Source organism: Plutella xylostella, chromosome 5, assembly GCF_932276165.1.
Source record: "Plutella xylostella chromosome 5, ilPluXylo3.1, whole genome shotgun sequence".
In the NCBI taxonomy this organism is placed as follows: domain Eukaryota; kingdom Metazoa; phylum Arthropoda; class Insecta; order Lepidoptera; family Plutellidae; genus Plutella; species Plutella xylostella.
The window spans coordinates 5,866,138-6,122,558 of record NC_063985.1 but is presented as its reverse complement, the minus strand read 5'-3'; the positions used below and the strand labels follow the sequence as shown (position 1 = coordinate 6,122,558).

The 256,421-nt window shown below is 39.1% G+C and overlaps 16 protein-coding genes and 1 long non-coding RNA gene across 26 annotated transcripts; 10 read left to right on the top strand and 7 right to left on the bottom strand.

Annotated features, from left to right (window-relative positions):
• The first annotated feature begins 8,406 nt into the window (after nt 1–8,406).
• Nucleotides 8,407–12,164, top strand: LOC105385252 (F-box/LRR-repeat protein fbxl-1). The gene is made up of 3 exons (XM_011555603.3): nt 8,407–8,564; nt 8,871–10,598; nt 10,713–12,164. Exons 1-3 carry the CDS (start codon nt 8,517–8,519, stop codon nt 10,968–10,970), a joined length of 2,034 nt encoding a protein of 677 aa, XP_011553905.3. The 5' UTR covers nt 8,407–8,516; the 3' UTR covers nt 10,971–12,164.
• Nucleotides 12,165–13,021: 857 nt separating this feature from the next.
• Nucleotides 13,022–21,871, bottom strand: LOC105385217 (heat shock factor protein). 8 transcript variants are annotated; one of them, XM_011555556.3, is made up of 10 exons: nt 21,622–21,871; nt 20,698–21,156; nt 20,431–20,631; nt 20,137–20,338; nt 19,494–20,049; nt 19,230–19,298; nt 18,468–18,573; nt 16,513–16,588; nt 15,291–15,371; nt 13,022–14,085 (listed from the first exon to the last, which is right to left on the bottom strand). In XM_011555556.3, exons 1-10 carry the CDS (start codon nt 21,724–21,726, stop codon nt 13,919–13,921), a joined length of 2,022 nt encoding a protein of 673 aa, XP_011553858.3. In that variant the 5' UTR covers nt 21,727–21,871; the 3' UTR covers nt 13,022–13,918. The 8 variants fall into 8 exon arrangements, 7 of the variants coding, with proteins under 7 accessions (XP_011553858.3, XP_011553867.3, XP_011553891.3 ...); XM_011555565.3 differs by having other exon boundaries at nt 15,294–15,371; XR_960644.3 differs by lacking the exon at nt 15,291–15,371 and adding an exon at nt 15,517–15,650 and having other exon boundaries at nt 13,948–14,085.
• A 610-nt stretch (nt 21,872–22,481) lies between these two features.
• On the top strand, nt 22,482–25,727 carry LOC105385206 (very-long-chain enoyl-CoA reductase). Its single transcript, XM_011555545.3, has 5 exons — nt 22,482–22,648; nt 22,738–23,096; nt 23,185–23,401; nt 24,004–24,196; nt 25,294–25,727. Exons 1-5 carry the CDS (start codon nt 22,643–22,645, stop codon nt 25,419–25,421), a joined length of 903 nt encoding a protein of 300 aa, XP_011553847.1. The 5' UTR covers nt 22,482–22,642; the 3' UTR covers nt 25,422–25,727.
• LOC105385658 (cilia- and flagella-associated protein 57) lies at nt 25,713–37,524 on the bottom strand. The gene is made up of 22 exons (XM_038113119.2): nt 37,213–37,524; nt 36,779–36,928; nt 36,361–36,646; nt 36,025–36,141; nt 35,463–35,620; nt 35,090–35,220; nt 34,638–34,743; nt 33,774–33,915; nt 33,336–33,537; nt 32,816–33,033; nt 32,179–32,327; nt 31,507–31,921; nt 31,097–31,237; nt 30,717–30,857; nt 30,351–30,494; nt 30,018–30,249; nt 29,739–29,932; nt 29,284–29,380; nt 28,758–28,927; nt 28,332–28,511; nt 27,306–27,500; nt 25,713–26,378 (listed from the first exon to the last, which is right to left on the bottom strand). Exons 1-22 carry the CDS (start codon nt 37,275–37,277, stop codon nt 26,151–26,153), a joined length of 3,861 nt encoding a protein of 1,286 aa, XP_037969047.2. The 5' UTR covers nt 37,278–37,524; the 3' UTR covers nt 25,713–26,150.
• A 3,047-nt stretch (nt 37,525–40,571) lies between these two features.
• LOC105390830 lies at nt 40,572–55,999 on the top strand. Its single transcript, XM_038112748.2, has 5 exons — nt 40,572–41,013; nt 52,636–52,745; nt 53,750–53,900; nt 54,326–54,476; nt 54,914–55,999. Exons 1-5 carry the CDS (start codon nt 40,835–40,837, stop codon nt 55,838–55,840), a joined length of 1,518 nt encoding a protein of 505 aa, XP_037968676.2. The 5' UTR covers nt 40,572–40,834; the 3' UTR covers nt 55,841–55,999.
• Nucleotides 56,000–56,708: 709 nt separating this feature from the next.
• LOC105390829 (HEAT repeat-containing protein 3) lies at nt 56,709–62,427 on the bottom strand. The gene is made up of 9 exons (XM_011562191.3): nt 62,207–62,427; nt 61,830–62,081; nt 61,577–61,682; nt 60,971–61,489; nt 60,454–60,694; nt 58,138–58,405; nt 57,825–57,986; nt 57,218–57,355; nt 56,709–56,926 (listed from the first exon to the last, which is right to left on the bottom strand). Exons 1-9 carry the CDS (start codon nt 62,336–62,338, stop codon nt 56,816–56,818), a joined length of 1,929 nt encoding a protein of 642 aa, XP_011560493.3. The 5' UTR covers nt 62,339–62,427; the 3' UTR covers nt 56,709–56,815.
• Nucleotides 62,428–62,539: 112 nt separating this feature from the next.
• Nucleotides 62,540–64,884, top strand: LOC125491449. Its single transcript, XR_007268313.1, has 2 exons — nt 62,540–62,833; nt 64,586–64,884. It is a non-coding gene; the product is annotated as an uncharacterized LOC125491449 (long non-coding RNA).
• Nucleotides 64,885–69,798: 4,914 nt separating this feature from the next.
• On the bottom strand, nt 69,799–94,408 carry LOC105390839 (metallophosphoesterase 1 homolog). Its single transcript, XM_011562205.3, has 8 exons — nt 94,078–94,408; nt 93,640–93,820; nt 93,303–93,444; nt 93,022–93,188; nt 92,851–92,933; nt 92,487–92,771; nt 91,857–92,008; nt 69,799–71,014 (listed from the first exon to the last, which is right to left on the bottom strand). The coding sequence occupies exons 1-8, from the start codon at nt 94,177–94,179 to the stop codon at nt 70,996–70,998; spliced, it is 1,131 nt and encodes a 376-aa protein (XP_011560507.3). The 5' UTR covers nt 94,180–94,408; the 3' UTR covers nt 69,799–70,995.
• Nucleotides 83,765–91,103, top strand: LOC105390840 (protein naked cuticle homolog). Its single transcript, XM_038112832.2, has 5 exons — nt 83,765–84,106; nt 88,528–88,718; nt 89,410–89,520; nt 89,606–90,042; nt 90,151–91,103. The coding sequence occupies exons 1-5, from the start codon at nt 83,992–83,994 to the stop codon at nt 90,524–90,526; spliced, it is 1,230 nt and encodes a 409-aa protein (XP_037968760.2). The 5' UTR covers nt 83,765–83,991; the 3' UTR covers nt 90,527–91,103.
• A 655-nt stretch (nt 94,409–95,063) lies between the features above and the next one.
• On the bottom strand, nt 95,064–104,480 carry LOC105390828 (ras GTPase-activating-like protein IQGAP1). 2 transcript variants are annotated; one of them, XM_048633070.1, is made up of 14 exons: nt 104,276–104,480; nt 103,896–104,120; nt 103,687–103,764; nt 103,132–103,276; nt 101,890–102,969; nt 100,019–100,851; nt 99,069–99,931; nt 98,708–98,933; nt 98,244–98,408; nt 97,697–97,876; nt 97,170–97,310; nt 96,715–96,865; nt 96,216–96,609; nt 95,064–96,132 (listed from the first exon to the last, which is right to left on the bottom strand). In XM_048633070.1, the coding sequence occupies exons 2-14, from the start codon at nt 104,115–104,117 to the stop codon at nt 95,772–95,774; spliced, it is 4,839 nt and encodes a 1,612-aa protein (XP_048489027.1). In that variant the 5' UTR covers nt 104,118–104,120; nt 104,276–104,480; the 3' UTR covers nt 95,064–95,771. The 2 variants fall into 2 exon arrangements, with proteins under 2 accessions (XP_048489027.1, XP_011560492.3); XM_011562190.3 differs by having other exon boundaries at nt 103,896–104,149; nt 104,276–104,470.
• A 93-nt stretch (nt 104,481–104,573) lies between these two features.
• LOC119692380 lies at nt 104,574–105,698 on the top strand. The gene is made up of 2 exons (XM_038112796.2): nt 104,574–105,328; nt 105,420–105,698. The coding sequence occupies exons 1-2, from the start codon at nt 104,661–104,663 to the stop codon at nt 105,652–105,654; spliced, it is 903 nt and encodes a 300-aa protein (XP_037968724.2). The 5' UTR covers nt 104,574–104,660; the 3' UTR covers nt 105,655–105,698.
• A 2,408-nt stretch (nt 105,699–108,106) lies between these two features.
• LOC105390838 (GPI ethanolamine phosphate transferase 1) lies at nt 108,107–117,187 on the top strand. The gene is made up of 13 exons (XM_048633067.1): nt 108,107–108,405; nt 108,493–108,948; nt 109,026–109,156; nt 109,335–109,531; nt 109,822–110,049; nt 111,285–111,534; nt 111,619–111,794; nt 112,117–112,304; nt 112,605–112,831; nt 113,224–113,417; nt 113,603–113,716; nt 116,465–116,656; nt 116,913–117,187. The coding sequence occupies exons 1-13, from the start codon at nt 108,209–108,211 to the stop codon at nt 117,162–117,164; spliced, it is 2,802 nt and encodes a 933-aa protein (XP_048489024.1). The 5' UTR covers nt 108,107–108,208; the 3' UTR covers nt 117,165–117,187.
• A 34-nt stretch (nt 117,188–117,221) lies between these two features.
• On the bottom strand, nt 117,222–118,691 carry LOC105390827 (CD2 antigen cytoplasmic tail-binding protein 2 homolog). The gene is made up of 3 exons (XM_011562189.3): nt 118,336–118,691; nt 117,850–118,159; nt 117,222–117,734 (listed from the first exon to the last, which is right to left on the bottom strand). Exons 1-3 carry the CDS (start codon nt 118,525–118,527, stop codon nt 117,247–117,249), a joined length of 990 nt encoding a protein of 329 aa, XP_011560491.3. The 5' UTR covers nt 118,528–118,691; the 3' UTR covers nt 117,222–117,246.
• A 1,782-nt stretch (nt 118,692–120,473) lies between these two features.
• On the top strand, nt 120,474–121,751 carry LOC119692387 (UPF0585 protein CG18661). The gene is made up of 2 exons (XM_038112826.2): nt 120,474–120,782; nt 121,085–121,751. The coding sequence occupies exons 1-2, from the start codon at nt 120,673–120,675 to the stop codon at nt 121,719–121,721; spliced, it is 747 nt and encodes a 248-aa protein (XP_037968754.2). The 5' UTR covers nt 120,474–120,672; the 3' UTR covers nt 121,722–121,751.
• A 45-nt stretch (nt 121,752–121,796) lies between these two features.
• Nucleotides 121,797–123,243, top strand: LOC119692386 (protein ALP1-like). The gene is made up of 2 exons (XM_038112825.2): nt 121,797–122,084; nt 122,241–123,243. The coding sequence occupies exons 1-2, from the start codon at nt 121,797–121,799 to the stop codon at nt 123,141–123,143; spliced, it is 1,191 nt and encodes a 396-aa protein (XP_037968753.2). The 3' UTR covers nt 123,144–123,243.
• Nucleotides 123,238–250,268, bottom strand: LOC119692385 (semaphorin-1A). 2 transcript variants are annotated; one of them, XM_048633068.1, is made up of 13 exons: nt 250,202–250,268; nt 184,591–184,627; nt 161,261–161,301; nt 132,911–133,050; nt 131,460–131,556; nt 131,117–131,168; nt 128,177–128,429; nt 127,032–127,225; nt 126,791–126,941; nt 126,015–126,690; nt 125,477–125,793; nt 125,149–125,338; nt 123,238–124,844 (listed from the first exon to the last, which is right to left on the bottom strand). In XM_048633068.1, the coding sequence occupies exons 4-13, from the start codon at nt 132,999–133,001 to the stop codon at nt 124,622–124,624; spliced, it is 2,244 nt and encodes a 747-aa protein (XP_048489025.1). In that variant the 5' UTR covers nt 133,002–133,050; nt 161,261–161,301; nt 184,591–184,627; nt 250,202–250,268; the 3' UTR covers nt 123,238–124,621. The 2 variants fall into 2 exon arrangements, with proteins under 2 accessions (XP_048489025.1, XP_037968752.2); XM_038112824.2 differs by lacking the exons at nt 161,261–161,301; nt 184,591–184,627; nt 250,202–250,268 and adding an exon at nt 137,154–137,547.
• LOC125491389 lies at nt 211,459–215,559 on the top strand. The gene is made up of 2 exons (XM_048633214.1): nt 211,459–214,330; nt 214,407–215,559. The coding sequence occupies exon 1, from the start codon at nt 211,459–211,461 to the stop codon at nt 213,496–213,498; it is 2,040 nt and encodes a 679-aa protein (XP_048489171.1). The 3' UTR covers nt 213,499–214,330; nt 214,407–215,559.
• Nucleotides 250,269–256,421: the final 6,153 nt, after the last annotated feature.

Below are 256,421 nucleotides of genomic sequence, written 5' to 3'. Positions count from 1 at the left end.
TGATAAAAAGACAATCAAAGAGATTGTTGGTCAGAAGACAATTTTCTCCCTGAAGGTGTTTACTGAAATTGGACTGTAAAATAACAATAACATAACATTACATCAACATTTGCCCGGACCGTTATAATAACACTCAAAAATATTATTGGACCTATGAAAGCGTTACTGAAATCCTTCACTAACTAGGTACCTAAGCAGTTTTACATGTAACCTTACTTGTAATGAATGTCTTTATATTTTGTTTTCTATACTAGCCTAATCGAGAAAAGTATGGGACATTAGTATAGTAGATAGTTTACTTTGTAGAATGTATTTTTTGGAGATCATCTTCCTACCGAAGTACCTACCTATGTACTCGTATAAGCAATAATACTCGTATTAACTATTCAAAATGTATGGCGGCTTCGGCAGCCGTAAAATAAAATGAGATTAAAAATTAAATATAATCCAATATAATATAAAATCATGTTATCCATCTAATTATATAAATGTACAAAAGTAAATGTTGCTCCACAAACAAGTTAATTAATAGTGGAGTTAATTAGAATAATGCACGCAGTGGCGGGCGTGTAACGTTGAACAACGTAGGAGCTAGGTGCGCGCCCTGAGGGACCTGAAATCACGAGCGTAGGTGCGTGGTGCAGACACATTTTGTACACCATGATACCTCTGCTTTACTTATTTATATGTAGATCTGATTATTTTATTAAGCAGATCACAAGAATGTAGCGTACCACTAAAGCTATCAGAGGTTAATAAATATATGTGTAATTTGTATAGTCTCGCTTACGAATGCTTCAGTAGCATGAAACATTTTCATAGTTTTATAGCAGATTTAAGCGTGTATTCAAGGTATTGTGTGTGATAAACCAAAGTTGAGAAGGCGATGAAGTGGCAGCCCACCGACTCTACCAGTACGTAGGTAGATACCTACATGTACCTAAGGACCTAAGTATTTACTGATGATGATGTGTTTATTACACTATATAATCGCTTTAGAATCGTTGTGCTGTCCAGAATACATAACTCGACAAGTTAGTATCACTGCTTGGTGTGGGTTATTAGGTACTGTCTGTCACCCAGGTAGGTAAGTACATAGTACATACTGACCATTCGAACAGGGTGCGGGTGGCGTGATTGAGCCTCGACCACTCCTCACTACAGGGGGGTTACTGCAGTTTTACAAAAAAAACTAATGTGACCTTTCATGCAGTCGGTACCTTTATAGCAATGTAGATTATTGTAGATGTAGAGTCGTGGCCGTGGTTACATACAGCACATCAATGCTCCGACACCTAGTTTTTCGTAAGCTAAAGTTACCCCGTGGACTTCACGGCTGGATGGTAGCGTATAGAAACACTATCCTATGATTTATTTTCTTTTCGATCGTCATGTTTTACCTAAATGCAATTTGAGTTAACTAGGTTTAGTAGGCAGCGTTAGTATATAAGTAGCATAGTACCTTTGTTATTTTTATAGTCATCAAAGTTCATGAAAAAACATTTCCCGGTTATAGAGGTGATCGATCCACGCTTTATCCATCACACAGTGAAGTCACCGACCGGCGACCGGGCTGGCCGTGCCCTGAGGACACAGCCTGCACACTCCGGGGACCTTCCATCGATTCATTACGTGCAATAGCCTGCAGACTGCATCCCAGCTAAATATTGAAGCTAGTACCTATTGTCCCCTAGGCAGGCATTCGCATTCAAAGGAGCAATAGAGGCATCCTTGAATAATCCGCACCGATGCGTCGGAAAAGATAATTTTCAGTGTCAAAGGCTCGTTTAGGAGTTTAGTGCTGCAGAAACAAACATTTGGCCGGAGAGGAAGGCTCGGCAGTGCTTCCGGCTGCGTCCGCCGGCCCATCATAACTCCCTGGCAATGTGCCGCCCGGGACGCATTCTGCACCAAAGTGCGCCACACAATACAACTAGCAATTCAATTTTCTTACCGACAGTATTGGTATTGCTTATTATCCCCCGTCGGCCAAAACTGTAGAATAGTCGAATCATTTACGACCGTGCTTTGAAATGGCCACTTGGAGAAGCAGTAAAACAGTTGGCTGTAGTAGAACAGAACCGCCAGAACTGACAAATGTTTTCCAACTCCTATAGTTTTAGTTATATTATATACCTACTATGCAAATACAACAAAAAAACAACTTATCCCGAGTCGCAGCAGCAGCAGCACACCTCATCAAAAAGTTGCCTCTCAGCTCTCAAGCTATACGTGTCTCCATAGAACAACGCGGACTCCGTGTCTCAGTAAACTGACACGAAATAGTTTTATTCGATGTTGGGTGTCAAGTTTATTTGATGAACGTCTCGCAATGAGCCGGCGTGCGACACGTCTGCGACGCCAAGACAAATCGAATTCCCTAGACTGTCGTAATCTGACGGGTCCGCACCACTGCCATCAGCTGGGAGCCGTTAGATCCTGAGCAAATGGTACCTTCATACATAATATCTGCTATACATATACCCACGTAATTAGTTCTGTCGATATACGTTTTTGATACTAATAGGCTTTTTCATTCCATATTCAAAACTTTGATATTTGTAAACACATTAACACATTCCTACCAAAGACGAATTCCTGAGGCGGCACTCAAGACACCTATAGGCGATAAACTTTGGTAATAACTGTGATTAAGTAAGGAACACCCGACTAGAAGCACAAAGGAATAATAACGCAATCCCCGAAACACCTAAGTCGTTGTAGTTTCGCTTAGTTCCTTCGAAACTGTAATTTTAATGTGGACATAACTGTTATAGGAGGGCGCTCCAAAAGGGAATAGTAACCCGGAATGTGGCAGTGAGGTGTGACGGGCGGGGATTTCGCTAAACGCGAAGATAGGGTAACTTAAATATCATGATTCATTTATTAAATGATGGACATAAACGTATTCGCCCTAGAAAACATCCCCTATGAAATCACCCAGAAGATAGACTTTCCGAAAATTTCCATTCCGCAAAAACGAAGCCAATTAAAACACCTACCTATCTAAGCTCAGCTGTTGAGCAGCTCTGTGCGGCGGGGCGGGTTGCGGGGCGCGGGGTGGAGTCCCCGGGGAGCGGGTGCAGGCCGGGCCGGAGCCCCCGGGAGCCGCGGGGGGGCAGGCACCGCTGGGACGGGGGGCCACCACCGTGCAAGGTCGGCTAGCGTTATATTTTTTAACGATTCCTTTCTGTTTATTTATTTATTTAGAGGCATGTACTTAGGTATTATTCTCCTTTGGCTTTTAGTTCATGTGTAGCAGCATAATTAGGATGCAGTAAAAAAATAATCTGTGACAGTGACAGGCAAGGCAGTTAATTAATGTCATGACATGGTCGGATCGGATAGATATTGTTTTATCCTAACTTATTTTTTAACTAACTTTACACTCCGGAAAAATACAGTGCCGTGAAGCTATGCACATAATAAAAAAAAAAACACGCACTCACGCCTTGTACTAATGTACTCCCTTGCGGGGTAGGCAGAGGTGCATTGCTGCACCCACTTTTCGCCAGAGTGTTAATAATTAAATAGGCAGTCAAAAATTTCGTCTACGTCGCACATACGATCAGAGTACAAAAGAGGACCTAGTCCACTGTCGATGTATAATTGGTCCGCCTACATTTTTTCATCCGTTAAATTTTATAATTCACGTCCGACTAATTATTTCAAATCCCGCGTCTTCACAAGATATAAAAGGCATAAAATCCGAGCCAAGGAAAGCCACACAACCGACCTACTCCTGCTACACAGTCAAATAAATAATTAACGAGACTCGTTTACCGATACCGCGCTGCGGATGAGAGGTCAGCGCCAACATAAAACTGTTATGATATGGCTTAGTGTATTTCCCTGGGCTCCGAGGTGCCCCCCACCCTGGGGAAATTTGCCGTCGGATCTCTATGGAGTCTCTACAACTTTTATGGACGCGCTTCCCCCCACTCCCCCCTAGAAACCTCACTCCTTATCGGTCTAAGTTTAACGTCCCTATCGAGAGCGTTAATCCGAATGGCTAGACTCTGACACGTTCATCAGAAAGCGTGGAATAAGCGTCTTGCGCGATGCTGTGTCGAATTGTAGATCTTTCAGAATTTCTGAATTTCGACGAATTTATGAAACAGGAAGAGTGATTTAAGATTGAAGAGTGATTCTTTTAAACTTTTCATGCGCCCGTTTACAGAATAACGAGTATCTACTTTGAGGGATGGTGACCACAACCCCCCATGCCCAGACACACAGTCCGTACCGAAGCGGTGTAACAAGATAAAAAAGTTGACGTACAAAGCTAAATTGACTTAACCCTCTTCAAAAGGCTTACAAATACGTCCGTCCGAAGCTTTTACCTTGCATTAAACATTCATACGTTTTATTCTGATCTTAACACCTTCCACCCTTCATTGTATAGCACTTTAGGACACGGTTATGTGTCGTCAAATATGTTGTATAGAAGACAGGTAGGAGTACATACATTATAAATATGATTTACATAGGTATTTAGTATTTACGAAGTTCTTGGATGTTATAATGTCGATTGTGTTGGTCGATATCTCCTTTCTACCACCTGCCTAGCATGATATTATGGCAAATCCAACTTGCACCTTGGAGGAGAACTGTGCATGTTTTGTCGATTTTTTTCTTTTTGATGAGTTATTTATATGTAAGTATGGATCTAAATGATGACAGATAGAGAAGGTATACGACCACTACAGCCAACTCTGCCTCTCGTAGCACACAAGTACCGACTCCAAGATCGGGCAATCCGTTTTTATCGGCTGCCTGGGACGGCGCGTGGATTAACGTTTTTGTTGGATGTAAAATTTTAATTCGTAGCCCGTGAGAGATGGCGCGGCAAAATTGACATGTTATTGTACCCGGCGGGGACGAAAGCTCCACATTGTCTTTCAAATAAAATGTTAACGTACCTACATACATAGGAATAATAGCAGCTAGCTCTTGTACTGGCCAAGGGTTTCTTTCATTATGGGATGCAGAAAGTGAACGAAGCAATGCACTGTTCTCGTGCTGGTATGAGGCTTTTGATGGTACCTATCCTTTCCATTATTATCTTTATCATAGTGATATGTTTATAACCCTGAAATAACAGGAGAGCTAGGTACAAATAATTTTATCTATCTAAGTAATAAGAATTAATGAATGTTAAAAAAACATAAAACCTTGACGCAAATCTTAGCATAAGATAACCTTTAACATTTCAGGCGAAGCTCTAGAGAAGACCTCGTCTCCACGTCGTTGCCATGAAAGCCCCCGCCAACCCACGGTCTACGGTAAGAAACAAAGCTAGTATTGTATTAGCTGCCTCCAGGGACGCCTGGAGAGTCACAACATCCTCCACCGTCCCTCGCGGGACGCATTATGAAAGTACTAGACGAACCGATCGATATTATAACCAGGAGTTAACGGCTACCTAGGAGAGAGGAAATTATTCTGTTTAAAAGTAGAGTCTTATAGATGAAACATCAATGGTCTTTTCTTTTTTCGATCAATGACGACAGCTACAAAAAAAAAACACGTTAAATCGAATTATCGGGAACGAGTAGGTTCTTACGTCTTACTATTGCAACTACAAAGTAATTCAAATACTTAACACTACGTAACATTATTTATTTGGCCATACCCTAATTCGAAAATGCTTATAAAATATGAAAATAAGTAAGCTGTTAACTAAAACTGCTTTCTACTTCCCCCATCCCAACAGTTTGCCAAAACTGACCCCGCATAGCGTCAAGCTCCTAAAATATAGTGGGCACTAGTCGTGACCGCGGCGGTAATGAGCTTGAGCGTTGGGTAACCGGCGCGCCGCTGACCGCTAGTCGTCTCTTGACAAAACGCTGATATTAGGGCTCCGCTGGCGGCGTCGCATCGCGTCCATCACCCACCCTCAAAGCCAGCTCATTGGCGCAACACTATTAATTTCCGCTCAGCTGAACGACCGCGAGGTAAATTGTGCTGTTATTTTGCGTGTCAAGCTGTTTTCGGATCGTCCGTCACTGTGCGTTCAGGGCTTCACGGTTTATATCGCGACGGGACGCGTCTAGGATTAGTACCTGTTTAATTTTACAAATTATTACCAACATAAATAATGAAGTTGTGCCGTAGGTATACATACAGAACGCTTTTTAAATAGCTGAAATCTTTTTTCTAGACTTACTTAAATACACTCGACTTTTAATTAAAATTGGATATAAGTACTTACTTAATGTTCACGTTTTTTATAATAATTGATTATATTCTGATGCGGTGTTAAAATGTGCAAAATTACGACAATTACGTAATTTCATTAAGCTAGTCTCTTTCGTTTACAAGTAATTTTGTGCTTTTCTCACTGGAACTTTTTCATTGCTCGCGAGTGTATTTTGAAAGGGTTTAGGTTTAGGCATACCTAGGTTTCAGTACTAAGTGCTCTCTGAAAATTAAGCCCTTAACATTATTATTAATTGAAATCGGACTTATTAATTGAAATCGGACTTCGATGGAGTGAGGCCGGACCGGAAGTACCTACAGACGAAGTACCATTTCGTTACCTTTGCGGTGCCATAGGACAACAACAACAACAATATTAGTCTATGACATAATTAGGTACCGAGTACCTACCTAAGTATAGTTTAAATTATACGTGCGATAAGTTATAGCACATTTTACTCGTATGTTTGGTAGTATGTATTATAGTTAGTAATTACAAATACATAAAACAAGCTTAGACAAGTACTGGGTATACTTCAATCATTTTCTACTTACGTTTCAAGGATCGCGGTTTTGCTTGTTTTCTTCGAGACATAATTAACACAGAACTTTTAACATAATTACATTATTCATAGCTATTACTTGTTTTTTTTATTAAACTACGTAATTAACATTCATAGTGTTAAATTAACAATAACGTTAACGTTACTTTTTAAATAAGTTTGAAAATAGAACGTAAAAGTGGCGGGTAAAATACGCGGCGTGACGCGGGAAGGGAGGGTACTCGGGGCACGCAACCCGCCAACTGAATAGAATTGGCGCCCAACAAGTGGCACAAACATTGCAACGCGCAAACTCAAGATGCTACACGTTGCTTCTTCATTGTTATTCCAACTACGACGAAAAGATGACGATTGATAAAGATTTGTCACAAATGACGATGGGTAGGTGACAAATGATGCCAGTTAAAATTTCTTTTATATTAATAATAATCTAAAATTAAATAATTACCAGTCTGATTGGCTCTGACCAAGGTTAAGGAACATGGATGCCATCAATAATTCCAGTACATAAAGTCTTTTCAGTCGCCTGAGACTACTGTACAAGTGTACAGTGTACTGCACTCAGCACGGCGGATCGGCAAATTTAAAAACTGCGTTGACTTGGTATTTTGTGACGTAGAAATTAAGCCGTGCATGGGATGTCGTGTGTCGTCCATTTTGGCCCTCCCTAGATCCTGCTATATCCCTGCGGACATCAGTCAGTAGATAAAGCAAATGTACCGGCGCAGACAGTTTGAAGCAACCATTATATCTATAAATACCACAGAACACATTTAAGTTAGCAAGATAAACACGAGTATATAATAATACTAGCATGTAAATGTGTCATAATCAATGACGAATTCGTCATTGGTCATAATATAAATTTGTTAAGCATTAACAAGTTATAAGCAAGGAATATACTTACTTATTTCTATCAAAACTTAACTTTGTATAATTATATCCGGTGTATCCGGGCAGTCAGTGACTGACGCTAATCCATGGTGATAAACCCTAAACCATATCCGACACGCTAAGAATATTAAAAGTTAGGTAAGTAGGTACATACTACTCTACTTATTAAAAACTCTTCTCGTTACCTACAGAGATAGAAAGTTATGTTCCATGAGGTTTTAATACCTATTTTTTATTATTATTCATGTTTGGTTCACTAACTTACAAGGAATTACATTTAGGGCGTCTTGCACAACAAAGTTAAATAAAATTAAATGTATGACCTCTTCCTCTGACATTATACTGACAGAACAAGAGACAAACTATTTAATTTTATTTAACTGTGTTGTGCAAGACGCCCTTATGATAAAAATATATAACTTACCTACTTACTGTAGAATCCAAAATTTTATTTTATAAAACTTTAAAATCTAGAAAATGAAATTACGAATTTTGGTTTTACCGTCATAGCCAGTATTGCCATCGACAATAATAAACTGTCAACGTTCCACAGAGCAAACCTAATAACGGAACCGGACATCAAATAAAATGATTTTCATGTCCGCGCGTCTTTTGTTAGATTCAAACAACTTCCATTGAATTTTATGTACATACAAAAATAGACATTAGTGCTTGCTAAAAATAAAACAAATAGGCAAAATTTAAGTCTAGACTTTATTAAAGGCTGTCTATGCCCATGACCTTGATCTTTTAAAAAACTTACTTGTCAAAGTCAGCAGGAAGAAAATGACGGAAGTTACTGAAAAAAATAGTAGAAAAATAAAGTGAAAAATTAAATAAAACACACAATCAATGTAAATGTTTAAATCACATCATACATATTTCGAAATGGATCTACCATATGAGGTATGGAAAAATTGGGAATCTACGTCTCTACTCCTTAAAATATAGTTTTCTTTGTTTGTGTTTCGCACATCGAAAGTTTTTCACGTGATTTGGATCATATTACAGTTGCTTCTTTGTCATTGATTTAAAGAATTAATGGTTAGAGTCTTGATATATCAGACGGAGCCAACTAATTTGTATTTTTTATCATTAAGACATAATAGAGGTACAATAAATTATTCAATTTAAATTTCGCCCAACACATTTATAAAATTATTTTTGAAAACTTTAAAAATATGTTGTACAATTTACCCTCTCTAATTCTAGGTATTGGTGTACCTGTTCAAGTATTTACCTCCATCGGATAGACAAGCTGCCAGTGAGACATGCCGCGCCTGGTATGCAGCGGCCAGTGACCAATGCTTTGTGGACAACAAGGCAGTGGTGTTCTATAAAGCAGAATTATATGATGGACAAGAACCCCTAGACATACTTGTCAAATCACCTGTAGATTTCTCCAATTTTGTGTTCAGTGATGTGGAAGTATCAAACAAAACTAAATGCTTTTGGGATACCTTAGGGGAAAATATAAAGGGTATCACCTTGAGAAGCTGTGACACATGTGAAAAGATGTTTGTCTATATTATAGAAAAATGTCCTAACCTGGAAGTTTTACGTATTGAGAGTTGTAGAGAGCTTTTCATGTCCGGGCGTCTTTTGGAAGGGAAGTCAGATGGCATTACAGCTAACAGTCTTGAAAATCTAAAAGTTCTAAGTCTAACAGAAAATCAATACCTCACAGATGCTCTTGTGAGCAGATTCACAGATGCAGCACCAAAACTGGAAGAGCTGGATTTGTCAGGTTGTTCACTTCAATTTCACTTGGGATTAGTGAAAAGGTTCTATCCAACTACCATTGAAAACAAGCCTCTTACTCCATCAGAGAGTGTACTTACATTTTATTTTGTTCTTCAAGTCATAATATCGAGAGCTCCACAAATGAAGCGCCTCAAGTTTTCCAGCACGCTGATAGATGGTTCAGCTCTCAAGTTATTGGCTGATGTAGAGGATCTGAGGCTTGAATCATTAGAAATGTTTGGTTGTGACCAACTGACAAATTCTGGCATAGTGAAGCTCATTTCATATCAAACATCACTAAAGGTATTGAATATTGGTATGTGCAGTAGAGTGACTGACCAATCTGTGGTAAATATTTGTAGAAACTTAGTAAATCTAGAAAGTTTGAACATACAGAGATGCCGCGCAGTTACTGACTTGGGGATTCTTGAATTGAATAAACTCAAGAAGTTGAAAACTCTAAACATATCACAGTGCGAGCTAATTACCAAAGAAGGATTAGAAAATGGACTACTTTCAATGAAAAATGAAATCTTGGAAGAATTTGATATTCATTCATTGAATTTAGATGAATCAGGTCTCATCATGATATCAGAAAAACTACCAAACTTGCGCTCATTAGACATAAGCTACTGTTTTAATGCAGTTACTGATAAATCAATACAATTGATTTTCAAGAATCAAGTTTGGCTACTTTGTTTAAAAATGAGTCACTGTGATAAGGTGACCGACGCGGGGCTGACAGGGATGGGCAAGGCGCACGACGACGAGGAGGCGGTGGTCTCCAACTACGACCAGTGCTACACTCACCACAAAATACATCTCGGCTCTCGAGCAGAGGAAGAGATCTTGCGCGATGCGAGGCGGAAGCGAGATGTCAAGAAATTGTGCGAAAAGTATTCATCCGATTCCTACACAGGGTACTCTCTCGAGCGACTCAAGTCCCTCCGAGAGCTGGACATCAGCGGCTGCAACAAGATCACTGACGTCAGCCTCACCTACGCCTTCTACTTCAAAGAACTGGCGCATCTGAATATGAGTATGTGTCAACAAGTCACTCACAAAGGTATTGAACATCTAGTCAAAAACTGCCCTAGTATTGAATATTTCAACTTGGTTGATTGTTACAACTTGAAAGATGAAGCCATCAAAGTGATTGTAAAAGGTCTGAAAAGATTGAAGAACCTAAATTTAAGGGTACGTATTTTCTTTCGTTTCTTTACTTACCTATATTTTCAGATTGCCTACCTGACTTGTTGATCGATATTTTTTCTTGTCAATCAAAAATAACAATAACTCTACTTATTTCAGGGCTGCAACCAACTAACCAACAAGACGATAGATGCAGTGCGGGACAACTGTAAGAAGCTCAAATTCTTAGACGTGCAGGGTTGTCGCGCTATTTCTGCGGAGACGGCGTGCACTATCGGCAACATTCCGACTCTCCACACAGTGCTGGTCTCCAAGCCCACTAACTACATGACCGAGGACGGGCTCAAGGACCGGGCGCCAGCTCCCACCTTCCTGCCAGCCCTCATGAGGAAGCTACTCTCGAGGCGATCCCCGTGAGCGAATTGAATAATCAGACCTTGACGAACTCGCATTCACCTATCTGACAAGGCAAGCAGGAAATGGGCAGTTAGGTCGATTGTAAGGACCTACCTACTGTGGACTGTGTTAAAATGTAACATTTTCTAAAAGTACTAATACTAAAAGGTATGTTATGCCCACGGGTAATTATTGGTGATTAACTAATATGTTTTTTTGTCACAAAGAAATATTTTATGTACAGTATTGGACTATGAATATTAAATTAGAACTGTTGGTCGGTAGTCAGGACCATTTAAATTACATAAGTACTCTAATAAATGTTGTGGTAGGTCCAACAAACGTTAGAGCTCACAACCTTTTAGGATTTAGGTAGATACTAAAGAGAAATAACACTTTATTTGAGTACAAAATGTAAATAATCAATTAAGCCTGTACAAATTGTAAATGTTTAATATATTTTCGTGTCACCTGGGGCTCGAAATTTTAATCACTTTAAATGTGCAATATTTTTTCTTTACAATACTGTATAATAAAATCTATGGTTTAAAATATTTTATGTTATGACTCTTTAATTCTGTAGTGGACCTGTGATAATTTATATTTTAAGTAATTATGGTACAGTTAATTTACAATTAAAGTAAACTACACAGTTCGTACATACATTTGGTGTTTTTTGTATAAATTGGGTCGACTGTACTATACAATATTATAATTAATGTTACTAAACCCTCATTGTATTAAATTTTAATAAATGATTGTTGCATCTATCACACTTGTGTATATTTATAGAACCTAGGAAAGGAAAGATATAATTAAAATCAATGATACATCTCAACCATTTAATTACACTGAAATTAAAAATAACTTACAACGAAATATATTTATATCTTTAACACAAACTTTGTTACTATACTTTGTTCTATGTTAATTGAATATTTTGATGATATAGTACAATGGACATAATAATAGTAATTCAAAATTTAAAAATATAATCTTGTTTCACAATATAAATACTAATAACAATACATATTCCAATGAATTGGAGAGCTATAAACATTAAGTAAATATAAAATTTGCACTGGAGAGTAGGCTTTGCGTTCACACCTCCAAGCTATTGTACCAGCCAAATCGATTTTACAATGCTATACAGGGTGGAATAAGTTGGGGTGATCTAACCGAAAGAAATTAAATGTACCCGCAATACCATAAATTCAAAATACATAAATCTGATAGTATTGAACGGATTGTTTGTAAGTCAATCACTGATAAAATCCCCCCTTTTTATATTTCAATACAAACGAAGGCAAAATTAGGTAAGGAAATCGAGCACATTTCATTGAAATACATGATATTACCATAGACAAACATTGCATTCCTACCTAATCAGAGCACCAGTTTCGATAAACAAGAGTAGGTAAGTACTTCTACAGTTATTGTCTAAATATCTATAATATAAAAAATTATAAAAAATTCTTTGAATGTTAAAAAAAACACTATAAGTTGAAGTGCGGTAATTGCAACTATCCGGTAATTGCAACTCACTTCAATAACTCCCACAATTCTTGAGCTATCAGCGCTATCTACATTTTTGGGTAGAACTTTTATGATGTAAAATTGATTTTAGTCTGTCGTTTTACAATGAAGTAACTCTAGAGGGAGTTATTGAAGTGAGTTGCAATTACCGGATAGTTGCAATTACCGCACTTCACTATAAAGGCTTACTTTGATAAAAATAAAGTGTTTTTTTTTCAAAAGTGCTGGTTTGGTTACATTACATCTGTTTGTCATTCTAATTTGCCTCCTAATACCTAGTATACAACCTTCAATCTTGCAGTTAAAATATTTTTCGCTTTGGCGTTTTTAAAATTAACGTCCAAACTGTAGGTGAAGTTTTCTATGAGTCTCGAATCTACATTTTGATATTACACCTTATAAAACAAGGCTTTGTAACAATTAGTTACGAGCCCATTTTACATAATACAATTACATAATATTATACATATAAGCACTGTATGCCAAAATATGGATAGCCTTTGTTACTTGCAGTACCCTAAAATGAAATCTCCAAATCAATGGTGTCTTCAAACAAACTGCAATGTTTGTCGTATGATCTCAAATGCACATAATAATACTTATTAATAATTGTAATGTCTCGTTTACATTATATGAGATTAATATCATACAAACTAAAGTAAACCTTACACAAGTATTTACAGTTGGTTTTCTGTTTTACACGCACAATATTTAGAAAACCACAAAGATAAAATAATAGCTTCGCGCATCTACCTAACAGAACTTACCAAAATGACGTCTGGTTACTAATATTACATATGTAATGCAGCTTAATAACAGTATTACTAAATCCATAATAATTATCTATCCTACTTAAACTTTTAATTACCTTAAGGCATTTGTATTTTTTGTACCCAAAGTAATAATTAAGGCAGGATGCGTGCTAACGACGCAAATATAGCGTTCTATTTTTAATTCTATTATTTATTCCACAAGTAGTAAACTAGTAAACACGAGTGGTAAGTTCTGCTATGTCTACAAAAATATATACAATACAGTCCATACAATTTGTATACATTTAATTTATTCCTGTAGAAAATTATAATGGTTTTCAGTCGTCATTGACTAGTCGTACAGTTTCAACAGATTTTTACAGATATTTTCTGTGTCCAACAAAACATAAATTACAGATCATTTACTGTTTTAGAAGTATTTGGCATTACAATCTGTTAATCCTAATCTGTGATGGATGACAATAGCCAGGTCATGTGCTAACAGCGTTTTCAGTTAGGTATTAAAATGAAGACCGCCTCGCTCCAAAAAAATCCAAATAAATATTTACTTATAGAATGTCAAACGCATAATTTTAAAGCGATTTTGAATTAACACACGTGTTGCAGATAAGCGTGGTGTAGAGGTAATGCGCAGAGTTTCTCTGGTTGCGCAGGCGCAGCTCAGCGGCGCGCGCGCGGCGTGGGCTGCGGCGTGTTGAGCACGGACGGCGCGCCCTCCACCGCCGCCGGCGACGCGCACGCCACCTGCTCGCTATCTAGCCCCGCCTCTATGTCCACAAAGTCTGGAATTTCCCCCGTATACGTAATAAGCTGATTCGTTCCCTCAGCTGAAATAATTCCCAAAACAACGTTAGTTTAACACACAATGCGTCATTTCTACTGTCTCTCTATCTAGTATTGGTAACCTGAAGCTAACTACAGATAACTATGCGCATGCAATATACTCGGCAAAAGGCCGGAAGAATTTCGTGTAAACATAAACTGCCTGACGCTTATCAAAAGAACATGTATGCTTTATATTAGTTTAAGCATCAAGCAGTTAAATTTACATTCATTATTTATTAGAAATATTTATCCTAAATCAAGCTACACTACTTAAAACACCCAAAACCAATATTATCAAATCAGAAAACATTATGCTCATACTCGTACAATGCATACAATATTTTAGTGTCACACAATAAAAATAAGTAGGTGGAAATTGGGTTATTTGTAAAATCGACAACTCTTGGATTGAGTCTACTAAACAACGGCTGGCCACCAAATGGCTATGAAAATAGCTAGTCTATGTACACACACACGGAACATAGGTGCTTTTAAGCTTTGTACGAAATTTGAAATATACGCCATAAACAGACTCAGTTACATTCTAATAATAGACATAATATAATTAAAATTAAATTAATAAGGAGCTAATTAAACCTATTATAGATCATAATAAATTGATGATAATTCCTGTAACGTAGATTATACTATTCAACAAATCTATTATCTTAATGTAAAAGTAAAATTTCAATTTGTAATTATCAACATAACAGAGTTTTAACTATAACATTACATTAAATTATTTAAAATAGTATAGGATAGGTACTATTAATTAATAATAACAAAATAATTAATCTTCTAAGTAATTGAAAACAGTCCATACTTTAGTTAATTAGCTAGCTAAAGCTAAAGGTCGCGACTCACTTTGTGAGGAAATTGGTAAGTATAAAGAAACCGTCAGGCATGACTTTTTAATGGATGTGTTATACCTGTGTTTCATAGTAGTTTGGAACAAGTAGAGATAACTTTAATAATGATAATAATTATTATATGTGCCTTTGTATTGCATTTATGATTCCGATCGTTTAAATTTTACTATCGAGCTCAAAAGTTTCATGACAGAAATTTACTCAAATTCATTTTCGCATAATACACTTTTGTCACCTATGGCAATGTGATCAATAACTTAAAGTATGGACTATCTTACAATCTCAGAGATGCAAAATAACTTTTAGCGTAATAGAATGTGGTATTTATCAACACATACTACCATCATCATCAGCCGCGGCCAGGTCAGGGGCGCCCGCGGCGGAGCTTACATTCGAAACCTCACCTCTCAGCTTCTTAGCTTTAATTAACAATGAAACGACACATTTAAAGTTGAACAAACCTACTCCTTATTTATAACTACGTCCTAATAATTGTTCTGTGCATAGTTAGATCTCGACCATTCCTATCACAATCTGCCATTTAAAATGACTCATTATCATTACCAAAACTGTCCAAAAAATTGATGATGACTGCCGTCTTGCGAATGGTGGTGTGGAGGCGACAGGCTAGTTAGTCGCCGCGTCGCTGTTACGCATCAGCCAATCAAAATCAATCATCGGATACTGTTTTGTTGTATCTACAATTAACATAAATTTAAGAAAATAACAAACACATGTGGGCGTTTCGCCCTTTTAGGGGAGTTAGCCTGCTTGTGGAGATATTATGGAGTTAAATGCAGTGGAGAGTTTGCAGAAATCTGCGTTTGGGGTAAAAACTAACCCGTGGCTTCTCATTTGAGAATGTCAAGTTGCAATATACTTCAGTAGGTATAGAATACGATTGCTTTCTAGCTGAAGTACGGGTTAAGATTATCTTAAATCAGAAACCGGGATTACTAGCCTACCCATTTCTATGCTCAAGGTAGGTAATGAATTGTTTTATAAATCAGCAGTTACTGAAACGGCATCTTGTGGTGGTTGAGTCCCAGACATACATTAAACATTATTCAAGTCCATACACAGTGTACAACTTGTAGGTAATATAGTTATTTATATAACTATTATAACTAATATAGCAATTTGCACTTGGCATTTATAAAAACAATCAATTACCTACCAGTCGAAGACAAAATGTGACCGATTCTGAATCAACAAAACTTAATTTTATAGTTAGTTCATTTAGTACACATAAATAAATGCATTCATACTTTAAAATCAACATCCCAACCTATATGCATATTATCTGTATTTTTAACCCATCTGTCCTATATAATCATGCTATCGGATAAGGTGGACCAACAGAATAAAATCGACAAACTATTAGCTCTCTCAACAGCATACCATCAGCAAGACAGTCGATTGGCCAATAGACGGTTCCAAATTAAATCATCATTGGTTCAGAATCAGCCGTACTCTGCAGCCCCGCCCCATATAGCTCACAGTTGTAAGTACTAGTCTACTGGTATAGAGGCATGCGCTGGGCTAGCTCTGTCGACTCACCGCTGTTGGTGGGCTTGGTCCGTTCGTCCACTGGGTTGAACGAGAGACCGTAGAAGGGGTCGTCGGCACCGAATAGCTGGAATTGTAGAGAAAAAAAAGTTTATTAAAATGATAAAATTAGTAAGCATACACAGATTTTGTAAAGAAACATTTCTTTTGTATTTTTTTTGTATTGCCTCTTGGTAATTTTATTATATGACTAGATTTTCCAGAGAGCTTTACTTCGCTTTTGAAAGATTTCCCATAGAAATTCGCTCTTGAACAGCCTACCCTATATGTGTGTTAATCCATGGTAGGTACCTGCTTACTACATGGTTTTTTTTAAATTAAAGTGTGCCTACATTTACGCAGCCATTTTACGGTAAGAGTAGGTACCTAACAAACATCCATACTTACAAACTTTCACATTTATAAAAACATTACTCCTCTTCCTTCGGCAGTCGAGTAATCATTACGTAATTAGGGATAAACATGAATGTTTAGTAAGTACGTATATTAAATTCATCATCATTAGCCTTTCATCCCCTCTGACTACTGGGTACCTATATAGTAAATCGGCACGGCCTTAACGCATCTACTTAAATTGCTATACTTATATAATTTTCCACGATGATCCAGTTCTAATAGATTGCTACTTTTACAATTTAAATCGTCCTTGCGCTGTTGCAATAATACATTGAAAATTATTCCTCCTCGATAAACAGAGAGCATGTACCTACAGATCAATAACGACTAAGGTCATAGGGTCACGTTGGCATGACTGCTTATAAAATTCTAGCGAATGTTATTAAGTTAACAAACCAATTAACTTAAGAATAGTTTTGATTAATTCCCCCTTGAAAGCTTTTAGCTTTAAATGGGAATCAGTACCGGTTGCCAGAGGGTTGTTGTGTAACGCTTGAGAAGGCGAATCGTTTCGTCCTTTGCTAATAAAACACGTGAAAGTGCGAGACACGTTGCTCGACAGTCGGAGTCTCCGAGTATCGAACGGAGTAAGGGGTAAAGAGTAATGGCCATACAGTCACTTGTTTGGTAACACTCGATACACTCTATACGTGCCCGCTCATGGACAGTTACATATGTAGAGACATGTCTATGTGTGCGTGAGAAAATCGCAAGATGCTGTATGATAATTAGGGTTGCCGATTTCCATGTAAATTATAAAGCGTACTTTTCGTGTGTACGATCCATCATAAAATTATAACGATTACTTAATTAATTATAAGACGGCCTATAAAAACCCGTCAGGTTAGGTTTATGATGACTAAGAACTTAATAAATAATCATAAACTCTAATAATAAGTCGCATTAGCCGTATGCCAAGACTATAAATAATTTAAAACTGAAAGTCTCCATATGTAAACAAATTCCAAGGCGCATTCATTGAATGACGCAAGCCGTATCCCTAATCGAGAGTGGGAGCAGAAATGCAGAATGCACCTCACACAACAACAGCGAGATAATGTAGGTCAGTACCGGCGGCGCTGGCAGCCCTGCGGCCGCGGCACACGTTGCCTGCAACGTGACTCCGCCAGGGCCGCCAACCTAGCGGGCGCGGAGCCGTGTTTACATCGCCCACTGCCTCTGTGTGCCGTACACACACGCCCGCGCCGTACACAAACACACCACTACACAGACGCTTTTCAAACGTAGCGCGCCAATCAATTGATTCAGAACTCAATACATTAGCCGGCTCACTTGCACCACAATTTGAGTCTATTTCATGGGAAATGCATGCCAATTGGGTTTCATGAATAATGTATTCGTATTTTTCTTATTGCACTGACTGACTGATTAGCAAAATCTAATAAGATTTATCTTTTGTATTCAGCCTTCGCTATGAAAAAATTTAATGGAAATAATGTTTAAAATAGCCTGTGCTCTACACTTATCTTTCTCTACATGCTCTATACCTTCAGGCGTTATTGATATAATTAAACAATAGTATAACTTACCCCCATCAACGTGTTGGTGTCGAAGGCATAGGAATCGCTTCGCAGCAGCTCCCGGAGTGACTCTAGGTCCGTCTGCATCGTGTCCAGGTGGTCATCTATATCACTCCTGAAACATTACCAGACTAAAGATGGCGGTATGCAACAAAAGAATAAGCCAGAAGCAAGTTATCCAAAATTACAGGTATAACGTCCATGATGGTGACACCCCTTACCCTGAAGCCGTACAAAAATATTTCGGCCATTGCAAATTGCAAATCAAAGTCTTGGTATTCTAGTAAAAAATACTGTTATGTTTATTTACATAACATAGCTTATGTGGAAATTTACATATTTTTGGCCATAAGTTATGCAAGATGTGAATTATGATTTATGTTTCGCACTATGCCATGGAATTTTACTGCCTTAATTATAGAATGAAAATACGTACCCCAATTGTATATGGATTTAGGACTGATGTGATAAGCTTTTAAACAAAAGTGGTCTAATACAGATAGTCATATGATTTGTTATGCATAACTTATAAATAATTAATTAAAACATCTTTACACACCTGTTATAAAAATGCTGTGTTTAGTATTTTTAACTCAGGCGTTTATTTTATTTATCATTAGTAGAGGGGCTTTGTCTTATCTCGTTCCATATTAGAGCCGAAATAGCCAATAAAGTCTATTACCATAAGCAGATGACTAGTTGCCAGAAATCTAATAAAATATTTATAGTAGGCCACTTTCTCAAATGTATAAATTAAAATTAAAAACATACTGTTTCGCATTCGTTCCATAAAGGGAAGATAGTTCCTCAAGATTTTTGCAGAAGTTATCTCTCCTATTCCTGGATATTGAAATTATAAAAAATAAATTATTTACACAATAATGATGGTATAACAGTGGTACCGGTGTAGCTTCCGGACGGTCGAGCGTCGCCGCACTGTTGGGAATATACTAATGAAATATAGATGGAGAGGATATACACAAATAGGTGAGATTGTGAATAAGCGAGTGGGATAAGTAATGAAGGTGTACATACACTGTGTGGTACTTGTTGACGTCGGTGTTGTTGTTGACGGTGGCCACGCTCATGCTGCCCCAGTCCTGATCATCCTGTAGCTCAGTTTTTATATTCTCTATTTTCAAGTTGGCCAAACAGTTTTTACTACTTTTCTTTGCCTTAGACGTGGTACCTTTAACGGAGTCTGGCCTTTCTACCTTGATGTTGATACCGCCAAACATTTTGTCCTTTGTCAAGAGGGAGGAGTTGGTGATGTGGTCCTGCAACGCGTTGTGCATCTGGTCCTCGGCTGATAAACCGGCGTCGCTCACAGAGTCGTCGCCATCGCTGGCGAATATCTCTGCCGGTAGCTTCAGATCTGCTGAAGGGTTCATAGTGTTGAAGCTGCTCGGTGACCTGTTGACCTGAGATCTGTGTTTACTCTTGGAGGTGCCTGGGGACAGCAGTACTGTGGGGTCGATGAGCTGCAGGGTGGGAGTGGTGACGGTGGGCACGCCGGGGGACGGCGTCGTCGGCAACTCCGCTGTAGTTAGGAGACCATTATGATTTATTGTGTACGCTGCCTGTTCTCCATCTAAAACAAATTAGCATTTCATTTTTAAGTTTAGTTCATAATCAAATTATTGGTTTGGTATTTAAATGAAACAGAAAGTAAACAAACCTGTTTCCTGGTCATCACCATCCTCCATGGTGACGTGGTATTGGGCAGATAGCGAGGTTCCATTGGGACTGTGTCCCATGGCCACATCTGGGCTGGTGGTGGACACATCCACAGTGACATAGTCCTGCCCCATGGAATCTTGAGATGCCTCATTGTGAAGGGCATCATCATGAGCTAGCTCAAAAATGGTTGGTCCCTCTTCCTAAAAAGATTGATTGATTATTTGTATTAATTGAATTGTTTTTATTTAATGTACTGCATATGTAAATCAATAGATATACAACAGTTACTCACTATATTATCCTCAATCAGTTCTTCCAATAGACCAGCTTCCTTATCAAACTTAGCATTTTTAGCAGCTGTAGGATATGATCCTGTGGCATTGTGTGCGGCACTGTTGATCATCAGCTGGTACGGCCGCTTCACGCCCACGCCGTTGGCTCCACTGCCGCCAGCTCTCGTTGGTTGCACAAGGGACATCAGGAATTGTATGAGCTGCAAGACAAACGGTTAGATAAGTACAGTTTAACAAAAGATAATTCATTAGTAGCAACCACTTACGTTGTTGACTATCTGCTGCTGCTTGATGTGCTTCTGGCGCAGGATGGCCACCTCGCGCCACAGCGCCTCGTTCTCCTGCTTCATGGCGCTGAACTTGGCGTCCAGGCTCTCCTGCTTGCCCTTCATCTGCTTCACGTCCGCCAGCACTTTATTCATCACCTCGGGTTTTATCAAAATCTTCTCCCCATTTTCGTTACTTGTAACTATGGTCTTTGGATTTGCTATCTTTCTCTTTATGTGTTCCAACAAATATGCATGACCTTTCATGAAACAGGGATGTGAGAATTCTATTTCATCTTTTTCATACCTTAATCCACCATTTTCAACTGAAGTGATTTTGTGGAATCCATACATATTCAATTGTCTGATAAAACTTGCCATGTTATTGTGTTTGTAATATAAGGGTAGTAATTCTCGAGCAAAATCTGCTTGGTTTTTTATTACAAAGGTTTTCCCACCCTAAAAAAGTAATAGAATAATGTTTTAAACAGGTATCAGCTGTAAGGTATTCAAAACATAAGGTCACAAACTAAAGGGGATCATAGAAAGTTGTTAAGATGTACTCATTGAAATGTTGGACATTATTTTACCAAAAAAATTAAGAAATAGTTAAGAATTCATATTTATTATGTCCTTTTGCCATTATGGACCAGGTTACCATACATTCAGATTGATTACAAAGTCCTAGTTAAAAAAAAGTCATGCGAAAACAGACAGGTAGCCGATAGCATGGACTAAAACGTGACTTGAACTATTTATTTATATTAGGTTCATACAAACGAACCAGCTTCATTTTTAGGTTGTTTTCATTGTAAATAACTGCAAAGTATTAAAAACAGTGAGCTGTACTGTAGATCTCATAAAGTGATAGTAAAAGAAGTAGTGCTGTTTATAGAGACCATAATAAATAGATAATTTACTTACTGGGCTCCATGAAATCAAATGGTTTGTTTCAGAATCATTAACCAATTTCCATAACTTTCCAAGAAAGGCAGGGACACTGGCCCCTATTTCAACAATGGAACGCATTTTGTAGTTAATTAATGTAATTTTTATCAATATTTATAGTTGTTGTCAAGTATTATTTCTCAAATATGAAAAGTAAAGTATTCTTCGCCATTTAATTCACACACAACTTCACTTCAAACTGACAAGTCAGTCTGCTGCTGTTTCATTTTCACAAGGTTCACTTCATACGAGCTTCATACAAATACGAACACCAACACCACACACAAAGACGTTGGAGTAGGAGTCTCTACGAAAAGTCAACAAACTTCATGTCCTTTATTACATACACATAAAGGCTACTTTTCTTCAACAATAATATTTAATAATACACACACATGCACACAAAGTAGTTGGTACCAACCTAGCCCAAATAAAAAATCTCAATGCTACGTTCATAAAATATATTTATTACGGGGGCGGTTTATCTAATAAACATTTTCATATTATTAAAAAATTGCTTGCTTAATCCTGTTTCTCCATATCATACACACCATAACATCCATACATAACATGCTGTATGCTAAAACTGTATGTTTATTATTACAAATGATTTCTATCATACAAATGAAGTAACTTAAACTCCCTTAAATGATGTAGGTATAGGCATAATAGATTACTGATTTACAATTTTGTATGTCCACTCCCAGCCACTTTCGGATATTTTAATACTAGCCAAAATGACTGAAAACCTCAGAATAATAAAGACCTGCCTTTGACAATAATTTGTTCTGTGTTCAAGTTGACAATGTCAAGATTATTAAAATTGTCAGATGATTTGTCATTTGTCAATAAAGTCAGATTTGCTCTTGCTGCAGAGTGTGTTTCCTTCATTTTTGCCTTGTAATTTAAATATTAATTACATTTTCTTTCGAGTTTCGAGCGTCGGTCGTGGCTTAGTTAGCCGGTTGTGAATTTAAATAATTGGAACAGCGAATTGATGGAGGTCTGTATCACTTAAATTTAAGTAACTGAACAGCATTTTGTTGATGGGTAATTTGTAATACCTAATAATAATTTTCTTTTTCATTTTAGATCGAAATCTTGAACACCAAGGGCTCAAAGCCCGTGGGCAAAATAGATGTTAGTGAAGATGCGACCATTGAAAATGTCAAACAAAAAATCTACCAAAACCTTAATAAGAAACTGTATCCAGACAGACAGGCCATCAAGCTGGAAGCGAAAGGAAAATCTCTGAAAGATGATGATAAATTGAAGTCTTTGAACATTCAGAACGGATCGAAGCTGTATGTGAAAGATTTAGGACCTCAAATATCATGGAAGAATGTGTTCTTGGCTGAATATGCAGGACCACTGTTTGTTTATTTGTGGGTTTACCAGAGACCCTGGATTTTCTACGGAGTTCAAACTACTAGTCCTGGACATGTCGCTAGGTATCCATTCATATAATTTCACAATAATTAACGAAACTGTTCCTAACAGCGTATCACAGAAATCTTACAATTCTAAATATATTTTCAGTGTGGCGGCTGTGTGTTTCTCGGCTCACTATGTGAAGCGCATCTTGGAGACGTTGTTCGTGCACCGGTTCTCCCACGGCACGATGCCGCTCATGAACCTGTTCAAGAACTGCAGCTACTACTGGCTGTTCGCCATGTATGTGGCATACCACATCAACCACCCCCAGTACACGCCCCCTGGCACTGCCACCTTCTATGTGGGACTCACAGGGTTCATTGTGAGTAATACTGTTATCTGTTATGGTAGCAAATTTGTATCCAATCTTATCTGTAGTTGTAAATGATTCTGAGGATTATGAAAATATCTGATTATCTCCAGCATGGTAACACTTTTGCAATAGTCAATTATTTCGTTTCATTCAACCAATAATACAAAAATATCTTCAAGAATCATGCTGTAACAACATTGTCTTTGATACCAATACTAAGTGTTCACACAATTTAAATACAAAATTCCAAAGTACAATGGAATTTAATTAGAGTTATAATGAACCAAACCCACCTTACTAGTTTGAAAGTTGTTCTGCTTTACAGGTTTTAAACATCCAATATAAGCACAGTCATTGTTGAACTTTTACTGCATTAAATACAGGCCAGTAGAGGGTTTAAGATGAGGTGCCTTCAGGCTGCTTCATAATTGACTGATGATGATAACCTGTACTTATGCCTTATTTATACTTGCAGTTGTACTTATTTCGAATAGGAATAGCAACTTTAATACTTCTAGAATATAATGTGGCTGGTATATTGGTATACCTGTAGCACCAATACCAAAAAACCCACTAGATCACCGACCAAAACAAACTCATCAACATTACAGCTGTGTGAAGTGGGCAACCTGAGCATCCACCTGCTGCTGAAGAACCTGCGTCCTCCAGGCACCAAGGTGCGCAAGATCCCAGTGCCCGACAGCAACCCCTTGACCAAGCTCTTCGACCTGGTCTCCTGTCCCAACTACACCTACGAGTTTGGCTCCTGGTTCTTCTTCACTGTGATGACTAAATGCATTCCAGGTGAGTTGTTGGTTCAGCATCTATTTGTTAATTTCATTACTTAACCTGGTATGCTTAGCTGTGAATTTACGCGAATCAGAATACAATTTATATTGTGTTTGATTTACCGGCATTCAAGTGGTTAAAATACATAACCTACCCATCTTTAACAAAATATATTTTGTGGTAAGCTTATTAAATTTCTAATTTGCTGATTTATTTCCATTGGTTAAATGTGTATTTATTATGCAGTGCTGCTCTACAAAAGAGAAGTGTTTAAGGTTCCTTTCACTTTCTATATTTCCATATTAAAATAATAATATACCTACGTAACCAGCTTGCATGTAAGTATCTCTACGTTTACATGGCATTTTTTATGTGTAAAAAGTATTGATTGTATGTTAATTTATCTATACATATATTGAAGTCTTTCAGAAGGTCAATAGCAAGTAGGTACGATACAGAAATAAGATGGATATTTATTTGTGAAGGTCAGCATGAGTAAATTGTAGGTACATACAAACAGTCAAATTGAAGGGAAAAAATCCCTTTCCGATCACTCTTTCAAGTCTGCCCTTCATTAACATAAATAGTTGTTTAATGTGGAAATGTATTCTTACCCAACTATAGTAGGTATTATTTACATTTGTAATGTAAAAGCTAGCTAGCGGTGTATAAGGTAGCTATATGACATTGCTCAGGAATACCTACTTGGTTGCACACAAAATACTGAATTGTCAATTCTAATCATTTATTTATTAATAAACGAATAGAATATTATAAATACCTACTCTCATATTCCTTAGATATACGTTCGGTTTTCGCAGTTATATTTAGGATTGTACATGAACTCTTGGACTTTGACGTGTGTGTTAAATATTTGTTTATCCATACACGAGTTATGATGAATCAGCGACTACGATCAAATACTGTAACTTTTTATGCCACAAGTAATCTGACTAGCATATACCCAAGCAACACTGCAACTCGAATGCAGGTAATGTCTATGGTAATGACCAAATTTCAGCACTGTATAGTTGTATCATAATGAACTAGTTATCTTTTCAGTGACCTAATCTAAATCAGTTTTCTAAAGCATCGTTGTTCTAAATTTCCAGCGGGTATCTTCGCGGCGGCGGGCTTCTACCAGATGGCGGTGTGGGCGCTCGGCAAGCACCGCAACTACAAGAAAGAGTTCCCCGACTACCCCAAGGGACGAAAGGCCATCATTCCCGGCCTGCTGTGAGCGCCACTACCCGCAGTAAGCCCCCCATTCCACCTTCTCGCCAGAGGGACTAGTTTAACTCATCTAGCTGTTAGGTAGTTAGCGTGTGAATGAAATTATCGAGAAATATGTATTTTGTTTTCTGTACGATTTCGGTTAAGGACGTCAATGGGTGAAGGTTAGCTATTTATTACTTCGCATTTGTTAATTTTTACAAGATTTATATAGAAGTAACATTGAGTTTCTTAATAACGAGGACGTGAAGTTATTATTTTTTAAAGTCACAACGTTTTTATAATAAAATTGCAAATATAATATTTGAGTAAACATGAAATATTTTATTATGAACACCTTAGTAATAAAATTATAACATAATTAGAGTATTCGATAGGAATAGAGATATAAAATCTAATGGGAGCTACACTATCAACTTGCCCTAATTAAAATATCAGTAAGGCATTATACCTTAGCTACGCAGGGTCACGATTTATCAATAACTATCCTATTATTGGCTAGTGAATGTTCTCGTCACCCTATGCAACTTTCATTATGGGACCAACTCTAAAATAGCAAAAAAACTAAATAGTTGTTTCGTAGCACAGTTACATACTCAACCGTAATGTATGCACATTATGACGAATACATTCACCTGCCAAGGGCATAGTTACTAAAAATCACGGTCACCCTCCATCACCATATCCTTAAACCATCGACTGCACGCGGCAAACCATCGACCAGTGACACGCGGCTTTACACATCATCCCTAGTGACGTCACTCTCGCTGCCTTCAACTTCAAACGCGCTCCTGGTGGTAGTGAAAGACCCCGAGACTCTGTCGCCCGGCGACGGGGAGTCCCCCTCCCCGCGCGGCGGCTCGCCCCCCGCGCCCCCCTCGGGCGAGGGGTCGTCGGCACAGCGGATCTTGGAGAGGAGACGCACGTTCTCTTCTTTTAGCGCCTCGATGAGGGATTCTCTTTCCTGGTGAATAGAGTTTGAAATTATAGCTAAATCGGTATATTAGCTAGGTAGGGTAGTCAGGGAATAGTAGGCCAGTAGCCTAATTTAAAGCTCAGAACCTATTGAGGGCTGCCCGCGCGTGTTCAACACTACAAACACAAAAGCGATGGCATATGATGTCGTCTTCATTAGTCGATTTGCATCCTTATTTGGATTGATTACAATTTAGTGAGAGGAAAATTTCACTTTAGGTAAAATGCAATCGCAGAATCAAAGAGGTATTTTACCTCTATCTGAAGGGCTACGAGTAGTACGTGGCGTATTTAAGACGTGACAAGAGTTTTGCATCGCGCCCACTCACATCGCGCAGCCTCAAGAGCGAGCGCGACGGGGAACGTTTGTCACGTCTTAATAGCGCCCCGTGCTACAGGGCCAGATAGCTTAGTTATGGCCGCTATTCCATATCCTGCAGCAAAAAAAGTTGGTTGTCGACCCGCTTACCACCTGGGAACCCTAAAGAAGTAACTAGTTACCTCAATCTGCTGTCTGAACTCTTCATCCAACCTCTTTCGGTCGTGCGTGGCGCGGTCGAGGCGCGCGCGCGCCGACAGGCCCAGGATCGACTCCATGTGACTGATACACCTCAATCCATCCATGGGGTGCTAAAGGAGCCTCGTCGTATCATTTGTTTCTTATATACTTACGCCCGGCGTAGCGCCTCCTCGTGTCTTATTTGTTCCTTATATACTTACGTCCAGTGCAGCTTGCTCATTCAGCAACTGACGCTAACCTTATTGGCCAATCGTGTCACCAAGACAACGAGATCTATTGAGGTCTTCTTCTTGCCGTGTCTACTGCCGCCTTTATCCAAAAATTTCGGTTGTCGGCCCGCTTACATGTGTGGGAACTAGCCACCTTAAAGAAGTTACTTACTAACTATGTAGTTACCTCAATCTGCTGTCTAAACTCGTCATCGAGCCTGTCCCGGTCGTGCGTGGCGCGGTCGAGGCGCGCGCGCGCGGCGGCGGGCGGCACGCGGCGCGCCGACAGGCCCAGGATCGACTCCATCTGGGCGCAGCGCGAGCGCGTCGACTTGAGCTCTAGGCGCAGGCTGTTGATCTCTGTGAGTAGGGTGCAGTTCTCCTGCAAGTGGGGGAAATGAGGGTTGAATTCGAGTATACAGGTCGGATTTTATTCAGTGATTTTCCAATTGACAGGTGACTGTACTGACTGACCGTCATACTGAACATCCGTCATAGGGGAATGGTGAAAAAAAGTGCTGTTTCATACACTTTCGTTGTGGATGATCTATGGCACCCAAGAGGTGCAGAGGGTCTCCACTAACATTCGGCACTTCGGTGACCTATCTTCGGTGTCTGCGGGAGCACCTACCAGACAGATGGGCAATATACCTACCTACTAGGGTGCTGGTGTGTACTCACGTCCATAATTTTATGCACATCAGTCTTGGCGCCGCCCTGGCTGGCCGCGAGCTGGTGCCTCAGCGCCGCGCACTGATTCTCCAAGTGCGCCCTCTGCCGGTTGAACTATGACGACAATGTTGATACCTGGAGCCCTAGTACAACCGCCTTAGTTTGCCAAGTGTGTAGCGCGAAATGGTTAAAAAAATAACTTCGATAGCATTCTTTCTGGCTGGCCAGGAGTCAATCTTTCCGATTGTAGGCATAAGAGCACAGGGGTCATACCTGCCTAGCTAGACGGCTACATTACTGACGTCCATGATCTTGTGCACATCAGTCTTGGCCCCGCCCTGGCTAGGCGCTAGCTGGTGCCTCAGCGCCGCGCACTGCTTCTCCAAGTGCGCCCTCTGCCGGTTCAACTATCAGGTCTCCTGTTGTCATCTGGAGCTCTCAAATAGCCCAAGTTTGTTAAGACTACTTATAGCGCAAATGGTATTGGGAGGCTAGACCCGTGAATTAATGACCCGTCTATCTAGACGGCTGCATTACTCACATCCATAATCTTGTGCACATCAGTCTTGGCGCCGCCCTGGCTCTGCGCTAGCTGGTGTCTGAGCGCCGCGCACTGCTTCTCCAAGTGCGCCCTCTGGCGGTTGAACTCACGCACCGCCTCGTCTTCAGACGCTCGTTCGCGGATAAAGTCCAGGTCTTCTACGTACTTTTGGAATAGGGCCTGAAAGAAAGCCATTTTAATTAATTAAGACGATGAGTGTCGTGTTGGTTAGGGCTTGCTCTATTTATTTAGCTCTTGTTGGATCAGAGGTCGAACATATTTTATACTTGGTTTCTCGTTGGGTTTCTTGTTGCATGGAAAATTAAGGCGTATTATTGATGTGTCCTTCTTTACGGAATTTCAAAACAATATCCTACATCCTACGACGATGCCATGCCGTAATAAGAAAATAGTTCAACGATTTACCTTAACATTGAGTTTGAGTTTGTTGGGGTCCTGGAAGTTGGCCGTCATGTGGTGAAGGTCTATTTTGATTCTTTTTAACGTATTCTTCAGCACCTGATTTCTATCCGCTTCGGTGAGGTAATCCCTCTTGGCTGATCCCAATTTTTCATGCAATTGAGTGATTTTGAGCTCTGCAAATTGATAATTGTGGTAATTTTTTATGTACTTACCGATTGTTGACAATCAGGCAAGGCTTATAAGTTTGATATTTACTAAAGTTCTATATAAGATAACTAAGTTCTATATAAGTACGATATTTGAAGATACCATTGATTACCGAAATGAATATACCTGTGTACTTACTAACAGAACACACAGGCAGAACAGTATAGTTACATGTAGTCTTAGTTAAAAACTATCTAAATAGGTACTATAGTATCTAGAAAAGCTAAAAACCATCTAAGTACAACCGTTACTTATTCAATAATCTATAAGTACCTATCTATGATTCATACTCTGAAAAAAATTACAACTGAAATAAAGTTACCACGGAATGATTTTTTCTTAAGCAAAGATTCTAAGGACACCTCCAACTCGAGTATTCTTATCTTTTTCGCCTTCAATTCGTGTTCTAACGGCTCTATCTGTACAACAGTAATATTGCAAATTACTTCATAAGTTAATAATTAGTTAAGTAACTTAATTGCAGTTGTAATTTTATTTACATTCTACGAGCCTATCTACGCAGTGCAGCAATCCCAGGCAGTGACTTCAATCATGCATGTCGTGTACTTAAAAATGACTTCTACAACCGACATAAGTATTCGTACCAAGATCGTGCTTTATGTTGAGAAGTTTCATTTCCTCACTCTCCATATCTTCAATTTGAGCCTTGAGTTCCCGAATCAATTGTTGCTTCGGCTCAATCTACGCGCACAAAATCGCATTTTAATATATCCAAATGACAGATTTCATAAAATCTAAAATATCTAAAATGCTCACCTGATTTTTCAGCTCGGTGATTTTGAAATTCAACACAAACTTATACTTTTCTAGTTCTTGCTTTTTCCGTTTCAATTCGTATATTCTTTTCTCCTTGTCCTGTATGGTGCTATCTCTTTCGGCTATTTCTTTCTTCAGATCGTTTACGTCTTGCTCTAACGTCGATATGATTTTTAGAAACTGTTTGTGTTCAGCTGGAAAACATAATTATAATAGTTGTTTGTAAATTATTTGTTAAATTTTATGCAGGTAAGTATTATTTACTATTCCTATACCTACCTTTAAGTTGTTCAACTTGATGTTTGAACTCTTCAATTTCCTTATTAGCAGCGATAAGTTTCTTCTTCATGAGCCCAGTCTCTCCCTTTAGTCTCACATTCGCATCCTTTTCTTCCTTTAGCTGAACCTCGTAGGCAGTCCTGATTTCTATAATCTCTCTGTCTGCATCGTCTTCTATAGAAGACTTTATGGTTTCATGCTCACGTTTCTCCGAATCAGCTTGTTCTTGTAACTGTAAATTTTAAATATGTAATTAAAATTTCACAAAACCAATATGGTGCTAGTTATTTTGGTATTTCATCAAAAATGGTGTAGCAATATAAGTTTAATTACCTCCGTCAATAGCATATCTTTCTCTTCCAATTGAGCTTCAAACATTTCGTTCAATTCCCTGAGGGCTTCTCGCTTGCTATCTGCCAGTACTTGCAGCCTATCTTCGTATTCTTGTCTCATTCTTGCAGTTTTATCTTCAAGGTTCTATAAAGTGTTGTGTGTATAGTTAAGTCCCATTCGATCATTATGTTAGTATATAATTTTATTTGTCATAAAAAATACGAAGGAGTTCTATGGGCGAGCAAGTGCGCCACATGAAAATCAGAGGTAATTTTAAAATTCACAAAGGCACTATATTATAAATGACAAAGAACAGTTCGTGATGGCGATCTAGTGTACGATAAATAGTGAAACACACGAGTATACCTGGTAGCGATCATATTCTCCGATGAGTCTAACGTTGAAGTCAGCTTCCAACGCTTGCAGAGTGCGCTCGTGGCTGGCGCGCAGCTTGGCTATATCTTGCTGAATCATACCAATTTCGTGGGTATGATCGTTGTCCATAGTCTGGAAACAAAACATTCAAGTCAACGTTTCAAGTCTAGTCTAATACAAATACTGGTCGACGGCGCTGCATATCCTGGATGGTTACCTTTTTGACACCGACAGCGTGCAAATTTTACAAATCTAGATACCTACTTAGTTTCTTAAACACTTGGTGCGTAAAACAATGAACAATCGGAAAAAAATATCGCAAAATTATCCGGAAAAAGTCCTACAGAAACGTATTTGTTGGTTATAAGTACCTCATTCTTCTCCTTCAACTCGTCGATGGCGGCGCAGTACCCCTCGTGCACTTCCTTCAGCTTCTCCGCGTGCGCCGCCTCCGCCTGCCGCAGCTGGTACGTGTGCTCCGTCTCCAGCTCGCTCATGCGGGTGCTCAGCAGCTGTCGACAAACAAAGTATTAAACCAAACCAAGATAAGTCGTCAAGTCGTGACAAAAGTTTTGCATCACACTCACATCGTGCGGCTTCATGAGCGAGAGCGACAGAAAACTTTTGTGCGCGTCTTGCGCCCCGTTATAGGTCTTCTGATATCATGTTTAGGTACTAGTTCGAGGTACCCAGCTTCAATCCTGGTTCTTGTCGTCTAGGTGCCAAATTACCTCGCCTGGGTTGCCTTACAAACTGCATATTTCTAGGGGGTTCTACTTACGTTGATTGCATTAATTTTCTCCTGCAAATCCTTCTTGCTGATCAGAATCTCCTTCGAATAAGCGAAGTCTTTATCCAAGGCGATCGCTCTACCGTCGGCATTGGTCAGACGCCACAAGCAGATTGAGGCATCTTCAGCCACAGATATCAGCGTCTGGTCGTCATAAGCCAGGGCTATGCAGGTGACTTTAATATTGTGCATATGGAACTCGTTGTAGATGGCTTTGTCAAGTAAAGGCAGTTGCACACTGCACACGCCTCCGTCTCCGCCGGTGATGAACAGCATCAGGTCAGAGCGGGAGAGCACGCACGTGTCCAGGGCGCAGCCAATCAGGCTCAAGTTTCTCCTGATGGTGCTGAGCCCGATCTCTTTGATTTCGCCATCGGTGCCCACTGCGTACATGGTCTTGCCATTGCTGTGAATGAAGTTTGACAAAATAAAATATGTCGACAAGAATCAGAGAAATAGGCGTATTTATAAGGAGTTCAATACCCAACAGTCCGTGTTAGAAGGCTAGGTGATGTGTCTTCTCCTTTTTTGAATCATGGCAATGAAAATAGTGACGCTAGATGTAGCTATCGAAACAATGGAACTTTCTCGACAAGCTGCTTCCAACGATTCGAAACAAAACCATAGTAGAGCTACAACCGGGTTACTCCAAGGTGTAAATACCTCTGTATAGCGCAAGCGGTAAACTGGTTGGTCTTGAGCACGACCTCGCCGGCGCGGCTGCCGGTGGCGAGGCTCCATTCGTACACGGCGCCCTCACTGCCGCATGACACCAGCGTGCCGTCGCCGGATGACCACGCCAGGGAGGTTATCTGCGGAGGAATTAGGGGAGGTGAGGAAAATAACTGAAAGAATCACATAAGTACTTATTATTATACAAATCGGTCGAAACAAGTAGATAGTTTTGAAGTTGGGAGCCAAAAGTCAAACTGACCAACCTTCCATCATTGAGATAATTACTTAGGTGGTAGGTAGGTTGTTAGTTTGTCAAGATAAAAAAGTGTAATAGCTCCAAACTTGAGGACTTGTTTACTAAGGTAGACATCGGCATCGTCATCGGCTAAACGATACTTCAATTTATAAAATAATTAATGCTCCAAGATGCGCTTTATCGAAAAGGTTAAAAGTACTCACATCAATAATTACCTATACTGAACTCCGCTTGTAATTTTCCTCTATAGGTAGGTACTTTAGCTGCAGCTCGTAATCTTTCGCCCTTGGGCCAGTGACTTCTAGACTCACGTCACAAAGAAAAAAACACATTAAAACTTATTATAAAATAAAATTATTCATATCGTACCTTTCCATTATGACCTTTCAAGTTGTAGATATTCTGAAAGGACACGGAGGAGAAGACTTGTATGACTTGGTTGTTGACGGCCGCGAACAGGTGTCCGTTGGAGCTGAAGCAGGCCCGGGCGCAGCTGCGGATGGGGAACTCTCTCATCACCTCCAGGTCGTCTATCAGCACCACCATGAAGCGGAGCTTGTCGGAGAAGCCTACTATTGCGAATAATCCTGAAATACAGTCAGTACATACAGTCTTCACGTTAGGTATAATTATATTTTACTAATCAGCCAGGTGGCCGGACGTTTTGGGTATAATAATCCGTGTTTGCAAACTTATATAAGTAGGTACTTAAATATAGGTAAGGCCCTAGGTATCTATGTTAATAAACAAGATAGACATAATCGGGTGGATAGTTAGGTTACATAACATAATACAGCAGAAAAAAACACTTTTCTCGCTACTCTATTCTAGGCAAAAAGCGAGAAACTAACACTTCCTACGCTTACCAAACCACCAAACATAAACCCACCGGTAGGATGCATCGAGACGCAGTGTATCTCCTCCTGGTACAGCTTGATCAGTTCCACATCATCCGTCATGTAGTTCCAGATGCGGATGCTGCGGTCCTCGCCAGAGGTCATGAAGATGGGCTTCCACGCGCAGACGGACAGAGAGTTGATGCGGCCGTGATGCATGGCCGGACCGAGCTCCAGGAATGGGATCTCGGGATTCTGCGGGAGTTGTGCTTGTGTTATTGCAAGATATAAAATTTTGTATTCATGTACCTATAGTAACTATTTTGTTTGACCTAGTGCTGACGTTTTTGACGATATGCCGGAAAATACGCGCTTAAATCCTCTTCTCTTACCATTCTGTTCATAAATGCAAAGTTTTGGCAAAGTTATACTTAGCCATGTTAAAGTCGGGCAGAGTTTAAGTAATTAAATCGATGTAAACCACAGCTCACCTGTAGCATGTGTTGTCCGAACAGCTTCACATGGTAGAGCTGCTTCCTCATCGTGGTGATGACCAGCGTCTCCTGGTGGGGGTCCACCGCGATGTGTCTCACGGAGTCCAGCGGGGACCACACCGGGTGCTCGCGCGTGTGTCTGCAATACACCAGCAGCTTCATAACGAGGGCATTTTACGTGGAAAAAAGATAACAGTTTCGAGACGCTGCGCTGCGGATATCCTATATTCTCAGTATGTATGGATGATGTGTTGATGCGTCGTGAAGTCGTAACGCTGCATGGCTAATAAGTTCTATATACTTAGTTAGGTCCTGCCTTTAGATTAGACTGAAAACTGATTCTCGCTTTCTTACACGTAGGTAATGTTATAAGCTAGCGGCGTGTCACAAACAATCAACACACAAGTCATGTATGACCTCTTCTGGAATTCTAATTTATCTGGTGATAAATTCGCATTCGCAATGTTGAAATTTGTATAAGTGTGTGTTCGACTTTAACTGGGATCTCCACAGCTGTAGTGTAACAATTGCTTTCCTTTAGGAACTGGCTCAGTTTGATTGGATAACTACTCTACCTACATAGGATAGAATTGCTCTCACAAATTGCTCTAGTTCCTATCCTGCTGTCTGACCTTGAAAATAATAGTGTAACAGTTTACATTCAGAATTAGAACATACGGTTTCTAACCTTATGTTTACGCCGGTCGTGACGGCATAGATTGAACCGAGACGAGTTTTAATTGCTAATTATTGAGGCATTAAACCGTGAACGCACTGGATCCGTTAGTTTACTGCACTAAAAACTTTGATGGTGCGCCATAAATCAAAATGTAAATAAGTTCATGAGATATACCCACGTACTTGTAAGACTTCCTTGAAATGCGATAAACGTTTCTCTTCCTCCAATGATGTGGGGTCTCCTTCTCGAACATGTGCACGTAGCCCGGGCCGCACGCAAACGCGAACCCTGACAGAAAACAAAATCTTCCTTAATTTGTTAAAACTATTTTAAAAGCCATGTACAGTATTACTATAATATCGGAATAGGCGGATCCACTTTTAATAACTTAAGTTTATTGCTTGGCTGGATCATTGCCATCATCATGAAAAGGCACACCCGACAAGACCATTTAACTAGGTAGGTATGACCAATATTTTAAAGACTCTGAGTAGGTACCTTATTAATTAAATAGACGCTGAGGTACTGTACTAATTAAATAGGTCAGCTATAGCGAGGTGATAGCCGTATAGGAAAATAGCGGCACACTAGCTGCTAATATCCTGTCCGCTGGTGCACATGCTGAGTGGGTCACCTTTAGCGAAGTTGACGAGCGAGGTGACGGGCTGGTCGGCCAGCGGCGCGGCCTCGGGAGCGGCGCCGGCGCTGCGCTCGCTAGCTGTGTCCTGCTTGCTCGCCAAGCTCGCCTTCTCACTCTCCTCCTGTCTAAAGGATGAGCACAAGAAAGGTAGTTTTAAGTGTAAAATGGTAAAGGGAACTAAAGTATTATGGAGTAAGTCTTACTGCTTGGTTTGTAGATAATGGTGTTGACATTGAGACAGCAGTATAGTAAATTCCACTAAGATAAATGCAAATCTAAATGAATCTAAAATCATTCTAAAGTATACCTATCCACCTACCTCAAAAAGGTAAGTAAGTATAACAAAGACCATATAGCTCTCACTCACTCAACATCGACCTTCTTGAGCGACATCTCGACCACCTCCGCGGCGGTAAACACGCAGGAGGCGCGCAGCTCCCCGTTGTCCACCACGAGCAGCCGGCCCGCCGCCGTGCCGAACATGACCCGGTCTGGCGTCAGCCACATGCATGATGTTATGTGCATCTGGGGGTGAGGTTAGAGAATATTGATTGTAGCCCCTTCAGGCTGCTCAGGGCAGATAGGACCTTATACGGGTATCGGACGGAGGACCTACTGGGCGTCTGGAGACAACATTTGTGGATAGTTTTTGTACTTTTTGGGACCCGCCAGTTTGGATCTGGATGTGATAGGATCTTAAATACATATGTCGATAGTGGTTGCTGATGATGAGCAATACTCGTTTACTCCACCTCCCTCTGGCATCCATTTAGGTAGACCTTAGACAAGTAGCCGGTAGTCACAGGATGAGAAGGAATCCTCAACCTGTTTAAGTCCAAAATAAAAACAGGTCCGTAGAAGACTGGGCAAGCCGTGGATCATTTAACAAATTGTATTCATGTCATCAACAAAATATAAATATAGCTTACATTTTCCGCCTTGCACCAGCCCCACTGCCTCCAGACCGTCTCCGCCACGTTCATGATGCGGAAGGTGAAGGGCCCTGTCAGCACGACCAGCGTCGCGTCGTTCGGATTACATTGTACCTGATGGAAGATCCACAATATACACATTCTTAAAGATATCTTCATATTCTTCAATCACAAACAATGTGTTTCACATTAAAGGACAAGCCAACTTTCCATTTGAAGTACCTACCTTATATTATGGAGGATTCACTCATGTTATGTCAGTGATAAAATCGGAGTCCTCAAATTAACCTCAATCTTTCAAAAATTATTTATCAAAGACCGCAATAAACTTACATTATCCACCGTCCCCTGCCCGCTCGGGTTCTGTGCCTTCGCATGGCTCTCCACCTTCCCCTTATCCCAGTTGTAGTAGTACAGGCTCCAGTCAGGGTCTCCCGTCACGGCCACCAGGTACTTGGAGTCATACGTGAACTGCAGGCAGGCGAACTCGCGTGCCGTAGGGTTCTCTGTCAGCTCCGGGACTGTCAGGATCTTGCGCCGCTTGTAGGTGGTCAGGTCGTAGATGGTGATGATGGGCTTCTGTCCCTCTTCTGCTATTTCGTTTAGTGCTAGCCAGCGTCTGGAATTACAGGTATTTTTTAAGTAGTAAATTTATCCTCATAAGGCCTCTTATACAATATTTTAAAGGGGAGAATGTGGAATGTGTCCTTTCTGGAATTTAGTGCGTTCATTCACATTTGAAAAGCCTTGCCTGTTAGGAGCCAACACGAGAGACTTGATCGGCTTATGCTTGTCCTGCAGCTTGATGAATTTCTGCTTCTTCTGCAGGTGGTCGTGGATGACCAGCACGCCGCCCGCCGGGTACACGATCTCGGTGTCCGTGATGTAGTGCGCATTGTATCTGAAACATTTCACTGGTAACAGCTCGGCCTATTGTCGGGTAGAATAATTAATTAATTATTATTCTATGAATCTGATATCGTCATTTCTTCACCAAAAACTAAAGGGTCACCAACCAGTAACTTATTAGTAGGTACATCTCTCTAGTTCTTTATATCTAACTACAAACATCAGAGTACCTACAAAGTAGCTTCTTTATAAAAAGTTTTGTGTTTCTAAAGTTTGTTTACCTAATGTTAGCTACATTGAACTCAAATGCTATGTTAAAATTAATGTAAAACTTACTGTATATCGGTACGTAGCCCATAAAATATTCTTGGAGAAATATTAGGAGCGGTCGCTGTAGCCATTGCTGAATAATTCAAACCGTATAATTAAATCTTTGATTATACAGTAAATAGCAATATTTACTTCAAATACACAAAACAATGTCGTTATGGAAACTGTATAAACAAAGTCGGTATTGTCAGACGATCGACAAAACTCCGTGAAGTAGGTTACTTAAATAAGGTGAAAAACTGAAACTTAGCTGAAAGGCTGAAACCGTTTCATATAAAATAGGTTGTGCAGATATTGAAATAAGATTCGGTTCTGCAACGTTTTTATGCAGCTACAGCTGACGGAATGTTGATTTGCATTTTATTATTTGGCAATTAGGTACTTACATAGTGCTTATAATAATTATTCCTAAGTATGTACCTACCTACCTAACAAGTTGCATAAATATTAATCTGAGACAGCGGTAATCACACGCTGTTAACTTTAACGGTACCCCATCAACTGTAATGAGTCCTTTATTCTCCTCTACCAACTGCATAAGCAATTATGCATAAGCAAGTGTCCCATTGATCGATGTGCTGCCGGGAACATTCGCTCCATTCTGCCGGCAAACTGGCAGCAAGTGCGCATACTGCTGTATACAGGACATCACATTATTTAAAAGATTTAACTAAGGTACGATAAAAATGATAATGTGATCTATCCATATATTATTATGTAGAGTCCTCTTGTAATGTAGGTACCTACCTAGGTATTGTATGGTATCATGGTATGCTTCTCGATACCGAGTACTGTCTTGAAGATGGAAGGAGACATACCTAAGTACTGCGTTATAGCAAATGCACGAAAGAGAGCTGTAATTAGAGTCGCTAGTCGCGGTTGGCGCAGCAGCGCTTGAGCTAGAGCGCTCCCACTGTTAAATATATGCTGATAACCTACTTTCAAAAAGGCACTCAAATCTCATACTACATTTGTACACCCTGTATCCGTCGTTGTCCGCTTGCCGTCTCACCTGATTGTGGCTCAATGTCGTGGACGCATCCTACTGCAATTACGGGAACTCGCGTCTTCCTCCGACCCACGCCGCCGTCGCTGTAACTTTACTCCTAAAGTCCTAAACCACTTCTTTGCATAATAAGGTATGTGTACTAGTCTCTTTCTTTAGTGTGTTCAGTGCTATTTGGTACTTTATTATGCATATCGCGCTAGTCTGAATTTATATAAAGCTTAATTCTACCTACACGAAGGTCATCACACTCATCACACCAATCAAAGATATATAACTGTTCAAAAAAATTGTATCGACTGGACCGCTGCTTGTAGTCTGAAACTGCTGATGTGCCTGAAGAAGTGTTATTCAAGATGTTACATTGAACAATTAAATTACTTACCAACATCTTCGTCCATGTAGGTATTTTCTAGACCAGCCTACTTATTTTGATTGAAGGCCTAGGTATGATAATCGACACACTTTTTTAAATGTAGCGCTAATTCAACTGTCTACCAGCATGCACTTTTTATTTGCTGAAATACGAATCCTACTTTCTCTTTTTCATGCTTTCCATTTTCAATGCCTTGGTAAGTATACCGTGCTATTACAACTAGGTATACCGAATACAGACGTTCTTTCATGACATTTGCAGTATTTTGTGACCTTGCGTGTTTCTATTGTTTTGAATATCTAATGGCTTTAGCAGCAATATTTCACCGCAGTGCCAGACTTTCATTTTCAGCTATTGTACGTGTCATTTGGCTCATTAAATCCAACGTTACGGTATTGTTACGTGTAGTGTAGGTATCTATACTACTGAGACCTGACAAGAAGATAATGCCTATTAATTAACAAATGACCTACTCAATGAATTGGCGATATCGAGCACAATTTATTGCGCAATGGGTAGAACTGCGTAGGCCCTTTATTGGACGACTGTACATTGACCGCGGGACTTCTGAGTCATAGCTGAGCTTACATTGTTCTCAAAAATACTACATAGTTAGTACCTAAGTACATACTGGTTTTACTTAAGGTTATGTGAAGTTCACGAGAGTCGTGTTCGTTATCCAGTCGCTGGACTCTGATAACTTGCGGTAAACTAAATGGTATTTTCCTTAATTATTGTAGGTAGTTCGGTAGCTTTTACATTTGATAATTATGATAGATATGATTAAGAATAAATAAGTGATAACCACAGCCATCATATTAAAGTAACGTTTACTTACATAAATATTATGCTCGAACTCGATATAAATGTACCTAAGTCCACCTAGGAGCTCCACAAGGCTTTTCCTCATCCAGACATTATCGGCTACGTACGCACTGTCGCTATTGCTATTGAACTATCGATCATGCTTCATGACCAGTGTAAGATCGTAAATTTTATGTCCCCTTGCAATGTAAGCCTACTAACTAGTCAAAGCATAGCTAATACAATTAGTGTCTTAATATCTAGGCACTCTTTGAAGTCGCTAGTTTTAGCATAACAAGGTCTTTGTTCTGCAAACATTACATTACAAAACAATGAAACAAACAAAAGTAAAAAGATGACTCATTTACTTTGTGCTGTTTTCGAATGCTTTGGCCAATTTCTGGTGCATTCAAGAAAATCTACCAATTTCGGTAGTGATAGTTTTCTCCTGTGTATTTCCCAGCGAGGTCAGTGTCGTCGTAACTAATGGGGTTCCGGTGTAGCGATAACAGAAAGCCCTGCCCCCAGCTACACGGGGCCGCAGCGGATCAATAACTCCAAGGTGTGGGTGGTGGTGGTATTTCGAGCGGTGACCGCGGGGGTCCCCTCGCGTGCGGTTCGTCACCAAAATAGAATCACCACCAACATTTTTATCGTGAATCAGGCAAGGTGCATAGTAAAGCTGGATTCTAAACGAAACAATTGACCAAAATCTTTTGTAATTTGCGTTACTTACACCATTCAAGCTGAGTTTCAGTTACGCAAGAGTCACAAAACTTGACACCAAACTGCTAAACAGCGTCAAGGCATGAAGGTGCTATGCTATGTGCGGGCGCACTCGACCTTCGCCTCTGCAGATGATGTGGCCCCGTCACTCACCTGACGTCATGGACAAATGCTAATAGACTACATCGCTGTATACGGTAAAACCTGTGTCAAGTTTCCTAACTTAACCATACTGATTAACTGAATAGTTTTTTTATAATAAGCAGGCGTACATTAAGCGTCGTATTAGTTACCTCTACCATTAACCTAACTGCGAGGAAGGTTGGAGTCATTAGTAGGAAATTGATGATGTGCAACGAAGTAGCATCAAGCCGGTTAGTTGGTTAATTTGTTAGTGAGATGGTTCGGCGTGGCGGGCGCGGTGCAGCGGGCGCGTGAAGCGTCACGGCGGCGGCGGCGCGGCGCGTGGCGGCGGAGCCCCAGTCCACTGCCGCAGCCCACGACGCCGCGACGCCGGCCGGCGCTCTCTCTCCAGCCCCGCGTAAACAAACACACATTATCTCCCGCAATAGATAATACCGATACAACGCGCTATCACTCCGCGATAACTCCACAGTGTGATAACAGATAAGGAACCGACTGGACGGCCGTGTTTCTTGGTGCGCCCGTGTATTATGTAAAATCTGGTGAAATATCAATACAATAGTGTCGTGACCATGGCCGCAGCGACGGGGCCCAGGAAGTCGGTGTCGATCTACGACTACCCGGAGCACCTGAACCCCTTCCACGACGACGACCACCACAACAAGATCCGCTTCTGGACGCTCGGCAAGAGCAGGCTGCAGCGCAGCAACAGCATCACCTTCCAGGGCATCAAGGACCTCAAGAACTCATGGTATGTTCACAAATGCTATTCCTGCCCTTGCTTCTCCGTTAAAGAGGTTTAATTTCACGATAATTCATGTGCTGCACGGTGTTAGCCTTGAGTAGATTTCACTCGGAATGGTGCTCGGAGTAAAGAGAACGTGACGTAGATATTTATTTATCGTATGATATCATACTTTCCGATCTCCTCGCGGCCGAGCTAACTTGGTGCCGCGTTTATGATAAACGTGTGTGGAACTAAAATCTGGGTGCTATTATTATCTCGATGATTTAACTAATGAGAATTGCATGTACAATGATAAAGCTAATCTTCTTCTTCTTTCGTGTCAGTGAAATGCGATTTTTTATATTTGTCCAGACCAAAAAGAAGCAACTTTGATAGCATTCTGGTTGGCCTGGAGTAAGTCTTCCCGTGTGCAGGTGGAAGGGCACAGGGGACAGGAGAGTAAATGCTCCATAGTCTGGGGGGCGGTACCACAGTCGCATAGGTTGGTACCAACGGTATAGCCCCACTTACAGAGATTGTCCTTGCAGCAGCCTACCTCTGCTCGCAACCGATTTAGAGTCTTCCAGATGTGCCAGGGAAGACTGTTACCGGGAGCAAGTTTTTCCTCAAGAGGTAGGAAAGGATCCTGGGGCTGCTTTTCCTCCCAGAGCCTTAGCCTTGCGTTTTGTGGGTTTTCATCCGTTAAGGACACCTCACTATTTAGAAACGCTTTGCGGCTCTTAAGGCGGGAAGGTGCGGCAGTATGTGAGTAAAGTGGATGTCTGGAGTCGCATTCTTGTTTGGCTTTCTCAACAGAACATGCCACTTTACGCCGTATGCTAGGGGGTGCTATCCCAGCCAGAGAGTAGAGTTTGTGGAGCGGTGTCGGTTTGAGGCATCCCGTAACTATACGAACTGTGTCGTTAAGAGCAACATCTACTTCTCTAGCATGCGCGGACCTTGCCCATATGGGGCAGGCATATTCGGCAGCTGAGAAGCAGAGTGCTAAGCTACTTGTTCGTAGAACTTGCGGAGAGGCGCCCCAGCTGGTAGACGTAAGCCGTCGCAGAAGGTTGTTTCGGGAGCTGACTTTCTTCTTGGTGATTTGGCAGTGAGTTTTGTACGTGAGGGATCTATCCAGGGTCACTCCGAGGTATTTTGGTGACGAGCAGTGCTGGATTTTTACCCCTTCCCATGTTATGTCCAGCTCTCGATTTGCCTGGTGGTTGCGTAGGTGGAAAGCACATGACTGAGTTTTTGATGGGTTTGGCCTCAAAGCGTTTTGACTGTAGTAGTCACCCAGCTTCCGCAAAGCTGCAGTCAACGTGCCTTCCACTTCTTCGAACGTAGCTGCCTGCGATGCCAGTGCAAGGTCGTCAGCGTAGAGGAATCGAGCTGTTCCTGCATCGCGGGGCTGGTCGTTGGTATATATGTTAAAAAGAGTTGGCGCCAACACACTTCCCTGAGGCAATCCATTTCTCTGAGAGCGCCATCTACTTTTTTCCGAGTTAATGCAAACTTGGAAACGGCGGTTGTGGAGCATCTCACTTAAAAGTTTGACGAAGTTGTTATCGTTAGTGAGTGCACCGACCTTCACCAGTAGTCTCTTTATATTGACTGTGTCATAGGCGGCTGATAGGTCGACAAACACCACACCAGTCACCTTTCCAGTTTCAAAACCATCCTCAATGGATTGAGTCAAATTTAAGGTCTGACTGGTGCAGGACTTTCCTGGTCTAAAGCCAGCCTGTTCAGGTATAAGTTTTGGCTCTATTTCGCTTGTGAGACGGTTAAGGATGAGCCTTTCGAACAGCTTATATGTATGGCACAGAAGAGATATTGGTCGGTAGCTCTTAGTTTCAGAAGCAGGCTTACCCGGCTTTAAGAGCGCTACAACTTTTGCTTTCCTCCATGGCTTAGGGATTCTTGCCGAATCAGTGCAGTTGTTGCAAAGGGCAAGTAACCAGGACACAGTCCCAGGGCCGAACTCTTTTATTTGCTCCACCATGATGTCGTCGACTCCAGCAGCTTTACCAGTCTTAAGTGATTTTATGACACAGATAATTTCACTGAGCGTAAACGGCTTGCTGATGTTGGTGGAAGGTTCTTCCTGGTTTACTTGTTTGGGTAGTCTGGGAAGTCTGCATGGTGGTTTGCCATTGAGTATCAGCTGGTGGGCGACTTGGTTTGCGGTAACTTGCCCTGGTTGTGTAGCTGCAGGTGGGTCGTCTGTGAGTTTACGCACCATCGACCACGCTTTCTTGCTATTATGGGTCATGTTGATGTTAGAGACCATGTTCATCCATTTTTGTTGACGGCTGTCACTTAACTTAAGCATGAGCTCCTCTCCGGCAATTATGGTCTCTTCCGAGAAAGGGTCCAGGGCGTAAAGTGACTCATATCTGGAGATTAGATCAGCCGCATCGATTGGTAGTCCCGGAATGTATGAGCTGCGGCAACCTCGAGGGATGGTTTTCCGAGATATTGTGCGCACGATATTAAGAAATTGCTCATAGTTTTGAGGAACGGGTGGTAGACTTAAAAGTTGTTCGTCAATACGGGATGAGAATTCACTCCAGTTGGCCTTTGTAAAGTTAAAGCGTCGTCTAAATGGAACTGTTCTCGGTCTAACTACTGCCATGACTTTGCATATAATTGGCCGATGCTGAGTTCTGGGGATGGGATTACCAACAGATTTGGAACACTGGGTGCTGATGTTTGCACTGCTAAAAATCAGGTCGGGGTTGTATCCACGTTTCCAACGCCCGCTATTAAAGGAAGGGGGCAATTTGGCACTGTGGATGAGTTCTAGGCCATTGGATTCTGCCCATTCTTCCACCGCATCCCCATCTGTGTTGTTTTCTGCGTATCCCCAATTGATGCTATGGCTGTTAAAGTCTCCAACAATAATTTTTGTTGGGCTATTGTCGAAATTGTCCGTTGTGTGGAAGTGAAACGGTGTGTGGGGAGGTTTGTAGACTGACGTTACCGTACAGTTGCCCAAGTCAATGGTTAGCGTTTCGATAGATCCTTGGGAGACGGAGGCCGCTGATGAGATCTTGATGCTAATAAATATGTATTATGAGTAACAGGGCCTAACATTGACATGTTATATTCTTCTGTTATGTGAACTAGATGTTTACTTAATCAATGTTAAGTGTTAACTAGTTATATCTACATTAAACGTGATGATTGTTTTTACCCGACTAGGATTGTATACTTAACTAATATTTAATAAATATACTTCTGTACCTAAATGAATTCGAGAAATACGACTGCACTAGGCAGGTAGAGTCGTAGATTCCGATTTCTGAACGTTATAAAACGACAAATTAAACGACTGATCTCTCTCCAAGTGCAAGCAAACAAATACTTAATCAAGTTAGTAGTTATCAATATATTTCACACTTTAGCATGCAATGCAACACGTTATCAAGAAACAGACAAGGGTCTGACTTTGAATAGTGTGGGTGTCGTCACCAGTATTTATAGTCTTGAAGTCATCATTCCGAACTGCACCCGGGTGACACGTGATTGCTATTCAATTAAGTACTAATAATGTTTATTTTCCTATTTACAAACACCTAACTAAATGTTGTTTCCGCACAATGACGCTATAGCGTCAACATTCGCAGTTATAACTATGAAACCCTTTGGTTTTATCGCCATTTTAGCACCTTATCAAATATAAAAGTTTTACATAGGTAGGTACTATGGGAATATCATTTATTGAATAGCTAAACCTATTTTTAATATTTTAATCAAATAATTGAATACGCCGAAATTTTCTCTAAGTACCTGGTTCCACTGAACTGAATGTTCCAGGAAAACCTTATGTTATTAATATTATATTCCTACTTACATTTACCGACTGTTACACACTTTTCCTAATAGTGTCTTCTGATATTACCTACTACTTTTAATATTGAACATTAAACAGTAATTGATTACCTATCAAACCACCTAGCCTATCAAACCTATCTAGCCACTTAAAGTTGAATAATTGTTTGATAACATAATTTTACTCTCATAACAATTTGGGAACAATCGAAACATTCAATCTCTACTCTGGCTCCTGCAATAAGATCATTGTAATTCTTATTACGTTTTATTACATGTGCCATAGGATACAGAATTGATCAAAGTCAAATAACAAGACAGGTCTGCAAAAGGCCATTTTCAAACACTTGATCAATGAAGTCAAATAAAATAACAATTAAAATTAAATTTCGCCTGTAATTAATTAATCGATAAGTACCTAACTATATCAATTTATTTCTACAAACTCGTCCAACTTATAATTAAATACCTACCGAAAGTTATCGTCATGGTAGGTTCCTGGGGGTAGGTAACGACTTAACGATTTATTAATAAGGCATACATACAATAGAGAGGATCCAGCAGAGCGAGCGTTAGGAACCAGGTTACCACATGCTTGATTAAATTGTTTGTCTTAGCTTTAGTAGCTTTTCCTTTATATCTTTATATATACCTACCTACTATCTACCTAAGGAATTTTATAGAGATAACGATAAAATTGGGTCATACTTGTTTGGATTACTTAGGTACTGTTTTGTAAGCTATGACTAAATCTGAGGAGTAAACTTAAAACTTATGAATGTCGAGGATATGTGATATGGGATTTGTGCATCATTGCAACATCTCAAGTGGACACTGGACATGTACCCATGTTGTTGCTGATTCTTAAGCAACAAAGCCTACGTCAAAATCTATTGATCAACTTAATAAGTTAGTACCTACTCTTAGTACGGTCAGGTGCAGAGAAACCTGACCCCCCTCTCATAGTAACAATGCTTCTGAGGGGGGTCAGGTTTATCTGCCCCTTACTGTACCATCTAAAATTTCCAACTAAATCATAAATAAAGTAAGTACCTACACCTTTTTTGAGAGCGATGTAACATGTAACTCAGTCGGGCAAGCGCCCGCTTTTCACGACAGAGAATCCCGGCTGTTTCACTACCGAGCTCTATACAGAATGTTGCAAAATTGGTATACTAAGCCGAAACCTACATGTGCAGCATGTTATATCTAAGCCCGAAACTGAAATCAGAATTTGGAAATTCGCGAAAAAAATTTTTTTTTTCCATAGTAAGAGTCACGTGACCAACAAAGTTTCTATGGAAAATGTTTTTTTTTTTTCGCGAATTTTCAAATTCTGATTTCAGTTTCGGGCTTAGATATAACATGTTGGTTACCCGAAAATAAGATTTGCGTTTACTCACTTACTTATCCTATACTTGTTTGACTAATCTTACTTTCAATGTTGATGTAATTGGTGGTTAGGTGATTAGGTCATGTAAGTATAGCATAGCATAGCATAGCATAGGTGCACCACTCTGCCTGCAATAAATGTATTAATAGCTGTTAGTTTAATTTAAGTACAAACAAAACAAAGTAAATTTTCTCGCCTTTAGGTCAGACGTGTGTTGGCAGTGTACCAAATGCTCCTTTATACTCGTAATATAAAATATAATTCAGATACTTATATGTTTACTTTTGTATATGTGTGTATTTGTGTGATAAACACCAATAAATAGGTACCTTGGTAGGTTGTTCCATATAAGAGGTAGGTGTGCGTTCATTAATTTAAATTTTAAAGTAAGTTTTATCACTAAAATATTACGTGCCAGTTTCACAATTTCTGGATAAATTGCTGGAAGGTTACTATGAAGTATATTCCATAGTAACCTTCCTATACTATAGAATTAAAAAAACAGAAATTTGGCACTTTTTCTGAAGATTTTTTTATAATATAATTAATAATAATATATTATAGTTTTCTTTTGTAGCCCTTTGTTTGGTCATCTTTCTTGAATACAGATAAAACCTACACCACACCTGAAGGACAAAATGTACCCAGCGATATACACAAATGATAAAATAAGGAAATTTTCTTCGAACCTAACTCAGATTTAAAATCAGCACATTATATGACGCGTAAAGTGTTATTTTCTGAGTTTCCAGAACTCCCTAAATGAGTTTTTTTTGTCTCATGAGTCATGAGCAAGAGGATACCTGACCGGACGAAGCTTTTCAGATGTTTCAGAGCTTTGACAAAAATAAAAATAAGGAGATGGCCGATATAGAAAAAATATTCAAATACTTACGTACCTATTTATATTTATTTAAGTACCTATTCCTACAAAACCCAAATATTTACGAACATTAAAATTCATATGTATAAAAAGGCGGACTTATCGCCTAAACACAATTTCTTCCAGTCAACCAATTAAGAAATATTTAATAAATATTTTTATAGGTGTTTGTGTGTTGAAATTTAAATTTTATAAGAAATTAAAGTTTAGATTTTAGACACACATAAGTACCTAAAAATAAGGTGGTGTAAGAGAGCTAGTAGGTAGGTACTATAACTGGTTCTACCTTTTTAGGCCTAAGATTTATTAGCCCAATCTCGTATTGCATAGTAACGTTTGGTCAAAGTCTCGATCGTTACGCCGAAAATCGTATGGCATAAATATCGTTTAGTAAAAAGTTATTTCGCATAATCTTGTTTAGCCTAATAATGGTATGGCCAAATCTTGAATAACCTAATAATGCTATGGCATAGGTTTATACAAAGTTATAATATTAGTTTGGCTTATTTTTGACGGAGCGTCTTCGCGGAGCAGTGGCGAATGGGCACTGGTTGCCCTACGCTTTTCTATAAGTATTCTTAACTATAAGTAGTTATTATACTTTCCCTACTTTTACAGAATCAATAACTTCTAATACGCTAAATACAGTTTACGACTAGATACGTACTCCTCTACTCACTACTGTAATGTATTACAGTGTGTAAGAGTAGAGTAACATTGAACAGCTAGCCCCGCAGGCAGAATTAAATAAACTTCAGGAACACATTGTTATTTATTTGACACTGAAGTAGCGCATGTACTTATGCTAGTTTCATTCATTTTCATTGTGATTAATAAAACACGTCTCAATGACAACAAACTATAATCGTGTGTACTTGTACCTAGATATGTACTTTTGAAAATATAATAATAGTGGTTAGCAATGTTTTAAAAGTCACTATGTAGATATCAAATCCTTAGGAGAGATAGATAATTATTAAATACTATAACTAGATCTGCCTAGTTGCCTACATCGTTAGCACTTATCAGATAAAGGTTGTAACATCATAATTTACTAAATATACATATATGTAGACTAACGAGACGAGACAAGTTTAGGAAAATCAAACATTTACGTAACAATCACAAACACGGATATCTGAGTCATGTTATGTATGACAACATGGTTATTAGAGGTAGCTTCATTTAGCGACATACAGGGTGTCCTGCGTCACGACCACATGGAGGGAAAGTAGGTACCATAAATGCTGATAGGGAATTTAACTGAAAACATGCTTTATGTTTCAGTTAAGTATTTAAAATGTTTAGTAAGTATGTTACTTCGAAGAAAATTATTCTCGTGATTGAGACTAAAGTAGATTTGAGATTTAAGTCTCTTTCTGCAACTCAGGGACACTTCAAATTAGATTCTTATGAATATTATTTTATTAATTAAATACTGAAGATAGGATCAGTATTTAAGGCATAGCCGTGAGACACCATGTATTTTTGAGGCATTACTAAATTTACTAAGTACCTACCTACATAAGGCGTGAGAAGTTTACGATATTACATATATAACTGATATTTTTATAGAAGCTAACTAACATGTATATTTTTAGGAATTTATTATCGTACAAGTATCCGTCCTAGAGGCTACTGGGCAGTTCTTCTTTTTAACCTACATAATGAGTAAAAAATTATCCCAAATTCGAAAAAAAAAACTATAGCTTTTTGGTGAACTCTTATCATTTTTATGATAGCTTCATGTCTATTCTATCGAAAAAGGTGGTTGGCCGCGTAGTTTACCAATTTTTTCAATATTTTAAGGAGATAATACGTGGATAAGGCACAAAAAATTACACCTTCGTCACATTATCTTTTATTTTTTTTTAACGAGATAGTCTTCGTCGTTTGAAATGAAACTTTTTTGATACGCTAATAAACAAAATACCATTTTAGAAAACATATGAAGGAATGGATTTTTAGTAATAACAAAATATTTATTAAGTAGTTATTACCACTCTGTCACAATTTCAGCTAAAATGAAGCTTGTTTTTGTTATAAATATTTTTTCGCTGCTAATTACAGTAAAAAATTAACAGCATAGACGTTAACATCAATGACTAAATTTAATATGATTTTTCCAAAGTTGTACTATTTATAACATAACATATAAACGACCAAAAATAAGTTGACTACCAGGAGACACCAATCGTTACAAAGTGGTAAACGATGTGACAGAGTTGTTATTCTATTAAATATTAGGCAGGGTTTTGGAATAAAACAGTTTTATTTAATAAGAATAATTTAGTAACTTACATTTAAATCATTATGGTTTCAATTTAGTCAAAGAATTAACTGGAGACATCTTTATAATTAGTATAACTAATTAAAATCACACTTGAGAACCTCTGGAGACTGAAATATCCGTATTTCAGGAACTTAAAGGACAAATTTGTTCCAACTACATAAATTAATGTTTATCTGCGCAAATAATATTTTGGACAAACTAAAATTTAAGTAATATAACGAAAAATTACGTAATTTCTTAAAGTTTTAATCAGCCATATTTCGAAAGTACAGAAGTGGCTCTTAGAACTTGAAAAACTATTTTTTTTCCTTTTTTTAATTACCTTAGAAGCTGGAAGGACTTTAATGTAATCATCAAACATCCGATAAATCAATCTCCACCATATTAAACAGTCTACCACATTCATCGTCTGTTCTTGAGAACAATAGCACGAAATCACCTTTTTCACTAACGAAACTTTTTATTACTGCAGCGCAAGTGTATTGGACGTTCCTTTTGCTTCGTACTTTAACCAAAACATGTAGTTTCTCTTCAATTTTTCGTTGATGAATATCCTCAGGTTGGAGTGTTTGGTAAGAATGTGACAGATTTGTCGTGTGACAGAGGGGTAAAATGTATTGCAAAGTCGAATAGTATTTAAACAGTAACATAAAATGTATTATTCACATGTTGATTGCAAAGTAATCGTTATTACCAATGAGTAAATAACAAAATAATAATTTAAATATATTTTATTTTAACAATTACCTACGTGACCAAGCTGTCGCCGAATAAACACACGCACCTCCTGTCACACTTTGCGGGTGGCCGATACGCGGTGTCTGGATCTCTAAGGGGAAATCTTACCAAGGGGGAAAAGGAGATCTTAAACTCTGATCGATGGCAATAAGGACGAGTGGCTCAAACAAATATTTTAAATGGCAACCTACGTGACAGAGTGTAACTACTAAAACATTGGGTAGTGAGAGACAATTTTTCAACATTTTTTTTAAATATTTCAGAAATATTTTAAAAATATATATTTTGTTTTACTAAATAAGTAATATCTTCTGGAGTTTAAATAAAATTTTATATTTTATCTCGTCATATATTTTTTTTCTAACATTATGAAATATACGCAGGATGAAGTGGCAGGAGACAGCCAAGATTCGTATGAAATACACCTCTGTCACGCGGATTTACCACTCTGTAACGTAATTTTAAATACAAAAATATAAATTTATATTTTTGTAAACGTTCACAGCCGTTGTGTTTTTAGTACAATGCACGTTGAAATATAAATAAATAAATAAATATTTGTAAAACTCATGATATTTTCCTCACAACTGGTGGAGACACAGTTATGTAGGTTAAAAAGAAGAACTGCCCTACTAACTTAACTTTAACTGAAGGTATTTTTTCGGGGATCCGTTTATAGAAGCTACTTTATTATAATTAGGTAGATACTTAAGTACATATATTTGCAAATTTGATGTATGATGTGATGAGGCACGGAACCTTTTATCTACCCATTGTAGATTTTAGCTACTGTATCACACGTTCCGGCCATCCTGCAAAGATCAGCAGCGCAGTCAATTAACATAAACATACGAAGGTTGCAAAGTTGCAATGCAAACAATTATTGTGAAATGTTAGACCGATGCACAACCATAGTGGATTTCCTTTTGCATCCAATCCAACACCTCGTTAGAGAAGAGTCGAAGGCAATGAAAATTGGCGCCTTGGTATCATTTTTGTTACGTTGTGACTGAGGGGTCAGTTGTATTTGCCCCTGAAATATTTCTCATCGGAACTTATTTATGGGTCCTAGTAAGCGAAGATTGTATTGTAGTAAAATCTAGAAAGTCAATATTTATTGAAGTTATGTTGAACTTACCTATATACTGACTGCACAAACCGGACTCAATGCATCATTATCTAAGAAATGCAATGAATTGCGAATAACCCCGATTTATCATTTGCTCCATATGGGTTCAAAGTTGGTCTTATCAGCTTTACGACTTTACAGATTTCAATGTCACACAATAAAGTAAGATTAGTTATACAGGCTACTTACAGTACAGCTGCATTAATAAGCTATAAGGTGCACACGTAAGTTTGACAAGGTACATAAGTGTAGGGATGGCTACTTAGGAAAGTTACTGTATAGCACTGTAGTGTAGTTGGGGTAGTCATAGTGAGTATAAATAGCGCTTGAGCATTCTGATATCAGCTGAGTGCGACTCGAGTTGGCCGGTCAAGAGCCACTCCAGTTACTCACTGTAGGTAATAGGTATCTCTACAATTCGCTCTTGGTAATAATGACAGTAATGTTTATTCCTATCGAGCCCATTTTAATAAAATATAGTGTAGGTAGGTGCATATACATATTAGTCATGCTAGGTATTATTTTAGAAAGGTGCATTGTCTAACTATAGGTTAATCACTGACTTAGAGTAGTTACTCTCAACTTACTACTTTAGTCATAAAATAAGTACATAGCTGTGGTATACTACAGCAAAGTTAGTAACACTCATTATTTCATCTAACTGTACTACATAGGTACTTATTCTTATTCCTAACAAGTGTAGTCCCCTGTGGCGGAGTCAGTAACAGTTCGCATCGCAACAATGGCGACCGGTCAAGTGGCTACAAGTGCACTAAACTTCCATCTTTGTCGTTTCTGGCGACACATCCGCTTTGTGTTAGCAGCTCCGAGTGAGCGACGGAGTGATTGTTTCGATCTCGGTGCTGCGAGCCCACACCGCCGAAACTTGTAACAATGACAAAATTGACCCGGAAATTTAGAAATCGTTAGGCGCTCTCTGAAGAAATTACTCGGCCTAACCACAATGACATGTACCTATTCTGCTGCCATTGAATGGGATTTTGTACTGCCCGCTAAACTGAGTTAAATATGAAGATAGTTAGGTACTTAACTTCGTCTGGAAATACCCGACCAACCAGATGACCAGATAATAATTAGTGACCTGCCTTCTACATAAAAAACAACGCAGGCTAAAGCTTACCTTTATGATGGAAAACTTACAAAAAACATACTTACTTACTAAGTATTACATTAAATCATTACATGCAATTCTCAGTTACGCAGAATAGGAACAATACCTAGGCTATTATAAATTTGCCTCGTGAAGTCACTTATGCACATAAATTAAGACGCGATACGATACGCGAATGATTGCAAACAATTGACACACGCAGAGGCAAAGGTTAATTCTTTCGTTTTATTTCTTCCAGGGCCTTCAGATCGTTTATGAGGAAAGGGAAAAAAGCACCAGCACAGGAGAAGAAGACAGCACCAGCTAATGGAGACCCCAGCCCGATACTCTACAGGAGAGCTCTACAATGTAAGCTATGATTCCTTGACAATACAGGCCATTAGTCCAGCCTATTGTAGGACGGCCACCGCGCACCGATTCAACGTGACTTGCTAAAGTTGCTTGTTTGCTTAAGAAAATTAAGAAAGCATCCGATCCCATCCAGTGTTATAAATTGGGAGAGGCTTTTAGGAGTTATGTAAGTAGGTAGGAACCTAGTTTTATTATGATGACCGTGCCATTGACTAATTATGTTTAGATAACCCTGTACTAGAGCTTGAACTCCTTGAAAGCAACAATATCGCAGAACTAATAATCGCTGAAAAATATATCTACTAAGTACTTATAGGATATAGGAGTTACTTTAAATGAGTTAAATGTCTATTTTATAAATAATATTTTCCGTTAAATTTGGAAATTCCAGTTGGATTTCAATCATGCATAACTAAGTTCGTTAACGAAATAATAAATTAAATAGTATTTGAATACAAAAGCAAAACCTCTTTATGAACTGTTTATATGCGATATAAATTATAATTTAACTTTTATATGCTTACCTAAATAAACTGCCGGTGGAGAGTAGGTAGAATTATAACTTTCAACCAGCTGTAGTAGACCGTCATCGGCGGTGATGATTCACTTTAACTGTATTTCAGCCACTTCTTTCATTTTATTAGTAGCCACATTCATAATTATATCACCATAACCAGTAGGTACCATTTTAGTTTTCTGTGTTGGTAAAAGACTATTCAATAGAGTTTAAATATCAGTTTTATGCATTTATCATGATCAATCTACTGTAGCTGCCCATACGTTTTATTGTGCGTTTTATGGATCTGGAATATCTTGAGTTGCCGTGGCCAACTAACTGTCAGTTTCAATACTCTATCGATAGCTCACAGTTACTTTCATACAATTTTGACACATAAAATGTAGCATTCTGTCAAAATGGTATGAAAGTAACTATCAGCTATCGACAGATAGGTTATTGAAACTTGCCAGTAGGGTTTAATCATCCCCCACTACTCCTTCAGACTCATCCACGAGCCCGGCGGCGCGCCCTACGCTGGGCTCGCCGGAGCGGCCGGACCGCTACCAGTACGGGGGCTCCGTGACGCCGCTGCCTCGCTCGCGCTTCCAGGAGCGCCTGCGCAGCACCAGCAACTATGATGTTAATTCTATCGGGTAAGTACATATATGTATTATGATAGAAATAGCACACACTGATCTTTATAAGTCGCGCAGATTAGAAAACCATATGTTGATGCGTATTGTAGGCCTGTCCACGTATATTACATTCTCCATCGTACTCCTCTTATGGATCACTCACCATTTTCATTTATCTCTGATGATCATTATAGACAGAGGTACTTACTGTGAAGTTCACGTCGAAAAAAGTATTTTATTCATCATCAGGTCCTGCAATCTATAATCAGCGACATATTGCTCAAGAGTAGACCTGCAGCTCATGACGGAATTCTAAAAAAAATAATTTATTTTTGATACCGATGTCAGTTTCCACCTAGGCAATGTACCTAAACGAGCACCTCCCCCACAAAACCCCGAATGAACTCACTGCTTATATTACCTGCCTTTCTGCCACATTCCAGCGGCGCGACGCCCCGGCTGGCGCGCAGCGAGGTGTCGGGCTCGCGGCTTAGCGTGGAGAGCACCAACCCCTTCGACGAGGAGCCGCCGGTGCGCGCGCCACGACGCAAGAAGAAGCGCGCGCCACTGCCGCCCGGCGCTGCTGATGTCTCGGTAAGCAATTGATCCTATTGTTATTTAACATATGTACCTACAAACCTCTAATATTCATAATTATCTCAGTCATAGGACGTCCAGTGCTGAACATAGTTAGACCTCCACTAATGTTTTCCACCTTGTCCGATCGGAGATGGCCCGCATCCAGCGCTTCCCTGTGGACTTGACTTGAAACTTGAAATAATATAAATTGGCCAGTATAAATATAATAGACGCCTAGATCTTCCATCCGGTTAAGCGGTTTTTTAAGATAAACGAAGCTACCGTAACATAATATAGTATATCTACTATTCTACGCACATACCTAGGTATATTCAAAACTGGACTGTGGCTACGGGCGGATCTTTGACCATCGCGATCGGTGGTTAACTTTAGAAATTCAATTATATTTTATATTAATTTTATATTAACGGGTGTATTTTTTCGTCTTTCAGGTATGCAGCGTCGAATCTACAAGCACCCAGCTGAACGAGTCAAAGATTGACGAGGCTGAAGTAGACGTGCCCCTTAATATTGAACTTAAAATCGTTGAAGACGAAGAAGCACCCAAAAGTCCTGTTACATCAACTATAACTGAGGAACGAACCAAAGAGGTCGCTGAAGCCATCCCCGACCCTGATACGAGTCAAACACATCACACAGTTGAGTCACTACACACAAACAAGCTGGAAATAGTAGAAGTAGAAAATGACAAAGATGACCCTGCCGAAAAAGAGGATGAAAGTTCAGGCATCGTTGAGGAAAAAGACGAAGCACATTATATCAAAGTAAAAGATAATAGGCTACAAATTGTTGAAGTTGTCGACGAAGATGATTCAGATGTTGACATTTTAAGCGGTGCGTCATTCCCTAAAGTGGATATTACTAAATACAGAAGAAACTCGAGCGTTAACGAAGACGATATAAAACTCCGGCGAGGTAACATCGAAGATTATGTGGCAACAAATAAAAGGAGCAAAAGTCTCAACAACGGATTGAATTCTGGCTTCGTCACGTTCGATATAAACCTTAACGAAAACATAAAAGCTGACAAAGATGCAAACGACAATGAGACGCCACAAAAGGTAGTTTGCAAAATGTACGTGGAACCGTCTCGAAAGCTGAGCCTCGATAATTCTATTTCGAGTACAGAAAAAGAGTTTATCGAGATTGACAGAGCTACGAGAGAGTTGGAGAGAGAAATTAGTAAACTGAACACGGCTTTGATCGAAGACGACGACCTAGACGTGGTGGGCGCGCGCCTCTCCGTGTCTGAAATAAAACGCAAGTTTGACAACAACAACTCTGCTACACCAAATCCTATTCCAAAGCCAAGAAGAAGTAATCACGGTTCTAGTTCCCCCCTTAATGGGACATATTGAGTCTAGGATTCAAGTACAAACATAATATAACTTACAATACTAATAATGTACGACAGAGAAGTAGGTATGTTCCTTGTGTACGACTGTAGTCATTTCAACTTTAGAATAGCTTCACCTATTTGCACTGGTATCCAAATAAAATTTCACTGTTAGTGTGATTATCATTAGATCTCATTTAGTCCTTTCCATGAGGAAACAGTGCCTTAAACTTATCATAATTATCACCTGTAAGTAGGCAGAACCATTATATTTTCCTTCCTTCCTTTCTCTATAACATTACGAATAATTAAAGGCATGTGATAGTAACATTATTCATTTATGCTTACCAATCGTTAAAGTAAATGTAGCCAACGTTAAATGAACAGGCTTACCTAATAAGGTGACACACTGCAACGTCCCTGGTACAAGAACGATGTCTTAGCATGAACATTATTCTTGCTTGGCGTAATAAATGACATGAAATAATTACGTTTAATGCAAGGAGATAGAGTTTTGCTAAGCGCAGCAGGACTTCGATACTTTGTAGGTACTTACCTATTTAGTCAAGAGTCCATATAGCTTATGAGAAATGAAGTTTCGGAGTGCTGCTGCGCCAACAACGACTCTCGAACCTATTTCATGACAGCCCTCGTTTTTTGCCAAGGTAGAGTAACCCTCCAGGGACGTAGCAGTGGGTTTGATTGAGTTATTAACCAATCCTTAATGTTTTTAAGTATATTTATTTCGTTATCCACTTATTGTAAAATTAATAATATTATTATATTTGGGGCTAAGCGTTATTTGAACTGGATGATTATAATAAACATAGTTTAATACCAGTTACAATATGTTTTTTTACTTAAACACAGGTTGAATAATAGTCTTTATATTCCATTGAAATGTAACTTTAATAAAAATATTTATTACTTATGAAAGTATAATCAATCTCGATAATATCAGACAGTAAATAGGGCATTAATTCACTAATGTTTTCACTCACAACTTGGCGACTCTCGTTCTCTTGTACTGAATGAAGCGGGGCAGGTTGGACACCGCTGTACTCACCAGCACCTTGTATTCTTTAGGTAGTCTTTTCTGCTGTCGTGCCTGTAACATAACAACATTTATAATTAGCATATTACTAAGAAAAACCAATATATTTCTTAAAAGCGTAGAGCTAAGTTTATTGCTTTTAAATAGGAACTCTAGGAGTATATTATGTGTGTTGTACAACTGCAATGACAGTGTAAGAGGCTTATGCCTAGTACTAAACATGATTATGGCAGATGATGACTAAAATACCAAGACTATCAAATTACGGCCATCTTATTTCTTTAATTTGCCCATTTTATAAGGCGTTAACAACTTTGTAACTATCCAATTATAACAGAAACACACCTTATTCTTCAAAATGGGCGCCAAGACGGTGAGTTTCTCTACGAGCTTCACTCGAGCGGCCAGCGCGTCGGTCTCGTCCTCCGAGTATAGGTCCACCACCGTGTCCACCGCCTCCGCCAGCACCCACACTTCACTCTCCTACAAATAAGACAAAAATGCATAATTTTAAAAAAATATTGTTAAAACAGGTTGTATTCCTGTGATACTGGGTACCCCGACCCCGTAAAATCTTTATTTATCATACAGTTGTTACAAGTATACATAATTTGCTGTACTTCTAGCCATGCTTCAACCAAGTCCAGCGGCCTGCAGCGACCTTTCAACAGTTCGGCGCCACGTTTAGACAGGGCGTCCACGGGAGCACCTTCCATTTGGTGGCCGTCAGTCAATAGCAATATATTTGCGGCAAATATAAGTCAATGATTTGCGGCATTCGTAGCTCCTCTTGGAATAGTGTGTATACCATACCATAGGTACATAATAGGTCAGTCAAATTCTACTGATCATACAGTGTGAAAAACTTATTAGTAAAAAATTTAATACCTACCCCTACAAAGTATATTGTATATGTATAGGTAAGTATACAACTACCAATCACACTGCATACCTTGTTCGCTTGGTCCAGGATGAACTCCGTTATTGTGGCTATCACGTTGGAAGTGCTCTCATTGAGGTTGTTCACGAGCAGCAGCGCCAATATGCCGATCATCCTGATGAGGTTCGACCTGATCTCCGGCACTTGGCATTCCTTGATGCCTGTTAGCATCATCTGTAAGGTGGAAGATTGAAGAATTATTGGAAGGCTTGATTTAATTGATGCTTATAAATCTAACAAACTATTTAGATATACAATAGATTAGGGAGATATGTAGTTGGTAGTGATGATGTATAACGAAAATAAACAATACAAAGTATTCTACCTCAAGATCAGTCAATCCCAAGTCAGTAAACAGATTGGTATTACTAGTGTTTCCATTTTCCCTAAACTTGATCTTGTCTAACGCTGCCCTCATCACAGCGGTGGCCGATTCCAACAGGGTTAAATTCTCTGCGCTCTGTTTGAACACCAATTTGCCGGCTTCCACCCATATCTTGTACACTCCATTAACACCTCCAAGGTTATCTATTGGCAGACTAGATAACATGTTGTTGATACACAGCAAAGCTCGAGCTTGAAGGTTATGCAATCTGAAAATTGATATAATGCTTTGAGTATTTTACTGTGTTAGGTATAGTAGAAACGTCGATTGAGAAGAGTGTGGCACTGTAGCCGGCATCCTGACGATAAAAGAGCCTTCAATAAAGCGGCAGCTGAGCTTAAAAAAGTTCTTATAGATGCAGAAAATGAAACTATGAACCTGTTCCTACAAAACCTAACACCTACTGATCCAGCAAAAAAAGAGTATTCTCTGTGGAAAGCTGTCAAATCGCGTGATAAACCACAGCAAGCACAACATCCACTCAAAACACAAGATGGAAAATGGGCGAAAACAGACGAAGAAAAGGCAGAAGCTTATGGACAGTTTTTAAGAGATGTATTTACACCTAATGACCTAGGAACAGACACTGTAGATAACGAAGTACATAAATTCCTAGAAAGCGACCTACAACTTAGTCTTCCAATTCGATGTTGCACACCTGCAGAGACCCGACGTGTGATACATGATCTGGAAATGAAAAAAGCACCAGGATTCGACCTGATAACTGCTGAAATATTGCGAAACCTGCCAAAGAAAGCCATTATGTATATGACAGCATTATTTAATGCAGTACTAAGAACAGGCTACTACCCCAACATCTGGAAAGTCTCCCAAATAGTTATGGTTCTAAAACCAGGAAAGCCACCGCATTTGACTTCATCTTACAGACCGATCAGCCTACTCCCAGTCCTATCGAAATTACTGGAGAAAGTCATATCTACACGACTCAATGAGTGTATCAGTGAAAATTCTAGCATACCAGAACATCAATTTGGCTTCCGTAGAAACCATGCTACAATTGAAAGTTCATAGAGTATGTGAACACATAAGAAATGCTCTTGAAAACAAGAAGTACTGCTCCGGGGTGTTTCTTGATGTACAGCAGGCATTCGACAAAGTTTGGCATAGTGGGCTCCTATATAAGATGAAGAGAATATTACCTCACAATTTATATTCAATTCTAAAATCCTATCTTGAAGATCGCATCTTTTATGTGAAGCTGAATGATGCTTACTCGTGCTTTTATGATATCAAAGCTGGAGTACCGCAGGGCTCAATACTAGGACCATCACTCTACCTATTATATACAGCTGATGTCCCAGTGAGGGCAGGAAATCAGAAAGTGTCATGACAGCCACCTTCGCAGATGATACTGCGGTTTTAACCTCCAACGAAGACCGGGTAGAGGCTTCGAAAACACTACAGACACATCTAGACAAAGTCCACACTTGGATGAATGAATGGCGAATCAAAGCTAGTGCATTGAAATCAAGTCATATTACCTTCACTCTACGAAAACAAGACTGCCCTGCAGTAAATCTCGGTGGAGAATTACTGCCACACAGTAATGTAGTGAAATACCTTGGCTTCCACTTAGACCGTAAACAGACCTGGAAGACTCACATCCAACAGAAACGAGACCAACTAAACCATAAATACAAATCTCTGGAGTGGCTCCTGGGCAGGAAATCTCGACTATCTGTGGAAAACAAGACCTTAATCTATAAATGTGTTTTGAAACCAATATGGACATACGGCATTGAACTGTGGGGAACAGCCAAAACATCTAACACAGAAATACTACAAAGGTTTCAAAATAGTGTGCTCAAAGCTATAGTAAACACCCCATGGTTCTCAAGAATGGAAGATATCCACGAATACCTAGGTCTTAACACAGTTAAGGAGGAAATATATATGAAAACAAAAAGATACAAGGACAGGATTACCCACCATCAAAACAAGCTTGCCCAAATGCTTAGCGATCCACCTAAGACCAGACGCCTGAAGAGGCTGCACACATGGGATAACCTATAAAAAGGGGAAGCAAATAATAAAGGGTGAGTGACAGTGGGAGGGCTACCTTACCAAGCCAAACTCTCTCAACACAACTGCTCATAGTACACGTACTGATCGCATGTTTGCGAAATCATAAAAAAAAAAAAAAGGTATAGTTGAAACCTTTTAAATTAAATCAAGGGTAGCATGTCAAAGAGATGTTTTAGTTGATAACATGCAAAAATTAATAATAATTCATACTTTTTGTGAAGCAATGCAGAACCCTCATACTCTTTCAATATCATCATGACATTCTCTGCAGGTAGTTGTGTTCTCGCCCAGACTTTTTCGAATATATCCAAAGATATTAAAGCTTCCGTGACAGCTGGAAGCAATTTGTCTTCAGCCAACAAGGATGTCTCATTAGCACTCCCATTGCAGGCTTCTTCATCCTCCATCTCATCTCCGTCTGATGATTCTTCAGCATCAGAATCTTCCCCATCTAGAAATATTAATTTACATAATAATTCTTGCTAACTCAACTAATGAAGAATGTATGATTTAGTGGCAGAGATGATATTTATTGTTGTATTCAATATACATAATATGGTAATAGGTCTGCATTGTGATAGGACAGTTATTTTTATTATTATTTGTTTTTATAATTAAGAAGTTGCACCAATGAGCATCTGCCTATGCAAAAAGAGAGGTATTGTATATAAGTACTACATACATAAATAAGGCAAGAATTTAATGAATGAATGTAAAAAAAACTTACCATCACAAGAACAAAGATTGGCAATGATTTCCACTGAACTCTGTTGAGCGTCAATCATTAGTGAGACAGACCTTAGCTGTTTCTCTAACTCCTGTGCCTCTTTGCCTCTGGGCGGTACAACAGTCCCGGCGGCATCCCCCAGAGGGACACTGCTTGACAACTGGTTGCATGCCTGCCGGTGATCCACAGACAATGTTGTTGCCAAAATAGATATTATTTTGTTGATGACATGCACAGGCAAGCTGGCTATGTTACCACCACATGTGTTTATAATCACACCAGCAGATAAAGTCCTAACTAGAAGTGTGGATGGGTCATCATCCTCTAAGGCTAGTAGTTGTTCTAGATGTCTCTCACAGAGCACTTTCACTTTGTCCATGGCCTGTGGATTGTCTTCCAGAACCACAAATAAACATTGCAATACAGCTGTCACTACATCTTTACCAAATGTGGCTAGATCCAAGTATCTAGGTAGAATGTCCAATATTCTTGATTGACCAAGGTATTTTATGGCTAGTTCTGTAAAAAACTAATATTTCATTAATAATTGATAAACCAGTTTAAGTAAATATTTAATTTCTCATTTCACACAGATTTATACTTTACCTGAGCTCTCACATAAGTTCCATAACAAATTAACACAATGTATAAATGTTTCTGAATCATCATCTTTTGTTTTCGATTTTGGATCTGGTACCCAAGTTTCAGCATGCTGAAATTTGAAATATTCACTATGAAAATAATAAAAAACAGTTGTTTAAAGTTTAAAGTTCAATATCAATTGACCTCAAGGAAGCCTAATTGATATTTAAAAACTGGGTAACTTATTTAAAGCAAGAAATTGTAAATTCCTACAAACCTCATGAAAGTAGCATGTCAAAGGAGTCATGACATCCTGTTCCATCAGAGCATCGCAAGCTTCAAGTCCAACAGTGGAGAGGTTCCTCAGGGCACCGGCGGAGGCATTCCTCACACTACTGGCACTGTCCATCAGCAGCGGGGCTGCGGCCTTCACCACCCCCCGCTCCAGGAGCTGCGGGATATTCTCTGGACTCTCCAACAGGCAAGCAAAGGTTTGTAATCCACAGTACTTTTCTTCCACACTGGCAGCCTGTTTAGAGCAATATTAATATAGTTAGGGGGTTTCTAATAGCAGCAGCACCTCATTTATATAGTAGGGCTATAGTAACTGTATATACAATGATAATAATAAAATACTGTGTGAATCTAACTAACCTGTAACTGGTCCAAGATAGTCAGAATGGCAGTGTCCTTAGAATCTATTTCAATTTCTTCTTCAAAGTCAGAGTCATCTTTGGGAACACTTTTCTTTGCCTTTGTAGGCTTTGTTTTCCTTATTTTACCCATATCAAGTTGGTTAAATACCAAATTTAGTAAATATAACCTCACTCCACACGCTCGACGGTCCACACATTCAATCTGTCAACATTTTGATGTCAATGTCAAGTTGTCATATAATCTGTGATTTAGTAGACTCAACTGTCAGGAGGATATGGCATAGATTCTGTGATCCCATAGATCGTGTTTGTTGTTATTTTATTCTAATGTTACTAACTTAACCTCCTGATGCCCACGGTCCTTCTGTGAGTACTTAACGAGTATAGTTGTTACTGCCCAAGCTATAACATATTTTTTCTGGACTAAATGCCCACGGTCCTTCTCCGAGGACGAATACTTTGTGTTTGAACCATATTTGAATTTACCGCCATTATTTTTTGGGATTGCATCAATGGATTTAACATTCCATCACTGACAGCTGTCTTAAGTGTCATCTGAGGATAATCAATCGTTCATTGTAAAAACGTCAAAAAACGGAACCATGGCGGGGCCACCGTCGACTAAGTAAGTTGTAATCTCATTTTACTTATGTGATCTAATCATTTAACCTCTAGAATGCCGTGTGCCAGATCTGTCCCAACCCCCCTTGTCTGCCTAGTGACAGATCTGTCCCAAGAGCACTTCATCGCGATTTTTGTGATTTTAGTTATTAATTACCACGAAATAGAGTATGAAATCACCTGTAATTTATTCTATATGAGTGAAACAACCATCGACAACATTCATTGAGTCAAAAACTTCACTTGTTTACTAGTAGCGCGAAATTCAAATTTTGGTACCTTGAACAGTCCTTGTACTCGCGACTGTTGGTAATAAAATAGTGATTTCGTATGGAAAAAACGTCAAAAGGTAAGTAAATACTATGTTTTCTTGTTATTTATTCAATTTTGAAGGTATAGTGATAAATCAATAATATAAAAAATTACAAAAAATGTAGTTTTTATCGATCTAAAATTGTACCGGATTATTGCCTGAAGGGTGCGTAACTTTCTAAACTGTTTTCTAGTCTTTTATGTAAAAACATCAATAAATTATTTATTTCATTTATAAAGATAATTTTATTGATAATACATATTTATATCGGTTTATTCAATAAATAGCCAAAATATTAGAGAATATCTATATTTATCAAGGTGCATCCAAAATTCACACACACACATACGCAAAAAAAATGGCCGCCGCTCGTGTGTGTACACGAAGTGCGTTAGGTTGTTATACAGCGTGTTTTATTTTTTAGGATCTTCGCTCTAGTAAACGTGAAGTTTAGGCTCTTTAGAATGATATCGGTGTGTAGATGAGTCTGAGAGGGTGATCACCTGTCCTATTTATATAAATAAATATATGTATTTATATATGTATATATTTATAGTATGATATTTGTGGAAAGTAGGTTAACAAATAACTAAATATGATTCAGTAAGTAACTTACTTTTAAGTTTTTATAATTTAGTATACTAAAATACGAAACATTATAAAAATATTATCATTCATGTTTTATTTCATCAAAAGTGAACACCCTTGATTTGGGACAGATCTGTCACACGGCGCACTGGAGCAAGCTCTTGTCACGCACACATGCACATGTACAGAAAATGGAGTCTTTTGAAATAAAGCAAATTATAATAAGTTTTCAAAATGTAAATTATGAATCTATTTACTCTAGAGTTTATATTTTATTGATATCAGTTGATAGCTATATAATCTCTTCAAGTAATAAATATAAAAAACCTGGATTGAAACTAAAATTATATTGAAATACAGGTATTTTTCTGTGATGGGTGCAGTTTCAAGTAAAAATCTGTAATCAATGACCTATAGAAATAAAATAAAACAATTGTAACCAATAAAATTCATTGTAACACGTTCGTTAGCTATCTAACAATAAATTACAATCGATACATTATTGAGTACCAAACAATAATACCCAAATATTCATATAAATGTGATTCCCGCGCGGGCGCTCTCTACTGTCAAAAAGCGCCGGCAGACGGCGGTTACATGTGTGCGCGGCTGCTCGGCATAGGAAAGGTTAATACAATAACTTTAATAAAACCTTATTGTTAAGTATATTAGCAAGAGACGAATAGTAATATTTTATCAATTAAGGTTCTAAATAATATTCTATGATCATCCATTTACATTAGTACTCGTCTGAGTACCGTGGTCCTCAATGACATAAACGTTTAGTCCTCACTTGAGGACTCTGGACCGCTATACTATAATTTTAGATATACTTATTTATGTATTTTTTTACAGAATATAATGCGAAATCCAAGAAATTGAAGCAGATTTAGCTATGTCGGACATAGATCTCTCGGAGGACGATGACATGACATAAATAACTCACCATGAATCCGTAGAATTTGAATTTTGTGATGATGATATCCAGGAGCTGCTAGCTGAGCCTTTCATTTTATCTTATTTTGTTCCTATATTGATCCCAATAATTATAATAGTTGATAAGTGTAAGAGTTTATCTAGAATAAATATAAGTTCTAAACTTATGTGAGACTGATTTAAAGTGTTAAATGTGTTCCTAAGTGGTTCTTATTTCATAAGTTTTGTTATTTCTAACAAATTACCTTATAAATATATGTCCTACCAATAAATTAAACTTTTTTTAACTGCCCACGGTCCTCACATGAGGACTAATGATTTTCGAATTTAAACCTATTGAAACTGGTTCCTTTTTTAATGCATTAACCGTACATACTACTAGGAACACTAGGGCAAAACACCCAGTAACTGACCATGTGCCAGTAACTGACCACCTTCCTCTTCAACTCCAATAAATAAGAAATATAGCCAAGCAGGGCCATCTAGTGAACATCCAGTCTATTTTGTGGTTCATTGAGAGCATTACTGATACAAAAGATTTTGCCAGCCGCCAACAGATGGATAGTGAGCGATCAAAAAAGTTCAGTTGGCGCGCGAACCGCGTAAATTGCAGTTGTGACTAACGTATTTGTTAAGGTAAGTGAATTTTTTGATCGTAAAATTTACCATGAAAAAAATTGAAATCATTGAAAGGAAAAATTATACCATATAGATTTAATTACAAAGATTACGTTTTTGATAACATTCAGCTTGTTATTTCCCGTTTGATTGTTTTTAATGGGGTGGACAGTTAATGGACGACAAAACAGCGATTTTCCAATAACTGACCACCTATGTCGGTTATTGGGATTTTTGGTTGAAGCTGAATTTAGGCAAAATAAGAACGTAATATTAAAGCTCATATGTGCCATTTTCTTGTGTCAAAATATGAGCATTCTATCTTCACTCCTTCCGTTTACTGACATAGGTGGTCAGTTATTGGGTAAATTGGTGGTCAGTTACTGGTATTATTATATATGATATATTTTTACAGCTTTCAGCGAGATGAAGAAGCGCCAAGATAGCAAAAAAAGTATAGAAAAGGCAATTCCACTTGTCTGAGACAAACTAGGATCAACAAGACATTCCAAAATAATTCAGGGTGACATGCAAGCACCTTTTAAAATATAGAGAATTCAAACACAAAGTCCAAGTTTTTTCCAGATTCGGTATTAGCTGATGAGGAAGATAAAAACGGTAGTGGAGCATACTATCAGCCTAGGATAATGTGGATTCTCCAGGATAAAGACAGATGTCACCATTTTTCCTTAAAGATAATCTTTGGAGCAGTCCCTTCAAGAATGCAAGACCAGGAGACAAATGGCTTTCACCATCTCACTCTATGAAAAGATACTCAAATGCTATCTTCAGAACAGCTGAAGGCGTACCTAACCAATGCCAGCGCTTGTGAACCAGATGAAATTGGTTCCCCGAGCACAAAAGCACTTGGCGAACAAGACCTCAATGACGCTATTAATGACCCAACCCGAATATACGTTACCGACGAAACGCGCCTCCACATTTTTCCAAAGACAGGCAAAGCCACTTCAGCAAAATAGGAAAAAGAAAGCATCACTACAATGCTAGCACCCTCAGCCGGTGCACCAACACGCCCTTCAATGGCATTATGAACGGCCAGCGGATTTCAAACAGAACGGTAAAATTGGCACACAAGAAACTTGGTCGTGGTAACAACTTATTGAAGAATGCCACATGCATTCTTCTATAAGTTGTTACCACGACCAACACCCCAGCCATTTGGAACCGATACCACAACTATCCGGAATCCACTGGCAACTATCATTATTATCATACTATCATTGGCAGACACATTAGTCCAGCAGCGGAAAATGCAGAAAGTACAGCGATGTTCTGCTTCAGTGACGCCTCTTCAACGAGGCAAAGATTCCCTGTCCCCCTTGCAGAAATGACTACTCCTGTCTTTGGCCAAATACTTACCTACGAAAGCACGTTTCAACAACATCCTAAATATTCCAGTTGAATCCTCAACAAAGTCATTGAAATCCCGTTCGTCAAGGCATCCATCTTTGTATCCTGAAAAACTAACCCCCAATATCTGATTCGGTCATAATTACAATGGCTAGCCTCAGTGACTCTTTTAGCCGCACTGAAAGTCTCTGGGTGGGGTTTCAGCAATAATGAAAACCATCTGTCTCTGGTCCTACATCCTTGAAAGAACCGGCGGGGAAAGGGCCTACTTTTCCGGCGGGGAATTTATGTTTTCCCAGGCCGACAATACAATCCGCCACGATTCCTCCTCCTCATCAGTTGATACCGAATATGGAAAAGACCGGCTTTAGCGCTTGGATTCGCTTCTTTATATTTAAGAAAATGCTCGTTTCTGGCACCATGAATGCTTCATGGGCCTGTCCCACTGATCCTGGCTTGTTCCGGACAAACAAAATAGCCCTTTCTGTGACTTATCTGACTACATTGGGGCCACTTAATCTCCCTGAAAGCTGTAAATTTAAAATGCGTGTTCACTATGTGCATGTGTGTTTATTCCTTTGTTTTTAGTATTTAACAAAAATGCATAAACTTGTGTTTTTAATAAATAAATGGTTGATTATTATGATAAGATATCATTTAAATTATGCATTAATCTGATTAATTAATTTAATGCACTTTTCAGTTAAGAAACCTTGAGCAAAAGTGATGTGTCACACATTAAAAGAGACCAGAGGATCGGTACTATTACATGAAGTAATCAAATAAATAAATAATAATAAGATTTAATCATAATTCAATTTTTAAACCATTTTAAATTGGTGGTCAGTTACTGGCATCGAGTGTGGTCAGTTACTAGATTTTAGTGGTCAGTTACTGGGAAAATCACTACTTTTTGTTTGCAAAAATATATAAAAAAATGAGTAACTTCTACATGTTTGCTATTTACTCAGGAATGTAGCTCTGTTATTCTAGTTTATAAAACAAAAATCGGATTAAATAAGCGATAAGAATTGAGCCCGCTACAGATAAATTACTGGAACAACTCCCTTAAGGTGGTCAGTTACTGGGTGTTTTGCCCTATATAATAATTTTTGCGACATTTATTCACGTTTAAGTTTCTGGGCAGTAAGCTAGGTAAACGCAATAGTCCTTGTGTGAGGACCGTGGGCAGATAGTCCTAAAAAATAAAATAACGGTTGGGCGTCAGGAGGATAAATCGTGTCTACTAACAATATCTGAGTCTTGTTACTCGAATAAATGAATTAATTATTATTATATTATTATTATTCTGAGACCCACAAAGCGCAGCAGTGAAAAAAAAGAGAGAACAGAGTACTCATAGATAGTTAATCCGTCAGAATAATAACGGCCCCGCATGCTATAAATCTATGAAGCCCATGAAGCATCCTTTCATCACGATAACCAACGAATCCCTAGCTTGGACAGTGGACACTAGATGGCGCTGTAGATATGCAGCTATGTATTGTGAGTGACCCGTAGAAGTAAATCTAAAACTTTACAGTGACGTTGGTCAACTCCTGGTACACCGCCTGTAATCTCCATAAATCCAAAAAGTAATTTCAATCTGAACAAATTATGCTAGAATTATTTATTTCGTAACTTCTTCCGTGCCTAAGCGACCAATACACTCCGTAAAACTCTCTCGTGGTCCACTTCTGTAAAACATCTCCGCTTCGCCTATGCACCGATTCTTCTTTTTGTTTGGTCTACCAGCTGTAGGTACTAGCACTACCTAAACCTCACCGCACCGTAGATTAACGGGCAACGAAGTGCCTCTCGCACACTAACACAAAAAATTTATTCTTAGAGTTTTAAATTTATACTTAAAGGAAATGCTGAAATTTACTTACCAAGTTTCAACAGATATACCTACTTTAATCCGTTTAAAAGTGTGACATACGGGTGGTTTATAGACATAACCGAATCTATAAGGGTTCCGTTTTTACGATTTGGAAACGGAACTAAAGAATCAGCAACGTCACTACATAAATTCCCCTGGCTAAGTAAGCATAGGCGTTGCACACCCACTTAAATCGATATTGGATACCCACAAACCCTATTGTGCAAGGATCTGGAGCAATGCGGAACCCGGCTACCTATCGTATATGTAGGTACGGAGGCTGTGTGGTACTAGCGGGTATGCGATGAAGATAACAATGGGAAGTGATTATCGGGCGGGAGTGTTTCGGACGTGCCACCGCCCCCGCCGCCCGCCGCTGCCCCGCGACGTGCCTCAACAATAATTGCTCGGGATTGATTCGGTCGGTCCAGGGGGCGGGCGGCGACAGCCTGTCGGCCGACTGTTGACTCATCGGGAGGATATTTTCCTAGTACGCTTCTGAGATTTATTGAGCGAATCTACGGGACTTCTTTGCAGTAAGTGCCACTCTACCGGCAGGCGGTAGGGTAAAATGGGGTTAGAATTATAAAGGATTTCTTGATGAAGAAGCCTTTCTGTTAAATTTAGCTGGGTAGACCAAACCGAGAATTGGAAATATAGCTTATCATTTTGCAATAATATTTTCACCTTTAAACGCATATTTTGACTCTGTTGTTAAATGCGATGAAATAAGATAGATCTTTCACAACAGCCAAACAGGGAAAAGCAATTTGAAAATGCAACATTACATAATTGAATCGCTTAACTTCTTGAAGTGATGCGCACACATCGCTCATCGCTCTCGCTAATTCCCTATCCCGGCCCCGAGTGTGGCCTCGTAGGGAGGACGATCTTGTACAAACACTTCACACAGTAGCCTGGAGATTGAATTGGATGAGCAAACACAGCTCCGCCCCAGTGGCGCCACAGACCTCCACGTCACTAAATTAGCGGAAGTGTACGTTCTACTAAGAGTTAAACAGGTAAGGAAATCGTGATAAAACCTCTAGTGGACTATGTAAAGCATATGAAACAGTTGGTGTTATGGTGTTGTGGTAACAAACTACTATTAAAATTTGCTAATGGTTACTCACAATGCTCATTGGGTTAGTTCTGTTTAATTATACATCGATATCAGATCATCAACCTATCAGCTATCGGGACAATGCAAATGCCGGCATGTCTACAACTAAAACAGCTCAAGCTAATAAATATTCATTAGTATTTGGCCCGTAATTTATTATAACAATGCATTTTATTTCTTTTATGTTGGTAGATATATGTACAATTAAAGCGTAGCTAATAAAGGCTTTGAGAGTGAGGTTTCAACGGCGGCGCCTTTGAGCAGCTTGGGCCTTCGACCACTCATTTACATAAATGTTTCAAAATCTGACCGCGGGTCGACAGTTTATTCCCAAGGCCTCCATTAAAAACTTTATATAAAAAACTAGTTTAGTAAAGTATGTAGTAGTATGTAATGTACACAGCTATGGCAAATTTACAGTTTAATTTAATTCGTGCTTCTGTCGGTCTGCATTATCATTTCACTTCTTTTACGAGTACCTAAGCAGGTAAGTAATTTTCCTGCGGTACATAACACTTCGCTTTTCGTGGATCTTTTACTTCAGAAAAAAAAATTGGACACTTTAAAAGGAAGGCAAAACTAAAATACAAAGCATGGCTTAAGCTTCAAAGCATTTTCCGAGAAAGCGTAATATGGTTAGCAGCAAATAAAATATTTTCCACATAAAGCGAGTATAAATATGACTGCAATAAAAAAAGCAATGAATAAATAAGCATTGTTTTAGAAGAAGCCGGCTGAAGCAGATGACACGGTCGGGCAGACGCGGCCCGTCACCGCCACTCTCGACTACACTTAGGTACCTTTACATTTAAATATGAATATCGCATCGAGTTCCTTGTTTTTATTGCATTTGCTGAAGGTTGGTATGCATTACTCAATAGGTTTATTAATAAAGTTTATTCGAAAGTACTTATTTATGATATACTTAGTTACTTAAATATCTTACATTCATCTGCAATAAATAAATATAATACAAGAATTAACACCTTTGGAATGAATTATATTTTGAAATAAGTACTTACTTACTAATATCAATGGCAAGGTCCAAGAGATCTTCCTCCTCATTGTTTTGGAGAAGGGACTAGAAAAGCTTGTAAGACTTTTCAGTGCAGTGGTGTAGTTTGTGAGACTTTTTGTTTTCAGACTTTGAGTTTTTGAGACTTCAGTGCAGTGGTGTAGTCGGATGCCGCTGTAGCTGATGACGTCACTGCGTCCTGCCGCGGCGCCCGGTAGCCGGCTTCACCTCGCTTCTTCATAAATCAAAAAGTTGTTTTTGTGCCTTATCGCCGGATAATCGGGCCGCTGCTACCGCGCTGCCGCTGCTCCACAGCCCGTTCAATATACTTCCTTAAGTCTGAAACAATAAGGACACGTATAAAACCCAAACCTCGATGCATCCCAGATGGACATTAACTTTTTATCGGATTTTTGTGGGAATTAGACTTAACAAACCGAGCGATCATTAGGTCCAAGGATTCTATCGGCTGCCGACTGCGGCTAAATGGCGGCTATTAAAGATTTTTTTTAAAAATAGATAAGAAAAGGTAAGTTATTAAACGATTACCTACCTCCCTAAACCTCACCTACCGACTAATGCGCCATAATGGAGAAACCATTATGCTTAACAATCTAAGATATTTGTGACCGTTAAGATTAAACAGCTCTTTTAAATTCTACTTAATGATGACTGGCCCGAACATTTAATGTTATTTACCTAGGTTATGTGAAGTTTATATCACAGTAAGAAACTACAAACTGCTTTACTATAACAAAATAAATATTATTTAAAAAAAATGCATATTATCCATCCCTGGAGTTTTTAATTAAGAACTAACTTACAAAATGTCGCTATTCTCATTACAGTATAATTTGATACATTAACTTTTTTGTTTAGTATAACTTAAACTCAAACTCAAACTCAAAATTTTTTATTCATCGTAAAAATATAAAATTTTCTGATGAACGTCAATTTTTACAAACTACTCTCTTATACAACAGATTTGTGTTTCAGTGCGTAAGAGGTACTATCGAACAAAAAAGTGAGTTGCCACTTTTAAAACAAATCCTTTGCAATCCCAAATTTGCCTTTGCCTGTCTTTTTAACCAACCCCATTATTTTAAATTTCTCCCTTTGTATTATTTATTGCTTTCGGACTTCACACCTTTAAGACAATGCAATGTTGTTTTGTGTGTACACATCTGGTGGCAATAGAGACAGTAACTTTTGGTCAACTTGTACCCCATTGGTCAAGAGCGAGGTCACTGATGGCTGATGCCTGCAAAGGAAAATGATCCACACTTTTTTGTTCGATAGTACCTAGTGTAAGTACCTACCGTTGGTACTCTCTTAGTTTCCCACTGTACTTCATGGCATAACACCCAGTAATGGCTACAAATAAACTACTGATGCTTGAAACTTGCTCCATATTTAGGAGGGGTTTTAAAATTCCTGGCTCGAAAGTCTGTTTAGCGAACAAGCGCCGCCACGCTCCGGTTAGATAATAACTGACACATCCCGACAGTGATGGATGAACTTGCGGGGGAGCCATTCTCTTCACTAATAGTAGTTACATACTACGTATTTCTATGACCTCATCCGTACTTACTTAATAACGTTTTAAATAATGTAAATGCAAAAGTATGTTTGCTTTTATTATTCCTTAATTCATTTAATATAACATTGTTTCATTTCTTTAATTACAACCAAGTTGATCCTATCCTTAGTAAGATTCGTAAGAAAAACGTGACTTCAACACTTCCACATACTGCCATTGAAACTAACGCTTATAGCAACATAATACAGCGACCGAAGCAAAAGCAGCTAGATTGCAAACGCATCGTATAACCGACCAGCGGCGAGCGGCCCATCATCAAATTATGCTGCATCAGTCTGCGGCACTTCGTTTAGAAATTCTAATGTTTCTTTTGGCGGGAATTGGACGTGCTATATGCGTGTCAGCGTGGCGGCGTGTCAGCCCATCTACAAGGGCCTAATTGTGCCCCCACGGCGTGATGGATGGCCGGAGCCCCGCGCCCCGCGCACCCCGCGGCACACCCCACAGGGGTTGTTCCCAGAAATTCCATTATCGTCCGTCTCACGAGCGGCTTCACTTGACAGAACACCGACCGACTGTACTTTACAATCACATCCAAGTTTTCCGAATTCCACCGCAAATGGATTGCTGACGCTGCCGTGCTCTGTGAGATATACATAGACGATAAAAATAATATGTAATAAATAAAATTAATAAGTTTAGCTCATTGAATTAATACTACATTTAGGTTTAGCTACATTTACGAAAATAGATAAAAATTATATAATTGTATAATTATGTAGTATTTAAAAACCAATGCTTATATTCTAATCGGTCCATTCAAATGTAGGATTTCACCGCTAATCCTAAGTTTCTAACCACAACTGTATCGATAAAACAGTGTCCCAGTCGTAGTCGGATCTCAAGTCCGCATTTATTATACTTTTATTGTTTAAATTCTATAGTAATTTTGTGATTTACAAGCGTCATAAAATGAACTATCGAGTTTCAAAGGGCTTTCGTTCGAAATGTTTTTATAAATCATAAAACTATTCTGGTAACAATAAAAGTTATTAACAATGGATTTGTTTTTCTATATCGTTGATAACCGTAGGAAGTTAGCAATATAATTTTAAAAATAAATTCCCTGCTATAGTTATATACCTGTCTAACTTTTGCATCTTCTGTACTTTAATATCGTTAGGTAAACCAAAACTAACACCATCTATAAAATATATGCTTTCAGATGCTATTTGGATAATGCTGCCATGGAAATGGGAAAAATCATAACAGAGAGCAAGTATCTACCCTTAGTCAGTCAGTAAGTATCACAAAACCTCCTGTAATTTGATAAAGGGGCGTGTGTGTGAGTATTTATTACGTATAATTGACACCGACAATCCACCCTTTCCGGACGAACGAATACAGCGGAAGTGAAAAAAGATCAATATTTAGACAGCAATGATTATAGCTTACACAACCGGACGCGAATGCGCTCACCGGCGCTAATAAATGTAAAGAACAGGATGCGATTTTTGTTGGCATCATGTTAACTCGACTGTTCTCAGCATTCCCTTGTCACAACAATCCGTGAAAAAAACTTCAGCGAACGTTTAAAAAAGTATGAATGAATGTGGATTGATAGAATCGGATATCGAGCCTTCGCCGAGCTGAATGCGGGCTGCGTATTGAGCCGGAGCGGACTTCCGGGCCGAGTCCTGCATGCCCGACGGCATGGGAACACAATTAAACGCTTGTTTGCCTTCCTCGTACTTCATATCCCAACTTTACAGGCAATCCAATTGCAAAATATTTTTCCATTAAATAATTTCGATCGGTTTGCCACTTTATGTAAGAAGCACTATTGTTGTACTCTTTCTATCAAGTTCTTTTAACCAACTAAAAGGACAAAAACAAAAGCCGTCAAAGGGTTTCTTTTTTTGTGCATTGTGGATATCCCCATAAATTATGTGCAGGTAACGTCGTTATGATCAAAGGGAAATACGAGTAACTCACCCTTTGTTATTGAGCTTCATTACGTCACTCAAACAAAGTGTTCATTTTATAGCATATCTACAACTACAATATACGTTCAAAGAGAACCGAACCTGCATTTCACCAACTGATGGAAAGTGTATGCTATACGTATCATACGTATGTAAATCATAAGTATCTTAATTGCTTTAAAACACATTCCTTCAGTTTTATTTACGTCGGAGAGATAGGACAGAGAGAACCGATAACGGAAACCGAAAGCTTAAGAAAACAAATAGAAGAGGTTTTTTTAGAGTCGGCGTGCTGCGTAATTCAGGGGTTGTCTTGTGATAGCACGGGCAGGTAGATGAGATTGTTGCCTATGCATATTTACAAACCCAGCCGAGGCGAACCCTCGGAGCGCGGCGACGCCGACGCGACGGTCTGTTTGCATTCGTCGATATTGAAAACCCCTAACTTGTTCAGAGTTCTCCACAAATCGCATCTCCCGAACCGGATTAAATTCCGTCAAGACAATTTCACAGCGAGTTATTCTGCCCCTAATGGAAAACGATTGTATTGTAAATTGTAATTCTGATGTCGAACGCATTTAAAAAGCAAACTTGGTACGAAGCGCGCTCCTTCAATCCCGAAGCGGATATTAGCGCAGAATTGGATTTCCGATTCAAAATTTATGGGAATGTATAAATAAATAATATCTGAGTCTAGAATTGGCAGGTAGGTAGAACGATACACTAAATTACAATTTACATAGACTTATTTGTCAATCTATAAATAACAAATAATTTTGTCAACAAAAAATAAACACGCTTATACCCTGGAGAGTAATTACGCAGATACAGCGGATGCCCGCCATTATAGTTAAGAATTTAGAAATTTCCTAGAAAGCGGCCTCATCGTGCGCAAGCGACTCTCCCGCAGTGTTGCTGCACCAATCCAAACCTGTAATTTGAATATGGAAGCCGGCCCGACGGGCTCAACTCCACCAATGGCTCGTTAATAAACCACATGGAAAACGCTTGCCCTACTCGGAAACGAATACCCAGCATGCCTTTTGGCTTCGGCAATCTTTTGTAATCAAAGATTCAATTAAGTATATTACTAGTTTCAATATTTTGATACATACCCACTGCTTTGTACCCGTGTTTTTCTATAATAAAAAGGGCATTCCTTTCGGGCATATTCAATACAGGTCGAACGTAGCTACTCTTTGCGTATACATCCTTACAGAGCAGAGCAAAAGGCTGTACAGAAATCATTAGAACAAAAAAAGTGGGTAACCTCTATAAGGGCATTTTTTGCAGAACATTCCAAAGTTTGAAACATCTTTTGAATACTTTTGATCTAAAATCGAAACTGGCAAATTGAGGAGAGAACATAACGCTCGACTTATTTGAATTTGAGATTTCTTTTCACAATGTAAGGCTCATTTTTAAATGATTATGATGATGCTAAGATCTCCTAATGTAAGACCAAGTCTAAGCTGAGAAGGGTTGCGATGACACAGATCCTCAGTTGGCTCATGTCATTTGTCACGGCATAAAGATGAGGCGTATCGAGGATTCTAGCGAAACAAGGTATTTGTTTTGTTCTTGGGAGGACACGAGTTCTCAGAATTGTGCGATAGTATTCATATACTTTATACTCTTTATAGCATGTATCTCTTGGATTTAGTGTTACTAATCATCAAGGTACTTTAATAGTCTGAGACTTAAGAACGTGATGACGGCTAGCTTGGAAGGGTTACTTTGGTAGTATGTACCTACCTACGCGTATGTAAACTCCCATACGGATCCAAATAAATGTTCCAGATATCCTTATTTTAGACTAGCCTCTGTTGCCTATAGGATCGCTGGATTCACAAAAATTAAGTAGGCTTAAGGTTATCCCCTAACCGAAAAGCGAAAGTACTCAGCCAGTAGTTCCATTTCAACTGACAATGCAACACAACCACAATTTTATGGTGTAAACAGGTGTTCTGGAATAAAACACGACTAGTAGCGTAACCCTGATCGAGCCAGCAGATGTAGGGCGCCTGTAATACTCACTACCGTAATTATCCACAGTGGATGTAATAATGACACCATCTCCATCGTATGCGGGTTAATTGTTTTAACATGTGTGGAGTAGACTGTACTGATTACGCTGAAACTTGATAGGGTATTCATACGAGTCTGATTTTACGAATACATAATGTACACCTATCTAATCATAATGTTTTCATTGCTCGTGAGTGTATTATAAATTAAGTAAATATTCATTTTCTGAGATTTTATCAATGCAATTATGGATGTGAACATTAAGAATCCATTCAAATAATATGTAGTTCCATTAAATATTTCACAAATTCCCGGCTTCGCCAAAACCACGATTCTTGATTCAAATCAGCATGTGAATAATCATTATGAATTAATTAGGAGTAAGATCAAGATCTTTGCGATTGAGATGTTGAAAGGATTATTTATGGGACAAAGCTGCAAGCCAGAAACAGTTGGTTACTGGTGGTTGGTTGGTCAGAATTAGAATTGGCAATAACCTATCTTAAGAGCTTGATAATAATCAATATCAAAGGCGGTATATTGCGCGCAAACCAGATAAATTAGGCATACAGTCGGGCACATTATTCGAGTGGGCAGGTGTGCGTACCGGGGGATCATTCGGACCTCCTTTTTGTGGTGCGTCGGCGCAGGCGGCAAGATCAAAGGATGAAGGTCGACGCTCGCAGCCGTTCGATCGCCCCCTCAGCCCCGCTCCTCGGCCCCCGACCCGCACCGCGCGGCCCTTATCCACAACTACAATATCTTTGGAGCTTCGCCGCTTTATTCATTCACATATGATTCGATTAATGATTAAACTGGCTTTTTGAATTTTAAATTATTTTACTTAATGGAAGTAACTCTGAGATTACTAGTTTATATAAGTATCTAGATAGAATATTTAAATTTAAGAATAACAGTAGGTTCAATGAATGTTTCATTATATTCCATCGTAAGTTGACCATTTATCATTCCAAAAAGGATTAGAAAAGATTTAAATAACTAGGTAGTCCAATCTTAACTTACTGTCTTGCGACTTGATATGGTGAATGAAATTCGGTAATAGGCTGTCGCTAGATCTTCAACTTTCCTATTTTTATAAACACGCATGGTTCATTGCTTTTGCTGAACGTCTTTCATTTATTGCTATCTACTTATCAGCTCAGGTTAAATTTAATTATAATTGTGCCTCCGATTATCAATGTTGTGCTGGCTGTAAATGCTCATTCTACTTTAAGGTCTATATTAGGCTAAAAATATTTGGCATATTTTACAATTGGTGCTATTTAAACGAAAATTTGATATAGTCTATCGACTACTATCGAAATATATGGAAAAAATCGACTAGAGGGAAATGGCAGGGTCCAGTAAGTGTTGATTCGCTATGGCATATTGAACATATTTCTAAAAATATAGTTGGGATTTAATTTAATAGTTGATTATTATTCGGAAGTACTATTATTTATCTGACAACACACGTCGATAGTAAATTTTTCAAGGCTTATCTAAAATTAATAGATGGTATCTCACAATCTCACTAAAGCGCCATTTCAAATTCTAATAGATATCATAGATAAGGTTGGTGCTACAAGCGAAGACGACAAGGCTTTATCAGTTATATCAGGAGACATTTTAAAAAGATTTTCTTGTCATTTCTAGATAAAATAATAATCATACAAAAGGTTGAATGTGAAAGGTGGAGGGAGTGGTAATACGTTTTATATTTTGTTTTCAAATAAGTATAACTAATATCTACAGTGAACAATTAAGTACCTATAGACTTGAAAATTAAAAAATAATATAATCATCATTCAAACTTAATCGAAACAAAAAAATACATAGAAGTACGTATCCGTGTCTGTGTGTGCGACAGCAGCGTTCAATTTGAGAAAAAAATATATGAAAATCTATCATTTAAAAGCTTTTGAGCCGGTTTTGATGTTCAGCCAAATAATAGTAGGCAAGAAGCAGCAGTTGCATCTGAGAACACCGGCTATCCACGGTCGAGTTGTATTAATTATCGCCGCTAGCGCTTGCGCAGTGTGGGCGCGCCATTCACTGTCTTTATAACATAATTTGCACTTCATGCGGCAAGATCAAAGACGCCGCTAGCCGCCGCGGCTCCTTTGATCACAGCCGGCCTTTGATGCTCGCCGCCCCACGCCTGAGCGGCACGCCTCGAAATAGTCAAATTGTCCACAGTTTTTTTTAAAGACGTAAGTGCCTCTTAGTTATTCTTTAAAAAAATATACTTACTTTATTGTAAGAATTTAAGTCTACTTTTATAAATTTAATTCAAAATTCAATAAAATAGGAAACATTACATTTAGTCACTTAGAAAAGCAAGTTTAGTTACTTACTTAAAATTATCACACTTACATTCGCGAGCAATGAAAAAGTTCCAGTGACAAAGCAAATTACTAGTAGGTGGAACTTTTACATTGCTCCCGACTCACGAGACATATGCAGTAACACAGTTAAATTAATTAAGTACTTTTACTGTTTTGCTCACACTATTACGGCATTAAACTCAAAATCAGCATTGGGAAGGAAGAAGGAATCGGTGTCTTTTACACATTTTTTCTGTGAATAAATTCTATAGACCATAAAGGTGAGACGAATGGACCGACTCACAGACAGATCCCGGTCATTGTTGCTAGAGACGTGCAATAATGCGTGCGAAGTTGCAAACATGCCGTGGATGGCGACCGGCGGGCGGCAACCGGCAACTGACACCGCCAAACAACTGCTTACTACGGACAAAATCGATTTTGCGTCACAGCCATTCAAAGTGCTAATAATGGCAACTGTGTTTAAAAAAACGGCTATTGGTCCTCTCATAATAGATAGTAATTTGAAATTTGTGAAACGCAACTGCGCATTGCACGCAGTGCAAGTCTACGTTTAGTTCGAACATGGGTAAAGATATAAGTAAATGTTTTGCAACATTCGCTACTGTGTTAAGCTTAACTTGAGCTCACTCTGTCGGTAGTAAAACAGTTATATGGATGGTACGCGTCTGCCATACGTCATATTTCGTGATCCTCGCAGGGATCGTGCACGACTGGCATAGCATTATTTATACAATCACATCACAAATAAACAATGACCTAGAGAATAGGACTCCACAAACAGCTTGTCTTTTTTCAAAGCTTTGCAGACGAAGATACTGTAGCTGTGATCGATAATTGTTATAGCGCAATTACCGTACAGTAAGTACTTACAATTGTTATAAAAGCTTGCATATTTAGTGGCAGCCCTAATGGCGCATGGCTATGCCGACAAAGACGTAAAATATAGTGGTAATTAATTTGATGGTGCGTTGCACGCTGGCGCGATGCTATCGCGAGGGTTGGCAGCGTGGCACGCGCAAATAGTAGCATTAATCACAGACATGCACGTTACTATGTATTCCTGGTTGACCGCTTGCACTTTACAGAATTCTTTTAATTCCGCAGCTCTTTTAAAGTAGCGGTAACATCAAAGAGATGTAATCTCTTCGGCGCAGCGAGCTTACAACTCCGCCCCTATTTATTGTTTACTCTTGCAGCTTAACATCTTATCTCTGCGCCAACGTTACCACGTTTGGTGTTTATACGTTTTTTTGTGATAAAATTATGAAGACTATGAAGAACATCTTTATAAAAAGCGCCAACAACGAACATTAACATTCGGCACAACGAAGAGGACTCCATCTAGCACATCTGGCTTAAGCTAAATAAGCTTTGAATGTTTTATTTTAAATAAATTCAAAGACCTTGACATGGCGAAAAACAAACAAATGAATTAAATGGGACTAATGCAATCTGGCCAATCCTAGCCTTCCTGCTTTGAGGCTTATCTACATCTATCACAAAATTCACAAAGCGACATTGTGAAGCGTGGATTCTGCACAGCCAGAGGATTCTCCACAAAGTTGTCAATTGATGCGGCACGTGACGTAACATCTGCCGGCTCTTTTGATGTCCGCTTTGAGCCGGTAATGCATCGCCGCCGGCAAAGTTGTCGCCTCTGATGTTGCCGACTAAAAGAGTACCGACAAAGGGCCACTCGGTAGCAAAGCACAAAGCTATTGATATCACTCAAATCCCTTTGAGGTGTGCCGCCTCCCTACGCTGGGAACGATGTATCACATTCGGGATACCATATACTTCGATAGTTCTCAACTTCTCATCCACAAATGTGTGAAATTTAAATATTTCACACTTATTAACTGGGAATGTTTACGGACGCTGGCAACCTTGGAAAGACTAATAGATGTTGTTTCGGTTAGATGAAGGCAGGTTTTGCTACAGTCAAAATTTTGCTATAGGTCACATACAATACAAGTTACAAGTTACTTACCAACAATCTGTTCAAAAAAGAGCAACACGAATGAATTAAACCGATCGTGGAGCGATGGCCGCGGTCCGTCTTATCTCACCGAACCGTGCTCTTTATAAAATTATTCCGAGTGTTTTAGCCGTAAATCTCCTCGCCCCGAACCCATCATTAAGACAAAATTTCGTAGAGCGTTATATAATAACTAATAATTACACTTCGTACCTATTAAGCCAGAATCGCTTTTTGAGAGCATCCGACACGGGAGAGAACAGGTTTTTGATATAAAGCGGAGGAGGCGCGGCGCGGGGGGGTACGTAATCGTACGCTATTATTTCTTTGAAGTACCGCTGAGGATGCGCCCGCGGCGGCGGCGGCTGATCGTTTCTCGCTAAGCCGTTCTCCACGACCGACTATCGCATAAACACTGTTCATTCAAACTTTCAGCTAGAGACCGCACGTTATTACGGTGTAATTTTATGTTCTAGATGAGTTATCATATCAGGAAAGCCCGTTATTGACTAAGACTCGGGCCGTGATAGCTTTATTTATATTTTTTTCTTAATAAATTTAGTAAGTAATTAATTTACTTATTTATTAAATTTCTTGATAATCTGTCATTGTCAATAGGAAGACAAAAGACGAGGGATGATCGAAGAAGCCTCCCACGACGTTGTTTCACTAATAATGTCACCATGCAGATTAGTTTCCAGTTCAGTCGGATCTACATTTACATCTCTGAAATAAATAACCCACAAATATACGCGTTGGATCCATGATTCATCATGTGATAGAACACTTTCCTGGAGTTAACAAATAAACAAACACATCCACAGGGCATTGGCTCACAAAAGAAACAAATGAAAATGGTGCTCATATTACATAAATAAATGCATGTTTCCACATAATATCGCAGTGGCGCTAAGCGCACAACACGACGGCCGCCGCGGGATGAAGATGACCACACGCCGCTGGCAAACTGCCAGATTCACATCAAAAATAAAGTCACTATCAGCATTCCAGGTCACTTCCAACGATTGTCTTATAATTGGACAAACTAACTACACTATTAATTGCTGGACATTTAACAGGAGATTGAATTTGGTTGTAAGTCCCTCACAGTGTTTTTGAAAATGTGTGTTCTGTAAATATTTGTGCAAGCAATAAGCGAGAATGCAGACAAAACGCTCTAAATTCCAGTATTGGAGTGAAGTGAAGAAAACGGTCAATCAGGGTGGTCCATGGTCAAGCGGTACCCGTCGGTCGCGAGTTCACTCTCAATTTCGATTCGATAAAACTTATCTATTATCCTGCAACTCCAAAAATGAACCTTATGCCTTTTAAATAAGCGGGGTACAGAACTGCGTTGGCCGTGTAAGATGACAATAGATTTGTATAGAATTTTGTAGAAGGGCGACCGATGGCTGCATCGATTGGTGGTATTGTAGGGCGCGTGAAGTCAACGCTTTTCGTGGAACCCGCCACCCACGTAGGTAGATGACGAACCTCCAAACCTCTACGGATTAAAGGCTTTAAACAAAGGTCTTGAGAAATATTTTATAATCCGTACAAAAACTTGGTTCACAGTTCGGAATAAACCTGAGCACATCAGCCACACGAATAAAATGTTCTAAATGAAGAATCGAAACAACGGCCACACCATTTCTTTATTACGGACATAAAAGTGGTGTTTGTTGTGAGTCAATTTTGAGAATACGAGCTCATCTCCGAGTTTGATAGGTACCGTCACGACAGTAAACCCAACACGAAGAGGCCATAAAAATCTAAATCGAAACGGCATCCACTTCCCCCTCTCATTCTGTTAGCCACATCCAACTAACTATGTAACCGCCGAAAGCCGGACGCTGACCAAGCACATTGAAATATCGGATTTGCCGAGATCATAGTTGCTGTCCAATGTTCTTATTTACTTGGCACATTTGAAAGTCGAGGTATGAGAATTAAACATTATAAGCGAGCCATAGGAATTATTGAGCACGTTTTAAAGTGTATTCTTATATGTACTTTATGTAGGTATACTTCGGATTAAAAAAATCATACCTCTACAAACTAGATCAGATGAGCAGAAAACGATCGTATAGTATGCAATGCATTAGCATCTATGCAATTTCATTCCGATTAAAACAAAATAGGAATTTTGAATTTACATATTTATACACCAGAGAATGAGTCAAATCAATCCTCAACGTAACAAACATCCTAGCAAGGCCTAGCCATAAGAGGCATAAATTTGGCCTAAATCCTCCGCCACGCCTTGTGGCCAACGTTTCTCCCGGTTGATCCACTATCGGATGCTGCGGTGGCGGTTGGCTTGCGGCGAATGCTTTGCTACCATAATCTTTTTTGTAATCTCGGCCGTAGGGTCAACGCTCTCAGAACCAGGGTCTAGAGTTGGAGTAGAGAACTGTTGCGGCATCTTTTCAACGACGCTTTGGATTTTCCGTCCGGGGCAGAGAAAGGAAGGAAGGAAATTGATTAATATTGGTAAACAAGTGGTCTTTATATTTTGAAAAAAAAGAGGATTTTGGCGGTGTTTGGGAGAACGATGGATCAAAACATCTACATTGAAGATATTAATGGTATCATAGTTGACGGTGAATTTTTGGGAATCCAGCGTAGGGAGACTAGAGAATTGCGCCACAGCCACACCCACATACACCCCAAAGGTACTCAATTCTAATTATTTCATTAAAATACACATAGACATGTTGAGCGATAACTGCAAATACATTATAAAATATGTACCTATATTATTTTAAGGTAATAGAATAGGAATAGGATACTTGGATATGCAGTCTATGCAGTGTCAATTTTTTGTGTGAATTGCAAATACCTATAGTGTCGTGTGCGAATCTAATTAACGTCTTTTTGTAATTTTATTTATTGTATCTACCTACTTAAAGTTTATGTAATTATTGCAGTGCTCATACGGTCGTGAAGTGTAGTTTTATGCAGAAAATACATAGGTTCACGTGGTCTTAGTAGCTATCGCTCGAGTTGTTGTCTATGTCTAGTCGTCACGTCACCGGCGGCAGCGCGGCGGCGGCGTGGCGTGGCTCCCGACTCCCGTGTTGTTCGTCGTGGGGAAGTTGCTCTTTTGACGGAGACGCGAAGCCGACACGCGACCCTCCCCGCGCCCCCGCCTCAGCCCCGCCGCCGCCTGCCCCGACCGCCGACCCCGCGCGCCTCTATCAGTCACCCAATAGCATGCGCACGGGACAGTCGTTCGCTCCCCGCTCGTCACACTACTCACGCGGACAACTGGGTCACAAACTTCGTAAACACTTCATTCGGGTCGAAATAGTGTTCTGTGTTGGTGCAATCATATAGTGCAGTGTCAGTGGCAACGGATTTCTCTCTTTACCCTTGGATTAACGCTTCGTGCGGTGCCTTTGAAGTACGGGATGCGTGCGTGAGCGCAGCGCATGACGTGCTACGAAACGTTGAGAGTGCCGGCACCCGCCGCGGACGCCCCCATGGCACACCATTTCGTCAAGTGGTGGCGCAACAAGTTCAGAAATGGATACAAGAAGTTCAGCAGTAAGTTGAAAGTTGTTTTATAGTAGCTATACGAATGCTTGCACCCATAAAAACGACCCTCGTAAACGAAGGAAGGTCTGGCTACTCACTCATCGACCTCCATCAAATGTTAAAATGGATGTCTATAAAGTCGAAAATACATTTGTAGGTACCTATAGATATTATAGATAGACATTCTCTATGCCTGTAGGGCAGTTGAGTTAGGAACATTACATAAATGGAAGTTTCAATAGTCTTTTATATGAAGTAAGACCGATAGTTTATTTAGATGACAGGGATATAGCACATAGGTTTTTATAACGCTCTAATAGTAAAAAGAATTATGTGGGTAGGTCTTTACTACTTAACTCAACTATTTACCCTCAACTATATTATGGCACCCTTACACCATTAGAATATAATTTATTCTGGCCATTATTTCCCAAGACGATAGGCTACAATACAACGCAATCTACAAGTGGATTGTTACAAAATCAAAACAAACACCGTTGATTTTATTAGATGCCACGATATTTTTTCATTTCATTAACTTTACTGATAGTTGTCAGAAGTACATTACTTGCAATAAGGCCGCCTATTCTAGGAATCTACTTTTCGTTTTTGCTGCTATCTTTATTGTATTTTTTGGGTTGAAGAGTAATTGTATTGTTAGGTAGTTATTTCCAAGGCAACAATTAACCCACATGAGAGTTTATCTGATTTTTTGTTTTGTTTTAATTTCTGTAACCATTAGAATATGTAATTTGCGGTCTCATCGGTTACCAACTTATCTAATACATAACATTGTTTTTCATCGAGTTTGGTAAAATTGGTTGATAAAGTCTTCTAATGTTCTAATCAAACAATAATAATGAAAAAGTAGCACGAGGCCGTTAGTGTCATGTAACCTAATTTAATTAAGGGGACACGGGTAGGGGAACATTATTTATAAAACTATTACATTATTACTACAGATGAACTACTATCACAGTAATTTTTTTATTGAATTGGATCTAAAAAATACCGCCACGGCGCCACGGTTCTTATTCAAACATAATTTGACAAAGGGTGCCAATAACCAACTGACCAAATTGACTGAGTTGCCTCAGAGCGTAGAACTTCAGACTCGTGTCGTGCCACCTCAGAGCCATGTCTTGGCTCAGACCAACGATGAACATGTTAAATGGTATGGGACGAACTAGGACGCCATTCAAATTCGCAACTGGCAATACCTTCTTGTATAAACTCAAAGAAATATCTACAAGAACTAAGTACATTTATGTCTATCATCAGCCCTCTACCTGGTACTAAGTACTTATTATTCTGTGCCTGTACCTTGGTTCTTGGTCTGGTTCCACTCCTGTGCAGCCAGAAATCTCGCTGATATCACCAGTCATCAGACATCTGGTCTACCTGCAGGTCTAGATTGTCTCTAGGCCATACTGAGAACGCTTTATCTATAATCCATAGTTCGGCGATACGCGTAACGATATTTTGAATGAATACTCTTTTACAAAATGTGTGTATTGTAACTTGATTATTGATAACTTTGTTCCAAATAACAATATACCGATTACTATTTTAATAGTTTTCACTATCTCTGACGTTGAGGGAAAATTAAATCATAATAATATTCTTAAATGTAGCGTTATCGGTTATTTATACATATATGTTATCATATCATACATAATTATTCAATACGTTTGACATCAAAAACACCGAAACCTACAAAGATGCCGACACTTCACATCCTCTGTATTGAAAAATATCCGCAGCAGGTCTTGATTTGAATCCATAAAATTTATAAACGAGTGTAACCAACACGAACTCATAAATGTTTCTCATGAATATTAAACTCTTAAAAACGAACACTAATGGCAAAGCCTAGTATAAAATATTTTATAAATATATCGGTTAAGACCCGTTCAACTAATGAAACAAAAAGAGTTAAAACTTCCGCCCTTGAGACGCGACCTAATCCAACTTCAAAGAAAATGTATAATCTTTGATCTTACTCTGAAATGATAGACTTGCATACTTCAGTGTAGAAGACGATGAAGCATCGTTCAATTTTAAACTCCCTTGTATACTACACATGTATCGTTGTTGCGTAGTTTGTTCATAAAAAATAATGAAAACCGAGACACGCCGTTCATTTGATTAACTTCAAAGAGATAAGTTGAAAGCTCGTCGCCGAAGCGAAGACAATGATACCTTTTAACATCAAAGGCAAACCCCGCCTCCGCACTAAGCTCCTCTTTTGACGTCGACAACTCGACTTTTGTACTGATGAACGATTTATACGCGGTCCTACCAGGAATACTCGAAAAGAAATAGCTTTTACAAATAGCAACAACTCTAGTTGCATAATTAAGCGAACAATAGTTGAAAATGCCCATAAAATTGGTGTACCTTTTGAGAAATTTGAAATTACATTAATTGTACGGATATAATCTAGAAGGTAAGTGTTTCCGACAAAAGATAATATTTGTATACGTACAATATTATAATCAATAACAGTGGGAGTAACAATATCACAATACAGCTAGTGGTTACTGCTGCTATAGAAGAAACTGTGGAATGTCTCAAGAAAGTTAACGGTGAGGTCAAGTTACTAACCGCTATAAAAGATTGTGTGACTTTAATTCGACAACGGCTCTTGCGGCTAATGGTAAGGGACTTCAAAGGAGATTTTTTTATCATATTAATTAATTCGTAATGTTTCGCGAAAGAGATTAATCTAAGCGTTAGGAAATAAATCATAATCAAATGTAAATTGTTCGAGAGCGCGTACTATGATTACAGCTGTTGGCGTTGTTTATTATTGGAGCCCAAGTTCGCCAGTCACGGACGGAACTTTGTACTAAATCAAAGTGAAGGAATGCGGTGCGGGCGCGGGACGCCCGCGGCCCGGCCGGCTGCACTTTCTTTCATCTTGTATTATTTTTTGTCGGCATCTACAATCACGGCCATAGCTTCGGATTTTTTGTAGTTTTGTTTTTTTTAAAAATATCTGTCTCGCGTCTACTTTACGCTTTTGATATCCACTCCATGAAAGTAATTTACACTAACATGCGTTGAAGTCATTAGCGATGGAATAGTCGTTGTGTGGTATTTTAAGCCGCTTTTTATAGTTCCATGTCTGGTTAGCAATTTGCTAGCGTCATATTCTCAACAGATTACAAAATGCATTCAGAGTGAGCTCAATGATGCAATGGTTTAATCAACCGAGCGCGGCGCCCTACACGAGGGCAGACGGCGAAGACGTTTGTGTAAAAAGTTCCGAGTAGAGAGCGGCATTATCGGCAGATGTTCGCGACGGTCCAGGCCAGGTATTAGCCGCTCGCAGCCTTCCAGGAAGCGTCACGAGCCGACTTTGTCGTTTGTAAGGTTTCCGCCGCCCGCTCGCCCGTTTGCGCTCGCCCGCTAACTTGTTTGAGAAGCTGTATTCATTCAATGACTCGTTTGTGTTGTTTTTCTTGCCGAGGCTAGTTCGTTTTTTTAGCTCAGATATTGTAAGTACCTATACTACAGCCTACCTACTCGATGTTTGATTTAGCCGCAAAGTAACGTTAATTTTTTTAAGAGTTTTTATGCAGAGGACAATGATTTTATGCGGATCTATAGCTAGGATGATTCCTGGAACGGGCCGTAATATAATCTACTAAACAAAAAATCTGTTCAACCATTCTTAGAACGGCATTGACAATCATTACAGAAACACCGATTTGATCGCCGAATAATAGAGCACCGATGTTATGTCATGGTAGTTTATAGTTGGTTGAACACTGAAAAGCTTGAATATAGGTTTACATAAGGGCCACTCCACGGGAAATGGGAAAACTTTTTTTTAATGAATTACTTATAACGTTATAACCAATTTATAGGTACAACGCATAAGTTTAAAATATGTAGAAAAGTTTTATTTTAAGTGTCTATTTGTGCTAAATGACTCAATATTTTCTTGCGTTATGCTCAGATTACTGTTTTTTTCCATTTGGTTGATATTTTGAACCAAAAATTCGCCCTTTTGCATATTTGGTAAAAGTTTCATTATGCGGTTCATAATAATTTGTAAAATATCTATTGTATCACTATATAATATCAATATAAAAAGTTACAGGAATTAAAATTATGGATTCTGGAGAAAACTGTCCCACCAATTACTATGCAATGACATGATCCATACGACATACTGCCTTAATTTGATAAATTTTTGTTATCTACATATCAATATTTTATCGATAGTTAGGTTTTTCGCTTCTTTTTTTCTATTTCTTTCAAATTCCAGAAATAATTGCACATGTATCAGGAATTTGTGCTATACAATACCTACCTATGCGTCACAAAGTAAAACCAAAAATCCAACGAACTCGAACCCATTTTCCTATCACACCTATTGCCACATGAACGCAAAACTGACGATCCATTTCACTTTCCAGTTGGCATGGAGGGCGAGCGGACAGACACGGAGGAGCTTATGGGGCGCGCCGCGTCGCAGTGCTCAGCGCCGCCCGACCTGCTGCCGTCGGAGGCGCGCGCGCTGCTGCAGCCCGCCACCCCGCCCCCGCGCCGCGCACACCCGCAGACCCCCTCGCCGACGCAGGAAGAGAAACCCCGCCTCAGATTCGAGGTAATTACGACGGGACGACATCCCAAATATATACAAGGAAAAAGTAATGGTCTATTGCAATCCTCATTTATTTTCGTGAACCATAAATACAGAAGCCGTGTTTATTTGGCTAACGAGCGTACAGATTAACTGAAAAAGCTTTCGATTCAGCCATTAAGTGATTCTGTACATTCTGTAGAACAGATTTATTTAAGGAGTACGAATTAATTTCAATTATATCAGCACAATACTAGTCGTGAATGCAAGATAGAAAGTGGCGATTACGACCTACCTACTAGGAAATCGTGACTTGGATTTAGGCGCTCGGAAAGATTAAAGTTTGGTAATCTGTGCCTTCCGGCAAGCTAGAAAAAACTGGGTTTAGAGAATGATAAGGCAGACAGATTGTTCAGAGTAATTGTAGAGTTGGAACTAGAATAATAACAGAGCTGATACCTATTGTGCATTTATACTGAGATGAATCACCTATTTGTGTCTCGAGCGGCGGCGGTGCGCCTTTGGCTTATATCGTTTTGATCGTAAAGGCGCGGCGAGTTTCCTTTTATAGCGAGAGATAAGGGCGCCGGCCGCGCGGCTCCGACGCGCCTCGGCGCCGCGCTGACGGCCTATCGCTTGTCCATTCATAAACAGTTGAACTCTGCACCCCGCTGCTTGCATGTAAACCCATTTTAACAAACAACGTTCCTTGCAGGAGCTGACATGCGACGTAGAACTGCAACACCCGCAGCCATCCAAGCAGCAGCCGCTGCAGTTCTCCTTCACCCTTTACGACCTCGACGGCCACGGCCGAATGACAAAGGATGTAAGTATTTTCAAGCGCACGACCTAAAATGACATTGTAACGTGAAGTTAGATGAAGAGAGAATAACTTAAATGTAATCTTCCAGGACATAGCCGGCATCGTGTCCACGATATACGAGTCGATCGGCAAGTCGGTGACGGTCCCGCACTACGGGTCCAAGACTATCCAAGTGAGGCTGACGGTGGTGCCGGAGGACGGCAGCTCGCGGGCGCGGCGCGCGCGGGGCGAGGCGCGGCGGCGGCGACAGCGCGCGCCGGCGGAACCCAGCGACGACGAGCAGCGCGAGGAGCAGCGCGACCGGTTCTCGCCCGACGACGACGCCTCCTCCAAGTCCTCCTCCTCCGACCGCCCGCCGCCCCCGCGCGCGCAGGACCGCCACCAGCGGCACCACCGACACTCCCGCAAGGAACACCGGGAACGCAAACACACCAAGAAACGATCGGGAAGCCTCCAGCGGAGGGAACTACTAGAGATCATCCAGGCCAACATGGAAAAGAACCATATGAACTTTCAAACTTCAAGGTTTGTATATTTTATTCTCTGTAATTAACGACATGAATTATATTCCACAACCTTAAAAAGCAGCAAACAACGATGAATGCAATTCTAATTTCATCATTTCTATTACAGAAAGCCCAGAGAACCAACGGTCGAGGAGGAAATCACGAGTAAATACCAGAAGATGCGAAACAGATCGTACACGGTGAGCGGGAAGCCGCTGCCGCACACATTCCAGAAGAAGGCGGAGAGCACAGGCAACGGGTACCTGGACTTGGCAGGGGCGGGGGGCGGCGGCGCGGGGGTCGCGGGGGGCGAGGGGCACCTGTGTCGCTACGACCGCTACCTGCACGCCGTCATCTGTTCCTCAGCCAAGCACGCCAACTCCGGCTACCATCAGAAGCAGCAAGCGCCCCGCCCCCGCGCACCCCCCGCGCGCCCCCGACACGACCCTCCACACAACAACTCCGCCGCTCATCCCAAGATCCTCCAAATCATATTCTTATAGAACACAAGAAAGGGCATCGCCGACAACGGCTTTGCTCTTTCAGCTACAGAGTGGACGAATGTTAGTTACCAAGTGTTGTGTTGAATCTGTGCGATATATCCTGATTGATGGTTGACATTAATCAGTATTGAATACTCATTTTTTTGTATTGAATCAATTTTGAGTGGTGTGAAATCATGATAGGGAAATAGGTATCTTTCCATAATTGATAAGTCAAGAAATGCATATTAATGAAAATCTTTTCAAGAATTTCAAATTATTGCGTTGTGCCTTACATTGACAAATTAATGGTAAAAGTTGTATATTTCTTAACAGTTGAATACATTTGGAATGTTGAGAGCGATTTCACGAATTTATGTATGTATTCAGTAAGTACTATGTATTAGTTAATCAATGCTCAGTAGGTATTATTAATTAGGTGTTAAACTCGTTATTGGAGTTTATATAGACTGAAATAGTTATAAGCGTTAGGTATTGACGAGACTAAAATGTTGTTACATTGTTGATTTACGCATTATTTCAATGAATTTAAATCTTGGCAGTACTTACTTATGATATTTATGTACGGGATGATTATGTATTTAATCATGTGAATTAGGATGCTTATTCAATTAATTTCTATTCAGTTGAATCTCAAACAAATGAAGTTTTATAATATATTTTAATAGGTATATCCCTAATACCGGAACCAGTATTCATTTAAATTAAAATTAAGAATTATAATCTATGAATCTCTTGATTATCATTATCTACCTCTTATTTTACTATCATATTGTAATAGTAAATTATTCAACACATTAATCTTAACGTAAGTTATTGTAGGCATTTGTGATAATTAAGTATTTATCTTAAGTTTCAAACAAAGATGTCATTTAGTGTTTAGCTAATTTGTATAGTGTACAAAGTGCTCGATCTTGTCAAGAATATTTATTTGTCAAATATAAACCAGCATTAATCATAACTTCTGCATTTGTTTTATTTTATTTTTCTCCTAAAGCATTTCTCTAGGGTGACTGGCACCAAACATTTGAACGCAATTAAATGTATTGCTGTCTTACTTCGACAGTATAATGATGTCCATTCTGAAGGCAGAAATTCTAAATTTAGAGCTGTCAAAACCATAATTTCTTTGTTTAAAATTCGACTCTATGATTGTTTCCGTAAATGTCATTTTATGCTAGCAAATTTTTTAGTTTGACAGCGTTAAAATTAGACATCATTATACTGTCGAAGTAAGACAGCAAAAGATTTAATTCAAATGAGAATTAAGATTATGTCGAGAAGAAAACATAAATAAAGGTTAATCATAAATATATTTCATAACACTTACCTTCGGCACCACCGCAGCAGCGTGTTCGATGGAGACAATGATATTGTCAGGGCAATTATGATCATGTAAGACATAATGAATATTGTTAGTATAGTTGTCTCCAATGGCAGACCACATTTGTCCACCGCATACTCATCTGGTGTTATTGAGACCTGAAATACACACTTGAATTATTATAGGTCTGATATTTATTTAGTGTTACATTTAGGGACTTTGTTTATTTGTCATGATAAGGGTGCCTTTCCACCAGATATGCTATGCATCTATGCTGCGATTTTTTTTAAAGAAATCCGTTCCCGCCAGTCCTATGCTATTTATTTATGCTATGTACCTAGACCAATAAATATGATTGATGCCAACATCCTTACTAATATTATAAATGCGAAAGTAACTGTGTCTGTATGTTACTCTTTCACGCCAAAACTACTGGACGGATTTGAATGAAATTTGGTATACATATTGTGGTCTAGAGTCTAGACCCTGAGTAAGAACATACTTTTTATTCCGGAATTCCCACGAGAAAACTTTTGAGGCGAAGCGAAGCTCGCGGAACAGCTAGTAGTAATATACTTTACTCAGAAAATTACAAAAAAAATCTAATAAACTAAAAGCTTAATATTTTATACATACCAGCATATATTTAGGATCAGGTCTATTACGCCATGAAAACGATGGTATTGAGTGCTCCTCAAAATTCAGTGTTTCTTGAACATTCTCATATTTATGTTGCACGATGCAACCCGAGTGTGTGTGTCCTCCAAATACCACTCTTGGTTTTATTTTATTCACCAAGTATTCAGTAGATTCTTCCGAGAGACATTCCCGTTTAGGTATGAATGCCTTGAATTTTTCTACCAAAGGTGGTGAATCTGGTTCATTACAAATGCCGTCTGAAGTTCTGTATAGTGGAAAGTGCTAAAAATTTACAGATGATATTAAAATTAAGCTCTCAATTGTTTTTGAACAAATATAAAGTTTCATGAATTGGAAATACCTGCAAAAGTATAGGATTACTGTAGCTGTGTACTTTTCTTTTCCTTCCACAAAATTTCTTATCTTTGTAACATTTTAGGGTTTCTGTAAAGATGATAAATATTATGGCATGAGTGCAAGTTTAGGAATAAGGATTCAAAATTAATCAAGGTTCATTTGTGATTATAAGCACCTGAAACATTATCTACAGCCTCCCTGGCTTTCGAGCATAGAGTGCAGTTGTCTCCATGCATGGCCATGGAATTGATTAGAACAAAGTGGTTCCCTTTTAATGTTACTAGCTGTACTGATGGTGCTTTCATCATTCGTGTAAATCTATCAGGATTCCCACGCCGAATGCTGTGAAACAAAATGAATAAGTATGAATTTGGTATACATTTTTTCAAGATTATTCTTTACTTACAATAATATTACTCTTGGTAAGATTAGATAAATATGTAGTGTCATACTTACAAATTATGGAAGCCAATGTCATGATTCCCTGCTACTACATACAAGGGCACCCCTTCTGGCACTTTAAACAGACTATAGAAGCGATCTACATACTCTTTGAATTGTTTATCAGTTGTCCATTCACCTTCATCAAATATATCACCTATAAGGGAAAAAAAGGTAAGTAATAATAAAATTATTATTATATTTGCTGTAGGGAATACTCTTTACCTGTTCTATTTACAAAGTAAATCTTTTATATGACTTTCATAAACAACGTCAATTATGATAAGAGTCAAAAACATACAACAATTTGCTAAGTATTTCCTGTCCAAACAGAAGATTATCTAAACCTCACCTAATATGAAAACAACATCAGGAGTGTGAAGTGTGAGGATTGTTTGGTATGCTTGATGCATCTGCCACTCTCGCCTCCACTTGTCCAGCCAGTGCCCCTTGCGAGGGCCCAGCATGTGGATGTCCGCCAGCATAAACACATGCAAGTGCTCAGCATCTGAGGACAACTCTGGCCAGTCGCACTGCATGTATAAAAAGAAAAATATATAAGTAATATGATATAAGCATCTGACAAAAACTCTAGTGAGTCCTACTTTTATTATACAGGTGAAAGTTTCTGAGTATGTATGTGAGTGTGTATGTTTGTTACTTTTTCTTGTCAAAACGGCTCAACCAATTTTAATGAAATTTAGTATGGAGCTAGCAGACACCCTGGATTAACACATAGGCTAGTTACATAAATAATAACTAGGAAGAACACTAAACTAAAGGAACTTACCTGCATAATGACAACATGGTAAATCAGATATTCACAACAAAGGACCGTAAATACCGTACCCATACAGAAAAATATTAATTTATATTTTGTAAGTGTTCTCATTGTTATTGAAATATAAAAGAAAATTAGCGACTGAGTAGAAAACTCGCTGTGTTACGGCTAACGGCCAATTTCCCAATATACAAAGTTACTGCAACCGGCTACTCAACCGAAATAGATATTACTCTTATCACCTTATCAGTATTTTATCACTATCATTCATATTTCTACTGTAAAAATCAAAATCAATCAAGTAATCTATTAAATTTCACTGTACTGTACAAAAAAAAACATGAAAATTTTACCAGCAAAACAAAACATCAATAATGAAAGAAAAAAAAAGTCAAACTATTTAATGAACGAACTGTCAAATATATACGATAGAAAAAGAGCCTTATGTGAAAAAGATAGAGAATATTTTAGATAGTTTAGTTAACTTTTAACTACGGATGCATTCCAAATAGAGCAATGTTTATTTTGAAGTGTATAGTATTATAAAAAACTAGTAAATAAACAAAATTAATGTAAATAATTAACTACCTAATAAAATTATGTGGTTGTGTTCCAAAGTTACCAAACCGAATAGGAACCTATATATGAGACGAGACGGTGTCGAAAAAGAGAACGGCCCATTTTGATAGAACCGCGAAAATTTAAATTTTGTACTTATAAGCTCGGCTGGCTCTAATACGGGAATCATATTTTAATTTTATGAAACTTATCATTTATTTGCTGATTTTTGACTCATGTGTTACAGAATCTAGTGGAAGGCATCTCGCTATATGATTGTCTTCTGTAGTTTTCCCATCGGTGAATCAGTCCACGGCACTCCCACTGTCACCACTTCAGCAAGAAACATAAAATAGGGTATAGGATAGGTCCATGGAAGTATTTCCATGGATAGGTTTTTATTTCACTTTATATTATAAAGAAAAAAACACGGAGAAGACATATAAAATAGCCTCGTTTAATCTAATAGAAATACTGCAGGAAATATACTTAGTGTGATCATAACGTAACATTTGTAAAAAGGAATTGAAATAGTAAATGTAATTCATAGGGTCATTTAAAATAACTTAAGTTTCTAAAATACATAGTAATACATAGTACAAAAGTTTCTAGGAAATATAAAACAGGTACCAATGAAATAGTAAATAAATATTTGGTTGTGAGTGCTGCAAAACATCCATAATGTAGGTATTACAAAGTAGGATTTGTGACATTAAATTTTTCTTTGGTTGAAATAACACTTTTATCTGTTATCATTTAATGAAATTTACTATGCATTTGAACTCCAATGCATTTTTAATAAAAAAATATGAATCAATTAATCACGAAACCATTACATTATCATAATTATTATACTCAATAATATTTCGGGTATACATTATACATGTACCTGTACGAAATTATGTCTAGCAGTAATTTAAATAAGCGTGAACCAGAAATAGTCCGCATGTCAAAAATAAATAAATGTTTAACAAAACAATAACTTAAATAAACATGGAGTATTATCAATGCATTACAGGCGAGATACATACAGGTGGTGCAACATAATTAACTTAAAAATATGTCTTACCTTAATAATTAATTGTAGAGAATACCTTTCAGATTATGAGTTTTCATTCTGGTTGCTTTCTGACAAGAATTACCATCTAAGCCTTGCCATAAAACTTACTATTTAGTAAAAATATTAACAAGTTGACATTGATTTTGGCTTTACCAAACATGTCCATTACAGCGCATCCTTCATATTGTTTCTGCAGTAGATCTTGAATGTCAACGTCTACCGACTCCATCTCGACGCCCATAAACTTCCCCTTTATTGTGAAAACGCCGTTATGGTCTGTAGGTGTGATATCGAACATCACGTTCTTGAACTGAGATTGGGAAAGTCCGTCTATTTCGAGAAGCACGCCTCTCTCCATCAATTTAGCACCCGTGTATTTAACTGTCAACTTAGACTTCAACTTCTGCATGTCTTTGCCGGATCTCCGCAGGCAAGCGTGGACACTCCTGGAAATTATACATAGATTAAGCATGGATCATTATAGAGTACATTCCTAACTACACACCTACATTATCTATTTAAAACGTACCTTTTCCCAGCATGCAAATTCGCAAGACATGACTTAATGTACTGGTCATACGACTGTATCTTCTCTTCGTAGTACTTGGTTTTCTCCTGTAAACTCTGTTTAGTTCTCGTCAAGGTGGACAGAGCGCGCCTCTGCGCTTGCCTGTACTTGCCCTTGTTACATAGATCGAGGGCTATCGAGGTCACAAGTGCCTGGTAACCGTCCTCACGGGTGACATAGCCCTCCTCTTCTAACATCTGAAGGTTGCGACGTAATTTAACAATATGCTCCCGCAGGGTCATCGCTTCGTCTGGCTTGGCTCGTCCCGAGTAAATTCTCCTTTGGACTTTCCGCGCATATTGATCTTGTTGTTCGCTGGTTGTTCCGATGCACAGCGCCTCAAGCAAATGTTCGCCTTAAAACATAACGCCAATTAGAAGGTTCACAGCTGTTTTAATTAAGATAACTTAAACATTTGCACAGATTTATTATTCATAATTAATTCTTATTTTATGCGTACCGTTCAAGAAGGGGATGACTGCGACGCAAAGCTCTTTTGTTTTGATGAACAGTTTGTTTAGATCTGTCATGTCATCCTCTGGTGCTTGGAACTTGTTGACAAGCGCCAGGCACACTTCCAGTCGAGCGTTTTCCTCAGTACAATCTCCTGCCTGAAAAATTGTACACGCATTGGAATAATTACGTGAATTACGCATTGAAAAGCCGCCTTACTTAAACCCAACCGCCGATAAAGGTTATAGGTAAATAATTAAACTAGCTGCCATTGACAGACAGAGAGGGGCAACTGTTTCATCTGGCCTTTTCTCCACAAAAAATACGGTATACCTTGAGGAGGCGCCCGTAAAAACAATGATTTCTAGGAGCTAATATTTCCTTGATACTCAAATATATATGGCAAAATTGCAAAATCATGATAAAATCATAAAAAAATATTACAGTACAGTTAGCCCTTACCATATTAACGTCCCGTGAGGCGAGCTGCGCGACAGACGGCACATCTCCCAGGTCGTCCAGCAACTCGTTGAGTCTGTCCTCTTGGTTCGGCGCTATGATGTCCTGGTACTCTATCAGGAGAGCGTGAGTGTCCACGATTTCCTAGAATATGAATGGAAGTTGACTTGTACGACACATAGGTACAGCTCAAAATAGTCAAATACTCTAGCTAGAGGAACCATTAGCAAAATTGTATAGGACATTCTTTTTGAGACATCTACTATAAAAAAATAAATCGGGTTTCCTTCCTGACGCTATAACTCAAGAACGGCTGAAGCAATTTCGCAAATTTTGGTCTTGAAATGTCCGTGGAAGTCCGGAAGAAGGGAAGGTTTAAAAGGCAAGAATGGTAGGAATAGGAAGGGTAGGGTAGGGTAAGATGGGAAGCGAAGCTCGCGGGCAACAGCTAGTTATTAAAATAATTATTTGTGACTACCGTGAATGAATTTGGGCATGCATTATTAATTTACTCTCAAGAACCAACTCACCTGAACAGTGATATAAATATGCGGGTGGTGTATGAGCGTGGCCTCGGTATACTCGTCCACGGAGAAGTACTCCTCGAGCGTGGGCCCGCGGCAGCAGCGGCGGAACAGCTGCTTCATTCGCTCGTGGCAGTCGATGATGAACGGGTTCAGGCAGCGCAGGTGGCGGGACTCCTCGCCGAACTGGTATGAGTAAGTTTAATATTCAGTATCCGCTAGTACTATTTTTGTCATTGATGCCCATGCGCCGTACGTATTTAACTGATTCAAGCGTCACTCGAGTGTATATCGCGATCAGCGTTACGGCGTTGTGATTGGTGGGAGGTGCGTTATATGTGTTTATCGACGGAGATAAAGATGCTATGCCGTAAGGGCTGGATGAAATGCAGTCTTCTGGTAGGTATCGGTAGGGTATCAATGATAGTAAGTAAGCTGTTATCTATTGGTTAATTCATATATTCTAGGTGATAATAAATTATTACTATTCTATGTTGACAGTGGAGTTTCCTAGTAATACCTGACGTGACCTATAATCTAAGACATTACTCACCCCTTTCTTGGCAGCAGAGAAATGCAATATCTTGGCGACGGAAGCCAGGTTCTTCCTCTGGTCCGTGGTGAGCCCCGTGCCGTTGGGCATGTTGATGATGTGGAACGCGTCGGGCGCCACTATCGCCGCGTTCAAGAACTGATAGTAAACCAGGTTTCCTACCACCTGAAACACGAAATATTATTATTATTAATGAATAACTTAAATGGTAGTCATGTAAAGAGTAATGTCATCGTAAATCAAAGAATGTAACGTGAAACTTTATGATACAGGTCCATAAGCGATGGATAGGGGTGAAGAGGAAAGCAGTGGCTCAATTTTCCCTCGTTCACTAGTGTCTAATTCTGCGAGCCACCACAATCTCTCAGTAATGAAACATTAGGTATAATTAGTTCTAATTAGTCAATAAAATAGTATTTTATTCTATTCTATAATCATAAATACCTATGCTAAAAAGACTAGACCTTAAGAATATCCTTCTCAGGCGTATGCGGGAATTTCGAAGTAAGTGATCTGTGCAAGACTCGAGACATGTATGTGATGCAGAATGGTAGAAGTTCCGTCGAATTTGTTATTTTCTCCAAGAACATTATGACGATAGACTTGAGTTGAGTCAACGCTTTCTCGAGTCTGGATTTCACCTCTGGGAAAGCGAGGGCTTCCTCTTGGGTAACAGAGTAAGGTAGTTTTCTAGAATAGAAAGAGAAATAAGATGATTAGTAGGTATAGGTAAGTAGATATTTAAGTAGGTAAATACGACGAGCGGAAATCATAGTTATGTACTTTCTGTGACGGCATTATTTTATAGAGTGGAATGTTACTTACGATATTTTTCCAGTTTTCATCTCAGTTTCGTTCCTCCAAGCCTTATAGATTTCGACTGGTCCAGTTTCAATATTCAAGTCTTTATCTTTCAGCATATTTTCGACGATCGGTCCAATGATGGTCTGCAGACTGTTGAGGCCCGACAGCTGCCGGGATAAACTCACCGCCATCTTCAACACTAGCGGAGTCGCCGCGATTATATCGAATGGTTTCTCAACTTTGCAACTGATCTCCTCTTCTAATGTGAACCTGAAAAGTTTCAGCAGCAGGTATTCGTCCCGGGGATAAGCTCCGAAGTTGTACAAACTCAGGACAACGTTCTGTAAAAACTGGTTCGTCTTATTCTGTGGGATACAGAAGAGAAGCTTCGACAAATACGTTGGATTCGTTTGTAACTCGTAAAACAGATGCTGGTAGCCGTCCAGTAGTCTTTTACATTCTTTCGTCAAAGATTTCAACCCTTTGACTGCTGTGGTGACTGTCAATAAGGACCCTTTACCGTCTGAACTTTTCTGAACGACAATGTTACTCATTGAACTGTGTTTCACCAGGTCGTTTAACCTTAGACCATGAGCTGCTACTTCTTGAAGTGCTATCCTATTTTGGACCAAAAGGCCGATCTTCAAATCCATGTCATCAATTTGTTTCGATAACTCTTGATTTTTCCTTATTGAGTGGACCACATCAGATTTTAGGGATTGTAGTTCGATTTCGCGATCGTAATCTTCCGTGGAAAAGTCGAGCATAGGGACGAAAGTCCTTACAACTTTGAAAGGCGGATTTTCTGAGTGGAATAGCGACGTGAACGCCTCCCGCGCTTTCCTGCCGCGCCACAACGCTTGGATCTTGGCTATTTTGTGTTCCTGAAATAAAACATGATATTATGAGTAAGTTTATAGGTCCCTAATAACCTTTTTATTTCAAATAAATATTATGATTTGACACAATACCTGACTCTTATACCATGCCCATGGGTTTTTCTTTTTCTGCAAACGCAATCTCGATTCAATAGCTTTCATTTTAATGAGAGCGCCATATTTGCGTTGGATCAACATCTTCCTCCACCAAGCCTGAATTTTGATGACATATCTAACGTTATGCTTGAAGAAATTCAATCTTTCTGACAGTGTTTGTCTCAGCAGATATCCCCTGCAATGGGCTTGTAAAGCCGTGATTGACTTCTCGATCACCTTTTGTTTGTGCTTGTTAATGTGGTGCTTATTAGTCATATCAATTATAACGCAGACATCTTTTCTTGATAAATACCGGGAATAAGGAACAAAGTCTTTCGGCGTAGTCCAGCTGTAGGTAAAGGATTCTACGTCGATATAAACAGTGTTGCCGGCATCCGTGTGGCAGACAATCCAGGGGCAAATATTATGACCCTTCTTTTTCAAAGCTTTGGTGAACATTTGGAAATAAATGTCCTTGCAACAATCTTCTGCATCACCGAAACCAAACATAGGACTAGTCATCGCCGTCCAGAATTCGTCAGAATCATTTTTGACCAATGAAAGGTTTAACTGAACCAATCCGTCGGTCAGCTCTTTTACCTTTCGAGATTCAGAATTAACATCGTTAATAGTTTCAATGACGTCATCAAGCCACAGATTCTGTGATTCCTTCGTTACAAGCTTCTTCTTTAGCATTCGTAAATACAATGGGTATTCCTCCTTATGCAAAGACGATTGAAGTTTAAGGCAGGGGCTTTTTAGAAGGGCCACTAAAGTCTTTATGTCTTCTTCATACACAGCCTTATTTATATTTCCGATTATTTCAACCACTAAAATAACAAAACAATAGTTATAAGTACCTACGTAGGTATAACAACCAAAAAACAGGTACAGTTCTCCCATATTAATAATGCGCATGCAAATCTTCGCAAACTGTCGTATTCCCGGAAACACCCGAATCATTGAGCCTTAAACAAAGCACTTGCATTTTGATTCCTGTTCGAAAGAAATAGTAGTCAATATCATGTGACACATAATCGAAAACAATTTGGGCGGTCGGTGCCTGTCACCGATCAGTCAAAGGTCTCAAGGTCAAGATCAATATTACTTTTGTGAAATTATAAAGAGCTGCAATTACACATCGTTCTTGTTATTTTTTTCAAATGTGAATTTAATTTCAACTTTAATTATTTTTGACGACGCCATATTATGAGGCACATTTAAGAATAAAATATACGTCACATTGATAGACTTCACTTTGCCAATAAAGCCACACCCAAAAGACCAAGTTTGTAATTGTAATATTATTGTGAATGATCAGCGCTGTAAATACTTTTGAACTGAGATTTTAATGTAAACATTTTTATTAATGTGAAATAATCAGTGCTGTAAATACTTTTGAACTGAGATTTAAAATTTTTAATGTAAACCTGTGTTTGAAATCCATTTCTCCTTATAATATAATCCTTGTGTTATTCAAACCTTCTTTCATCCATCTTTACATCAGCTTCAGTAAGACACTTGAAAAGTACCTACTCTAACATTTTCGAAGTAAATTTTAATATTATGGAATATTATGAATTATCGAATCAAATTTCGTTACTGATAAATCAATTATCTCTTTTAGCACCAATTACATAATTCTACTAAAATTTCATGAAGAAAATGCACTTAACCACTCTAAATACATAATAGTTTTCTAACGCTCGGGAATACGACCGTTGCCGAACAATGACGAAGATTTCTATGTGCATTATCAATTTTGGGGAACTGTAGGTAAGTTTATTATTACAATAATGACTAAGTAATGCATGCGGCTTTATGCCAAAAGGTGTTAACCAAAAGCTAATAATAAATGTTAAACTTACTCTCTTCATTGTCATCATCCTTCATGTTGACCATGTCGATAGTGTCCCTAATATCCTCTTGTGTGAGCAGCGGACACAGGCACTGCTCGCGCGTCTTGGCCTGCAGCGCATTCAGCAGCGCGGAGAAGTAGCGGCGGCGGCAGTGCGCGCGCAGCCCCTCCAGGCCCACCTTCCTGGCCGTGAGCGCGTGCCACACGGCGCCCTCGTCCCCGCGCTCCAGCGCCGCCGACACCGCCGCCAGCGCAGACAAGTAAGCTACTGAACTCGCTATCTCATTCTCGTTTAGATTCTTCTCCAATTCGTACTTCTCCAGCTTCATCTCCTCAAACAAAAGAGGAATGGCGTATCTATCCACTTTGATGTTCAACTCTAAATTGCGACTGTTCAGTGCTTTGTATAGCTGTTCAGGATTCCCATCGTCAAGTGCTTTGTTTACAGCAGCTATTGCGTGCTTATGGTCTATGTGTTCCAGAGATTTTCTGTTACCCTCGTTTATTATGTTCTGAAATATTTTATGCCAGTTGACTATGCTGTCTACATCCACATCTTTGTTGTGTTCAACTATTTCCTTTACAACATCACAGTAGAAGTCAAGGTTTTGGCTGTTGTAATCTTTTAATTTTACCCAGTCTTCATTGAACATTTTATGTATGCTGTTCACATCATTTTTGAGGCATGCCTTGGTGAGATTATGCCATAGGAATTTATAATTAGTAGCAGTTATGTGTCCTTGGATTTCCACAACTGTTAGCAATTCATCATAGTCATCTGGCACATAACTATCGTTAAGGGAGCGATTATTGGCTGCTTGAACTTTTTCTTGCTTAGCTGCTTGCAGTGACTTTTTATATTCACTCATGAGTTTATTCTGAATATGTTTCAGCTGCAGTTGGGGATTCAGTAATGCTGATGTTATGGACTTTTCAGAATCCAATAAATTATTCAATTCATGGATAGCTTTATCTAAAGCTTTACAGTCACGAACATTATTCTTTGATAGAATGCCCCCAATTTTTTGAAACATTGGCAGTGGGTGTTCACATTTTTCTAGGTCCTTTGACACAGAATCTAACTGCTCATCTAAAAACATGGTATACCAACTTATAACAAAAGTATATGCCCTGTATTATATACCTATGGTGCAGTCAGTACCTACATGATAGATGGTATAAGTACTAATACTATAATAGTAGGTACTTAAAGATTTTTTTTAACAAAGTAAAATATCAATAATTTTCTTACCTGTAAAGACAGCTTTACCAAACACGTCATGGATGAGTGGCGCCTTGCCTATCTTGAACAGATGAGAGCTGAGAGCATGGATGCAGTAAATAACTCTAGGCATGTTCTTTTTGTCATAAATATCAGTCGTTTCTGGTTGGAAAGTCTGGAAAAATAAAAAATACTGGCTATAGAAAGAGTTAATGCTGCCAGCATAATGGGTACTTTTGAGCCAGGAACGACCCAGGTTGGATTATTTGATTGATCTTATCTTTATTTGTAATTGAAAAATGTTATATGTTTACAATTAGTCATCTCAAAAATACTGTATTATTCTTCATTGGAATGAGACCCAGAGATTAACTTTTTGCATATTTGTGTAACAGTTTATGTTTGCCTAGATATTTAAAAGTACACAAGGGATCATGATGCAGTTTTTTTAAATAGATATCATGCATTAAGAGGAATGTTTATTATGTACATTTTAACCCAGAATTCCCACGGGAAAACTTTTTATGGAAAAACAAAGATTACAGGAAATGCTAGCTTACAATAAAGGTATGAATAGATACTCACAACAGGCAGTTCTGTTTTGCTCAAAACTTGAAGAAACTTATTAATGTTGTCAGTATGTTTGAATTGTAGTCCTGTAATCTGTAAATAAACTTAAAGTTACTTATTTGTTGTTATTGTATCAAATTAGCAAAGAATCTGTCAGACACACAGAGACATATAATTATATTTGGTACAATTCCAAGTAAATTTATGTACACAAACACACTCACCTTGTACCGTCTCTGATCTATATCATATATTTTATTCAACGGTAACATGTCAGGTGCAATAAAGTTTGCAAGTTTGGCTAGATAGACACCATTACGCAAACTTTCCTCAAACTCAGTGGCATGTGGAAGCTTCTCTTTGATACAAGCCTCCATCCAAGTTTTGGCCTCCTCAAGCCGACATAGATACTCATAGGCAACTGTTCTTTGTCGAATGACATCCATTTCCTGTCCGGTTTTACGTATGTCTGTATCACCTACAGAAATATCTTATGTTACTAAAACTGATATATATTAGCGTATAAAGATATAGGATTGGTTCTGTAATAAAGTAACGAGACTCTAATTACTAAATAACTAAGTAAATAAAATATATATCATACCGTCGTCAATTTTTCCAATTCGTGTTTCGTCCATGTCTTTCCCCATTTTGAAATACGTGATATCTTCAAATCATACTTTTGTAAGCCTTTTAAACCTTAAATGTATCGCTTACTAGCGTTAATCACGGGTATAAAAATGTGAAAACTAAATTATTTAGAAAATTATTGACAATCATGAAATTCAAAACAATAAAATCGGTTACCGGTTTGAAGTTTACAAGTTTTGAGGAAAAATATGTTCTGTGGAGAGTGCGCGCCACTGGGAGTTCAGAATAATAACAGTGTCAAGCTTTAAAATAAATCTCCATGAGTACTGGAATCCTCAGAATAATTATTACAAAGAATTTGTCTCGATGGCTTGACTAGCTAAAGAAACTGGAAGAAAATGGAGGATAACAAAAGTGAAAATATTGATTATGAAGAACTTAATAACACTACAGATGGTCAAACTCCGACTGAGACTACCATTGGGAGGACCGTTTCAGGTGATACTATTACTGAAGGGACTATTGGAGAAGCCACTTCTAGCAAAGATGTTACTGGTGGTGGAACCACTACTGGGGGATCAAATGCGGTTAGAACTGGAACGCCAATATGGGGGCTCACACCAGACGGGAGACCAATATGGGGATATCCCCCGTGCGGCGGTACCTGTATGGGAACGAATGTTCAAGTTTCACTTGACTCGAAAAGTAGCCATGAAGGTACTACTCTAACGCAAGTAAGGGCGTATAAGCATGTTGAAATTGGCATTGATTTTCCCATGGAGCCACTAGGTGATCCAATGTATGTTTGTAAATGCTTGAGAGATTCAGAATCTAACGCATCCGGAAAATCTGACATCGACGCTCGCAGACGATTGATTCTTGGCCGTGTGGAAAGAACTGAAAATTACCTGCGGGACAGGCGTATTTCTGAACTACTGAGATTTTTACTAGCTAAAATAATTTCTTCATCACCTGACGAACCATTGAAGTTTCTCGAAACGTTACTTGATGATTGCATGCTATTTCGTGCTAACCAAGGGAAAGCTCCTGTTTTATTTGATATTCGGTAAGTTAAATGAGATGCAAATATTTAGTTATTAACTTCACCGAAATTTTGATGTTAACTATTAACCTACGTACCTACGTTCAATTTACAGACATCTCGAAGCCATTATACGCAGCTTTGACCCGGGTGAACGTGGCTGGCTAAGCGCAGTACAAGTTGGCCGAGCTTTTAAAACTATCGGACTAACTTCTTTAGATATAGAAGAAGAAAGAATTCCAACCGACAAAGTTTTATCTTTACTGAAAGAAACTCAAGAGGCCGAATTATATGATTTGATCACAGCTGGTTCTAAGAATGATATTCTAGGGAAAGAAAATTTATTTTAACAAAGTGGTTTATGATTATTTAATAAAGTGAAATTCTAACATGACATTGTGTGTGGTTTGTAAACCACACATACCATTAATACACAAGTTTGAGATCGTCAGGTACCTGTACCTACCCTGTATCTAGTAAGCATTACGTTATACTCATAACTACAAGTAGGTAATTAATAAAGTACCTAGTTAACTAGTAGTTAGTAACTGTAATACTATGAAAAATGAAAATGAAAAAATATTTATTTAAATTAAAGATTATGAAGATACAAAAAATAGAGGTTGCAGTGTTTGTTAACAATTTAAAGGTGGTGATGTAGCAACGGCTACCACTAGGCTAGGCCTGTGTCGTGGACAGCCAGTACACAGGTTTTTAACAATCTGTTTAAATATAGAACAGGTGGCGTAGTTTAACAATTTGAACTTTAAATTATATAAAACAAATTTTACATTGTAGGATGCAAATCTTAAAACATAATAAAATTAATAAAGCAAACAAAAATAAAATAAAAACAGTATCCATTATTTTCGGGAAAGATTTTTTTTCGGTGGTAAAGATCTTAAATATTTAGGGACTTTGCCATTCAAGTGGCATCACCGTGGGACACCTTCATAATATTAATCTACAGATGATGTACAGTTAAGCTGCGTACACACCGGGCCAACGAACGCCAACGGTTATCTCAACGATGGATATTTATCATACACTAGCTGTTCCCGCGAGCTTCGCTTCGCCTTAAAAAGTTTTCCCGTGGGAATTCCGGGATAAAAAGTAGCCTATGTTCTTTCTCAGGGTCTAGACCATATGTATACCAAATTTCATCCAAATCCGTTTAGTAGTTTTGGCGTGAAAGAGTAACAGACAGACACAGTTACTTTCGCATTTATATATTAACTAGTTAGGATTAGGATAATACTGCAGGGCGATCACGAACAATATAGAATCGAATGCGAGTGCGACTAGTGGCAACTTGACAGCACTTTCGAACACTTTTTAGGGTTCCGTAGCCAAAATGGCAAAAACGGAACCCTTATAGTTTCGTCATGTCCGTCTGTCCGTCTGTCCGTCTGTCCGTCTGTCACAGCCGATTTACTCGGAAACTATAAGTACTACAGTGATGAAATTTGATGGGAATATGTGTTGTATGAACCGCTACAAAAATATGACACTAAATAGTAAAAAAAAGAATTGGGGGTGGGGCCCCCCATACATGTAACTGAGGGATGAAATTTTTTTTTTCGATGTACATACCCGTGTGGGGTATCAATGGAAAGGTCTTTTAAAATGATATAAAGTTTTCTAAAAAACATTTTTCTTAAAGTGAACGGTTTTTGAGATATCAGCTCTCAAAGTCGTAAAAAGTATGTCCCCCCCCCTCTATTTTTATAACTACGGGGTATAAAATTCTAAAAAAAATAGAGGTGATGCATGCTAATTAACTCTTTCAACGATTTTTGGTTTGATCAAAGTATCTCTTATAGTTTTTGAGATAGGTTGATTTAACTATTTGCTGCTACGGAACCCTTTGTGCGCGAGCCCGACTCGCACTTGACCGGTTTTTACCTATAAAATTGACAGTTGTCGCACTCGCATTCGATTCTATTCGTTAGCTCGAATTTTCGTGATACGGGTACAGGGCAGATTGCAGAAACGAAGGCCAACGAAACCCGTTCGTTGGCCTTCGTTGGCCCGGTGTGTACGCAGCTTTATAATATTCTAGTAAAAAAGGTTGCCGACCACTGGCCTATACCATAGACCATTAAAATCTATGTAGAAAGAGTGGTCTGTGATCAATATGTCAATGTCACATCACATCAACACACTAGGGATGGGCAAATGGGGAAAAAATATCGATATATATCGTATCGATATTTTTAAAATATATCGATAATAATTGACTAAAAAATATCGATATGTTGATATATCGATATTTTCTGCGCAATAAGCAATTATCTATAAAAATTGTCAAAATATTCGAAATTTTAAAGCAAATGCACATCTGGCTGTTTTGACATCAGTTTTATTATTAAAAAATAAGTACATAAAGCCAAGAAAAAAACAACATCATCAACACAAAAAAAATTACATTATTCTAACCAGTATTTGTCCGATATTGACATCAAGAACACTCCAACATACGCAGTCAGTGATACCAACCAAACCAAACCAACAAGCAGTGTCATTGTCATAGATTATAGATATACAAAATAGACAAGCAGGTCATAGACTATAGAGTGTAATTTTTGTTTGCGTTTGAATTAAATTTAAGAAATCAGATTGGTCAAAGACATGATGTGACGCATGAGCAGACAGCAGAGCTTTAAAAAATATATCGATTTTGATACCTAAAAATAAATATCGAAAGTTGATATATCGCGGGAAAAAATATCGCTGATTTATATCGATATTTTTCTGAAAAAATATCGATATTTTGATATATCGATATTTTTTGCCCAAGCCTACAACACACGTCAAAAAATAAATCAAAACAAAGTGGAGTGTAGGGAAAAATATAATTTAAATTAATCTAGTTTAGAATTGTATCTGCGAAAGGTTGCTGTAATGTTTGTTATTGGTTTTTGTATTCACATCATATTTTTATTTTCCATATTTGATATCTATTTTAAGTCCCCAATAGTGAAAAATGTGCCGCCTTATCAACCTCAACACGAAGCGGTCGCAGACCGTCTTGTTTTATTTGTTGTGGATGGATTACGAGCTGAATCCTTTGTTAATTATACTACCATGAATTATATGAGGTAAGAACTATTCGTGATAATAACATCTCCTGTTTAATGCCGTTCACGAGACATAATAATGACATGTGTGTTCTTTTAATTTTTCAGATCTGTAGCGTCTAGTACAGGAAGATGGGGTATATCTCGCACCAGAGTTCCGACCGAGTCTCGCCCTGGGCACGTCGCAGTGATCGCCGGCTTCTATGAGGATCCATCAGCTGTAGCCAAAGGGTGGAAGCAAAACCCAGTTGATTTTGATTCAGTGTTTAATCAAACCAAATATACTTGGTGCTGGGGAACCTATGACATATTAGAAATATTCACTAGAGGCACTGTAGATGATCACATTTTCACTGAGGAGATGGATCCATATGATCAGGGATTCAGTACCAATAAGAACACTACTCTTTTAGATGATTGGGTGTTTGAACATGTTAAGAAATTCTTTGAGAAAGCCAGACATGATGACAGTCTTCGAAAAAAATTACATGAAAAGAAAATAGTTTTTTTCCTTCACCTTCTAGGTACTGATACATCAGGACATACACATAAACCTAAATCTAAGTATGCATTCCTCACACAAGTTTTGTTTATTAAAGCCCAACTTGGACCTTTAATTTTTAATAATGAAAACATTTCAGTGACTTTTTAACAACACTGAGATTTGTGGATGAAGGCATAAAAGTAATTGAGAAAATAATCAATGATTTCTACAATGATGATGGCAAAACAACATTCCTGATGACTTCAGACCATGGAATGACTGACTGGGGTAAAAAAAACTTCAAGCTACTTATTTATTAGGCTTTTCTAAATCTGTAAATGATATGTAATAAAATATACATATAAACAAATTATAATGTGAAGCAGACTCGTGCCCCAGCAGTGGGGACGTAATGGGTTGTGAAGATGAAGATAATGTGAAGCGCTAAAGTAGTTAATTTTGACAGGATCCCACGGTGCAGGTGATGACCATGAGACTGAGACTCCTTATGTGCTCTGGGGAGCAGGGGTCGAGCAGATACCAGTGCTACCTGATGACCACCAAGAGTCCTTGCCCTTCGACAACAGACTGGACATCAACCAGGCAGACCTCACTCCACTCATGGCTACAGCCATTTCTGTACCAGTACCAGTTAATTCTATTGTAAGTAAGATGTCAGATAATATTGTATCTAGGCTCTAGTGTAGTTCAGGGCCATTCATTTTAAACATTGTAATCTAATGGGCAGGGCATAGCCATTTAGAAGGGATGGAGTAAAGTGGGGTTGTACTATTTATATTTTTAATTACTTTCTGTTTAACCTATGTCTGAACTCTGTAGTTTGTGCCCTTCATTCATCCCATTGTATCTATGATAGTGGTGAGTCATAGAGTGGACATTACAATATTCTTGCGTTGTGTTTCTCAATAAAATGTCTCATTTAATTCTTCCAGGGTCAGCTGCCTGTTGATTTGCTTTCCATGTCTTTACCAGACAAAGCCAAAGCAATTTATAGCAATGCAAGACAATTGGCCTCACAATATGACAAGAAAAGAAGTGATGTAGAACAAGATGCCATAGCAGTATTATACCAACCGTATGAGCCGTTAGATAAGAGAAAATACAATGAAATCATTGATCATACTCAGAAATTGCTGGAAGAAAAGAGTTATGAAAAAGTGGTAAGTAGATATTTATAATTTGATAATTTACCTTTTTTACATGTACCTATGATTAATGTGCTGTATTATATGTATGTATGAGTGCAAAAGGTACAAAAAGTTTGTATCATGTCCATTATTACCAATATTAATTAACTGTCTGTCCTTTACCTTTTCTTGAATGCTATTTGAATCTTTTCTGAGTGGATGTCTCTGAGCTGGCCCAAGATCGTAAAAAATAGCGGCGCTTCACTTCGGCCCTTTGCTCCCCAGCGGAGATTGGGAATAAGTAAGTAAGTACAGTTCTCCCATATTAATAATGCGCATGCAAATCTTCGCAAACTGTCGTATTCCCGGGAACACCCGAATCATTGAATCGTCGAGCCTTAAACAAAGCACTTGCATTTTGATTCTTGTTCGAAAGAAATAGTAGTCAATATCATGTGACACATAATCGAAAACAATTCGGCGGTCGGTGGCTGTCACCGATCAGTCAAAGGTCTCAAGGTCAAGATCAATATTACTTTTGTGGAATTATAAAGAGCTGCAATTACACATCGTTCTTGTTATTTTTTTCAAATATGAATTTAATTTCAACTTTAATTATTTTTGACGACGCCATATTATGAGGCACATTTAAGAATAAAATATAAGTCACATTGATAGACTTCACTTTGCCAATAAAGCCACACCCAAAAGACTAAGTTTGTAATTGTAATATTATTGTGAATGATCAGCGCTGTAAATATATTTGAACTGAGATTTTAATGTAAACATTTTTATTAATGTGTAATAATCAGTGCTGTAAATACTTTTGAACTGAGATTTAAAAAATTTAATGTAATGTGTTTGAAATCCATTTCTCCTTATAATATAAACCTTGTGTTATTCAAACCTTCTTTCATCCATCTTTACATCACCTTCAGTAAGACACTTGAAAAGTACCTACTGTAACATTTTCGAAGTAAATTTTAATATTATGGAATATTATGAATTATCGAATCAAATTTCGTTACTGATAAATCAATTATCTCTTTTAGCACCAATTACATAATTCTACTAAAATTTCATGAAGAAAATGCACTTAACCACTCTAAATACATAATAGTTTTCTAACGCTCGGGAATACGACCGTTGCCAAACAATGACGAAGATTTCTATGTGCATTAACAATTTTGGGGAACTGTAAGTATTTGAATCTCCATTAGGAGATTCAAATACTAAATAACTATTAAGTTACTTTTTTCTAATTTCAGATACTTCTCAGTAATGAGATAATGCATTTGAGCTTATCTGGTCTTACCTACTACCACAACTATTACCAGAGACCTCTGCTCATTCTAGTCACATTTGCATTTCTTGGCTGGATCGCCTGTCTCATGAAAATATTGCTGGAACAAAATATTTACTCCCAAATGGATTCAAAATTCAAGAGACACAGGAATATGAATTTTATTCATATATTTTTTATAGTCTTATGTTTTATTGCCATTTATCTTGTTTATGGTATGTATATTATTGTTTAGGTATCTATTTGTTTGATTGAAACTAATTAACTTATTATATCAGTTAAATAATTTTTATTTACAGAACAAAGTCTACCGTTACAGTATTACCTATTCTTCTTACTTCCTGTAATTATTTGGTGGTATGCGCTTACTCCAATCTCTACATGGATTAATTTTACTGCTGTTTTAAATAAGAGTCGCAAATTGAACCTGTTCATTGTTGAGCTATTATGCTACACTCTGGGTTCATTAGCAATGGTAAGTCATCAAGCGTTTATTCTAACTTAAACCATAACTAGTTTAAATAAAGTTGGCATAGTTTAGTTATGAATTTATGATATTTGGAAAGCATAGACACTCTTATTGGAAACGTGAGAAATGTATGTTAAAAAATATTATTTATCTCTAATTGGAGGCATATCACATACCAGTAACCATTAACCACTTATTTTCATACTTAGTATATTTTTATTGTGCTTAATACACCTTAGGATAAATCTCTTAAAATGTACCAAAATAGGTATACTTACCATCTTATAACAGTGTGGAAGATGCTTAACACTCCTTGTACTATTTCCAGGGTCTGAGTTTCTCGTACCGATGGATGCTCAGCCTACCGTTACTTGGGATGGCTCTGTGGCCTTTCTTCTCTTCAGCTAGGATCCACTTGACATACACATTACTGTTCTCCTGGTCTATCAGCTGTTTACTTCTTGGCGCTTTCACTTTCATGCCTGTGGTTGGGAAGGATGCATTTATTGAATTAGTGTAAGTATTTTATGAAACTACGCTTCCTTGAATCCATTAGCCAATATACTTTCACTGCTGGTGCTGTGAATAGACCTCTCCATAACTATAACACTATTTTCTCGGCCTATTAGTTTGTTTTCTTCCTATTGCTTTTTTTTAGATTTAGGTATCCATTATTGGAAAAAAGATCCATAGTAGTGTGAGGATGAAACATTTTATTCCATTGCCCATATCAAGGATTTCCTGTGATTACCTCTGATTGACCTCAGATTAAAACTTAACCACTTGTTAATTAATGCAATACTTATTCATTTTTAGTGTTCTGGCTGGACTGATTTGGGGGCTTGGATTTGCAACTTTTACCTCGAAAATATTGGTTCGATTGTACAAGCGAGGACTAGAAAGCAAAAGAGAGATACTTCTCAGTATCTTACAAATATTACTGCTGGGGATATGCTTGGAGAATGTGTTCGTTCAGTCGAAGAGGTTCGAGAATAAATCCCCTGTGTCATACGCGTACCAGACCATCGCTTGGGTCATAGCCTGTAAGTATAAGCTGTTATCATCTATAAGTACACTTTGTATAATAAAAGAGCTGACAACCTAGATTGGATTACCACATAGTGGCGAATACCTAGTATAAAACACGATCCCCATCGGATTCCGTTTTGGACTGACCGATTTGATATTTACCTAATAATATAATTATATGTATAATGTACATGCATGATGTACCTAATGATATCTAATAGTAATAGGTAGGATTAGCTTACAATTAAATTTTATTAACCCTTCCCCACTGCTACATACGCTACTTTTCAACCCGGAATTTCCACGGGAAAACTTTTTGAAGCGAAGTGGAGCTCAAAGGAAACGGCTACAATTTTATATTTTTTTATTATCTTTCATAAACAATGATTACGATTTATTGTTTCAGTGCTATCCCTAGTCCTGCCTCTTCTGCACTCAAACCGACTATTATGTCGCATATTAGCCATCGACACGTCAATATTGACTCTGTATTTGTTGCTGTCGGTCTCCCATGAAGGCCTTTTCTTACTCACTTTGATATTCAATACCATCTGTTGGATATTGATAGAGTTTAAATTAGCTCATTCAAATAAGGCTAGGGTAAGTTAGCTTCAACTATTTTATTTAGCTATGGAGATGCATAAAAGTAACATATTTAATCGAAGTCGAACGAAAACCCAATGAATACCTACGTTTATCAGAAGACATATGACATATGAGTATGTAAGTACTCATTTGTAGTAAATAACACACTATCTGTTGATCCATGATATTTTTAATTTCAGATAATAGACTTCACATTCGGTACTGAAGACGGCGAATCGCTCGCTAAATCACAAGGCCTCAGTGCTATTGAGAGGAGTGTCAGCCACCAGGACTTTCGGAGGGCATTCTTTTTTGTATCCTTTTAAGACCTATGTATTGCTGTCAGAGTTTCAGTGAAGGACACTTACACAGCCGTCATGTCTGTGTTTACAGAAGGATTAATGGATCAGTGTAGGTACCTACAGAATTACTCGCAGGCCACCATCACAAATAATTTATGTATCGTTTAAATCAAATATGACACGATTAGCTAAAGTTGCCTCTCAAAGCGATCCATACAGTTTGCATCAGTCAGTAGACGCACTTAATATGTAACTTTCTATAAAAATAATACTATGATCTGCTGAAGGAGTCATTCGTCAAGTCGCGCGCCTTAGACTCGCGCGCCACGCGCGAGTTGCCCTTCCCGTATTTACCTACTTTTTCTGTCGTCAACTCGCTCGACTGTGAAAATATGTAGTCAGCCACAAAAGTTATAATTTATTATGCTTAAGGTAACTACTTAAAATGTATAGGGTATGTTATAGGACTTTAGTTTAAAATAAAATCAGTAATTAATCTCGCTTGGCAAACTGTTCTCTTCGAACACCACCAAACACAGGAACCATTTTTATTTGTTCGGTCTTTGTTATATGTATTTGTAACCTGCACGAAGCAGTACCGACTTTCCTCGCTGGGATGTTATGATTTCATGTGCAGTTTTATTACTAGATGGACCTGCTTGCGATGAACTTCCTGGAAGTAATTGTTACAGTTAGGTCTGTCTCTTTGACCAATGAAATAAACTAAATTTGTTTTAAATTTTAGTGCTACTTCGATATTTAATGTAACGGTAACACAGCGAAAACGTAACACTGTGTTTATATTACGGCAAAGTAGACTTGGTAATATAGTAAAGTTAATTTATTATAGGCTTACCCCCACAATACATCAAAATCAGTAAAAACTGCCACATTTTAATATTTTTGCGCTGTACTGTAGACTGTAAGTACGAGGGCTACACCGAAAAGATCGGGAATAGAATACTTAGGAATAAATTAGAGTGAAACCTTTTTGGTGTATCAAATGTAGTGTTTTTTCAAACATAATTCCATTTTCGAATTTTAAAAAAAGTAAAAAATAAAAGAGTATTGACCATTTGAATTTGACAAGTCGGTGTAAAAAATGGAGCTTACGCGGGAACATTTCCGTGCAATAATTTTTCACAACTTTCGTCGAGGTTTATCTCAAGAACAATGTCTCGCCGAGCTTGTTTCTATTTATAAACTTGAAGCACCAAGTAAAACGACTATATATCGTTGGTATTCTGAGTTTCGCCGTGGACGTTCCTCTCTTACCACAGTCCCTTCTACTAGTCGGCCAAAAACAGCGGTAACACAAGATAACATCGATGCTGTACGCCAGTTAATAAAAGAAGATAGACATGTGACATACGAGCAGATTCGGGCTTCTCTCAGCATTGGTATGACAGCCATTCAAACCATTTTACATGAAGAACTGGGTGTCAAGAAGTTAGTTTCGCGCTGGGTGCCCCACCGTTTGACCGAGGAACAAAAGTCGGCTCGTGTTAATTGGTGTCGATCTGCTCTGCAACGGTTCAATGAAGGCAGTTCAAATGCTGTCTACAATATCGTCTCTGGTGATGAATCGTGGATTTATTCATATGAGCCCGAAAGAAAACATCAATCGGCAGTTTGGGTCTTCGAAGGTGAGGTCAAGCCAACAAAAGTTATTCGCTCACGCAGCGTGTCGAAAAAAATGGTCGCTTCGTTTGTATCGAAAACTGGCCATGTGGCTACGATTCCATTACAAGAACAAAGGACGGTTACTGCTGATTGGTACACAACAGTTTGTTTGCCGGAAGTCGTAAGAGAACTTCGTAAAACTAACCCGAATCGTCGTATAATCCTTCACCACGATAATGCAAGCTCTCATACCGCTCGCAAAACAAGAACGTTTTTAAATATGGAAAACGTGGAGTTGATGGACCATCCTCCGTATAGCCCTGATCTGAGCCCCAATGATTATTTTACATTCCCAAGAATTAAAGATATGCTACCTGGTCAACGGTTTAGCGGCCCAGAAGAGGCGGTCGAAGGTTACAAATCAGCTGTTTTGACAGTATCCACTTCAGACTGGAATTACTGTTTCAATGATTGGTTTAATCGAATGAAAAAGTGCATTGAATGTCACGGAGACTACTTTGAAAAACAATAAAAGTAAATAATATTATGATATCTTTGTACTTTTTTCTATTCCCGATCATTTCGGTATCGCCCTCGTAATGCACTGTACATCTCTGCTTCGAATTAGGAGTAACACTAAAACGACGTCACTAAAACAATGACGTTTTAACCCTTTAAACCGGTTTTTGCAACAAAAACTTGAAGGTCATAGCTATGACAGGTAAAATTTGCGCACGGGATGAGAGAGATAGCAAACTTGGGTATCATGCGTCATAGGTCACATCACCTTTTGCCTCATTCCGCACTTCCAACATAGGCTTTATTGTATCTTTATCCCGAAATCAAAGCATCTTCTTTAATGGCGACTGTCTAGTCGGTACCTTCTTATGCTAATCAGCCAGGGAGACAATATTTAACTAGGTATATTTTTTAGTTTCAATTCGTTTGCATCTGACCGTACATGGGCTCGCGAGTTGACGTTATAAAAAAACAGAAGATGCCAACTCGCGTGGCGCGCGACTCTAAGGCGGACTTGACGAACGACTCTGAAGGATAGGTATTTTTACCCGACTGCTGAAGGAGGAGGGTAATGTTTTCCATTATGAAATCAATGCTGTCCTTAACATAACAATCCAGCTGCTCTACATAATAATAGCCTTCTTTGGAACTGGAAACATTGCATCACTGAATTCTTTCGAAGTGCGATGGGTGACATGTTTCGTGACTTCCTTCCAACCGTTCTTGATAACAGGGTTGGTTCTTCTGAAGACACTAGCTCCATTCTTGTGTGTTGGTTGTTGCTTTAGAGCTGTCCAACACGTGACTAAGGTATGTACCTAATAAATGTTTTAACAAATCTTTAAAAGATATGCTGACAATCACATAACTTACCTAGGTCTAGCCTTGGTCTTGAATACCCTGGGCAATCAGCAATGACTAATGTCGGCCAATCCTTTCACCATGGTGAACCCTAGTTTTTTTTTCATAGATATGCTAAGAACATGAGCACTGGAGCACTTAGTTGTGTAATACATTTTTGATTTGAATCTGTTCTTGTGTCTCATGTTCAAATATTTAATTTCAGGCACCAACTGGATACTTGCACATAATAGTGTTAATTTATTCAAATATAATGGGAATTCAACTATTGTACTATGTGAAGAACACGGGCAGTTGGCTGGAGATAGGAACTTCTATATCACAATTTGTTATTGTTCAAGTGATCACCTTATTTATTGTATTAATTCATCAAATAGCCAAAGTATTGACTGATGTTAGCATTTACAGTATTGTTAGAAGTATATCTAAGTTAAAAGGGAGAAAAAAATATGTTTAATAAAAAAATATTTTAAAATAATATGTTAGTTTTAGTTTAAAATTAGTAGCCAAAATGTAAATAATAATATTTTATTATTACTTCACAAGTACAATTCAAAGTCCATTCTATTAGAATTGTAAAATGAAGTGTCTTCACCATGTTTTCTGACCCACACTCCAGTTTTGAAGTATCCCTCGTTCACCCATTTCTGCATCTTCTCCGATGTGTGCGGGCCGGAGATCTCCTCATCATCCTGCTTCCATTTGAATTCCCACTTCACCTCAGTGGATTCTTCTGCTTCAGGCTCGGCCGCTGCACTTGTACTCGGCCCATCACTAGTCAGAGTTTGCTTCTCCTTTTGGTCAAAGTCATCAGCATACATATCCAAGTCTGCATCCTTTTTAGAACTTTTGGCCAGTATACCTGATATCTTCTCATATGTCTCCTGATAAACATCCATGTTACCCATTTTGGTTAGTATTTGGTTGGCCAATTCAGTTACTCTTGTAACATTTTTGCTACCCTCATCAACAATGCCTGCCTTTTTTCTCTTCCATCTTTCAGCACTTGATATCTTAGAGTTAGCACCTGAAAAATCAATAAAGAAAGTTAGTGGTAAACTAAATTTGATGAGAACTAAAATTTATGTACCTATGATGGGTTAGAATTTAAAACAAGTTATCTAAAACAAAAATTTTCTCACCAAGTCTCTGCAGACATTTGGCAATGGTTTCCTTAGGTTTCATGTGCTTTATAATTTCCTTATAATTCTCAATCAGGTCAAACTTCTCTTCAGGCTCATCTTCATCACTGCTGGACTCGGCAAGCAGCTTCTCATCATCATCTTTATGCACTTTGTACTTGTCTTCCGGCCGACCTTTGACCTTGACCCAGTCAATGTTGTCGAGCCAGCCGTCTCTGATCTCCTTCTCCTTCTTCCAGTGGTAGTGGCCTTGTGTATCGAAGTGACCCTCTTCAAGTTCTTCCTTCATGTTGAATGGGGTTATAGTTATCTGCAATAAGTCAAAATACTTATGGTTAAGAGATATTATAATTTCTAATTATGGACATGGTTCTAAGGTATGGAATAGGATTTTTTATCCGTAATCTTTAAGGTTCTAGTGGCTAAAATGGCTTCAATGTTGCACTACGCATGTTGGCTTATAATATGGCACTTCTCTGGACTTACTTCACCTTCCAATGCAGCGACCCCATCTTCTTCACCTTCAATATCGTTCACATTGAGCACATTGTTCTTTTCTTCCTCAGCACCACTGTCTTCTTCATCAGAGTCGAGAGAATGCTTCTTGCCTTCTTTTTGGGGCGCTTTTTTTACATCTTCGTCGAAATCAAATGCCTCCGTATACTGGCGTTTAGCCATACTGTACAGCTACGTTAGCGTATTATTAATGACTATAGATTAGAACGAACAATATACAAGCGAGCTTTAAAGCCAAATAGGAAAGAAATAGTGTTTTATCGGTACTATTTCGACAAAACCACCAACAACCGAACTAACCATCACAAATGCAATGCATAGAGAAAATAAAATAATACCATTTGTTAAATGTCAAATATCAAAGTACTCTGTGATGTCAATCTCAACATAATGTTTTTTTATAAAATTTTGGTATAAGGTTTTGGTAATATAGGTAAAAAGGTTGGCTTTATGCTAAAAGCAGTTTCTACCAGCCACGCTACAGGAAAACCAGTTTAAGTACTGAAATATACGAGTAAAAAGAAAATATATTCATTATTCTGAGGCCTCATAGAGCAAATTCTTATCTGTGATATTGGCTGTCATACTTATCTGTGATCAGAGTCACAGACTAGATATATTAATTAGGGATGTAGGTAAACGTAACGATTTTTTAGTACCAATCGATGTTTTGATACTAATATTAGATTCGATAAAATTTGATTATTTTCATATAATAAGTATGGATGGTTCTACCTTTTTTGGCATAAGATTTTTTTGCCTAATCTCGTATTGCATAGTAACGTTTGGTCAAAGTCTCGTTACGCCGAAAATCGCATGGCATAAATCTCGTTTAATAAAAAGTTATTTCGCATAACATTGTTAAGCCTAATAATGGTATGGCCAAATCTTGAATAGCCTAATAATGCTATGGCATAGGTTTATACAAAGTAATAATATTCGTTTGGCTTTAACTTTGACGGAGCGTCTCCCTACATAGCGCAAACTGGTGCCTTGTATTGTTTCCGCTGTTTGGAAAACGCTCCGCTCCGCTTCGCTGCGCTCCGCTTTGGTTTTGATGAACATGTGCACCTAACACGCTCCTCCTCGTTTTGCTCGTCGTCGCACCTATTTTTAGGTTTCGATCTCATGGGGTTTGTAATAATTATATTGGTCGTTAACTTTCGATTTTTTGATCATACAATATCGTGATTTTCGCGATGTAGGAGAAAAATACCACAATTTGTACATTTAAAAAAAAAAAAAAAAAAAAAAACACGCACTCACGCCTTGTACTACAGTACTCCCTTGCGGGGTAGGCAGAGGTGCATTGCTGCACCCACTTTTCGCCAGAGTGTTATGTTAGTCCCAATGTAATAGGGGGCGGGCCTATTGCCATTTTACGGGCACATCCAAGACCCGAGAACAAATATCTGTGTTTAAACAAATATCTGCCCCAGCCGGGAATCGAACCCGGGACCATCGGCTCAGTAGTCAGGTCACTAACCACTACGCCATTCGGTCGTCGGTGTACATTTACTACATACTTAATATATTATTTATTAAGATAACATTAGGAGAAACAAGATTAAACATAGGTATAGACGAACATAAATTTGAGCAAACGAAACTTAGGTGTTTAAAGATTGTGCCTAAAGAGTTTTAGACGAAACGAGCCTTATGCAACATAAGTCTTGGCAAAGTGATGGTTCGGCCAAAAAAGTTTAGACCATACGAGTTATGCGAAATGAGTTTTGGTCAATAAAGATTATGCCAGATGAGCGGACCCCGCAAAACCTACACCACCACCATCCACGATGTCTTTCCCCGTGGTAGTAAGAAGGTATCTCGCACGGCGCAGCCTGTATTGTAAGAACAAGAACCGGTAGGCAGAAATACAATGACAGTTGCAGTGCAGGACTGCAGGTGGTTAGACAGGAACACGAATATTTGAAAATGTTCACGACGAACGAAGCAAATTATCTCAAACAATATACTTAATGATGACATAATGGTATATTGTTTTGTGATATTTTGCTGCTGTTTTTTTCATTGTCTCTTCTGATTTTAGATTGAAAACTCTCGATTATATTTTCACATCCCTATTCCTAATGGTCTGTGCTCTGTGAAATCTGAATTCTCTCGAATCGAATCGCGGTGGTGAATTTGATTGGATTTTACTTTTGGGATTGCTGTTTATTTGCCTTTATATTCCTATTTCTAAATCTCAATAGCACCAACATATAGTTTTAATCCAAGAAGAGATTAAACCGCCATTTGAACCATTGTGATAGATGCTTTCATAAACCTACTTCCTGTACACCTCCCATGTTATTTTTCATTTCGAAAGCTACTTTTTCCACACAAATCCTACGCGTTCTCTCTAGGCCTATGTCGAAATCCCAGGACGCAGGCACCAATTACGACGGCCATTCCAAGTAAGTCCACATACCTCTACGTACAGTACAATACACAACGTAATGAGTACTTACTTATGGATGCATTAAAAGATTGAGTATTGAGTACCTACACATCACACGATCTAAGCCGGTGCCATTGGCCTGGCGCCGGTATGGGAAGACCACAAACTGGTTTGAATAAATAAAGTACTTTAATTTGTCATTGATCATATGGTTATTTGCGTATTATGTTACTGTCATGTTGTACTTTACATTTCCCTATCCCCTAACAAAACGTTTTTCTTTTATATTATTTATCATGTTAATATCTTTATTTACAGTGTGAGTGGTGAGAAACTGGTTTATCCTGCTGCCTCTAGAAACAAGGAGCCAATACTGCAAGTATTGAAAAGGTTTCTAATTAATGATGGAGATGAAGCTAATGAGAAGCCATTATTGGTTGAGATAGCTTCAGGTTCTGGACAACATCTGTTCCATTTTGCTCCATGCTTCCCAGAAATTACCTTCCAACCAACGGAATATGACGAATCCTTGCTTGGAAGCATAACATACTATGCAGAGAACTGTCCAACTAAGAATATATTGAAACCATTGCATGTGGACATCTCCAATAAACTATCTAAGTATGGGTTCAAAGAAAACAGTATTGATTACATTTACAATGCTAACATGATACACATTAGTCCATATGAATGTACCATTGGCCTGTTTGAAAATGCTGGCATATACTTGAAGCCTGATGCTCTAATGATCACTTATGGGCCTTATGGTAAGGATGGGATTATAACACCTGAGAGTAATATTGAATTCAATGCTTCACTGAAGGCTAGAGACCCGCGGTGGGGCATACGGGATATAAATGACCTGGTGCAGCTAGGTGAGCAGAATAACCTGTCTCTTATGGACACAGTTGAAATGCCAGCCAATAACAAGACATTGATATGGAAAAAGAATTAATATCTCAGGCAAAACCTGCATAGCTTCATTTAAAAATCAATTTAGCATAAGTACATATATGAGAACTCATTCACAATGGACACTTTTGATAAAGAGTTTATAATGGAAATGTTCCTTGATGAAAGTGTATCTTCCATGAATAGACTTATTGTTGCAACTACAGATATTATAAAAGAAAATAATGATAATGCTATATTAGCTGAAGAAATATGGACTAAAGAAGATGATTCTGAGGATGTAGAACTTAGTGAGAGTAATCATATAAGTAGAAAAAGAGTTAGAGGCTTCTATGAAAACACTGTTCTGCAGTATAGTGACAAAGCATATGAATTTATATTCAAGATGAAAAGAACCACATGTCAGGTTGGTAATGTTTGTTTTAATTTAATATACACATTCTTTGAAGATCACTGATTGGCTTCATAGTATGTCTACTTATTGAACTCCCTCAACAAGTTTATAAGCATATTGTTGTTTTCATACACTCTAATAATAATATCTGTATTTTGTTCTTTTCAGGAGCTCATAAAATTTCTGAAAGACTACGTAAAAGGTGGTATGATAGTGCCTTTAGAAAAGAAGGTGCATGTGTTCCTTTGGGTTCTCACAAGTGACACTTCATTCCAAGAGGTAGGCAAAATATTTGGGCTTAATAAATCGACTGTTAGTTACATTTTCTACGAAATTGCGCAAATACTGACGGAGAATCGTTACCACTACATAAGTTGGCCTTCGATTGAGGAGCAGCACCTGACGCGGGTGCGTGTGAACAGCCGCGTGAGGTTCCCCAACTGCGTGGGGTTCCTGGACGCAGTGCGGCTGCCGGTGGGCCCGCGCCCCGCCCCCAGCGTCCCCCGCGCCGCCCCCGCGCCCCGCGCCGCCCGCCCCCGCCACGTGCTGCTGCAGGCCGTGTGCGACGACGACCTCATGTTCACGGACATCCACGTGGGCGCCGTGGGCCGCACCAAGAAGCACAAGGTGTTCAAGGAGAGCCCGCTTTACCACGAGCTGTCCAACTTCATCGAGTTCGAGAACCACCTGCTGGCGGACGCGAGCTACAAGCTGCGGGTGAACCTGATCACGCCGTTCACGAGTGAAGAGGTGCTGACGGACGAGGAGATGAAGTTCAACGAGGCGCACTGGCGCGCGCGCGGGTACATCGGGCGGGCTTTCGAGTTGCTGCAGGAGCGGTTCCGCAAGCTGCGGCGGCTGGAGGCGGGCGGGCGGCTGGCGCTGGTGCTGGGCGCCGCGGCCGTGCTGCACAACCTGGTGCTGCTGCACGAGGGCGCGCCCGACGTCAAGCAGGAGCCGCCGGGCGCGCACGACGCCGTCGCCATCGACACCGACATCGTGCGCACCGCCGCCGAGAAACGACAGTTCCTGTGCAACTACATCAACTTCATCGATGATGATAGCATTTAGTCTGTTTAAGTATACCTATAATAATGAGTGCTATGTAATCGCCTTCTGAATTTAACCGTTTTGGGGTAAAAAATAAGAAATAAAAGGTTGTAGATATTTATATAATACTTTTATTTTCTCCACAATTCAGACATTATTCAATTTGTAGAGATTTTTTATTACACAATGTAGAAATTGAAACAATAAGTTCGGCAGGATGTATAAATATTTTGTAATAATAGTATAAAAAAAAGATACTTTAAAATTAAAGTTCTACCAGCTAAAATGCCTCAGTAGTCAAAAAATAAAAAGCAATCTTTAAAAAAGTTGATTTAATTTCTTTAATACTTTAATAGCTTTATTTCCTAATATTTGATATTATTTACAGTAGCAGACGCGAACTGCTTAACTAAAACGACTTTGATTCAATCACGGTGGGAACACTAGCTAGTTGTCGCTCTGGGTGGTTTGTTCTTGATAAATTTATATCTATTATTTATACGTTATTATTTAATCATGAGATATGATAGTGCCTCAAACTGACTGAAGAATACTTAAATTCTTATTAAATTAGAGTTTCATAAAGAAGCTATTAAACGATAGCAATGAGCATCCAAACTTTCAATATAATTACTTTACATCTAATTATGTACAAAGGATCATACGGCTGAGTAACAATTTTAGATGAAATATTAAACTCGACAAAGTATACAATAATATTCATCTATTTACGTTATACATAACATTTTGTTGTATCCTACATTGTTAGGCACTAAATTGGCAACCTACAAGGCACTATGCTTTCAGCACAGCATTTATGCTATAACTCCGAACTAAATTCTCTTATTTTTTCTTGTAACAATTTTATGAAACTATATTTATGTTAACACGAAAGACGAATATGTAGGTATTTTAACATATTGGTGCGTTTGTCCCCAGTTTGACATTCATCCAACTGATGCCAGGATCCTATTGGGATCACCGGATCGTCTGTTTAACTTCCTTATATACAAATTGCTTTATATTATTTACAATAGCTGCTCATTTGTTATAACTACTATATATTATGGAATGTTTCTAATGGGTATTCAATGCTCAAGTCCAGTGTTAACAAGTACAAGTTCTACAACAATTTTAACTTCTAAATGTCAATATCTACGTCTGCAACACAATAAATACTCCCAAACGAGAGTATTAAATACCCACACTATCTCCAGCATTTATCTAACTATGTAATAGACAATAAATGATTCAACATTTAAATGCAACTTTACATGATGTAAAGAATAATTTATAATAATTGTCTTACGAGTCTATCATTCGTTCTGTACAATGTGGAAACAGTATTTACACGCAACGAACCTCGCCCTTCCACGGCAGACACTAAACAAACAGTCTTATCACTAGGTCGTGGACTACCGCCGGAAGACTTGGCACACACCGCACTGCAGTCTCTATCACTTAGAAATGGACCCGTAAACCGTCTGTGGGGGTAATTTTCAAATGTAAGTCTTTTTCACTTTTTGCAAGGTGCCGCATTTGAGGTCCTTGTCTAGGGATTCGGTGGAGTTGCGTCGGTCGAGCGCGCGCTCCTTGCCGAGCTCGAGGTGCAGGTTGTCGGGCTTGGCCATGGGGCACACGTTGGCCACCATGTTCACGTTCTTGGACCGCGGCGGCAGGTAGCCCGAGTTGGCGTTCAGAGGCGTCTCCAGCGGACTCAGTCTGCAACAAACAACACTGTATTAACACACTGTGTCCACATCGATTATCGAGGATGTGAATCATACGCGGCTCGTAAATAATCGTGCACTTATGATTAACGGTGACGCATAAGCGCGATGCACAAGCGGTCGATTTGAGGTCGACGTTATTATAAAACAATACCAAGTGCCGACAACGTAATCAGATTGGCACAGTCAGGGCTGAATACCTAATAAGTTTCTCAATATCGTAAACATATTTCTGTAAGGAATAAACGATATATAAATAGAAGAAGTACCGTCTTTGGGATACGAACTTTACGTACCTATTTAGATGATTGTGTTGTTCATTGAAGGGTGAGGTATCGGTAAAAAATGGGTGTCGAAATCGCCTCGAGAAGAGGTACCCGATGACGAAGCCCACCATCAGCGTGACGAGGCAGGAGGCCACCACGGCTGTGAGCAGAGCCTGCGCCGTGTAGATGTTGCCGTCAGCTGCTGCCACTGTTAGAAGATCTGGAAATTAACGTTATTGTTTAAACGGCTGTTAATCTAACCGAATATATCAAAAGCATTTTGATGTATTCGTGTGTCTTATTGTATTTTATATATACCTAAGTATTGTAAAATACTTGTTAAAAAAGAGCAACTGACCTGTTTCATGTTGATCATTCTTCTCTTCAGTCAAAACATTCGTCTCGACGACTTGTATCACAATTTCATTTTGTATATCGTCGTTTTTCTGACGGTCTTCGCCCTCAGATAAGGAGGGTTTTTTCGTACCCGGACTTCTATTACTATGACGATCACCAGGCAAGAGGGCTGGCAGCTTATTACATATTTCAGTCTTTCCAAACTCTATATTTTGTAGGAATCTCTCTGGATTCGGAAATTGCCTATTTCCTACCCAAGCACACTGCTGCTGCTTGGAGTCCCACGCGCAGTGAGGGTCTTGTAAACTAACACATTCTCTGAAATTGAAATATTATTTGTTAGAAACGGGAATTTGAACATAAGATCATGAACGCGTTTGTATGTGTACGTTTGTACGTGCCTTGACCGCACCTTTGTTTGTAATAACCCTTGGCGATAAGCCCGCTTGATAAAACTGATAATTATTACAGTTATGAAGTTTAATACTACTCATATAAATAATCGTTTATTCTGGGAAGGTTTATGAATGATTGCTCACCTGCATGACAGCGCGTTCCCGCAGTGTGACAGTGAGATAGCCTTGATGATGTCTCCGGAAGCTACGATGAGCTTCTCCGTGGTGAGAGCCACCTGCATCTGCTTGATGGGCGTCCCTTGCGGCAACACTTGCACCTCGGATATAACTACAGTCCTCACGGGGCTGCGGCTGTACTCATCCACACTCGCGTCGAACACTCCTTCGTTGGCAGCTACATTGATTGCTTTGATAACTCTTCCGTCATCAGTTCCTACGTAAATGACGTCGTATCTTTCACCGTTCATTGATTGAACTTGAGGGTGAACAGCGATGGCAGAAAATCGGTACTGCAGACTCACTCTTAAAAGGAGGGGTCGTGCCAAAAATGATGGCACTGCTTTGTCCATTAGAGGGTACGTCCTGATAAAGTTTACAGATGAATCTGATAGCGTCCTGCTGTCTTCAACGCAGGAGCCAGGCCTTGGAGTGGGCGTCTTTTCTAATGGAAGCCAGTTTGAGTTCATACTCTCTTGTCCCTTGAAGGGGCCCTCAAAAGCCTCTATTAGATCTCTCATAGCGAATGCACACACAGCCGACCCTCCGATGGCATTCTGAGGAGTCGTGAATACTGCGTAAATTATATCGTTCCTGCTGCCGCCACTTCCGTAAATTCCGTTTATAAGTTCAGTCGTTGCCTCTGAAATTGCAAATAATGATTAATTTCCTCCCGTCCCGTTTGTTCCGGCTAAAGTCAAATAACGTGTTTGCGCTGTGTTAAACAATTTTATAAAACTTACGGATTTCATCAAAGTAAAATGGGTATTCTCCTGGAATGGAACAATTCAGTCGCGCTTTCAAAAATGAAGTCCATCGGTCAACATAGGTGTTGAATGTGTGCGGTCCACCCTTGTCGTTTAGGCAAACTCTTGCTACTCGTGAATACACAGCCTGTAAACAATAAAGTTGAATTAATACCTGTACGTTCGTAATAACTGATTAATAAATGGTACAGGTAGAGATTTTTGTTTAGAAGCTTACCTTGCCACAATTCATGTATTCAACTGCAGTTTCCCTGTAGAAGAAGTACGCATGTGTGGTGGAGGCGACGGATCCCACGAACGAGGGGTCGTTCAGGAGCCGCAGCTCATAGCGCTCCGTCCGCACCGGGTCGCGGTATATCAGCGGATCTGTCCCAGAAAAGTCTGCGGTGGTCGCCGTGTATAACTGTCCATCTGGAAAGAAGTAATTGGGTGTTTACAATTTACAACCGTTTCGTGGAGAAATAAATCTGTCAGTTATCTGGCACAGAACAGCGGGAACGTGCCGGGTCGCCATGTCAAACAAACGGCAGGTTCTCACGTGCAGCTAGTTGCATTTGTTATGTCATGCACTGCTGAGCAAACGGTCGCGTCCACGTCTCGTAGGTCCCGGTCTAGGCGGCCCGAAGGCGCTAACCACCTGGCTAGCCTCAAACTAGCGGTACTTTGTTATAACTGGACTTTTACAACCCACTCGCTTGTGTTCTATTTTGCAGCAATAATTAACCATTTTGATTGCAGTACTCTATCTATTGTTGCAATAGATGACTAGGTACGAAATCTATTGAATAATAGGTACTCGTCGGACTCTTCGTCTGATTAGACTTCGTGTCTAATTATGCGGTTTCTCCGAGTGGGACTTCGTGCCGTGAATGCACATTTGTTCTGTCATCATCTCCAATAGCAACGTTGATTGTGGTTAGACAGTGGGCTTTGCTTCTATGGTGTTAAACTTGGTTGCAAAGAATCGTATGTACCCTAAGTACCTATATTTTTTGACATTAATTGAATACATTTATTTATTTTATCGATATTTTAGCTACTTAACAGAGAAAACAATAACTACGGAGGTATAGTACTAATAATAACTGGATGCTTGACGGTATTAAACTGTAAATGTAATAAATAGATCGATATCGGAGTCGTCTCAAGTCGTGTTTGGCGCCACCCCCCGTCCGGGGCTTCGCTAGCGACGACGGCGTGCTGCCTCCGCCCCGGTAACGCTATCGAGCAACGTGTGATCACGCCAAACTTAGGAAATTGTTTAACTCAACTCCGAGAAAAGGTCAAAACGTGCATCAATGGCATTTAAAGTGAATTTCAATGGGATATAATAGACAGTACAAGTGTATAAGCCATATTTACCTGCAAATATAGCGGTGGAATTGTGTTGCGGGTCGAAGGGACATCTGCCGCTGCCCTCGAACTCCTCGATGTGGTGTTTGGGCGAGTGGCGCGCGTACCAGCGGCAGAGCGGCTTGAAGGCGTTGGTCCCGCAGACCAGCAGGCGGCCGTTGGAGCGCGCCGCCACGCGCGGGTAGTTCTGGCACTCGTCCGCCGACTTGCCCTTCAGCTGGCACAGCTCGCGGTGCGCGTCTGTTGATGGCCACTCCAGTCGCTGTGGAGGCAAACGATGCTTTTAGTAACGTGGTGAAGTTACCTAAGTTTTTTTTTGTAAATTTGAAATGTGTCATACGTCGTCGTTATTACAATGACCATACTATGTATAATGTGCATGACTAAACGCGTAATTCGATGCGGTAAGATGAATTGGATTGGATGCCCTAATAGTACCTATGTATACCTTTACCTACTCGTATGCCTAGGTGCAATAAGCAATATAAGTGCGTATCACGATCACGGCTCTTGATTTTATATCTTCATTTACTACCTTTGTAGCTATTGTTCTATGGTTAATACTCCATACAGTACAACAAGCCAGCGGATTGAAAAGCGAGAAAGTCACGTAAATATTACAAGAATTCAATTTAAAGTCGCGCCGCGCGGCGTTGCTACTTTCTTGGCATAATAAATATTGTAGCGAGGCAAATGTTTCGCTTGATTTGCACAATTTGTAAGGAGCAAGATTGTTTCGTAATCGAGCCCGCCCGTACGCTGCGACAAACGACAACTGTTGAGTTTAACAGAAGGGAAATGTCAGGTAGGTGGTGGGCTGACGCGTGGCGGCCTCTTTGGGAGGACCGGTTATGCATTTAAATCAATTGCGAACATGATTGACCTCGTCTGACGGTTTCGACACGGTCGATCGCTGCATTTAATAAATAAGAGCAAGAAGTACGCCCTCGCTCCCAACTCCAATGCTAATTCGCAGGTGCAATACAATAACAGAGTGATCTCTTTGGTGCATTGATAAACGATTGTGCATGTATGCATATTAGCAAAAATTCCCTTGGGGTCGGAAATTTCAATTTCGTTGCGGCTTCCAAAAAATACAATTTCGACTATTAGTATTCGCGGGACGCGGAGTGATCTGCACGCACCGAGGCGCACCGCCGCTCCGCGTGAATTATTCAACGCAGCACCAGCCGACACCAATATGTGATGCGTTATATAAAATATCAAAACACGAATTAAAATTTGGTATGCGTCGCTGTCCCTATGAGAAGCCATTAGACCCCGACACGGTTGCATTCTGTTACCAACGGACATCGGGATAGTTAAATAAGCTAAGCTAAGTATATTTTTATTTTCCTATAGTGATCTAATCTAAATGGTGTTTGAAGTGCTCGGGTATTGAGTGTGTTTTATGCATAAAAGCTTTTTAAAAAACAAACAATCAAAGCCTAGGTCCTTTACATCAGGCTGAATTAATCCAATATGAGATGATTTCCGTATCTCATAATCCTAGCGGTACCGGTGCCGCATACGTTTGTTGCAAGCCAAATAATGCAAGAGTAGACGAATAGGTTTTTCCGATGGTAGAAACTTTAGCAATATCAGGCTGGAGATGGCCGAGTGCCAAGCACCCTTGTGCGCCCTGCGTCCGTCGGTATTTTTATTTCATGCGCACATTGCGAGGCCATTAATCGTTGCCCTGACTGAATTATAAATTGCAGTGCTCTCAAATTCCAGTCGGAGAGTTAAGCGCTGCGTCACATATCCATTTTCGATATTGTGATGGCTTGAGCACTTTGTTGCACTAGCTAAAGTTAGCGCGCACGGCGCGATTAGTGATTTAATGGCCCAGCGAGACGCCACGAAGTGATAATTCGGGCGCGCTGCCAGCTCGGTCACAGACTCACAGACCGTCTGGGGCTAGGTGATACTACGTTCAAGATGCAAGGACATCTTGCTGGCGGTATGCCATTAAGGTTTGCACTGAGCCAAATGAAGCCTATCTAAACCGAAATAATATGAAATTATGAACACATTATGTAAAGCTATTCTACTAAAAAATATGGATGGAACTAATAAAGCCAATACAGTGAATCTTGGTATTCGCACATAAACGGGGCGTCCTGCCCGAAGCCATGTAAAAAATGCAAACAACGTATAAAACAAAATCAACGATCCCATACGAAATGGGTCGTCTGTAACTAAGAATAAACAGCGAGTGCAGCGGGAAGCATCGGGCAAACGGTAGTTGTTTGCACAAGATTAGATACATAAACCTGTAGCTCAGCGCTGCACGGAACGAATATGACGGAACCCGTCGCAGGGTTATCGCCCGACTTATTACTGCAAAAACTATATTTACTCAAGTTCTTCAAGTAAGTGGCACTGCAGACGCATTACAACGGTAATCGTCACGATTAATCGCGTTCTATATTTGTAATCAAATTACGATAAGTAAAAAATAAAGTACGATTGTAACCAAAAGTGGATCGCGCCCCGAGTACCGAGAGATAGGCATGTCGCAAAAAGTCCACGCGCAGGTCAATGATAAATCAGTTGCCGAGCCAAATTGATCGTGTAACGTAACCATAATTGAAAGTGTCTTTTTACAGCTGTTTTTTTTTACATCGGAATCATTTTCACGGTTTCCATAACTTTTGCGCAATCGGAAATATACCTATTAATCGGTCACGATTTTCGTTGGATTCAGAAGAGATTATAGCAGAAGTACCTAAACTTATATCAAAATTGGTTTAGGATTAACATAACAATTCTGTGATTCACTTTTAAGTTAGACATTTTTGCTACATAGGTACTGTTAATCTTATACGGTCGTTTATCCTTAGGCACCTTAAAAAACCAATCGACTAAGTAAACAGAATAAATCTCGTCCACTGGAAGAATAAGTTCCTCCCTTCACAATGCAAATTTATAATGAATAAACATTACCTGATCTATATTCTCCGACAAGTCGTAGAGGCTGAGGTTGTACACCATATTTCTGCAACAAAGTTCAATTTATTAGACCGAGTAAAATGTTAATCAAGTATTAACATCGGAATATATGGCGATAACCGACTCGGGCTAATACACCTGGCCAAATAAGCGATGTTGCGGCTCTCTGGTCTCGTACTATGGAAATTTACTATTCGATGTTAATTCCTTGTTGGTAATGGACCCGTAATACAAAACAATTCATGAATAAGATATCTCTTGAGTAGAAGGGGTTCTTAACAGAATTTCATCGCTTATACCTTTGCTTAAATTATTTATTGAGGGAATCGTTTCGTACCTTCCACCGACGATGATTGAGAAGTCATCTTTGTCCAATATACGGAAGTGATCCGTCGCTGTCGCATTTCCGACGAACTGCTCCGATGACTCTTCACCTGCAAACAACGGAACCATTACAGACATTTGCGTATCGATTCCTCTGTGTAACTTATCGGCACAAAGGTCTCTATTTGTCCGGCGTCCGGGATTACCGAATCATGATATCCAATGAGAAGTGGATAGCGCATGAGCTGGCATGACCCGCGATTTGTGGGCTGTCAGCGCGCTCCATTGCGCTGTCAGTCGACGTGACAGCCCCTGCGAGTTACCTGGCCATTTCATTTACGAAGCTACGGCGCTTCTTTAAATTGCTTTTAGCTCACGTATTTCTACGAGCTTATTTACCTTAGCATGGATTTTGATAGAGCCATAATGAACGCCAGCTATTTGATTTTCAACTATCAAACTGTATTAATCAAATGTTATATCGTTTTTTATCGATTAAGGCCAACCATCTAGATAGCATCGTTTAACGTGCGATACTTAGTGCTGTATATTTGGGAATAGTCATGATGCATTGTAATTATTATTCTAAACATTATTACAGCTTATTGGGTTTCTGCACATATAGCCCTCCCTAGGTATAGAAACCCTCATGCATACCATTTCCTATTGTATAGTTAGATGCGTCGCAGCACGTCTCGTAAATAAAGACATGCGGATTAGGTATAAAAATGAACAAAACATTCTGCGCAAGGGTATTTTTTTTTACTTTAAGTCGTAACTTTAGGATTCGCAGGTAGCTTTAACTAGCAATGCATGAATGTATTGAATTTACACAATCTATTTATATTTTTACGAAATCCTTCGAACAATATTCCTATTGTGGCACGATTAATACAACAATAAGTGTGATGTGAGCGATTTATCAACAATAGCCTGGGATATTCTCACGTGTATACCTGACAACTAATACATACCTATAAGAAATTTTCTTTGCTTAGCATAGTTCCTACATTTAATAGTTGCTACAGTCACAAATTATCATGTAATCTAATACTGGTACGTACGCAGCCATACGATTCCAATCTAACACTTGCGTTTGTCGATAAAATAGATTTTTAAAGTGATCGTGTTTTATTATTAATATTACTCGTTCTAAACTTAACAGCCAATCAATGTCGTTATCTTTTATCTAAATAATGAACACATTTTAGTTCTTTATCTCGAATACTAATGAACCTTTACTTTTAATTGATAGGTGTACGTATGCTAATTTCACCTATTAATAAATTAATTCAACCTATTCGTTTCACCATAAGATTTAAATACTTACTATACATATATACGCTTATTTATATTCCCTATATGTTATGGAGTAAGTATGATACGGCATCTTCACTATGCTTACTCCATGTCGACTTTATTTAGATTTAATCATCATTTATGATTTCAAAATTACGTGTTTACCAAATTTGATGTGGATGCGTGCATTGGAGTCGGGCATCCAGGCCTGAGCCGCGGACGCAAGCAAGAGGAGGACCGCGCGAGCGACGGCCATCTTGTTTTAGTGTCTTGTCCTTGTCACACGCGCCATCTCCTATTCACTCCTGCAACAAAAGAAGATAGCATTATTTATTTTATTCTTACAGTATTCACTTAAGAGTTTAAGGGTCCATCTTTATTTCCACAAAAGTTGTTTTAGCTGTTGTGACATGGTCTTGAAAGGTTTTTGTTAAGTTTAGTATATTCAATAACATAAATTTGGTATTAACAGTTGTTGACACCGATACTTTTATTTCTTACGATGTACGAATTAAGAACGTCAGGCTAAGTGCCAATTTCGCCATAGTGGGTTAGATTAGAGCATAACCAGGGATTATTGATTGACTTTTGACACATCTGTCAAGAATTTAATATGGAGATGACGTATTATTGATGAACCAATCCCTGGTTACGATCTAACCGACTATGGCGAAATTGGAGCTAAGTCTTAAGTCCTAAGGTTTTAAGAGTTTGGTGAAGTAAAGTCACAGTTACGTTAGGTAGAGCTCTTTGAAAGCAGTAAAAATATTTTTTACTGAGCATCATGTTCAGCTTTTACTTTAAAATAACAAACCTATCTATGCAACACAACGCTCATTCTTTATTTTATAATCGTCATTGAGAGCGTGTGATTCATGCGACATATTGTTAACACAACAACCACCGTAGTTCCCAGAGAAACTTGTCTTGTTCTCAATAAAGGAACTTCTAATTGTCGTTTATTTCTTTTGTAATAATGTAATGATAGTGCTCGATGCATGCAAACAGAGTTTCTGGTCATACAGGTCTCTGGTCTCACGGGATGCGTACGCAGCGCAGTATGCAAGAACTGCCTGCATCCGCAGCAGATTCGCATTCCATTTACTTTTATTTCTGTGACTTTTTTTATTAACCGCCCCGTATCGTGGGAAGTCAAACTCGACTCGTCCACTCTGTGATCATGGAGCCAGCCAGGTACTAAATCTAGTTTTTAATCTATCTTTTATAGGTGGGATCCGGTAGCTTTTATTGCTGGGACGTTGTTCCTTTTTTTATTCAGTAATCAATTGATATGGAGGCGAAAAGTTTATTGAGATATTATGACTCTACTCTTTTCATTCAATCGTTAATAGGATGGTCAAACTTAAATATCGTTAGTAAAATACTTAACCAACATTAATGTTGGCGTCGTTATGCTATCTGTAATACGATTCGCTGAAAGCTGCATAAAATAAATGGACTTCGTTATATGTTCCATAAATGCGTTTTATTAATTTTTAAACTAAGTTCATCGTTTTCTCTAGATTTGCATTGGTATAAACTATAAGCGCCAGTAGCGCCACCAAACGGTTGTTTACAACAAACATAGCGACCGTTACTTCGGAGGCTCAGAGCTCCAAATTATAATGAGAACGTGCCTTCCGAATGTGTATTTTGTCGTGAAAGAAAGTATGAGGAAGTTTCTTCAAATTTTGGCGTATGTTTCAAAACTTAAATTTTATAAAAATTACGATTTAAATAAAAAACGTAACCTTACATATTATGAGAAATATGCGTTGATTTTGCAACCTGCAGAACATGCTACCAAAACAGCTTTACCCTATTAACAACAGCGACTGCAGTAAATGGAGCCAGTTGCTTTTCTATTGAGCGCTTACATTTAATAATGGCAAATAGCAATAATGCTAAATAATGAATTAAATCAATAGAACAAAACAACGGCGGCCGCCAGATGTGAGCAACAGCACAACTCAAAGGGTTGTAAGTTGCTAGAGTTCCATTGCGCTTTGTAACGGTAGGAGTTACTTGGGGGCACAGATGTGCTACAAAGGCTCGATAGCGGGCACGCTGCTGTATAATATTTCCTGCATTTCTCTATTCAGCTATGGTATGGATGTGCATAGGGATTTAGTGAACTCCCGCCCCGCTGATTGTTGTATTGTGGTGTGCGTAGCTGCAGATCGTTAGCACAAATTTTGCCACCGCGGTGCTGTAATTTATAGGCTTTGCGACCAAATTGCTCTACTAAATAAATGTGCGGTTATTGAGCAGAAAATGCAAGCGTCTGTCCTATTTGTCAATGCGTGGCTGTGAAAGCAAAACGCGAAACCTATATGGAATTATTTTAGTATTAGTAGAGAGCTTTAAATTCAGACACCTAAACGTTTCTGAATAAATTCATAAACATTGGCCAAGGCACACGCAATATCAGTAAATGATAACATCGGCCTGCCATGGCAACATATAAAAATGTAAATAGCATTTGAATAAAATAATATTCGAAACAGGTTGTCGTAAACTCGATGTCATGGTCCGCAGGTAATCGACCGGCTCCCGCCATCCTGCATATTATATCTCCGTTCGCGTGACTTTTTATAGAGTCGGGCTTCACGGGCAACCTACTCTGAGAAGTGCTAGTACGTTATAAATAAAGGAGATAAGGCTGCAATTACACAGGCGCGGTTGACATCTGAGCCTGAGGCGAGGAGCGTCCTGTCCGTGGTCAGCGGTCCCACGAGGCTCAGGAAAGCTGCGGTTTCTTTTTTAACCGATCGTAAAAATAATCCCCTACGGCGCGTAGGGCGGGGGCAGGATGAAGACGATAAACGACATATTGCCGCCATTTTAACATATCAGCCTACAATTTATTGCCTCTTTTGGCAGTATCACGCATGAAATGTATGTTACTCTAAATCTGGTGTCTTACTCGAATGACACGATTTGATAAAGTATAGAAACGTGAAAGAAGGAAGATTTTTTTTATTTACGCAAAGTAACAATTTGTATTTCATATAACGTAATGCTCTACATGTTTACTTAGCACTTAGAATAAGGCGTTTAGTTATTGTAGGCTTAGTTTATTTATAAATATAAATATCAGCCTTCATACGGCTTCTAAGTGGCTGATCTTGGTGATGCAAAATAGCGATCAGGCAAAACCAGCGATTAAATAGAAGATAAGAAAACATAAAGTATTGCACTTTTATAATTGCATCTCGTTGATGTCTTTTGTATGGTAGCATCTCTAGTACCTATAATACGTAGAGCTGTTTGAATCGTTTCGTAGTTTCGCAAGCGAAATCTTGGCCGACATCGGAAATAACTTAGGGTGCCTCTCAAAACTCATGTCAGATGTAGTTTCGGAGTTTTGAGTTGGTGGGTGCATAAACTTGGCTTCAGAGACGAAAGTTATTTACTCGACAGTAATTAATCTGTCTTTTCCGAAACATTTTACTTTAAACCGTGAAGAGTTAATTAGTACATTGAACACAATTTTAATTAGGTATGCAGTAATTTTGCTTGGCGTATATTCTTTAATTTCCTTCTCATTCTCTTCATAATCATCATAAGGCTTGTAAAATACGAACATGCATAAACTAAAATACCAGGGGCATTACAAATGGCTCTTCTTAACTTGTTAACTACGCAGACAGACAAATGTTTCAACTATTATTTACCATCAAATTTGTAAGTTTAGGAGGTTGGAGGAATGTTCCAAAAAGCAATTGAAGGAGGAATTAACATTATTAACATAGTGAATGACCCCTTAACCTCCATTCCAATTAACATTCGTGAGGCTAGGGCACGGCACTCGGTGCATCTCAAATCTGGATGTCTGCCTTATCTTGACAATGGACGTATGACGCATCCACAATTACTCAGGATGTTGATAATATCCATTCATTACGTTCATAATGGTGTGGTAAGTGATTCTGGTTTGGTCATTATATTTAGCGGAATAGATCATGTGATGGTATGATAATGTTTGTCGATTGCAAGAAGGTCTAATCGGTCATACTCGTAATCTATATCGCTAGTGTAATTATTTAATTTGTATCTTTTACCATTATCTGAATGGATGTTTTATTAACGCAGCCATTTTATTAGATATAAACTCTTGTCCGTACATTTCACCATTCTCTATACATACGTGTTGTTTAATATAGAGATCTAAAACATCAACGTCTCCATTTTTGTTCTATCGCAGTAAGACTATGAGCAGGAAAGAGATATCGTGAAGGGCTTTCATGCATTATACTCGTTGCACGCAGCACACTGTGTCAACAAGGCAGGGCTCTAGCTGCAGCCCGCGCCCCCGCGCGTCTCGCCCCTTTCCCTGTGTCTACGGGTTTTTGTTCCCCCGCGTCCATAGCATGCCGGACCCCAACAAAATGGACTGTCCACTCACCGTTCTCAATTAAAATCCCCGTTGTTGTAGCGTTCTTATCCAGACATAATGCCATCCATGTATTCAATCCAATCACTGTTCTCACTTTATCATGGGTACTGAACACTTTTAACAACTTAAAAAATATATTTAAATATAAGTCACTATTCCAGTGGCACGATCAACACTCTGATTTGAATAAGTATCACTTTTTGAATCCAAAATGGTAGTCACAGCAACCGGTTCGCCGGTGAATGTAGCAACAACGGTGTATGTTTGTGTTTACTATGTGGGCCAGGCTCGGACGGGCGCAGCGCGGGCGCGTGGTGCGTGGTCGGACGGCACGGTGCGCACTGGCGACTGCGGCGCCCCCCCGCCCCCCGCGCGCCCCCCGCGCCTCCAGCGGCCGCAACTCGCTTGACGGGCTCCTACCTCCCTGTCCAACTACATGCGCGTGCGTCGCTGCCATATTTACCGCTCGCTGTGTTGCCAGCTTTACAATTTTTTGTGTTTTGTTTTGTTGACGCTTTTAAATGAGGGGCCATAAAATAGAAACGAAGTCGAATAAAAAATTAGGAGGGTAATATTAGTCTTCGGTCGAGAACGAGTAAAAGTTAAGTGAACGAGTTTCTTTAATGTCATGTCGATGACCGATAAACTTCTCAAAATGTTGAAAATAACGAACGTGATAATAATAAGTTAAAGTATATCTTTTATGTGAATCCGGAAAACTTAAACCATTATTAAAAATAATGGTAAGTATGATTAACAGAAACTTACAAAATTATAATTAAGTGCCTACGAATAGTTTCAAAAGACCACGCTGCACTTACGAGCAGAAATGCATGACTATGGTATTTTGAGAGATTTGCTTTTAATCATTTACTGCACATCTGGCAGTTACCACAAGTGGGTATACGGAACACTGCGAGCGGCCCTCGCACCCCTCGCTGCGCGCGCGCACCCACACCCAGGTAGAGACGTAGAGACGAGGAAAAAAATAAACATAAGCACGAAGCTTCGACTTCGAGCCCGTCCAACCGAATTCAAAAATGATGAGATCTCTACAACAGATTTTTATTTTAAGTTTTGCTATGACTTCCAATAATGTAGAGACGATGCTACTAATTAAACGATGCATGTAGTTACTACGTACGTTAGTAGTTTAGTTTCTAATGATAAATAATACTCGTATGTCGGTGTGGGTATATCAACTCAGATAACTGGAGTATTATTATAGAACGTCACAAAGTTCTTGACCCCTTGCCAGAGAAAATTATGATAATGACCCATTATGAAATTAACATTGACTTTCCAGTCTCCGGTCGACAGCGTGGGAAGTCACATCAAAGTGATTAACATTGTATAAGTAAAAGAAATTAATACTGAGTCGGAATGATGTAAGTTATTCCTTACAGAACAAAATTGTCTTCTTCCAAAGAGTTTATATGAGTTTTTAAATACATCGCATGAAAAAAGAAGCATCGCTATTAAATTGATTGAAAAGGATGAGAATGGAAGGCTTTCGTTGGAGTCATTTATGTGGGAACGTGTCAGGTGCTACCTGGCAGTATACCTGCTTTTCGGTTATCCCATTATATTAATGTGAATATTGCTTTAGGGCAAGCTGTTCCCATACACATCAAGCAGTATTGAACCATATTTGTATAGCAAAAAGAACTTGCTCAGTCCTATACTCTACCTTGTGTAATTGTAACCACAAAAGTACGACCAAAATGCACAATACAATTCGAGCAACAATGTTACTACGGCTGTATAAGCAGACACGTAAATTTTGCCCAAGTCACGTGAAACAATCGGTTGTTTAAACTGAGACGTAATTCTGAAATATTGTTTCTGTTATTTGGCATAACAAAGAGCAGTCGGTGATTTATTGTTGTTAAGAAAGGACGTCTAATAATGTTGTTAAACATTACCTACGTTATGGAACTTGTGGAGTAATATGGAGCGAGCTTGTTTAGCAAAGAAATCCACTGGGGCTTCATCCGTGTTTGAGTTAGTGGAACTTGCCTCCATAATATTATTGTTATAGCGTATTCGATTCAACATTCTTTATTTTTAAAGAGAACAATCGTATTTTCCATATTTACATACCTGGCTCTAGAGTTTACCGTAACAGATTTATCAACTATAGCTCATTTATTCTTCGACGCTAAAAGCCTATTTGGATTATAATGATGTTACAGTCGAGCGGTTTCTCTCGGACTACGAATATGATTAGCTTCGAACATCGGCGGTTTGGTACACTACTTGTGTCTCAACGAGAGAGAGCTTGTATCATATTATGATATCGTAATGATGACCATGTGGGCGGTCGGCGAACGCTTCACTCTACGTAGGTAATTAAAACAACGTGTGCACAATGTAACACAATGTGGACTGTGGACGCTTTACTCCAGGTGGTCTGTTCCATTTATCGCATATCTGTGCTGAGACTCATTTCATTTGTCAGATTTGCGAACACGTGCAGTAGCAAAAAATAGTCCAGATAAAAATACGGGTTTTTGGTGCTATAAGAATAGTCTGTGGGAGGTTTCGACCATCGTTTTAACACTATCTCTGTTAAATTTAGATATAAGATGTTACAATACAATCTCTTTATTTGCACCAAGAAGATAGAGATACAGTAGAAAGAGGCGGCCTTATTGCTTATAGCAATCTCTACCAGACAATCTTTGGATGGAGAGCGATATTATACCTATTGAGATAGAATTGAAATTCACCTGTGAAGCAGTCCATATGCTGTGGTCAGCATGGCTGCAACAGGGAACTTTCTCCAACGTAACATATATTACGTAGATAAGCGCGGGAAGGTCTGTCGAAGATGGCTGATAGCCGGGTTGGGTCGTGGTGGCCAGGATCCCGCACATTTGTCACATTCCCTACACGAATGATTTATATTTTGCGTACCGAACGCTGCAAAGATAACTAACCTTGTAATGAACAGACAATAAATTAAAACAAAAGTTTTCTACTTTTGTTTCAAACAGTTGAAAACTGACAGACTTATTGAAAAAAATAAAGAAGGAAACAACCTTCAAAGAAAAAGGCTGGCTCAAAAGAATTGAAATAAAGTTTTTTAAACTACCTTTTGTTTCGGACAGATGTTTGTATAGTTTTTGCTCATGTCTGTTGGTCAGAATTTTGTTATCTGATATAATTTATATGAAAGGATTTACTATCTAAGTGGAGTCAATTTGCATATCAGTGGGTTGCGCGGCGGCGGCGGGGCTGGGGCTGAGTCGAGCGCAACGTGGGGACAATATATTCCACCGTAAAGGCGACGTTGCTATCTCCGCCTATTGTGCAGAATTGTACTGCGAGAAAGGTGCACTGCACTGGCAACTGGCAACCTGCCATCTACTTACAAATAAGCGAATACTATGTTTCCCACATGGCAACAACAAAATGCACGTGCATGTTTTATGCGTAGCTGAGTAAATACAAAGTGCTGAAGCCCGGAGTTACATTTCCAATAAAATACGAAAGCTGTTCCTCTCAAGCTCTGCAGCGGTTAAGAAATAAAGTGTTCAGAAGTTCTGCAGTTTGTAATATCTTCGATAAGGAAAAAAAATTGTTTCTTTTATCGGGGGTGCAGTGTGTCGGTGGCGAGCGGCGATAGCGGGCGGGCGGCGGCCTGCTAACGACGTCGCCCGACATTTCACTCCGCCAAGAAAACTCGGCTACATCTTTTCTTCGCGACTGCCGAGATAAGCCGCGCCAGCGCGCCATTTGTCATTACCATATCTCGTCTCCCGCCCAGGATCACTGCGCACAAATTAATGGTTCCCCCGCTGAAATGAGCTTGTCAGCGTAAAGTACGTTTAGCACTTTATATATTTCCATATTTCATGGGCAAAGAACTTCCTCGCGTGACCGAGAATGGTATGGTAATGATTATTGTGTGATGCATCAACAAATTCCAAGACGTGCTACAGTCGTGAAAGGGATCTAAGGGTTATAACATCGAAAATAAAAAGAAGAAAAAACTCTATTAGACGGTCTATTTTATACAGGCTCAGCATTCTTTTGATATGGTTTTTGTATCAGAGTGTAATTATCGTGAGTGTTTTCAGTACATACCTATATTTTTTATATTGTTACATTTAAGTTCAATATACGTAAGTATTTATTTATAAAGACTAATAATATTACAATCTGCGTCCGCGGCCTCCCATTGCCAATACTGCAATTAATTAAAACAACACTCGTGCGGCACGTTCGCTAAATGGGTATTCGTTCAATTGAGTGTTCCAATAACAGCAAGACAGTTAACGAGGCTTTATGGCACTGTGACTTAGTTTCACGACCGCGTACAACAATTTGTGCCATAACGGCTAATTACGAGTGTATGTATGTGCGTAGTATTTTAAATCCGACGACAATGGCAGCAATTCGGTTAACCGCACGGTCATTAAAGCGGTCCTCGACGTATGGCCGCGGCCATTACAGGTGTGGGACAAAGCGGGCCGCGGCCGCGGCTGCGACGGTCTAATTCCAAACAAATGCAAATTGGCCTGGCGCGGCTCCGCTGGACATCCGCTTAATGCGAGCATTGTGCTGTGCGCTAATGGGAGTGTAATTGGCGCGAGGCCGGGAGCGGTCGCGGCACCGCCGGCTGAGGCTCACTCCTGGAGGCGGCAGGAGCTCATGCTAGCAACGCGATCAATACCGAAGACCGAATGGTTTAGTGGTTAGCGTCCCTGACTTGTACGCCGAAGGTCCTGGCTTCGATTGCCGGCCAGGCAGATATTTGTTTAAAGACAGATAGTTGTACTTGGGTATTGGGTGTATATCAGCTGTCCGATACCCATATTACAGACTCTGCCTAGTTTGGGGTCGGATGGCCGTATGTGAGATGTGCCCACATGCTATAGTATTATTAATAATCAATAGCCGCGGGCGACAGCATAGTGAAGTTAGTCGGCTCACGACCGGTCTGGCTTGATATAGACATGTTTTAACGCAAACTTACACTAAGAGATTTTATCAATCTTTAAATATTTTAATATTCTGGTGGAGTTGAACTGTTTGTTCGACTCAGCTATCGCTTTACGTCCTAAGTGTTCGGTATAAGGTTGTTATTTGCTCTAAAGCGGGTGCGCCGCACTCGTGTCTCGCTTGTCCTTGTTCTCTGTCCGCAGGAAGTGGCTTGTTGCGCCGCGGTGACCCGTGGCTGGTGACCAGTGCGAATACTCAGATATATTGCGGACAACACCCACACCACCACTCCATTCATTATATCCTCGTTAGCCATTCACCAGCTCTACATCTAAAAATAACGCAACAATTGAAACAAAAACATAGAGAAAGTGTATATCCGCCCGGGTTGGCTTGGCTGCAACTGTGTTTGTTTTACAGCTTTAGTTGTGACACACGTAATGCAGTAGTGTGGATTGAAGAATAAAAATATGGACACAGATAGCTTAGAACAACATATGCCGGGAAGTGGCAGTAAAAAAGGAAAGTCTGCTCTGCGGTTCAGGTGTTCGTAATAAAAACAAAAGCCGTATGTCGTCAGTTTTAGGCAAGAAATATGTTTTTGGGATCTAAAATTGCTGAATATAATTTATTCGTTCTGTACGTATTGCGGCATGTTACCTGGGGTACTGGTAGTTAGTGTAGAAACAAAGGAGTATCGATAAAGAAAGGGGCGCCGCCGGACAGGAAGTGCACAAGACGCAATTACTGGACGGTGACGTCCGCCCGCAGCCTGCGACGCCGCCCTGCCTCTGCGAGGGTACAGTAGATAAGTACTTTCTAAAATATTGTACAGAAATTAGTTTTTTTTATAAAACTGAAGAAGTAATCTATACATACAGTCCACCCACCCCCAACAGTAAATATAATTTGGTTTATGATATGAGTATAACCATACTCTTTACTTAAGTAGGATCGGTTCTGAATTTGTGATAACAATGGTACATAGTATTAAATCCAGAGGCAAGATGTTTTAAAAATAAAGTACACAGTGGAGGGAAGCATTTGTTTAGCTCTGCATCGCCTCTGTGTTTGTCAGCATCTAAGTGTCCGCAATTTCTCTACAGTGAGTGAAGCTCCCACGGCGGGTGCCTTATCGCGACAATTAAATCGCCCTGACCCGCCGCACCCGGCTCCTTCGACTTTATCCATTCATAGATATGGAAATATTGGCATTAAAATGATTACGTTCATAGAAAAATCTATTCCGATTCATCTTTTTTCGACGAGATTTTTCCAATGCTTGTCTTTCAATGGAAATATTGAAGTTAAAATTATGTCATGTCTTTCTGTTTGCGGAAAGGTTAACTAGAAATTATTATTCAGATTGTATTCTGTAATAATAGTTTTTATTTCATAATGTTATCAGAACTCTACAGACAGACTATAATATCGGTGCCTTTTGGTGAGTCTCAATATAATATTATGTTTATAATAATAAGTTCAAATGAATAAAATGTACCTAAAAATAAATTCATGCCGCAAAATGAACCCCTTTCACGACACAACAAACCCGCGAGTATATTAAGGAGCATGTATCTTTAATTAAAGCTGCTTGCGACTTCGCTTCCTCGTTGAATGGAGCCGCAATCACGCCGAGGACGAGGCGAGGAGGTGGAACAAAATGCGTATTATTAATCTCACATGCTAACTGTGAGAACGAAGTCGAGGCGAAAATGTGCGGCCGTGAGAGTCGCACCTCGCACTCTTCTAGACAGTGGCCAAGTCGACAACACTACATGCGATTTCCCACAAGCATTCTAGTTCTACCTGGGAACGAGCATTGTGTCAACCATAAAAATATGGGGTTAGTTACTAAACTTCTAGCCTTAGAATGACAAGGAAACGTGAAAGCTGAATTAGAATAGACAATAGTCTGAGTTTCGCACGCAACGCGTGTATTTCGAGTTTAAAGAGTATTTAATTGGCCTGGCAAAGCTCGCTTGGCGGTGTTTAGGATCGATTACATGTGCACACAGTTGGTAAATGCGATGTTTAATTTGCACACCTGTAGTAATTTACTAATTTTCATAAGCGTTGTGCAATGGTGGTGGTATGTGAGGCTCGTGCGATGGCGTGTCGATGTCGGTGCTGCGATGTCTGCCGATGCGGCGGCGGCGCGGCGGCGGCGGTGGCGCAATGTTGTGCTACCTCGCTGACCTGTTATACATGTTTACATATGTTTTAACACTCACAATAAATATTCATAAAACCTCAATACGTGCCTGTACAATCATATATTTTAATTAAACACAAACAGGTAGAGGACTATTACTTGGTTTAAAATTTAATAATATCAGTCACATAGGTACGATAATAAGTTCGTGGCAAAAGCTAGATGTAGTGCTATGATACTTAAATAAATTTTTAGAAAGTATTTTTAATAACATTTTATTTTTCTATTGTTTGTGCAGTTTTATTACTTAGTCACAGTTTTAAATGTGCGAGCTTTTGTTGCTTGAAAAATACGGTCGCCAGTTGAACAAAAATTTACGAGAACAAATTGCCATCTGCATTGTTGCTCTTAATCACCGGAATGGTCGCAGTTAGGTCGCTGAATTTAACATAATGCAGGATGTGTAAATACTGGATTAACTAAAATTTATTCCGCTATTTCAATGCTTATTTCGTTTCAGTCCACCTGTTTGTATTGTACATTTGTGCCTATTGAGTCTCGGTAATTGTAGAAATAGCTCTTGCATTCGTTTACTTTTTAAAGCTTTGTTATACATAGGCGGGTTAAGTATTTTATTGGTCATGGTTTGAATTGTATTGAAAATAAAAACAGGCAGGAATAAATAATGATAAATTAAAATAATGTAATATTCTTTGTAGTAAAAAGTGAGGACGCTGAAAATAGTAATTTTGTGAACTTATTGTTTTGGTCACTGCTCATAGTGGATAGATGCAGTTTGTACGTACTATTGAGTGCTCAAAACATACCTACATAGTGGTCCTATGTTGTGTTTGTACATCCTGTGAGTGCGAGTTATTACCTACTCTTGCTATTATTATGTGAGTGTACTATTGTCGTTTTTATGTGCACAGCGGATATCCTCGCGACCACGTTCACGTCAGGTACCCAACTAAATATTTACCTGTAATTATCTTAGTACATATAAAACAAAAACGCAGTCCTTGATTTCAACGTGAGCTTTATCATATTACAAGTGGAGATAGAAGGGAACGCTGTGCAAGTGAGGTCAGAGAGTAATTCCAGCGTATCTCGTTGGTAAATCTTTGTGTTCGTCGTAATTATTGCCTTGAGCTTTAGATAATTACCTCATTAGATGGGAAAGCTGTAATTTTCCTTGTGGAATGATGTACCAACATGGCGCGTAGTGGTCGGACGTCTGATTCGGTCGGGCCTCGGTTTTAGTGGGCTACCTACCTGTTACCCGCCGCTTTCTACATTACTAATTGTCGGTTAGCAGTAATAACTGATGATGTCTGCGACTTCTGTAAAATTGCTGCTCATTTTATGGTAATGTAGGTTGGCACTTGGAGCTGGCGGTTTATTTTCTGTCCGAGTATTTTTTATTGACAAGCAAAAAGAACCTGCAGTGAAATGACGCCTCGAACCAAACAAGTTTCATTACTATATCGTGTCGGTTAAATGTCGTAAGTAAATACCCGTTTTGCATTAAATTATCATTTCTTGGTTTGTTTTTTTACAATATCGCAGCTTAGTGGTGCGTTAAAGCTGAAAAGATTTACTGCAATTTACGGATGGTTTGAAACAACGCTTTGCGAAAATCATTGAATCATCACATATAATTTGCGGTAATGACTGAATTCTCATGCCAGATATATTTATTACATAAATTGATTTTAATGTAATTTGGTTGAAACATAATTACTTATTTCATTAATTCTATTCTAGCTGAACAAGCAAGTACCTATATATATAGGTAAATCTATTTCCCCTAACTTCACCATCGGGAACATAATCCTTGAAAGCCGTCACTAATTATTACCAGAAACGCCATAGACAGCTAAGCTGCATACCATTCAGATGGTATCTTGCTGTTCCTCTTATGCCATCCAACTCTATGGCCTCCGAATCAGTAATAGCTAATGCAGGTAAAATAATTATTTGTCATTTTCCTTATTATTATTTTTGACTGGTGGATTCCCACCGAGGGGGAGCCGGCCTAGAGGAGTCACTTTATCTTACGAAACTGTTACTGCGCTAATCACGATTCTATCTTGCATTAAACGTACGAATCGCATGACAGTTCCCTTTCGTTCGTTTTACGTGAAGCTAGAGTAACCTGCTCCTGCTCCCGTCATCTGACCACTCTCGCAATCACCCGGCCGCGGAGAACCGGCCCGGGCGCCTCTCACCGATGTTACCAAACTTCAGAACCACCTTTCATGTATTTATAAATATACTGAACTTTTAATTATTAACATATCATGTGAACTCACTTGTATTGAAATGAAATATACGTTGGTAGGTATCAGTTTTTGCATGTCCGTAAGAAAAAGAAACTCCGGAAGATTCTGCGATGCAAGTCGCTACATACGAATAGTAAATATGATGTGATGTTTGCCAACCATGACTAAGTTTGTACATTTCTAAATCAAAACCATTTACAAAGGTCTTAAGATATGCCGATGTCCTCACATACCTAGGTAGATAATAGAAGCAGAATAGATACGATCCTATCTGCGTAGTGCGGGCTCAGCGTTTAACCTAAATTGTTTGATTGCTCCTATGTCCTCTAGACCCTATCGAGTGCTGAGTACAAGATACAGATGGACAGACCCTATCCTTGCTGTGGGGGAAATGGCGCAATAGCCGTTTGAAGTGCCAGTAGAACCCTTTGAGATCCTTTATTATAGAGAATTGATCTGCCTTGTGACATTGGCGGTTCGCTCTTTGCTGGGTGGTATAGTTTGTGAGTGAAGATTAATATGGAACATCCCACATCAGTTTCGCCAAGCTTAAACACTTGCGAGTTGACAGTATTTTTTACTGCTAATGATGTGACATCAATAAATGAAGGCGACGAGCCATTAAAAAGATTGATACTTCGTGTTCATCGTATTTCAATATAAATTATGCATTTTTCTGGGACAACGTATTCGTCTTAAAGCCCATAATTTACAGATTCGATTGTCTGCGTCCTTAATTCTCAGAAGAATAATATTTTTCCGATCTCCACGGCATCGGCAGTGACAACAAAACAAACGTACGGCGTATTTGCATAAGCGATTTCTACGAACATAACCTTACTGGGAAAGATACTTGCCCATATAATTAACACGCGGCTGAGTGCTGTAGCCGAAGAAATCCTACCTGAGAGTCAATGTGGTTTCCGGCCAAACAGGGGAACAATCGACGCGATATTTGTAGTAAAGCAGATTCAGGAAAAGAGCCTTGAGCAACACCGACCCCTATACCTCTGCTTTATTGACCTTGAGAAAGCCTTTGACCGTGTTCCCCGGGAGCTACTCTGGGAAGTTCTGAGGCGATCCGGCTGCCCCCCTAAGTTTGTGAATATTATACGCCAATTTCACGACTCAATGCTGGGAAGGGTGCAGTTTGATGACTGCCTTTCTGAAGGGTTTCCTGTGGTTTGCGGCGTCAAACAGGGTTGCGTTATGGCTCCAACACTTTTTGGAATATTCTTTGGAGCTGTGGTTACTGATGCTCTTCAGCGGTGCGACGACTCCATCTCTATAACCACACGAACAGATAAAGGGATCTTCAATTTATCTAGATTCCGGGCAAAGGGAAAATGTCGCCAGCTCAGAATTCTTGACGCACTCTATGCAGATGACGCCTGCTTCATGGCCGACAGCCACACCGCACTTCAGTCATACCTAACAAACCTCCATAACTCCTGCAAAAAATTTGGTTTGACAATCAGCAATTCCAAAACCCAGATACTAGTTCAACCTCCGCGTGGAAGCCCAGCTGAAGCACCCAACATCTTCTTGGGAGATGGTGCCCTAGACGTGGTATCTCACTTCCGTTACCTTGGAAGTGAGATCAGAAACGACAATCGTCTAGACACCGAGATTCCGGTGCGAATTGCCAGAGCTGCTTCTGCTTTCGGAAAACTAAACCAACGGGTGTGGAAATCTCATGATTTAAAACTGTTGACTAAGTTGGCTGTATACAAGGCGACGGTCCTTCCCATTTTGCTGTATGCCTCCGAAACCTGGTGCCTCTATAGAAGAAATATAAAGCAGCTTGACATCTTCCACATGAAGTGCCTGCGTACTATCTTGAGGATAAACTGGGAAGACCGAGTGACAAACACGGAAGTGTTAAGGCGTGCACAAATGCAGGGTATGGAAGCCATGCTCATGAAAGCGCAGCTAAGGTGGTGTGGTCATGTGGTACGTATGGAGGACGATCGACTACCAAAAGCCGTCTTCTACTCCCAGCTCTCAAAAGGTGCGCGAACAGTTGGCGGACAGCACTTGCGATACAAGGATGTTCTGAAAAGGCATATAACTGCTTCTGGCATTCCACCTGACAGCTGGGAAAAAGCAGCCCACAATCGCAACGAATGGCGCTCCACAGTCCACTCCAGAGTAAATGAGTTCGAAAAAGCCCGACTAGAAACTCTTGACTCCAACCGCCTGCAGCGCAAGACTCGTCCGAAGCCCACTTACAACTACACCTACAACGGCCGTGGCGAACTATTCTGCAATCCTTGTAACCGGACCTTTGCCACGAAGTTGGGTTTCGCGAGTCACATTCGCGCCCACCGCCGCAGAAGTCCTACTAGCCCCTGAGGTCGCCGTCATCGGATCACGATGAGGAGGACATCATCATCATCTGTAGAGGATTACTTAATGAGGAATCGTCTAGCAGGAAAATTGATCAATTACATACGTGGTTTATTTCAAGCTTTCTGTAAGTTTAATATGACTTTTCTTTTATTAGTAATATAAATGTAGTCTACTCAATCAAGCTTATTTTGTTTTATCTATCCATGTAAATGAAAGTCGTATTAGTTTTATTATTATTATTAGTTACACTATTTATAACTCAAGAACGGCTGAACCGATTTGGCTGAAAATTTGTAGGGAGATAGCTAAGAACCAGGAGATAAAGACATATTTTTATAATCTGAGTTTTTGCCATTCCCATGGGAGCGGAGCTCGTGGGCAACAGCTACTGATTTGATACAAACCAGAAGAAAATATCTATTGGCAGTAGGTATCTCTCTCAAAAATGTAATTTAGATTTATATTAACTTTGAAGCTACCATAACGTAGCTATGACGCATGAAAATTACCAAACGTTTCGTTGTTTGTTATTTTATTCCAATTTAGCAGTGTTGCAAAAATAAACAAAGATTACGTGCGTGTCTATAATAAGCCGTTGTGGACGAGAAGCAATGTTTCCTTACGAGCGGCCGTGGGCGGCAGGACCGCCGGCTTCTGGACCGAAATAATCCACAATGGACGGCATCCGCACCGAACGTTGCCTCCGTCGTGACCGGACCCACCGCTATAGCTGCGGGGTCACTCTCTGAATCGACGAACGAACGAACGAGAATTGTCATGTAGGTAATCGGCACGCTTAATACAACGAGGTATAGCGGTGCAGTGGTCAGCGCAGCGCTCCGAAGCTTCGGAAAAACAAAACTACAGCAATGCTCGTTCGTTCGTCGATTTAGAGAGTGACCCCCTGCCTGTAGCCACAGATCTATATCAACTAAACCAATGGACTATATTGTTTGCATTTGGTGCCAGTACCCGTATGATGAAAATTCGAGCTAACGAATAGAATCGAATGCGAGTGCGACTATTGTCAACTTGACAGCACTTTCGAACACTTTTTACCTTTCGAATGAGTTTCGAAAAGAATGACCACAGAGTACATAATATTATTCTGACAATGACCTATGGAATGATAGCTGTCAAACTTTTGCAAATCTGTACACTACACCGCAATACACCGCCATTTTGTTGTTGACAGCACTTTCGAATAGACTATCGAATAGAATGTGCTGCGTTTTTTCCGGATCGCTCTACAGTTCTCTACCGGTGTTATTGCAGACTTGAGCTAAAACGAGTCATAGGTAATTACAAAACAAAAGCATTCACGTGAGATGTGAAAGCGAGGAAAACACTCAGCAGGCAAAAATAACAAAGTACTTATAGGTAGATAGCGAGTAAGTACATCTCGCAAAAGCTTAAATGTTTATAGTGTCTCGCGGTTGATGGAAAAGCTATTTATGGATATGGAAAAATAAACAAACCTATTGAAATTGAGGGCGTTGGGATGCATTGTTAGTAGTATCGCAGTTATATTGGTGCGCGGTGGATTTACGATCGAGATCGGCGCCCGCGCATGCGTAGCAGATCTACTACTATTAATTTAACCCTTTGTCCTGTACAAAGGGTTATATTAATGTAAGTATTTTCTACGTCAACCCGCAGTAGGTGCATATTTATACTTATTTAAAAGTTTCAAGAGAGGGATATTAATTAACTATCTTACTAAGTTAATGAGCTCATGCTATAATGTATATTTACTACCACTAGCCAAACACGTTTTAGTACTGATTCAGCTTCACCAGATATCTAATACGCCGAACAACTCCATGGAGTGGTTTCCTTAAATTAGAAACAGAACGATTCTCTTTCCGATGACGTTGCGGTATTCGCACAATCGGAAGCGGCGACCGGTTCTGAGCATTCCTATAAATACCCTGCTCGAGGACTCTCGGGTCAACGACTAGTAAAAGACACCAACTTAGTCTTTCACGGACTCACCCACCTACTCTCGTCAACTGTTAACAATTATTGCCGGGCCGTACTTCCTTTAGAAGCGGTCTGATTTTGTTTTAAGGGCTCCACTCCGGAAACAATTTAAAATTAATTGTTCCTATTTTACGAAATTCCAATTTTATGACTGCCGCGCGATGTTAAAAGTAATTATCTCGTTACGGAGTTGATCCTCGTATTATGGCCGTGAACGATCCTATCTATCACGGATATTTAGTGCCACGCGTCGGTACAGTCTGCTATAGTCTGTATTGTAACTGTTATCTGAAGACTATGATATATCGAGTAAATCAACGTTTGCTACACTGTACTTCCGACGTTCTCAATATATTGAATCTTCGTGATCGATCACATCTTCCGTGTCCTATATTTTCGGAAAACTCTTTCAGAAGCATGACATTCATAATTCTTTAAACTGATAAATTGATACACAATGGATGGGCTTGAGCATTTCCGATACATTATTTAAAGGAATTGGAATAAACACTGGAGTTTATTCAGTGATGGATGAATTGATTTATTTCATAACCTACGAGAATACTATCTGGTCTGGCAGTCGGTAAACATAATTTAATCTCAAGTTAATGCCGGCTGAATGTAACTCGAGAAGTTGATTAGCTAGTACCTATTTGCTACGTGTTGCTTTAGTGGTAGATACTGATTGTACTAACTTATTGCAACAAATAAATTGCTTGATCGTCGAGACAATGGCCCCGGCCATTAGACTCGAAACAAAAGATCCCCGAAAAGTTTGAATGTAGAGCAGCAATGTGTTGCTAAACTAATACCTATCACGTCGATTGCTTTTAAGAAGTTGTGTAACAATGTGATTGGTGTAGTTAATGTTAGACGCCACCTCTATGCTTCTGTTTCCATTTAAAGATGTCATAATCATAAATGTAACGCATTTTATATGGATTTAGCCTTGTTGGTTGCCATGTTATGGTTTCTTATTATGTCATTCTCACCTCGAAGCCATTAAAACTTTTGTCATTCAATAGCTGTAAGTTTCGAAATAGCGGAAGTATAAAACCTCAGTTCACACAAATAAAACGTAAGTATTATTTATCCGCTATTCATAATGTTTCTTGTAGTTAATTGCCTTATTCAATTTTTGAAGACGAGGTCGTGCATATCAGAGTTGATTCGTTTGACATTGGTCCAGTAGCTGCAGTCGCTTCACTTGAAAACAAAAACTTGATAACCCTTTCATTGTTTGTGATTCCGTGGCTGCACGCAACCTACAGATTTTATGTTTTTTTGCAGTAGCCGAGTACGTGCTTCGCGTGATCAACCCACTAAGGAGTATAGTTTCGTAATCAAGCACCCGAAAGTAAGTGGATGACAAGTAATAATCAGTCGCCTTTGTGTAGAATCAACGAACCGATACATAGGTAGGTATTAAGAGGAGAGTATAGCTTCGCGATCCTAGCGAAATAGGTATTTAGGAAAAGTATTGCTGTCGCTCGTGCACTCGCCCGCGCCGGGCACCGCACACACACATGCAGGTAGCGTCACGCACACATCGATGGACGCTGCCGCGCCGCCACCGCCGCCACCGCGCCGCGACGACGGTTGGCGAGAAATTGCGACCAAACACGGAGTGTCTTCGTCTTACCTTCATATTATTATTTCTGTGTTGTGATTGTGAGTTGTGACTTGTGAGCGAAACTTGAAATTATTGAAGATAAATAGAAAGAAGTATAAGTAATTAGTAATATTTGACGGTCGAATGGCGTAGTGGTTAGTGGCCCTGACTGCTATGCCGAAGGTCCCGGGTTCGATTCCCGGCTGGGGCAGATATTTGTTTAATGACAGATATTTGTACTCGGGTCTTGGGTGTTGTTATATTTATATTTAATATTTATCTATCTATGTATTTGTGTAGATATATCAGCTGTCCGATACCCATAACACAGGCTCTGCCTAGCTTGGGGTCGGATGGCCGTGTGTGAGATGTCCCCACATATTATTATATTATTATGTGTCTTTACCATCTCGGGACCATGGGGTAGGGCATGCAATACCGGAACCATTTTCAATACCGGTATTGAGTTCCGGTATTAGAACTCAATACCGGGATCCCGGTATTAATACCGGTATTAGACTTCCTTGACATAAATGGCATATATTTTGTTTAAAGGTCGTATAGGGCAAAATACAACAAGAAACAGCAATCAAATTTTATATTATGTAATATTTTTTCCGAGAATTGAGTATTAGAGTTAAAATTTTAGAACGCATGGACAACAAGTAGGTTTCCAAAGGCCAAAAACCGCATTTAACGGTTGAAAACAAGTGCACTTTCATATTATATAGGAGCACAAGGCTAACTATATCTTAATCGCTTGATTTATAGCCTAAAAAATGTCCGATTCCGGTATTACTTCAATACCGGTATTAACTTTCAATACCGGTATTGAAAATAGCGTGGATTTTGTCCGGGATCCCGGTATTACGCAATACCGGTATTACGGTATTGCATGCCCTACCATGGGGTCCCGGACATTTGGAAGGCGTGCATGGGGCCGAAGCCAACATGTAGAGGCCCGTTTGACAACATTAATCTATATGAAATTTTACACCAACCGACGATTTTCCCTGTGCAGACTATAGAAGTAAACCCAAGGAAAATCCCCGGTTAGTGCAGGACTATTGTAGGATATGGAGAAAAATAATACAGAGTTATGGAATGGGGTGCTAAATGGACTGGGTAACTGGGACTATGGAAGGACTATGGCCCCTGCCTGGACCTATATGTTTCACATACGGATAAAAAGGCAGGGGGTGACTCGCACACACATTAAATGGGCCCCCCAAAACAGTCGCTAGCACATAACAGTGACGTAGCAACAAGGGGGCAACATGGCATGAGGTGCTAAGGATGGAGAGGTATACCAAGGCTCTCAGAGCAATCGCGGATGCCGGTCAAGACCCCTACAAGCACTTACTGGATATACATCCTTCCTCCGAGCATTTCTGCTCTAGCGGTACACCACTCAAGCCAGCCAATGAAGGCAAGCAAGAGGTGGGAGATCCTGTCCCTCGTCAGTGTTCACTCTGGACAACCAATAATGGCAAGCCAGAGATGAGGAACAGGGGTTCTTCCCGGCATCGGGTGGGTGGGGTCGCTAATGCCCTACAGCTCGCCACAAGCTGCCCTGCCGCAATATTATATTATTATTATTACAATATTATAATACAATATTATATTACAATATTATATTATTATTATTATTAATAATTTCATGTGAGTAAGTATTTTATTATGTAGGTAATTACCTACCTAGTAACGAGTTCGTAGGTAAGAACATAAAATGGATTTTTGATTATTGGAAAATAGACCTTTTGCCGGTACTTGGACTATCATTTTGTATGCAAGGTTATTTAGATCTATATATGCAGTGAATCTAAAAAACATTATTATGATAGTTTTGTAAAAATATAAGTTTATAAGTACCTACTAACAAAGTTTCGGGGCTGTTTATAATAGAATAGAATAGAATAGAATAATTATTTATTCAAAGAAAACAACTTATGCTATTACATACATCCCACAAAACCAAATTTTAATATGGTTTGACTGTGGGTAAGGAGTATAAAATATATATATATATATATATATAAGTTGAGTTGTCTTAGTATTTATTTCTTTTAGCATGAGAAGCAAAAGCAAGGAGTCTAAACTTTCAAGCGAGACACTCGAGCTTATGAGGCAGAGACGCGAATTTCCGTCGGCAGGTGACACTTCGTCAGAACTACGGGTACTCAACAAGCGTATAAAGAAGCTGATACGAAGAGATCTCCGTCGTTCCAACACACGCGCCATAGAAGCAGCAATTGAGCAAAATCGGGGGTCAAAAGTCTTCGTTCAGCAACTTGGGAGAGGCCACTTGACGAAGTTGAAGTCTGCAGATGGTAATATCGTTGTCTCTAAGCCGGAGGTTCTTGCCGAAATCGAAGGTTTTTACGGACAACTTTATGCTTCACATGCGCAGAAGTCTGTGGCTCAGCTCACCGATTCCAGAGCGCCACTAATACGCCACTACACTGACGACATCCCTGACGTCGACATAGGCGAGATTAGGATAGCCCTTGAGCAGCTTAAAAACAACAAGGCTCCGGGTGAAGACGGAATTACTACAGAGCTTCTGAAAGCTGGAGGTATTGCAACCCTCAAACAGCTCCAGAGGCTCTTCAATTCGGTTCTTCACAATGGCATTACACCGGAGGCATGGTCTGAGAGCGTCGTGGTATTGTTCTTTAAGAAGGGTGACAAAACCCTTCTGAAGAACTATAGACCGATCTCGCTTTTAAGCCATGTATACAAGCTGTTCTCAAGGGTTATCACGAACCGTCTTGCCCAATAGTTAGACGAGTTTCAGCCCCCAGAGCAGGCTGGGTTTCGAAAAGGCTTTAGTACAATAGACCACATCCACACAGTAAGGCAGATTATACAGAAGACTGAAGAGTATAATCAGCCTTTGTGGACTATGAAAAAGCCTTCGACTCCATCGAGACCTGGGCAGTTTTGGAATCCTTGCAGAGATGCCAAATCGATTGGCGCTATATCGAGGTGTTGAGATGTCTGTACAATTCCGCTACTATGACTGTCCAAGTACAGGACCACAAGACAAGACCTATCCAACTGCAACGTGGAGTGAGACAGGGGGATGTGATATCTCCGAAACTGTTCACCAATGCGTTGGAAGATGTCTTTAAGACGTTGGACTGGAAAGGACATGGCAAATGTATAAATGGCGAGTACATGTCACACCTCCGCTTCGCGGACGACATCGTTATTATGGCAGAATCTCTGCAGGAACTCAGCTGGATGCTAAGTGGCCTAAATGCTGCGTCATGTACAATGCTCACATCAAACCGGAGCCGGTCGCCGTTGGTGAGGCAACAATCGAAGTTGTGCAAGAATATGTCTACCTCGGGCAGACACTGAGGAACACAACTTCGACAAGGAGGCTGCAAGGCGCATCCAACTGGGTTGGGCTGCATTCGGGAAACTTCGTCACATATTCTTCTCGGCCATTCCTCAGAGCCTGAAGACAAAAGTCTTCAACCAGTGCGTCCTGCCAGTGATGACGTATGGTGCAGAGACGTGGACACTGACGGTAGGACTGGTCCACCGTTTTAAAGTCGCTCAGCGTGCTATGGAGAGAGCTATGCTTGGGGTTTCTCTGATGGATCGTATCAGAAATGAGGTTTTCCGTCAGAGGACTAAGGTTACCGACATAGCTGTCAAAATATGCAAGCTGAAGTGGCAGTGGGCTGGTCATATCTGCCGAAGAACCGATAACCGTTGGGGTAGACGCGAGTTCTCAAGTGGAGACCACGAACAGGCAAACGCAGCGTGGGACGCCCTCCTGCCCGCTGGACTGACGACCTTAGGCGGGTGGCGGGTAGTGGTTGGATGAGGAAGGCCGAGGACCGAGTGTTGTGGCGCTCCTTGGGAGAGGCCTATGTCCAGCAGTGGATGATTATTGGCTGATGATGTCTTAGTATACTTACCTAAGTAATTATATCATAGAATACATTTTATTATTCGCTTTTGTGGCCTCAAGTCAATTTATAGTAAGTAAGTAAGAATTATATTTTTATGTAAGTAACTATGTTAGTTTAGATGTAAGTAAATAAAATTTCCTAAGTAACCTAATCCATGTTGAGTGAGGATTAAATATAATATAGTCACTATTCATTTTTTTGCTTGAAAACCTACTAGTACTTTAAACTTTTCCTATTCACATCTTTTTATATACAGGGTGTCCCAAATTAAAGTGCACATCCAAATTATAGTGACTTAATTTGTTATTCTAAACAACTTTTGTTTTACGACTTTTGTAAATTCGTGAAAAAAAATCTACTGTCTATAGTAAAAAATCTCATAGCCAACAAAGTTTCTATGAATTAGCAAAAATAAAATTCGCAAACAATCAAAAGTCTTAAAACAAAAAACAAAAGATGTTTAGAATGACGAGTTGTGTCACTATGATTCGGATGTGCAATTTAACATGGGACATCCTGTATATCTATAGATATTGATAACGCAGGCGGGATCCCATCTCTACTATCGACTTCACTATGGACATCCCTATCGTACGTGTGCTTTGCTTCCCCCCCCGACCCTCAATCGTGCGATAGAGAGCACTGCAGCTCGGGACCAAAGCAGCTCCCGTTGTTAAATAGTACTCTTTGCTCGGGACTGACAATAGGTACTTTTCTTGATGAAATTCTGGTTTTGGGAGAAAACGTTTTACACTAACTAAATATCAACCAATTTCTTTGATTTTAGTGTCAATCGCTTCAGCTTAATATATTCTAGGTTTATAGGTTTCGCTTTTTAAAAAAAAATACGTTGTTATTGATCCACAAACGGCTTAATTCAACAAAGTTGCAATCACAAAAAAAACATTATTTGAGGTGCCTATAAGTTTGAATCTATAGAAAATTTTGAAAAAAGGAAAACCTATAAACCTAGTTATTCCTTGTGTCAATAACATATTAAAAAATCATGAAGATTGGATAATATTTAGGGGTAGTAAAACGTTTTCTCTTTTTGTATGGACGAGCAAGTGCTATACTCTACTCTTAAGTAAATAGCAAATACCCTCCAGATTTAACCCACACATTTTTTATCTTTGTAAAAAATATATAGATTCTATATCTTATTTTTGGATTTACCAGCCATGCATATTTCACGGCATTGCCACTGTCTCGCTCTAGGATAGTTCTTTGCACCGCATGGAGACATAAGTAAGTACCTATGTGGCGGCTACTTCGGCACTTCGGCAGTGGTCCCCGCGCCGAGTGGCGGCACAGATTGCTCACTCTCATTATAACACACAAAAGAGCAACAATTGAGTCGTCTCACAATGCAGGAAGCGCATTGATTGAAACTGATGTTGTGCCAGCCACTAAACTTCACAGTCAATGAACACGCTTAAGACGAAAGTGTACGCGCGGAAACAAGCCAGGCTCTCACCTCTTCACCGTCCCACCTCACAATTCACAATACAATATGCAATCGTAATCGTATCTGCAGAGAAAGTTGTATCATATCAACGAGCTTGTTCTTTCGTACAGCGTATTGTTTCCGACTTGCCATTGTTTGTTAATAATGTTAAATTGTTAGCTTAGTTCATAGAGCACGAAAAAATCATATTCATCATGTCGTCTGTGGCTTTTGGTTTCTTGCTTTGTTAGGTCGTGATTGCGAAAAGTTATGAAAGGATGTATGAATGGTTCATTGGTAGTATTTGTTTGTTTTGTTGTGGGCTTATGGGCAGCCGCAGTGTCCGCGGGCAGATGAGTGAAAGCGGCGGTCAGAGGTCGCCCGCGGCGTCGCCGCTCTGTCGCCGCCGCCGCCGCTCCGGGCCGCAGTTTCAAACAATCTCACATACTTTCTGTTTCCAGATCACCACCAACTTTCTGTTCATCCGGTTACGTTTAACGAACTGTTTTTACTCATTCTGAAATCAACCGAAACGTCGGTTTCGGTCAACCAAGTATGTACAGAAACAAAGCATGTAACCGACTATTGCTAGAGATGTTTTTTGTTGCAGCAAGTTTTAATAAGAGAGAAGTTTTTCTCCGCCTTGCTCCAGCTGTTCATTAGTAAGGTGCAGCGAGGCACAAATTGGTCCAGGCTCGTCGGCCGAATCTCATTAACGGTCCAGATTGATAGCCTTGGAAAGTGCTTCAAATTATTTCACGCTACATTAATATTTAATATTCACGCTGCCGACGATGTTATCGATAACGTGCTGAACACTTCGCGTTGTCTCGTTACCCTTTAAATAATTAGCTCTGATACATAAGGTAACCAAATTATGTTTGTATACCGTAGAATGTACCTCAATCTAGGAGTAGTATCTAAGATAGAATCGAATTCATTGTGAAGCCAAATCGGGTGACATAACTTCAAAGAGCCGAGCTTGTCACGTAGCGTTTTGTAATCTGGTTGTTATTGTGCTCGGTCCGTTTGAATGTGCGTGGAGCCCGAGGCCGCCCAAGAGTCCGGCCTAGCCGCGGACTCATCCGAACACAATTTAAAAGATACTCGTAGGTAACGGTTAGTTGCAGCATCGACGGAGCATCGACCGGCGCTGGGCCGAAGTTTGATCGTTCATGCATCAAACGCGGTCCGACAGCGCCGCTCTATCACCGCCTCACAACACGCACAACCACGCTTAATAACACTTAATAGCTCCAGCCAAGTCCGAAAACGTTTTAAAATTAATTGTACCTACTTACGTACTAAGTACATGCACTGCCGCATTCACCATATCAATTAGTATTAGGCAACTTTTCAACTCACGGCCCTGTGTTTGTTTGATGGATAACATAATGAGGCTAGGCTGTTTACAATAGGTACTACTGGTACTACTTATTATACTTGTCTGTGTTCTATACTATAGACTCTATACTTGCCAATGTGGTTCTCTATCTCTATAGTATAGAGAACCACATTGGCAAAAGTAGGGGCAGTTTTATAATCGTTTCAAAGTGACACGAATCACGTAGCAGCGCTTGTACTAGTCACTCGTACGTTGTCGCATTGTATCTGTGTGAAGGTTTCGCTTGGATTTGGGACCTACCGCATGGGAGACCTTTTGCGTAGTCGTGTACCTTGACTGTTTGAGGTTAATTGATGATGGAAGGCGAGTGCGTGCGGGAACGCCGGGCGCGCGGATTGCCGTATGACAATGAGTTCTTTATCGCACTCTCCCAGGTATCCGTGATAAATTACGCAGTTCCACTGTACCCTCACTATTCGTCCGCGTCTGCATTTACATTCATAATAATTCTTCATCTAATTTATCCCATAAATTGTTACATTTACGATTTTCAATAGCAGCGAATGAGTTATTTTATTGCACTCACCGAAATGTAAACCAATTAATTTCACTACGGCTGCCCGCTGGGTCAATTCTCAGCCAACGGTAGTTATAACAGTAACGGGAAATGGAGCTGCTAATATTTTAAATATGAAAACTATTTGATCATAACACTATTGGTTGTTAATGTTGTTATTGATAGCTTCTTACTATGTAGTAGGTACAGTAAGGGTTTTTGTGAAATAAGTCTGGCTTTCCATCGTTTTATATTGAGTAGCTGACTCTATCTTACCTGCGTGTGGCAGTCCAAACGCCAACCCTATACCTATACCTATTACGAAATTCATAAGATAAAAGGACGACCTTCTACGGGAACATTACCAACATAACATTATATCGGAAAAAACCGGCCAAGTGCGAGTCGGGCTCGCGCACAAAGGGTTCCGTAGCAGCAAATATAATATTACAGTTAAATCAACCTATCTCAAAAACTATAAGAGATACTTTGATCAAACCAAAAATCGTTGAAAGAGTTAATTAGCATGCATCACCTCTATTTTTTTTAGAATTTTATACCCCGTAGTTATAAAAATAGAGGGGGGGGGACATACTTTTTACGACTTTGAGAGCTGATATCTCAAAAACCGTTCACTTTAAGAAAAATGTTTTTTAGAAAACTTTATATCATTTTAAAAGACCTTTCCATTGATACCCCACACGGGTATGTACATCGAAAAAAAAAATTTCATCCCTCAGTTACATGTATGGGGGGCCCCACCCCCAATTCTTTTTTTTACTATTTAGTGTCATATTTTTGTAGCGGTTCATACAACACATATTCCCATCAAATTTCATCACTGTAGTACTTATAGTTTCCGAGTAAATCGGCTGTGACAGACGGACAGACGGACAGACGGACAGACGGACATGACGAAACTATAAGGGTTCCGTTTTTGCCATTTTGGCTACGGAACCCTAACAAAAAACGACACAGATTATTGTATCAAACCGCTTACTGCAGAACGTCGTCTATAAATCTGTGATGAGGGGCTGCGGCGCGGGCCTCGCGGGTACCTCCGCCGCCGCCGCCGCCGCCGTCCCGCGGAGGACGCGCCGTCTCAAGGGAAATAATTCTGTGTGTTCACGGCAACGTTTTCACGCACGTACGACGCAAATGGGCATCGCAGAGACGCCGCGGTCACGAGCCCGCTCCGGATCACGACACTACGCCGCCATTTTTTGCCCACCGACGCGACGTTTGCCCAAAGTCATCCATCATTCAGTGACCAACGAACAACAAAGGATCCCAAACGTCCGTCCATTCGCCGTGAAATATTTGACTGGATTATTTCCAGCAATCTGTTTAATCCTTGCTCCGGGAGTGTGCGGTCGCACCTCCATTTACCCAGATTAGATGTGTCAGCTAATTTTAATCATGTTTGGTATAGCTACTGTCAAAAGGACGATAACTTTTAAATCATGTTCGTTGCTTTAAATTACCTTACTTAAAAAACATACCTCTTATGAAAGCCATTTTCATGACGGTGGCGTGATATGACCTGAAACAAAATAAATACTGAATTAAAAATTAATGACTATTCACATCAGCCATAGAATCGTCATAGAAAAGCTACAAAAATATACACATTTAGTAAGAATATATACCAAAGTAACATCATACTTATTATCAAATATTAGAGACATCGATGAATGCCATTTTTGCTAATTGATGCTCGAAAAAAATAAATGGAAAAATAAGCTCTGAAAAGAGGCATACAATATCCATCTCAATAAGAGTGAAACCAACAAATAAATAACAATTTATCAGTGCAACGAAAGTAATAAAATAATTTATTATAACTAATCGTCCTGGTGGGATGGGCCATTGAAAGTGTCCAAGCACGAAGCCACGCATCGGCAAAACTCATCAATCAAGAGACGAGAACACAAAAAGAGGAAAAAAAAACTCTTTTCAAGAACAACACTCTTGAGTAAACTTTGAACAAAGCGAGTTTTTTCCTCCGCTGACACGAGAATTAAAACATCTTTTTACGAAACTCCAGTGAAATGTCAACGTACGCCTTTATTAATAGAGCATTCAACTTCTACGAGTATTATTAAGTTTATAGACGGTGTTGACAACATAGAGGTGTCTTCTGATCATGATAAAATTACTAAATCGCTCTATCGCTCTTTTATTTATAAATGTAGAGAAAAAAGTTCGAGAATTAACCATTTTGAAATCAGAAAGAAGAAACCCGTTATCTATGTAGATCGTCATGATATTTCGTCAACTGTACGACTGTTAGACGAGATTTCATCGCGATAAGATATTGTAATTTCTGCATGCATGAGTGTCACAGACAGAGACAGGAGGTTTAGTGTGCCTCCCTGGATAACGCTCTCCCACGTTCGCTTGCAACATACATTTACACATAAAAGTACTGAGATACTAAATGATTAACAATTTTACGTCACTATTTTTATCGATTCGATACCGATTAATGTAACCGCTAAATTGAGGAATATTGTCTGAGCAGGACTCATCATAAGCTCTAAATGCAACCAAAACTCTAGCGTCTTTAACTGTGTAAGAACTACATAAATAAGACCAAGAGAATACATAAGGAACTCGTATCACGTTGCAGTATAATGAGGATATAAATGGGTATTAGCTATGTACTTATTGACCCATAAATTATGGTTAGTGGTTAACTTCGCATGTACCGCTATTAGCAGATAAATCTTCTTCCTTATGCTTATGACTTTGAATACACTAATGTTTAGCCGAAGCATGAGCTTAAGTGTGGAGGCGCTAGGTATCATATAGGTATGTAGAAAATGAATATTTATTACATTGTTATATGAGAATGTTTGAATTGAATTAAAAACATATTCATATTATTCATAACGCAAAACACGTGTGACTGAGAGTACCTAAGTGGTCATAATTAGGTGAAGTGTTGTGGGTATTGTAGATACAATTGGACCTACATTTTTACCCACCTTTGTTTAACATCATTTTCCATTTTTCTAATAAGTCATAAAATTAATTTAATGGTCGGCAGCGGCGAACTACGATAATTATTTACAAATTAATAATTAATGTGAGGGTTTCATTTTGGAAACATATTATTCTTAAACCCGTGGTAATAAATATGATTTTCCTTTCAAAACATCCACCAAGTCACAAATTCGAAAAATTACATACATATTTACTTCTAATATTTCAGTTACTCGCTTGCATTGCATAAGCACAATTTTTACGGTAATTAACTCCGAAATTAGCATATCGCATTGTAATGCAATTAGAAAAGTTTACAAGGTCCATGTAAGAATGTACATTAGGAGTAGGCTTGAGTAGCCTGAAATATGAACCTGCTGAATCGCTGATTGAGGTTTAATTATCTAGACACGCGGGAGCGTGTCAAGCCAAGTTCGAGAAACAGAACTGGCGAGCCGCACCGTGTGTAATATTACACGAACCATTTCGAGACACTTTTGACCCCCTCATAAATCAAAAACTATTTGATATAAACGTATGAAATTTGGCTCATATATTGACACTAGCGAGATACATCTCTCTCTCAGCCTTCTGTAGTCCACTGTTGGACATAGGCCTCTCCTAACGATCGCCACCCCAAACGGTCACCCGCCATCTGCATCCAGCGGCTTCCCGCTACCTTCCGCAGATCATCAGACCAACGGGTTGGGGGGCGACCGACACGCCGTTTGCCGACACGGGGTCTCCACTCCAGAACCTTTCTACTCCAGCGGTCGTCGGCTCTGCGGGCTACGTGGCCAGCCCATTGCCACTTCAGCGTGCTAATCCTTTTGGCTATGTCGGTAACTTTAGTTCTCCTGCGGATTTCTTCATTACGAATCCTATCTCGCAGGGACACGCCTAACATAGCCCTTTCCATAGCACGCTGAGCAACTCTGAGCTTGTGGATAAGCCCTTTGGTGAAGCACCACGTCTCGGCTCCGTAAGTCATCACTGGCAACACGCACTGATTGAAAACTTTTGTTTTCAGACACTGAGGTATGTTTTCAGTGAAGATGTGTCGTAATTTCCCGAACGCTGCCCATCCGAGTTGGATTCTACGAGCTACCTCTTTATCGAAGTTGGATTTACCTAATCGGATCACTTGTCCTAGGTAGGGATACTGATCGACAACTTCGATGGTGACACCTCCTACAGTTACGGGCGATGATGAAACATGTTCGTTCGACATGACCTTTGTCTTGTCCATGTTCATTTTCAGCCCAACTTGTTTAGAGGCATCATTGAGGTCTGTGAGCATTTCGCCTAACTCCTCCAGCGTTTCCGCCATAATCACTATGTCATCAGCAAATCGTAGATGAGAGATATATTCGCCATTGACGTTAATGCCCAGTCTTTTCCACTCTACAAGCTTAAAAACATCTTCCAGTGCACAGGTGAACAGTTTCGGAGAAATAACATCTCCCTGTCTCACGCCCCTTTGCAACTGGATCGGTTTTGTGCTATGTTCGTGTAATCGAACTGACATTGTGGCAGCATTGTACATACATCTCAACACCTCGATATAGCGATAGTCTATATGGCACCGCTGAAGGGATTGAAGCATCGCCCAGAGCTCAATAGAATCAAAGGCTTTCTCATAGTCCACAAACGCTAGACATAAAGGTAGATTATACTCCTCGGTCTTCTGTATAACCTGCCGAAGCGTGTGTATATGATCTATGGTACTATAGCCTTTTCGGAACCCGGCTTGTTCGGGTGGCTGGAAGTCGTCGAGTCTTTGCTCGAGACGATTCGTAATAACTCTCGAAAACAGCTTGTACACATGGCTCAGAAGTGCAATGGGTCTATAATTCTTCAATAGGGCTTTGTTGCCTTTCTTGAAGAACAAAGTCACTACACTTCTGCTCCATGCCTCCGGGCTTGTGCCTTCGAGTATGACGGAATTAAACAGCCTCCGAAGTGCTATTAAAATCGGTCTACCGCCGGCTTTCAGAAGTTCTGTCGTTATTCCATCATCTCCCGGAGCTTTGTTGTTTTTTAGCTGTTTGAGAGCTATACTAATCTCGTCTAGACTGACGTCCGGAATATCTTCGGTATAGTGTCGGGTGAGTGGCGCTCGGCTGTCGTGAGCACCGCTGGTAATAGGGTTTTGTGTTGTGGTGTATAACTGTCCGTAGAATCTCTCAATTTCTCCCAGAATTTCGGGCACTGATGAAACGGTGTTGCCAGTGTCGGTCTTCAGTTGGGTCAACAGAGTCTGCCGAACAGGTCGATCTCTAGCAAAGACTTTGGAGCCCTTGTTTTGCTCTATTGCGTCTTGAATGCGCTTGCAATTGTAGCGTCTCATATCGCAACGTCTTGCTTTGGCGATCTGTCTGTTTAGACGTCTGTATTCGACCATATCAACTGAAGACTGCAACCTCATTTCTCTCCGTTCTCTTATGAGACTCAGAGTCCCATCTGAGAGTTTTTGAGGTCCTCGGTTGGTTCGGGACGAAAAATATTTCGATCCTACCTCTCGGACAGTTTCCACAAACCTATTATTTAAATCGTCAACTGTAACGCAATTCTCTAAACATATCAGGCGGTCGCAAAGCTCAGACTGAAAGCTTTCGGGATCCTGGATTTGAGCAGGAGTAGGACGGAGCGTGGACTTCATTAGACGGGAGCGTTCTAATTTGCAGTTTATATTCAAAGTGCCTCTTACGAGTCGGTGATCGCTGCCGGTCTTAACCCTACTGATCACTGAGACATCATTGAATATGTGCTTCTTATCCGTCAATATGAAGTCGATCTCGTTTTTAGTCTTCCCATCGGGGCTAATCCACGTCCACTTCCTTTGTGGCTTCTTCTTGTAGAAGGAGTTCATCATATAGAGGCCCTCCTTCTCCAAGAAGTCAGCCAGCATTTGCCCACGATGGTTCCTGACTCCAAATCCATGTGACCCCACTTTCGTCTCGCCGCCTTCTTGTTTTCCGAGTTTCGCGTTAAAGTCTCCCATCACCACCGTGAAATGAGTAGTGAGCTTACGCAGGGCAGACGATACGTCTTCATACGCAAGTTCGACCTCATCATCGGTGTGCTTAGATGTGGGTGCGTAAACCTGTATGACCTTCATTGAGTATCGTTTAGATATTCTCAGGATGAGGTACGCAACCCGTGTCGACACACTTCCGATTTCAACGATGTTGTTGACGAGGGACTTGTTGACGATGAACCCGACACCCCCTTGGGACAGTTGGTCGCCCTCCCGGTGGTACAGCAAGTTTCCGGACTGGAGAATTTCCGTATCCTCTCCCTCTCGTCGGACTTCGGATAACCCTATAATGTCCCATTTTAACTTGCTGATTTCCTCTTCCAGCTCCTCTATCTTCACGTCTTCCCTCAGTGTCCGTGCGTTATATGTTGCCAGGTGCAAGGGTCGGTTGGGCTGGTAGCCGACTCTCTGCCGGAGATTCTTCGCACCCCCTGCCCCGCCGTTACCGTGACCGCTACCGGAGTCCGGGATAGCGGGGCTGCCGGGGACTGGGGGCCGGGGCTTTGTTTTTTCCATCAGGAGGTGTATTTGCCATAATCACCGCGCTTGGCAGGCGTGTTGGTGATTCTCCTTTTTTACGGCGGGAGATCGCCGCCTCTGCTAGGAGAGGAGGTCGGGTCGATTTACCGCCGCCCGACATTCGGCGTTGTCACTCGTTAGCACCACCCAGGGGACACGTGTAGGGTAACTAGGGTTTGTACCTACGGACGTGAGCGACAAGCCCCCCGAGATACATATGTGTTCTAAATTTCATAAGCGTATCTCAAACGGTTATTTAGATATTAATGTCCAAAAAACCTCATTTTTAACATTGACTGACTCACTCACGTAGGTATAGATCAAAACTCTTATTACCTACTATCATAATATGCGAAAATTATGAAATGGTTTTGAGATGCATTTGCATAATATTAATTAATGTTAACTAGTCTAAGATAGATGTTAATAGATTGGAAAGGAATGGGATCGGATCGTATTGAATGGAATCGGATATGTACGGATCGGATGGGAACGGATCGTATCGGATGAGAATGGATCAAATCGGATCGGATCGGATTAGATCGAATCTGCTCGAATCGAACGGATCGGACAGATCGGACGCATCGGATAGATCAGATGGATCGGATCGGATCTGCTCAAATCGGATCGGATCAGATCGGTTCCGATGGGTACGGATCGGATCGGATCTGCTCAAATCAAATCGGATCAGATCGGTTCCGATGGGTACGGATCGTATCGGATGGGAACGCATCAAATCGGAGCGGATAGTACGGATCTGATCAAATTGGATCGAATAGGATTGGACAGATCGGACAACTCGGACGAATCGGACGGATCGGACAGATGGGATCGAATCGGATCAGATCGGTTTCGATGAGTACGGATCGAGTCGGATGGGATCGGATCAAATTGAGTCATATAGGATCGGATCGGACGAATCGGATCAAATCGGATCGGATCTGATTAAATCGGATAGGATAAAATAACACTGACAAGAAAATTATAAGTACCCCGTAAACGTAGGAAAATATAGTAATAATATTGAATATATGATTTATGTAGGTTGAGTGAATAACTATCCTTTTCAAAAGTCTAGGGACTTTAAAGTTTTTTTTAATGCATTTTTAAATTTGTCTTTTTAAAAGGACCTACGGCGTTACGAGGACAATAATATATCCCATCAAAAACAATACTTGTCAAAAAAAACCAAGTCTCGTAGCTCAGTTGTTCTACGGTAAAAAGTTGTGAGATCCATGTAATACCAAGTCTTATACATGCACGCATCTCAATCTTAAAAATATTTAATGTTTTATATAAATATATTGACTCGGCCATCGCATGGAACCACGTGTTAATTAAATTATTGAGTGACAAAATTAAGAAACTTTCACCCGTTATAATTCTAAAACTACTGGTTCAAATTGAATGAAATTTGAAATATATTGTGTCTTTACAATGCCTGCATGGTTATTGAAAATTCAGTCTTCTAGTTTTATCCACAACGAAGTTACAGGGGGTCGAAAATGGCCTGAATTGCTTCGAGAAAAGGATGGTACGGCCGTGGCGCGTTTTTGCTCGACTTGGTGGGGGCACTGCCGTGCCCCCAGATTATGATGCACTTACCAACAAAAAGTAATGATATCTAATCACAAACATAAATGTGAAATGAGAGCCAAGTTCAATATTATTATACTTACCTAAATGCCAAATGTTGACTTCAACGACAAAAGAAGTGAGATCTAAAAGGGTGCCAAGTTCAATGGTCAGTCCTGAAATTCATTTATAAGTAACAGTATTACATAATCATATCTTCTTACAACATAAAATAATGTATTGTAGCCTAAGGTCTGTCTTGGCTAGTTTTTAGGGTTCCGTAGCCAAAATGGCAAAAACGGAACCCTTATAGTTTCGTCATGTCCGTCTGTCCGTCTGTCCGTCTGTCCGTCTGTCACAGCCGATTTACTCGGAAACTATAAGTACTACAGTGATGAAATTTGATGGGAATATGTGTTGTATGAACCGCTACAAAAATATGACACTAAATAGTAAAAAAAAGAATTGGGGGTGGGGCCCCCCATACATGTAACTGAGGGATGAAATTTTTTTTTTCGATGTACATACCCGTGTGGGGTATCAATAGAAAGGTCTTTTAAAATGATATAAAGTTTTCTAAAAAACATTTTTCTTAAAGTGAACGGTTTTTGAGATATCAGCTCTCAAAGTCGTAAAAAGTATGTCCCCCCCCTCTATTTTTATAACTACGGGGTATAAAATTCTAAAAAAAATAGAGGTGATGCATGCTAATTAACTCTTTCAACGATTTTTGGTTTGATCAAAGTATCTCTTATAGTTTTTGAGATAGGTTGATTTAAGCTACGGAACCCTTTGTGCGCGAGCCCGACTCGCACTTGGCCGGTTTTTTTATACATGAATTATAGCCTTCAAAAGATGAACCAACAAGAATTTGTCGGTTCTTATTTAATTCCAGAAATTTGTATTATTGCTGGTCGAACATAATAATTCGTTGAAGTAAGCTTAAAAAACTAGCCAAATTAGACCTTAGGCTACAATACATTATTTTATGTTGTAAGAAGATATGATTATGTAATACTGTTACTTATAAATGAATTTCAGGACTGACCATTGAACTTGGCACCCTTTTAGATCTCACTTCTTTTGTCGTTGAAGTCAACATTCGGCATTTAGGTAAGTATAATAATATTGAACTTGGCTCTCATTTCTCATTTATGTTTGTGATTAGATAATTAGATCTCTGAATACATAATCAATAACTACTGAAAACAAAAACCTTATAGCTTCTTACCTTCCTACCTATCAATGAAATTATCAGTATCAAAACGTTTTTATACTTCGAATACAGTTTTGAAGGGATATTATATAGAACTGGGCAAGAATGCTTCCTCCAAGCCCCATCCATTACTCCATGTCAATTCTTTGTAGCGCTTTATCTAGAGGAAACTTCGATCTATCAAGCGATCATTACTAAGGCTTTGATGAAATCACCCTAATATTTCAGGATTTCAGTCCTTGATAAAGTGCCAGTGGTCTAGCGTTGGGATCAGTTGCTAATGATAATAAAAAATATATTTAGCCCTCTATAGAAAAGTAAACAAAGAGAATCAAGACCTACCTGATCCATATAAATATAATAAAATTAAATAAAAGCTAAAAATAATATTCAAATATTTCCTTGCCCTGCCCGAATGAAAGAAAATTTCAATCTGTATTTTTACCGTCTATTCGATATTACCTACCACAAATAAATGGCTATCAAAGTCACCTATAAATTCACTTCCGTTTTCTCTTTTTGATATTTGCCCGAGGCAATGTCTGTGATTTCTTTACCACGATGGCTTCAATTCTTATCTACCACATATTTATTTATATGTTCTTTAATTGAAATTATATTAAAATAGTTTATTCATTAAGTTATAATTATTTAGTACCAGACCCTCCAAGTCCCTTCTAAAAATACTTATTAATCCTGATGGCCGTAGTAACGTAGATACCAAACCTCAATGAAAGAAACACGTACCTACTTAGGCACGTACCTAAATGCATAAATGCAAACCGTCTAAAGAAAATGTTTATGCAGTGTTGGCACGTTTAGCGTGTTGGGCCGGCTCGCTTAAGGAGGCTAATGTTTTTTGAGCTAATCGCGAGACTAGTTTCGTATTTCGTATGCAGACGACTCAGGGACCGGCTCATTACGTATAGAGGTGGCATACTAACATACGACTAAGTTTTAATTAAGATGGGGAGGGACGTCGCCTGTCTGTGTATTTTAAAGCTATTTTTGTACGGATTGGCCGAAGCCGGCACTAATTGGAAATGGATTTTAGAGTTTCAATTGCATAAAAGAAGCCTCACATAGTGAATTCGTGACCTGTACGTCTCATACAATATCGTCCTGGGCAGTCAGTTACTGACAATTTTATAATCAGACTGCTGACTGGCATATCCTTTCGTTAAGGTGCTAAGAAGACGACTAAGACTCGAAAAGGACAGACCATGAACCTGAAAATAAAAGCATAACATACAAAGTAGTGTTCGGTTGGCAAAGTTTATGGTAATTGCATTGCCCTTTTTGGGGGTGCATACAAAGCTCGCGTTAAACGCAACCCATCAAGTAAATTTTCCGTTGGCAATGAAGTGACGGTGCGGCGGCGGCGCGGCATGGCTCTGTAAACGTTTTGTAAGAAGAACCTTAGTATAGTTCGCGTTGTGTTGCGACTTTGTAGCTCACTCAAAGCGCGCATATGAATGGCGTCACGCCGCCGCGGGATGAAGACGCTGCGAGCTACAGTTGCATCACGGCAGTGCTATTTTTGCATAATACTTGCTTTATTGCGAGCACGTAAAATGCCAGCGTCGAGGACAAATTCTTTTGAATATGTGCGATGTTAAAAGCTTAACTGAAACGCGCTCCATGTTATATTTTCGGATGAATGCCCATGGCGTTTTTGTTAGAGTTTTTTAGGTGGAAAGGCAGCAATTAAGCTTGCTTGGCCCAGTTTTAGTATGCGGCATATGAAACCCTCTTAACTTTGAGGAACATAAAAGTGAAAAGTGGCTGCGCTGCAGCAGCAAATCTGAACAGGTTGTCTTAAAACAGTTTTCAAATCAGTTAATTACATCTATAAATGGTTGGGGAGCGTGATTAGACCCTTCACTGTCAGTGTGATATGCAAATGTGGCTCCAAAACACATGAGGCGTGACAAGTGACGTGACGGGAGGTGAGAACTGTGACGTGCCGCGAGGTGAGAACTGTCGGTCGGGCGGTGGCGTGGCGTGGCCGTAATATCATCCAAATATAAATTAATAGCGCTGGTCGCCGGCGCCACTGAGTACCGATAAGAACAGTTAAATAAATTACGGTGTAGTTTAGAAACCGCCGAACAAATGACTGCTGCCGAAGGAAACAAAGCGATTGCAGCTCCATTTTAAGCTAAATGGATTTCCAAAGAAGAAACAAATTATCAGGAAACAATCGCCTAGTGCAGAGCGCTGTGACTCACGGTAACTACTGACTCACGGACTGTGCTAACAGATTTTCTTAGAACAGCAAACAACCTTGGCATTGGTGCTGATTGTCCTCGGCTATGACCATTTACTTTCTCGTTATCCCCAGTCACAAAAAAAAAGAATAAGCGAAATGCCTGAGAGTGACATTTTGAAGCGTTTAGTGCTCCAATTAATTTCAACTTGACCCCATTGTTTGTGATATTACAACAGATAAAAATATTTTTAATTTCCTTTTAAAGTAGCCCTTAGTGCCAACAAATTGTGCCTATTTAAATAAAATACCCGTAGGTAATGTAAGTAAGTACTTAAAGTTCAAGTTAAAATTCGACGTCACCAACAAGTTCGCTAAAGTTTAATCCGTTCATTCGTTTTACCTTATTCTTTAAGCGCTTGGACAATAAATTTAAATAGAGTTTTTAATGTGTTCACCAAAAATTTCCTGATTTACGGCATCGGTCGTAAAGCAGTTTTATCGTTAAGTCGGAAAAGTTTAAAATAAGATAAATTGCCGCCAGCTCCTGTCTCTCGTTCAATTGAAAAAATAATGATCTGTTTGGCAAGTTGGATCCATTTGTTTAAATAGGCATAACTCATCACGGCTGCTCCATTGTGGAGATGTCAGGAGCACGTGGTCCCGCGTGTGTGAGTGCGATGTTATCGTCAGTCGTCATAGAGATGGAGTGCTCGGTCGGGGCGAGGCTGTCGAATAAAGATAAATGGGCTCGGAGTGCGGTGGAGTGGCGGGAGCCGGGGCCGGGCGAGAGGCACTAGGTGAGGAGGAGGAGCTAATTGGTTGTCAGCGCCGGCCGAGTGGCCGCTGACGCCGAGCGAGGCCGAGAGCGCTCGCAGAAACAAACGAACACAACAATGACGCTTGATTGCTAACTAACCCGTTCGTACACACGTTCGACTGCAAATGTTGTACAGAGCGTCCGTCAGCTCCAGTTGATGCTATCAATACTAAACGGTCCAACGGGTGCGCTCGTGCGCGCTCCATTCATTTGAATCAAAAGAGTGGATTTGTAGCTGTCGATTCAATTAAAATCGCATCTTTCGACGTCAGATTTGACCCGCTTAGGTTTAATAGATAGTTAATCGAAGCATCAGCAATATAGATGGGCAGGATTGCGGATGATGCGTATTGAAGATTACCGTTGAGTGGGCCGCGTCCGCGTCCCACGGCCGCCGCCGCCGCCGTCGCGCGGGACAGTTGCCTCATTAGCATTACACACTCATTAACGGCACTCCACGTCCACATACGTAGAAACCAGTGCCTCAGGTAGTCCGGGGAGTCACTTCAATTTAACAAACACATGTAGAGTTTAGTTTAGACAAAATAGGTTGTAGAGTTTATTTAGATTGCTTTATGCAGGCAATGTGTGTACGTGTACTTTAGCCGCATGTTGGAAAGTTTTGTTCTGCCCAAATCGCAGGACTTAGTTGGGTAATGGTGGTGAACTTTTGGAAGCTGTTGTAGCTACTACAATAACAATCTAATTGTAATTATAGTAATATTGTACGGATGAGCGAGCCAAGGTCTGATCTCTAGACGATGAACAACAAAAAAGCTTTGGTTTCTTATTGCGTGACTTCTCAAGGTGTTATTTTTCCATCAACGTCGCTGCTTATTGAATACCAACATGTCTTCCTGAACAGATTGTTAGCTTCGTTTGATACAGTATGAGGAAGTTAGTTGATGATATAAATGATTTCTACTCACTTCCACGTTTACTGGTGATTTATCAGATTGATAAAAACCAACAAGGTACATAGTACCACGGTTAGAGTGAGTAATTTTAAACAAAAAACATCTGTTTGTAACCTCCTTTATGTAACACTATGTTATCCGGAATCAATTCTTCAGTGACATTGTAAAAGAGAGGCGAAAGAGCAGCGGCAGCGTGTGCAAAACCCGCAAACCCCACTTTCATACGAAATCATCTCCGCAGTGGGGCCGCCCCCGCCGCCGCCGCCGCCGCCGGTCGGTCGTATCAGCCGTTTCGCGGTTTTCGCTGAAAAAAAGCGGCTCGTGTAAATCTGGGAGGAAATAAGACTGAAACCGTAATGGACTAATCACATTACCTACCCGACACCAGGCGACCATTTGGGCTAATGACGGCGATGTAGGTTTAGTTTTATATTGAAATGGAAATGTATAAGTAGGTGTAGGTTTCATTACGTAGGCTTTCAATGAGACATGTGTTTGTGTTCGTAATATTATATAATTGTATGCAGGTTAACTGTATGTTAGGTGATATAATAAGGTGTCATTATAGTAATAGGGTTAATAGGTAAGGGCTTAATAGAACACATAATAGATTTTGCAAGTATACCTACATACATAAACATATTAGTTTTGTTGTGATATCACCAATATTTTAAATCGACCTGTTAAAATTAGTTAAGAGTTTAAAAATAAATGGTGTTGAATAAATTGTTATTTATTGATAGTATAATTTGCATAGTTTTTTGCGAGATGAATACTATACGAGACCCGCCTACCTGCGTAAATATGTATAAAGTTTAATGAATAAATTTTTCTTTGTTTCCCTTTCTATGCCTATTAGGTATACGTGTGTTCTTTTGTCGGATAGGCAGTTGATGATGCAACTATAATGTTTACTAGATAAACAATTAGAAACATTATAGGTGCCAACAGTAATCAACATAACTGGAAAACTGTAGTTGGTTAGAAAGCATTGTAATAAAAATACAAGTATACCTCCGAAAACATAAATATATCTCAATGTTAATGAGACATGATCCTTTTCGTTATTATATTAATGATCCTTTTAGTTATTCTATTAAGTATATACAGTTACATTATTCCCATAAAGATAATGATATTATTAGGTACTGCAGCCACCTCGACACCACAATCCGCTATAAAGCCAGGGATATAGAGCAGGTACAGTTATGAAATGAATAAAGAAAATACGGCGTAGGTTTTAAAGTCCTAACAGTATCGTATGACAAGTACCTATCATAACTTTTTATAGATTGCAGATTTTTCAATATGCTTTGTCCGTGAGCTTTGTCTCGTAATAGAAAAAAAAACTTGTGAAATTGAATCAGCTGGACGTGTAGGTATTTAAATGCTACGCTTGTAGTTATAATAATCGTATTGTGTATTGAATTTTGATGTCTATTAAGCTGTAGTCCTTTACATTCTTTACATTTTAGAGAATGCCAAGTAGCAGTCTAGAGTCTAGGTAGCTAGAGCAGCAGTCTTGCGGTGTGGAAGCAGTTCTGGCCACGCTACCTGAAAGTTCCATTTATTATAGTATAGTTGTTATTAAATTATTTGTTACTGAAATTATTATCTAAATATATTACGATGGCCAGCAGCCTGTGATGATGGTGCATCAGCGATCATGGTAGTGCCCAAAGGCGTACCCAGGTAGGAGCAGGGGGGGCAGCTGCCCCCCCCCCTAGAAGATAAAATAAACGTAAATTTTCCTGCCAAGTGGGAATTAAAAACGTGTTACTTACTGTGCGCAATATGAAGTGTTGGAAACAAAGTATCTTTTCTATTTAGGCAGATATTTTGATTTAATTTTCTTTTATCTATAATGTTTCAATATAACCCGACCGACCATCATCTCGAAACAGGTATGAGCTGCCCCCCCTAGCTGAAATCCTGGGTACGCCCTTGGTAGTGCCAAAAAAGCTCAGCAGATTGTGCAAGTACATGTGTACTTTACACAGTGTTCGTTTCTGTTCACTTAACAAGTCTACGACTAGCGTGATGATCGCAGAGTATCATAGTGTGTAGGTACCTCAGTGAGATCATTTGTTGAATAAAATACACCTAGAGCATAATTAATACTTGTCAAAACACTCGACTGGCAGTTTTGACATCTTATACGACATCAACATTCCAAGTTGTGTCTATTTTATATGAAAGAGTTAAGTAATTTGATCTTAGCCACTAAGAATTAATTAATGGAAGTTTATTTTGAAGAGTTACACCACTAAAACGGCAGGACAGCTAAAATATGATAATGAGAATGTAAAGATGATACCTAAAGCTCCTGGGCTTTATTATTATAATATAAAGTTAGCTACACTACACAGCCACACTATATTCATATGTATGTACCTATCTGTAACTGTGGTAAGTTGGTAACTGTTTACATAATAATAACGGTAGAAGCTGGTTTTTATTGGTGACAAGCTAAGCTTAACGTAGTATTGTGACTAAGTAAATAATAGATTTTCTCGCGTTGAATGATTTTTTTTCTTCTTGTTTATTTTGTTTTTAACTTTTTTTATTTTTTATAATAAAACAAAATAATACATCAGGCTTATAATTAAGTGTAGTTGAAGGAATTCAAATTGATCGTATTACATATTTTTATTATTATTAATTAAGCGGCTACTTTAGACCCAACGTCATGCACTTTAAAAGTAACATTTAATATTTTGTTCTAAAAACTTTATAACAATCAAAATTGTGTTTCTGATGAGCTGATTAAATCCTTAGTTAGTTACTTCACGTTATCCGCAAGTATAATTACTAGCAATTGAATAATTATAATACATACCTTGATTGAATCTGAGATTGTAATTATCCAATTAGCGAATTCAAACCAATCGTTTACAATGTCCGCCTTTTATAGCAACGAATATTATTTCTCGACGTGTATAGTGCGTGGCGGAATAAATTATCTTTAATTATTTTACATACGAGTTAGTTATGTTTTTTTGTGATCGTCTTCATATTTTTTGCATCGACTGACTTTGGATTTAGATCGAAGTCGTGACTTTATTAAACACGAAAACCTTGATAAAAATTATAGCATTATTGACCATGAGGTCCTACATCCTACCCTTTAAATATGTTTTTCTTTGTGATGTTGCATGTAACGTCATCTTCGGTTCATAACTACTTCATTAATAATATTCTCAGATAATTATTATGTCATGCGAGTATGTATAAGTAATTATAGATATACGATGTCTGACGGTGCAGATCCCAAATTGTGGGTTACAGAATATAGGAAAGGTATTCTCTCATAGTAATTTTGTACTACAATTTTGATTGTATTGATGATGGTACAGAGCCATTTTCCATGGAATAGTACTGCTCGTGAGCTACGTTTGCAACAATACTCAATACTCCCAAAATGGCGTGCAGTGTGCAATGCCTAGTTTCTCTCATTAAATCTAGGGTCTGTAAATGCCGTATTCGGTTTATTTTGTACGAGTATTACGCTTCGCCAACCGCACGCATTTCTTAGCTATTATTTTAGCTGTATAGAGTTGAATGAAACCTCTTCAGAACTGACATACAAAATAATATTAAAAGCTATATTCAACAAATAATTATTACGAATTTTAATATAATATAAGTACAATAGTTAATTTAGATTTTAGAAAATTGCCACTTAAGTACCTACTTTTAATTTTCTCTAGCGCAAGCCCCTTTTAAAAGCGACAGGCACACAAAACAAAAATTAGACTGACACAGAAAAGACGGCCATTGGGGTGAAAATAAGCCCCATTTCCATCCGCAATTTCGGCCGCGGAATCCACGACGCAGCGAGAAAAATGGAGCTGGAGTAAACCCGGGACAAATAGTCCGGCTGCCCCGGACCGCCGGATCAACCCGGATGGTTATTGATGGCCGGGGCAGCGCCACCGCCGGGGGCAGACTAGACCGCCACTACTCTCTCATTATGACTGATCATGCGTGTTGCGTGATTGCGTGTGCAGTTCTTTTATTCCAACAATAAATAAATTTATGTGTGTACAATTTGTACATACAAGGCTTCAATCTCATATTGAAAATTGAAGAGTCATTTCGAAGTAAATGCTAAATGTTGTATATGTACCTATACACAACACCTAATCGACCCGTTCTTAATCCCAACTCGGCGCATAAATAGAAACTGTATAAAACAAAAATATTGCACCAGTTATTTAAGTTTGACTTTTAAATTCAGCTAGTTTGAAGCCATTATAATAATAATATTTACACATGAATGGAGGAATGAAACAAGATAAACCGGCTTGATTTTGGCAAGAACCACCTTAATTGTTATTTAAGAGCTGAGATGGCTATCGATAAGAGAAAAATGAATAAGTTTAATGGCCGGAAACATTATACATAAATATATCTACATGATAATTATGTAACTAGAGTAGGTATAGAGACTTAAGACAGGTATAATTCAAGTTCAAGGTATACGTACATAATGAGCATACAGGATTATAAAATATTTACTTAATAGACCGTAATTGCACCAATTAACATTAAATGTGGATACTTATTGCCTACTGTGGTGGCTGTCACCGATCAAAGGCCCTAAATTTCATTACAAGATGTTAAATTTGGTACCTAAAAAATAATATAAACGATGATTACCAACAGGTACCGATATTTTGTAATAAAATTACAGAAAAAAGTTTTACCTATTTAAATAATAAGTTCTTTAAAGTTATTACGAATCGCGGGAAAAGATAAAACTGGTGAACGCGCCCAAGTTCTCAATATTTATACTATGTTACTCGTTGTAGTAGTGCGAGGTCTGCTATAATCGTAAAATTTTACCTCCCGACATACTACATACACCAAAAGACAAGACATAAGCGGGTATTAGACATATCCTCATCGTCCCGTTAATGAACGACCCTGAAACGGCTCGCGACTCGACTCGGGAACAGCCAAAATGCGCACGTAATTTCGTATGGAATTTGTCGGGCGGATGGCGGAACTATTTTTATTACTCGTTTCCTATTTGCCGGGGTCCATCGGGAACAATACAACTTGCGAGCAACTCTAACTGACTTGTCGCAGAACAAGTGTATTGTTAGTTGCACGTTTTTCTTTGTGCCACGTAGTTTTTTCGACTTTTTCCGTGTGAAAATGCGCGTTACGTATCGGTTTTAGGAAATAACGTGCAGATATGAGAACGTAAGGCGTGACAGTTGAATAGGGTCTAGAGCTGGTAATCTGTGGATTATCTGACTTACCTGTAGAAATGTATTTATTTAATAACTTCCTGTTGTGTGAGTAAAATGACTGTTGTTAGTTACTAATTGTTATTGCGTAAGTTAGGCAATGCAGTTATGCTGAGATTTCTAGTTTCATAAATTATACTCGTACATTTGGGCTAATTATAAATTAACGATTTGGTAATGTAACTTGAATTGTACGATGTTTTGGTCACGTAGGCTATAAATACATATCTGAGGCTGTTAGTCCTGGACCAGGACTACTGGTATCCAGCAGCACCCTGATAATTGTTAGTTCTGCTTTAGTTATGTCAAGTAAGTCAGTCTACTGTCTACAGCTACACCCATGGTAAATCCCCTATCCTCTTCATAATACAAAGTAAAATTAATTCGCGTTACAGTGCAGCTTTGCAGAAAATAAGGAAATTAATTTCCTTAAAATCTTTTTCAAAGGTGCCACTTTTTGCCATTTTCAGTCACAATGATTGATATAGATGTCTGCTTTGCAATATGCTGAGTGAAGCGGGGGGGGGGGGTATTTTCTTATCACAGTTACAGAAACAGGAATCTGGCCTGTCGCCAGCAACAGCTTACTGGAGACTGCTGTACTACCCTCTATATAGCACACTAGAATATTTACTCCATTAATCTTCAAGACAGACGCAGTTTCATTTTAATAAATGGCTCTTGCTGTCTAGTATTAATTACAAAGGGCCAACAGATCCTAAATCTTATTCAAAGTTCGAGATTTAAATGATAACGTTTTGAGATAGAGATATGGAGCGGAATTTATGAATAAGCTTGCGTGCGCGTTAATGTCTGCGACTGAACGAAGCAAAACTTAAATTATAATATCATTCTGTGAGATGATACGTGCGACATATGCATAGTATTATACAATATTTAAAATTAGTTGACAAACATAACTAATTTTGTTGTTGTCCATCACTAAACGTGAAGTCCCGCTTATCTTTGTCCTCTGGAGTCTTCGGAGCCAGCCAAGAAAGAAACTTCGAAAAGCATGTTGATGACTATATCCTATCAATAATAATATTAAACATATCCATAAGAAGTTGGTAGGTTAGGTACCTATAAAGCGTCAAAATTGTGCTAACGTCGCTGGCCGATATAGAGTTTTCTTACGAGGGACATAATCGAGGAATGAAATCATAACTCGGAGTGTCCGGGAGCCGTCGTAACTCCGTATTAGTGGCCGCTGATGTGACTCACATAAACTACGATTTTTAGAGCCTTCCCAGTGGGGTCACTCTTTATGACGAAAAACGCTGCTGCGCGAGCCACGACTCTATCTCGTTGTATTAAGCCTGATGGCACGACAGCTCTCGTTCGTTTGTTTTTCGTCAGTATAGAGTAACCCCCCTGGCCCAGTGGGGCGGCGAGACCTAGGTCACATACATTGCTCGTATTTTAACGCTTCGGGTGCGATCCCACTGTACCGAGCCGGCGGTAGTAACCTTAAACATGTCACAAGAACAATGAGGACAAGGTCGTCAAATTTCATGATAGAAATGAGCTGACTTATTATTACTATCTACATTCTACATGATAGTAATATACACCCGAGTCCGTTGTTCTGTGAGTATCATGTCCATGCATGAGTTATCAACGAACTTTCTAGTAAAATAAGCAAAGATGTCTTCGTCCACTTATCACGTGGATAATTAATCTAGGTAGCATGGAGGGGATAGGGGATACCCGAGACAACCCGGATGATCTCTTAGAAAATAGTACTCGAGAGACAACTTATTTGTGACATAAAAGTGCTGTATACTTAATAACTTATGTACTATTTTTTATATGTACCTAAGTACCATCCATGACAACCTAAAACATGCCAAAAACCTTGTTTTTTTTAAAAAAAAGTTGACGACGACGGTTATCTTTAACAATGTTTATGAAAGCGTGAAATATTTGCTGGCTAAGGACATAATAATAATACTTATATTAAACATTCTCGTTTATATTTATTAACCGATACTACAAACGGCTACTCCTTAGTATGATAGTTATTATTATTACGTCGTAGGTAATGTGATTATGTGTTTATCGTTTCAAAAGGTGAGGACCGCCCACGTTATGGAAACTATCCTGTGAAAAGATTCTTGATAGTAAAACGAGTCCATTTTATATTGCATAACACGTTAAAGCCTTTTACAGGTATGTGACCAGAATTTTAGGGTCGGGGTCTTTACAGGGCAGCTTTATTACTGGAGGCATTAACATTTTAGAGCCCTACCCTATATTTACTGTATACTCTATAAGTACTTACATACTTATTATATAAATCTACCTGAGACCTACAGAAATTTTAAACCTAAAAATACTAAGCAATATTGCTTTTTGGCAATAAGCCCGCCTTTGTATACGTCTTGTGTTTTGATTTGTAACTGTTCTCTTTTATGTTTGCTTGTGTATGTGTACAATAAAGTGTATATAAATAAATAAATAAGATCGAATATTAAAAAAAACTACTACATCTAGATTTCCACAAATATAATTTGATCTTGATCAAACTAGAAGGCATGAAGGCTTGAAGCTTGCATTTTCATTTGATTTCAAATAGTTGTATGTATGGATATTGCTTTCTAAAGGGTTTTTCAATAAGGGCGGGTAGATTTTGAAACGAAATTAAACAAGCTGCGTATGAGGTATCAACAATTTTTTTTATTTATTTAAAAGGCCCATATATGCCATTAAGTATGGAAGATGACATCATTCAAATGCCCGCCTCGGCTTCTCACAGTGGCACGGATCCGAGTGGTCCAATTTTCAATGACTTTTCCGCATAGATCGACTGCCTCGGGTTCTGCTGTACACTTTGACGGACCGCCGCGATTTTCTCGGCTGATCTTGTGTTTCTTGAACGTACAGGTGTGGGTTGATCGATTAACGAACCGGTTGTTTCAAATTTGGCCACCAAACGCTGAAGAGTCGACTGTGAAGGGCCACCACGTCTACCGTAAAATGGGCGCAATGCACGCAACGTTTGCACTAACACTTATTTTGATAATAAAGTTTTATCATTTGTACGCGCTGTTCAATCGTGTAACCTGCCATGGTGATTTGGCATAAGCAACTGAATAATAAGCAAAAGATTTGACAATTGTCACCAAAACAAAATGGCCGCCACGGGCCGCCAAAATCTACCCGCGCCAATTGAAAAACCCTTTATGTACATATATTATATTGTAGGCGTTGGTAGATGAATGTACCCATCACACTGTCAAACTTTATCTCATCGAAAGAGCTGTTCAGAATGTTATTCAGTAGGTATTATTTCTAGTTATAAGTAGGTATATATAGTTAGTCTTATTTTACATGCATCTTTGTTATCTGTAATACACATGCATTCGGTCCTGAGTCCTGCCTGACTCCCGTTGGCACGTTGAGGCTCATCTATAAGCCAAATTAACCTGTTTAATGACGTAACAATGCTTCAGACAATAATTGACAAGAACGGCGTCGCTAATTCGACATGGACACGGATGCAGGATCAGTTAAGTGTGGTTAAGTGCCGATTCACTGCTTAATATGTTTCTCGCAGTAATTTCCCTGAAAAACTATTGATGCATATGCATATAATACATGTTAGATTTGGTATAAATACAATATTTCCAGTGCGACACAACAAACACTGTCCTCGGCCTTCCAGCGGCCGCTAGCATAAATGTAATATTTTTTACAATCTATTAAATTCACCGAAACTCAATTAAATAAAAACTCGCTGGTGTATTCCAATACCTCTGTTTCCTACCAATCCTGCTGCGGGAGCAAACATTTAAAAAAGTAATCTGAATCGCATAGGTCAGGTTGTTTCCAGTGTAAGCCGGGCCGTGCGTGATTTGTGGCCCTCCGGGGAAATCCCTTCAGTTCGGGTTCTCCGCGGCCGATACCTAACCCTAATTCAGTTAATCTGAGCCGCGCCGGCTGCTCATCATGTTATTGTTAGGCCTCTTTCTCTATGATTGCATAAAAATATATGTGCGGGTATATACTAGCTGGGTAATACGCTGAAACCCGCTGACGAAAGTCGAGACTGAAGAGAGCGCAAGTAAACTGGACTTTCAGTAGTACCTAAGGTCTAAGGTTCTTACGACGAAACAGAGGGACGAAACTTGCGTGCAGATTTCGTGCAGGTACCTAATTGTTGTTTATTAAAAAGCTATTAATCTAATTGTGATATTTAGGGAAATAATATACGAGTTTGCTGTTCACCATTCTTCTATTCGGTAATAGACTAACTAGAAATATAAACAAACTATAAACAATATAAACAAACTATAAACAATCTTTTATCAAAAAGGCCAAACACCACACTAATGGCCATGTAAGTAAGTAAAATTTAGTTGGAAGCAATTTAGTTCTTGCAAATATGTAGTTAAATGGTAGCATTATGGGACATCGTTATAATTAGATTACATTAGTTACTCACAGTTGATAATTAACTTTAAATGGATTAGCTTATTTTGTTTGCTCGGTGGAGATCAAGTTACAGCTTTATTTTGAGCAGATTAAATTCACTTCTTCCTCTAATATCCTCAAAGAAGAAAAAACTGTAAATAAACAGTTATTTTATTATTAAACATCTGTTATTAAGAATAGCTCAAAAACAAATAAAAGAAAAAGAAAGTGTTAAAAAAAAAATAAGGGCGCGTAAAAAGAAACAGAACTTTCGAATCGTGCTATTAAAATTTCAGGTTCTTGTCGAAAAACAATAGAAATATATTATGAAAAGTGAAATCGGTATTGGAAAGCGATTTATCCGGTCGACGGACTTTCCCCGTCGACGGCCCTTGCCTTTTAGGGAACTTTATATTATACACACTCGTAGGTACATATTATAACTTTATGATTAGTCGATTGTAATGACAATGTTTCATCATCACTGGCCTCTGCGTCTGTTTCAGACGATTTATTTAATGTCTGAGACACTTTTTCTGTGGCTTTGAATATTTGTGAATTTCTGGAATTAATGATTTAAGTATAGGTACTTAGTTATAATAAAATAATTTCCATATCGCATTGTAAATGTTTTAATATTGCTAAGCTAAGACAAAATCGAAAGGAAAAAGCACAAATTGATTTGAAGACCGGGTGAGCCCTATTGACTCAATATTATTCTGCAAGCTGGACCCAAGAATAATTTGGATCGGGAATAATTCAATTGTCTTTGCCAATATTGTGATCAGAGGTTGTTTGCTCGGTCGAAAAAACTCCAGTTTTACTATTTTATCTAAGAATATGTGTAGATGGTGCATTATTACAAAATGCACACTATCTCAGGATTGCTGAGGAATAGCTTTAATATGCGTAACATATACCTAAGTAGGTACTTATATTTTTTACAATTCTAAATTTTAGATCATGATTTATGATGCCTGAAGAATACGGAACATATACCTAGGTACTACGCTCACGTGCAAAGAAACAGTTCCACTTACAAAATGCAGACACCAAATAGCCCCAATTTTTTTAAACATTTACTAGGAAATTGAAACAAAATATTTACATTTTTAATTGGTAGTATTCTGATGCGCTGTTAAGAGTACTTAAATATTGCAGAAGTCCTCATTAAGTTAGCTTTTTCCGATTAGGAGTAATTAGATGATTTTCTCAATGGAACTTTTTCATTGACCGTGAGTGTATGTCTGTAATTAGCATACATATTTATAATGTGTCCAGACTCCAGATTGGCGGTTTCTTTAAATTGACAATATTCGTGAGTATGCAATAAATCATTTGAATTTGAATTATACAAAAAACTCGTAAATTCTCGGTTTTTATAGCTTTGTCTGTACTCTATCAAGCCACCTATCCAACACTGGTCCCCCATGTAACTGCACCGCCCACAGCTGACTGTTAAACTGTTACTTTAGCACCGCACTAACATGTTTATGTTCAGTGCTCCGTACCTTACTGAAACAATTTCAGTAGGACATTTTTATTCCCCTCCCGGCTTTTAGCTGAAACTTTTTATTTCACCGTTCACGGCTACGTTGAAACTTTGTAGATAGCCTGCTGTGATTTTATCTCCCTGTTTTATCATAACCGGTGTGTCAAAAGAGTTTATTAAAACTTGTAAGAAGTAATTAAAGTTTAGTTTCCTTAGATGATTGATTTCCAGTGCAGTATTGTGTGTTTTAATATCTATTTATACACATTTGCGATGCGGTTTGGCTTTGTTGTTGTTAGAGTTTAATAGAGTATTTTAAAAAATATAACAAATATGTAGTTATAACAAAAAAAAGTAAGTAGTATTATAAGTCGTCACTTACCAACGTGACGGGACCACCTCGAGATTCACTGGGATTCCTGGAAAAGAAAAGCTCAATCAATGAAAAAGCCTATAGAACTGTTAAGCTTAGTTGCACAAACACAAACATCTTGCATCCTACGTATTTGACATAAAAAATACACTTACTAAATCGACTGCAAAATTTCTTAAATCGTCAATCTTATTATACCATACTTTTCGGTTGGTAGTAATAAATTATATAGGTAAGTACCTGATCTTCTATGATTTGGATTTTTTGAAGTTTTTTGTTGTAGGATTACACGTATGTATATTAGTGTACACGGATACTTCGATGAGAAATATTATACGGCGTTTTCTGTAGCAGAAAATTGCTTTAGGGAATATTGCGATAGGGAAATTGGTGTTCGCATCATAACAGTATCAACCTATACGCAGAGAATATTAACCATACAAATTCAGATACAATATTTAAGTATTTACCAATATTTTCAGCTTGTCTCATATTATATTAATAAAAAAGCTCCTTGACGTAATTAAGCTCATTATGTGTATAGTTACAAATAACGCTGAATGGTAAAAAGTAACATAAGATATTATACATATATACAGGGTGTCCCAAAAGTCAACGTCATCCCTTAAAGGGCTGATAGGTCAGCTCATGAGAGGCCAGAATATCAGAATATGACCTTAGTAAAAACTCGATAATTTTTGAGATATTGACACTTTTATAAATTTGCTGAAAATCGACACCTTGGATCAGTTTTTTGCGTGCCGCCGGTACAAAAATCCATATTGTTAGAATTAGTTTGGTGTTGCATCACCCTGTATAGCCCTGCTATTGATCGCAGTCAAAAAAAATATCGAGTAATGCTGTATGTTTAAAAAAAAACACGGTTTTCAAAGTCATAAAAGGTAATCGTATTTTTTTATAAACAACTTTAACTCTACATACTGTAAAAAAAATATACCACGCAAACCTGGCACCTTATTTGAAAATATTGCTCATTTAATGCTGTTTCCAAAATGGTATGAAACGTTGCTATTGTTTCAATTAACAAAAAAGTTATTGCTATTTTAGTACAAAACGACCTCGATGTAAAATTGTTTGAAGGAAATTTATCTGACTGAATTTATTAAGGGTAACTCATGTTGGAATGAGTAAAAGTAAAATAGGTGGTGTGGCCGGGAGTGGGAAAAGAGACAACGTTGTCACAGAATAAAAAAAAACGCATTCTGAGTATCTTTCTCAAAAAAAGTGGACTATAGCAACTCCACATTCCCCATAAATGTAGCGCATGGTAACGTACATTCCTTAGTACTGCTAATGTGTGATATTGTACAAGAAAAACGCTAACACATGTACATTGTACACCCACAGTATCCAAAAAAGGGACAGATCAGTTTGTCATTAACATTACCTCTAATTACTTGTTATTTATTTTAAAGTTATTGTTAAACAAAACCAAACTCTCAAAATTATGATTATGACCATTAATGAGTATTATTTTTTGCTGATTATGTACTAAATATAATAATGTGGTGTTATAATTTTGAGAAATAAAAATTAAAGTCAATAAATGTTTGTTTTTTTTAATAAGTTTTAAAAGCAAAATATGTTTTATAAGAGTTTGGTAATATTTTTCTTAGCTATTTTTGCGCCACGGCTGACCCCACCACCTATTTTACTTTTACTCATTCCAACATGACTTACCCTTAATAAAATCAGTCAGATAAATTTCCTTCGAACAATTTTACATCGAGGTCGTTTTGTACTAAAATAGCAATAACTTTTTTTTTAATTGAAACAATAGCAACGTTTTATACCATTTTGGAAACTGCATTAAATGAGCAATCTTTTCAAATAAGGTGCCAGGATGGCGTGGTATATTTTTTTTACAGTATGTAGAGTCAAAGTTGTTTATAAAAAAATACGATTACCTTTTATGACTTTGAAAACCGTGTTTTTTTTAAACATACAGCATTAATCGATATTTTTTTTTACTGCGATCAATAGCAGGGCTTTACAGGGTGATGCAACACTAAACAAATTCTAACAATATGGATTTTTGTACCGGCGGCACGCAAAAAACTGATCCAAGGTGTCGATTTTCAGCAAATTTATAAAAGTGTCAATATCTCGAAAATTATCGAGTTTTTACTAAGGTCATATTGTGATTTTCTGGCCTCTCATGAGCTGACCTATCAGCCTTTTAAGGGATGACGTTGACTTTTGGGACACCCTGTATAAACTAAAAGAATAAATATGTTTAGCAGATCTATACGTCACCCTCAACACAAACGCACAAACTTTATATTAGATATAGTTAATAATTTATACTTATTTATAGTTAATAATTTATAAGTCACTGCACACTACTTTACAAAGTGTTAAAAAAGCGTATTCATTCAAAGATCATACTGAACAACTATTGTTTTAAGATATAAAAAAAAATAGTTTTTCTCCGTAGGTACTTTGTTGTTCATGTACCTTTTTAAAATGAGGAGTCCTTTATTTCGAATGTCCAAAAGCGGTAGAACAAATTATTGTTCTTTCGGCTTACTATGGCATTTTTGCAACACCCCGTATAAGTATAATGAAATGAAATGAAATGAAATAACATTAACAACGTCATGGTTCACTGTGATCAACCCTGCTCCCAGCAGGTGCAATATTCACGTGAGCTTTTTTAATTTCACATACATACATAGATAACATTAAACAATCATTTTAACTGCTCCGACATCAGCAGGTGTGTGTATTTATAAACTACGTTTGTTTTTAGAAGTACTCACTTACTTACGTAGTTATTTTGCATAACGGCTCGCATTATGCAGCTATCGCTATTCGTTCAAAGGGTGGATAGGATGGAAATACTTAATAGCTATATCAGAATTATAATAAGGGAAGGTCAGCACAATTATTATACCTACATGAATGTATGATTAATCGAACTTACCTGTTAAAGTTGTATTATCATCAGCAGAGGTATCTATGTTTGCATACCATTTCATATAACAAAATAATGAGACACTGTAGGTACGTATGTTTTGTTAGTTATATACTTAGTTTTTTTTTACATGATACATAGAACTGAAGGGTTACTTGAGGATAATTCCTTTATTCCATGCATCGGTTCCACAGGAAATACTTTTAAGCCATTAAAAAATCCTCCTTTATCGGTACATAGGTAGGTACACCTACTAGTACATAATACCTATAACAATATCACGTCATCGCGTGTACTACAAAGCGATAGATACTAGTTTTTATTAGATAAAAAATATGTTATGTGTCACACACGCGACACGATAAACATGTTTGTAATTATTTGTACCTACTTAGTTTGTACGGTGCACGGAATATAACATTACAAAAGCACTTACATAGTAACTATGTATTTTAGTAAATACTTGATTAAGTATTTGTTTATACAGGGTGTTGCAAAATAGGTATACTAAGCCGAATCCTACATGTGCAGCATGTTACGAGGGCGGGTCAATAAGTCCGTGACTTTTTGAAGAAAATAGTGGTTTTTGGATAATTTTATTTTTTATTTTTCAACGTAGTCTCCTTTGAGCACTATACACTTTGTCCAAAGTTTCTGCATTTTTTTTATCCCTTCCAAAAAATGAGGTTTCTTGAGGTCATCAAAATACCCACCTTGGCCTTCTTTGGCGCCGATTCAACCCGAGAAACCCACTGTTTTGACTGCTGTTTGGTCTCTGGTGTGTTGTGGTGGATCCACGTTTCATCCACGGTTTCAAAACGGCGCAAAAAATCGTCCGAATTTCGGTTGAACTACGCCAAACACTCCTCTGGGAAGTTGTCATTCGATTGCGTTTGTGAGCAAACGCGGCACCCATCTTGCGGAAAGCTTTTTCATACCCAAGTGATCATTCAAAATTGAAACCACTGAGCCACGTGATATCCCTGTGGCTTCCACTATCCCTCTCACTTTCAATCTCCGATCGGCCAACACCATGTCGTGAATTTTTTCAATCATTTCAGGTGTATAGACCTCAACTGGGTGCCATGGACGTCCGGCATCTTCCGTACTTACGCATCTTACGGCCAGAACGGAATTCAGTAAACCACTTTTTACCATAGATATTGATGGTGCAGAGTCCCCATAATCTTTATCAAGCTTAGCCTTGGTTTCAGTGATGGTTTTTTCCCGCAAAAAAAACATGCTTAGTGAGCACACGAAATTCAGTTTTTTCCATTATGTTTTTAAATCACGCGGTAGTTGCTAAGAACGGGTGTAAAACACAAACCAAGTGACGTAACTGGTCCAAATTTTGACAGATGTCAACTGACAGTTGCCTGTTGACAGGAGCAGTGTTGTTCTTTCAGTTAAGTGGCGGGAAATTATAAAAGTCACGGACTTATTGACCCGCCCTCGTATATCTAAGCCCGAAACTGAAATCAGAATTTGGAAATTCGCGAAAAATAAATAAATTTTTCCATAGTAAAAGTCACGTGACAAACAAAGTCTCTATGGAAAATGATTTTTTTTTTCACAGAACCTATAACCGCTGACTCAGCATAGTGACCAAATGACCGAAGCACTCAAGTCTTTCTTTTTAAATCGTTTAGAAAGGGTGACTGGCCGGTGGACGTCATAATTATAAAGTGAAATTGCAGTTCCGTGTAGGGGAGGGAGAGTGGGACGCCCCATGACTCACTGCCCGTCGCCCAGACGGCGCCTCCACCGCACACGCATTCACTATTTACTCACCCCTCGCTTTAAAATTTTACTGTCGGGTCTTGGAACCGTTAAATCAGTGTTTATCGAGTCGGTGACGTCTGCTTGCATGTGATTTCGTCGATCAATGCACCTGTAATGATCAGGTTTCTGTTCAATCAGGCAATCCGTTGCGTTCAGCTGGACTCTACCTTTAAGAGTGTTTCTTCATAAGTTATATACTCACCGCGATCCTTCCTAAGAGTCAGCTTTAAATCACACTACCGTAAGCTTAGAACATAGGAAGTGGGTTAGAATATAATTTCCCGTTACAGCTGCCAGGCGCGGCGGCGGCGGTGGCGTGCGTCGGCCGTGCGGTCGCGTCTCCATCAGGATAATGTTACTGGCTGCAGTTTCTCACACCCTGCGGTTTCCGTCGTCGATGCACTCATGCCGACTCCATCTACCTTCAATTATGTGGCTTCCAACTATGCAAAGATTTATTTATTCCTTAGATTAGCCCGGAGTTTTGTAGCAGCTGCCGTGAAATCCGTGACAACGAAATCCACAGTTTATCATTTTCAAGAACCGTGTCACGACGGATAAAACACATACTTTTCGTGGTACTTTGATCATCGGATTATTTACACTACTATAAATTTCTCGGAAACATCTGTAAATCATCCGTTTCGTAAGCTAGCATTTATCACGGAGAAGCGTTACGCCGGACGAAACATGTAGGGCAGTATTTTATAATAAACCGTCTATGGCTGGTTGGTTGATAATTTGATATTTCCTTTGGCGAAAGTCGAGGAAGCCCCGAGGAGACGTCTCGCCAGACGCTCGTCTTTTTATAGGTCGAACGCAAATAATCTCAGTGGACGCAGAAATAAACATAAACATACTCTGAAGACATATCGCTCGCGGCTAGTGGCCACGCGAGGCTAACGCAGTGTGTGCCTGAATCAAGGGCAGTGAAATGCAATATCGACATCAAAAATATTCTTATTTCTCCACTTTGCCTTACTAAGAAGTAGGCTTGGGAATACAAAATGCCGTGTCTATAAGTGGCGAGTATGGAAATAAGTGGAGGCGAAATTATGGAGTGTCAAACAAACCGTGTCAATCCGGGACGAGTCCACGCGGGGCGGCCCGTGCGTGATTCCCCTAAGCATTTTACGATCCGACGACGCTACCACGACACTGGCGTCTTGGGGCCAACTATGTTTCTTTTTATTTATAAAAAACTAAGTTTATATATGCCTAACAACCGAACCGGGTTAGACAACTTCTTAACGATTTAAACCGTTCACTTACTTAACTACACCCTTTTGTCTTGTTTTTTGGATTTTGCTTCTTCATTGCGCTTTAAGCCGTAGAATATTGTTTTGTTGTCCGGTTAAATATACGAGTAAACTAAAATTAATGGCAAACACATGCAGATGTGCGACGTTGTTGCTCTGATTAGTCTTTTTAAGCCGCTGAAATACATTTATAACCCATTTAAGCACTATTTATAACCGAACTAAATAAAATACAGGGAATCCGCCTTCTGATCAAAGACCTGAAAGTCTCATGGTAGTGCAGTGGCGTGAACGCGAAACAGCCCGGGGTGATGGAGACTAGTTTAAATAGATTTAAACGGTCGTCTGTTTCGCTGCAACATTCGTCTTTTCCTGTCGCCGGGGCCGGGCGGGCCGTGTAGTGAGTTCCGAACAACTTCACTTTCGGAAACAACGCCCGCCGCAGGTGCTGCCGTGAATAAATCATGAAACTAAATAGTTATATTTCAGCAACTGAATGACACGGCTGAATTAATCAGAATCTCTGATTAAAATTGAATATTCCGATCTAAAATACGCGTGCCAAGCTTACTAAAGAGGACTTTTATGAAGAACATAGTTAATGCAGAAGAACATTTTGATTTTAAAAGCATGAATAACGAAAGTTAACGCTCGTGTTAAGAAATAAAATAAAACCCGACACAAAGTGTCGCGGCCGCGTTGAGGATTTATAGCTTCTGTCAGAGTTGTCAGTCGTCGCCGGTCGTCGCCGGTCGTCGCCGGTCGTCGCCCACTGTCTCGCAGTGTCGCCAGAATCGCCGGCTTATGTCCGCTTGTATCCTAATCCATTCCTGTTTACTATACCCAGCTCAACTCTTTAAGATAAGGACATCACCCTAAACTTTCCAGTTTTATTTTTATAAAATTAGAAGATGTTTTAATAATTATTTAGGGCTTGCCATGATCGTTGTACACTATTCATAGTATTCATGTAAAGACGGTAATCTGGAAAGCATGTGCCAAACACAATTAAAAAATCTAAAACAACTACTTACCGCATAAACATTAACGCCCTTATATTATAAAAAAGAAGATTAAAGATAGTTCTGGGTATCACATGACTTTAGTCTAATGATTTGTATGAAATATCGTGACTATAACCTGCTTTAAACCAGAACTATTTTATTCTTCGTTTTATAATGAGAGGAAGAATATTTAGAGAAGAAACTTAAGCAATATGTATATGTACGTTACATTGGGGTCTTTACATTCTTGCGTCCTCTACAACCCGTTTCTTACACCTCTAATGGATATTTATTACCCAGCAGGCACTTTAGTGTCAAGAAACGTTCAACAGTGTTACAACTTTTTTGGTAGGTTAGTCTAAGTAAGTATGTATGTTGTATGCATTAATTAGCTTACGACCTTTTAATTTCCATCAATCTCGTATGCAACCAAGATTGATTGCGGCAAATACTTACTATGCAACTGTTTATCTAGAGCTAGATTGATTACATGTTTATTTATGTTAATAGACACCCGACTTCTCTCTCTCTCTCTCTCTCAGCCTTCCGTAGTCCACTGTTGGACATAGGCCTCTCCTAACGATCGCCACCCCAAACGGTCACCCGCCATCTGCATCCAGCGGCTTCCCGCTACCTTCCGCAGATCATCAGACCAACGGGTTGGGGGGCGACCGACACGCCGTTTGCCGACACGGGGTCTCCACTCCAGAACCTTTCTACTCCAGCGGTCGTCGGCTCTGCGGGCTACGTGGCCAGCCCATTGCCACTTCAGCGTGCTAATCCTTTTGGCTATGTCGGTAACTTTAGTTCTCCTGCGGATTTCTTCATTACGAATCCTATCTCGCAGGGACACGCCTAACATAGCCCTTTCCATAGCACGCTGAGCAACTCTGAGCTTGTGGATAAGCCCTTTGGTGAAACACCACGTCTCGGCTCCGTAAGTCATCACTGGCAACACGCACTGATTGAAAACTTTTGTTTTCAGACACTGAGGTATGTTTTCAGTGAAGATGTGTCGTAATTTCCCGAACGCTGCCCATCCGAGTTGGATTCTACGAGCTACCTCTTTATCGAAGTTGGATTTACCTAATCGGATCACTTGTCCTAGGTAGGGATACTGATCAACAACTTCGATGGTGACACCTCCTACAGCCACAGACACCCGACTTACGTATAGTTAAATACTTACTGTACATAGATAATGTTAAAGCATTTATAGGTAATTATTATAAGACGGGTAACGGTTATTCTAACGGTATGCGGAGACCCGCCACCGTCCACCCTTCTTACCGAGAAACTATAATTACTATCCACCATTATCGTTTAGAAAAACCAACTACCGTAATGATGCAAAACCTTTCCCAGGCATTGCTTGCCACTTAGCTCCAAACCGAGTTAGCTCCTTGTTGCATCGCAATAGAGTGTACTTCTGAAGGGAACTCTGTGGTGTCAACTTAAACCAAGGGATATTTATGACGAGCACGTATGTAGCGTAGTCGGTCGGTAGCAAAATGGTTTAATCGTCGTCTTGTAATTATCCTCTTCATGAAGGAAAAACTAAAACATACTCCACTGACCCATACGCCTCATGCCATGATCGTTACATTCCGCTGAGTTTTCTACACTCATGGTTCCTCACATTTATACTCACTGTTCCTCGTCTAAAGCTTGGGGTCGGATGGCCGTGCGTGAAATGTCCTATTATTATAATGGCATATAATACGTATGTCGTATTATTTTAGTGAATACGACATAGGTTATATTATTATACCTAATTCTACAAAACCTGACCTCACTTATCTAAGTATAATTATGTACACAAGTATAGAACATCTTAATGTGTCGTATGTAGTGAAGTTGGCAAATAACTCAAAATATCTTGTCACAAGATGAGGGGATTGACCAACAGCAACTGAGAAACATTTAATTTGATTACACATGGACAAACACTCGGCTCGACACATTAGTTTCGGCATCACACACCAATATTATAGTGCAATATAATTTCGATATTACATTCTGTGACGCAACGATAGTCCGGAGTCTGCTAGTGAATAGCTGAATATAATCTGTAAAGTAATGACGTTAAAAAAAACATTTATTATTGTGATGAATAAAAACTTTTTACCTTTTGAATTTTTGCGGTACATTGAATTTGAGCAATATTTTTATTTGGTTTTCAGAATAATTGCTGCAGCGTGGGATGGTAGTCATGGTAGGAACATAGACATAGTAACTACTTCTCAAACGAGCAATTTTTCCCTCTCATTCATTGGCGAGAGGAAAACATATCGAATTAATTTAACAACGCAATCGCATCGAAATAAATTGATAACCCTCCATTGTTACCTGAAGCTTATATTAGCAGAATTGTGTTCATACTCTACACCTCTGAGTGTAGATTAACTGTCCATAATCTCTTCGCCATTGAGTCGTGTCGTAATTCTGTGAGTGGGCTCACATTAAACACTTTTTACCTCGATTTCATTAAGGATGTCTTAAATTTTATTCGGTTTTGCGTAAATCGCGAAATCTATAAGGAAAAAATGTATACATACTTATATTCATTAAAAAAATTAGACATAAAATATGTAGATGTAGCACATTTAAGTATACTCTTGTGTGAAACCTGTGCGAGTATTTGTTTACAGACCAATAAAAACTACGTCATATAAATTAAACACTTGCATCAATTTGATGATACAACTTGTATCGCTGCGCTATCGATTTTTTTTAATATTACGGGATCTTTATGGAACATGAATCATCGAGTTAGTACCAATAGCACACACGAATGACAGTCTCGCTCTAATGCAATAAACATCAAGATAACATTTATTTACGAAATATGTAAATAAAATGTTTATCAACATCAGCAGGTGTGTTTGCAATAATATTTAAATTTTCTGCAATCTGGGCTGCCTAAATTCATATATCACCGATTTGATTTAAGTAGTTTAGCATAAGTATCTCGTATGTAAACAAGGTCAATTACCTTATTGAATTAGTTTCATATTATGGGATGCAAATTTAACTGTATTTTAGATAGAAATTAGAAGTGCTGTTTGTAGCATCTGCCTTGACATTTGTGTTGAGAATCATCTGCCGGGGGGTCGCGGGTCGCGGGGCGGGGCGGGGGAGGGGGGCTCCAGTGCACCGGGAAAGGTCACCTCGCCTGCTGCAGGCGACAGGTGCCCGGCAGCTGTGCCGCACGCGCCGGCTCCAGATAACTCACTACAGCCACACATCAACAACACTATTACACGCAAGCAGGTTGCAAACCAACAAACATTGCAAAAACCCTCGCCCTTTCAAAGGTTCAATACAACATTCTATAAATAAACTCGCAACAAAATATACAACCTGATAAAAGTCAAGGTGCACGCGAACGAGATGCTGCTCGTAGTATCGAATTTTCAAGGCGATTATTTAAAAAAAACTATAGTTGTAAATTCCATTAAATTAAAGGGCCTTTAATGGGAGGTGTGGAGATTCGATTAACCTCCGCCGGAGCCCCCGCGTGTCGGAAGCCTCTATATTTGATCGCGCACGTGTCCACTGCAGGCTTTCCTTGAAAAACTTATATATTTTGACGCTATAAATACTTATACACATGTGTGTATAGGTAGATAAACGTGCAAATACGTGATTATAATTACACATACGTGCGCATAATCCCCGATTAGTAGCACCATTTTACGCTGTTTTCTACACATGTGACAGGTCGAGCTGTATTGCTGTTTTTGAATGAGTATAATAAACTTAGTACATATCTAGAATCTACATATGGTTTCCTCACGATGTTTTACATCACCGTAAGAGCACGTGGTATAGGTATGATTATAGGTACTAAAATTCCTTAATAGAAAAGAATTCATTAGTACATGCAAGGATTAGCACGCTGAAATGGCAATGGGCTGGCCACGTAGCCCGCAGAGCCGACGACCGCTGGAGTAGAAAGGTTCTGGAGTGGAGACCCCGTGTCGGCAAACGGCGTGTCGGTCGCCCCCCAACCCGTTGGTCTGATGATCTGCGGAAGGTAGCGGGAAGCCGCTGGATGCAGATGGCGGGTGACCGTTTGGGGTGGCGATCGTTAGGAGAGGCCTATGTCCAACAGTGGACTACGGAAGGCTGAGAGAGAGAGAGAGAGAGATGCTAGGATTCGAATGAGAGGTTGAGGCCTTATCCGTTATGCCACCACTAAATTCCAATGCTCCAATATCGAAAATATTTACGAGACTATAAATAAACGATAAACTAATTCGAACTTCATGTAATATTCAACTACACAGGCGTTATGGCGAGTTACAAACAAAATCGTGGTAGGAAATGACAAAAAGACTGCTTATATTGATATCGTACTTATATAGTAAACTGAGGTAACGCTTGGTCGTAAATGAAACGCTTCGAATGCAATGAAAAGCAACGCCGGGCAGACGGCGGGGGCGAGGGTCTTGAGATTAGGTTTTGGCTTCCGATAAGAGAATACACGGAAGAAAATGCTGTGGTGCGATAAGTGGGGACTTCCGGAAGTCGACTTATTGTGGAGGCGATGTCTTTAAAATATAAATTGCGGTTTGCGGGCGAGGCGAGGGGTGCGGGCGCGGGGTGCATCGGCAGAGATTGCGGGATCGCACAATCGCTCCCATCCACGCCTCGAGAACACTCTCCTACATAAATCTAATAACATACACGAACGTGCCACCTTCCTGCACACAATACAACGCGATCTATTGGATTCATTTTTCATTATCGAGCTTCGTACATTAGTAAATAATATAACCCTTTGTTTGTTTTTGCAAGAAACACAACGCGTTGTCTGCGGTGTCCATCATTAATCACTCTGCTACTTGCCTGCCGTATAAAAAATGTTTTCTGACGTAGGCTGATGACTTAACACAATATTAACACTGACCTTTATGTAAAAATAATTATTTCACAGATTCCATATTGTACGACATGAATATTTATGATTAATGGGAACGCTCAAGTCAAGGTTAGGATGACACGACACGATCCGACTCAGTTCACCAAAATTCCAGTTTTCATTAGTGTTTACAAGTTAATGTGAATACATGAATAATACTAACTACTTCATAAATATGTATCGTAACGATTAGTGTCAATTTGAAATACAGTCTAAAGTTATGTCGCCACAAAGTCTAAGGCTGTGCAGTCAATCATATAATTCCTGCATCTCAATAGCTTAAGTGCAGATATGCAGTGTTTTCCTGTCGGTGGTGATGTCAGACGTCCACCTTGGACTTATAACATTCCATTCAATAATTATTACGTACATAACACACGTGGAAAACTTTATAATAACTGTATACTTATTTATGACTCCATTCATCAATCAATAGGTACATCAAACGGCAGCAGGCTCGTCGTTCTGTAAATATTTCGGTGGCAACATTAGGCCACCTATTTCTGGGCACTATCAATCATTGGATCGGACAATATAACCCAGTAATTGAGTAATTGAATCGTCGTTGAATTTTGGAATGATGCGTGTTGTGTGTTTCCATTAGCCGTGGTCATAGTGATGGTGTTCATGAACTCAAAATGTAAACATAAAACTTACATAGTTCATGTCTCCCAGAATTATCGCAATACTTCTGCAAATAACTGCGAGCCTTATGATTACGTAACTGTCCAAAACATATAGCATAGTATTACAAATGTTCAGTAACTTATACAACGTAATGTGGCCTACCCTCGTTAACTCCGTAATGGACGGCTTTATCACTGTGAGTTTCTTTTGTACAAAGAAAGAATTAGTTGACATTGTTCTGTTTGCAGATGTCACTCTGGACTAGCTCAGTCTCTTAAGTACATAGATATAGAAACTACATTCTTTGTAGGTATAGTATATCTTACTTAAGTAGGTAGATTCCATATTGTTTTTCTTAGTGTGTTCCAGATTATTTCAGAGCGAGATTGTATTAAACCGGTCTTTGCCCATTTATATAGTCTGAAGATTTCAGGAAGTTGCAGACAATGTAATCAAATGAAGCATCCCACGAACCCCCGCCATTAGATCTGAGTGAATGTCAAGAGTTTCCTGTAACAGGATATTTCTAAACAAACATCACTATGAGCTCTACCACTCGTGTACTTGTGCATCTTCATTAGACATCAAAGATGTCTTGTTTAGTGTCTTTCTCATTTCCAGAATACCTTTTTATATGTTTAGTGTTGTAGTTCTGGTTCCCCGGGGCGGCCCCACACTAGCTCGTATTAATCCGGCGTCAACGCTCGCGACAGCGGGCGGGAGGAAAGATGGAACATGGCTTTTAATCTTGTAAATAATAACAAACTCCGGTCTGTTTGCTGCTGGCTGCGGAACACTCCGGGGAACACTGCTATTTATTACAAAACGTGTTACGTTAATCTGCTAGGAAATCACATTTGTAGAAGATGCAAGCACTCGCTGTAGTGTGCGCTAATTGGCTGAGCTTTGCTGTTACTTCACCAGTAATCCGCCATGCACTCCTGACTGAGACTATGGAAAGTTGTATGATTGCGTATAATCGTGTGGTTTGCACAGAGTGGTATTGAGAGCCAAAATAGGAGTTGTGATTGGCCGAGTCTCATCGGGTGACGACATAGAGCCACATTTGGTGCAGTTCTCGGCCACGGGTTAATGATAACTCTATTGAATTAATAATGTGTACAGTCTGGCGTGGTCCGCGTGGGCGAGGGACCCCCCTCCCCGCCCCGCGCCCCCCTCGGACCCCCTCGTCTTATGAATGAACAGGTGCTACGCCCGCCCACGCCGCGATTTGCGATTCACTCTGTCCATTCCATATTGTTTCTATTACTTAACACCATCTCTTTGCTTATTATTGCCGTTTGTTGTTGGCACTGATATTTACGATTGTCTCTTGTTTGCTTTGTAATTTATTCTACTGTTCAAGTTATCATTTCTAAGTAAGCAAAGCATGAGGAAATTATATTCGAAAACGACATTTGGTATCGTACGATCGTATAAAATATGCAACAGTGAATTCAAATTAGCTTAGGTTTATGCTTTATTCGTATTATGAATATTATGATTAATTGCAATCGCGTTCTACCTGAATATCTAGTATTTACCTACGTGTTACACATTCAACATTCATTCATATGCATATTTCAACCGAGCTTGCTGCATTATGAGGTTTTCATACAAAGTAAGTACGTAAGGTACCGATACTCAGCACCTACCCATACTTAGTTGAGTCGAGTGCGGCTCGTAGTCTTACGTAATGGAATGCAATGATATTGTTCCTTCGCCCGTCGAAGTATGATTGGTCAATAAATATTTTCGTCTCAAAGCTTTGAATCTGGGACACAAAGAGTGTTCGTACAATTCGAGTAATTGACTCGGGCGCCCTTGTGCCAGCGTGTGTCACGTGGGTCAGGCGGGTCACTAGGGTCACGTGGGTCACCGCCACCATGATGCACGCGGCTCCTATTGAGCAACGCGCAACGCAATAAAACCCTTACATAATCATCATCAGCATCCAACTAGCATTTAGGCCTTTTCCAAAGAGAGTAACATGGTTTATGCTACTCGGCCTTCCTGATACAATAAATACTGGCGGCTGTGTCAGTTTGTCTGTTCTCAGCGGGTCGGAGGCCATCCAGCGCTCCGTTCGTTAGTTGCTGAAAGGTGATTCTCGTGTCATAAAGACTATTCAAATGAAAATTACACGGGAGTTCATTACGTCACATGAGAGTTTCAGAAACGGTGTGCACGGTGTTTCAAGGCGAATATAATTTTTACGGACCTTGCTAAAACGCAAATGAAAATTCTAAAATGGGGCTATTCCTGAAATGCGTCCACAGAGTTAAGTATGTAATTCGTCTGAGTCAAATTACTGCAGCTCATTCGTTTATGCGTATTTTTAAAACTGCAATCAATGTCTGCAGATTGATAAGTTTCAATAGATACATTATTGTATACAGGATGTTGCAAACAGGGTATACTCGTATACCTACTAAGCCGAATGCTACATGTGCAGCATTTTATGTTATATCTAAGTGCTGAAGTTTTCAGACGCTTTTCAACGCTCTTTCTCGTAAACTAGCATCCCGCATACACGTGTATGAGATGAACAAGCAATAACAAGGTATGTTGGTAACAAATAGGTCTCGGGCGGCGCAGTCGACCCGGGCAGTCGTGCCACGTGCAATTAACGTACGTACATTGCAGAAAGACGGCTCTTCCAAAAATAAAAATAAACTCTACCTGTGGAAATTTTAAAACTTACTTTACTATCCAATCGAATAGATGCTATATCAGCAATAAGTTAGTATACTTATTAAAACATCCTAACTAATATTATAAATGCGAAAGTAACTGTGTCTGTCTGTCTGTCTGTCTGTCTGTCTGTTACTCTTTCACGCCAAAACTACTGAACGGATTTGAATGAGATTTGGTATACATACGGTCTAGACCCTGGGAAAGAACATAGGCTACTTTTTATCCCGGAATTCCCACGGGAAAACTTTTTAAGGCGAAGCGAAGCGCGCGGGAAGTGCTAGTATTATATATCCTAACTAATATTATAAATGCGAAAGTAACTGTGTCTGTCTGTCTGTTATTCTTTCACGCCAAAACTACTGAACGGATTTGAATGAAATTTGGTATACAGATAGTCTAGACACTGAGAAAGAACATAGGCTACTTTTTATCCCGGAATTCCCACGGGAATTTTTATTTAAGGCGAAGCGAAGCTCGCGGGAACAGCTAGTTATCTATAATTATATATTAAATACATACATAAATCGTACTGGTTCGGCTGGACGTTGAGAAAATATCTTTAGTCAAGCATGTTTTCTTAGCAAGAGGCTCGCTTCGTAATCGAATTTCACGGCTATTAGAGTTGCTGAAACAGTCATCGTGAAATTGTGAAATGATCCGCGACTACGTCGGATAGCTGTTATTACGCCTATTGCCTTCTTTCCCTCGTTGGTAATAAGACTGCCATTTTTCAAAAAGCCTCTGTAACGCCTCCGCTTTATTTGATAAATTGAGTCGGCTGTTTTTTTGATTCGATCCATTAAACGTAATTTCGTTATTTGTTCTGAGATCCCCGCACAGCTGTGTATGTACCAGTTTAAATTAATAAGTGCGTCTATGGGGATATGAGTACACGCCGTCTATATAGATGTCTCATCATTTGCTTCTTTTGTATGCATACTTGGTGTCTTCGGTACAATAGTGACATATACACAATTACACACTACCCACATTACCCACTTCCTCACCCAATCACGCAGTTATTGTATGATGAAGTCTCTATGTACAACTAGCAGATTATGATACATCAAGTAGCGAGGAAACTAATTGAGCGCAATCGATTCATCTGTAAGCCTTCACGTGCCCACCTGATGTTCCAATGTCGCCGAGGTATCAATTACTGTTATTATTATAACTAAATTAATAAAGTAATTCACTACCAAGATCAGATTTAAAGATTATAGCTACCAGTGTAGGCTGCGCCTTTTTACTGCTCTTCAAGGTTTATAATCATACATAACACAGTAGTGCGTGGTTTCATTGCGTCATATTAATTATTGGCTCATGAATTCCTAAACTAATTGTTTTCGTGGAAGGGCATCCTGCTAATTCTAAACACCGGTGAGCCTTCGGGGGACAAAACAATACAACAGCTGATAGCACGTAATCATCTCAGAAACACTAGTCATTTGAACAACTTCTGCCGTAGGATATACAGTAATGACCGCTTTAATCGCTGACCGAAGGAAAATCAAGGCGTAATTAGCATTAATCATAGTGATGGGGCATGTATGAGACTAATTGTGGCCATCACTAGCCGCTGTCGGCCGCAGCGTTGATGTATGCCAAACATTTGCTTTATGGATGGAGCTATGACGAAATGGATGCTCGGCGGCTAATTGCCTTCTGTTATGATTTTGTTTTGGAGGTACATCGCACTTCCTACACATCCGACGAGGAGTAGAGAGTATAAAGCAATTACTTGTCATGTTAGATTCCCAGGAATAGTTAAATTGATTCTGGTGATAGTTATAGTATTGTTTGGATTTCGTCAAAATAAAAACCTACAACTCCACCTTCAAAGCTGAAGTTTTCGTAACTGCGGAATAAGTTTTTCGCGGTGATGTCGTATTGTCTAATTTTCCGTGTCGGGAACGGAAGACAGGCATCGCGTGCGGGCTGGTGGCGCGGCGGTGCCAGCCCCCGCCCCCGCCCCCCGCGCCGCCCCCGCTCCACGCTCGTCCTGCCATGTCCGTTGTCACGCCACGCCACCACCGCCGCCGCCACCGCGCCGCTGCGCCGCCGCCGGCTCTATTAAATTTTGTAGCCGAGATTTATGCGGAAATGATAATGCCCTGCTTTATTGTCTTCATGCGGCGAAGTTATAACGGGAAAGGGTCGTGCAGCTGAATTTATCTATGTAAGTACTTATTTGTACTCAGAATCTGTAATTGTGTAAAAGGCAAAAACGTCCTCTATAAATATACACCTCAGGTATCCGTTTGCATAATGTATGACGACGCATTAAAAAGCTGGAATCACAGTGCCACTTCCTTTCCCAAACGAGAAATAATAAGAGTCCCTCGTTCCATGACTTCCTTTTTTGCACAATTCGTTTCTAAGCAGCAAGTTCCCTTATCTGACAAGACAAGTTGTGAAGAAAGGCAGCTGCGTGATGCACCAGTCATGTTACCGTAAATCTGCGCCTGCGCACAGCTCTCGACCAATCCGCGCGCGTCGTTGCGCAGACGTCACCGGCACCTGCCGTATAAAGGAAGTAGCATCTAATCATACCATGCCTTCTATATTAGGGAGTAAGAAGATTCAAATATGTATGAATCTTGTCCATCCTTTTCTAGACATTAATGAATGAAGATTTACGTGGCAGGATGCTCGAAGCTGCTTGGTTTTTAAATCGTGGCTCGGTTTAAACAAACTCGTACGAATGCAAGGTTTCACTTATATGGTATTTTCTAGTGTGCATAATTTGATCTTGTGTCAAACGATGCGTCGTAAAGAGCCAGCGGTATTCCGGGGGCGACAGGTCTCAAGTCAGGTAACTCAAGTCACTACAAATTGGAAGTAGCCAAAGATAGCTTAAAGTATTCGAGTGTACGTATGCGTTCCTGAGTCCTGAGTGCACTTCAAAGTAGACGATTAAAATTCAAAGGCAGTAGAAATGTAATTACTTCTCGGTCTGGTCAGAGTTCTGCCGACTTTTATTCGATGTAATTAAGTTTAATGCCGGTTTTACATCTGCAGCCAGTGGCGGATTTACCTATAGGCCAAAAAGGCCAGTGCCTAGGGCGGCAGATTGAGAGGGGCGGCAAATTTGGCAAATAACTAGTTTTTTTTATAATTAATTATACGTGTATCATCTGTACCATCCATCTATAAATTACTATTATAAAATACGAAAACGATTAATAAACGCTTTGTAATATTTCGATAAAACCGGATCCTGGATCATTACATACATTTCTATCTTTGCTACTGCGAAAACAGAATTTGGAGCATATTATTATTTATCCAAACTTGGATAGCACTTCGCATTGCACACCGCTGCCCCCCTACTCTTGAAAGGCAATGTATTGCGTCTGTCTTGCGTTGGCAACATTTAGATTTTGGCCAAAAAAGTCTTTTGGCGTTTTTGTAAAATAACTTCTAAATTGTATGCATTATATTCTTGTTTCTAGGTTCTTAAAATAGGCATTACCTAGCTGATTACATAAGTATTTTTAGTCTTTGGCGCCGTCCATTAATCACGTGAGGCTCAAAGCCCCCCCCCCCCTCCTTGGAGGGGGTACGGAAAACCTCACGAAACATCACGAGAGGGGAGGGGAGGTCTCGTTAGACATCACGTGTATTAATTTTTTGAAAAAAAGCGCTAGGTATTTCTGAACCGAAATTTTGAACGGCGCAAAATTTTCTACAATAATAAATTTTATTGCAAATACACATTATAAATGTTTTCCAATTCAAAACGCAATTTTCAATTTGTTAAAAAATGAGAAAAATTACCTCACGTGATTAATGGACGGCCCCTTTGTAAAAACGCTTTTGAAGAGAAGTTATGATTTTTTAAATGTTGACAACGAAAGACAGACGCAATACATTGCCTTTCAAGAGTAGGGGGGCTGAAGGAATGAACTGATTTAGTTTTTTTTGGTATCACATGTGTTCTACGGGAGAGTGTTCTTAGACAATAAGTTTGCTGAAAATCGATTTTTAAAAGTTACAGATGTTTTACGCTTTAAAGTCTTTTTACGGGTTTTTTATTTGCCTGTCAAATTAAACTTTTTAGGTTAACATTAAACTCTTCAGTACATAGCGGGTTGCAAAAATAATCTAATTAAATGACAGAAATATGGAACTGGTATGACATGGAGCGGTGGTAGCTCAGTCGGGTGAGCGCCCGCTTCTCAATCAAGAGATGCGGGTTCGAATCCCGGCGCTGACATGTACCAATGAGTTCTTTTAACTTAAGTACAATGTATACCATCGCTCTTACGGTGAAGGAAAACATCGTGAGGAAACCTGCATATCTAGATCTAGCACATCTAGATATGTGAACCCACCAACCCGCAGTGGACCAGCGTGGTGGGAAATGGTCCAAGCTTAGGAAGGCAGTTTAGACCTTGGGGATATGCACAAAGGTTCCACTCGAGAGAGCCAGGTGCAGGTACTTACACCCCCACAGAGAATATAATAGACAGAAATATGATTAAGTTCACAATCGTACTAATAACGGAATTAAACTAACGTATTGAATTTCAAAAGTCAGTAGGGGCGGCAAAATATTAATGGCCTACGGGCGGCAAATTTGTAAATCCGCCACTGTCTGCAGCAGCATGGAATCGACTTCGCAAATGAGTTTCAGGTGATCAAGAGACTCTTGAAAGTTTCCAGCGTTCGATTGCTGCACTGTACATTGGGTTGATTGTGATTCAACGATGAAGTATTGTAGAGGGTTGCTGAAATTTTATTCAAATTAAAAAGGAACACAACTCATCATTATCGGAAATCAACAGTGTAAAATTACCTACTTATATTTTGGTGACTTTTAATATTTAAAATATATTAAAATCAAAAGTGGTAAGTACCCAGGAAAGAGTAAAAAAATGGATTTTGTGTAATGATAAAAATAATATTAGCAGTATAAATAGGCTAAAAACTAGGTACGCATTACATTGATTGCATATTATATTGTTGACAGTAATCATTATTGTTAAAAAAAAGTCTTTATTATGTTAGGGGTGTGCGTTGTAGATTGTACAGTTTGTACACAGGTGTGTTCCCGAAACAATAAGCACTAAAACGAAATGAACTTCATGAGCAAAGATTTCCATGAAAATGAGAATGAAGCACTTAGGTACCATCGGGGAAAGCTATACCTAAAACCATGTTATCTATATCACGTGCGCAACTCGGTGTAAAAAACGCGCGGGCTGCGCAGCTTCAGATCATTCCCCGATAGTACCTACATAGCGGAAGGGCCGTGTAAAGCTGGCATAAAATGATCCTTAACTTTATTTGAGCAGTTTTGTTGAAGATTTACATCAAATTTAAATTTTTATATCGATGTTGGCAGACAAACCGTAAAGATGTGCAATAGAAAGATGAAGATAACCGAACCTTAGTCATGTTTAAAGCAATCAAAGTATTATGTAATGGAAAAATATATGTTCGGAGTCGAAATTGATCTATCCGTTTCACAAACTCTTATACCTACCACTCTTTTTTGATCCGGGCTTATTAGTAATTTTTGAGTAATTATTACTTAGCTCAATTTAAATATAAGAGGATTTCAAGGTGATGAAATTTCTGAGAGGCCATTTAAAAATTACCATCGATTAAAAAAATTACTCTTCAAGACTCCAAGCTAGCCTTTGTATGATAATATAATTTTTAAACGAGATTTTTATAACGAATAAACGAAATGACTTAAGGGCCGGTACAGGGTGACGTGCCCCGCCAAATTTGGGTTTTCAATGCTCTTCACACAGCACACGCAGTGACACGCACACATGTAAGTTTGCACAGTGGGTCGACAAACTTTTACTCGCCAACTTTATTGACAATTATTTTCAAGTAGTGATTTGAGGGTAAGTATAATTTTTAATTACACTGGTAAGCACCAGGAAAGAGTAGAAATTAATAGGGGTGCCACTTTTCTCCATACTCGGAACCCGATTAGCTTTCTAAACAAATTTGGTATTTACTTACTTGTAGAAAGGTAACTACAGGTATTAAAGTGTAGATACTAAGGGTATACTAAGCCGAAAGGGGATGACTCAAGGGGTCATTCTGAACAACTTTTGGTCTACGAGTTTTGCAAATTCGCGAAAAAAAATCGTTTTCCATGGTAGCAAGTCACGTGTCATCTAAGTTATGAAAATGTTTTTTTTTTGTTAATTTTTAAAACTCGTAGAATAAAAGTTCAGAATGTCCCCCTGACTCACTTGTTTTTACCCGACTGCCGAAGGAGGAGGGTAATATTTTTCGATTGTATGTATGTATGTATATTTTTTGGTAGCAGAATAATAATTTTTCTTATTTTTAGGGTTTCGTACATCAAAAGGAAAAAAAGCAACCGTTATAAGATCTCTTTGTTGTCCGTCTGTCTGACTGACTGTCTGTCACCGCCTTTTTTCTCAGAAACGGGTAAAGATATCAAGCTGATATTTCGCATAGATATGGGGAGTACCCCAAAAAAATATTGGGGTACTCCCTCTCCCATACAAGTAAATTGGGGCTGATATATCCGGTTATTTTGATGGTGTAGGTAGGGTATCGTTGAATAGGTCTTTTAATATAATAGGTATAAAAAAGGTTAAAATATAATTATTTTGCTTTTACCCTTAAATTTGGGGACCACACCATAGACAAAACCTAATTAAAAAATGGTTTCAATAGATGGCGTGATTTTATGTTGGGTAACTCACACTGAAAAACCAATTGCTAAAATAGTAAACAGTAACATACAACCAAATAAGAAACAAAAAAATGAAAATCAAAAAACTCCAATCAGGAACATCACCACATTTATTTCCACGTCAAATAGCCAAAAGAAACAAGATACTGAAACTAGAAAAAAACCTGTAAGTGAAACTTCAAACCCAAAGGCATCAGATTGACAATCAGACGAGCATAGCATAAAACAGAAAAACAACAAACAAAAAACTTTGAATAAAAATAACGTCAAACAACAAATACGCCCACATCTGTTGGCCACAACAACAGTTGAAGACCACAACCCCTCAATACATACCAGAACAGAAAAAGAAAACGAAAAAAACCCCAAAACTCTCCCAATACGGCTAGTCACCGCGGGAGAAAATGACTGCAACCTTCCAGAAGAAAGTAAAATATACATAGCAACATACAACGTAAGAACTCTATCCTCAAAAGAAAAATTAATTGAACTTTCAAACGCTATACGAAGCATAAAATACGATGTTATTGGGCTCTCAGAAACAAGATTACCAGATTGTGGAATAAACGAATATGAAGATTTTATAGTCTGCCACAGCGGGAAGACAAAGAAAGAGTATGGCGTAGGTTTTTTAATAAAGAAGAAATATAAACATAATATAATCAGCTTTGATGGTCTTTCCGATAGAGTCGCATTATTAAAGATTACAATAGCAGACTTCCCAATGTCAATCATACAAGTGTACGCTCCGACAGAGGCCGCTAAAGAAGAAGAGCTCAAATCCTTCTACGAAACACTCGATGCTGCACAAGAGCTAGCAGGGAATAATCTCATCATCATGGGTGACTTCAATGCCAAAATCGGAAGTCCAAAACCCGAAGAACAACTCACAATGGGAAAGTTTGGATATGGCAACAGAAACGATAGAGGTAAAATACTGATAAAATACGCTCTTGAAAAACATCTTGTTATTACAAATACACTCTACAAAAAGAACCCAAAAGCCAGATGGACTTGGATTTCACCAGATGGTAAAGTTAAAAACGAAATAGACTTCATACTATCAAATTTTCACCAACGATTCAACAATGTAGAAGTACTGAACAGAGTATACTTCCACTCTGATCACCGTCTAGTCAGAGCGACGATCTCTTTAAGGCATTTTAAAAAAAGTAGAGTACATTTTTCTCACAATAAAACTTTATTAAAAAACGAAACGGAAATATCGAATTACATAAAACTCGTGGAAAAACAAAAAGAAGAAATGAATCTAAAAGACAATGATACTCCGCAAACCTACTACAACCGATTGGAAAAATGTATAATCGACAGCTTGGATCAAACTAAAGGAACACATACAAAAACGCATATTCTATCTGAAGAAACAAAAAAATACATACATCAACGTCATGAATTGCAAAACCAAAGACCAAGGACAACTGAAATAAAAGCTGAGCTCTCTAAAATCTACAAAGAAACGAGCAAACGTATCCGAAAAGATTACGAATTACATAGATTAGCTATAATAGAAAAGTACCTTAATGAAAGAGGCAGTGTCAAACGAGCGCATAAGGAAATCAACAAAGGAAAGTCATGGATACCAAGCTTATGTAAACAAACAAAAGTCACCACTGATAGGCGGCAAATATCAGAGACGGCTACAGAATACTACAAAGAACTTTATAGCAGAAAAGACAAAAAATGCAGCGAAAGAAACAACAGACCAAGAGAAACAGTCAACGAGCAAATAAAAACATGGGATGAAATTGAAATTATCAATCAAATAAAACGTCTAAAACTTGAAAAAAGCCCTGGACCAGACAAGATGTCAAACGAAGCTATAAAAACGGCGCTACAACTACTGGCAACACCTATATATAGCCCACTTATTCAACCTAATTTCAGCGACGGGAAACGTACCGAAGCAATGGACTGAGTCTCATATAATACTGCTTTACAAAAAAGGTAATCCAGACGACGTGTCAAACTATCGTCCCATCAGCTTGTTATGTAGTCTGTATAAGCTCTTCTCGTCATGCCTGCAACAACGGATAAATAGCTCGATAGACGCATACCAACCGATAGAACAAGCTGGCTTTAGAAGCGGTTTCTCGACAATAGACCACATACACGTAGTTGAACAGGTAATCGAGAAATACAAAGAGTTCAACCGACCATTATATCTAACTTTTGTCGACTACACCAAGGCTTTTGATACTATCTCACATAGCTCAATATGGACCGCTCTTGAAAAATGCGAAATAGAACATACTTACATAAACATCATAAAAGATTCCTACTGCACCAGCGTGAGTAGAGTTAAGACGGAAACTGTAACACCATTATTTTTGTAACTTAACATTTCGTTTATTGTTTACATTCTGTTTGTTTACTTTGTTAGTCTTGTCAAGTATCAGCTGTCAAATTCGACACACAGGATAGATTTTCAGTTGTTGTCTGTGGTCCTTTGAGAAACTCGTGCTAGATCGTCATCGGACAGTGGTCAGTGGCGACATGACGCTCAGAACAATGATCGTGCTGGCTGGCCACAGAGTAGTTTTGTGACGATGAGCTGGCATCCCCGGTGACGGTTTTTTTCGGAACTGGCAAGGAGGCGAGCCATTCTCTGTCAGAACGTCTCGAGTTGGAAAGAGGTGTGTGGTTGTTTTTTTCTTCCCGCCCGCGTGGCGCAGGCCGAGTTGGTACCAAGTTCCTTGCTTCATATTTCCTGGTGAGTATTTCGATCGTGGGTTCAGGTTATCTGATTGGTCTACGAGATAGATTCTGACTAAGTTGTTTCTTTGCAGTTACCAGATACGTGCCACAGACACCCACGCAGCATCACACCATGTGTACCTAACCTGAATTGCCGAGTGAGTAAACTAGCATTTCGTTGTTATTCGATTTCCGATGACTTTGGATTTCGAAAGCCATCTGCCTTGTCTTTATTTCTACACGTAGCAACGTCTAACCCCGCGTATTTCTTTTACAGCAATTTCAATCCTGCCCGGTGAAGCGTGCGATTGCCAGACGCGTGTCACCTGACCCAACCCCAAGGTAAGCGCCATGACCTTCCACGTGTCGATTAGGTTATTTTGCAAGTGTCACGTTTAAACAGCAAAGCTACCGCCTTTGAGACGAGATCTAACCTTCCCATAATCGTTTGATTAGTGATTGACCGTAGGTTTTAGGTTAGAAATACCCAGGGGCCATTCAAGACACGTCACTTGAGACATGTTAGCTAGGCCTTCGCTGTCCTTACCGACCCATCCTTGACCCAAGGCTGTTTCTCGCGATTCCAGAAGGTGTCGTTGGTGACCAGAGCCGTCAGCGAGCCACGAGCCGTCCGGAGCTCCTGTCCTGGCCCCGTCCGACAGTCCAGGTTGGCCGTTGTATGTTCGTTGAGCGGATACTGAGGAATTTCCTTAGGATTTCTATTAATCTTCAGCGGCATCAGCCTTCTAACGCCGCTGCTGAATGTAGGATTGCAAAGGCAGAACCCGGGTGGACTCTAGCGGGTTAAAACCTTTATTTTATTTTTTTTTACTTCGTAGGGAGCCCCGTTAGAACGGGCAGTAGTATCTAAATTGCACTTTGAACCTTTTGTAGGCGCTAGGCTATCAACGTCCTTCGGTTACGGGGCCTTAACGTTAAACTGTTATCCCATTGAAGTAATATAGAAGTTCCTCTGTGGTTAATACCATCCTTCTACCCCTGTGGCGTGAAACGCAGCGGTGGAACCTTGGTTTCTCCACTCTTATATAATTTCCTTGCAATACCTTGTGTACTTCAACCAGACAATTATAAGGACTTAATCCCTGGTCTCATTTAAGTAGTATAAGAGTTTCTCTGTGGTTAATACCATCCTTCTACCCCTGTGGCGTGAAACGCAGTGGTGGAACTTTGGTTTCTCCACTCTTATATAATTTCTATATAATAAATATTAATAATTGTACAACATTCTGATATTTTTATTTTCCACCTCATTGTAATTTCACCACCCACTACACAGTGGAAAATAGGCTTACATTTGGCGCCCGAACAGAGTTTAATCCGTTAGCTTATAGTCTAATCTATCGCTTAGACAGGCCTGAGTCCACCCGGGGGGGTAATTAGAAATTAATTAGTATTATAATTTCTTGTGTGTGTTTTGCGTGTGTCATCGTGACGTGCTGACAGAGAATCACTGCAGAAGGTTTCCTTTTTTTAATTTATTAACTTAATAAGGCTATATTTTTTTGTGTGGATATTGTGTTAAAATTTTTAACCTCTTATTTCAGACATTTTATTTTATTGACTTAACATGCCTTATTTTTTGTTGAGATTGCGTTAAATTTGTATAACCTCTTATTCCAAACGTTATTCAAAGGAAAACCTTCTGCTGGAATTTTATTTACTTAATTATTGAACAATTAAATATTGAACAGTTGGTGATTGTTTTTAAACAATTTTGCTGAGACATTGTTATTGTCTGTTTAACTTAAACACTCAACTTTTAATAATTACAGTTTTGTTTTATCAATTTTTTATAAAAAAATAACCAAAATTTTTTTACAAGGTCAACCTTTTATGAGTTAATATATTGTTTTACACATCATTTTACTGTCAGTTATAACTTAACTTTACTTAAGTTTAATATTGTACCTGGACTTACTGAAACATACTTTAAAGAGGAAGCATTTATTTTGAAGATATTGTTGTTTATTGTTCTGCTTTTACATTGAACGTTGCGTGTTTTACATAACCATTTAACTGTCAGTTATAACTTAACTTTACTTAAGTTTAATATTGTACTTAGACTTACTGAAACACACTTTAATGGGAAAGCATTTATTTTTATATTGGTGTTTATTGTTCGACCTTTACATTGAACGTTGATACAGCCTGGGGTCACAAATTGATTTGAACGTGTGCTACCTTAGGGATTAGATCCATATTGTTGTAACATCATGGGGGAACGTCCGATATGTTTCAACCTTTTATTAAAAGATGAATTGACATACGAGGCCACAGTCCGAGGTGTCAAGCCTGAGGCCACTGCAGACCAATTAAGAATACAATTAACAGAATTAGCTACGCGGATGCCTTCGGACGAGGTTATCTACTTTGAGGGAGATGTTACCTCAGAGTTAGAAAAAGTTAAAAACAAAATTAAAGACTTGCAGAGCTCACTTTCAAAACCAAATTTGCAGTTAAAACACATCAAGCGTTGCGAATCATTGGCTAACCATTTATATCACCGCTTAGGTCGTATAAATGCCGTCAGTAAGGAGGAGACTTGTATGCTCGGGGACTTGCTCTTACAACTCGAATCTAGGGACAGCGAACTGAGGTACATTTCTAAAGCTTATCAGGAGCAAGAAAAGAAACAGGATATCCCTGTCGTAGGGTGTATAGAGCCGTGTCCTAAGGTGGACCACACACAGATCCAAAAACTGAACCTTGTCTTTAACGGCAGTGATAGTGTGCAAGCATTCGTGCAGCGACTGGAGGAGCTTTGCAATTCTCGAGGTATCTCTGAGGAGACGTTATTTAATTCCGTCGCAGAAATTTTTAGCGGTGACGCCTTGTTTTGGTTTAGGGGTGTCAAGGAGGAGGTCTCGAGTTGGAAAGAGGTTAAGGCTCGTTTGTATGAGGAGTTCCTGCCATTCGATTATAATCGGCGTTTATTACAGGAGATGCGGTCGCGGACACAAGGTGCTGATGAATCCATCATAAAGTACTTAAGCACAATGCGGAATTATTTTTCTAGGCTCAGCGTGCCGTTACCGGAGTCAGAGCAGCTGGAGATAGTACAAGGTAACCTTAGACCGTTTTACACGAGTCAGCTTGCTCTTACAAACGTCGGGAACTGGAACGAGCTGAAGGAACGCTGTAGGCAGCTGGAGTACGCCAAATACCGAGCAGACTCTTTTGCGGAGCCGCCCCGAGTTTCTGCGAATTCGGTAGCGCCGGACTTAGCCTATCAGGCTAGGAACCGACTTTCGGTTAACGCCGTAGACACCGAGGTGGACTTATTTTGCGTTCGTTGCAGGGTTCTTGGACATGGCCTTTGGCAATGTAGTGCACCACCCACCCAATTGTGTTACTCTTGTGGTTTAAAGGGTGCCACCTTGCACACGTGTCCACGGTGTGGTCCGTCAGTCGCTGAGCCACCGAAACCACAACAAAAGCCAGATCCTGCTGGACCAACCGTTGCTGGGGTAAGCGTGAACAACGAACAGCCTGGAACCAAATCCTCCGGCAGTAGTAGTCGCCGTCGTCGCCGTCGCCGCCGCCGCCGTCGCCGCCGCTGTGAAGAGGCAGGTGATGGAGACGCGGACAGTGGCTTGCGACCTTATTTAGATGTCGCGATTTACCACCATCGTTGCAGAGGGTTGTTGGATTCGGGTTCTACAGTTTCGGTCATTGGCGGAAAGGCGGCCCAATCCCTCTCCAGTTGTGGTACGTTGTATCCAGCTGAGGAGAAATCCATTATCACGGCTAATGGATCACATTCTCCGGTTTCTGGTTTTAAGATTTTACCGGTGACTGTAGAGGATGTTACGGCTTTCGTGAAATTTTATGTCGTTCCTGATATTTCTTCAGAATTGCTGTTAGGTATAGATTTCTGGCGTGCTTTTAATATCGCACCTGATGTTCTGAACCTACTCAATAAAAGAGGAGTCTCTAAAAGCAGGGAACCGTATGCAAGTGAGGTTAGACATTTGAACTCATGCAACGAGTTGAGTGCTTCGAAGTGTGTACCGGCTGATAACGCTACTGCCAGTTTGGTAGTTCGTGGTCGTCGCTCACAGGATTGCCAACTCAGTAGGGTTCGCCGAAGCATGGATTCAAAGTCGTACTTGACTGCTAGTTTGACTCCGAATTACGAGAGGTATACAGTAGTTCAACAAGTGTCTGGATTTGTCTACATTCTTGAAGATAGCAATGGGAACCAGACAGAGTGTCACGCCAGGGATATTCTCTGTAGAATTGATGTTCCGTAGGCCACCTTTGTGTGTGTTGACTTACTCTATTGAGTAAGCCAGCAATGCCAAGGGCTCATTTACTATGCGTCGTTGTGTTGCAAAGTCAGTGAATAGTATCGTAGGCCACCTTTGTGTGTGTTGACTTACTCTATTGAGTAGGCCAACAATGCTAAGGACTCATTCACTTTGCGTCGTGGAGTTTTTTTTGTGGGATTTTCCATTTAATTTATTTCAGGGTTTATCTCATTGCTTAGGGACTCTACTGAGTCGGTGAGTGATCTTAACCTTATTGATGTTCACTGGGTTTTCCAGCTATTATCTTTGATTTAGGTTTCTCTTAAATGAGTGACCCACATATTCAGATTGTTTTAGGTGTTTAGGATTTAAAGATGGAGGGCCATCTTTGAATTTTTCTCGTACCCTCGAAAAATTCTGGTGAGGACGGGGGTACTGTAACACCATTATTTTTGTAACTTAACATTTCGTTTATTGTTTACATTCTGTTTGTTTACTTTGTTAGTCTTGTCAAGTATCAGCTGTCAAATTCGACACACAGGATAGATTTTCAGTTGTTGTCTGTGGTCCTTTGAGAAACTCGTGCTAGATCGTCATCGGACAGTGGTCAGTGGCGACATGACGCTCAGAACAATGATCGTGCTGGCTGGCCACAGAGTAGTTTTGTGACGATGAGCTGGCATCCCCGGTGACGGTTTTTTTCGGAACTGGCAAGGAGGCGAGCCATTCTCTGTCAGAACGTCTCGAGTTGGAAAGAGGTGTGTGGTTGTTTTTTTCTTCCCGCCCGCGTGGCGCAGGCCGAGTTGGTACCAAGTTCCTTGCTTCATATTTCCTGGTGAGTATTTCGATCGTGGGTTCAGGTTATCTGATTGGTCTACGAGATAGATTCTGACTAAGTTGTTTCTTTGCAGTTACCAGATACGTGCCACAGACACCCACGCAGCATCACACCATGTGTACCTAACCTGAATTGCCGAGTGAGTAAACTAGCATTTCGTTGTTATTCGATTTCCGATGACTTTGGATTTCGAAAGCCATCTGCCTTGTCTTTATTTCTACACGTAGCAACGTCTAACCCCGCGTATTTCTTTTACAGCAATTTCAATCCTGCCCGGTGAAGCGTGCGATTGCCAGACGCGTGTCACCTGACCCAACCCCAAGGTAAGCGCCATGACCTTCCACGTGTCGATTAGGTTATTTTGCAAGTGTCACGTTTAAACAGCAAAGCTACCGCCTTTGAGACGAGATCTAACCTTCCCATAATCGTTTGATTAGTGATTGACCGTAGGTTTTAGGTTAGAAATACCCAGGGGCCATTCAAGACACGTCACTTGAGACATGTTAGCTAGGCCTTCGCTGTCCTTACCGACCCATCCTTGACCCAAGGCTGTTTCTCGCGATTCCAGAAGGTGTCGTTGGTGACCAGAGCCGTCAGCGAGCCACGAGCCGTCCGGAGCTCCTGTCCTGGCCCCGTCCGACAGTCCAGGTTGGCCGTTGTATGTTCGTTGAGCGGATACTGAGGAATTTCCTTAGGATTTCTATTAATCTTCAGCGGCATCAGCCTTCTAACGCCGCTGCTGAATGTAGGATTGCAAAGGCAGAACCCGGGTGGACTCTAGCGGGTTAAAACCTTTATTTTATTTTTTTTTACTTCGTAGGGAGCCCCGTTAGAACGGGCAGTAGTATCTAAATTGCACTTTGAACCTTTTGTAGGCGCTAGGCTATCAACGTCCTTCGGTTACGGGGCCTTAACGTTAAACTGCTATCCCATTGAAGTAATATAGAAGTTCCTCTGTGGTTAATACCATCCTTCTACCCCTGTGGCGTGAAACGCAGCGGTGGAACCTTGGTTTCTCCACTCTTATATAATTTCCTTGCAATACCTTGTGTACTTCAACCAGACAATTATAAGGACTTAATCCCTGGTCTCATTTAAGTAGTATAAGAGTTTCTCTGTGGTTAATACCATCCTTCTACCCCTGTGGCGTGAAACGCAGTGGTGGAACTTTGGTTTCTCCACTCTTATATAATTTCTATATAATAAATATTAATAATTGTACAACATTCTGATATTTTTATTTTCCACCTCATTGTAATTTCACCACCCACTACACAGTGGAAAATAGGCTTACAAAACTACGGGCCCTGAAATCCCTATACAAAGAGGAGTGAAACAAGGAGATCCCATCTCCCCGAAACTTTTCATAACAGTGCTGGAAAAAATGATTTTCGAGAATCTACGATGGAAGGATGAAGACGTGGGCATAAAAATTGGAAAAAGACGTCTCAGCCACCTTCGTTTTGCAGACGATATAGTTCTTCTATCAGATAATCACACAGAAATGGAATACATGACACATTCTCTACACCTAGCTAGTAAAGAAATAGGACTTGAAATGAATCTACAAAAAACAAAGATTATGACGAACTCTACCAGACGGCCTATTACGATTGAGGGCAATAATCTTGAATACGTGGAGTCCTACATATATCTAGGAAAACAAATTTCTTTTAGCGAGAAAAGCAACATTGAAGAAGTTAACAGGAGAATATCCAACACTTGGAACAGATACTGGTCGCTCGCTGAAATATTTAAAAGTCAAATGTCACTGCGACTGAAAAAGACAGTAATGGACTCGTGTATCCTCCCTTGCTTAACTTACGGAGCACAGACATGGGTATTTACTAAACAAGTGATGCAAGCCATTCGATCATGTCAAAGAGCCATGGAACGCAGCATGGTTGGAGTCAGAAAGATTCAAAAAATACCTAGCGCCAAAATCAGAAATCAAACCAAGGTAATAGACTTCCTAGAACATGCCTTAAGGCTAAAATGGAAATGGGCAGGACATATCTCAAGACTTACGGACAACAGATGGACAAAAGAAATAACACAATGGTGCGGTCCATGTGGTAAAAGGAAGCGAGGAAGACCTTACCAGCGCTGGGCTGATGACATCAGACAAGTGGCTGGAGACGCATGGATGACGACAGCGCTAGACAGAAGCGAATGGCATAATCTGGAAGAGGCCTTCACCCAGAAAGGGGTTCTCATCAGGCATAAATAAGTAGTAATTTTAATTAAAAACAAATTATAAATGTAAATATCGGATATGTAATTAATTAATATAATATAGTGATTTTAAATACCTTGAATGGAATACTGCATGCTTTTAATTAATTAATTAATACAATTTATAATACAATTTATTTAAGAGTAAAATAATAAATTACAATAAGTACCTACTTAAATCAATGATTTTTACATGTTTGTTAACTATCATTTTTTCTGCATGATAATAGCATAAGTTTCTTTTGGTGAGAAATAAAAGGCTTTTTTATTTTTTATTTTTATTTATTATTTTTAACTCACACTGAGTTGCAGAAAGGAACTTTAAGTTAATGTCGGCATTAAATGTATTGTTGCCTTGCTTTGATAGTATACGGACAGAAAGAGACAGACATAGATTTAATGTCGACATTAGCTTAAAGTCCCTTTCTGCAACTCGGCATCAGAATAAGAAGTGATGATATCTCAGAATAATAATGGTTAATGGTGCTATTCCGCTGAGCACCGAAACCGGTGGAACACAAGTGAAAAGTGGTCGTGGAAACGCACTAGGATAGACCCTGCTCCTAGAACAAGGCCTGAGTTTGTGATTTGTGTGCGTGAAAAGCGAGGATGGAAACTTTGAATATTTTCTTGATTTTTTTTATTATTGTTGCAATAACATATAGTATTTTTTCTGAGTTACCAACCGAAGTCACCCTGTGACAGGGTGACTAGATAGGTACTTCTGCATATCCGCCGTCTATCGTTGGTTTTTTTAGTAACTACTGTCTATAGAAGAAATTTCTTCATTGTCAATTTTACGTTACGAATGAATTTAGTAAAACCTAACTAATCCAGAGGAAACCTAAAATATCTTTCTGTCTCTCTGAAAAACATACTTAATAACCCAAACTCGATGCTTTTAGCTATTAACATCTTTGAAATAAAATTCAGTCACCACCTTGTTCCTGCCCTCATCAGATCCTCACGAGACCATACCTCAACCAGCACCATGAGACTGTGTTTTTGAATCCTAACCTATTGTTCCTACGTATTGTCATCACTTAGATCCATTCGCTATATTCCTGCTCCTCATCAGACCTTTACGAGACTGTAATGCCAAGCGAGAACATTGCCCACTATCTAATTTAATTTAATGTATATTGAATATTAAGAATTATGCTTCCTCAATTTCAAATCAAATTATGTTGGTGTCATAAAAGTTGAAAAAGTGCAATGACAACCAATGTGCAGTGATTTTGTATCTGTACACGAAAAGATCGCGAGCTGTCAGTGCTGCCTAAACCGACGTGACCCTTCTTTGGAGGCCACCGGCCGACTGAGTCAAACGTCGCTTGTGTTTATGATTTTATAACACAGAAAGCCGCCATAGATATTTGTATGAAGATTTGAGGGAAAAAAATTGCTCAAGTTTGGGATTAATTTACACAAAATAGGTGTGTGTTTATTTAAAAACAAGGTATTTAGCGCCTAGTCCAAGCATTTATCTTTATAATTTGATAAGAATCATATGGAAATTCTTGATAATTACGACACAGTTGTTACAATACGGGAGTGTGATATCCTGGTTTTTCGTGATATTCTGAAATTAATTTACAGTTATCCATAATCATTTACTTAAATTCGAATGATTCAGCACCTAGCTAGACTCTTTAACTACCTGTGTGATTTTTTTCAAGGCTGTAGAGCATCATTTACTACATAATTCTATGACAATGCCAACCCTCGATTCCCTATTGCAGACCCTTAAATTAACTTTAAATATTGACTTTCAACCTGAAACTGGCTGAAACTGAGCGTTTTTCAACTGTAGAGCTTTTAGCGATAATTATAGTATCCATTCCGTATCAGTTAATATTATACGTTTTTATTAAATACAATAAAAAAAGTGTGGAAATTTATCAGTGAACGAAAAGAAGGCTGGGTTGCACGAAACGAACCTCCAGTGTCCAATTATTTATTTGTTCAATTATTTTATTATTTTGTTGCGTCTGATGTACCTATGCGTATACCATGGGAAGTCAGCGACTGACTCTAAATCTGACTGGCCAATCCTTTAACGGCGCTGATAAACTTTAGTCTATAGCTCTAATGTTTACCACAGACACGCTCAGAAGACAGGCGACCAACTAGACTAGAAATTCACATTGTATACTTTTCAACAGGCAGTGTTTAAAAAATAGTCTCGTTTATGTGAAGTCAGTGAGGCAGCCTTCTGCCGCAGCATCTCATCCTGAGTTTCTGACCCGCTGGTTTGTCACCCGCAGCGGCGGCGGCGGGAGCGGCGGCGGTGGCGGCTGGCAGGTTCGCAATGCCAACTTTCACGAGCACTATCAACGCTTTCGTTTTTAGGGTTCCGTAGCCAAAATGGCAAAAACGGAACCCTTATAGTTTCGTTATGTCCGTCTGTCCGTCTGTCCGTCTGTCACAGCCGATTTACTCGGAAACTATAAGTACTACAGTGATGAAATTTGATGGGAATATGTGTTGTATGAACCGCTACAAAAATATGACACTAAATAGTAAAAAAAAGAATTGGGGGTGGGGCCCCCCATACATGTAACTGAGGGATGAAATTTTTTTTTTCGATGTACATACCCGTGTGGGGTATCAATGGAAAGGTCTTTTAAAATGATATAAAGTTTTCTAAAAAACATTTTTCTTAAAGTGAACGGTTTTTGAGATATCAGCTCTCAAAGTCGTAAAAAGTATGTCCCCCCCCCCTCTATTTTTATAACTACGGGGTATAAAATTCTAAAAAAAATAGAGGTGATGCATGCTAATTAACTCTTTCAACGATTTTTGGTTTGATCAAAGTATCTCTTATAGTTTTTGAGATAGGTTGATTTAACTGTAATATTATATTTGCTGCTACGGAACCCTTTGTGCGCGAGCCCGACTCGCACTTGGCCGGTTTTTCCCCTTGTTACAAGTTTTTCAGCATCCCCACGACCGGAGCAATAGTTACTAAGTACCTATTATATGAGCCTCAGTTTATTTTAAAAGGCATGTTATTACCGTGGGATTTTCGGTATTAAAAGTAAATACATTTATGCTTGTCCAGAATGTCCATGGATTCTTGTATACAAAAAGTGTGATGTTTCTTTGTTTAGAGGAGGGATAGCAACGGTAGGTCTAAATACATTTGTTTGTGTGTTTCAAACTTCTAATTCTAATTCTAAACTACTGAGAATTGAGAGCCCTCATCATTAGATGTTTATTTCTGATTACTGTCAAGAGATATGTTTTTGTTTAAAGACAGACATGACAGCAAGCGTCAACGACGAGTCGTAGAGGTCGTTGGAAAGATCTTTCCGTTCTGCACCTCGTTGTAGGGTTCAAATCACTAAATGTAAACCAAACCCCCTAAACTATTAAAAAGTGACTCTTTCCCTCTAATATTTCAAATCGTATAGACTTACTTAATTATTCTTTTCCAGACGGCGAAGCAATGGTTTACGCAAAGAAAAAGCACGATCTACAAACATAACTAGGTAAGTAGAAGAAAAAGTAGTGTACCTAGATATATTATATCTATAGTGTATCGAGCCACAGGCAATAGCCGGTCGAGCAGGATTATTTCCCCGAAGAGATATCAATCCACAACGCTGTTCGCGCCATGCATTTAGTTGTTATTATTACACTAACAGACCAGAGCTATACGGACATTACTGACTAGTGTAAATAAAACACCAAGGATAGAGTTAGGAGGGCTCTTCCTATATGCCCCATGTTTTTAGATTTAAATTTTAGTACGTGTCATACTTTGTCATAAGGTCTACGAAACTTAGTTTTCGTCAAGCAAGGGTGGCTTTTGTCCATCGCATGCTGGTATTCACACAATGACATCTATAATTTACGCAATTCCACTCAATTCTCTACTTTGTCTTTCGCTAATTCGGAATGAAACTATCCATCAATGGGGAAGCGTCCGATTCACTTATAGCCGGCTAAAGTAAACAGAGCTGCTGCCAAGACGCCGTCCCGTCTGAGCATCGCGGGAATTCGACTCTCGGCCCGCGATGGCTGCGATGCCCACTAGTAATTGCCAACTTGCTGTCACCACACTCTATGTATTCCACTAGACACACTTGCCACACTCGCCACAGTGGCCACACTATGCTACACTTTATGCAAGCTCTTATTCATCTACTAGCTTTTGTCCTCGAGCTTTTCTTCGCATGAAAGGATTTCCCATGAGAAATTCGGAATAAAAGGTTGCCTACGTCACTTTCTGAAGTCTAGTGTTTCAAACAGCACAATAACGGCATCAAGATTATTATTGTGGGATAATAACACAGGTATAATACCTTAGTAGATCTCTAGTAACCAGTCCATAGTTGTAATGACTGACTGTAAGTACCCAGATTTCCAAGTTAACGTAACCGCTTAACCTTAGTTTAACAGTTATTTAAATATATGAGTTGACTAATTATCTTAGCTGACCCAACATTAGAATGTTCTGAGGCGGCATGCAATAAGTCTAGCTGTCATTGGTAATAGCCATAGTTTAGACTTAGTTAACGATGGATAGTTGCAAAATATTCTCGAAGCCAAACGCTAATGATTATTAACTTAAATGATTGCCATAATAACGAATATTCTAACAAATATAAAATATTATCATCATTCTCCGGGCCATTTCAGTGTGTATTGTGGCAATGCATACAGACATTTACTATTCGTAGATTGATAGGGGCACATCCCACGTCAATAAAATTGAGTTTTCAAATTTTGCTTATCAATAATAATTTTAATTGATAAAACACTACAAAATCGACCATTTAAACCAGATTTATCCAATAAATTAAGAATAAAATAAAGTGACCGAGGATATTTATTTAGGAATCTAACGACGCTGTACTTAATATTTATTGACCGTGACAAGGAATTTCCGATAGGCATTAAGGCGAGCTGGACTAATAAAACGGCTGTTGCGACCGATATATCCTTTGTTAGTTGAATTATATCAAGTGTATCACATTGCAGTTTATCTTGGCTCGGTCACTGGCGATTTCGCAGCACAACCGCGCACGCACTACTAAATCACTCTATATCGATACTCCATTAACCACGGTTTGTTCAAAAGGTGTTTTCTTAGCACAATATCTAACGGCTATTTATTATTGTATATATAAAACGTATGTTATTACAGGGTTGTTATCCAAGCATGAGTCCTTAAGTCCTACACAAGGACAATCAATTTGAATGGTAGAAAATGCTTTTAGCATTAAGTCCATCTGATTCTACATTATTACTTTTGTAAACTGTGCCATAAAAGTATAAATAAATAACTAACTCAGGTATGGAACTGACAGATATCCAGTTATACAGCACGGTAACTTTAGATTAGATATTCTGACATTTAAAATGAAAATAATGAAGATAGATTCCGCAAGCAAAAACTTTGATTTATGGTAGCCGATCAGCCGGGATCCCAGCATCGTCTTGATTCGCCAACGAAATAAATAACTTCAACTATCATATATTTGCTCGGTTTCCGATCTTAGCAGCGGCACAGACGTTCTTTACGGCCCTATAGGACAATCAATACTGTCTATTCTATTCTATTTTATTGTGTAAAATTCTTCCTTGTTTCTCTATTCTCACAATAGCACGCCGTAACGGTAAATATATTAAATCATGCTGTAGATCTCACAGGCTTTTATTGATCAATGGATGAGATAATCGTATGTGAATCGTTTAGGCGTACAGAAGGAGATTTTCTCACACTGTTTTCGCGATTGAGGAAAAACTTACTTCCTACCTACATCATAATAATACGCATACTGTATATTTATAGATAGATATATTTTTTATAACACCTTAGGTAACAAAAATATATTTTCATAAAACAACTTAACAGAAATAAGATAAACATTGTAAGTACAAAAAAGTATTCAATTACAAACGGCGTTGATTCAGTCTGGGCCCAGACATCGGCTGCTCTTGCGCACGAGTTTGACGCGGTTTCATAGCAACATGGATTTAGAACGATCAAACGAGTATTATAAACGTATTCTAGTTTATTGGGGCCAACTGGAACAATTTCGTGGTTGAGCTACACCAACATGCTGTAACGAATAAACGTTCCGATCTATAAAATCTACTATGATACGTTCTATTTCTGAATACGGGTCTGGATCGCAGATTACCCCTATACTAGTTGGCAGAGCGCTGAATCACCGCATCAACGTCAGTTTCGGAATTGCTTAAAGCAATTTACTATTATCTACAGAAATATTTCTGAACGGATAGATCTAACAGTACCCGTGTACCTTTAATAAGACTTGTCTGTTAATCGTTCAGAAATGGTTGACGTGTGATTAATAGCGACAAAGAGTAGCGCGCGCGCAGGTGCGCTGTTGCATCAGACCCCGGCAACACTCGGCATTCCTGCACCCAAGTTATGCTGCAGTTCACAGATTTTACTGCCACTTCACGAAACGGCCGGTTTCTCATCATTAAATAGCTTTAACTAATATTTTAACACGTATTTTATGTGGAAAAAACTGATATAAGCCAGTTATAACGGTATTAGAGCTTGAAGTCATATTTGCATTAGTAGGTAAATATGTACTGCTAAATAGACTGAAGTTCTTGCTTTCCGTTAATTAATCCTTATTACTTGTTTGTCTTTTTTGCTTGGTAAATAATTTAATATTATCTCATGACTAATGAGCTACATGTCTGAAGAAAACATATTGTAGTGAGTGAACAGAAAATATATAATCAAGTAGCTCTTAAATATTCGTGACATTATTTCAAACACATTTTTATGATCAGGAGATGATTCCCATCAGGACATAGGCCTGTTCAAAGGGGAGGCACAACATCCTCGGTTTTCCTCGCGTAATCAGGCTACCTTATAAAGTCTTCAGTCCAGCAGATAGCTAGAGCGTTTTAAGACCTTTACTGTCGTAGTATTTTAGACGATCCAATAAGAACCGATTTTGCGTCTTGACTGCAACATTTCTACTGCTATCAACGATGTATTCAAATTCCGTTACGCGATTAACGTGTTCCTGGACCCCAAGATTTATGTTTGTATTTGTACCGTCAGCAAAGAAACATCACATTTAATTATAGGTGCATGCTGTACCCTTCTTATAATATTACCAGCTATTAATACCGGAGTAAATAAAATAGCTTGATGCATAAATCCTGTGAACTGGGTCAAAAGCAATACGTTTAAATACGGGCACAAAGTATTGGCGCTCAAAGAGCAGAACATTTTACTGAAAATCCATTGCATATTCGCGTTTATAATAGTCCGCTACAGAACACGTGCTGAAACTGAACTGAAATAGATTCCAGACGTGATTTTCCAGCCAAGGTCTCTCAGTAAAGCAAAATAAACTATACCATTGTTACTATAAATAATACAAACTACTTTGCACCTCTCTGATTTCATGTTATTTTTCTATTTTGCTACGGTATCTATTATTTTTCTAGAAAAATAAAACCTATCACTTATCTTATAACAGTTATACTGTACAAAAAGATGTATCTTTAATAAATTACGTAAGTACTTGAGTATAATAAAAATATATGAATAGCTATGAAGACACTCGACATTCAGCGACCGTCGTCGACCAACAACCTTCACGAGGCAGACAGCCTGCCTCCTCGCCACTTCACTTAAACTTATACATTTATTTACCTCGTCTTATACATAAATTGTACGTAAACATGTAACATTTATAAAACGAATGACCTACTGTCAAACAAGTTTACACACCCATTTTATTTTTTCGAGATGATGCTTCGCTTTTAAAGTTAGGCAAGTACTTACATTCTTACATAATATGTTAAGTTTTTACGACCTTTGAGGTATCATAAATAATTTTATAGTTGTACCAATTTAATGTTATATATTTACCAACAATAAAATATCTAACGAAACAAATATTTATGATTTATTTAGTGTTATATGTATCTGTATAATAAGAACAGGTTCGTAATTAAGTTATGATTTAATGCATTTCTGTCAAATTAGTTATACATTTAAATTTTGTGAAGTAAGTTAGAGCCACAGCCCATACAATACGACACATAAATTAATCACTATGTTTAGGAAAGCTTATAAGACCATTCGAATGATTACATATAATATTTTAAGTTTGGGGCAATTCATTACTAGTTTACGACCCATATTAATTCTACTGGCCCTAAACATCGAGCTAAATATTTATTATCTTGCCCATAAAAAGCCTTTTACGAGCGTTTCAAAGCCACATTTATTTGAAATACCTAAATAACTATGTGACAAGTGGATGTACCATGCGGCTAACAGTTAAACTATACGTGACAAAAACTTTAGCTAGATTATTTTTGTAACTCACGCCTAAAGTAAAACCTGATTACCCAGGCAGTGGTTCTCAACCTTTCGAGAAATATGGGAATATGCGAGTATTAGCATAACAATTGACTCTTAGTAATTGACTATTGTCTTAATCACAATTCATTGTATGTCACCTCTAATCACAAACATTATCTCAGTTATGACAGCAATCTTGAGAATATTTTTTTGTCTTCTCCTAATCGCACAAAGAATAGTTTTCAATGATCATTAATATTTAAAAATCATAAATATTTTAAACTAGCTGTTCCCGCGAGCTTTGCTTCGCCTTAAAAAGTTTTCCCGTGGGAATTCCGGGATAAATAGTAGCCTTTGTTCTTTCTCAGGGTCTAGACCTTATGTATACCAAATTTCATTCAAATCCGTTCAGTAGTTTTGACGTGAAAGAGTAACAGACAGACACAGTTACTTTCGCATTTATATTATTAGTTAGGATTGCTAACTTTACTGGTATAAAGCTTTGCATTAAAACCGAACTATTAGTAGTACCTAACTTATTTATTTTTGCTTACCTAGTATACTATGTATATACCTCTAGTATGTAGTACAGGTGTTGAATAGTATTATAATTTATAATATTGGATAACGTTTTTATTTTATTCTACCATTTATATTCTATCAAGTTAGGTACCTACTTAGTAGACCTTTCGACTTTCTAAAACTTATTTAGATTGTGCTATTTATTTAAAGCTTCTTTCTCTGCTGTCATTTGTCTACCAGATAATGGTATTGTTCTATCGAGTCGCCAAAAGATCAGGGTCAAGAGGCATCGAACACTTTTACCACATATTCTTATACTGTGGGCGTTGTGAGTAGTTGTGACAAGACCACTCATTGAGCATGCCTCACGCCTCCTCGCAGACACAACTAGACCTGAATACCTAGATACAATCTAAACTTAGCACAGTTAAGATACCTAGATTTTTTAACGAGGCCCAGCTTAAAAGCTCCTTAAAACACTTTCTTCCAGTTTTGATGGTCCTCAGTCGCACCTGTCCGTGACTGCGAAATGCTCTAGAAGTATGAAAATCTATTCATTGAAAGCTCTGATAAAAGAGCTTTGAATATTAATTTTCTAGACTTTTACATTGAAAACAGAAAGTTTTAGAAACTTTAAGATAATGTTTTAATTGAGAACGACGGGTCGCCGCCAGTTACGATTAATATCTGAAAATAAATTAGATGTCGTAAATTCCAATTTTAAAGACACATTATACGTAGAGCCCGTAGAGGTGCTCTGATAATAAAAGGAAAGAGAAAACCTCATCAAAATTTAAATAGTCAGTGATAACATAATAGGCATCAAAGTAACTGAACTTGATGGACTGTAATTATATAAAACATATTTCAATCACATACGCTCTCTTATTCTATGCATTCCTTTCAGTAATGCGGCTTCCATTGGATTTTTTGTTCAGCGCCGAACACATCCGACATTAAGTTTTGTCCATTAATATTCTAGCGGTCGACGAGAACTATTCGTTTTACAATACAACACAATACAATTTGCACCAAGAACAAAAAAGTACAAAACAGAAACTTAAAATTAATAAAGTACAAAGATGCCTTTAGCAATCTCTATCAGACAACCTTTTAATGGAAGAGAGTGATTTTTTTTTACTCCTTTATACAATTTCTAAATACGTCATAGTGAAATGGAAATGATTCTTAAATTATTGAATAAACCTCTAACTTATTCAATATGGAAGTAGGTAGATGACTAGTAAAATAAAATAGTTGGGTACACTGCTACGGTATAATGGGCCCAGCTCTGTTTCCCATTATGGGATCAATAATAGTTTGTTTCAAGTTTCTTAGCTTTACTTTCTCCACTCTGTATGTAAATAGATCTTGTATCGTTACTGTTAGGGTTTTCAAACATACGATGTTTAGCGTTTATTGAATATACCTAAGTTACGTTTAAAGTAAAGTTTTGGATACTTTGTTATCATAGGTTTGATTGTATTTATAATTATAGTAGGATACTCAAACAATAAGTTCTCGAAAAGAACACTAACTTAAACTGAGATAATCATGTGTGTTATGGAATTCTACTTGTCATCAATATTCACGGATGACTAGTGATGACCCTAGCCAGGGTTCAGTCGCTAGTGCATCCCAGTCGGTAAAGTAGGAAGAGTGATGTTTGTTGAACCCGGTCTGTGAAGAAGTTGGTAGTAAACAGTGAACCTGACGTTCACTGGAAATGATATTTAAACAAGTCGAGCCCCGATTATTGCCCCACAAAGTGCTGTTGGCTCCAACTTTCTTGTGCATTGTCACTTTGTTGGTAAATAGACTACGACGGATTCCTACTTGCCTTGGTAGCTGCAGCTTCAGTAGGTATATTCCAAACGAATCGCCATACCTGGAAAGAAAAACATCAATGAGAAACATGATTATTTTCATGGATTGCGTTAGGTTTAGAAACATGAGTTAGACAAAATGAAGAATAAAATATAGGAAGTAGGTACTCGTTCACATCTTGAAACTTATACATAAGTATATACCTAAGTATATAAAATAACACAAGTTGAACTGTATTTAAACACATGGTGGACATACAATGGAGCCTCGCCGACACCTCGGCAGCCCTTCCACGAACAATGCCCTTAGTTAACAATAACAGGTCTGCCCATACACCATACACCCATTCGTGTGTCAATATTGTATGAAAAAAAGGTGAGAGGTCGATCGGTTTGTGCTGGGTTCGGTCGTAAACTTAAAATTGTTTCTGCTACCGGGAGGCAGGTAGATTGTTTTTTAACGTTTTATCGATGCTGGCTACGAAAGCAAAGATCATATGGTGTGTGGTATCTTACATGGACGACAAAGAAGTTTAGGCGAGGAAGCATTTAATTTCAAACTTATTTTCTAACACAGCATGCTTATAAAAGTGTCAATATCTCGATAACTATCGAATTTTATGATATTCTGGCCACTCAAAAGCTGGTCTATCAGCCCTTCAAGGCATATCGTTGACTTTTGGGACACCCTGTATATGAAATAAAACCTGTTGATTAACTTGTGGACAGTATCCTATTTAATTATTAAGATTCTTAATTGTAAGTTTAGAGGGAACCCCAGTGGCTATAAATTGGTTTTCACTGTGTAGCTTCTTGCATCGCCGGTCACCGCACCGCCACCGCCGCCGCCGCTTTGTGTTGTGCCTAGATACTTCGATTGTCTCTTGTTTATTTATTGATCAGACAGGTCATTCAACTCATGCTCTCACTCTAAATTGCATAATAACCTTATTATTTTAAAATGAACTTGAAGATCAAATTATATTAGTTAAATACAACATTTTTGCATGCTTGGAGGAGATAATTATGATAGATCTCTAATAATAAATAAGGTAGTACTTAGATATGACCTCTTAAAGAAGTTGAAAGTACGCATACCCTAACTACTGTTTAGTTACCCAATAACCAAACACAAAAGTCGCGAAGCTCTATGTATAAGTAGTTCGGTTCTATACCACAAACCAGGTAAACAAATACCTACCGAGCTTATACTATTGAGTAAACAAGGCAACAAACTTACCAAGTAACTTTCGTTAACCATAACCGTAAGCACAAACTAACTGCAGAGTAAACAGGTACGTTAGTTTTCAATTAAATTTAATTGCTGCGAAGATCTGCCGGGGCTTTGAGCAGTACACACAGAAAAGAAGCTGAAAATTGTTTTAGGTTTGTCGTCTAAAGGCTTTGTGAAATTATATTTACATGGTTCTTATGAAGGTAATTCAACTAAGAAGTGACTGTTCCGACTGACTGACCGACTTAGTTCACTTATGAGTCGTTATGGCTTTATGATTATGAGTCTTAACTACATAAAGTAACTTATCAAACCCGTATGACTACCAATGTACCAAACTACCAATATATTTATTAGTTAAACAGAGCTTGGATCATCGAAGTTTGTTAATTTAAGTCCAGGTAATACAGGAAAGGTATGTAGGTACTTAGGTTCTAGGTACGACATTGTCACGAATATAAAGTTCGGTTCGGGTTTTGACCAACTGTACCTACACGTGTAAGTATATTTGCGTAACTGATGACGGTTTCCAACTAGTACCGCCGAAGTTGTCCCTGTAACCATCACACAGCGCACAAGTCAACACGCGCGAGTATCAACGTATGTGCTCAGGGAGGCTAAACACCAAGTTTTATTACTTGGCTGGGTTCCACGCACAGATGCAGCCTGTGAGAGCCGGGAGCCAACCATTTACAGTTTACGAGTTTATTTAGCGCGGGACAAACGTGAGCGTCGAGTTGAAACTAAGTTTTTACAAAATGTTGTGTTGTTGTTGTTATTATTTCGATTATACTCCGGGAAAACCTGAAATTCTAAAAATGTATGAGTACTTACCTACCACGATCCTTGTGGAAATACTGATATTTACCTTATACAGGGTGTTGTAAAAAGGGGCCGAGATATACTAAGCCGAAAGGGCCCTTTTTCCAACAGCCTGTAAAAGGTAAATATCATAATATGTAATGCCCATGCCTTGGAAGATTTTCATAGACCTGCACCTGCCTCTCCTTATCCGAAAGTTTTGGCAGATGATTTACAGCGTTCGTTTCAAAGTCACGAGACAAAGCGAGTGTAATACGTTCTGCTCTCATGTAATTTGGTTACATAGTTGCCGGTTCCAGCATGAATAATGTATGCTCCAGGACGAAGAGTATCAATGTGAACGACAGGACCGATACTAGCGACTGACTACCACACAATAAAGATGACATCGATACAATCACTAATCGGTTGCTAACTAGCAAATTTTATGCGAATATTTCGAGGCCCGACTCAATCGGTTACGGCACGATTCTCAATCTCTTCGTACATTCAGCAGATGCAAGTATAGTACATGTATCTAGCAGATCTATATCCATATATATATGTGTGAAATGTGTGTTTATGAAAGGACCTGTAGGTTTAAAACGTTCCTGTCACCTCAGGATTTAGATACCACGAGAAGCTCTAGGCTTCTTTCGTATCACATCCTAACTAATATTATAAATTCGAAAGTAACTGTGTCTGTCTGTCTGTCTGTTTGTTACTCTTTCACGCCATAACTACCTACTGAATGGATTTGAATAAAATTTGGTATACATACGGTCTAGAACGCGGTGGTAGCTCAGTCGGGTAAGCGCCCGCTTCTCACGCCAGAGATGCGGGTTCGAATCCCGGCGCTGACATGTACCAATGAGTTATTTTCTGAATTTAAGTACAATGTATACCATCGCTCTTACGGTGAAGGAAAACATCGTGAGGAAACCTGCATATCTAGATTTAGCACATCTAGATATGTGAACCTACCAACCCCCAGTGGACCAGCGTGGTGGGAAAAATGGTCCAAGCTTAGGAAGGCAGTTTAGACCTTGGGGATATGCACAAAGGTTCCATTCGAGAGAGTCAGGTGCAGGTACTGTTACCCCCACAGAGAATAGAATAGAATAGAATAGGTCTAGAACCTGGGAAAAAACGTAGGCTACTTTTTATCCCGGAATTTTTTAAGGCGAAGCGAAGCGCGCGGGAACAGCTAGTATTACATAAAAAGTGCAGCATGGAAGCTGCAAGCTGCATGTGTGCATGCCCGGATGACTCGGATCAGCTGAATAAAGCCGAGTGAAGTCGCGATCAATATGGCGTCCGGTCCACGCTGTCTGCGGTCCGCTGCGATCCTTACAAATGGACGCCTGCCAACTCCGCTTACTAATGTAACTGCAATCCCACTGTTGCAAACAAACACTCCGAAATACCCTACACCACTTGATATAAGGACGGTACTCAAAAACGGTACTCGGCGCTAACCGGTGTTTGTTAAAAAAGTATTAAATTTACGGTTTCAATACAGCAAGGCTTTGTAAATTATAGAGGAAATCGGGATAAAATATTGAACGATGCAGCGCAGGAAGCATTAATTTGTTTGCATACTCAACACACCACTCCGTTGAGTGCATGCGAAATGTCTGCGGCTCCGAGTATCAGCTAAGCGATACCGTATCAGCCTTGATAAGTTCATCCGACAAGTTTGACTCCCGATCGATACCAGCAGCAAAATGTAGATCGCAGGCTCTTCCAACTAACAAATCAAGATAACGAGAGTTCATTAAAAGGCGAATCCCACAACCGAGTTATTTTACAAAGTCATAATGGACAATTGCTCCGCGGGGACTCGTTATTAATAAGTCTGCGTTGTAGAATCATGGATTACAAATGTCGGATTCGAGACGCGATTTAAAGCTAAATTATTCTCCCTGCATAGCTGTGGACAAAATTTATAATGGCTGAGATATTTTAAAACGACTTATTTCGCTTCAGACTCTAATAGAATTAAGTATAAAAGTTTTTGTAGGCTGGCACTTATGTCTTCTTTACCGTAGAATCAGCTTGAGACTTCTTATTTATTTTAATCAATAATTTTATCAAGACTTGTTTTTATATATTTAATAACGTTAAGTTTCCAGTTTTCCGGTTAAGAATAAGTATGTCAATGCATTTATCTGACCGCATCCTTTCATATTACAACCAGATTACATTACAACCCCTTCAATCACTCGAGCGCAGAGCGCTCACGCACGTCTGACGTCAGAGGCCCAGTTCATGCGTGCACCTCTCTCCTATTAACAGACCCTACAAATAGCTGCAATTATAAGTAGTCATCAACGCCCTGACACAGTTTCTATTTATTGAACACAACAGTTGCAATAATTGCTGAGGCTAAATATAAGTAGCAATTGGCATGCACCTCGGGACACGATGGCCGTCGACTTGCGCGCGCGCATTTCAATCAGGCTCCCTGCGCTGGGGCCTACCAATGAGCGTGCTCCGATGTTTTGGGTAGTAATTCGTTTAAAAACAATAGCCTGTGCGTTCAGAAACGTCTGCATTGAATACTTATGCATCTTTAATAGAGATGTGCTCGTTAGCATGCATGCGGCAGCTAGAGGTCACTTTACATAGTACTTGTAACTGGGTGTTAGTATTCTATTGTTATATTACCCTTTAAGTATTAGTCTAAGATTGTATCAGTGTTTTTATACCGTAAGAAAATAACTTGAAAGCCGTTAATTTAAAAATCGCCGTCTATTTTAACATCGCATTTAAAATATCACACAAAAGAAATAAGCTTAAAATCATTATTAAAACATGTCTAGTCTTTAAAATTGTATTTCAGTTCAAGTTTTTTTTTTAATTAATAAAGAGCTTTGACTAAATAAGTAGCATTAGCAACACATGTCATCTACATAATTATGTACTTTATTACAAAATAAGTTTATATAATGATATATGTAGAGTTTGTAGGTACTATCACGTGATGTGTTCGCGTGTGGCGCTCGCACGATAATGAGATTCATTGTACCCATAGATAGGACGATGCAGTGATAAATTTAAAAAAAAATCTTTTATTTGAAGTTGTATAAAACAAGTTGCCAGTTGTTCAAAGGGCTTATTATCGTTTAATTAATTAAAGTCCCACGGGAATGTCCCACACCTTTCTCCGTTCATTCACACGTTGTGATGCGACAAATTTATTAGAGAGACCTTTTGTACATTTAATTTTATTCAGTAGGTCATAGTCGCAAGTCACCTAAACAATTAATTAATTTAATTGTCTTTACTTTCAGATAGCGTCATGTTAAAACTTCACAAGGTCTCCGATAGTAAGTAGCAATTCGTTCTGTAACATTTATATCTTAATTTTATTTCTGTAATAATACCTACCGTAAGTACCTATGGTGATTTTATGTCGTGTTTTTCAGCGTAATAGGATAATTACGTTTTGTTAGCGTGTTCATTTTGCGTTTATCGCGATTTTAAATTAAACCAATCATTTAATAACGCTCGGCGTCGGTATTTCATAATTTTGGTAAATGAAGTATAACTAACTATGTATAAAAGCTGGTAAATATATAATTATCAAATGCCAAATTAATACTATATACCATTCGAACATGACGACTTTCAAAGTAACGCTATTACTACGTTAACGTACTATCTTTTACTACATTTACTGGCACATCAAAGTAAACCGTAAAAGCGTCGAATAACGAAAGCCACTCTCAAACCCTCATTAAGTGGCTGGCTTACTGAGAAACGTATTATGGCTATGACAACAAACATACCCGGATACAATTTCATGAATATTATAACCACATCCCGCGTACCGTTGTAGTTTCATGGTGACTCTGGAGATCATTACCTGGGGTGATACCGAAACACTGAGAAACGCGTGATATTGTCTCACTCTGTCCAGAGTCTGAATCTGGATGTCTGCTAGGCCTAGCACGGGGAGCAAGACGCTCACTTACATCGCGTGGGTTCGAGAGCGAGTGCGACGGAAAACTTTGGTCACGTCTTCAGGTGCGCGCGGTCTTGCGTCCCGTGTTGCTAAAGTATATACTAAAGGGGGAGAGGGGGGTCAGGTTTCTCTGCACATGAACGTAATATGACTTAGTTTTCTCTGCCTCTAATATGTATTTTTGTTGGTACATCTCGAATGTCTATTTTCCTGTTCTCCATTTACAATACTTAATTAATAAAACTCTCCGTTACATAATAATTAAAAACTTTTATTCGGCTTACTTGAAATCCTAAACTGCACACAGGTCTCCAACCTTCGCCAAATAAACCGCAAAGCAGTAACAGTAACAAACCAGCTACTTATTAGATCGTATACAAATACACATAGGTGTGCGGTGACGACGAAGTAAGCCCAAAGCTAGTTCGCAGACTAGTGTCAGCCGCTAGTAAACACAATAATACCGTTTTGTCACCGACTGGTTCACGCACACATTCGTACACAAACGACTCTGCTGCCGACAAATCGGCTAATCCGACTTTTGGTGGAATTACTAGAATTTCAGGCCCTTTCACCCATTAGTTTAAATTTCAGATCTGGCTTTAGGACTTCTAATTCCCGAATAGGTAGGTATTTACCTAGTTTTACATTTGCTACTTTGAACTGGGTACCGTTGCTATTACTGCTGTTAGTGTTAATACGACAAAGTAGGCTACGGCAACATAGCCTAGTCTAGATATGAAGGTAGGACCAGTAGGACGACGCTCGTGTTTTCTTTGTAATTACTACCGAGTGCCGACTAATTCAAATAATGGAGAAAGGCTTTACTGACCTAATTACCCAAGCGCAGTTTAACCCTAGCTAAGTGTACATATAAGTACGTAGTTATAACTTTATTTGCTAAGTTAATATTGCATTTTCTGGAACAACAATGCTTGTCTTTTAAAAGGTTGTTCTCTGTAATGTAACCTAATGTTCAGATTATTCAATAATTAAAATAAAAAACTGGTTATTTTAATAATGTCCAATAACGCGCCAAGACCACCACCCACCACTATACCACTACATAATCGATTCGGCGACAATAGCACCGCTAGCTAAATACGCTCATTTGCATACGCACCGGGCCCGCCCGCTCCTGTCTGCGATATCTGCCGAGCTCACTAACGAAGTACTACACTATACTATATGGAACACCTACAGATTCCGGCCGGGAGTAGAGCTTAGTATCTACTAATGTGATTTTTTAAACATTTAATGGTAAGCAGAATGCAATGCTGCATGACGATTTCTCTAGTGATACCTCGAAGACTGGATACCACGAAGTGGCTAACTAGCGGGACGCCTTCAAGCTCCAGCCCGCTGCTGGTGCTGAACCTACGACCATAGACAGGCAGCCGTTGTGGTTTAATGAGGAAGGCCGAGGATAGTTTGTTGGCGCTCCTTGGCAGGGGGCGGGCCTACTTCCAGCATTGGACATTTTCAGAAAGGTGATGATCATGATGATCGACAATGTCCGGCCACGTGTCAGCCCCGATATTTCCGCGAAATCAATCTATGAAACTTTTTAAATGGTCTGTCTAGGCTAGGTAGCTCTGTCGATTGGTTTCGATTTCGTCCCATTTTTTCCGAACTCGTGAAGTGAAAATTCGTTCCAATACACGGCTGCCAGCTGTAGCATGTGACGTAGTACAATGCATTCCATAAATATTTGTAATACTATCTCTAAACAACATACGTCACAAGTCGCATACCTTCTATTTAATAGATAGCCAAACTAGACTTTATTGACATGTCTACGTCATAGCGCATTCCAGAATCTTCATATAAATATGTTACTATTTTACTGAATAAAGAGAGTTTAATACAGTTAAGACACGACGCGTTATTCATTTCACTACTCCAAGCGCCCAACATCTCATGGCGACCGCGACAGCCGGCCTGCCGAGTCGCGGCAGTGCCGGTTGCACTCGAACGTAAAAGTACGCGTTATGTGTCGGAATAAATAAATTAAAATAAAATCCTTTTAAAAATAATAATTTTGGAGTGCGTGAAAAATAAAAGTTAATATAAATAAATAGCATAATTGGATGGCGCCTGGAGTCTGGAGCAGTACAATAAAATGGAGCTGACGGCTGGTGATGGAGCTGGAGACAGACGGAGCAGGGAGACTGGTCTGATGGCTGATGTGAATCAGCGTGATGCGTTGACAACGTATGCGAGCAGTGCAGTGATGTCATCGTCAAAGTGTAACGTGATGAGTGCAGTGCGTAAAGTAAAAAAGTGAAGTGAAAACTTGCCATTGGTCATCCTTAATATGACGAAAGTTAAGTAAATAGTTCGTTAATGTAATGTAGGTTTTAGGTTTTTTTTTTATTCTACTTAATAGATTTATGAATTGTTTTTTTTTAGTAGTCTCACTTATGTTTTTTTTTAAATAAATTAATTGGATCTTTAAGGTATTAATTTTAATAATTAGATATATTTTAGAAACGGTTGTTGACGACAACGACGGCAAAAAAATATATTAACAAAAATATTTAATAGCATTTAATAATCACGAGGGGCTTACAAAACAGTTTACATTTACACTAATATAGACAAGAAAATATATGTATATTGACTATTTATCAATATTTAAAGAATTATAAATACAAGGATGAAGGCATAACTCAATAAAGAGTGGTGGACTCTCTTTCTGATCATGGTGTGATCGAGCATCCACTGTGTAGAAATGCAGAAATTTTCCACAAAAGTAAAGAAATATTAAATAATAGTGCAAAGGTGCACAACGCGCAATGGACGCGATAAATATAAGCGTAGTATAGTATAGACGTACACGCATAATAAGCATGGTGTAAATTATACATGCAAATATACAAATAAAAAAATACTTAAATAATGAGTAAAATACAACGTCGCAGAGACGATTACCGCGCCTAGAAATTTCTAGTGATAACAAAAAAATGCAAATATGCTTATTTGCTATCGATTATGACAAAAGCTCAAGCTGCTTAAGAGAAAAATCTCATAGAGCCAAGGAAGAATACTACTATTGATTCAAGGGTATCTAAATTGTGATTTTAGTAATATACCTACTTGAAAATCGATAAATTTGCCGGAATCGACATTTATTTTTATGATTAATTATGAAAAAAAAAAACATATTTATGAGACAAGACGCGATTATTTGCCTAAACTGCAGATTTTGTTACTCAATGTTAATTCCAGATCATGTCTGAAACGAGCTTTCTTCATGAGGGAATTAGATATATTTTGTGACACTAAATAAAGGAATAGTGTAGGTATATTACGCACTAAAGAAAATGATGATAAAATAAAATGAATTATAATAATATAAAAACACAATTACTGACTATAAGTTCAATGATGAAAGACATACGTGGCCGTAGTGTATCTACGTGTAGTCAACGTAAAAATATAAAATACCTAATGTGAATGATAATACTTACTGAAAAATATCAGTGAGTGGTAATTATATACCTGATATATGAAGACTTAGTAATGACAACTTTTACTTTAATGTAGGTAATACTGTATTTTTTTTTAATAAGTCGTCAACAATGCTGTTCTAATATTTAATAATAATAATATATATATATATGGCAAAAATACACACTAGATACCAATATCTATGTTAAATTTCCATAATTGTTTAAGTTTAACTTGGAATTACCTATTTTAATTTATGTATATTCATAATCATTGTTGCAATAAAAACATATTTTGTTCGCATCATCAATACACTCCAACGTGTCATATTTCAACTAGGATCTTGCCTGTTGTAATTTAAATCAAAACATGATCCATATTTGGAGACAGGAATCTATTCAAAGGTCAAGTGCAGTACTCTATTATGTTATTAGATAAATGTTATGTTTACCAAAATTAAAAAAAAAAAATATTGTTAACTATAAAAAAATTAACATGTAATCATTTGAAATTACTTACTAAGTGAACTTACTTTTATTTAACCGAAATGTATCTTTAGAATATTTTATTATGTAATCCAAAACCATGTAATCCTTAACTATTAAATAATTATGTAACCTTTAGTAGTAGTAAGTACCTATGTTGTAATTGCATTTTTCATTGTCTGTGTAATTTTAAAAAATATTTGCAATATTTTTTCTCAAAATTAGGGGGGTGGTGTAGCATGTGACGTAGTACAATGCATTCCATAAATATTTGTAATACTATCTCTAAACAACATACGTCACAAGTCGCATACCTTCTATTTAATAGATAGCCAAACTAGACTTTATTGACATGTCTACGTCATAGCGCATTCCAGAATCTTCATATAAATATGTTACTATTTTACTGAATAAAGAGAGTTTAATACAGTTAAGACACGACGCGTTATTCATTTCACTACTCCAAGCGCCCAACATCTCAAGCGGCACGGCTCCGCTCAGAGATAGCTTCGCCGCTGTCTTTTAAAGTGAATTCCCCTCACTAACTACGTACTAGTTACCACGTCACAGGGTAGATAGGTTTAGTTCCACAAATCTACGATGGGTTTGTAGGGATGAGAGTATGGGAATGTACGGGAATAAGGTAAATGCAACCCAGTGTGCCGTCATAATTTAAACCTAAAACCAGTAATGTATTATACATTTACATATTCTGTTTAGAAGCAACGTTGATAAATCTCAATTTTGCATAACACTTGTTGAAGGTTCTCGAGAGCAGAAAATGTTCGAGTAAACTAGGTGAAAACTTAATTAATTTCCGTCAAGCAATCCCAGCACACAACACGTAGGTCAGCAGGTTAAGCACGAAGCACTAGGACAGCAGGAAATCTAGGAACACTGGAGCCGCCGGCAAAAAGAAAAGTGAGCGGAAGACAATTACAAAAACGCTGGAAGCAATCCAACGGTGTCTCTGTTAATTGGATGAGACCACTTCCTCTAAACGACGTGTTCTGTGCTCCTGCTTAGGGAACTTAACCTAGCGCACCTAGGCAGCTAACTTTAGCTCAACTAGCAAGCACCAATTGCAGCAAGTTTCGCTGGCCCCTTTTCCGCATGCCCGACAAAAGCATTTGCGTACGCAGAAGGCGTAATGCATTTCTCGAATTACGGCTGTTGTGCCAGACTTAGTAGTTTGTTGTGTATCGTGACTGCGAAGCGAAATTAAATACTGAATGGTTGGTTGGTATATCTAGAGATATCTATCTGATATAATGCTAAGATTGTAGTTCTATTGTTTTATTGTTGATGCCGTGAAGGTGGTGATTGGCGAACGAGTTTTTGTCGTCGTTTAGCTTGTCAACTGTCAGCCCGTGAATTAAACAGTTCAAGGCCCGAAGACTGGCTCTTTGTTTGGATGCTTCATTGAATAGCCATTCAAAGTCAATCCAACAATACACAAGTTCATTGCCGACTCAGCTATACGGAAAGACTACAACAAAAATGACCCTCTATTTTCTAGAAAGAAAAATGCCTTCGGTTTCTTCTACTGAAGGTTACTAGAGTTTTTAAATCCAAACCTTCCCAAATCAAGAATTTAAAAGTATTTTATAAACTTCTCAATACTAGTATATGTGTTTAATCTTAAATCTATAGAATCTAGTCGCAGCACAGCATCCATTGTGCATGTGCAGGATGTTATCTCGTTTGATATAACATAATAATGTTTGATCCAATTTCGTCGCAGTTTCCTTGTGCACACGGTTCCTCGGCTGCACCTCCAGTCTACGCTACAGTCTACGCTTCAGTCTACGCTACAGTCTACGCTACAGTGTGCGATACATGGTTGTAAATCTGCAGGCTACATGGCACTATGAATACAAATGTGATCGCTTTCTTAGTTCACGCTTCTCCCCTTGTATTATTATTAAGACAAATGTAAATTGAATACGGCGATACGGCCCGCGACCTATGACGTGAGTTCAAATGTAATACGAAAAGCGGCTGACCCAGCGTCGACTCTGTGGACGAGAAACAATAATAGATTTATTATTGTGTGAGGATTAGGGGACTGTTCACACATACACACACACAAAAATGAAACATGGAAACTGTAAGCACAAGTATTTTATATACATATTTACAAATTATCGTATCGCCCCGATAAGGGATTACGGTATTAATTGAGCGGCTGAAAATACTTGTACTTTCGCGAAATCACCACTGAAGGGCTATAAAGCATTAAGGCCCTTTTAAGGGACACCTAATGGCAGGCTTAGGGACAGAAGGGTATCATTGTATGCTCCATAAAATAGTGTCGTGTAATTGGAGACCAAGTATGAAAACCTCTTTACAAGGAGCTGGCAATGTAATTGAAAGCAAGATTTTACGACTAGGGAAAAGCTATCTATAAAAGCAACCTATATACCTAGATATTAGGTACAGTAGAAACCAAATAATACATTGAGAAGTATTGTTGACTTGACTTTTTAATCGGCGTTACATGAATTATGACAATTATTTCAAGACAGAAAGCTTATCTATTTTGAAGAAACACGATTCTAACTGAAACATACCTAATTGTACTAACGTAATATCTCAAATAAAAAACACAACAAAAATAACTAGATAGAACAATTTACAGGGAGCGCTGTAACCACAGCACTTGTTAATTTATTTGAACAATTTCAGGAAGCCATATTTGACGGCTGTCGAGCTGGCCGCGCCATTTCACTGTAATTTTTATGCCACAATCCGAGTTGGTTTTCAGTATCAGGTTTGTATTTTCAGTAGTTACGCGCTGTAGGGCCTTGTGGGAGGTTTTATCGATTGAATTGAATTTAAATACAATCGCGAGCAATGAAAAAGTTTCATATAGCATTACTTCTAAACGGAAAGTCAGAGTGCGTATTTCCAACTAAACACGTAATTTAACTTATTTAAATATTCGTTGGTTCGTTATGTAAGTAAATAATTTAAAAGTTTGGTGTCGCCATTTTGTGGGTGGAACTTTTTCATTAGTGACCCCTGTATGTATGCATTTTGCCCACGCAAGAGCCTCCGGAGAGGACTTGCAACAACCAAACTGCATCAAATCACTATAAAGTCGCGCATACAATGACACTCATCGAAGCCCTCCCTTTAAGGAAACTGTAAAAGTTTATTTCCTAGTTTTATTGTAAGGAGTTACAACGCATTTTTTATGTTTGCTTTTCTAAGTGGTTCTGCCAATATTGGTATGGTAATTTTTTTTTTACACTTAGTATTTATTAAGGACATGAATAAAGTTTAATTGTTTGTTTCGAAACAACACAACTCAGTTCAAACAAGCGGTCAGTACTCAGTACCTACGAGGCCTGTAATAAAAAACAACATTGCTCGTTATAAAATGCAATAAAAATAATGGACTTCAATACACGAATGTAAAATTCGGTCAAGTGTTTGTTTCAGCGACACACATTTGCAATTGAATGTTTTGAATTGTCAATTGACATCAATCACAATGTTATTGTCATTCAATGAACGAGTCAGCTGGCTGTGGCTGCGAGCCGGCTCTAGTCTACACCACTATTGTGCAACCTTCAATATTTGCTTGTAAGCGCGAGCGGTAAACTTCGAAATTGTACACATTACCCAGCATATCTTAAATTATGCAAAAAAAAATACGTAGGTACCTAATTTTAGCAAAAACTATATTTTTGTATAAGTACCTACATAGTTTAGAAAATGCGCACGATCTAAGACACGGTAACGTTATATTTAAAAAAGTTTTTAAAAGATTAGAAGATAATTTAAAGTATTCATGACACTGTCTTTATTTTTATTAGCCCACATTAAAATAATCCCGGTTGTGAAATTTAAAAATAAAAATGCCCATTATCTTAGCGAAAGGACCTCGTAAATTATTTAGGCCTTTTGGTTACAAAAAGATAAAGCTCAAACAACAAACTATAAATATCTACATTTAAATATTTGATTTAATTAATGTCCTATACGTATATGTATACGTGCTTTCTGAATGATTGAAACCATTTAGATTTGTGCAATAGGCATTTCTTGTAATATCATAGAACAACGAGAACTAGTACTGTACTTGTTAATCTATGGTAAAATATAATAAATTAATAACACCACCTACCCTCATTCGGTGGCATCGTTTCTGTGTATGGGTACAAGTCTTGTTCAAGTCTAATTGAATATTGGGCGTGAACGTTCACTTGTAGGGCCTCCGAAACATTAGAAACGAGACAGCCTTTTCAACGATTTGTGCCCTACTTCTGCACCACACCGGGTCGCTCCTACTTAAAAATAGATATCATTTACCTACTTACAAATAGATAAAATTTGCGTATATTTTATTATACGTAGAAAAATCCAATATCTACATATTACGAGTACATTGGCAGATAATACATATTAATCTGAATATACACAAGATTGTAAAGCAAAATTAACCTTTCCTTGAACCCCAATATAATATTGAAGACAAACACTGTATTATAATACTCGGCAAACCAAAATTATCATAAACCAGTAGCACGACCTAGCATTGATTTTATATTAATCTACTCTATCTTTAGCAAGCTGCTGTAATTTGCATGAAACTATTGAGCTTTATCGCTTTGGAATAAAGCCTTTATTTGAGAGGTTACTCAAACAGGCAGAGAAAGGTTATGGGCCAAGTTCAACCGCTTGTGGAAACGCGAGTTGGTGGTATAGCTCGTGATGTGGCCTATCACGTGACTCCGAGTGCTAGATTCGGAACATTGCAGGCGTAACTTGGAGTTCGGAAGCTCTTCGTTAAACGCAAGCAGTGTAATTGGCCGCTGATGACTCGTCCCGATTGGAGCAAATGTCGAATGTCGTATCGTTTTTATCGACGTTGTAATCAACATAAAAATGTTTCGATAATAAGTACTCTTAAGCGGTTCACGAGCTACTGAAGTATTTACGGTTTAGCTATTGACATTTACTACCTTTTTTGGTTTATTTTGATGATGACATTAAATGGAGAGCTTTTAAAACGATCAAGCCAAGATAAACATAGACCCTTTTCGGGAAGGTACAATGAACTCTACAGTACAGATTTTAGCGAGGTTGTCACAACTCTAACTAATGAATGCCTGCACTATAGGTAATATCAAGCATTAAATAATAATATGACATAAGACCCGCCTTTACTTATCCGTCCAATCGTTAATCGTAACCGTTAATCACAACAAGCAATTCTGTCGCAACAAATACCATTCTGCCACAGACAAGATAGTCATAAGACAACGAAGAGGCTGTACTGGTCCCGTGCCATTTAGTACGGGGCTGGCTTTCTCCGGGGTCAGGCTGATGACGATCTGATAGCAGCAGTAAATCGCAGCCGATGAACCTGCGATACGACGGCGTATTCTAACGAGACCCACTGGGGGAGCCGTCCGTCGGTCAGGGGGCAGTAGGCTCTTCCTTGTGCACTGTAGTAAGCAGGGTATACAACTATACACATAAGCGAGTTATTTTTGAGTTAATTGCGTTTTGTTGTGTCATCGAGGTGACTCGGCGAAGAGGTTTGAAGATTGATTGAGAATTTTGTACTTGCAATCTACAGTCATTTCAATCCACACATTTTTTACTTACCTATTTACCTACGTTAAATAAATGACAATGATGCGGGCAGGTATCAGGGCAAACTTTACCCATCAGCTGTGTTATCTAGATAGAATTATTAATTAATTAAAGTATCACACAGCTTGTTCCTTATTACAAGGCACCATGGCATGGTTAATTCATACCCAGAGGAGCGATAGATTAATTTATGGGCAGGTCACGGGCTTGTAAGTTTCGCTTCGATTAACTAACAGGAAAACAGAGTTAATGTAATATTGTATGTGCTGGAAGTCGAGTGAGTTACAGTAACGAGTGCGGGTAATGTCGAGCCATTCATACTCACAGTACCCGGGTCTCAGAGGCCATTAGGTATGTCTTGATTCAATAATGACTCTTGCCGTTAACGCAGTCGTTTTCTAGAGGTATATTTTTTGTACTATATTGAACTTATTTTTATAATTTAAATATTTTACTAAGTATACCCGAGGACTGAGGATTCTATACTAAGGATCTAACGCTTGTCCACAACTATTGTGATCATCATCATAATGTAACATATCCCTGTGTTATATACTTATATATTATAATTATAACCCACTAAACAGCGGTTCGTGTAGGTTTATCGAGGAAATGTTTAAAACTTGACATTTCTGCTACATAAACGTAAGAAGTAAGTAAACAAAAGCTTAAATGTTTAAGGTGGCAATCAGGTATACTCACTTATCAGATACTTCAATCGCATATATACCAGCCTATCCTCTGATGCGGACAGATTAGAAATGAAAGTGTAAGATTGCCCTGTGTTTGAGGTAACCTGCAGGCAGAAGGGCGGTGTAAGTGAGGCCCAGTGTGCTATTTCGCTGTGCCGCTTAGAAAGTGGAAGGAAAATGCTTTCCAATTTACAACACTGGTCTGTTGTTAGCGGCTTCCCTCGCAGTGGTTTACTGACCTTTAACGGCCATAGGTGTGTTAATGTAATAAAAAAACAATTGGCGGAAAAAATACGAAAAATAACTTATGAGGATAACATTGGGATGGATACTTGTCATATAAGACTTATAATGCATTAAAATTAAAAGGAAGGTCATTTTATCAGAGGGAGTCTTCAACTTTTTCTATGTTTTTAGTTAAAGCTATAATATGATTTGCAATGGAATGTTGAATAGTCATGTGATATCTGTTAATCTATACAACCTACCAAAATTATGCAAAATGGACTAGCAAGAGAGGTTTATAATTTAGAATCAACATTCATTGTTATGTTTCCTTATCAAAAGTCAATACATAGCAATACGATTCCCTCCCCGCTTGGCTCTGCGTAAAATACGTGAATAATGAAATGCGATCGGTTCGTAGAGCTTTGGTCTATTATACAATTAAACTAATTGGGCTTTACCTTGCTTGTGCTATTTTAATCCGTTCGTTTACTTTGAATCTATGTTATTTTTCGTACTATTCAGTTCATTACAACAGTTTCGCAGTTTACATTCAAATGTAAATCTGTTGATTTGCTTTTATATGTTTTGTAGATAACGCGGATTTAAATATGAACGCCTCGCTAACTGGGGCTGACCATTTGCTTCGAATGGATTAGCGTTTATTAAACATAATATTCAGGTAGTTTGCGTGTCTATTCAGAAATATATATTTTAATGAGTATGTTTTTTTAATTTATTATGATATGTGCGGTAATAAATTATTAGGTGAAAATGTATTACATAGTTTTATACCGGGTAAGCCAAAAGAGAGTGAGTCAGAGAGTTAGTTTGAACATTATTGTGCAGTGAAAATTAAGAATGAATAATATGAGTAATATTATATATGATATCCCAAAAATTTAAGAAATAAATCTTAAAAAATTATATTCCTATTACCCTCGCAATAAAAACTACCTTTTTTTATGCAACTAAAAATAAGCTACCCGCTTAAGCGGATAAATAGATGTATCTTAGTTCAGGGTCGTAAACGTATGCAATGCATAGTAGCGGAACCTACCTAAGTACCTCTAACAGGTGAACAATTGTGTTGTCGCACTAAGCAGCTTGCACAAAGAGTCTAAACTTCTACGTGAGCCAATTCATTGCACGAAATAAATAAGAACTTGTCCAATTAAGTCCACACACACACACACATACGGGTAACCTCCCGACTCTAGAGTCACTGAAATACGAGTCGGCACTTGGTAAATGTAAAGCTGTTTGTTTATTAAAATGGTCTTTGATGTTAATTCTATTTTCAAATGGGTTCGTTTATTGTGCGATACAAACCTGATTTGGGTAGCAGTTTGAGTGGTTCAGCTGGCACTGACTTAAAAGCTCGAAACACGGCACTTAGTTCAAAGGTTTGCACAATGCACTTTTAGTAACTATACCATTAAAGATTGTTTTAAAACTTATACACGAACACTCAAACTTCTAAAATTATGACAAAGTTCTATTATTTCACATCACAGAAACAAAATAGTAGTCAAGAAAAGCTCAAAAGCTGCGTAGGCGCTTCGGACACCATCGTTTCCCGTTGGCGCTGACAGATAGAGACAAATGATATTGCCACCTCACTCGCTCTTCAAGAGGCACCGTATCGCTTCGTCAGGATCATTGAACGTGAAGGAACAGGGATCTACCGTGAGGCCTTTCTGTTTAAACTTTCAAACTTAACATTGATAATTGACTGTAACGTATAGTTACACTTCGCATTATACTATTTCAGGTATTTTCAAAGACACATTATAGAGATGTTGCCTAATATAAGTCCTTTGCTAATCATAATAAGTACAAAGTTAAGGTCCGAAAAGCCACTGGAAGATTCTAGGTTTTTACATGCGGTTTCTACAGCATTATGCCTTGGAGGACAGTAACGGACTTGTCTATGATGTGTTGGAAGAGACCAGTAAGTTCGCTGGTGGTAGGCCCCCAGTTTGTTCCGTCTGGCACACAGGCGGGACCGGTTTGATTGTTGTGTCCACACGCACACCGCTCCGCCTGGCTCATGCATAGATAATCGTACACCAAATTTGAACCAGACTGTGGTATCGGGGCTTCTTAAATGAGGCTTTTGTAGAGGCTATCATCGAGTTTGGGTAAAAAATTCGATGACAGTTCAAGTTGTTAGTCTAGTGTATCATCCTTTTACGAACTTTTTTTAAATCATGATCAATCACGTTACATTACACCGAAATGCTCGACAAAATGGTGTAGTCTATACTCAGTACTCACCTTAAAATATAACTATGCACTTATAAGTAAATTTATGTTAAGATTTATGATTTTCATTCATTTTAGAAAAATATTAATAACTAAATAATATTAAATATATTACTTTTTATATTAGATATTCTCAATTATTCACTGATAGGTGAGTTAATATTTTTTCACGTGTATTTTCCCTCTTGTCGTACTAGTAGGTTTCCGTGACACTGGCGGGGCTGGGACTAGTTATGGAGGTACAACGGAAACGGAAACGGACACGACTGATAGTAATTACAAGTTCTTGGAAACATGCGTTATTTATAAGACTATTAGGTATTATTAGTAGAGAGAATAACTTAAAAGCTCAATTTACCGCCTTTGTAGTTATTTGTTTTTTTATGGTACATACCTATTTCAAGTATCTAAGTTCGTATAAATCAAAGCAATCATCATAATGTTGTAACATAAATAGCTTTTTCCCTGCGAGCTTACAAAAAATAAACCTAGTGTGTTACTTTGTACATATAATATATTAGCTAAATTACAATAAAGTTTCATAAAATTGCTTCAATAGTTTTTACACAATTTTTTTATATCAGAAAAATTATACAGTTACGAATACCAGTATCATTTTGAAACACACTTCCTAATTACTGTTGCATTAGATCAGAACCACAGACCACTAAGTGTGCCCCGAGCCTTAGAGAGGTTCCCATGGGAATTCCGCTTGCCCGAATAAAAAAAAAAGAGTTATAAAATAATGAGTTGTAATGACGGTATCATTCTGTACTCGTGTACTTAATTGTAATATTCTTTCGTAATTTCGTTACCTCGTTATGTTATTGTGCTTGTAAAGTTATTATTTTTGTTAAGTTTGCAAAGTTTATATAACATAACTTTATTAATGTTTTGTTAAGTAGTCAATTGTTTTTATCATTATAAACATTCTGGTAATTCATGAATTAAAGACGGAGAAGAAAGTTGGAAGTTTCCAACTAACTTAGACTAATTCCTTAGAATATCAAATCACTGCCTCACCAGAATGCCTAAAAGTAATCGAGATAAACTTCTTTAGAATTTATTTATCATATAGTTTTCGACTCAGCGTAGGTAAATAGGGTGGTTTTTCTAGTGACAGAATATATGAGGGCACTCGTAAAGTACTTACAATTTGGATCCAAGAATAATACAAGTGCATTATAATAATTTATAATTCACTCATATCATACTCATAGTATTTTAAAGCTCTTGACATAAGCGAAATTCTTCATACACGTAGTTATGTGTAATAGCGTAGCCTGAACGTAGAAAGAGCATTGCTGGCGCTAGACGCCTGTTTGCGGATTAGGCCGAGTGCCAAAACACTTCCAGTATTAAAATGCATAGTAAATTGTGATGCAATAATGATTATGAGGGCGATAATACGACCGCACGCTGGATGGCGCTTCCAACTTGCTGTTATTGTTTATGTGGCACTTGGGGCAATTACACCATCTGCTCCGTTATGTACTGGGCATTATGTACTACATTGGCCGGTTCTTCATGTATGTTCCTTATGTAAGGAATAATAAAGGCCCATTGTTTGATACTGATACTAGACTCAATCCATGGTAGCTTGTGGCGTGGTTGAGGTTTAGAATGGCAAGCTTTCGCGACGGACGAGCGACTTCTTTCTGGGGTTGGTATTTGGCTGGCGGGTTGAATGATGCATCACAAACATTTATCATCCAACACCGAAGAACATATATTAGAACATATATGTAGGTTGGCTGGAAGAAATTGCTTTTTGGCAATAAGCCCGCCTTTGTATACGTCCTATATGTTTTAAATTTGTAACTGTTTTGTATATTCTTTGTTTGTATGAGTACAATAAAGCGTTTATAAATAAATAAATTAGTATTTAAACAAATATTTTGCCGCAATTCATACCCGGGGTCTTCGGCACGACGACTTCGTCTTGATAACTAAGTTAATAATTAGTTATAATATTTATCTCACACTTATTACAGGCGCTGTGATGAGCAAAATATAACAATCAGTGCCCTATGCTGAGGCAGGATATACATCCTAATCCTAATCCTAACTAATATTATAAATGCGAAAGTAACTGTGTCTGTCTGTCTGTCTGTCTGTCTGTCTGTCTGTTACTCTTTCACGCCAAAACTACTGAACGGATTTGAATGAAATTTGGTATACATATGGTCTAGACCCTGAGAAAGAACATAGGCTACTTTTTATCCCGGAATTCCCACGGGAAAACTTTTTGAGGCGAAGCGAAGCTCGCGGGAACAACTATACCTTATAATAATAATCTACAAATAGCAGCCATCAGCCATTATACCTACTATATATAGGTATTTATTGGGTAATCTACAGGCCGAGGTCCACTTTAGTCGCATTTGTCCCAGGTCTAATCTCAGGCGAACGCAGCCCTATTTGCCCAAATGGCTGCTGGCTTTATCCGCCCCATCCTTTTTCATTTCTGAAAAAACCTCAACTTACCTACATCCTGAGCGGTAGGTTTTTTACGGGTTTGCAAACTTTTTTAGCATTAATAACATTAAAAATGCACTTTTGAATGGATGAAATATATCAAAATTAACAATAAACTTACACAAAACATTCCAGTTATGATACTAACTACATTAACAAATTGAAAATGCCTGTATAATCAGACGAAACTAAACGTTTAGCGCTACCTCACTAATTAAGTTTTGAAGGCGGATGCTCGGGAACGAAGGATGGTATTTGGGCACTTTTCACTTAAAAGCCCCGAATTGTTTAAAGAGAATTACGCACAAAGATTCACCAGACATTCCATCAATATAAAAAGCTTTTAATAAACACATTCTTCCAACACTTTGGCATTTAGGAAACTTTGCTCTGTCACTCTCAAAAGAAGTTTATCGAAATGTTTGAAAGCGGCATTGTTCGTGGAGTTGCCGCGCTGCTGGAGGGTTACTCTATACTGACGAAAAACCAACGAACGAGAGCTGTCGTGCTCGTTTAATACAACGAGATAGAAGTGGCTCGCGCAGCACCGCCCCGACTCTTCGTTTTTCGTGATGGAGTGACCCCCTGGCAGCGGCTGCCACGCACGTCAGCGGCGTGAGTAATGTATCGCCTCCGCCACTCAAGGGCAAACACCAAACTTTGTTGCGTTACTTGCTAAGTACCTGTGTACTTACTGTATAATGTGTGTAATAGTTTCTTAGGAATTGCAAAATGTGACAATAAGCGCACCACGCGAACGGCTCTATGTATATTTATGTAATTACCTCCATAGTAACTCGTAGACGAACAAATAAAGGTAGAAATAATATAGTTAACGACAAATATAAACAGAAATTATAGAGCAGAGAAAAAAAACAAAAGCATTTTATCGTAAAAAACTTTAGAAAAATTGTACACGAAAAATTCCGTGTAATTCATTAAACAAAGAATTTGGGTCTGAAAGCAAAGCAATATATTTTCGCTTGCCTTTTAAAATTTAGGGTCGAAAATAAAATATTTATACACGCGTGTTTCATACTCACTTGTAAATATGTAGGTGTCTACTGATAAGTTTCAGTAGTACATAAACAAATCCGGCGCACACTTGCAGTCAGCGACTGAAAACTTATATATATCTGACTGACTGGTCTTAGGTTCACTACGGTCACAAACCCTGATCCAGCTCTAGAGTTTGTAATTGATACATTTAAGTGATTAACATTGCAGTGTAGTACACTACAATAATAAAACAACGAAAACACGAAGCTCTTAGATTTAAAAACACATTCTTAAATGGGACCAGAAAAGGAAAATCCTTGTAATTTTCTTGTCCCACGTTCGCTCCTAAATAAACAACTAATGTCTCTTTCCGCTGATTTACTCTCTCTTTATGTAGCAATCCGTCTCTAGGTGTCATCGTTATGTTCCTGCGAGCAATTCCTCCGACACTGTGTCTAAATGTGACGGCTATTACGCACATGTTAGACGTAGGATTAAATTATTCAACCCTTATCATATCATACATAGGCACACTGGCACACACTTGACAGAAGATTTGTTATGAAACACAATACATGAATAATTAACTGTAACTGAAAGTTAATCTAAACGTTGATTTATTTGACCGTAATTATAAAAGTTTCAGCAGGCCTAAATACAAATGAAAATAAGCTTGCCATTGTTCGCCATGATTCTCGTGATAAGATCAAATTTAAAAGTTAGTAACAACAACAATGCTAGCGAACCCACCTGGTTCTCGGGATCCACACTGCCGGCTAGTAACAACACTGAACTTAGTTTAACTTAAGAAAGTCCTGTCCAGCTTCAAAAGTGTTCAAAAGTTACGGAAACTAACACTTTTTAGCCGCACTTGGATAGTTTTTTGCAACACGAGCGTAGTGGTGGGTCGTAGAAGTGTCCGGGCGCGTGACGTCACGCGGGCGCGGGCGCTCGCTGGGCGGCCGGTCTCACACTGAGCGCAGGGCGGGCGGCGCCCTATCGCCCGCCCTTGTGCAAAGTTCATGGCAACCTGATAACATTCAATCCTCTATTGTAATACTCTTACTAAGCTTAACTAGCAACAGTTTTCTTTGTCATAAAATAAAAGTCAAAAAGTTTCAGTTTCAACAGTCTCAGCCCATAAGCTTGTTTATTGGAAAAGTTCGTGGGCTCGTTAAATATAATAAACAGGCTATTATAACTCGAAATAACGAGGAGGGATTAATTTAATCTTGTTTAGGTGTAGTTGAACATAAAGAGTAAAAGCTCGCGCGGCCGTTCGGGCGCGTCACAGCGTTTAATTATGAATGGCTCCACTCGTGTAGGCGGGTCTCGCGTCTATAGATGCTGCTATTGCTGCTCACAGCACGTCCCGAGTACATTGCACGGCGGCGGTATCGCGGTCGGTATCTGTGTCGACAGAAGGTATTGGCAAGGTTCCGAATGCGCGCGATGCCGATTGCCGGACGACACCGGACCGATAACAAATACCGGGAATATCTCCGTCGGCCCGGTGCCTGGCGCAGGCGAGCCGGGCCCGCTCGCCGCCGACCACTAGCTAATTGTAATCCCGTTTACTGTGCAGCAAGGTAAGCCTTAGTGACGAATCTGCGAAGCTTATTGTCAACAAATTTCATCTCCCACGTTAAAACTTGAAAAGTAAATTATTTCTGAGTTTATTAAGTTTATTTTTATGTGATTAATTAAATATATAAATACATTTGGAATCCGATTTAAATTAGTATGCATCTGGCACAACCCTTATCGGAAGCGGCTGAAAATACACCGGAAACTGAAATAAATTCCGACGAAGTCTATCGCGGGCAAAATTTATAACCCACAAAGAATTTTAATCAAACTACTCGAGTAAAACAAAAGTTTTGGTTTCTTGCGCCAGCCATCTTGGAATTTTGATATATAAATTGATATTTGACGATGAAGAGTTGAAGACCCGCTCGGCGCAGCGTGTGTCATCGAAGTTGTCCCGTCACGAGAAACTTTGTGAGATTGTGTCTCACGTATATCTTCGTCACCCTAGAAAGTGACATGTAACAACCTGAGACCATTCACTTTAGACGTCACTGTCGCTTGAATATGTATCAGTTATCTTAGTTTGAGTCTTTCATTCACATGTTTACGATTCATTATCGCGTGATATTATCATATGTGACGGGTCAAGTGTTCAGTGAATGATCGGCCCATTCGTCGCTCGTCCGTGCCATTGATGGTGATGTGGGCTTGATTTACAGTCCAGATCCGATTGGCCACATGTCCAGTTTCGGAGCGCCGATAGATCAACGATATATGTTTCCGATTCGACAGGGACGATTGTATAACTAAATGCTTCTGCATCTTCATTACAAATGTATTACGGTTACGTACATTGTACACAAGTAGATGGTTAAGATAAATTGACTATTGGTTTTGATTGAATGAATTGAGTACCTAATATGCAATAGTAATAATAAATGGAGGGAATTATGCCCATAATAATAGTAGAGCGCAGCTCGCAGTACTGACTAATGAAGCATTTTCACGGCGCATTAGCTCTACAAATTCTAGCAGTCCCCGCTTTGCTCACCCAGTAACTGCCACAAACTAATACAATTACTTTTGAACGATTACTTTGCAAAATTTAATTTATCTTGCTATAACAACTACTCCTATTATAGTGGACCCATTAGAACAAAAGCAAAATTGCTCATTATAAAAGCTATCGAGGGTCAATCTTGAACACCCGCGGGCACCGGGCAGCCAACCGCCTGTCTACAGTTTATATTACACAGTACAGATTATATTACAAAGCTATTAAACATTCTAACAAATACCGTACCTACATGCTACATATGAAATAAAAAACTCCGTATCAAATTGATAAGTCGTCTCTGCATTCCAGACCTGATTACTATCCCGCGAGCCGCATCGGAAGCCGAAAATAAATTACTCTATATAGAGCATACGATATCAAGACAAGACTGATGAGATCAGAATAGTAATGCATTTCGAATTTAAATAGGTAGTTGAATAATGTTGCCTCATCTGATATTGATATCTTCGAGTAGCGTTGCATATCACGCTGTAGATACCAAGTAAGAATTCAGAGCGGCTCCTAACAAGTCGCTCTAAGTGAAGATGATTTACAGAGTGCAATCAACTCTAGAGTAGTCTAGAGCAGGATGCGGCTGGTGCGTGCAGTGATGGCGCGGAATCCGCCCGCGGTGCGTAAGAAGCGCCGCCCCGCGCCGGATGCCGGGAGGGAAAAACGTTTAATCGCTTCTGCGGAGGTTCCGCAGCCTCCGACCAGTACACGACACGTCCCCCCTCCCCCGGCACCCATCGCTCCTCTACACATAACTAACCAGTATGAGAGCGTCTAGTTTTTCTTCCAGAACAAGTATAATGTAAAAAGTTTTAACTCACCTTCCACGGTAAAACAACATTTCCTCAAAGAAAAACACACTTAGCGATCCGGGAGGACAAGAAAATTTTAAATTTAATTGCGCAGAAGTGCTTAAGATAACTCGGAGAAATTGGGTTTTCCTTATCAGTTCCAGCGAATTAAATTATTCAATCCGCGTCGTCGGGAGCAGTGTGTCGCTATGGGCACGTCCGCCGCCGCCGCCGCCGCCGCCGCCGCCTCGCTGAATGCCGAATCACTTCACCTTGTTCAATAAGCATTGTCTATTAGCCACACTTGTTATTCATACGGCGGCGGCGGCGGCGGCGGCGACAAGCGATCCTCGCGGGCGCAGATGGAGGTTGCGCCGCCACAAAGGGCAACGAGACATGCAAATTGCATTCGTATTATCTGCCATCGTGCGCCATCGGGATTTACATAGGAATAGAGGCGTCGACCGCTGCAGCAGTTGAGGCTTCCGCGTGCCCTGCACTGCACAGTGTACAGTACTGTACTGTACGGTACTGTGCTGTACGGGGTATTGTGCGGCTCTCGACTTATATCGCCAGTTTGAAAACTAACTCTCGAGTGAGCTATCGATTTCACTAAGCTGCTGCGTTAACTCCACTCCAAGTTTCTTTGAGTGCTTGCGAAGTGGCAGACTCTTCGGGTTTCATCTTTATTGATAGTTTGCGGCTTAGATTTCTGAACCTTTCTCGGGAATTATATGGGGCTATCCGTCCCGGAAAATGACTTGATCCAATTCTACTTTATAGTCGTGACCGTAGGCGTATATCATATAGCCCGACTGATCTTCTTAAAGTATATTACTACATTAGTTTATATTATTATTTCGTAGTGATATTTTGCATGGTGTGTGGAGTATAATCTGTGGGCGGATGAGTTGGGCGGGCGGGTGATTACGGGCGGTCCGGGGCGCTCGGTCTCCGTCCCGGGCGCGACGCTGCGACACGGATGTGAATTAAATTTGCATAAATGTAGCTTGTTCAAAACACACTGAAGTTTATTCCTCGACTCTTCCTTGCCCAATCTCGTTTTATATCGGTCTCTGTTTTGACTGCGATCTATTCCTGAGAGACTCGAGTGGCCGGCTACAGGCTTTATGAAACGTGTGGGTGGAAGACGTCATAGATAAATATTGTTGTTTCGGCTTTGAATATTTTCTCTCCTTTACAAAAATATCTAATAATTATGAATTTAAGTATGAATAATTGTCTGCCTGAGGCGTTCAATATCAAAAGAAATTCGATTTCAAATCTTAAAGGTGAGTAAGTACCTATTTAGATCTCACTACCTACATTTAGTTTCCAAACATGTACTTAACGGCCATTAGTCTTAATAGTTTTATTACTATATTGACTATCTACACAATAAGTATTCATGTGTATTTAATAGGGGGCAATTAAAATATTGGTCAGTTTGTTTGCGCGTGAGTTGCCCAAGACCACCGGTGAATTTGCAGGCGACTGAACATTTGCAAATGGCTCCAATGCCTTTATTTTTGGCCTTTAGGACAATGTAAGAAGACCTATAATGGCTCGGGTATTAAATGAGGCTCAGAGACCCCTAACCTTGGTTCTGCGCACGCGCGCAGTGACCCTCGCCAACAACGGACCGGCGGCGGCGCTGTTATCGGAACAATCATTCCAAAATAATACAAACAAACATACATAGACTCCGAATAGCATTAATATTGTTTATCGATCTAATTATCGATTGATAATAAACTATCGGCATTGACCCGCTTTGGCTAAAAGCCATTCTCTAAATAGGTAAGTACCTACAGCTCCGAAACGAAATTATTTAAGTACTTTAATAATATACCTACCTACGAGTAAGTACATTTATTATACATAATTTTATTAATGACTATAAATCTAAACCGGAGCTCTAAGGATGAAGTAATACTAATGAAGAATAATTTCAAAAATATATCTTGAACACAGTAGAGTGTAACGTACGTTGGCAACAAAGCAAACGTACATTTGACAGGGTGAATGGCTGCACTATAAACAGAAAAGACCTTCGAATAGAGAGAGACATGAAGGGTATCGCGCTTGACAAATAAATCCTCAGTGACGGGGCCCATACACACGATTCCTATTCATATAACTTAGTTGAAATCTAAAAGATTTCTTGTAATTACTATAACTAATAAGTCTTTATCATAATCATCATCTTATAGCCTGCTTGTTTGTGATCATTGTTAAAGAAATAAACACTAAGATCCAATGGCGTGCAGCCTTTATTGTCTCGCCACGGGGTGCGAGGGTGTAAGTTGATAAAAGTTAAGTTATATTCGAAGTCGTACATCTTTTGGATTATAACAAATATAATTATCAAATACAAATAATTTAAAAATAAAAAATTTCTAGACGTAAAAAATATATTTTTCATTGTTTCGATTAAACATACAACTTTTTATTTCAGACAGAAACGAGTGCATCCGATGCACTCGGTGGGCAATGAAAATGTTCCAGTGACATATGGATCTGCAATGGCAAATGGAACGTTATCATTGCTCGCGTCGCGAGTTTATTTTTACCATTTATCAGAGGTCCTCTTCCTCTGTGACAAGCAGGGGTCGTGTTGGACCAAGCGGCAAAAAAGTTAAAGTACAAAAGGTTCTACATCTCATTGAGCCCGATTAAAAAAGGCTTTATAGAGGAATCGACTTGAAATGCACCATTTACACTAAAAATTAACTCGATGGGCAGGCCTCATAAGGTACAAAATGCTAGCCGTGAGTGACCTGTAACTAGTTTAGTAACATGAGCTATAGTCATGTAACAGATTGAAAAACAACAGTTTATTAAACATAATCATAAGTAACTGAGGTTCCTGCTAGTCTGCTGAATAATGTTCGTTGTTAATCCAATAAAACCTGCCTAATGGAGGAATTTGGTGGTCATATTTTTTGTACAGGCGGACTTATGCAGATTATAATTTTTACACTCTATTTTATGGTAAAATGATCATTCTGTAGTTGGTATACAACAGGACACATAAAGTGCTGTCCGGTAGATCATAGCAAGGAGCTCTGAGTGCGAGAGAGAAAGAATAATATCCGGTTTGAAAGAGACCCGAGGTCCATAGTCCAGCGGTAGACCTCCTTACTGACAAAAAAAACCTAACATCCAAGGAGTCCGACACGATATCATTATAGCTTATAGGTAGTTGCTACTAATCCTTTTTTTACATCAATAACTTCGTGGAACTTCCCTGATTTGAACGGATTGAGTTGATTTATCTTTCTGGGGTTCGGCAAAAAGACCGCACGGAATATTGTCCCCAAAAAATTATTTATGTTGTCTACATTTACCTACAATATCAGTAAAAACATTTAGTGTATGTATTATAATAATATAAATGCTAAAAGTCTAACTCTTATTTCCCAAAAACGCGAAAAACCGACGTCTAAGTAAAGTAATGTAAGATGTGTATTATCCATGATTTAATAATGCCCATGTTTATAAGAAATGTTGGCAGTTATCGGTATTTTGCACGAATCACGAATCAATCAATAGGTACCTGGGAAGAGTACTATTGTTA

Excerpts from the sequence above, each read along its gene's own strand:
- LOC105385252 (XM_011555603.3), top strand. The coding sequence starts at position 8,517 with ATGTTTAAATCACATCATACATATTTCGAAATGGATCTACCATATGAG. Across the intron at positions 8,565-8,870 it reads AAATGGATCTACCATATGAG|GTATTGGTGTACCTGTTCAA; the intron begins GTATGGAAAAAT and ends CTCTAATTCTAG. Across the intron at positions 10,599-10,712 it reads TGAAGAACCTAAATTTAAGG|GGCTGCAACCAACTAACCAA; the intron begins GTACGTATTTTC and ends TACTTATTTCAG.
- LOC105385217 (XM_011555556.3), bottom strand. The coding sequence starts at position 21,726 with ATGCGTTCCATTGTTGAAATAGGGGCCAGTGTCCCTGCCTTTCTTGGA. Across the intron at positions 16,589-18,467 it reads ACACCAACACGTTGATGGGG|CTATTCGGTGCCGACGACCC; the intron begins GTAAGTTATACT and ends CTACAATTCCAG. Across the intron at positions 15,372-16,512 it reads GACCAAGCCCACCAACAGCG|CTAAGAAGCTGAGAGGTGAG; the intron begins GTGAGTCGACAG and ends TGTTAATTAAAG.
- LOC105385206 (XM_011555545.3), top strand. Across the intron at positions 23,097-23,184 it reads AGTCCTGGACATGTCGCTAG|TGTGGCGGCTGTGTGTTTCT; the intron begins GTATCCATTCAT and ends ATATATTTTCAG. Across the intron at positions 23,402-24,003 it reads TGGGACTCACAGGGTTCATT|CTGTGTGAAGTGGGCAACCT; the intron begins GTGAGTAATACT and ends TCAACATTACAG.
- LOC105385658 (XM_038113119.2), bottom strand. The coding sequence starts at position 37,277 with ATGGCTACAGCGACCGCTCCTAATATTTCTCCAAGAATATTTTATGGG. Across the intron at positions 29,381-29,738 it reads TCACCGAGCTGAAAAATCAG|ATAGAGCCGTTAGAACACGA; the intron begins GTGAGCATTTTA and ends ACTGTTGTACAG. Across the intron at positions 28,512-28,757 it reads AACTCAAACTCAATGTTAAG|GCCCTATTCCAAAAGTACGT; the intron begins GTAAATCGTTGA and ends GCTTTCTTTCAG.
- LOC105390830 (XM_038112748.2), top strand. The coding sequence starts at position 40,835 with ATGGCCGCAGCGACGGGGCCCAGGAAGTCGGTGTCGATCTACGACTAC. Across the intron at positions 41,014-52,635 it reads AAGGACCTCAAGAACTCATG|GGCCTTCAGATCGTTTATGA; the intron begins GTATGTTCACAA and ends TATTTCTTCCAG. Across the intron at positions 54,477-54,913 it reads CCGGCGCTGCTGATGTCTCG|GTATGCAGCGTCGAATCTAC; the intron begins GTAAGCAATTGA and ends TTCGTCTTTCAG.
- LOC105390829 (XM_011562191.3), bottom strand. The coding sequence starts at position 62,338 with ATGGGTAAAATAAGGAAAACAAAGCCTACAAAGGCAAAGAAAAGTGTT. Across the intron at positions 62,082-62,206 it reads CTATCTTGGACCAGTTACAG|GCTGCCAGTGTGGAAGAAAA; the intron begins GTTAGTTAGATT and ends TGCTCTAAACAG. Across the intron at positions 57,356-57,824 it reads TCCTGGACCAAGCGAACAAG|GAGAGTGAAGTGTGGGTGCT; the intron begins GTATGCAGTGTG and ends TCTTATTTGTAG.
- LOC105390840 (XM_038112832.2), top strand. The coding sequence starts at position 83,992 with ATGACGTGCTACGAAACGTTGAGAGTGCCGGCACCCGCCGCGGACGCC. Across the intron at positions 88,719-89,409 it reads AACCCCGCCTCAGATTCGAG|GAGCTGACATGCGACGTAGA; the intron begins GTAATTACGACG and ends CGTTCCTTGCAG. Across the intron at positions 89,521-89,605 it reads ACGGCCGAATGACAAAGGAT|GACATAGCCGGCATCGTGTC; the intron begins GTAAGTATTTTC and ends GTAATCTTCCAG.
- LOC105390839 (XM_011562205.3), bottom strand. The coding sequence starts at position 94,179 with ATGAGAACACTTACAAAATATAAATTAATATTTTTCTGTATGGGTACG. Across the intron at positions 93,445-93,639 it reads TGATGTTGTTTTCATATTAG|GTGATATATTTGATGAAGGT; the intron begins GTGAGGTTTAGA and ends TTTCCCTTATAG. Across the intron at positions 92,772-92,850 it reads GTAATCCTATACTTTTGCAG|CACTTTCCACTATACAGAAC; the intron begins GTATTTCCAATT and ends GTAAATTTTTAG.
- LOC105390828 (XM_011562190.3), bottom strand. The coding sequence starts at position 104,321 with ATGGGGAAAGACATGGACGAAACACGAATTGGAAAAATTGACGACG. Across the intron at positions 102,970-103,131 it reads TGGTAAAGCTGTCTTTACAG|ATGAGCAGTTAGATTCTGTG; the intron begins GTAAGAAAATTA and ends CCATGTTTTTAG. Across the intron at positions 97,311-97,696 it reads ATATTTATATCACTGTTCAG|GAAATCGTGGACACTCACGC; the intron begins GTGAGTTGGTTC and ends TTCATATTCTAG.
- LOC119692380 (XM_038112796.2), top strand. The coding sequence starts at position 104,661 with ATGGAGGATAACAAAAGTGAAAATATTGATTATGAAGAACTTAATAAC. Across the intron at positions 105,329-105,419 it reads CCTGTTTTATTTGATATTCG|ACATCTCGAAGCCATTATAC; the intron begins GTAAGTTAAATG and ends TTCAATTTACAG.
- LOC105390838 (XM_048633067.1), top strand. The coding sequence starts at position 108,209 with ATGTTTGTTATTGGTTTTTGTATTCACATCATATTTTTATTTTCCATA. Across the intron at positions 108,949-109,025 it reads ACACATAAACCTAAATCTAA|TGACTTTTTAACAACACTGA; the intron begins GTATGCATTCCT and ends AAAACATTTCAG. Across the intron at positions 113,418-113,602 it reads CTCATTCAAATAAGGCTAGG|ATAATAGACTTCACATTCGG; the intron begins GTAAGTTAGCTT and ends TTTTAATTTCAG.
- LOC105390827 (XM_011562189.3), bottom strand. The coding sequence starts at position 118,527 with ATGGCTAAACGCCAGTATACGGAGGCATTTGATTTCGACGAAGATGTA. Across the intron at positions 118,160-118,335 it reads TCGCTGCATTGGAAGGTGAA|ATAACTATAACCCCATTCAA; the intron begins GTAAGTCCAGAG and ends GACTTATTGCAG. Across the intron at positions 117,735-117,849 it reads CAAATGTCTGCAGAGACTTG|GTGCTAACTCTAAGATATCA; the intron begins GTGAGAAAATTT and ends TTGATTTTTCAG.
- LOC119692387 (XM_038112826.2), top strand. The coding sequence starts at position 120,673 with ATGTTATTTTTCATTTCGAAAGCTACTTTTTCCACACAAATCCTACGC. Across the intron at positions 120,783-121,084 it reads AATTACGACGGCCATTCCAA|TGTGAGTGGTGAGAAACTGG; the intron begins GTAAGTCCACAT and ends CTTTATTTACAG.
- LOC119692386 (XM_038112825.2), top strand. The coding sequence starts at position 121,797 with ATGGACACTTTTGATAAAGAGTTTATAATGGAAATGTTCCTTGATGAA. Across the intron at positions 122,085-122,240 it reads TGAAAAGAACCACATGTCAG|GAGCTCATAAAATTTCTGAA; the intron begins GTTGGTAATGTT and ends TGTTCTTTTCAG.
- LOC119692385 (XM_048633068.1), bottom strand. The coding sequence starts at position 133,001 with ATGGCCGTCGCTCGCGCGGTCCTCCTCTTGCTTGCGTCCGCGGCTCAG. Across the intron at positions 131,169-131,459 it reads TCAATCATCGTCGGTGGAAG|AAATATGGTGTACAACCTCA; the intron begins GTACGAAACGAT and ends ACTTTGTTGCAG. Across the intron at positions 126,942-127,031 it reads AATACATGAATTGTGGCAAG|GCTGTGTATTCACGAGTAGC; the intron begins GTAAGCTTCTAA and ends TATTGTTTACAG.
- LOC125491389 (XM_048633214.1), top strand. The coding sequence starts at position 211,459 with ATGGGGGAACGTCCGATATGTTTCAACCTTTTATTAAAAGATGAATTG.